Source organism: Microtus oregoni, unplaced genomic scaffold (genome assembly GCF_018167655.1).
Source record: "Microtus oregoni isolate MIOR12 unplaced genomic scaffold, Mior012 000046F_ref0000063, whole genome shotgun sequence".
In the NCBI taxonomy this organism is placed as follows: Eukaryota; Metazoa; Chordata; class Mammalia; order Rodentia; family Cricetidae; genus Microtus; species Microtus oregoni.
In genome coordinates, this window is record NW_024543220.1 from 15,093,049 (window position 1) to 15,336,841 (window position 243,793).

The following is a 243,793-nucleotide window of genomic DNA, read 5'->3' on the forward strand; positions in this document are numbered from 1 at the left end:
ATTAAGAAAATGCCCTCCAGGCCTGCCTATTTTATGAAGGTATTCTCTCAGATGAGATTTCCTACTCTTAGCTGACTGTAGCTTGTGTCACGCTGACATAAAACTAGCCAGGACAGTAAGGCGCTCTAATGCAGGACCTGCCTGGATCTCCTCCTGGGCCGCTCTCAAGCCCAGTCCAATCAAATGACAGGAGTAGGAGTTGGGGGTTGGGGATGGTCATTAATACCCAGAATCCAGCTCAGTTCTGTACCCGTTTCCCAGCCATACATTCTGCTCCAGTTTGGGAGGCGGGGGTTCAGGCTACTGAGTCAGTGATGGGAAGAAAAGTTATCAGGTTCAATTCTGCTTCTCAGGCATCCAGAGAGGAGCCAGCCCCCCTCACAAACACCTGATCCTCCCCTGGTGGCTGCAGAGCTAGCAGCCTTACAGACTGATGGCACATGAGGAAGGCTGGGGGGTGGGGTGGAAGGAGGGGAACTGTAAGGGGATCCTGGTACAGTTTGAAGGTCACAGGCAGCCAGCGGGTGTCAGAGCCTCCGCAGGGAGGAGGGAGAGACACTAGAAAGAGGCCCCAGGAGGCAGGGGTCTGATTCCAGCCACTCCAACAATGTCACCAAGGAGACTGCTGGGGGAATGAGAAAGGAGGGTCTCTCAGGCGGAGGCTGGGGAAGGGGGGGGGGTGACACACAGTTTAAGGGGGGGCAGGGTGCAGTCAGAGTTCTCAGCATGGAAGTTAGATGGAGCTGGGGAGGCTGAGCAACCTATGCATCTCCACAGAGCCTGTGCACTGAGGATCTCCCCTTCATCTCCCCTTCACCTAACCATTCTCCTCCTCCTCCCTCACTCACCTCCTTCTCCCTCATTCACCTCAGCCCAGCTCCAGGAGGTAAGTGGGGACATTCCCATTTTACAGCTGAAGGAACTGTATTCTGCAATTTGTGACTACCATGAGCGTCAGACAGCCTCCAGCTCCCCAGTTCCTCTCTTCTGCCTCTCGATGTCCCTCTCAGGAAGGGACAGGAGGATGAAGATTTTGGAGTAAGCTCCCAGACTGCCACCCCTGCCCGTCGACTACAAATATTATTATGGGGGAAGAGTGTGTGCCACCACCAGCTCCCCTCCAACAGTTAGTGCCCCAGGATGTCGACTGGAGCCAGCATGAGCACTCCTCAGCACAGCTCAGGCTGCCAGCCCCCACCCCCACTCCCACCCTGCCCCTTACCCACTTTGCCATGACTGGGTTCAGATCATGGCGTCCAGTCACTGATCTCAGGTTCCTACCATCTCTCCTCTCGGAAAAGGCTGGGGCAGTGGCCTCCTGACCACCCTACCTCTCTGGATAGTCCCCCTGCCTTGTCCCTTCTGAGGGACTGTTCCCGAGAGGATGATCCCACGGCACAGGGGAACTGGCTTGAGGTTGTTGAGGGGAGAATTTCAGTCCAGGTGGCTTCTGGGAACCCATTGTGCCCATACCAACCCCCTACCCCCCAACCTGCACTCTGCACTCTAAGGTTCCTTCCGACACTGTGGGGCACCAGGCAAGGACTTGGCAGATATTGATTGAATTTTCTCCTCTCGCCCCTGCTGTGGCAGAGCCCCAAGGAAAAAAAAATTCCACAGAAGTACCGGAAGTAGGCCCAGACATTTAGAAGGCAGCAACTTCTTGGGTCCTGTCTGCACCGAAGACCTTGCCAACTGGTCAAAAAGACTTGATAAGAGGCAGGTGGAGGGGGGGTTAGCAAGGTGCTCCTGGGGGGGTCCCCTCCTCCATGCCATCACAGACCAGCATGATTGGCAGCTCTCATATCAGGTTCTCTCCAAAATTTGAAATGGTGGAACAGGTCCTCCTTTCTCCCCAGGCTCCAAAGCTGGCCAGCCAGAGTCACAAAGGTCACGTAGACCAGGTCTCACTAACAGGTAAGGAGGGAGGGAGGTAAGATGCTCTGCAAGGGGTGAGAGGCTAGAGGAGGAGGACAGAGCTAAGGGAGGAAGAAAAGACATTCACATGATGAGGAGAGAGGATGAGGGGCGACTTCATCCAGCCCTGCAGAGCCAGCCAACAGCCTGATGTGGCCACCTCAGGTGTGAGGGCCAGCCTAGCTCTGCAGGGAGGGGCAGTGTGGGGGGTGAACAGGGCTTTCTGGGAGCCTCTAGCTGCCTGAGGAAAGGACACTAGGGTGGTACCCAGGAGGGCTGGCGACCTGAAAGGCCAGAGGTCCTAGTCCAGGCCCACCAAGGCCAGCCCTTGGTTCTTCCCTTGGGCCCAATCAGACACTTAGCACTCTGAGTTGCCAACTTATTACTCAGAGGGCCCTGGAGCTGTTGACCCACGACTAATCACTAATGGTTTGCATATTTGCATATCATTTGCATTCTCCTGAGGCTCTCTGCAGTCACTCCCTAGAGGCCCCTCCCTTGTCTCTCAGGGCTCCAGCCCTCTTGCTCTGAATATCCTTCGTCTCCCTGCTCTGCAAACCCCTTTCTCCCTGCCCTGAGTTCTTACCCGGGAACAGGTAGGAAAGATTGTGGATGGGGTGTCTCTAAACCTCAGACCTCATCCTTTCTGACTTCAGGGCTCAGCAGGGCAGCTGTGGAAGCTGGGGCCACCTTGCAAGGAGGTGGCCGAGATCTGCCTGGCGATTAATCCTCCTGCTAATGGAGGCTTCTCCGCCACCAGGGCTTTTTACGGAAACTCAGGGAAGCCCTTTAGGGCCATCAGCGCTGTCTCTGAGGTCCTTAACAGATTCATTAGTGGTCTTCCACCTTGCAATTAGGGGCCTCTCTTCTAAATGGCAATGAAGGGGGAGAGAAGAGGAAGGTAAGGCCCGAGGCTCTGAACAGCCTGCACCTGCCCACCCCATACATACCCTTGCTGAACCTCTTGAAGTGGAAGGAAACCATGGCTACCTGAGTGTATATTTCGGCAGGAGAGAGTATGGGCGTAAGAGAGCAGGGTCCAGATCAGGACTCAGAAAAGGCCATTCAGATCTAATGATATTCTATTTGTGTTTTAATAAATAAAGCCTGTGTGAAGATGCGCAAAGGTAGCCACACTAGTCATCCTTACAGGCCAGGCAGTGGTGGCACACACCTTTAATCCCAGCAGCCATGCTAGTTAGCCATAGAGGTCAGGCAGTGGTAATGCACGCCTTTCATCCCAGCACTAGAGAGGGATTTAAGACGGAAGGAGACAGGAGCTCAGAGTCTCAGTCTGCAGCCTGAGGTTTGGTGGAGAGCATCACAGTCTGCAGTCAAGCTGAGGACAGGATCGATCACCCCTTTGTCTGGGCCTTGGTAGAGCTAAGAACTCTCTAGTGGCTTGGCTGCTTCACTTTTCTGATCTTCAACTTGGACCCCAATATCTGTCTCTGGGTTTTTATGAGTTGTGTTACACCCAGGCCCCAGCAAGGCAAGCTCAGCTGCATCTAGACTCCCGGCTTCAGGTCTCCTCTCTGTGTTCCCCCAGCAGTGGGGAAGGCAGTCATTTCTCCAAGACATTTAGATGGCAGGCAGGCCACTGACCTGCCCTAAGGCCAGAGGTCAAATGTGACAGCCCCTTGGGGGTTCCCCACCATGTCAGGATGCTGGAGCCCTTCAGTGTCCTGAGCCAGACCCACTGACTTCAGGGCTGGCAATGAAGCTCACCATTGCTGTTGCCTAGGCAAAGAAGAATTGTTTTCTGGGGGAAGTCATGTGAGGAGGGGTTGGGGAGGGTGATGGATCCGTCCAGGAGGAGGACTGGGTTCAGAGGGGACTGCAGCTGTTTCCAGTTCCACAAACTGAAGCTTAGACCGGGAGCCAGGTCCTCTGCAACCCACCAAAAGGCATGGAGATTTAAGAAACGTTTTTATTCTCAGGAGTGACCCATCAAAATGCATAAGTGAGGAGCTGGAGAGATGGCTCAGTGATTAAGAACAGCGGCTGTTCTTCCAGAAGTCCCAGGTTCGATTCCCGGCACCCACAAGGCAGCTCACAACCACCTGGAACTTCAGTTCTAGAGGACCTGGTGCCCTCTCCTGGCTTACGGTACTATACACATACGGTGCAGACATACACATAGGAAAACACATAAAATAAATAAAAATCTTTTTAAAAAATGCATGAGCAGGCCAGGCATGGTGGTACAGGCTGGTAATCCCTTTACTTCAGAGATATTCACATCAGGATTCACAGTTCTAGGCCAGTCTGGGCTACAGAGCCAAACCCTGTCTCAACAAGTAATATATAAATGAGTCTCTGTGTGTGTGTGTGTGTGTGTGTGTGTGTGTGTGTGCGCGCGCGCGTGTGTGTGTGTGTGCTATATGCACTTGAATGCACATGTCCCTACTACATGTGTGTTTCTGAGGCTGGCTACCCTCTGCTATTGCTCTCTGCCTTACTCCCTTGGGTCAGGGTATCTCACTGAAACTTAGAAATCACTGTATTTTGCCGATATTGGCACCCACAGACCTGCAATCCTCCTGTCTCTGCCCCAATCCCTACCACTGCGGCACTGGGCTTACATGAGTGACTATACCTAGCCTTTTATGTGGCGCTGAGGACCTGAACACAGATATTTGGGAATACAAAGCAAGTGATCTTACCCCTTAAATTGTCTCCCCAGCCCTGTGGCAAATCTCATAAATCATTCTGATACTCATTTTCCTATCTATAACATGGCTATCTGACTTGACCCTCTAAGAAACTTAAAGTATGACAGAGAAATGGGCCTCAAAAAAGCAACTGTGGATGTCGGCAGAAATTAGGGTAAAATTCTGCTATTGGGGTGACCTGATGACCAAGGGCCCCAGTCTGTGTAAATTATATACAGCTATCTCTTTTCCTGGCTCCCTACTGGGAATGGCATTTATGAAGCGCCTACAGTTTGCCAGCCACCCTGTTAGATAGTTTTCACGTGTCTGCGCATTTACTCCTCATGGATCAGCAGACACGGTAGCCCATATCTATTTCCCACTCTCCCACTTTGTGAATGATGAGATTGGAGCTCAGAGAAGCTGAGCGCTTTGTCTAAGGTCACATTGCCCCAATGGACCGAGCACCAACAGATACAAGAATGTTCATGAAGCTTTATTCATAGAAGCCAAACATAGAAAAGAGCCCCGCAATTCACCACCGGGAGAGCCCTTTAATGAGCTTAGCGGAGAACTTCAGAACAAAGCAAAGGAGTGCCAGCTACAAACAACAGACATCACAGCGAACAAAGGAGCGGGCTCTGCACTGACTGCCGGTGTCTATGAAGTACCAGTAACTGGCAGTCGGGGTTTCCCTCGCGGTAGCTGGGGTCTGGGGGAGCATGGAGTGTCATTCTGATTTGAAGGATCTTCCTGAGGTCCTGGCGGTGTTTTCTACCTTCGCCTCAGAGTTTCGTGGTCATACCGGTGTGTACGCATGTGCAAAATGTCATCCAGCTGCACCCCTAACAATTTCCTCTCAAAGAGGGCCGGTGAGATGGTTCACTGGGTAAAGGCGCTTGCCGCCAAGATAGATGGATTGAGTCTGCTCCCTGGGACCCGCAGCGTAGGAGAAAATCTACCCTGTAGTTGTCCTCTGACCTCTACACACACAAATAAATAAATAGATGGGAAAAAAACATTAAGATAAAGCAACTAATTGTGATATATATCATCTTAAAGATGCAGAGTCGAGGCCAGTAAGGTGGCTCAGCAGGTACCTGAGTTTGGTCGTTGGAACCCGTATGCTGGAAAGAGAGGAAGTTGTTCCCTAGCTTTCATACATGCTGCTCCCCTCACAAATAAATAAATAAATGTGAAATCATTTTAATATACACAGGTAAGATGGCACCCACCAAGATAGCTGACTTTGTAACCTGGCAGGGTGCAGGGCTGGAGGTAGATAGATCCTATCCAGTTTCCTTGCTCTTCTTTAGAAAGATAGGTCCCTGCGTCTGCATACTTTTTGGCCAGATCAGTACCCTGTGTGCCCAGTGCCTCTCTCTCCCCAAGTGAAGGTGCTGGTCAGGAGGGGAAGGGGACTTGGGAAGAGAAGAGCAGGTGGAGAGAGGGGCCAGCAGCGGGTGGGCAGGAGCTCATTCGCTCCAAACCTCCAGTGGTCCAGAATTGGATGGGCTACATTTAATGAGACCTTCCCAGGCCCGTGGGGAGGCAGCACCGGACTGACAGGCGCCTGGAAAGCTGGGGAGACAGAGTCATTGCTATGCATTTTGATAGATCATGAAGAGCCGCTGCCTTGAGAGCTCAATGAGATGCCAGCGCATGTCTCAGCTGGGGAGGACCCAGAGGCCGGCTCACCAGAGGATCTTCACCAGGATGCAAACTGCCGGCCTGGGCCTCCGGGCCCAGCCACCCCATAGTTACCAGGTTTTTCCCAGCTCTCCCACGCCTGAGAACCACCTTGCGTCCCCTGCTTCGCCTCCCCGGTTCCTCCCACACTTCTTTCCATCCAAGCTGGCGGAGTTTTCTTCTGTTTACATTTCTGAACCTCTCCATCCCTCCCTGTACTCTGCTTTTCTCTCTCCATTTCCCCTGTTGCTATCTCTCCATCTCCATTCCGCATCGCCTCTCCCGGCGCCTCCTCCCCGCCATTCCCCGGGCTAGCCCAATATAAATAATAGAAATTAATTTGTCAGCCGGCACCCGTGGCTCAGCCAGTGCGGCAGCGAGCGAAAGGAGGAAAGCTGGTTGAAATAATTATTCTTGACTAAAGAAATCATTCTTTTGGTTCCTGGAGGCTAATGGAGTGAGAGCAACCTTTGACCCGGCTGCACTGATGGTGGTGGCTTCAGGAGGACAAGTGGACACTTCCGGGAGAGAACACATCCCCTTCCATCTGCTGAAAGGGCAAATGGAGCGAGGAGAGCCAGCCTCTCTCTGTCAGAGAGGTACTGTTTGAGACAGAATTCGTCATGTTGCTGTCCCCAGCTCAAGAGGAGATGCCGGTGGAGACCAGATCACCACCCCTTGTCCCGAAAGGGGAAGGTATCTCAATCTGACCTTGGCTCTGCAGTCTACCGGTCACCGTGCTGGGCTCTGACTCAGGTGCATACATTTAATCCTGGTAATTGGCTAGGAATGAAGTCAGCCACCAATTCCCGTGTGACTGAGTGTATCGTGTCAGCAACCTAAGGCTAAAGGGAGAACCACCAAGACAGAGGCAAGGATCTCAGCTCAGCTGTGGAGTGTCTGTCCCCGCAGGAAACCCAGGGTTCATTCTCGGGCTTAATGGAAGGAGAACAAATGAAGAGATGAGGGCAGAGGTGAGGAGAGCTTGATGTCGTGCCTGGGGCTGGATCCCACGGCAGGTGTAAAGAGAAAAGGGAGGCGCCAGCCCCCAGAGCCTGGGGGAGAACTCTGGCTATAAGAGCATGGAGGCTGGGCCTGAGGCTGGGAGAGCTGCGGGTGACCTGCAGTGAGTGGGAGAGACGTGGAACAGACACCTGGTCTTCTCTCCACCGGCTGTCACATCTGCCACAGGTAACCCAAACTATCAACAAGTGCACCCAAGGCTGTAGGAAGGACCAGGTGTCCTTTAGGGCCACCAAACAAAGAGGAGGAGGTCAGAAGCGGACAGAAGAGGAGAATAATTAGCACCGAGTGAAACTCAGCTGAGGGGCTTTGCTAAAAGGCCAAGTGGGCCCAAGACTCTAAGGACTTTGGAGGAGAGAGGGAACCCCACTCTTGGAACTAAATTCCGGTCCTACGGAGAATTCTTTCTTGAGGGAGGTACCAAACAGGGGTCCTTGTACCTGGATGTCAGGAAAACTCCTGACCAGAACCGAGATAGGTGGCTGGATAACCACGTATTGGAGACTGGCTGGGTATGGGAAGAGTGGCCAGGGCCAGCAAGACGGAGGAGAGAACCAGTGGGTAGTCTGATGGGTAGGAACGGCTGCTGAGAGGGACAGACTCGGGAGAGGAAAGGCCAAGAGACAATGACTGGCAGGGGGCTGCTGTAGTGTGCCCAGGGTCTCCTGATGCCCAAATCTGCCCCTTTGTGTGCAGAGGAAACGGCTGTGATCAGCCTGGGGGCGGCAGGGTTGCTGAGGCAGCCAGCACTGAGCTTGGAGCTTGACGGAAGGAGCACCCAGCCGGCCTCCCCGCTGCTCCTGCGACCCCTCATCCCATCCATCTTCCTCGCCACGGCAGCCACCGGGATCTTTGCAAAAGAGAAGCCCGATCCTGTCAGTCACGCTTGAGCTTCTTGGATGTTCCCCACTGTACAGATCACCGCCAAAGTCCTTCACGGTCGACAGGGTCAGCCCCAGTGGCTCCCCAGCAGGCCCCCACACTGAATTACCAAGTACCCGAAGGTCTGCCGCTGGCCTCTGAGGCAAGCTTGATCCTTCGCTCAAAAGAACCGCTCCCCTCCCAAGCTGGGTGCAGTGGTCCATGCCTGTAATCTCAGCATTCAGGATGTGGAGGTGGGAGGATCAGGAGTTCAAGCCCAGTCTCTGATAGTTATAATGAGTTTGAGGATAGCTGAGCTACGGGAGACCTTGTCTCTTGAAACAAACAAACAAACAAACAAACCCAAAACCAATAATACACATAAAATAACTTCCTACAGCCAGGGAGATGGTTCAGTGCTTAGAAGGACCCTGGTTCTGTTCATAGCATCCATTTAGAGTGGTTTACAAACTGTAAATCCAGCTCTAGGGGATCCCATGCCTTCTTCTGCCTCCATGAGCACTGAATTCATGTGCACAAATACACACACTGTAAAACAAAATTATTATGTGACGTTTTATTCTTTTGACTTTTTGAGGGCTCCTAAATAAATCACATACGGACGCTTATCCTTAGTTATGAATGCCCGGCCTTAGCTTGATTTGTTTCTTGCCAGCTTTTTTTTTTTTTTATGTTGATCCATCTATCTTTTTCTTCTGGGCGTCCATCTTTCTCTATCTGTGTATGCCTGTCTTTCCTTCTTACTCTGTGACTGACTGGGTGGCTGACCCCTGTTCTCCTCTCCTTGTTCTCTCTTCTCCCAGAGTTCTCCTCCTATTTATTCTTTCTGCCTGCCAGGCCCACTTGTCCTTGCTCCTGCCTCGCTATTGACCGTTCATCTCTTTATTAGACCATCAGGTGTGTTAGACAGGCACAGTAACACAGCTTCGCAGAGTTAAACAAATGCAGCGTAAACAAAAGTCACACACCTGAAAATAATAGTCCCCAACACAAAATCTTTCCCAGAAAAACTATTTTTTAGATTTATTCATTTTATTTTATTTTCGAGACAGAGTTTCACTGTGTAGCTCTGGCTACTTGGAACTCACTCTGTAGACCAGACTGTCCCTTAGGAAAAGCTTGTGGCTCGGGAAATGCTTAGGACAATTGGGGAAACAGTGAGACCTTTGTGACATCCTGGGGAATTTCTCATTATCCTTTTATTGAGATACAACATATATGTGTTAATGTGCATAAGCTTAAATGTACAGCCCAGCGAATTTTTACATACACTCACATAGCCACCATCAAGACCAAGATATATTCACCAGGTGCGGTGGCACACACCTTTAATCCCAGTACTCGGGAGGCAGAGGCAGGCGGCTCTCTGTGAGTTTGAGGCCAGCCTGGTTGATGAAGTGAGTTCCAGACCTGCTAGGACTACATAGTGAGACCCTGTCTAAACAACAACAGAAAGATATAGAATACGTCCACCTCAAAACAGGTATTCCCGGGCTGGAGAGATGGCTCAGTGGTTAAGAGCATTGCCTGCTCTTCCAAAGGTCCTGAGTTCAATTCCCAGCAACCACATGGTGGCTCACAACCATCTGTAATGAGGTCTGGCGCCCTCCTCTGGCCTTCAGGCATAGACACAGACAGAATATTGTATACATAAAAAATAAATAAATAAATATATTAAAAAAAAACAGGTATTCCCTCTCTCAGAACAACACATACACACACACACACACACACACACACACACACTCACACTGCCAAAAGTAGCCATAGTTATAAAATCATTAGACAATTCTGTAGTCTGTCCTTAAACGTCATGCAAATGGAATCAAACAGGATATGAGTTCTGTTTTGCCTGATACCTCTGACTCTGCATTGTATCTGTGAGATGCATCCCCCTGTGGTAGACCCTCAGAGCAATTCTTTTTCATTACTGTGTAGAATTTCACTGTAGAAATATAACTGTATATTGGGAGGTGGGGGTATAGTTTAAAGTAAATGACTTGCTTAGCATGTTTGATCTCTAGCCCCACCACAAAAACAAAAGAAAAAGAAGGAAACAGAACCAGATATGTATGTCACACATTAATCACCCCTCTTCTTGTTGGACATTTGTATTACTTGAAGTTATTGGTATACTTTTTTCAGTGCTGAGAATTGCCCTGAGGGCCTTGCCCACACTGTACAAGCACCCTACCACTGAGCTACCGCCTCAAATCGATCCTTCACGTTTTTGGAGGTTAGGATCTCATTTAGCCCAGGCTATGTATCCATCCTCCAGCTCTCAAGTGGTGAGATGTCGGGCATCCAGCACCTCATCCAGCGCTGACTGTTAATAGCAGAGCTGCAGGACCTCTCTATGTATCTGTCGGCTGAAGAGTCCATTAACATTATTTTCAGACACACACTTGACTTTTAAACGCAACAACAAACCACTTTCCACCTCTTCCTGCCGGACTGCCCCATGCTGGGCTGAGATTACTCTATAGCACAGGTCTGTCTGTGGGAAAAGAGAGCTACCTCCGGTTTCGCCTGCCCTGCCCACTGCCCGCCAGCCCCCCACCCACCTGCAGGCAGACCTCATAAGCCTCCAACCGCAGTCTTGGGTCTCCGTGCCACTGGAGCTGGAGAGGAAAATGCAAAAGAAGTTTTGAAAACTGCTTGACTGTTGGGAAGAGTTCGAGTTAATTGTTCAGCCTAGCAGAATGGGAATCCTCAGGGAGAAGGGCCCCCCGGCATGCCTGTAGGGATTGTCTTGATCTCAGGAATAGACGTGGAAAGACCCATCTGAATTGTGAGGGGGGCCATTCCCTGGCAGGGGATCTTGGACAGTGTAGGGATTCAGAAAACGAGCTGAGCGCTAGCGTGCAGACATTCGCTACTCTGCCAGCTGCAGATGCGGTGTGAGTTGCACTCTGATTGGCTGCTTCAAGCTCCTGGTGCCTGGACTTGCCACCATGATGGGTTGTAGCCAAGAAATGTGAGCTACAATAATGTCCTTCTCCCTCATGCTGCTTTTGCCAGGGTGTTTTGCTATTGTTGGTTTTGGTTTGTTTGTTTGTTTTAATCATAGGAACAGACTAAGACACAAAGAAACAAGGATTTTAAATGTGAAGCCATCTAGCCTGCAGATGAAGACATGGGCTTGGGAAGGCTGGTGGATTGAGTTCAAATCAAGCTTCCTCTACCTGCCAGTTCCATGGACTTCAACAGATCAAGTTCTCTGAGGCTTCACTTCCGAACCTGGAGAACCGGAAACGTCAGGTTTACCTCCAGGTACTGTCAGAATTGCCTGACAGACGTAAGACACGCTGCGCAGCTCTCTACTCCTTGTGCTGGTTTTTTTCTTTGTTTTCTGCTCACAGTCATGGAGCTAGCCAGCAGAGACACTTCTGGAAGGAGTGTTTAAAAGGAAGGGCTCAGGAACACCTCCCACTGCCAACTTAGATCTGTGACAATGACTTTGTGCGTCTCTATACCCAGGCCTCAGCCCAGGACTTAACATACCGTTGACCAACAATAAATGTGTATTCAGTGAGAGACTACAAGAGGGAACAGACACATAGAGAGGTTCCCACCAAAATCTGTCTTCAGGAACCTTGTTTTAGGGGCAGGCAGGAAGACTCAGTGGGTAAAGGTGCTGTTGCCAAGCCTCGTGACATGAGTTCAGTTCCCAGGCTACACGTGATGGAAGAAGAGAACCAACTCCCACAAGTTGTCTTCTGACCACTACTTGCTTTCCATGGTGCACACACACACACACACATGCACACACGTAGGCATATACACATACACATACATGCACGCACGCACACATGCACACTCATGCAGGCACACACATGCACACTCACACATGCACGCACATGCACACATGCAGGCTCACATGCACACTCACACATGCACACACGTAGGCATATACACATATACATGCATGCACGCACGAACACATGCACACATGCAGGCACACACACATGCACACTTATGCAGGCACACACATGCACACTCACACATGCACACATGCACACACATGCACACACACACACACAAATGCAAAACAAACAAAAACCTCTAAACTTAGATCAACATCCAAGTACAATACCCTGGGATGGAAAAGTAGTGCCAATAACACCCAAGTGAGCTACTGGCAAGTTGTTATGTGGGCCAGAAAGGGTGCTCTTTGCCCCATAAATGAGACAGGGTTACAAGAGGCTTCAGGGAGCAGGGAGAAGGTGACTGCCTTGAGCATAACCTGGTCTTAGTGGCAGGTGCCTAAAGGAGATCTTGGGTGGAGATGAGGTCGCAGGATAGCGAGGACTGTCGCTAGGATGTACCAAATGTATGGATTAAGCTGGACAGGGCACCTGGGAGACACCTCAGGTCCCTGCCACCACCCTCTGTTCCTAGGAAAGCCCAAGTTTGTGGGAACTGTGTGGCAACGAGGCTGGGGGGCAGTCTGGAGTTTCTGCCTGCCTCCTGGAGACAGGGTTTCTTCTGCAGCTCCCCCCTGCTTGCAGGGTGACTCATCAGCTGTGGTGTCCTCCATGGCAGAGGGTTCCAGAGAACAGGGGTCACCTGGGCACATCCATCTGTTCATAGCCAATGCTGGCTGCAAGGCTTCTGGATTGTTCCAATTGTGACCACAGGGGGGCGAGAGGGAGCCAGGCCCAGCGGCCCGGCCATCTGGAGGATCCTGAGCTGGGAAGAGCACTGGACTGAGAGTCTGCAGGGGGTGTGGGGGCGGTGCTGATGCTTCCTGTGCCTCTATTAGAGCCAAAATGAGGGTCATGCCTAAAATCGGGACTAAAATCTCTCATTTAAAGATGTGTTTCCGTGTTCCTAAATCAGGGAAGCCTTATTGCTCTGCTATTGATCTCCAGAAAGCCTTAGGTCAGCTTCTTTCCTTATGATTGGGCAGTCCAGGAACTGGCTGTGGCCCAGCCGGTTGAGCGCTTGCCTAGCTTGAACAAAGCCCAGGGTTCCAGCCCAGGCAATCTCTAAGCGGGGTGAGGTTAGTGCATGCCACAGATGCTGGAATTTGGGTGTGCTGGGGTCCTTAATAAAATGCCCACATCCTGCAGGTCATATATGAAGTAGGAATGTCTTTTTATTTATTTGCTTATTCAGGCTTTGTTTTGTTTTATTTGTTTAGATGATTCGTTGTAGCCCAGGCTGGCCTCCATTGGCTTTGTGGCTGGGGAGTGCAAATGCTTTTAACAGTGCAGCCTTTGCTTGTTCTTCATATGTGTCATAGCCCAGTATCAGCATAGCTGTCATAGCCTGGTGAATCTTACATACACGCCCATGTGTGAGGTCAGAGGTAGACACAGGGGCTTTCCACAGCCCCTGCTGCTTCACCCTTGTCAATAACCTGTCAACAATCTCCATCCCACCCCAAAATAGTATTATTGCCGTATGCGGATGATGCTAACTAAGCCTCGGGGATGTTGACGATGTACCCAAAGTCACACAGCTGTGGTATGTGTGTGCTCCAGGGAACTCACCTACCAGCCTGCTCCCCACACTCAGCAAGACCCCAGCTCCCACTGCCCCACCACAGACAGCTGCTGACAGCCAGTGCCTTTACCTCTGTTCCCACCCCTCCTTCTAATTGGAGGACCCCCGAGGGAGAGCAGACTCATACCCAATTGAAAAAGCTTAAGCCTTTGCTTGAAAGTGATTGAGGCTTAATTCTAGGCGCCCAGTCCGGCAATTTCCTAGAGTGTCTGCTAATCTCTCTGCCTGGCCCAGCCAGGGCCACCTGCAGTGACACCTGAAACCAGGGGTAAACTTGTTCCCAGGCTCCTCTCTTCCTTCCCTCTTGATCTCCGCACCCTTACACACATGCCCAGTCCTTTTCTGGACTTAGACTGCGATATCCCTTCCCAAGACTGTGAAAAAACCCCACCCAGTTCTAGAAGCTGCTGTGACAGTTTGGGATTTGATCAGGGGACTCCATCCCGGTAGGGCCTGACTCAGATTGTGTTGAACTTGACCTCAGGACTTCCCTTATCTGCAGCTCCTAGAGTGTTCTGCCTTACCTGTTGCATCCTTGTCCTTGTGGGTTTGGGGCTGGCAGAAGGAAGTTCTGCTGATGCTTTGCAGAGATGGGCTCAAGTCCCACCCTCTGGTGCCTCCTCTGCTGCGTGACCTCAGGTGGCTTCCTGGGACTCTGTAAGGCAAAGGCTGCTTCTGTTGCCAATCTTCTTTTAATTTTACTTATTATAAAAAAAATAAATAATGACTATGCAGCCCAGGCTGAGCTCCAACTTGTGGCAATCCTCCTGCTTCAGCATCCAAAGTGCTTGGATTGCAGGTATGTCTTGATTACTGCAGTTTCTCTGTAACAGCAGGACTTCTGATGTTCATCTCAGCACATGGCTACCTGGAGTGTGTGTATTGTACATATGTATACATGTTTGCCTGTGAGTAGGTTTTCCAGTACATGAATGGCTGGAGGCCAGAATTCAGAGATAGTCCTGGTATCTCTCCCTATTGCCTCCACCTTGTTTGGGGGGATTTTTTTTTTTTGTACCTGTTTGTTTTGAGACAAGCTGTACTGGCTGTACTGCAGCTCACTATATAGACCAGGTTGTCTCAAACTCACAGAGATCTGCCTTTCTGTTCCCGAACACTAGCACTTAAGGTGCACGCTGTCACCTGGGCTCCAAATTAGTTTTAAGACACGGTGTTACGGCCATTAAAGGCTAGGCTCACAACCAAAAAAATAAGACACGGTGTTATATGTATGTATATATATATACTTATATGTATTATATGTATATATATATACTTATATGTATTTTGTATGCTACATACACACACACACACACACACACACACACACACACACACGACCAGGAGAGACACAGAGAGAGTTGTGCTCGGTAAATACAAGTAAAGCTCCCTGTTCCACTGCTCTTCTGTTCCTGGACTGTGTGCTTGGTCTGATTGCTGCCAGATGTCCTGAGGGCCAACTGGGTGGAGCAACAGTGGGAAGGAGGTGTCACCAAAGCACAGACTTAGGCAGACAGGAAGAGCACAGTGAGGCTCAATGGTGCAGGGGACACCAGAGCTGAGTCTGGGAACTGCAGACAGAGCTAGCCCAAAAGAAAGGCACCCCAGAAGACCTTACATGCCTGCGGGGAAGGCTCTCAGGCACGATTTTCAGTTGGGAACTTCAGGAAAGTGGGAGCATTGCACTGCAGAGGTGACAGCTTATCTGCCTACTGGAGTCCCTGCCAGACCTCGATAAACCGCAGGTGACAAAAGAAGCTTGTGTCGTGTATGTGTCTATCCGTGTGTGTCTCTATGTGTATGTGTGTCTGTCTATGTGCCTGTGTGTCCATGTTTGTGCATGTGTGTGTATCTATGTATGTCTCTGTATGTGTGTATATGTTTTGTGTGCCTGTGTCTAATGTGTGTGTATATGTCTGTGTATGCATGTGTGTCTCTATCTGTGTATGTCTCTGTGTATGTATGTCTATGTGCTGAGTGTCTGTGTATGTGGGTATCTATGTATGTCTTTGTATGTATATGTGTTGTATGCTTATGTATGAGTGTCTATATCTGTGTATGTGTGTATGTCTCTACATGTGTGTAAATGCATCTATGTTTTGTGTGTCTATGTCTATGTGTGTGTGTCTATGTCTGTGTATGTGTGTATGTATATTAGAGTGAGATATAAATCAGACCACACACATGTTGAACAGTGTGTGTGAGTACCCTGCTCCCAAGCAACAGAAACTAACTCAAGAAAGAGGCGAAATTCATGTATTTATCCATTTGAGACAAGGTCGCACGATGTCGCTCTGGCTGGCCTGTAACTTGCTGTGTGGACCAGACTTCACGGACTCGGAGCTCCCTGGCCTCTGCCTCGCCAGCGCTGAGATTAAAGGAGCATGCCACGGCACTTGGCTGCTGTGACTTATTCATTCGTCCATGCAATGTTTGCGGTCCTGGGGATAGCCCCTGTGGTTGCAGATGCTGGGCAAGGTCTATAACTCTGAGCCACACCCTCAGCAAGAACTTTAGGATACTTCAGACGGAGGAACATTCTGGCTTGCGGTTTGTACAACTGCCAACACAGCTGGGCCCCAAAAGATAAGATCTTTGCCTCCAGTGAGTTCAGATTACAGATAGAACCAGCTTCTGGTTAAGTCTGACTAAACTCCTTGCAGTTTTGTGTTCCTCCCATTCTTTCTCCTTCTCATCTCCTCTCCTCTTCTCCCCTTCCCTTCCCATCTCTCTCCTAGTATCAAACTCCTAGTGAGAACCTTGATGGTTAGAGCTTAGAGCAGCTGCCGCCCCAATGCAACCCCCACTACGGTTAAACATAAACTGGGGCATGGGGAGGGCTTGATGGAGGATGACCTGCCTCTAGATGTGTGGGTGGTAAGAAGAGGGCTACTTAGCCACCACGATGGACCAGTGTTCTGTTGGATTGTTAGAGAGATGGGAAGACCCATGTGGTGGGTCTTTAGGACCCAGGGACTGCTGCTGGCTGCTGTCCCAAACTGATTAAGTATATTGCTGCTGCTTCTTTCCCCAACATCCCATTTGCCTTGCAGAAGGGATGCTTTCTGGCCCATGTGTTGTGCTTAAGGGGCAGGATTTGAATTCAGTCCTCGGAACGTCAGACTGCACTCTGGTGGCCATGTTTGCCCTCCTTCATCACCCACACATTTTGCGTGTGTTTGAGTCCTGGTCGCAACTCATATGCACTCATAACACACATACACGGTACAGCAGATGTGTATTGTTCTCCAGTTGGCTTCCAGCCTGAGTGAAATTGCAGAAAGTGCCTGACATGAACTGCCTGGTCAGCTGCTAGAGGGCCCACGCCATCCTCACATCAAAACCAGACCTAAGGCCAAATCCTTCCAAGCCCCAGGCCTTATCTCCTCCCATCAGCCTTCTCCTGGGAAAGCACTTGAGACTTGTTCTCACCAGCGTGTAAACGACCCAGAAGGGCTTAAAATGCTACTCTGCACTTACTCCTCCTGGAGAGCCAATTTATGGATGCTTAGCTCAGACTGTACCATTCTCTTTCTCTAGCACCATCCGTGGCTCCCCATTTATTTCAGAACAGAGCCCATACACCACCCTTGAATCTTAATTCAATGCCCTCTATCACTAAATTCAAACTTTCTCTAGCCTTATCTCTGGCTCCATACACCCCCAGGCCCATTAGTTACTTCAGACATGTCTCTCAGAGCTGGGTGAGGTAATAATGTAGGGCAGACAGAGTTTGGGGAGTGTTTGGGAATAAAATGTCTCCAAACACAGGATGGTTCTGAGAAGTCTTAACAGAGGGTGCGGTTGGCAAAAGGACTCAGGCCCCAGAAAGAGGGGACAGAGGAAGCAAAGGAAGCTCGTCTCTCTTCCCACTGTGCCATGTACCCCCAAAGCTGGTGTACCGCTTTCAACAGGAAATATCCTCCCCAGGCTCCAAGCACTATCACCCGGTCTCCAGCTGGGGGCGCTATTTTGAAGGCGGAGCCCAGGCTGGAGGAAGTAGGGCCCAAGGGGTGGGACTTGAAAGGTTACATCCGGCCCCAGCTCTTGCTGCGTTTTCTTATTTCCTCGTTTTCTGCCAAGCGAACACTCGCTGCCACGGACTGAAACTTTCTGTCCAGCTTTTCCTGTGGTTGTGGACTGAAGTCTGTCTGGAACCGTGAGCCGAGGGGAATCTTTGCTGCGGAAAGGAAAGTTATTTTAGTCGGAGAACTGCAATCATGGTGTTGGAGAGATGGCTCAGTCAGTTGAATCAGTGCTTGCAAGCGGGAGAATGTGCGTTCGGATGACTGCATTCACGTAAAAAGCTGACTCCATAGCGTGGACCTGTAATTCCAGAGCCAGGGAAGGGAGACTGGAGGATTTCGGGCTTGCTGGCTGTCAGTCGTGCCAAATAAGTTCAGCGTAAGGCCCTTTCTCAAAAAAATACATGCAACTGTACACACATGTACACATAACACATAAACATGCACAAATTTATAGTGATAATAACAGTTAATATTTATGTTCAATAAACTAAAACAGCCAGGCATGGCTTAGATACTTTCAGGTATTTGTATTTGATCCTCATGATACCCCAGTCAAGGTGATCCCACTTTTGTCCTTATTTTATAGATAAGAAAACTGAGGCATGGAGAGATGGCAAACCTCAGCCTCTGGGGGTTCTTTTGGCACTCCCAAGTCTTGGTGAAAATCTCATTTTATTCTGGTCCCCTCTCAACTTTTTCTGTTTTCCTGTCTCAGCACGCCTCTGGTTTTCTTGCTGTTACTGTTTGCTTTTGTTTTTCTGTGTATGGGTGCTTTGCCTGTATATATACCTATGCACCACTGTGTGTTGGATGCCATCAGAGACTAGAAGAAGGCATCTGTCGCGAGGCACCAAGTGGGTGCTGGGAATTAAACCCTGATCTTCTGGAAGAGCAACCAGGGCTCTTCTGAATCATCTCTCCAGCTCTCTCAGTGAGCTTTTGTGTCTGTGTCTCTGATTCTGCCTCCTGTTTTCCCGCCTGTTTCTGTCTGCCTCATTTCCCCCATCTGTTTAGTGTGTATGTGCACATGCGTGGGCACATGCACCCCTGTCCAATCATTTGTCATCCACCAGAGCTGAAGAAGGGACGCTGGCTCAGCAGCCAAGTTCATTGCCATCCGTGTGGTGCTAGTGCTGCTGTTGGAGGGCAGAGCCTGGACCCCTGGGTCTGGAGAGTCAGGGCAAGAGGGCCCTGCCCCACGGGCAGAGAGAGCCTTGTTTCATCCTCTTTGTCCTGAATGACTTTTGAAATGAAAAATGTATATCTTAGCTCTACAGAAAGGTCTGGAAAGCCATCCTGGTCCCTTGCTCTCCTGCTCTCATTCCCAGCCACTTCCTGGAGCTGCTGGAATGTGGGAGGGAAGCCCAGAGCCCAGGAAATGTCTCTGTGAGCCAAGCCCAGCCCTAGCCGAGGACTGCAGCTGGGAGGACAGGCAGTCAGCTGCTGGGGCCTGCTGTGAATCTGACCCAGAGGAGGGAATGAGTCCCTGGGGCGTCCGTCTATTCTCAGCAGGGTGACACACAGTGTGGGCTGGCTAAGTAGCCCCTCCACAGTCTTGGATGGGGCTGGCTACACTGGGAAGTCATTGCCAGGTTAAGGGAAGAACAGTGTGAAACCTGGGAAGCCCTCACCCATCTGTCCCTGCCAGCGACTGTGAGGTCTGCACAAGGATGCCCTAGTGTGGCCGAGTTAGCAGGGGTGGTGCGGGTGGGGAAGGGAGTCCAAAGCTTTAGCATCAGATCCATCAGACCGGATCTGCTAAAGCTAAAGAACCCAGCAGCCCGGTGTCCCATCCACAGCCTACAGGCCGGACACTGGCCGTGGACATTCTCCAGGCTCTAGATGTCCTTTAAGATCAAGGTTCTTAAAGGCTCAAGATATCAGAAATCCTGCCAGGATCAGACTTAGGCACACACGCCCATCCGATTAGGAGGACTACAAGCATGGGAGGTGAGATGTCGCTTTTTTATGTGATCTCGGATCCCCACCCCCACCCCCACCCCCAGGATCCTGGGAGACTTCTATACTTGGGCTGTGTCCTTTGATTATAAACATGCTCCTTGATTTCCAGTGTGATCTGGAATGTTCTGGCCAGGCCTTCTTCTGGACCACATGAAAGCTTGAAGAGATTTATAAATAGAGTTAAAATCACAGGATCATTTTCCCACAGTTTGTTCTGTAAGTGGAGATGGCTGAAGGGAAAGGTGGAAGGATACAGGGCGCTGGGGCCTCAGCCCTTCCCTCTCTCATCAGGGCAAAGGTGGAAGGATACAGGGCAGGGTGCTGGGGCCTCAGCCCTCCCCTCTCTCATCAGGGCAAAGGTGGAAGGATACAGGGCAGGGTGCTGGGGCCTCAGCCCTCCCCTCTCTCATCAGGGCAGATTCCGGAAGTGAAGGCTGTTTCTATTGGAAAATTGCCTCTGCTCTGGAATGTCTTGCTTTATGGAATCTCTCCCTGGACAAACATGTCTTCCTATCCTGAGACTCACACTCTAGTGAGGTCTTTACCTGAGGCAGCTCAGCAGTTAAGATACTGGCTGCTCTTCCAGAGGTCCTGAGTTCAGATCCCAGCACAGACATTGTCTGCAACTCCAGTGCAATGCCAGGGGATCTGACGCCTTCTTCTGGTCTCTGTGGGCACCCATACACATGGTACACACAGAGACATGTAAACAAAGATTAGAAACTAAAGGAAAGCAATTTAAGGGAGGAGGGTTTGGCTGTGGGCTTTAGAGGGTACAGACCATCATGGTTGGGAAGGCATGGTGTTGGAACTTCCGGCAGTTGTGGTGATGAGAGTCTCAGGATGCTTGTTCGCATCTCCGCAGACCAGAAAGTAAAGGAACTGAGGCTCAAAGTAGTGTGTGATAACCATCCCAGATCTTCCAACTAGGCCATGCCACCTAAAGGTTCTGTAGTCTCCTGCAAACATCGCCTCCAAGTGTTCGAACCCATGGACCTGCATGTGTAGGTATATGTGTGGGGAGTACTTTTTATACGATTTGGTTTCCTTGGGGTAGTCCTTGAAACTGGGGTAAACTGAGGGGTGAGGGTGGGATAGCATTTGCGTTTTGCCGTGAGTGTCCGATCCCATAGAACTGGAATTATAGACAGTTCTGAGCTCCCGTGTGGGTGCTGGGAATTGAACCCAGATCCTCTGGAAGAGCAGTCAGTGCTCTTAACCACTGAGCCATCTCTCCAGCCCCATGAGGGTGGGATAGAAGGGACAAGGTTGTTGGGTGGAAGAAGCTGAGGATCGTTGATGTTTAGCCTAGAGCTTGATTGGTCGTTTATCATTTAGGGTAGAGCAATGCCAGTAGATTTTAAGACATTTATAATGGACCAGACATGGTGGTATATGCCTGTGGTCCTAGCACTCAGGAGTGAATCGCTATGAGTTTCAGGCTGTCCAGGGCTACATGATGAGACTTTGTCAAGACAAAATCCAACCAGCAAGAGAAAGCTCAGCACTGTTCTGAACTTTGGGTCTGGAGATGGAAAGATGTATATATTATAGGATTCTGTCTCTCACATTCTCTCTCCTCAACAAGCTCCCTCCTTCCCAGGTGCTCTCCTTCCTCAAGTGGTTCTTGTGGCTCCTGGTAGTCTCTGGAGACAATGACGTTGTTATAAGTGGGAGGTGGGGTAATGTACTAGCGTTTAGTGAACAGGGACCAGGGGCACTGCTAAGCCTTTGGCAATGCTTGGGACAGCCCTCACAACAAAGACTTATGTGGTCAGTAGTGTGGAGGTGAAGCCAGGATGATGGTGTCCATGGTGGAGGAGAGAAAGATGGGAGACAAGTGATCCACAGGTTGTGTCCTGGTGAGGAGCCACTGGGCACGGCTTCCTACAGACAGGCCTCTGTGGTGGGCGCTCTTGAGTTGGTAAGCCAAACAGAAAAAATAAACAGTATTCAGCCCTGTTTCAGAGTGCTAAATACTCAAAAAGGAACAGTTGTCTTGGGGTGTCCATGGAGAGCAGTTAGGCCACCCATATAAGGTGAGTCTAAGATAGAAGGGGACCTCCCAGGCCCCCAAAGTAATGCCCACCAGGCATGTCCAACCTTTTGACATTGTGGTAGACACTCAAGAACCGCTCGTGCCTATAATCCTTGCACTCGGGAGGCAGAGACAGATGGATCTCTGTGAGTTCGAGGTCAGCCTGGTCTACATAGAGAGTTCCAGAACAGTCATAGCTATGAAGGGAGAGAGAGAGAGAGAGAGAGAGAGAGAGAGAGAGAGACCCTTTCTCCACAAAACAAAACAACCAAGAAACAGCAGCAACAACAAAAAACCCAAACAACCATGTAAAAAGATTCCTGCAAAATCAAGTAACTGAGTTACAAAATATTTAAAAAGTATTAAAAAATCTGATGATGTTTTAAAATAAGTAAGATTCTGTATTGAAAGCTGGGCAGTGGTAGCATACATATTTCATCTAAGCACTCAGAAAGCAGAGGAGGCAGGCAGTTCCAGAATAGCCTGGTTTACCTAGCAAATTCCAGGACAGCCAGGGCTACACAGAGAAACCCTGACTTGAAAAACCAAAATAATAATAATAATATGATGATGTTTTGTGTGTTGGTTCATATTCCTTCATATCTAGGGGCACATGTGGTTACAGGTGGCATGGACTTGAACTTGTGTGGTACTTGGCTGTCTGTCCCCCATTCCCTGCCCCATGCTGTTAGGAGACAGAAGGTGGCCATGGGACAGGCCTTACTGCCCTCCTCGGGGGCAGCATTTTGATAGTCCATTACCACCCCAACTAGAGACAAACAGCAGCAACATTAATTTAACTTTATTTACATCCCAGAGTCATTTAGAGGGAATGCATTGAACCAAAGTTGATTGAAAGTGTCCTCCAGGATCTTGATAGATGGTGGCAGCAGCCTGCCCCACCAGCTTCCCCAAGGCAGGAGGAGAGGAAGCCCAGTGGGTGGCCAATGCTAGGACAGAACCCAGAGCGCCAGCCGCAGTCACTCTGCTGCGCTTTTCTCCCTCCTTAAATAACCCTTCCCTGCTTCGTTTCTCCTCCCAGTCCTGGGAAGCCTGCCCTCACCCAAAGCCATCTTTTAATTATGTCCAAATATAACATGTACTAACCAAGTGGCGGCCATACAGGGATGAATAAGCCACCATTTGTGGGCCTTGGGAGTCAGTTCAGCTTCTAGTTTAAAGAGCATGAGACTGGAGATGGCTCGGTCAGTAAAGTGCTCATCCTGGAAGCATGAGGACCCGAGTTTGGATCTAGCACCCACGTTGAAGAAGACGAGGAAGACAATTCCAACCTAGGAGACAGAGACAGGATGGTCACCTGGGCTTGCTGGCCAGCCTAGCTAAATTCGTGAGCTCCAGGTTCATAGAGAGCCTGTCTCCGAAACCAAGGTGGAGATTGATTGAGGAATTGCTCTGTAAAAAAGAGGTGGAGGCAGTTATTGAGTCAGGATAGGAGTTTCTCCTCTCAGGGTTCCTCAGTTTCTCAGTTCCTAAAGTGAAAGAAAAGCGGGATAAACAAACGTGCTTGTCCAGTCGTGGGAGAGGATTTGGTTAGGAAAGGAGGCCGGAGAGCCTGGCTTGTAGGAGGAGCCCTGAGCTGAGGGAATTGCCTGACTGGGGGGCATTAATGATGGGAAAGTAGAGACAGGGAAAGGGACGAGGAGAGAGCCTTGCCCGAACCAACACTGGATGACCACAGGCTGTGCCTCTTCACCTCAGCCCTGCAGTGTTAGGAATGCAGTGCTGGGGTGTCCCTCAGGCCTGCTACTTCCTGTCCTGTGAAGGACACAGAATTTGTGATTCTCCCCAGGGAGAGGGGCATTGACAGAAGGACCCAGTGACACGGCAGATGGCCACTGTCGTCCTAGGATAAGCGTGCCTACCAAGGGGCTTCAGTCTCCTTCCTGCCCAAAGCTGGAGTTACTCTCCATGAACCCCAACTCTGCAGTGAAATTAACTGCATGGCAAGTGTTGGTCTCTGGAGGCATCAGGGAGGGGTGTGGTGTGTCGGGGGTGCCAGGATGGGAAAAGGAGACATTGCCCAAATAATCAACCCAGGGGAGTGGAGAGCCACGTGAGAGTAGATTGTGCTAATGGTACCCCCGAGAGCCTGCTCTTTGGGGAATGGGGCTGGCCAGGAGTGCTCAGATGCCGGGAGCCTTCTTGATCTGCATTTGAGAAGTGATTATTCAGGGGTGTGTGTGAGCTTGTATGTGCGAGCATGTATGTATGTGTGTGTGTGAGAGAGAGAGACAGCATGTGTGTGTATGTGTGTGTGAACATGTGTGTGTGTGTACTGTGCATTGTATGTGAGTATGTGAGCATGTGTGTGTGTGCTGTGTATTGTGTGAGAGTATGTGAGCATGCGTGTGTATGTGTGAATGTCTGTGAGCATGCGTGTCCTTGTATAAATCAAGCTGTCTAGTTAAGGTTCTGTGCACTTCTGTAAAAGAACAGCAAATGAGGAGCAAGAATAGCTATAGCTACAACGCTGCTGAGATTCCAGTCTCTCGTCACAGTCTCCATGCCATCAGGCTTTCCTTCCCCACCCCCACCCCACCCTGATAAGCTCAAACTTAACTTCCTGCCTCTATAGATTTCCCTACACTTTCCCTGTGTACAGAAGTATAGGTGTGGGCTTTCACATCTGGCCCCGGGCACAGTGGTTTGGAGGCTTGTTCCCATTGGTGCAGCACGCACCATTGCTCCCCCTCCCCTTTTTATTGGTGAGCAGTATTTCAGTGCACAGTTACACCACTCACTAGGAAATGCACAGGCTGTTCTCGCTTTGCGGTTGCTTTGGATGTTTGCGTACATGTGTGTGGACCTTGTTCATCTCTCTTGTGACAGAGACCCAAAGGTGGCAGCGCCCCTTTTAAATCCCAACTAAGGTTCTGGGTGTTTCCACGTCTTCACAAAGACTTGTGTGTGCGTCTTTCTGGTCGTGCTCATTCTGGTGGTTGTGAGGTAATATCCCCTGTGGCTTGGCTCTGCATTTCCCCGATGACTCATGCGGTTGGCCTGCTCCTTTCACTTGTTCTCAGCTCTTCTACATCTTTGGGAAATGGCTGTTCAAATCTCTTATCTTTTTTCGGTTGTATCATTTGTCTTTTTGCTATTGGTTTCATCAGCTCTTTACATATTTTGGAAACCAGCTCTTTATGAGACAGGTGATCTACAGACCCCCTCTCCCCTCGAGCTGTGCCTTGTCTTTGCCTTTGACTGATCGCATCTTTTGAAAGAAACATTTTAAGATTTTTAAATATTTAAATGCACGCCCACATTTATGCAGGGGCCTGCAGGGGCCAGAAGAAGGCAACAGATCTCCTGGAGCTAGAGTTACAGGTGCCTGTGAGCCATTCAACATGGGTTCTGGGAATGGAACCCAAGTCCTCTGGAAGAGCAGCAAGTGCTCTTAACTTCTGTTCTATCTCTCCAGCCCCTATAACACACATTTTAATGGACTTCTTTCAAAGAAACCAATATAAATGGCTGTTGTGTTTAGGGCACTGTTTTGTTTGTGGGGGGGGTGTGCAGTGAGTTCATGTAACATGCGGGAAAATAAAGCTGTCTGCCGCACTGGTTCCTGAGGGCCCCACCATATGGGAAGATGGCGGGACATGAAATGGGACGTAGGAAGCTAAATGGGTCCTTGGGCAAGGAAGTGTGTCCATGGTTGGCCTCTGATTATATGACTGAAGAAGTTCTTCATCAGCTCACAATTTTTTTTAATTAAATTAAAATTTTAGTTGTGTGAGTGCGCACAGGTGAACACCACGGAGCCCATGTGGAGGTCAGATTTAGTGGGGTTCGGTTCTTCCCTCCTGCCCTGTGGCTCCCCATTGCATTGTGGAGGTAACTAAGGTTTGGAGTTGTTAAAGAGTTTTCTCCGTTTCCCTCAGCCAGCTGGGGATGGACCTAGGGAGTCAACCCAGCTCTGTTGGATTTCGAAAGGCATGACCTTCTCCTAGTCAGTACACAGTGGCCACAGTCCTTTTTTTTTCTTTACTTTATCTGTCTGTCTTTTGTCTTACAACTCAATGTGTAGACCACACTTGCCTCAAACTCACAGAGATCCACTCACCTCTGAGTGCTGGGATTAAATGTGTTTACTACTGCACTAGGCCTATTTATTTATTTTTGAGACAGGTCTCGTGGAACCAGGGATGGCCCTAAACTACCTAGGTAGCTATGGATGACCTTGAACATCTGATCTTCCTATCTTCACCTCCCAGGTCTGGGTTACAGGCATGTGGCACTGTGGCACCGTAACTGGCTTATGCAGTGCTAGGCGCAGAACCCAGGACCCTAACCATGCACACAAGTCCTTTGCCACAGTCTTTAGACTGACTCTTCGTGTAGCTCACCCAAAACCCTCAGTGTGGAGTCTGCTAACCTCATGGCCTCCCCTATTTCAGAGTCCTGAATCTCCTGAGGCTTCCCAGGAAGCCCCTAAATGCAGGCTCTGTAGTGCTTGTCTTTATTTCTCACAGTACCTGGTAAAATTTTCTCTGCATTTCCAACTTTTGGTTGAGGGCAATCATTTACCTAGAAAAATGAATAAATCACATACGCACATCTCAATGGATTCATGACAATCGAATAAATTCATGTAACCAACAGCCAGATCCATACATAAAATATTGCCAGTGACTAGCCCCGAAGAATGACCTTGGTGTTTCCTGCTAGCCCTTTCCTGGAAGCCACCCGTTTCTCCACCGTCCCCCTCCAAGGAGTGAAGCTAGGGCCTTTTCTCCTCCAGGCCAGGCAGCATTCTACCACTGAGCTGCATTCCCAGCCCACCATTCTCCTAATTGTTTTGTTTGAGACAGAGTTTGTGTAGTCTATGCTAGCTTCAAACTCACTATATAGCTGAAGATGACCTTGAACTCCTGATTCTCCAACTTCCACCTCCTGAGTTCTGGGTTTTCGGGCCTGAGCCATCAAGCTCCAGCTCATTCTCCTCGTTCTCATCACTGTAGATGAGTCCTGCACCTTTCTGGCCTTCCCATGCACAGAACGAGGCAGTAGCTGCTTTGTTTGGGGCTGGCTTCTTTTGCTTGGCAATTTTTTTTTTACCGTGAATTATTCCTATTGTATATTGCATAGTTTGCTGTTTATTCTCATTCGATGAGATTTAGGAAGGGGATGGAAATGAAATATCATACATTGTGAAATGAGAAACACCATCTAGGATTCTGACTATGTTGCTTACAAATTGAATCTTTGGGCAGTTCATTCGGCTTCCAGGATTTTAGTAGCCTCATTTGCAGGGTGGAGAAGAAAAGATTTCTCTTGCAGACTGCAGTCGTCAAAGTGAGTGACATCTGTCATTCCAGCACTTGGAAGAGGAGGTGGGATGGTCAGGCATTCAAAATTCATTCTTGACCACATAAGCTAGTGTGAGGCCAACTTGGGTCAAAAGACCCTATCTCAAAAACAAAAACAAAAACAAAAACAAAACAAAAGTATCATGCACAGAGCAGCTACTGCCATTAGACAGTATGAAAAGACAGTAACATTATTATTTATTAATACACTATTTGCTGAGTGTCCTCTGAGAAGGAAATGGGATCACAAAGGTGTTCACTCCTAGTGTTTATGTCCACACACCTTCAGGAACACACACGATCACACCATATGCACAGAATCTCACCTCTGCAGGTCCCCACCCGTGTGTGCAATCACACCTGTTTGTCACACGCTCCCACACCTGCCTGCACAAAGATACACTTCTCCCAGTGTGAGCAGCCAGCATGAGGAGTTTGCCCTTCTCTCAGCTCTTTCCAGGAGCACACACCAGATGGAATTGGGTCTGCTACATGACTGAGCAGTCCCCACATCAGAAAGTTATAATCAGTGAATCCATCATGTGGCCAGGCCCTGGCGAGGCCACTGCTGCCTGATGGTCCATGGAGGAACGCTGCCGCCTCCTCCTCCAGGGCGGAGAACAGACCCAGGCAGGCAGTTGCCAGGCAGTGGAGCCAAGAGAGCAGATGGCAGCTGTGCAGTCTCCGCCTGGCCAGGGTCCCTGGCTGGTGGGGATCCTTGAACAAAGCATGCTTCCTCCACAGGGCCATCGTGCCCTCCTCTGTCCTTTCAGTCTGCCTTAGAGTGACACAGACCTGGCCTCTGTAAGTTGAGGCAGGAGAAAATAATCTCTCTGGGTTCCTTCAACTTTTGGAAATCTAATTCTGTCATCTCTACCGTAGCCTTGACTCAGCTTCCTAGCTCCTATGCGTATTAGTAGGAAATGAATCACAGCCTTGGGAAGAAACCCCTGCTAATAACACACACACACACACACACACACACACACACACACACACAGTACCTGGCTTTTGTGTACTCTAGTATCCTGTCTTGGCCCTTGATTCTTACAACGTCTCAGAGTGCGTCTTCTCTCTCTCTCTCTCTCTCTCTCTCTCTCTCTCTCTCTCCTCTGTTGCTGCGTTGGAGCCCCCTGGGAAAAGCGACTCAAGGTAGGATGGGTTTATTTTGACTCTCATTTCAAGGTACAGGCCAATGTGGTGGGAGCCAGGGTGGGGGCAGAGGCAACAGGAGTGTGAAGTAGTCGTCGCTGGTCACATATCCCTGTCTGAAGAAGGACGAAGGCTCGTGGCTGGCCCTCTTCCTCTGTGGTCTGGCAGTCCAGATGGACCCAGGTGAAGGTATTGTTCACAGTTGCGTCTCCCCACCTGAGTTAACTTAGCCACGGTTGTTCTGCAGGTGTGCTCAGTGGCCCAGCTCCCAAGTCAGGTGGAACTGCTGTGATTTATGTCACCTGACTGTGTATTCACTTGGTCACTGGCCCTGCTCTTCAGATAGGATGACTCTAAGGTCTGGCATTGTGTACCCCCCCACTGGACTGAGCCCTGGTTGTGCCCAGTGACAGCTGGCTTTCTGATGCCCTTCCCCCGACCACCTTGCTGTCCCTAGCCATGGTCTTTGCATCTCCTAAGCCTTGCCTTTGTGTCAATTTCCGGAGAACCCAAACTAAAACTCCAGCTCTGAGTTCAGCACCATCCTAGGTACCCGAGCCTCTCCCTACCATTTTCCTGATCCCCTTGTTCTGTTTGGCCCCCTCAGTGCATACTGCTGACCTAGTCCAGCGTCTGCTCAGCCACCCATGACGCACTGGGCCCTGGAAATGATCTATGCCAGTTTGAGGAAAGGACTTGATGGGAAACTTCAGGTCTCTAGGGATTCACCCAGCTATAAGGTCATGGCTTTTGGCTGCTTTTGAAAACCTCTCGACAGGAAATCAGGAAGGCTGGGGCACAAGTCCTGGACAGTCTGCCTCAGGGAGCTTGGGCACCAGGCCCAAGGGACTGGCCTGACCTACGGATGACTTGGCCATTTGCCTCAGACTGCCTGACATGAGGCAGGAAAGGACAGCCTAAGGGGAAGAAGACATTCCTTTCTGCAATCTGCCTCCCATCTCTTTCTTTCTCAATTTTCTATCTTCTCTTTCTCCCCTTTTCTGTTTTCAATCTTTAGGCGATGAGCAGAGGTCTTTAGAAAAAAGTGTCCATGTCAGCCACTTTAAATTATCCAAGGTTAACCCCCTCAACACGCAATCCAGACTCTTGAAAATCAAAAGCCTGGGCACAATTAAAAGACAGATGGCAAAGCCAGGCCCAGTGATAGGCTTGTAGAATCACAGCGACTCACAAGGCTCACTCAGTGAGATTCCATTTTAAAAATAAAATACAGAAGTGACTGGGGTATAACTCATTGGTAGGGTACTCGCATAGAATATATAAAACTGTGGGTTTGACTCCCAGGGTAGAATGAGAACAACCGGAGAGAGTAACGGCGGAGAAGTAACCTGCCATGTATACGTATGGAAAAGGACTACCATTCTACATATCAACAGTGAAAGTTTAGGCAAAAAAAAAAAAAAAATCCACCTCTGTAGAAAAGTGGACAAAGGACATAATAGACAATTCTATACAAAATGAGATCAACAAAACAACAACAAAATACAATATATAACCCCCCGAAAGCAAATAAAAATAGCCATTAAATGATATCTTTTAAAATTTTTTAAAATAATTTTTTATTTTATTTTTTGTTTTTCAAGACAAGGTTTCTCTATATAGCCCTGGCTGTCCTGGAACTCGCTCTGTAGACCAGGCTGGCCTCGAACTCACAGAGATCCACCTGCCTCTGCCTCCCTAGTGCTGGGATTAAAGGTATGTGCCACCACCGCCCGGCTTTTTAAAATAATTTTTAATAGACCTGAAAGATGGGGCCAAGAGTGGGTCTCCTGGAGCTAGGTCATCAGTATGGTGGGCAGAGGGCAGGTTTTATGATACGGCATGAGATTGGACCAAGACAGATGGCGGGTGAGCAATGAACATGCCGTGCGGAGAGCAGACAGAACTTACGTGGGGAGTTTTATTAGGAGAAAGGGAATGGAAAATGGGGGAAGGGAGGGGAGGCTGGCTTCTGGGGACAGGAGTAGCAGAAGAGAAAAGAGAGGCGGAGAGACAGAGAGGGAAGAGAGAAACCAGCAAAGGCTTGTCTGCCTCTTCAGAGGAGCAGCTGGAAAGAGCTAAATGCCATCTTTTATCATTAACGTTGGTAGCGGTCAAGAGTGAGGATATCACAAAGTTACTGAGGGTGGGGAGGCCTACCCTCACACTCACTCACTGTTGGAGGGAGTGTAAATTGGCACACTTTCTGATGGATGTTTGGCCACGTGAAATGAACGTGAAACAGTATTGCAGCTATTTTCCTTCCTGGGAAAATAAGTCCAAAAGTTGGGACAGTGGTGCATGTCTGCAGTTTCCACTACTTGGGAGGTGGAGGCAGGAAATCAGTTGTGCCAACAGTTTGATTCCAGCCTAAGAAACATGATGAAAGACAGTATCTTCAAAAAGAAGAAGGAGGAGAGGAAGGGGGAGGGAAAGAAGGGGGAGAGGAGGAGAAACAAGAAGAAGCAGCAGCTGCTGCCGGGCGGTGGTGGTGTACATCTTTAATCCCAGCAAGCACTTGGCAGGCAGAAGCAGGCGGATCTCTATGAGTTTGAGTCCAGCCTGGTCTACAGAGTGAGTCCAGGACAGCCAGAGCTGTTACATAGAGAAACCCTGTCTTGAAAAAGAAAAAAAAAAGAAGAAGAAGAAGAAGCTAGGCTTGGTGCATATCTATAATCCCACACTCAGGAAGCTGAGGCAAAGGAATGTCAATTGGAGTGTTATAAACTAGCCTGTGCTACACATCCAAAATACCAGCCCTGTCTCAAAAGCTTGGGAGAGGAGCAGAGCTGGAGAGATGCTGGCTCAGGGATTAAAGCAAATACTGCTCTTTCAGAGGGACTTGAGTTCAATTCCCACCACCCACATTTGATAGCTCAAATCTGCTTGTAACAGTAGGTCTAGGGGAGCTGATGATACCTTCTTCTGGACTACAAAGGGGCTCTCTCGCACATGGGCATGAACACACACACATGCATGGTTAAAAATAATAATTTTTAAGGAATTTGAGGGAACAAGGAAAGAAACAAAACCACCATTAACACACACACACACACACACACATACACCCATGAAGAGAGAACCATCAGGATTTGGAGCTGCTGCCAGAGACAGACATGCCAAAACTTTGCCAGTAACCACTGCCACATGGTGATATACAGATTAATGGAGATGGGTTAAGATAATATGTAAGAGCTAGAGCTAGTGGGCCAAGCCATGATTTAATTAATAGTTTCTGTGTGGTGATTTCGGGAGTCTAGGCAGCCAGGAAATGAACAAGCAGCCTCCCTACAACAAATTGGCACTACAGTGTGGTTGAGTATATCCACATTAAACCCAAGATAGCTTAGAAGGGAACTCTAGATATAAAAAAAAAAAACCAAAGTTTAGCCACATTAATTTTTCAGCTGGCAGCTTACCAAGGCTCCCTTAAGAGACGTCTTCCTGATTCAGCAGTAGCAAAACAAACAAACAAACAAAACAAAAAAGGAAAAAAGCACGTAGTTTCAAAATGGCAGCTTCCTGGTTCGCCAGCATGAATGGTTCTGGCTCTTTGCGGAGGTCCAGCTATGGAACATTTAAATGGGGTTTGTGAACAGAGTGCTACAACTTGCTTAATGACAACATAAACTGGCTGTGTACCTAAAAATGGAACTGTGAGCATGGCTCTTAGAGGCAGCAAACAGCTCTGCCATGCTGGACTGGGTGGAGCAAGCAGGCAGGGCCTTGTTTGTCCTAGCAAGACTGTCGCTTAGTTTTTTAAGAAGTGCTTAGCATTTCTGGTCAGAAAAGAACTACAGATATGCAATAAAGACAAATTCAGATGGGAAAGACCTCTAAACGAGTTACAGTGTTGGATAAATGTACATAGGAATGGAAGACAGTCATAGATTAAAGGATATAGGTAATAAAATAAATATTAAAAAGTAATAGAATAAAAACAAATAAGACACATAAAGATGGAATATATACAAAATGTCAGGATTATATATATTATTGTGTTTTCTTTCAAGTTTTTGACTGTGAAGGAGCTAAGTACAGAGGGACATTTATGTATGGGCTGCAAAGCTAAACCAGCATATATGTTTGGAAGGTATCATGACTTCTAAATTTGGGTCTAAGGATTTATTGCTTTGTAAAGAGGTTCTGCTTTTGTTTCCACAGAAGATGAGAACCTGTAGAATCTTTCTAGACAAATATAGTTTGATGGACCAAGACCCCCTGAAAGGTTGCTGTGAACACCCCCCAAAAATTGCTTCACCAAACAAAAAGTAGGAAGCAGTTTGGAGAGAACTATGCCCAAATTCCCAAATATTGTTTATAAATGTTTGTTTACATTTAAAGGGGGATATGCTATAGAGATTTGCATTGGTATGGATCTTGGTTTATTGATACAAATTTTAGGTCAATTTTATTATGTGTATATTTCTGCTCTTAAAGTGTTTGTGCAGCTCATTTAAAAATGCAATGTATAATTAAGAAATATAGGTTAATAGAGAATCATCTATAATAGTCAAGCTTCTAGTCATGTTAGCTAGGTTTTCTAGATATAAAGATATATTTCATTAGGTATTCTTCAAATATTTCAGAGACCTTCAGTATATGACATTTAAAATGTTTTAAGAGCTTAAGACTTATCATGATAATGAGACATATCTGCTCCTGACAGCACCAATTACTTCAAAAGAAAGTCAGGCATCGAAGAGGCTCCTTATGGAGTTTGCTAGTCATTTGAACAAGAAACTGCTCTAGCCTGGACTGCTTGATTTTATGCTGTATGAACTGGACTTGTAGGACCCACAGAGAAATGACTGCTGAACTTGCCTAAAGGTGAGATGGTCATTTGGAGTTTCTGCTTCAAGAAAGAGTCTGCCAGACATTCTGCAGGATTCAGAAGAAAGTGACAGACAAACTGCCAATATAGGCGGAATTGTCTTTGAAATTTCCTGCTTCATGGAAAAGTCTGCAGGATACTATGGGCCTACAGTCTGAAGATGGATGTCCCAACATTACAGAAGAACTTTGGGTGCCTATTCAGGCAGCAATATGTCTCTGTCAATTCTAGAGTTTTGGAAGTTGCTTACAATGCACTTCCTGTTTATTCAGGTAATATTATATTCTTCTGGAGTCTTTGATGGAGTTGAAGAATTGATAGTTATAGTTTTCCTTAGTTATGATAAAAGATAAAGTAGATATAAATATTATAACTGTAATTCTTGCTTGATACCTGTTTTGTTGTTTATAATTTTTCTATGTTAAAGTTAAAACCTTTCTTATTTAAACAGAAAAGGGGAGGTGATGTAGGACTCCCCACTGTATGCTGTGAATACCATTGGTTAATAAAGAAACTGCTTTGAGCCTATAATAGAACAGGGCAGAACAGAGGTAGGCAGGGAAAACTAAACTGAATGCTGGAAGAAAGGAGGCAGAGTCAGGGAGAAGCCATGGAGCCACCACCAGAGACAGACATGCCAAAACTACCAGTAAGCCACTGCCACGTGGCAATATACAGATTAATGGAGATGGGTTAAATTAATATGTAAGAGCTAGCCAATAAGAAGCTAGAGCTAATGGGACAAGCAGTGATTTAATTAATAGTTTCCGTGTGGTTATTTCGGGAGTCTAGGCAGCTGGGAAATGAACAAGCAGTCTCCCTACACTAAGGATTAAATCTCCATTTATAAGTTACCCAGTCTGTGGTATTTTGTTCCAATATCCTAAATGTTCTAAAACAAACAGGTAGACTAAATAAAGCAGATCGCCCTCCCCAAGGTGAAGGCCTGAATGGAACAAAATATTAAATAAGATACAATTCTTCCCATGACTGATGGTGTTTGAGTCCAGACATGGTTCTCTTGGTTGTCGTCAGATCCAGATCACGACTTTTCATGATGACTCTGCTGGCTGTAGGCCTTTAGATGAGAGCTCTTGGGGCTCCTCAGTCTCCCTTCCCTGTCCCCTCTTCCCCCTCTCATCCTCTCTCCCACCCCAGTCATCCTATATCTCTGGAACACCAGCATGAATGCCTTTAGCCTTAAGACTATACCGTAGGACTGGAGAGAGGGCCTGAGTTCAGCTCTCAGTACCGACAATGGGCAGCTTACCTTTAACCCCAGCTCCAGGGGCCTCTGACGCCCTCCTCTGGCCTGCCAAGGCATTTGCAGTCACGTGTACATACCCACACACAGATTCACACACATACACATAATTAAAACCTATGCACAGAGATATGGAAGATGCCATGGCATCAGTTTGAGGGCACGCTATGTCCTGTATGATCCTACCCTGCAGGCTATATCCCAGGCTGTTAGCACAGGGTGTCTCTTGGGGGTGGGGAGGGTAGTGGGAGGGAGGACTTTTCTTTCTACAAAGGTCAAGAATTTCTGAGAGAAATGATTACTGCTATTCTTGTAAAGAAATTGAAAAGTCAGTAAAATCAAATTTCACACTGAGACTGGGTGTGAGCAGCAGGGAGATCTGTGATGTCACCACCATAAGGAACACAGAATGTGAAATGGCAGTCCCTCCTGCTCTCCTCCCTTCTTTCCCCATCCAAGTTGTCATTTTAGTTTATGTATTTTTAGTTTCTGGAGAAGGGCTGGAGATGGTATGCGTGGTTGCCCTTCTTTCCTTGGTGCTGCGAGTTTATCCATGCCAACTGGACCCTAAGTGACTCAAAGAACCAACTGCCCAGCAGAAAACTTTAAGGCTGTGAGGAAACTTACACAGGGTTCAATGGAATAAAAAGAAATCTCCACCCAGGAAAGCCATATTCTTAGATGATGGGTTTGGAGGAAATGCTTCATGATACCCTTGTGTGTTTCCCTGGTTGGCCTGAAGTTCTCTGTGTAGATCAGGCTGGCCTCAAAAGCAGAGATCCACCCAGCTCTCCACATCCTATTGTTTTATAGAGGGGCCTCAGATCTTTTGCCCTCTGTCAGCTGTACCCTTGGGACCACAGTCACATGGAGACTTGGGTAGTGTCTTTCCTGGACTTGCTGGGCTCTGCAGCCCCTGAACTAGAAGCCTAGGACATAAGGTTGCTGGGTCAGTAGGGAGATGCTGCATGTCCTTTTTCCTGGCAGGCCAAGGCCTTTGTCTTTTCTCTGATGGCCAAAACTGGCTTTTCAGTTCCCAAGAATATAGGGTATTCTGGGGTCCCCTGTTCCTGTGGGTGGGAAGGGGGTTACGGTGAAGAGGAACTGGGGGCACATCAGCTGCCAGGCAAGGAATCTCTGTTAAGCTCCTGGAATCAGGGTGGATGCCAGGACTGATATTTGGGACTCTGGCAGCTAATATGGGGATTAGGATTAAGACCCAGGGTTTGGACACTGGGACTTATACCAGGTTAGAGTGAATTACAGCGGCTTTAAAGCCGGGTTAGAGTTGTGGGGTTAAGGATTAGGCCTGGGCGGGGGTGGGTGGGGTGGGGGTGGGTGTCATCTGCTTCCTCTTGGGTCTCTAAAGCCCCTTTGTGGTTGTATTACAGGGTTAAGTAAGGCCTCTGGACTCTCATGCAGCCCTGCCTTTGAGACCCACGAGACCTGCTCCCCAAAACCTCAGCTGCCGAGGCAATGTTATTCTTCCCTAGCTCTTCCCGAGTGTGTTTGATGGCTCCTTTGGGCCAGCGGTGAAGGCGAAGTGCTCCCAAGAGCCACATCCCAGTTTGTCCCGAATGCAATCCATACGAGAAAACAGCCAAGGCAATCAGGAGAGAAGCACTTCTGCCAATTACCTCACACCTTGGCCCCCTAATCTGATGATACCCTGAAATGTTACCCCCTCTCTGAGCTTTCATCCAGTGAGGAGGAGGGGCTCTTACTGGGAACTGGACCAGAGCTCTTCTGATCCAGACCCTGGCAACCGAGGGTGAAGAGTTAAACTGGCTAAGAATGTCTCATTTCATCCAACTGTAGTGCGGCCCCTCCCAAACCAGCACATCCATCATCTTCTAGGGAGGGTAGGATGTGACTGAGTCAGACCTTCATCATAGAACAATTCAGATGCCAATCTGTATATGGGTCTTACTTTTTTTGTTGATGTATTTATTTTGCAGTACTTGGGACTGAGCCTATATGTGACACTGAGCACACACACCTCTAGCCCCTCACTGGGATGTGCTAGGCAGGGGGTCCACCACTGGGCCATAGCCAGGCTCTCAATGGTGGCTGCTAGGCATGTGCTGTAGCGTTGATAAACAACCTCCCTGACCCCTTTTACTGTTTTTTTTTTTTTTTTTTTTTGGTGAGGGAAAAAAGATTAGCAGGGTAGTGGTGGCTCATGCCCTTATCCTCAACATGTAGGAGGCAGAGCCAGACAGATCTCTGAGTTCCAGGTCAGCCTAGTTGGTCTACAGAGTGAGTTCCAGGACAGCAAGGACCACACAGAGAAATCGTCTCAAAAAAAAAAAAAAAAAAAAAAAACCAAAACAAAACAAAATAATGAAGTTTTTAAAATTCTAAAGCGTGTGTATGAATAGGTGAGTGTGGGTGTCCAAGAAGGCCAGAGGGCATCAGATACCTGGACCTGGAGTCACAGGTGGTTGTGGGTGTGAGAAACCGTTCCTGGTCCTCTACAAGAGCAGTACATATTTATAACTGTGGAGCTGTCTCTTCAGTCCTTCTCGTTTTGTTTTTTGTGAGACAGGTTCACAAAGTTGTGCAGACTGGCCTTGACTCACTCCTAGCTTAGGTTTCCTTTGAGCTTGAGATCTTCCTGTTCAGATTCCAGAGTAGCTGGAATTATAGGTGTGCAACATCAGGCCTTGTGGGAATCTCGCACAGATGAACAAACTGCTGTGCCTTTAATTTTACTAACAATGACTCACTTCTAGAATTGAATTTGTGTGAGAGTGGTTTTCATAGTCTGACTTGTGGGAGTTCTCTTCCCTTTAACTCTGGGATTGAACTCAGGTGGTCAGGCTTGGGAGCAAGTGCCCTTACTCACTGAACCATGTAGAAGGCCCTCAACAAGTATGGACTCAATATAAAACCAAATGTGCCTTTGACTTTAGGTAAGTCATGGTGGGCAAAACAAACAGGATGTTTGTAGCGAAGACTCATGAATACTTTCTCTTAAAAGGTGACAGGTTTCACCAGGGCAGCAAGTATTGTACAAGATTCTGTAACACGGGAGTGTGTCCATGATGGTTTCTTTGGGGGATGGTAACTTAAATAAAGGCCCAGGGTGGTTTAAATTGGAGCCAATCTTGGGAAATTCTTGATCCCACCCATTGCTTTTTATCCTTTTGAACCTGATGTTATAGTCTATTCCTTTTTCTGGTGTGTTCTGGACACCTTTTGTCAAGTAGACTATTGATCCTTTATCTTTTTGCAATAATTTTTTTTTAATTGTAGAGAGGGTCTCACTATAAAATCCTGGCTGGCTTGAGACTCTCTATACAAACCAGACTGGCCTTAAACTAAGAAGAGTTTCTCCTGTATGTGCCTTTAGCATACTGGGATTAAGACATGTGCTGCCCCAAGCCTGGCTCAGCTGACTCTCTTGGGAACCACAGCCCCAAGGACGGGTCTCTGGCAGCCACACTTGTGTTGCTATGGCCTTGACTACACTGTTATGTTGGCAGAAGGTGGCCAACGACCAAGATGTGACGACCTGGTATTAACTAGACTGACCAGTTCCATTCCCTCAGAAATTGGAATCCATCAATATTAAAGAGTCTTAGCTTGCTCTTGACATGACGGTCACTAAGCTTGGAGTATGTTCTCAGAGAGGCAGATCAGCAGGGAATGAAGCAGCTTTGCAGGAAAAAAAAGCAGAGATGAAAGAACATGTGACCAGAAAAAAGGACTTGAGGGACTAGCGACATGGCTTCCTGTTGATATTTAAGGTCCTTGTGTGAGACCGGCCTGTTGTTGTGAGCTTATTAGTTTTAGGTTTTGAGATAGCGTTTTGCTAATGTGGCCCTGAATTGTGATTCTCTTGCTTCAGCTTTCTGAGTGCTGGAATTACAGGTGTGTTTGCAAAGCCCAGGTGCTTTGCAGTCTTTTTTTTTTTTTTCCAAATCTTTTGCTACATCTGTGTCAGTGTGTATCTGCTTGGGTGCCCTTGTGCCGTGGCTACCTTGTGGAGGGTAGAGAACAACACTCAGGAGTTGGTTCTCTCCTTCCACCATGTGGCTCTTGGCATCAAACTCAGGTCATCAGGTTTGTTGGCAAGCACCTTTATCAACTGAACCGTCTTGCTGGCCCACAATCTTGTTTCCTTTACCCTTGTGTTCTGTGTGGTTACACACACACACACACACACACACACACACACACACACACACACACACAGAGTTAGGGAGACTGGTTTTGCACAAAGAAATGTGATTTTTCTACTTACAAAGACAAGGCTTTTAGCAAGAAATGAATTTTTGCCAAATTCGTTTTTCCATTCAGCAGATATGGGTTAACTTTGCTCCAATCTTGGTCTTTTTAAAGACATTTTTTTCCGTTTTTGTTTTTTTGAGATAGTGTTTCTCTGTGTAGCCCTGACTGTCAACTCACAGATAAATTCTCCTGCCTCTGCCTCCAGAATGGAATTAAAGGTGTTTGCAACCACGGTCCAGCTTGAAGATGGTTTTGTAAGAGGAGATAAGCAGAGAGAACTTCTGGGTTGTCCTATCATGTGCATGTGAGAAAGGACCCAGTACTCTTGCAGCGGAGTCGGAGGGCACTGAAGGGGAACATATCCCTGAAGCAGTAGGAATGCGCTGGGCCAGAGGGAGGAGGGCAGTTGAGGCAGAGGTGATAGGAGGGCCAGAGGAACAGAGACAAGAACAAGCAAGGTGCGTTTAAGAAAAGGCAAGCGCTGACTTGTAGGGACTGTCTAAGTTAGGGTTTCTATTGCTGTGAAGAGGCACCTTGATGACCAGGGCAACTATATATATATATATATATATATATATATATATATATATATATTTTTTTTTTGAGACAGGGTTTCTCTGTGGCTTTCGAGCCTGTCCTGGAACTAGCTCTGTAGACCAGGCTGGTCTCGAACTCAGAGATCCGCCTGCCTCTGCCTCCCGAGTGCTGGGATTAAAGGCGTGCACCACCATTGCCCGGCTCAGGGCAACTCTTAAAAAGAAAACATAATGGGGAGGTTTATAGTTCAGAGTTTTAGTCCGCTAATCATCATGGTGGGACACGGTGCTGGAGACAGAGCTGAGAATTCCAAATCTTTCATCTGCAGACAACAGGAATGAAGTGAGACACTGGGCAGTCTCTTGAGCATAGGAGATCTCCAAGTCTGCCCCCATGGTGACACACTTCCTCCAACAAGGCCCCACCTCCCTATGAGCTTATGGGGGAAAACTGCATTCATATGACCATGAGGACAGAATGGAGAGAAGTAAATGGAGCCTGAGAAGCAGATTAAAGGCAAATGATCTAACTTCCTGTATGCAGGGAGTCCGGACTTGCTGATGAATCATTCTAGTCTCCCGAGGGATTGGACATTCCGGGCATTCGTACACACGTGTTGAATTAGTGGCAGGCAAACAAGGCAAGCAGTTTGTTAGATAACAAACAAGTACTTTATACATCCCACTTCTCTTTGGGTTTTCTCTTCTGCACAGAAAGATGCCAGTAAAGAGAGATGTGTGCATGTGGGGGGGGGTGGTGAATATCACTTGTCACACTCAAAGGCTTGTCCCTCGTTTCGTGGTAATTACACGCCAGTTTAAGAGAGAACTTAAGGGGCAGCATGGATCCAGTGAGAATCGGGAATGTTGCAGATGCTTATTTGTTTTCCGGGCAGGATCTCTCTCTGGAGCCCCTGCCGGCCTCTGCCTCGGAGGGCTGGCACAAAGGGATGCACTTCTGACAAGTCGTTATTGAAGGCTTTTGAAAGTTCACAAGATCAGATTAAACACGGTGCCATCAGCTATCTTAATTTTGTTTGTAGTCATCGCCTTCCCCGTCAGTAGCACCATTTTCAATCACTGTCTTCACCGTCACCATTCCAAGGATTATAAACTCAGTGGAATTCCTGGTTTTTAGAAGTCTAGAAGCCAGGAGAATAGATGCCAGTGTTAACAAATCCAGAGAATGCACACGCTGATATAATCAAGTTAAAGTAATATTCTCTGGGGATGGATCCCCTTGGGATTGAGAGGGTACATGGTAGCCTTCCTGGAAGTTTTGGACTTTAAAGTTGGCTCCAAAACCCTTAGGGCCAGGTCTCTTCTCCAAGAGTTCTGGTGGAAATTTCCTTTATGTTCAGATTAGTGATCAGAGTGGACTATTCCGGTTACCACTGAGTGGAGAACAGAATTCAGGATCGTGGATAAGGAATATTAAAGGATTCTTTCAATGGCTCAGGTTTATTTGGCTACTTACTAATAGAAGCATGGATGTAAATTAAAAGGTCAAATCTCTTGCCTAAACCAACCATATCCGCCCTAGGGAGAAAGAAAATTTTTCCAGATCAAGATACTGCGGCTCTGAGATGGAGGACATGAGCGGGGTGAAACCCTTGGCCACGTTCCCTCTGCCCCGACCTGCTATTGAGGAAGGTAGTATACATTTCCCAGGGATTTATTGATGCCAGAGGGGCTAGTCTTCCGGGTGGAAGTGAAGGAGTGGGTTGGGATTGGGGGGAGTAGGAAGTCAGTCTCCGACGGCTGACAGTTTGGGGAGAAACGCTCCGCAGCGCCGAGCAGGAGCGCGAGCAGCGTCATTGAAGACCCAGTGGGCCAGCAGTGGACCTCGGACACTCAGACAACTTCCGGGTTTGGAAACGCTCCACCTTCCTCTGGAGCCAGCGACGAGGTCTCCAGGCGCGTGCGCCGTCGCTCGGGGACCGACCCAACTTACCCTAAACAACTAATCGGCTCCCGGGCCCGCTCGGGGCGTACCATTTGTTTTACTCAGGGGGAGGCGACGCTCCCCTTCCTCAGAGAGGAGAGTGTGAACTCGCTCACGGCGTTAAAAGTTCTGGGAAGAGCGAGGTCCGGGAAGGCCCGAGGAACTCGGCGGAGGACGAGCCGCCCAGCCCCGCCGAGGCGCTGAACAAAGTGGCACGCCCCGATCCCAGCTGATCCACCGGGCTCCAGCGGCGACTCCCCCCTCGCCCCGCCTCCCCCGCCCCGGGCGAGACCATCGCGCCGCCTCGGGAGGGGTGTCCGCTAGGGGAGGGGGCGGAGCGGCCATTGTCCGGTCAGCACAGCCTAAGGGGGGGAGGGGAGGGAATTACGGAGCCAGCCGGGGCCCCAGGCGTCACAGCCGGCCGCTGCGACTCCACAGCCGGCGGGGGCTCCGGGTTCTTCACCAGCCGGTCCCGAGCTCGCCAGCTCGGCCGCACGGAACAGCGCTGTGGCTGGGGAGCGGCGGAGAGAGCGGCTGAGGACGCCGGGTCTCCCTCGCCCGCACGGCCCAGCTCCTCCTCCGCAGCTCCCCTCCCTCTCCTCACCGCTCCCCCCCTCTTCAGGCCGAGTGGTGCCGCCCGCCTCCAGCTGACCGGCCTGGAATCCCGGCTCCGAGCCCCGGACTCGCGCCCGCCTGCGCGCCCGCTCCCTCCCCCTCCCCCCGGCCCGCGCCCCCCCGCCGCTGCCGCCGCCGCCGCCGCTTCTTTCGAGCGGGGCCCAGGCCCAGCCGCCGCCACCGCCGTCGCCTCCGAGCTCCGCCGCCGCCGAGCACCATGGGAGACGCCGGGAGCGAGCGTAGCAAAGCGCCCAGCCTGCCTCCTCGCTGTCCCTGCGGCTTCTGGGGGTAAGTGTGGGGGCAGGGTCGCGGGCCTAGGGTGGGGGTGGGGGACCCGAGGGAGGCCGGAGCCCCGGGAAGCTGGGCCCTGGAAGCCGGGCCTCGGGGGAGCGGGCGGGGACCGCGGCCTCGGCTTGAGGAGGGCCGCGGGCAGGGGACGCTGAGGGTGGGCTGAGGAGGAGGCGGAGGCGGCGGCCTGTCCGGGCCGCTCTGCCCTCTGTGGGACTCGCTGGCCCGAGGCCGGCTTTGGGTGAGGGGCCACGGACGAGGGGGGAGGGATGAGGTGGCGGCGCTGGCACTTCACGATGGGGCAGAGCTGCCTCCTTTCCTTTGGCCAGTCCGCCTCCCCCCCATCTTGCTGTGAGTTGGTGCCCAGCCATCAGGAGGGTATTTCCTCTTGACTTTTTCACCTCCCCTCCTTCCCTGCTGCTCCCCGGGAGATTTGCATCATCACTTCCTAAATTATATCTCAGTCCCCATTTGCTTTTAGGGAGCTGTTCACACGTCATACGTTTGTACAAATCCACAGTCCAGAATTCGGGCTTGGAGAGTAAAGTCAATAGGATCGTTGAGGGTCTTACTTTTATCTGAAATACGTATCAGGGAGTCTGTAAAAAATCTCCCTGTCCAAATAAAACAAAAAATAACAACCAAAAAACCCCCAAACAAATAAACACCCTCCCTCCCAACCGAACCGAAAGCAGAAACTTCTTAAACCTCAAGCCAGCTTGGCTTGTGGAATGTGAGAGCCGGTTTCCTCATTGGCTCTCAAATTCCTCTTTCCTATTAAAAAAAAAAAAAGTTTACAGCACAGAATGTACTGTAATTACAATTAATTCCATACCACATTAGGGTGGGTTGTGTGTGAGGGGAGAGACAGAGACAGACAGCACCCCCTCCACCCCCAGTAATAGTTTACATTGTCCTTGGAACACTTTAGGTTGTATAGATTGTCACGTAACAGGTGCAGTCATCAAACCTCATGGCTAGTTCTCTGTAAGAGTAAGGGCAACTTCCGTGCTTCAGGCTTTCTGTCTTTTTTTAAAGACTGCATCGGGACATTTAGGAATGGCAGTTTCTAGTGGAGACATCTTGGGGAATGGCTGTTCTGTATGCTAGGAATGGATAATACAGAACTTAAAGATCTGTGTAAGAGAGCGGCATTTTAATGTAAATCTTGGTGGGAGTTTTCCAGTAAGTGAATCCTCCTTTTCAAAAAGTTCTGAGTGGAAGGACATTAGTCAAGAATAAGTTGTAGCATTACCAAAGACTCTGAACGTGTAAAAGTATTTCAGCTGTAGAGTCTTCATTTTAATTTGATTTAAAACATTTAAAAAATTTATCTTGAATTTCTTTATAAAAAAGTTGCAAAAAAAAAGAAAAAGAAAAAGAAAACCTCAACCAAAGTGAACCAGATCCAAAGGCTTCACAGCTTAGTGAACTTCTCCATACAGTTAGAGTTGCAAGAATTATTGGGTTTCCCGTGAAGTGCAGAAGTGTTTTGCATGGACAGTCCAGCTCTCATAGGAATATTACAAGGGAGGGACCATTATCTGTTCCTGGATGGGGCAATCCATACAGAGGGTGGTTAGATTACTTGCCCCTTCCTATAGGGAGTGCAGGGTGTGGTGGGTGAGTGCTTGAGAGTGGTTAGTGCCCTCATATTTATGACATCACTTTGAACAGATCTACTGTTAGAAACCCTGGATCGTACCTTACTGTGGGACATATCACCTGGAGAGAGTAGCTCAGAGTGTCACAGAGGTCTTCTTCCTGCTTCCAACCTGTGCTTATGTTCTGGGGACTAATATCATGTGTGAAAGGAATCCTTACTTTCACCAAGGTTTAGAAACTAGAGAAGTGGAACTGCTTGCCTTTAGCCAGCAGATTCTAAGTCAGGCTAAGACACTTTGGTAGCAGACAGCAGAGGTCTTGACCTGAAGCATCCAGGCTTCCTTTATTGATTCTTTCAGTCTGGCCCCTTTATGAACTTTGGTGTGCCTGACCGAAGTAGTGAGCACAGAGTTATTATTTTAACACACCTTTTTAAAGCTTTCCTAAGGCTGATTGTAGACACCTGTGCAGTTTGTATTTCATGCCAGAGTAGCCAAATTGTTGTCTTCATCATGTCATAGCTGATTTTTAATAGTTTTAATCATTGCATGGGCCATAATTGAACTGTGTCCGTGGGGTAAACTTAGAATATAGTCAACACTTTGGTAGTGGTGGGTGAGAGTCTTGTCACATCCTCAGGGATGTGAGGCAGAGAAGTAAGTTGGTAGAGTTACTGGGTTGGTCAGGGTTCTGTGAGAGGGAGGGGCAGCCGCCCTGGTAAGGTGGAGGCGGATGAGAGCACCCTGGAGAAAGTGAGAGTGCAGCAGAGACTGTAAGAAGGGTAGGGGGGAGGAAGAGGAGGAGGAGGAGTGTTTGAGGCCAAAGTAGGGAAAGTGAGGGAGAGGCTGAGGAACTGAGTGGCCCATGGGTAGATTGTGAAGAGGAGTCAGCTGGGGCTGAGGCCCAGTGCTGGGAGAAGTGGTGATAACAGCTCCATGCACGGGCAGTGCTGAGGTCTTTGGACTTTATCCTGAGTGCAGTGAGGGAGTCTGAGCTCAGAGAACTTTGAGCTTGGACTGACATGATGACCTTTGATATGAAAGGTTATTGGTTGGCCTTGAGAGTGGCTAGGTGTGTGGGTGTGACTGTATGTTTGAATGAACGTGGTGTATGTATTTTTGGAATGTTGCCAGGTCTGGAGATACAGCACACCTGTCAGAAGTAGTAATCTGGTCTAGCCATGGCAGTGGCATGAGCATGTTCTGGCTGGGAAGAGCACAGAAACGTGGATGGATTGAGAGTCATCAAGGAATCTTTGTCTTTTCTCTTGATGAAAACAAAAAAATATGTTCCTAAGAAATTTTGTGCAGTGCAGCATGCTGGAAGTGCTGGTCTTTAACATCAGCTAGCCAGGGCCCACACCCAGGCACTTGCAGAGGAGCCTCTTTGCAGAATTATTCTGGCACCACGAGAGTAAAGGGAGTTCCTTTAGAATTGTTGCTCTCTCTAGTGACTCAGGCGTCAGTATCTGCTGCTGAGCATTGTCGATCAGGACAGCAATCACAAGGGCTTGGCAAATCAGAGCTTAGAGTTCTTTCTTGTGGGCACACAATAGAAAGGAGAATGCCAGGAGGAGCATACAGTTCAAATGCTTAGAACAGGCAGTTTCCAGCTCTGTGTCTGTTGGGTTATGTTGTGTTATTGGGATGGGTAGTTGGGGTAATATATAGGGACTGTCTCCTCACTGGGAAACTTGCTACCTTGGAGATTGTTGAAGACTGCTCTTTTTATAGAACTTGAAAGTTCTTTGTATAGTAGATACTGTGCCTTTTAGGGTTAAAACAGTTTGTTCCCTGTAACTTGAACTTAAAAGTTTTAGTGAAATATGAACATTGTCTTGGTTCATTATAGACATTTTGTAATCAGTTAATAAAGCACTTATTGATAATTGCCTTATTTGAAATAAAAGTATCAGTACATTGTTTAATGTGAATACACTGTGTTCTTCCCTCTTTTTCTCCTCCCCCTTTTTCATCTTCCCCTCTTTCTCTTCCATTTCTTTTGAGATAGGGTTTTATTATGTAGCTCAGGCTAGCTTGTAACTCAGTGTAGCCCAGACTGCTCCAGACTTCACTCTCTAGGTGCTGTGATTACAGGTGTTTACCATGGTGCTTAGCTTGAAAGTAGCTTCATTTAGATACGAGTAGTATTAATGCATTTAAAATTGTTCATATGCTTTAGATTTACTGAGGTATACTTTTTTCATAAATATTTTAGAAAGTAGATGGGTGTGTTGACCCATGCCTTTAATCCCAGGGTTTGGGACTGTGAGGTTGGCAGACTTGACAGGCAAGTCCCTTTACATACTACATCTTCTCATTAACCCAAGCATCTTTATAACCTTCAAAATAATCAGTAGTTTACCTAGTTAGACCTCATATTTAAATCATTATTCCACAAATATGAGACTAAACTTTGATGGCCACTACCCTGCCGTGTTTTTACTGACTGCGGAGTTTCCGCAGTGTCATTGTGGCTATCTGCCTGTGACAATAGAGTTTAGCATAAGTAACTGCAGTGGTATACTAAGAGTAAAATCAGGAGCAAATACTCGGATTGCTCACCCTAATTAACCTGCTGTCTCAGAATATATACAGTATATTCTTGTTTTATATGTGTGTATGTTGTACACACACATACATACGTATGTATGTATGTATGTGTATGTTGTATGTATGTGTGTGTGTTTTAAGAAGCTCTGGATGGCCTTTAACTCACTGTGTAGACCAGGCTGACCTTGAACGCACAGAGATCCACCTGTCTCTGCCTCCTGGGGGAAGGCAGAAGGAAGCTCCTGAAGTGTATAGGTGTAAGCATATTTAGAAGGTAGTTTGACAGCATGTTAGATATTCATATGGTGACACCTTCATTTCCTAGGTCTGTTGGAGTATCTCTTTATCCTTTCTCACTCAGGTAGTGTCTGTCTTGTGGTGAGTTGTGTTTCTTGGAGGCAGCATATAGTTGATACATGCTTTAAAAAATATTGCTCATATTTGTTTGTGTGTGTGTTTTCCCTGCATGTATATCTGTGCCAGATGCATTGCAGTTTCCTTGGAGGGACTGGAACTACAGATGGTTATTAGCTGCCATGTGGGTGCTGGGGATCAAACCCAGGTCCTTTGGAAGAACAGCCAGTGTTCTTAGCCTTTGAACCGTCACTCCTGGCTTCTATTTTTTGATACAATCTACTAGTCTATGTTTTTTGATTGGGAAATTGAGACCATTAACAATTCCCCCTTTTAAATTTATTTATTTTTGGACAGGGTTTTACTTTGTAAACCCTGTTTGGCCTGGAACCCACTATATAGACCATTGATTCTCAACCTTTGGTGTCAAATGACCCTTTCATTGGGGTTGCCTGATACTATCAGAAAACATAGCTATTTACATTACTATTTATAACAGTAGCAAAACTATAGTTATGAACTAGCAACGAAAATAACGTTATAGTTGGAGGTCACCACAACAATGGGAACTGTATTAAAAGGTTGTAGCATTAGGAAGATTGAGAACCACTGATGTGTAGACCATGCTGGCTTTGAATTCACAGAGAGCCACCTGCCTCTGCCTCTCAGTTGTTGGGATTAAAGGTGCACACCAACACAATTGACCATATTCAGAGTTATTATTGAAAATTGTGTATTGACACAATTTGTTGAATGTACTCCTTGGTTTTCCCCACCTGTTCATCTCAGTTCTAGTGTGGTTTATTCTTTACCTGTTGGATTTGTTTTTCTCTTCATTCTGAAAGATTCTTTCAAGTATATTTTTGTAGAACTGGCTTAGTAATTATAAATTCTTTTAGCCCGTTTTTATCATGGAAAGTTTTTATTTTTTCTCCTCAGTTACGACAGCTTTGCTGTCATAGTTTGGGTTGGCAGTTGTCTTTCAGAGTTTGAACTGTCAGAGTCCCTTCTGCTTTCCAGTTTCATTTGAATAAGCCTCTGTTCTGACGGGCAACACCTTATTTGTGACTTGGTGTTTCTCTCTTGCTGCTTTCAGTCTCCTTTCTTTATTTTATGTTTAGTGTTTTAATTATACTAGGAGGGCCCTGATGCCTCTTTCCAAACTCGGGAAAATTTTCTTTAAATATACTTTAAAAACATTTTTATGCCTTTTAAAAGATTTATTTTTATTTATGTGTATATATATGAGTGTTTGCCATGTGTGCCCTTAGAGGCCTGAAGAATGTCTTGGATTCCCTGGGTCCCCTGTAGCAAGAGTGACAGGTGAGTTTACAGTAAGTTGCCGGACAAAGTTCTGGGAACTGAACTTTCCTCTGAAAGAGTGAGTGCTGCTAACTGGGGAGACATTCCTCCAGCATGTTCTCTGTTTTTAGAACTGGATTCTCCTTTTGGGCCTATTATCCTTAGGTTTGTTTTTTTTTCAGTGTCATATGTATCTTGGAATTCCCATTGGTACCTCCATTAGTTTGTCTTTGTCCTTGTTTGATCCAGTTTCTCTACCTTTTCATCGAGTTCAGGAATTCTTTCTTCTCCTTAATACCTTCTGTTGGTGCTACTTTGCATACAACTCTTCGACTTACTGTATTTTCTTATTACAGGTTTTCAGATAGTTTTTTTTTCTTAAAGTCTTTCTATCTTTGTTGAATTCCTCTGTCAAATATTGCATCATCTTCCATATTTCATCCAGCTGTTTGTGTTCTCAATCTAGAACTTACTTTCTGGGAACATACTGTTGTTTTAAATAGCTGTATAACTGTTTACTCTTTTTAAATTTTTTTCCCTTTTTTTTGAGTTTTTTGAGATAGGATTTCTATGTAGCTTTTGGAGCCTATCCTGGAACTAGCTTTTGTAGATCAGTCTGGTCTTGAACTCACAGAGACCCGCCTGCCTTTCCTCCCAGTGCTGGGATTAAAAGCGTGCACTACCACTGCCCAGCTCTTTCTTTAAATTTTAAATTTATTTCTTTATTTTACGTCCTTCAGTTTCCCTTCCCTCCTATCCTCCCAGTCCTTTTCCCACCTCTTTTTTACCCCCCCCCCCCCCCCGGCCACTCCTCTGTTTCTGTTTAGAAGGCAGGCCTCCAATTGATATCAACAAAACGTGGCATATTAAAGTTGCAGTTAAGAATAAGTACCTCCCCTTGTGTTAAGGCTGGGCCAGGCGACCTAGTATAAGGAATAGGGTCCCAAAAGCCAGCAAGAGTTGGAGACAAGCCCTCCTCCCATATGTGCAGAAGGCCTAAGTCAGTCCTATGTATGTTCCTTGGTTGTCGGTTCAGGCTCTTGAGTTGCTATAAGCCCAGGCTCAGTGGTTCTGTGGGTTTTCTTATGATGTTCCTGACCCCTCTGGCTCCTGTAATAATTCTTCTCTTTAGTAGGATCTCCTGAGTGTGGCCTCATAATGGCTGAGGGTCTCTGCATCTTTTTCCATCAGTTGCTGAATGAAGCCTCTCTGATGACAATTGGGCTGCTCACCAATGTATGAGTATAGCAGAGTGTTGCTAGGCATCCTTGCATTTACATTTTTTTTCCCCTCTCCATTCGTGTTTGGTTCTATTCTAGGTCTCTGGGCCATCAAGCCTCTGGGTCCTTGTGCTCCAGGCAGTGTCAGAATGGGCTCACTCTCATGGCATGGGCCTCAGGCTGGACCAGTCGTTGGTGGGCCATTCTCTCAATCTCTGTACATCCCATAGGCAGGACAGACTGTAGATCAAAGGTTATGTGGCTGGGTTGGTGTCCCAATCCCTGTCCTGAAAGTCTTGCCTGGTCACAGGAGATGGCCAGTTCAGGCTGTATATCCACTATTGCTAGGAGTCTTAGCTGGGGTCATCTTTGCGGATTCCTGAGAGCGATTCCCTTGCACCAGGTTTCTTCCTCACTCCGAAATTCACCCCCTTTCCAGTCATTTCTTTCAGTACTCTCCTCGACCCCCCCCCTCCCCACTTGATTCCTCATCCTCTCCTAGTCTACTCACCAAGTCTCTTCTATTTCCCCTTCCCAGGGAGATCTGAGTGTCTCCCCTTGAGTCCTTGTTACTTTAGCTTCTCTGGGTCTTTGTTCATCTTTTTGAATTTTCTGGGATTTCATTTAATTCTCTCTGACTAGATGCCATTGCAGTGAGATTAGTAGTTTTTGCAGGAGTTCTGTTTTTTTTTTTTTTTTTTTTTTTTGGTGTGTGTGTTTATTATGTTCCTGTGTTGGGATTTACACATCTGGTGTTATTTCTTTACATGATTTATTATTATTTAGCAGAATATTCTTTTATTTTAGAGTGTTCTTGCAGAATTTGGATGTGATAGAGTTGAGTGTATAGTTCAGAAAATGATTCATTAGTGTGGTAGCTGCAGGTGCCTGATAAAAATTTCAGAATTATTCCCTGACTACTTGATATTAACACTATGTAGATATCTACTGTCGAATTAATAACAGTACTCCATTTTACTTGAGTAACTGTTGGAGGATAGACAACCTTGGATAATTCCATGTGGCGCACACTTGTATTTTAGTTAATAAGATTAGGAATGGAAGGGAAATAGGGTGACTAATGATTAAGTATTAGATTAACTTTGAACAGAAAAATAAATCAAGATGGGGGAATTAGGAAAGATGGGATACTGTTAGAGCTAAAATGAAGAGGGGTTAAGGATGAAAGGCAGAAGAAAAGATGCTAGGATCAGAGGGAGCAGGTGGGGTACGCCTGAGGAGAGCAGTGAGGAGTACCTGTGAATAAACACGGGAGTCAAACCTGGGCAGTATAAAAACAAAAGCAGAGTAATCCTGAGACACATGTATGAGTGGAAATTATATGATAGAAAGTAAGAAATAAAAAGAATAATGTCAGAGTGAATTGTTGGCATCATTATATACTGAGTTTTTAAAAAATATCTTGGTACCTTCTGGCTTTAATAGGTTTCAGGGGTGAATTGAGAGCTAGTGGTCTTCAGGCCTCATTGTTCTCAGGGTTCTGGTGTACGTGGGTGGTGGCCTTTCTCGTAGTTCCTTATGGCTTACTCTGCCTTGACTTCCTTTGGTCCTCCAGGTCTTGTGTATGTGAGAAGCTACACTTTCTTTGCAGTTCCTGCTGTCCTCTGCATAGGTACATTTTAAAAGGAAGTAGATTGCTTTATTTCATTTTTGTGATTAGTTCTATTGAAGTGTTTTGTTTTGAACTAGATGTAATGGGTTGTGGATATATTAAGTGAAGTGAAATTAGGCCCATATTTAGATTGAAATAATCTCAAAGTAAATTCTGTTCTTTTATTTACTTATTTTTGAGACAGGTTCTTACTGTATAGCTCTATTTAGTCTCAAATTCAAAGTTCTACCTGCCTCTGCTTCTTTGAGTGCTGTATTTAAAGGTATGCACTACCATGTCCAGCCAAAAGTCTGTTTTTGTAGTGGTTACTAATAAAGTGATTGAGACCTAATTTATTTTTCTTCTTATTTTTAGTAATCAAAGATACTGTTAGCTTAAATAGAAAATATATGTATATATAATATAAATATTATATATTTATATTATATGAAAATATATGTATATATAATATATGTATATTTTTGTGTATATCCACATTTATGTGTGTGTATATATTTTTTCCCTGCCCTGGTTAATTGTCTTTGTCAATTAGCACACAGTATCATCTCATTGTCTCCATCATTGTTGCTCTGTGTCTCATCTGCTAGTATGCTTGACTCCTAGTAGTCAAAGCGGGGTGGGGGAGACTCTTAGACTCCTGCTTCATTAGTCTTGGAATCACAGTTAAATAATCTTGACTAGGACTTTCAAGTTCACATGGACATAGTTTAAATCACTGGGTAATCAGCATGTTTATGTCAGTGATGTCAGTAATTATCCCTCTGTCATAAAATCTCTTTAAACATTTCCCTAAACACAAGACAGCTTGTCGGTGCATTTTTACTGCAATGTTGTGGGATCGAGACTGTGGCATGGTTTGAATGAAGTGTTCGCTCTAAGTATACTTACCTACTTACCCCATTTACCTGGTTATATTTGGGACATTCAGAAAGTATGACACTTGCTTCTTTGACATGATGAAATATGAGGAGATAATTGAAAACAAAATAGAACAACCATACCATGGTATTTATTTCTGTTGGTTTCAAGCAATGTCTGCTAAGAATTAGGTCTAGTTAACACAGGTATTTGTCTTTTGTTTTTTGTATACTGTTCTTTCATCTAGTATCCTCTTTTCCTCATTCATCCTTGGAATACTGCCCTCAAGAAAAAGAGGATAATTCAGTATTTAAGTTAAAATGACACTTTTTTTTTTTTTTTTTGAGAAAGTGTTTCTTGGTATAGTCTTTCCTAACCTGGAACTTGGTCTGTAGACCAGGTAGACCTTGAACTCATATCTGCCTGCCTCTGCTTCCTGAGTGCTGGAATTAAAGGTGTGTGCTACCACTGACAACACGTTTTAAAGAAAGATTTTATTTATTTATTTGATTTTTTCCCCTATGTAACAGCTCTGAATTTTTACTTTTATTAGATACTTATTTTGTCTAGGGGTGTTATGCTTGCATGTTTTTAAGTGTATCAGACAGTGTTGGATCCCCCGGAATGGATGATTGTGAGCCGTGGGAACCAAACTTGGATTCTCTGGAAGAGAAATGTGCCATTAACTGCCAAGCCCCTTATTTCAAACTGTATATATGTGTACGTATCTGTATGTGGTATGTGCTTGTGAGGGCATGTGCCTGTGGATGGAGACTAGAGAGTTTGGATTCTTTGCAGCTAGGTTTACAGGTCTTTGTGAACCGCTAGATAAAGGTGCTGTCAACCAGACTTGGGGCTTCTGGAATAACAGTACTATCTCTTAAGCACTGAACCATTTCTTCAGCTCCAGATTATTATTATCATTATTATTATTTTTAAATTCAACACAACTTTTCCATTGGTTGCCTGGGTATTTCATATAATGCACCTTAATTCCACTCACTTCCCAGTCCACTCACATCCTCTCCTCCCCTCAGCAGTGTGCCCCTTAAAACAACACAGCCAAAACAAGAACAAAAAAAACAAAAAACCTTTTTGCTTTCTATAGGAACTCCAGCAAGACCTAGATGGGGTAGATGCTAGGGGGTGCCAACCCAAGACCCAGCTGTTCACCTGGGGGTAGCTGAGTTGGTCAGTCTGAGCCACTGGGACCTATGCTCATGCTATCAGGATTGGTTCTCCCTTGCCTGTGGTGAGCAGCCCCAAGTTTTAACTAAGAATCTCTTCATAATCCCTAACAGTGTCAAAGTTAACGTTAACTTCAACTTTTCCTAACTGGAAAGATAACAAAGGACTAAAAATATTTCAAAATGATTTTTGAAATGAATACTTTTTAAATCCTTATATAAAAAAGCAATGGACTGTATATACAATAATTTTCTTGGCGTATTAAGAGGGTGATGATTATATATTATGTTATATGTAAATTAATATGTATATTATATGTTATATATTACAGTGTCTGGTTTTATAGTCTTGACTGGCCTGGAACTCACTGTGTAAAAGAGACTGGTCTCAGATTTAGAGATATCCTCCTGTCTCTGCCTCTGAACGTTGGAATGAAAAGTCATGTGCCACCATGCCTGGTCAGAAGGGTGTTTTTTTGTTTTTTGTTTTTTTAAAACTAAGATTTGTTTAAACTAAGCCATAAAGTGATGTAATATTTTGAAATCTTTCAATGACAGATCAAGATTGAAATTTTGTTTTACCTGGGCCAATAGTGGAGTGGTTGTATCTAAAGCTGGAAGCCAAACCTAATAAAATTCTTCCCACACTCCTGTTCTCCTTTCATAACAGGCAAGGCTATCATGTTATGGAACTCAGTTTGTAGTCCAGGTTGTCCTTGGACTTGAGATAGTCTTCTTGCCTCAGTTTCTCTACACTTTAAGGTGTGATTCAATACCTACCATGTTTCTCTTTTGAAGAAAGGTTAAAATTGAACCTTAGCAAAGCCACGTGTAGGAAGTGACCTAATGTTAGAATTTTGATTAGACACTTAAAAGAAAATCCAGGTCTGGCTTATTGAATGATGAAGCAGGTTCTGCCACTGTGGTTTGTAAGAGGCCTTCACCTTAACTGTATGCATGACACTGCTGTCACTTCTACTAGAGTCTTGCTGGACAGGCTCCAAAGCTACAGAGAAACCCTGTCTCAAAAAACCAAAAAAAAAAAAAAAAAAAAAAAAGAAAAAAGAAAAAGAAATAACTTGTGGGATCTGACTCTGTTGCGTGCCTCTGGGACTTCCTGCTGGGTCTTGTCCACCCTTAGCAGCAGAGGAGAGGTGTCTAGTCTCACTGCAGCTTGATGTACCATGGCTGATTGATACCCATGGAAGCCTGGGGTGTGGTGGTGGTGGTGGTCAGGAAGAGGGACTGGGAGGAGAAGAGGGAGGGGAAACTGCAGTTGGGATGTAAAAAACAAATAAGAAAAAGAAACAGCCTATCTTTTCTTAAATAACAGAGTGTGAAGCTGAGGTGCAGATTCCATGATGAAGTTTAGTGGAAATAGTAGCCTCCTTCAGTGGAATTGGTGTTTGATCTGTTAGAAATCCGGGCTTTCTTTTTCCTTCTGCTGAGCTGCGAGGCGCCTTTCCAGCTCCTGACCTGGCACTTGGAGCTGTGTCTGAAGCAGCTGAAGAGCCTCAGCCAACTTCCTTTTTGTTTTTTTCTACCCAACTGATTCCTTCCTTGAGGTAGAATTTTTTCCTCCTTCTTCTGGTGAAGAACAACTTGTTTTAGACATATTTTTATTTTAAAAGATTTCACAATGAATACATGTGGAGGAGAATGCATTAAATATTAAGGACCTTTCTTACCTAAGAGGCCAGTGAAGGGCTTTTCTAGCAAACCCCAGTTCTTCCAGTATTTTCCTAGAAATGAAGGGTGTGTTGAAACTTTGGGAATCTGCTAGGCTCAGTGGTTATTTGTGGGTTTCTGATCCAAAGCTGACTTTACCACTTGACCAATTTCTCTTTGCAAAAGAGTATCTGAAGGTTGTTTTGAGGTTTAGTGAGCTCTAATGTCCATGAATCCCTTACCACACTGCTTGTCTGTGGCAATTATATTTATTGAGGGCTGACTTTGTAACCGTGAGTGAATGAGTGAGTATTGGGGATAGATTAATAGATGCAGAACTGTCTTGATAATCTTTGGATAATTGTATTGACAGTGGTCTTCAGAACACTTAAGATGATGAGGTTGCTGACCAGTATTGGCCCTTTTGGCTGTTGTCTGGAGCTGATCTTATTTAGCTGCGTTGTGTTAAGTACTGCTTTTGTGTTTCGAAGTTGGCTAGGCATCAGAGCATTGTGCGGAAAGTTGTGGGAGATCATGGTAGGGATGTGAGAATGCTGATAAGATAGTTGGAGGGCAGCCAGGAGGGCTTCTCTGGGAAGGAGATGTTCTTGAACTAGATATGAGCAGAAGTTAGCTGGTGAAGAGTGTAAGAAACGTTCTCTGGGCAGGGGAGTAGCATTGCCAGCCCAAATGATTTTTCAGCTGCAGAGTGTGGCAGGATGAAGCCGGGGAGATGAGGGGAGAAGAGGAGGGATGAGAACTTGAATGTGCTTGGGAAGCAGTTGGGAAACACTTAACGATTTTAAGTATGGATGACAGATGATATTTATATTTCAAAAATTTATTCTGGTAGCAGTGTGTAGGTTGAATTGGAAGGTGTAAGAATGAAAACGGAGTCCTGGTAGGGCATTTTCTAGCATATGGTACCAGGTGTGGTATAAAATATGATTGAAGAACATGGTTAAATATTTTTATGTTTTTTTTTTCTTGTACAATTGAAATTGCTCATGGGGCCATGAAAGAATGGCCTTTGTTGACCCTTTGGAAGTTTAATGTGTTTCCTATTTTGTTCTAGTTTCCTGCTTATTAAAGGATAAATTTTGTCATACTCTTTACATTTCTAACAGCACTGAACAGTTTATACCTAAGCAGTAAACAGTGAATGAGTTACGATTTGGTTACCTCCCCCACTTGTTTTTTCTGTTGAGAATGTGTAAAGTTTCAGGCTGTAATTTTACATTTTAATTGAAATGACCTCTCTGTCATCTTCAGGCCTTCTGGGGGTGGAGTGGGGTGGGATGGGGAATACAGAGAGAGATTGTGAAGTGCTTGCTCTAAGTACGCTTCAGTGTTCTCAGGTGCCATGGTCATCCACTCTATTTCTCATTTGAATGGGTAACATTAAAGTCGTGTTTCATCTGCTGAGTAGCCACAGGGACTAGGGAGAATTTTACTTTCAAAGCCAGAATAAGATCTTCATGCAAGCCCTCAGGTGTGAGGTGATCTTTCTGGGAATATGAGATCTACAAGATAACTTACTTCATGCCTGCTCAATTCAGTGCCTAGAACATTGCCTAATAGTGTTAGAAACCTTGGTTTGTAAGTATGTTTAGTGTATTCCTAGAAAGGTACCCCTGAGCCATTGCACCAGTAATGTCTGACTTCCCGGTTACTTTGTGAGGTTGACTATAGATGAAGAGAAAAGATTTGTAGGGCAATTTGGCAGTAGTTTTAATTTACACAGTTATTCTTATGAGTCAGTATTAACCTCACATTTATGCCATCAACCTTTCTTAAATGGTTTTAATTCCCTTAAATAACATGCTTTCATAATTTTTCCTTATTTGTCTAATGATTGGTTTTGAGAAATTACTCATAGTATTATAGAAACAATTATACATTACACTTAATTAGAACTTTTACCATTTTTGAATATTTTGTTGTCTGTCTTTCATCTTCCTCAGTGTGTTCAGGTTGGTAAGTTACCTGAATTGTGTATATGGAGAACTGACTGGCTTGGTGTGTACCAGCTGCTCAGGAGGATAGAACAGAAGAGCTTGAGCTTGGCAGGAAGAATGAAATTTTTATGTTTTTCCTTTAATTTTTTTTACTTTTTGATAATTTCATATGTTATGTTTTGGTCACATTCACCTAACATAGCTTTGTGTCCTCTTTTTTTTTAAGCCATCAAGTGCTTAAATTAGTGCTGCCTATGTAACTAACTCTTGGATGTGTGGCGAAGTACGTGGTCAGCCTCCCAGAGCCAACTCTCTTCTCTTTTGGCAGCTGTCAGTTACCAAAAATTCCTTAGGTAGATGATTTTGGGACCACTTTTACCCTCCATGTTGGTATTTTGTCTGGCTTAAGTTTGCACAGGTCTGTGCATGCTGTCACAACCAGTCCTTTGAGATCATATCATGACCCTTGTTGGAGAGAATCTTTCCATTTCTGCCTCTTTTGCATCTGAACCATGACATTTATATGTAAGGCCATGGTGAGCATTGCAGCACAGCAAATTCATCAGGAAGTTCAGATTAGTGTGACATCATCATGAAAATAGTTGGTATCTGGATTACTGAAAAGAAGCTACAGGAAGGATGTAGGAGTTTCTCAAGTGGTCACATACCTGATGACTTCCACACCACTTGCCGTCATGTATTGCACTGACTGCAATGCATGGTGTGTTTTCTTTAATAATTCCCTTTTTAAAATAATTTTTTCTTTTTTGAAATTAAAATTACATCATTTCTTTTCTTTCAACCTTTCCCTTGCTATTTCTAAAATTCATGACCCTTTTTTCTTTAGTTGTTGTGTATGTGTGTGTATGTGTATCTATATTTATTTAGCACACACACACTCCTAAATAAATACAACCTATTCAGACTATGTTACTTGTATGTATATAATTTCAGGGCTAATCACTCATTCTCATTTTTTTCATGATATAGTAGCCAAGATTTAATTTGCAGCTTTTTTGTTTTGTTTGTCTTTTGAGACATGGTTACTCTGTGTGGCTGTCCTGGGACTCTCTTTCTGTAGACCAGTCTGGCCTCGAACTTAGAGATCTGTTGCCAAAGTGTGTACCACCACCGCCTGCTAATTTGCAGCATTTTGATGCATATTATCCATAAGCACTGGTATGCTTGTGAAAAGCTCCTTTAGCTTGCAAAGTTATTTGTTAACATACTAATGAGATCAGTTAAAAGCAGAATAGTAGAAAATTAACAAGGGAGGTGATATGATTTGATTAATTGTTTCCTCATTTATCCATCATATGGTATATAACTAGTACTTAAATGCATAGGACTGAGGTCATTCTGTTCCTTAGAAAGTGATTCCTCAGGCATGTTAGCAGGCTCTCTCAGGGCCATATCTGTCAGGTGAATTTAGAATGAAAAGAATTAATAAAATATCTTTATTTGTTGACAAAAGGGAATGTTTCCATGAAACTTTTACAAAACTCAAATCCCAGTGACTATAAAGTTTTAAAACGTGCTCACTACCATTCATTTACTTACTGCTGATGGCTTCCCAGAGGCCTGAACTATTTACAGAAAATCTTTACTGGTGCCTTCTTTTTCCATGTAACCTCAGATGAGAATAGTTAGGTGAGGAGACAGCTGTTAGGTTGCTGCAGCAGTCTTTGTATTTAAGAGAATGAGAATCAGAACTGGTTTGAGAATTTGATCCTTTCTTTGCTTGTCATTTGGCTTTGACAACTGCAGCCCACATTGGACATACAGGCTTTTTCCTTGCATGGTGAGCTTGACTAGCCCATTGTATTTGGCATTTCGAAAGCACTTTTTCTACTGGCTTGTGTTAGGATTTGCTTTTGAGAAGCTACTAATCGACACTTCCAACATGGACAGATTGAGGCCAAGGAAAGCCTGTGGGTGCTTGTCAGGTAGTGGTGAAGTTAAAAACCACCTGCTGTCAACATCAGGGAATTTTAGTATCATTTTCATTTTTGAATAAATGAAGAGTCATTAGATTCCTGGAGCTCAGACTGAATGGAGAAACTGGTTATTCTCCTTACGTGAAGTATTCTCTTTGTCTCTAAAGACTCATGAATCACTCTTTGCTAGTTCTTTGTGTTTTTAATTAGGAAATTCAGAATTAGAACTGCTTAAGTTGTCATAACTTAGCCTAGCCACAGAACTGGAGAGGGAGCTGGCCTTCTTAAAAGATACGTTAAAGAGTGAGGTTGTGTTGCTGTCTTAAAACTGGTAGTTTATGTATTAGACTCCGAAGAACACTGAAGACCATTATAGACAGATTAGGGGAACCATCAGGAGATCTGTCAGTTTCTCTAAACTACTATTTGTATAGAACTTTTATAACTTTGATCTGTTTTTGACAAGGTTCAGCAACATGGTTTTCTGTAGAAAAGTAATTTAACAAAAATCAGCCCTGCTGTGTGGTGGTGGTGGTGCACTCCTTTAATCCCAACATTTGGGAGACAGAGGCAGGTGGATCTCTGGATCTCTGAGTTCGAGGCCAGCCTGGTCTACAGATCTAGTTCCAGGACAGCCAGTGCTACACAGAGAAACTCTGTCTGGAAAAGCAAACAAACTGACAGAAGTCTTGAAGCTTGTTACTTGAAGCTTGTTGTATTTTTTGAGTTACTAGTACTGCCTTCAAGGGCTGGGTAGTGGTGACACACGTCTTTAAACCCAGCACTTGGGAGGCAGAGGCAGATGGGTCTCTGTGAGTTTGAGGCCAGCCTGGTCTAAAAAGTGAGTTCTAGGACAGCAGAACTGTTAACACAGAGAACCAGAGAAACCCTATCTTGAAAAACCAAGAATCAAACAAACAAACAAAAAAATTAAACCACCTTTGAGATTGAACGAAATCAGCTTTGGTTCCACATCCCTACTGTTTTTCTTTTTTTCGAGACAGGGTTTCTCTGTGGTTTTGGAGCCTGTCCTGGAACTAGCTCTTGTAGACCAGGCTGGTCTCGAACTCACAGAGATCCGCCTGCCTCTGCCTCCCAAGTGCTGGGATTAAAGGCGTGCGCCACCACCGCCCGGCCCACATCCCTACTGTTTAGCAGCAGGAGCAGTCTTTGGTCTGGAAGGTGGAGTGAAGATAGAGCATGCGAGATTCTAAGTATTCTAAGAATATGGGGCAATACGATGCTGGTTCAAGAGTAGGATCCATCATGCACCTTGCAAGTATGCTTCATACTGTGGAGCTTCAGTCTGCCAGGTAGGTCTGAATTCAGGAAGGCTCTGAGGATCTTAGCAGTAGGTAAGTATCCCTGATTGATTTCCAGGCTTCAGAGTGCATTGTTGGGACAGATTGCTGGTTGCAGTCCAAGAAAGGACCAGATATTTTCTAACACTCTCCCTTGTTTGTGGGCATATATTTTCTGGGAACCATACTTTGAGAAACCAGGGCCATAGTCAGTCTGAGAGATTTTTTTTTTCCTCATTGGTTCATCTCTTATGCTTGTCTGTTTTCTAATATTGTTTTGCCATAAGGGATGCCATATCTATCTCTGATTTGATCTGGAAGTTTTTTTCCCCCCCAGTGGAGTTACGCTAGAAAGGGCATCAAAGTATGTACTGATTATGAAACCAGGCCTAGTAAGTAGAACCTATAAAACTGCTTAGTTTTGGTTGTAGACACCTCTCTGTGTAGCCTTGGCTATCTTGGAATTACCTCTGTAGACCAGGCTGGCCTTGAACTCAAAGAGATCCATCTGCCTCTGCCTCTCAGGAGCAGGGATAAATGGTGTGTGCTACAACCCCAGCCCCCAAACTGCTTTTATTGTTGGATATAGTCTGTATAAGTTGGTCTAGTGCTATTTTTCACTATTTCACTGAGGATGGAAATTAATAGAAACTTCATGATTTGCTTAAGTAAAGTTGACTTTACTAATCATTTGAGGCTAAGCCTTTAAACCCTCCCTCCCTCCTCTCCCTCCCTTCCTCCCTTCCCCCCTTCTCTCCCTCTCTCCTCCTCTTTATCTCTAAATCTAGCTTATTCTTACTCCCCATACATACGCTTCTCACACTGTTCTCCAGTCTTGGTTGATTGTATTCATCTAGAAGTCAGGTGACAGGCCCTCCATTTCCCACCCATCACTCATAAACTCCGTCTGTCTCTCTCTCCTTGCTCTTCTAGCTCAGGGAGCCTCTGCTTCCTGTTTGTCCCTTGTTTCTTATTGAAGCTGCTTGCTGTGTACAGGTCTTTCCTGTTTTATTCATTGTGCTTCTTAGAAAATAGATCAGAGTTCTTACTCTGAGTTAAAATTTACAATCCTCTTCCTTTAAATTACCCTGTTTAGCCTGCTTTACCACCTATTCCCACATACCCCATGCTCGAGCTCTGCAAAACTATTGTTCTTTATTAGAAATATTCCACAAAATTGAGTGAATTTCATAATGGCTCTGAGTCTTAATATAGAGGTTAAGTTACCTTGATACTCACATTCAGGAGGGCAGTACATTATGTAAAGTTTCTGTCCAGGAGAGTTAGATAGGCTAAAAAAATACATGATACTTATTTAAGGAGCATATTTTTGACTAACTTTTAAAAGCACTCAGGCACACAGGATTTAACCAGCTTGTATTAAGTTCTGCTTGGACTCCTTCAGTAGCTCTGTTTTGCTAAGTGGTTCTTCATGGGGTGTGGAGGATGATAAATTATCTTCTAGGAGGCAAGTGACAGTGTGTGGCAAGGCATTTGATTGTCATGCTTACTGGACAAGTTAGCCTAAACATGTGTATAGAACACCAGTCAGTGCAGGTCAGAGGACAACTTGGGAGTGTTGGCTCTCCTATGGATTCCTAGGATTGGGCTCGGTGACAAGTGCTTTTACCTGCTGAGCCATCTCAGATCTCTTATGATTTTTAAAACAGTGTTTTTTGTAGTGCTTTGAAGACCATGTGTGTATTTTTTGAGATGAGATATTAATGCTTAATAAGCTTTTTTTTTTTAAAAAAAAATGAGAGCTAATTAAAAATTCATTTAAAGTTGTGTATGTGAGGATGCCCCTGGAGGCCAGAGGAGTCAGGTCTCCTTGGAGCTGGAGTTACAGGCATTGTGAAGCAATTGAAACGGGTGCTGGAGCCCAGCTCAGGACCTCTGCAGCAGTGGTGCGCACTCCTAATCCGCATGAGCAGTGTGTACTAACTGCTGAGCCTTCTCTCTAGCTCCCTACTAGCTTTTCTGTAATCACAATTTTTTTTTTATTTACTAGTGTGTCTGTTTTCTATTACTGACAAAAATGTTTGATGCTGAGTTCTTTTTAAAACAAAAAGGCGTCAGTTCACTGTTTGGTGGTATAATGATAATAATGGCTACTGGCATGGGTTTGATATTGGCAAGGACCTCTTGTTAGATGCCATTATGTTGGGAGCATGTGTGAGAGGTAGAGATGATAATATGGAGAGATGTGGTGTGTTTATCTTCTGAGTTCTCTCTTCTCTAAACACATATGTATTCAATCATAGCAGTCATACACTAATGACCTTATCTAAACCTTACTGCCATATACAGACCTAGACTGTAAACACAGGTTCCACCATTGTAACCCCTCACAATAGTGATTGAACTCTAGCATGAGTTTATGAGAGGACAAGCCATACTCCGAGGCTGTAGTAACTGCATATGTTTTTCTTTGGAGTGGAAAAACAAGATATAATGAATTTGTTACTAGGACCAGTATTGGACTTGTTATGCTGTTATTCATGGGCGTTTGTTTTTTTAAAAAAAATCTCTGTGGAAACAGGTCAGCTACATTTTTAATATATGAATTAGTTCTGACTTCCTAGAGACCTTTAGGCAGTGAGGACTAAGCAGACAGTGACTGTGGGAATAATGTGGCTGCCTGTGCCTCAGTCGGTTTGGAGATCTGTCCGCCTCTGTCTCCCAAGTGCTGCGATTAAAGGTATGCGCCGCCACCGCCAGGCTAAGCACATTTTTTTAAAAAAACATTGTCAATTGAATTTTGATTAATATTGATTTATTTTTCTGGTTCAGGAGAGCATGCACCCACATTTCTATTTATTTATTTGTTTGTTTGTTTGTTTTTTGAGACAGGGTTTCTCTGTAGCTTTGGAGCCTGTCCTGGAACTAGCTCATGTAGACCAGGCTGGCCTCGAACTCACAGAGATCCACCTGCCTCTGCCTCCCGAGTGCTGAGATTAAAGGTGTGCACCACCACTGCCTGGCATGTGCTTATATTTTATTTGAATATATCCACGTCTCAAAAGGACTCGAGGTAGTAGTTTTGTGGAGTGTCTGTACAGAGTAGAAAGAACGCTTGTGTAATGACATAATTAAGGAGACCTGTGATCCACTGTTTTTCAGGACCAGTATTTATAAGTTCAGATTTTTTTTCACCTAACTTTTCAGAAATTTGTTAGCCATAAGTATCTTGGGACTATAGTGTAAATGAACTTGCTCTCCCCCTGCTGGCTGACTCTGTAGAAAATATGTGTGAGAAAAAAGCTGAGTTCCAGTTCAGTCTTGAATATTTGTCAAATTTCACATTCTCAGTTGGGTAGAATCATAGGGGATGCCTTTTTGTAGAAGGGGTGATTGATTGTATGCTGTTTTTCTATTTGGGCTTATTTGCAGGGTCTGGAGGATGTCCATTGACTTTTAAAAGTTAAAAAGATTTTAGTTGTAGTGTACATCAGAAGCTTTTCTCTACTCAAGGAGCCATCTGGGCCACCTTTTCTGTCTACCTTTTTTTCCTTTCAAGAGAACAGCTTGTTATTTTCTCTGCCTTTTTAAAAATCATTCACATGGTGTTAATTACAGAATACAGTTTAGTTTCTGTACAGTGTTGGAAACTGTAGGGTGAATGTGGAAAAGTAGTGATACTCGATGAACACTGATTCCCTTTTCTTGGGAGCCATTGAAATGTTGGGATTCAGACTGTCAGAGGTAGTAAGCTGAGTTCCAAGAGGAAGTTCAGGCATTCCCAGCTGAAGGGAACGTGATGTAGGGAGTTTTCTTAGAGCCGGGAAAAGCGCTGTTGGAGGAGCTTTATGTCTCGTTATTAATCATCACATCACCCCCTGGCATGTGACTTCATCCCACAGATAAAGAAGGAAGACCTGTGACTTTAAAGCTTTGGGTAGCATTTATTTATAGAGACATCTTCAGATGTCATTCTGCACGTATCTGGTTACAGGTGAGGGGAGTCTGTACCTTTTTGGCTGTACAGACTGTTGGATAGGCTACTGGCACATAAATGTTAGATGTGTGGATTTCATACTCAGCGTATATTTAGAAGTACAGCTTTGTGAGCATTAGGTGTGGTAACTGGGCTGTTATTTTAACATTTTGATGTTTTCAGACCTTGTTAAAATATTACTTAATGTAGAGATGGGAAATAGAAATATGTTGTATATGTTCTGTTTCTCTGTCCCTGACTGGTAGGAATGGCATCTTCAGAGTTGTGTGCACACACAAAGTGTGCACAGTAGGGATGGAATTTGTACATGTTAAGCAGGTACTGAGCTATACCTGTAATCCCTGAAGTTCTTTTTGGAAAATGCATTTAAGGAGAGAATGACACAGGAACACTGTGTGAGGCTGGAGAGATGGTTCTGTGATTAAGAGTATTTCTGCTCTTACAGAAGATCTGAGTTCAGTTCGCAATACCCACATCAGGTGGCTCATAGCTATTTGTAACTCCAACTCCAGGGCATCCCAAGCCGTCTTTTGGCCTCTTGGTACCCACATGCTTGTGGCATCACAGACATACACACACATATATAAAAATATACATACATAAATAATGAATTTTGTGGAATTTAAGTTTTATTCTTGGTTTAACTTATGCTGCTTTTTTTAAAAAAAGAATTTTAATGACTTGCTTTGGTATTATTTTGGTGTCATTGTTGGAAAGTTTGAACTTTCACTGTGTTTTCGCATTTTTTTTTTTTTTTGAAACAGTTTTTCTGTATAACAGCCGTAGCTGTCCTGGAACTCTCTTTGTAGACCAGGCTGGCCTTGAACTCATAGCGATGTGCCTACCTCTGCCTGCAGATTGCTGGGATTAAAGGTGTACGTCACCGCGACTGGCTTGTTTTTTTTTTTCTCTTTGTACCTTAACCAAAAATGATTCATTAAACATATTTTTAAATAGTCAAGGAGTCATGACTTTGTTTATGACAGCTGACTAACTGGGGCTCAGCATCGGTTCTGAGGGAAGCAACAGCATGGGACAAGTGGTGTTTGGACAGTTTGCAAAGTCCTCCTGTCACATCATGTTTGTCTAAAGTGTGCGGTGGATTGGCTTGATAACATGCAGGAAGTTCTACCAGGGAGGGGACCATTTGGCTTTGTTTTGTACTGTATTTTCTGTGTTTGAAACATAATAGGCATGCAAAAAAGTATTTGTGGAATGGATGGGATCTAATGAGTGCTTTAATTTGCCAGCATAAATATTCCTAAAACAATAAACTTTGAAATAAACATTCTGCTATTTCACCTTTCTTTCCAGTGGGCAGTTGTAAACCAGCTCATTAGACGTAAGCGTTTTAATCTTTTCACAAAATTACTCACTAAATTGATAATGGCGTTTTTATTTTTTGAAAAAGTTAGGCAGGAATGGCACATGAGGTTTTTTTCTCAGTAAAGGGCCCTGTGTTACTCCGAAATAGTTGGACTTGTGCTAAGGATCTGGGATACTTACGAAGATGATGTCTCCACTGGTGGGGAAGCAGCACGTATCCACATTGTTTTAAGTTTTATTCTAGACAAATGATGATTCAGAGTCAGATATGCAGTTTAGGAAGAATAGGCAGAGATGGTTGACTTATAGGTACAGGTATTAGTTTAAGAAGAAAAAGCCTTCCTGCCTTTCCTTCCTGCCTGTTGCTGTTCTGTTAACAGGTTTGAAGGGTGTGCATTCCCCTTTATGTGTTTGAAATGATGCCTTTTATGCAATTGGGAAACAAATCCAACCTCACTGAAAACTCGCTTGCTCTGGTGTATCACAGATGGGAAAATTTTTAAGGAAATACTCATATTTTCCTGCATGAAAAATTCATATGAATCAGAGACTTCTAAGCCTCTGTGTTACCTTGGAGGAACTGTGGTCCTAACCTCTAGCTGACCGCTAGCTGGAGTTAAGGCCCTGATTGGTGGTGAGTTAGAGAACTTTAGGTATGGCCTGGAGCTATCTGTGTTTGCCCAGTGTCTGATTGGAGAAAGGAAGGCTGGCAAACCACTGAGGAGGTGTCTAGTATCTGGGCCATGGCTATTTTGAAGAAAGGGGATTTGAGGTTTTTCTTTGGGTCCTTTATGTGCGCTTAAAATTGTTATTCTGTATTATTTGATCAACTAATGAAAAGTAATGATTGCTTGAGTATCTTACTAGGCATGTACTGCAGACACCTAAACCAGAAACCTTGCTGAGAAACCCTAAGAGTTTTGACACCAGGGCTAAATCCCACTTTTGACAAGGCTGCCAAATTCACTTTGGGGCTGGGACTTGAGTCTGAAGGTGAGGCTGCTTGCTATCTTGGAAAAGTACTAGTAGATGAAAGCCCAGGCTTTATTTCTGGTTTCCTTAATTGGCACCATGGCTTCACATATGACCCAGAGTTGCTGTTGCTGTTGCTAGTTAGTTTCTGGCTGCTCAGCCCTGAAATAATCACACAGAAATCATGTTTATTTGCAATACTGTTTGGCCAATAGCTTAAGCATGTTTCTAGCTTGCTCTTATATCCTAAACTAACCCATTTCCATTAATCTGTGCATCACCTTGAAAGTTTCGGCCAGCTCCAGCAGTGACTTCTGTCCTCACTGGCAGTTACAGGACTTCTCTTAACTCCGCCTTCTTTCTCCCAGCATTCAGTTTAGTTTCCCCGCCTAGTTCTACTCTGTTCTGTCACAGGCCAATGCAGATTCTTTATTCATTAACCATAAAAGCAACACATATACAGAAGGACTTCCTACATCAAGTTGCTATTGTGTCTGTTGGGCTAACAATTCCATTTCTCCTTTCTTGTCCCTGCTCACAGGAGAACTAGTGAAGGGTAAATAAGCACATGTGCTTGGAGAACCTTTTTATTGATTTTAGGCCTTTTTGGGTTAGTTATGTTAGTTGTAGACTTTTTCTTTTCTTCTCTTTTCTTTTTTTTTAATATTTTTTAAAATATTTATTTATTTATTATGTATACAATATTCTGTCTGTGTGTATGCCTGAAGACCAGAAGAGGGCACCAGACCCCATTACAGATGGTTGTGAGCCACCATGTGGTTTCTGGGAATTGAACTCAGGACCTTTGGAAGAGATTATTAGTTTGATGGAATTTCTTTCCCTCAGTTCTTAATTTCCTCAAATTTTCGCCCACAAATTTGTATTGACTTTTGTCAGATTTTTAAAAATCTTATTTAAGTGATTATACTGTTTTTCTACTTTGTAGACTAGGGTGACCTCGCATTCAGAGATAGCCTGCTTCTGCCTTTCCAGTGCTGGGTTTAAGGGGGTGTGCCTTAAACCCCCTTAAAAATACGGCTATCTTTTTTTTTTTTAAACTAATAAGCTCAAGGTTTTTTTGTTTTTTTAAAGACAGGGTTTCTCTGTAGCTTTGCAGCCTGTCCTGTAACTAGCTCTTGTAGACCAGGCTGGCCTCACTCATAGAGATCCGCTTGCCTCTTCCTCCCAGGTGCTGGGATTAAAGGCATGAGCTACCGCTGCCTGGCTAGCTCTAAGAATTTTTAGCTTTAGTAAATTGAAACTGGAGTTAATGCAAATACAGTTTATCATTCTTTCCATATATTAGCCTCTAGTGTTTGGTCAATAAATTAATTGTATTTTGATGATAGAAGGCAAACAACCTTAATTTATGCATAATCACTTGCTTGTCCTCTTGCTAGAGTTTACTGAATTTAAGTGGACTCATTGATGATTGTAACTTTAGATCTATCATTGACAGCTGTACAAGGCATTTTATAACCTTTCACATGTACACAAGTTCTGCTAACATAGTAGTGTTTTTGTTTTCTCACCGTTCAGGGTAAGTTAGTTGCCTGCTGCCCTGAAGGTTGTTTGTTGCAAAGTGTTTGTCTTGTTTTTGGGTAGAATTGTCTAGTTTCTGTTTCTTGTGGCTTAACGAGGGGTTTGCAGTTACCATCTCACCTAGTGTACACACAGGTGTTTTGAAAATAGGTTTGTTATGTTGCTTTGGACTTAGTTATCAGAAGAAAGGGAGGATGCCGAAGAGCATCTGAAAGATGGAAAAGAAAATGTTATAGTTCATGCTGAACACTTGGTCTCAAACTGGTAGCTGTATTTTGGGAGGGTCTAGAAACAAATCCTAATGTTAATGTTTGTATATTTATGCAAGTACTCTATATATATTACAAGGAAGACTGAAGAATTCTGTATACATGTACAGCAATACATAAATATACACACACAAACACATTTTAAAGGTGGTTTTATTGTTTATCCTGACAATAAACAGGTAATACCACTTTGTTTTTTTGGATCATTGTTTCATGGGGGAAAATTCTTAAGTACTGTGTATATTTGTATGTGTCCATGCATGTATTGGCCATTGAATCTAGATCACCATGCAAGCTGGGCAAGTGCTCTACCCCGTAGCCCTAGCCTTAGTGTGTGTGTGTGTGTGTGTGTGTGTGTGTGTGTGTGTTTTGATTTTTAGAGACAGGGTTTCTCCATAGATTTTTAGTGTGTTATTTTTAATAAATATTTTGTAGCAATATGTAAAAGGAGTTTCAATTTACCACAGAAATTGATTCTTTCCTTTGTTCCTACTGTGTGGATAATTTCCTTGCATCTGGGAAGCAAAGAGTGAGGAACAGCATTAAGTATTAGACTGGTTGAATTTTGTCCACTTTCTGAAATCGGTTAGTGCTGGACAGACTTCAGAGTTAAAAGGAAGAAGGGGCACCTGGCAACTCAAGGGATGGAAGGAGAGAAGGACATGGAGTTTGCTTTCTGTGTTGTCCCGTCTCTTTGTTCCCAATGTGGTTTTTAAGTAGCTGAGGGAAATATCTCTTCCTGTCCGGGGTTAGCTCACTATGCATCTTTTCCACCTGTGAGTTTGTTCTAAAGACAGAGTACGATCGAGTTGATTTTACATGTCTGTACCTGTGCCCTTGCTGGTCATAACAGGACTTGGAACCTTGTAGGGAAGCGCGCTATGCCCAGCTCATGTATAATTGATGTTCAGCCTGAGTAAAGTGACCTGTGTAGCTCTTATTTTAATGTTCTTTCTGTGTATACACTAGAGAAATAAATGTGAGAACACAGGCGGCAGGGGCAAGGGATGACAATGAGACTTCAAACTATCTTGGTGTGTGGCAGGACACTTGACAGCTCATCTCTGCTTAGGCAAAAACAGTTTTCAGCTTTACCACTTAAGTTTTGTTTCAAGTGCAGAAAGCTTTTGAAGAAAGGAAGGAGATTGATCTTAGTGGAAAAAATGGAATGAAAACTTGATAGCAGCATAACTTGCACTGTGGGTAATCATTGAGGGTAATTAGTTTTTGTGGCTGTGAAATATATTCTTTTCTATATGTAACAAATAGATTTATGTTCCAGAGTCATACCAAGTGTCTTAATTGTTCCATCAAAGGCATAGATGTGCCTAAAAGTTTGGTTTTGCTTATCATTAGTAAATATTTTAGAAGAATATTCAATAATTGGGATGAGCAAGCACTTTTTTTCGGTATGAATTATAGTTTATTACCAGTGAAAGATTATCTTGCTGTTACAGAACTTCAGGACATGTGTTTGAGTATGAAATACCCAACAATACTTAGAAACAGATGTGTATGGCATTTAATTCTTTTGAACAGAGTATTCTGTTGCTGTCAGGATGGTGTAGAGATTTGCTGTGGGTTTTTTGAGGGAGCTAGCTATGTGTGGAGGCAGGCTGTTAGGTGACCACCTCTCTGTATTCTAGGATTAAAAACCAAGTCTTTCTGATGTTTTCTGTACTTAGTTTTACAGAGTTTATAAGCTTTTAGAAGTTGAGAGTTACTGGTTATTTTTGTTCAGATGATCAGTCAGTAAAGCATTTACTAAGTTTAAATGCTTTTCTCCACTCTTAAGTTTTCAACGACAGTAAATGGAAAAAATTTAAAGGATTTAATTTAAAAAACATAGCAACAAACCTCTCTATTTTCAGAACTACATCACTGCTGCAGTAGACGCTCCAGGAGCCAGTGGAATGAGCCTAGGCTATCCTCTGCTTCTCCATCCTATTGTATCAGAAGGATGCTGCTGCAGTTGTTTTTGATCTTAAAATGACTTTGTTCTGGGGACTGGAGAGATGGCTCAGTGGTTAAGAGTTCCTGAATTCAATTCCCAGCAACCACATGGTGTCTCACAATCATCTGTAATGAGATCTGGTGCCTACTTCTGTCCTGCAGGCATACATGCAGACAGAACACTGTATGTATATATAATAAATAAATAAATCTTAAAAAAACAGGACTGTTCTGGAACTCAAAAAGAAGAATGTCCTAATCTTAGACAATAGAGCCACTTTCTAGGAAGTACAGGGAGAATTTTGATGTGCTCCAGACTGGGCCACGTAGAGCCTGTTGAATGAAACCTGAAAACTGAGTGGAACACATCCTGAACAACTGCTCTGAATTCAAACTTTTAAAAGAAGCTAGTCTGTGTTAAAACTTCTGAGGAAAACATTGCTGGAAACAATTTATTCTGTATATTTATTTTTTCATGCAGCTTATACTTAGCAGTAGAAGGTGTTTTTTAAAGCTAGGTCTAGATCATAAATGATTGTTTAATCATATGTACTTTGATAAATTCATTATTATGTTTCTGACTGTTGTGTGTTAGTGCTTCATGAAAGATAGTTTTCAAGTGAAGGAAGGCTGAGATTGTGTGGCTTTTAAATTAAAGAGCTGTGTGAATACCTGGCCAGAGTGCCAGTCATTGCTAATGCTGGGAGAACTAGATGTGAGTTCCTTTCTGTCTTTCTGCTTAGGTCAGCAAGAGGCAGGATTGCTGTTGGAGAGAGGCTGTTAGCTCTGGGCAAAGCTGAATCATGAATCCTTTCTAGGTACTCTCTTCTTTAATTAGAAAATAAAGTAGCTGGGTTCCTGGGGCTTTATATAGTTTTTAGATCTCCTTGACCAGAAGGAACCAACTGTATTGGCTTTTAAATAAAACAGTAGAGCACTAGAAACAATTTTTTCCCCAGCCTTTAGGGCTTTTATAGAGATTTTTTTGTTTCTGGCTTCCTGGGAGATTGAGGGCCAGGACTAGACAGCTCTGCTTCTGGTCTAGGCTATACATAAGAGGAAAAACAGTGAAATAACTAGTCAGTTCTTTAGGCATTTATTAGAAATTTTGTTTATATTTGTTCAGTATGGCACTCTTTGAATGTGTGTGTGTGTGTGAGAGAGAGAAACAGACAGACAGACAGAGATAGAGACGGAGACAGAGATAGAGACGGAGACATTCCCATTCTTGCTTACAACATTCCAGTGACTGCTTTGTGTTTCACTAGCACCATCCAGCATAGAGTTAAAGTAGTTTACAGTTCTGATTAATCAGTACTGTGAATTACAAATAGCCTAGTTCAAAGGCTATCGAGAGGGTAAGTGCATTCTAGTGTAATTTTTCCAGTGTATAATTTGTCACTTGAAGACAATTAACATTTAATTCCCATGTTCTTCCTAATTTCTTCTATATAGAAAAATACCCAGATTATCAACGAGTTTAGTTTGTAGAGAGTTTTAAATGAGTAATGTGTTAAAAATATACCCCATATCTAAATGAATCTATTTCATTATCTTTCCTATCACCCACCTGCTTGATGTGCTGGAGGCTTGTCAGGCCTGTCAGTCTCCTTCAGGAGAATTTTCAAAGTACTAGTCATCCTTTGTGGAGAGGGTATCAAAAGAGCCTTTAAACAGAAAGATGTTTTGCATTCCTATATGCATGTAGCTTTTAAATAGAGGTCAATTTGGAACTTGACCACATTTAAATGGGGATTTTACAAGTGATCAAAAATGAATTATTTCTTCATTGAGAGTGAGGATTGTTTCATTGAGAAGTGGGAACTTTTGCATGTCCTTTGAGAGATTGCTAGGTTGTGGTTCCATTTGGTTTTTGGTTCTCAGCCAAGATGCATGTGGCAGTTTCTCAGTGGCACCATAATATTAAGTGGGAGGATAAGGTTACCAAAAAACAAGTCATTTTGTGGACATTCCATATATGCCCCGAGCATGTTCCTGAGCGACATGAATAGAGAACACAGGAAGATTCTTGAGGCTCAGTCAGTGAGCTCCAAGTTCTAAACAAGACTCTGTCTAAAAAAATATGTATCTCTGTCTGTATGTGTCTGTAGATACAGATATAAAATAAGGTAGAGAGCAATTGAGGAAGACTTTCAGTGTTGACCTCCAACCTCTGCATGCACATATACTTGTACACATGCATATTTACATATACAATATATACAATAAATATGTACTTAAAAATTGTATTCCCTGGTGGTAAGAATCTTGTAAAGACCAATGTTAATACAAATATAAAGTCAGATTTTATTTAGATTGGGCAACTTTATTTGACACTAGATATATGCATCTTAGCTGTTCAGAAAAATATAGCTTTTGTTTGTTTTGGGGATAAAACCTCACTCTAGCTCAGGCTGTCCCTGAATCTTGACCATCATCTTGAGTCACCCTTTCCCAAGTGGTGGGATTACAGATGTGAGCCTCCATACTTGACTCTGTTATTGGGTAGTAATAGGCTTAACCAGTCAGAATAATTTAGTCTCTGAAGATGCTTGTTGAACACCAGCTATATTTTTGGAATAAATTAATTTAGCTGGTGATTAGAGAAGGGATATGGATTTTTTAAAATCTATTTTACAAATTCATATATAGGTCTTTGGAAAGTAGTGGCTTGGCCAGCACACTTACAGAGTTGTGCTATCTCAGGTACAGCTGCACTTTTCATTGTGCTGATGTTTATGATTTGTGTGTGCACCTGTGCTTATGTGAAGGACAGTTAGCACTGGCATCTTTCTCTAATGCTCACCACCGTATTAGAATTTATTTATCATATGTGCCTGTATGTCTGTGCACTGAGGGTGTTAGGTTCCTTGGGACTGCTACAGACCGTTGTGAGTACCATGTGGGTACTTGAAATCGAATCTGAGTCCTCTGGAAGTACTCTTGATTTTGCAAAACAAGGTTTCTCTGTTGCTTTAGAGCCTGTCCTGGAACTTGCTCTCTAGACTAGACTGACCAGGCTGACCTGGAACTCACAGAGATCCATTTGTCTCTGCCTCCCAAGTGCTGGGATTAAAGGCGTGCCTGCCCAGCCTCTGGAAGTACTCTTAACCAATCTCTCCAGTCCTGTTTTCTGCTTTTTGGTTTGGGGAATTGAGACCATTAACAGCTTGCGCTCTCTCATCACCCCTTTCTTCCCTCCACCCCCTCCTCCTCCCTATCTAAAGGGTCTTTTTGGTTTGGAGAATTGAGACTATTAACAGCCCTCTCTCTCTCCCCCTCTCCTCCTCCCTCCCTCTCCCTCCTTATGGCCTCCCTCCCCCAATCTACACGGTTTTACTGTGTAATCCTATCTGACCTGGAATTCACTTTTTAGACCAGACTGGCCCTGAACTCACCCTTATATTAACTAAACTTGGAACCTTGCTGTTTTGACTAGACTGTGTTACTGAGTTGTAGATATAGCTCTCACCCCCAGCGAATAAGTGCCACCATGCACACTCAGCTTTCTATGTGGGTGCTGGGGATCCAGACTCAGGTCCTCATGTTTGCAGAATGATTACTTTACTCACTGAGCCATTTTCCAGTTCATGTTGTTATGTTTGTTTCTATTTTAAAAAGACATTCTTAAGTTCTTTCTTTTTCTGAGTTACTAAATAGAAGAGTTACAAAACAGAGCATAAATTAGCTTTTGCTTGTGTTTTATGTTTTGAGAAGCAACTCAAGATCACAGCTATACATTTTATATGTGCATTTCACCTTTTCTGTTATAAAGTATGATTAAAAGTTTTAGATATTATAATTAGGAAAAAAATTAATGGATGAGAAATAGTTTCATTATGCATTGTTTAAATTTTCTTAAAATCAGATTTGTTTGCATGTGGTATAGCTGAGTCTCTGATAATGTAATAGATGAGCTGAGCTGAGCTGAGCTGTGGAATGGTCTAATGAAGTCAACTGTTACAGAATTATAGTTGCATAATTATGGCATTATCTGTAGGAATGCATTATGGTCCACCCACTTATGGCTTACTCTTTTAGGACGCACTATTTCTGTGTTATTTGGATTGCATGTATATGGGACTATTTGTTAGACTCTTTCTTTTGTCACACACTCTTCTTCCTTGGAAATTTGTAATTTGACAGGAGATCACAATGCTATTCCTCAGATTGTTAATTTTTATTTTTGTTTAAATTGATTTTTTTTTTGAGACAGGGTTTCTCTAATATGTTATCATAGGCCTATAACAAGTGAAGAGATGAACTGGACAATCAGAGCTACCCATAGAACATTGTGAGATAGAATCACAAGGAATTTTACCAGTCGTTTAAAGAAGGATTAATATTCTTTAAATATATAGAGAGCTTGAGTAAGAGAAAGTCAAGGGAGAAGGATTAATATTCTTTAAATATATAGAGAGCTTGAGTAAGAGAAAGTCAAGGGAGAGGGAGAGAGAGGGGGAGAATGTGGGGAGGGGAAAGAAGGGAGGAGGGAAGGACAGGGAGGAGAGAGCATAAATTGCCAGACGGTGCTGTCAAACCATTGTCTCTTAGGGATATTTATTCAGAAATCCTTAAAAAAAAGGCTGGGAAGTCAAATAATAAATAGTCATATTTCATGATCATATGGAATTATTTCAGGAGTATAAGGTTGGTTTAACCTCCAGAAGTAAATAAATTACTACAGTACATCTTGTTGACAGACTGAAAAAAAAATCATGATAATCTTAAAAGATGACAAAATTTAATAAAGCTCGGTGTGATTTCTTGAATAAAAATCCTCCACAAACCACCAATAGAAGCTGACTTATTTAGTCTAATGAAAGGTGTCTAGGTGTAGCTTTGTATTGTGCTATTTTTAGTGACTGCTTTCATCTTTCTAATCTTCGATATTTTTGTCTTCAGATGATTCTGTGCAACTCTGTGTGGCCTCAGGAGGTCCTGCCCCTCATTTCTTCAGTTTCCTGCATTTCATTGTTTTTGTCTCTGTACATAACAAAGCTAATATGAGATTGTTACTAGTTTCCCTCAAAAGGGTGAGGGCTAGTTGTCTTTTTTTTTGACCCCTCTGGGGCTGACTCCTTTGTGTAGGTCCATATTTCCCTTTGATGTGATCTTACTCCTTGGATATTTTGAGAAATAGTTTAAATTTTTTGTTGTGCAGCTCTGTCCTGAAAAGCTGGCCCCATTTTGAGTATATTTTTGCTGAGTATAGAATTGTAGGTTAACAGCTTTTTATTCAGTGAGCTGAAAGTGCTGTTCCTAGTGGAAAATCTACTGCCATTCCCATCTTTTTACTGTTTAATGTGGTTTTGTTTAAAATTTTTTGTGTTTATAACTGAGTTTAAGCAGTGCTATTATGTGGTATGCCTTAGTGTCTTAAATCTCTCTCTCTGTGTGTGTGTGTGCGCGCGCGCGTGCACACTCACGTGCTTGGATTCATTGGGATTTTCAGGTGAGTAGGCTTGTGGTTTTCATCAAAATTCTAACATTTCTGCTATGTTCAAATATTTTTTCCTGCCTCCTACTCCAGTTACACATATATTAAGGTATTTGAAGTTTTCTCTTTTATGCCTTGTACTTTGCCTCTATAGTACCTTGCTTCATAAGTTTTACTGTGACTGTACTAATTTACTATAGGGCAAGTGTTGTAGTATCTTTTAAGACAGAACACTGGCTTTAATGCCTTTGGTTCCAGATACCATCGTCTTTTTCTGTTTATATGAGTTTGTAGTAATCGTGGATGGGTTTGAATTGGTTTGATGGTCCAACTTCTTTGTATTATGTTAGTATCTGTACTCACTCTAAAAGAATCTATTTTGGTGGTGTAACTGTATAGTTTACAGAGAGTTTTGTTACCTGATAGAAGTTAGCCTGCCAACTTAAGGATTATCTTGGCTGTATTTGGCCATTTGACATTTGCATAAGGATTCTAGAAATAGTTTTATCAGTTTTCTAAGAAAAACCTGTTAAGCTTTTGACTGGATAGCACACATTTTATGTTTAGCAGAACTTTTTTCTTTCATCATAGTTTTGATCATATTTCACTACATACATTTAAGGTTTTTTTTTTTTGGATTTTATCAATCATGGTGTGTAGAATAGAGATCTTGCTGATATTTCTAGGTATTTGTTTTATGGGGTATTGTATAAATGAGATCCATGTTTAAATATTTTAAGTTTATTAAAACTTGAAAGCTATTTATGTTCACAATAAAATTGAGCAGAGCCACACACCTGCTGGCCTCACTTTCCACTTCCCACTTCCCTACTGTCTCAATTTTATCCAGCTTTTCTTTAAATCCTAGAAGTATACATTTTAAACAATTATATTTATTTGTTGGCATAGTACTGACAGAATCCTCTTTTGCAAGTTTATGTATAATTTTTGATGTATACTATGTTAAATATACAATTTCATGAGTTTTTTTTTTTTTTTTTTTTTTAATTTTCGAGACAGGCTTTCTCCGTAGCTTTTGGTGCCTGTCCTGGAACTAGCTCCTGTAGACCAGGCTGGCCTCGAACTCACAGAGATCCGCCTGCCTCTGCCTCCCGAGTGCTGGGATTAAAGGCGTGCGCCACCACCGCCCGGCTCATGAGTTTTTAAAAAATGCACATTTCTATTTTGTATCTGTGTCAATATAGTAATTTAATTATCAAATCAATGTTAAAGGTATTTCTGTCACTGATGTAGTCTTCTTGCCCTTATATACTCAAAATCTTGTCCATAAATAACTTTGACTCCATGTATTCAGGCTTACATACTGTAAACATATACCTGGAATTATCCGTTTATGTTTTGTTCATCTTTATTTCAGTAGGGTTTGTCTTTATTGTTACTTGTACTAGTTATTGCATGTTGACTACAGAGCAGCTCACATGGTCTTTTGTGGCTGTGCATTGATTTTTTAGCCTTTGTTAGGGATAATGCTGCAGTGGATGTTGCTCTGTGTGCCTTTTGGTAGAAAGGTGTGTGTGTGTGTGTGTGTGTGTGTTCATGTTCATTTATTTTGTGAATGAGTTGGTGAGCTATAAACTTTGTATGCTTAGCTTCTTCCCAATGACTGCATCACTTCACTGTCCTAGAATCACTATATGAGAGGCTGGTACACACTTTTGCTGACATCTAGTTATTTTGGTGGAGGTGTATACCAGTGTGATGTTTTGGTGATGCTTTACATTTTTAGTGCTAGGGATTGAACCAGGGCTTGTTCATTTGAAATGATTGTTAATGTACATTTTCTAATGTCTAATGATGCAGAGCTGGTTTTCATGTGTCTTTTTGACTATATACATGTCCACAATTGTGAAGAACCTGGTCAAGGGTGTTGCCTATTTTAAAGTGAGATTATAGTCTTCTTACAGTTTTATAGGAATTTAAGAATATATTTCACACACATCATAATTTGTATTGCAGCCTTTTTCTTAATTTGGTTTGTTTATTCTCTGATGTTAGCAAAATGTAATTTACTAGTGTTTTATGTGGTTAGTGTTAACTTTTGCTGTTTCTCAATTAAAATGCATATTTTTGCTCTTTTTGCTTTATTTCCATTGGGTTTGCTGTACATATTTATATTTGATATTGAATAATGATCAAAGCTCACTTTTTTATGTGTGTTAAATTTGTTGTGATGAGGCAAGCAGACCTGCTTTTCGTCCCGCCCGACTCCAGCACGGCTAGCTCTACACCCGAAATAATTACACGGAAACTGTATTCTTTTAAATACTGCCTGGCCTCTTACTGGCTAACTCTCACATCTTGATTAACCCATTTCTAATAATCTGTGTAGCACCACAAGGTGGTGGCTTACTGGGAAAGATTCTAGCCTATAAGGTCTGAGGTCGGAGAATCTCGATTCCCTTATTCCCAGCATTCTGTTCTGTTTACGCTGCCTACCTAATTTTCTGTTCTATGAAAGGGCCAAGGCAGTTTCTTTATTAACCAATGAAAGTAACACATAGACAGATGACCCTCCTCCATCACAAATTGACTCAGTGTTTGATAATGTATCATACTATAACTGAATAATTGCAAAATTAAGTGATTTGTGCTTTGATATATACTATATATACTCTTGAACATCTTGTGATACATTTTATAGATTATTCCATGCTAGCTTATATGTAATTATGTAATTGTAAATAGAATTAGATTGCTGCAATGTATATTTTGTGGTTTCAACAGATTTGTCTTCTCATCAATATTCATGTTGTTGCCTGTCTTGTTTTATGGCTATTTATCTTTATTACTGATTTTTGAGATGAGTCTGATGCAGCCCAGGCTGGTCATAAACTCAGTATATAACCAAGCATGACCTCGAATTTTTGGCTGGGATTACATTTGTATGCCATCATGCCTGGTTCTGTTCAGGTCTCGGGATCAGAACCCTATTGTTGCATGCTAGAGAGGCACACTACCAATGGCTACAGACTTATCTCTTAGCAGTTCACTAGTTAGTTATTTAACATTGAAACAGAAAGGCCTAGCGTTCACCATTGTACATATATGTGAGAATTTCTTCCTAAAGAGACGTATTTTTGATATTTAGCTTGCCCTGGCCTCAGATTTGTATAGCTCCTCTGTCTACTTCCCTAAGTGTCGGGATCACAGTGTGTACCACACCTGGCTGTCGTAGTTACTTTTAATGTTTTGATTTATGTGGTTTATTTGTACCTTGATCTGGAAAACTACCTTTTTAATTTTGTTCTTAAGATCGTAAATTGCTATTTATAAGTTACTGTCTTGGGTAGACTTGGAGAAGAAATCTTCAAGACAGCCTCAGGGTAATATAATTTTACAAGTGATATTTTCTTTTATGTTGAAATTAAATGTAAAATTTATAATTTCATATAATGGGTAATATTGAGTGGTCACAGTTGTAGTTGCTCTTAAATTTATCTTTGTAGGTAGAGTGTTATGTTTCTGTAGTCTAACCTATTTATGGAAAGGGCTTAGCTTACAAGTCTTGTTTGCATGTGGGTAGAGTAATATCAGGATTGGCTATGTAACTTAAAAATGTTGTAATTTGAAATATGTATTTTTGTTTTCTTGTTAGGTTCAGTAACCAGAAGTTAAAGTACTAGAATAATTTGATACTTTATTCTTTGATAATAAGATAGTTTGGCAAGCTTTCAGGTTAGCATGAATGTTTTGAAAGAATAAAATCAGCAATTTATCATACAAATGCACCAAAACTACATATTGCCAGTTTTTCTCTAGACTTTATCCAATTCAGGTGGTGATCATCTGGTTTCCAAATATTCTAGTTATTTTCAGAGCTTCCCCTCCTGTTTTACTACTCTTTCTTGCTCCCTCCATGTTACTAGAACCTTTAATGACTTTAGCTAGTAGCTGAATATGGAGTTGAGCAGGTGTTGTGCACCTTAGGCCAAGTGTAGTATGGTTATGGTTCTTGAGTGGAAAGGATAAAGGAAGCTTTGTAACTAAGATGTGTAAGTCTTCTTTTGATTTTTTTTTAAAACCTCGTCAGATAATGTCACAGCATGAATAAATTCATCATAACTACACAGGATGGATAAACCTTTTAAAATTTGCAATTCATCAGAAATAGACTTACTTTAAAAGTTACTTTTTATACATGAATTGGGATCTATGCTCTGTACCTTGTACATTGTTACAAGTTGCTATTATGAAACAATAGCCCTTTTGTGAGGTGTGGGGTTTATTTTGTAGATATTCCTATAGGGCTCTATGAGGAAATTCTAAAATAAAGAACCAGATTAATTTAAAAAAATAAAAGGCAAAAACAACCTACTTGGCCTGCTTGGAAGGGAGTAAACAGCTACGGGCTACAGTTTCTGCTTTTCTGGAATGCCAAATTTTAGCTCAGAGCAAATTCTTCAGCAGAGCAATAAACCTTTGAAAATTGCTTTATAATGGAAATGCTGACAGACCATTAACTATAGTGGTGCAAATGCACCACTCTGCCACGCACAAGGCTGTCCCAAGTTGCTAAATACAGCATAGTGTGTTGGGCAGTGTCCATTCTGTGGAAGCCTCTATGGGTCTATATAGTTTGTCATGTTATGCCACCTAATTATTAATGGGGACACTCAAACCAGGCCACCTTTGACATGCAGGAGGAGTATCAGTTTAGAAGGAAAGAGAGTAGTTTAGGCTCTGCTGATGCTGAGAGCTCATTTTATATTTGCCACATTGGAAGAGGCCCAGGGTAAATTTAACATGATCATTTAATCACCATTCCAATTACAATGCCACTGAAGCAGATCAATGTTTTCTTACTACCAATTCATTGGAACTTCTAGGTCATAAAGTATCATTATTAGGCATATTGGAAAGTCTCAGCCCAGTGCAAATGGGGATTCTGGGATTTTCCAATTGCTTTGAAATAATAACAGAGGCTGCCTGGATGTACATTTTCACCACATGAAATGAAAACTGGAATTTTAAAGGATTGATATGACAAAGTGAGAATCCTGTAATGCCACAGGGAAGGGTGAAGCAGAATCTTCATATCTAAAAATAAAATAAAGGCTGTGATGAGAAGAAATGGCTGCTTCCATAGTAGCCCACCTAGTGACTGGTGTCCTGGCTAACGAGCCTTGTGAGATGTGTCTCATTCTCACTGTTCACAGAGCCAAGCACATAGTTCAGTCTTATACTTATCGAGTTTACTTGGACTTGTTTATTGGGAAATTATTTCATTCTGATTGGTCAAACTCCATCCTACGTGTTTTGTAGAGTTCTTCATATGTATGTTTGTATTTTTTACATACAGGCAGCTGGTTTTGATTCATAGAAGATTGCTCAAATGCAGAGTAGATAGATAAATTTGAGGTGGAGTATCATGAGTTAATGCAAGAGTTGCCACAGGGTCATGGTGTCAATGAAATGAAAAACATTTCATTGGGGTGGCTTACAGTTCAGAGGTTTAGTCCATTATCCTCTGGTGTGATATGGTGGCATGTAGGCAGACATGGTGCTGGAGAAGCAGTTGCGTGTACTACATCTTTGCTTGCAAGCAACTGGAAGTTTTCTGTCTCACTGGGTGTGGCTAGAGCATACGCGAGAACTCAAAGCCTACCTCCACAGTGACACACTTTCCCCAACAAGACTATGCCTACTCTGACAAGGCCACACCTCCTAATAGTGCCACTCCCTTTGGGGGCCATATTCTTTCAAACCACACGGGGCCTCATAGCTAATTAAAACAAACAACTCCTTTTTTCTTTGGGTGCTTCTATACAGCTAGATCTTCTCCTCCCACTTTTGATTGACTTTGAAATAGTGGAGCCAGTTATCTTGGATTTGGTTCTTTGGAAATGGTATTGAGAGCAATAAATTAATAGTGTTCTTGTGGAAGGAAGTCATGCTGTATGTCATTTCTGAATTGTATATGCAACTGAAAAACCATCACCAGGACAGGCTAGGGAGGATAGCCTTGTCTTTCTCTCATGTAGCTTGTTCATAGAGTTTTATTGCTGGAAAGGTATTAACAGAAGCTGTTTAATTTATTCCCTTTTTTATGTTTGAGTTAATCTTGAAAAATATTAGGGTTTGATTCTCCAGCTCTACCTCTAATTAGTTCATTTGTTTCTCTGGGCTTTTTTTTTATTCATTCAAAAATGAGCTTTTGTAGATATCCCATACCTTACAGGTTTCTGAAGATTAACCAAACCTCACAGAGTACTTTTCCTTGTAGCAGAATAGCAAGTTCTCAGGAAGTGTTAAGTGGTGTGGCATACCCACAGTATGATCTGCGACATACAAAAACCAAAGACTGGCTACTGAAATGGCTCAGTAGATAAAGGTGCTTGCTGCCAAGTCTGGCAACCTGAGTTTGATTCCTAGAACACATTTGGTAGAAGAGAACTGGCTGCTTAAGGTTGTCTTCTGACCTCACATTTCCACATACATACCATAGCACATGCACCCCTTCAAAACTATGTAAGTGTAAATGATTTTTTAAAACGATAAAGGCAGTAGAAAAAATAATTAGGTTTAAATTGAATGAAAATAGCTAATTCTACATTTTATTCTTTTATAAAGTGCTTCCCAACTTAGTGGCTACTGCCCCTCTTTGATCCTCCCTTTATCCCCTGGGACCGCCAGTCTGCCTTCTACCTATATGGATTTGTTGTATTAAATCAGTCATAAGAGGTGAGTTTTACTGTTTGTTTGCATTGTTGGCCTCAGCCTCCCACCCCCAAGACTGTTATGTAAGACCAAGTGCTCTGTTACCAAACTGTTAACCAGCCCATTGTTTTTACTTTGTTTAATGTTTTTTAAAGTTTCTTATGTTGTAGTATGTTTCATTGCTCGGTTACTTCATTTTTATGTGTCTTTTTTTTTTTTTTTTCTTCTCGAGACAGGGTTTCTCTGTAGCTTTTGGTGCCTGTCCTGGAACTAGCTCTTGTAGACCAGGCTGGCCTCGAACTCACAGAGATCCACCTGCCTCTGCCTCCCGAGTTCTGGGATTAAAGGCGTGTGCCACCACTGCCCGGCTTTATGTGTGTCTTAAATAATACTCATATAGCTAAAGAGTTTATTTTCTGAGCGTTTTGCCTGCATGTATGCCTGTACCACATGGGTACCTGGTTCTCACAGAAATGAGCTTCAGGGTCCCTGGAACTGAAGTGATAGTGGATTGTTAGCTGCCATATATGTGCTGGGAATTGAACCTGGGTGCTCTGGAAGAGAAGCCGAAGCTCTTGACTTGAGTCGTCTCTCCAGGACTTGTATGAATATTGATCTATTTATTTTTCAGTTATTGGGTATTTGGATTCTTTTGCCGTCCATGTCAGTAGTACTGCCACGCAGTGCACACACCAGCATTAATGTGAACATGCCAGTTCCTTTGATAAGACACTTGGGAGTAGAATTGCTGAGCTTTCTGGTGACCTCACTTTGAACTCTCAAGGATCCATATTTCCCACAGTGGCTGCATTTGATTCTACTGAAAGTGTTCAGGGCTTTCAGTGTCTTCATACCCTGGCTACCACTTACTTTCTGTTTGTGTCACCTTTTTACCTTTTTTTTTTTTTTTTTTTAATGGGTATGAAGTTTGTTTCATTGTTGTTGGATTTACGTTTTGCTTATGGCTTGCTAATAACATTTGGTATTTTTTATGTGCTTTTTGCCTTTTGTCTATGTGCATGTTTTCTTCTGAGAAATGTTTGTCAAAGTTCTTCAACCAGTAATTAATTGGGTTATTTATTTACCTTTTTGTTTATATTTTGTTAATGAAAATTAAGTGTTCTTTGAAGGCCTATTTTGGATTATAAAACAGATTTTGAAATGCAAGAGTAAGGGATTTATGCTTTTCAAGTGAAATTATATTGAAACTTTCATTTATTTTTGTAGAAATGTAACTCACATTAGTTCTATAAATGAGCCCCTCTGACTTGTCTTTTCAGCCAGTTCCAGCAGATAATTGAATGCACTCAGTTTCCAAACCATGTCCTCTTTCTTCAGACCATAGATTTGTTCAAATTTCAGTTATCAACAGCTTTATTGAATGTAATATACATACCATAAAAGCAACTTGTTGTCACTGTATAGTTGAATGGGTTTCACTAATTTATCAAGTTCCATTCCATGACTTTAATATAATTTCAGGACATTTCTGTTACTCTGGAAAAATTCCTTCAGGCCTGTTGACTAATAATTCTGGAGTCTCTCTGTGTGATGCACACCCCATGGTCTCCTACTTGATTTGTCCTGTTGATTTGCCTTGAAGGAATGTTTCACATAGAGTTGTGACACAACATAATCTTTTGAGACTGGGCGCTCTGAGCAGAATGTTTTGCGGTTCATCCATGTCACATTGGATACTTTCCAGAGTGCTGCTTATTGACAAGTAGTGTTTCATTCACTTACCAGTTGATGGACAGGCTGATGTATAGTGTGCATTTATGGACTTCTTATTTTTTTTGAATATACAGTCTTTAACAACACTGAGAGATTGGGATAAGTCTGTATAAGGAAGTCTTGTGGACTTCTTACTTTGATGACCCACTGATTAACATTTACCACTCACGCTTGTCTTTTAAAGTAAATTTGCCTCTATAGATCTCTCTATACACCCCCCCCCCCCCCAAACTGGTGTGACTGCCCTAAACACCAGGACACATAACCACAGTATCGTTTGTCCTACTTAGGAAATGAGCAGTTAATGTTTGCTATGATGTTAGCTGTTTGTTACTCTATAGTGAAATTTGCTCCGTTTTCCCTCAAGAAATCCTGAGTCTCTTTTTCACTTCTCACCAATTTAAGATCTCAGACTGGCTCATGGGTTCACATTGGTTATTGCTTCTCTTAGTTTCTTTCTTTGTAGCATAGCTCCCTGACTTTTTCTTGTCTGAGATTTGGAAGAAAACCAACCAGTTATCTTTCTTCCTTATCTTGCTTTCTCTGGATCTCTTTATATTTTTTATTTGCAAGCTACTTAGTATTAAGGTGAAGTTATATAGTATTTAAAACTATGTTTATGCAATATTTAAATTAGTGTATTTAAAATCATGCTTACTGCTGCTTTCTTCACTGTAGTAAAGGAAAGGAGTCAACCTGCATGCCCATCAACAGATGAATGGATAGCAAAAGTTTGGGTTGTGTATGTTTGTATGCTTGTGTGTGCATTTAATAAAATGCTATTCAGCTTTAAGGAAATATGCAGTCACAAAATTTGCATGAAAATGGATGGATGTAGAATATATAATATTAAGCAAGGTCACACAATCTCGGAGAAAAAGAACTGCATGTTTTCCCTCATGTTTGGAAACTAGCCAGTATATATGTAAACAAATGTACATGCGGGAACAGTGCAACATGTTGAAAAGAGAACAAGAAATAGCCCCTAAATACTAGGGGATGAGGAAGGACTGAATGCAGGTAATGGGCATGAGTCATGAAAGAGGGCATAGTATTCTTTTTCTAATTTTAACTCTGTCATAAATTTTTTTTTTGTTCTTGGTTGTTGATAAATGCTTAACTCTTAATAGTAAAAGAGTAAAACCCAGCGAGAAGCTCCACAGCTTCAGAATGCCCATTCTAACTATGTAAAAGTTCATTGAGATATGTAGACTTTGGGTCTGTTTAATTTTGGTGTATGTTTTTCAAGTTTTTAAAGTTGATTTTTAAGTTTTTAGTGGTTGAGTAAAAAAATGAAAGCATAGCATCATAAAAACGTATTTTTTAAAAAATTAATTTAGTGCCTTATTTTAATTTAAAAACATTTGTGGTTTGATTAGGGGAGAATATGATGTCAGGTCATATCCTTATTTGTCTATAGTGTTTGAGTGAATAAGGTGTTCTTTTGCTGCATTCTAAAGGTGTAAATTTTGGTTTGTTCTTGTTTGGTAAGTAATAGGATGAAACTTCCTGACCATATGGTATCTGACTTCAGTAATGTTTTATCAAATTGTTTTGAGTATCCATTGCTTAAAATAATTATACAGTAGGGCTATGTAGAGTACTTTAAAAAAGCTTCGCGGACTAGTGAGGTAGCTCATCTGGTAAAGGCACTTTCTGACAGGTATGACACCCGAGCTTGATGGCCAGAACCACGTAGTGAGAGAACTGACTCCTGAAGTTGTCCTCTGTCCTCTGTAGGCTCATACACACTAAATGAGTGCAGTTTCAAGATAGCTCCCTAAACTGTGTAGTTGAAAAGATATTGTGTTCTCTTCCTTAAACTTCTTGGTAATTATACCCCATAAATGCAATTGTACATGAGGCTGCATTGAAACTTAGGGCCAAAGCTATGCAAAGTTAGGGAAATATTGGAAAATAAACTCCTGGATTTTCTATAGAGCAGTTCAGAAGAGGGGCTAGGCAGAAAGTATAGAAATACACAGATATTTGGAACAGAAAGCCAGCTAACAAAGACTGTGTTTCAGAGAAAGACGGCTTGGGTAAGAAATGTGGTTAGTGGCCAGGGACTCTAGCTAGCATTTTGGGGAAGGAAACATTTCTTTCTAGATTATCTAATTTTTGAGAATTTTTGGGAATAAATTAGAGAAGGAATTTTCTGGATCAAGAAAAGCCTCTTCAGGTCATAAAGAAAAAGGGGGCAGGAGAAATGGAAGATGTCTAGACAAGCCCTTCTCACACCTTTCCTGGACTGCAAAGGTTGCCTTTAGAGAACAAGTGCGGCAGGGCTAAGTTTGGAAGCAGAAATGCTAACTACAATCCACATCTCCTGGACCCTCTCACAGAGAGCTCCTTGACTCACCGCTTTGTCAGTCACACTTAGAAGTTCAGAGAGGAATTACAGTGGTAGCCATACTTGAGTATGGAGAGTATTTTCTTTTTTAGGAGTTGCTTTTGATTTTTGCATGTTATCTCCTAATTAATAGACCAGTTAATTAACCTCACAGACCAGACTGGTTTCCCATTTTTGGTTTTTTTTTTTTTTAAAGCTCTGATATAGTTGCCTGTTTTCTCTGCATCTCTGAAACAGCACACTATAGTGCTGATTAATTATGGATGGACTCTTGGAAGGTCACATCTAAGCCTGTGAAGTGAGAATGTGTTATGTCAATAATGTCTGTAATTAATATGGAGGTATTTGCTTTGCCCTTGTTTGTGGCGGATTAGCTTTCCTCGGCATGGGAAAAGAAAGGCATGATAGAAGTCTTTCATTCAAATTCAGGGTTGAGACTGATAGGTAATTGAAAAAAATGTGTGAAAAAAATGGAATCCTAAATATAAATGGACTGTCTTAGCATTACTGTGAATGCATTTGATGTTTGTGTTTTTCACTGAAGCCTCTATTTTTCCTCGACACATCTGTCATCTTATTTGAGAGCCACACACTTACTTTTACATAGGACATGTACATACTTTGTCCCCTAACTGTGTAGTTAGTACAGTAGGAGCACACTTGCTGGAGTCAGGCTTTATCTGCTGAAGCCTTAACTGTCTCCACCTTTTACTTGCAAGAAAACTCCACAAATGACTCACCTTGAGTGCCTTACCCACCCCATGAGGATTGTAGTAACAAGTGGAAGCTTTAGACATATACTATCTTACAATGGTTAATTCATTTAATCCTGCTGTTGAGAGGCACAGGTGTTTATGTATTAATTATACCCCGTTTAGCCCCTATAATGGCAAGAGACTAAAGCTAATTTGTGAAGCAGTCTGAAGGTACTCTTGATTTTAAAAATAAAATTTTAGATTATTAGAAATGGTTAAATTTAACAAATTTTTGACATGATGTTCTGATAATACATTGTGTTATCTCACATGTGCCATTGTTTTTCTACAGTTGACTCTTAATTACATCCTACTAACTGTGTCCAGGGTTACTTTCTCTCCCATTGTTGTCTCTTTTCAGCAGTAGTCATCTAGGAGGGTAAGGAAATGGATTTGTATTAGCTTGGTGTTTACTATTTTTTCCCATATACTTGCTGGCCATTTCATTCATTCATTCGTTCATTTATTTTTAAGGCAGGGTCTTACTATGTAGACCTGGCTGGCCTCTAACTCACAGAGATCCTCCAGCACTTGCTATCCAACTGCTGGGAATAGAGGCGTATGCCTCTATGCCTCACTGCCTGCTGGTCATTTTGAGAAATATCTTATTTAGTCCTTTCCCCAGTTTTCTATCAGGTTTCTTTTGCTGTTCATGCTCTTCAAATGTTTTGAATATTAGCTTCATAATGGGTGGGTGGTTTGAAAATGAATCTACCTATTTCACTGGTAATTTTTCTTACTCTTGACTGCTGTGCATAATCTTTCTAGAATTGTAGTGGTTTATTCCTTAGTTGTCTTGCTATGTTCAATTTGAATTAGTTTTTTAAATGAACAGGATTGACTGCACTTTAGAACTAATCCCCCTTATTAACACGTTTGTCATATCCTTTGAATATTCCTTTAAAAAGAAAACTTTATAGACATCAACTGAATTACTGAGTGACGTCCAACAGTTTTCAGCAGGGCAGTCAGTAGTTGAAAGTCTCTCTGTCATCCCCAGCTAGGATGTCATCTGTTTGAACTCACCTTTTCTTGTTTGCCTGGAATGAGCTGGACTGATAATTTAGTAGGAGCTGTTTGCTGCTTCCTGTTTGCCGTAGTAATTTGGACTGTGCTGGTTTAGGTGGCAGCCAGATGGTACTAGTCTTTAATCATTTGATCTTATGTCTAAGACAACTGAAATTATTTTTAGAGTGAACCTGTTTGTTTGTTACACCGTCTCTCCATTCTTCTGTTCTCTTTCTCTCATCCTCTTATTCACCTGCCGGATGTTACAGGAGGTTGAATGAAGATCTGTGATTGTTTGGAGATTAGTGTTTGTTCTGTAAGGAAGAAATCTCACTAGTCCTATTGGTTCATGCCAGCACTGCTGAGGCCGAGGCAGGAGGAGTGCCACAAATTTGAAGTCAGCTTGGACTACAGAGTGAGATTTTTGTCTCAAGAAACTAAAACCAAGTTAAACCAGACCAAACAAAAACAAAACTAGAAATAAGTTCTTGTAGAATCAGAATATTTCTTATTTTAGACTCACATCTAGCCTAGAAAAGTTACTTCCAGAATATTGGAAGAGCTTGCATGGTTTTTATTTTGTTTGTTTTGTTTTGGTTTTGGTTTTTTTGTTTTTGTTTTTCTTTTCAAGACAGAGTTTCTTTGTGTAGCTGTGGCTGCCCTTAAACTCACAGAGGTCCACCTACCTCTGCCTTCAGAGTTCCAAGATTAAAGATGTGCAGTATCAGAGCCCAGCGAGCTTGGCATGTTTTATTCTTAAGTTTGCCCTTTACTGATGAGTGTGAGGAAGAACAGGTTCTGAGGAAAATGCATAGGTCCACTTGATTACTTATTATTATATTTATATTGACAGTTTTGGGTAGGGCTTGGCAATGCCATGTATGTGCATTTTGGGTAAAGAGAAGCACTCTTCATAAAACAAAATAGAGATTTCTAGTATTCAGACTAATTAGAAAATATTATTTTAATATCCTGCAATGAATTATCTTGAGGTTTTTTTTTTCAAAGTTAAAAATTTGTAGGGGTGAAGAGATGGCTCTATGGTTAGAAATGTTTGCTGCTCTTCCAGAGGACCTGAGTTCGTTCCCTAGCACTTCCATCAGACTGTCTCCAAGTGCATCTACACACATATAACAGATACAAACACATATACACATAAAATAAAAAAAATTTGTTAGCATTTCAATCCTGATATTAGTACCACAGTTTACAGGAGTGTGTAATCACTGCAGCCAAAGCAAAAGGAAGAAGACAAAGCTGCAAGAGACAGAAGATGTAAAGTGTGGCATCAGATTGAGCCTTTACTGCATTAGTAGACAGCTGCAGAGTTGCATACTGCTGTGACAGTCCTTAACAGAGAAGGTTTTTGTCAGCTGCAGCAGCTGCTCTGTGTATGGGATAACTTTGCTGCCAGCTCTCCATGCTCTCTCCCGAAGCACCAGAGCCCTTTCCTGTCGTTTCAGAAGTCTGTTGGTGCTCTACCCACAGGAACTATGACTTTCACCAAAACCACCCCTCCCCCAGTTCATAATTTGGTTGTGTTGCCCACTATGATTCCTAAAATCTTATTTCTACTAGTACCATGACTGTACCAACATTTCCTGCTTCATTATAGACATTTTCTCTTCCTCCATGTTCTGTCCTTCACCTTGGTATTCATGTCCTGGTCTCCACAGTGGCCCCCTGTACCACTTCAGCCAACAGCACAGCTCCATCCTTGCCCTAACTGCTCTGTCTCTCTGCTTCTGCTATAACCTTCACATCATCACAGTTTCCACCACGATCCAGCTTACTTCCTCAGCCACTGAAGTTTCTTTTATAACTCAAAAAGTTGCCAGGTATCTATTCTACGACTTCTTTGTGATTCCGTGGACTGCGCACCTTGTTGAGATGGTCTTTTCATCCCACACTACACCTGGTAATGAGTAGTGTGATATTTCTAAGTTAAGTGTGGTAGCACACGCCTTTAGTTCCAGCACTTGGGAGGTAGAGGCAGGTGAATCAAGGCCAGCCAGGTCTACAGAGTGAGTTCCAGGACAGTCAGTGCTAGACAGAGGAACCCTGCCTTGAAAAACAAGCACCAAAATTAGTGTGATTCATTTATTTATTTATTAAAAATTTCCACCTCCTCCCATCCTCCCATTTCCCTCTCACCTCCCTCACTCCCCCTCCCCCTCGCTCTCCAGTCCTAAGAGAAGTCAGGGTGCTCTGCCCTGTGGGAAGTCCAAGGCCCTCCCCCTTCCATCCAGGTCTAGGGAGGTGTGCCTCCAAACAGACTAGGCTCCCAAAAAGCCAGTACATGCAGTAGAATCAAAATCCGGTGTCATTATTGTTGGCTTCTCAGTCCGCCCTCATTGTCAGCCACAATCAGAGAGTCCAATTTGATCACATGCTTGTTCAATTCCAGTCCATAGTGTGATATTTTTAAACAAAACCTTGTCAGCTGAATCATGATCATCAGATATTGTGAAAACAGACCCTTTGTTTTGTTTTGTTTTGTTTTTTTTTTGTCTTTTAGTCTTGACATTCTTTTCAAAGTAGTCTCTCAAATTCTTTCTCTGTCTTCTTTTACTACCACCAATAAAAGTTTTCTTCATTGTTAGATGGCCACAACCATTACAGAATCCTCTCTAGCAACTGCTCTTTGGTTCCACTGTATCCAGTCAGCTTGGTATGTTTGAGTGGATGTTGCTGTATCCACCTCTTCAAGCTCTAAGACCAAAGCTGTTGGTTGTTCTCTATTCAGGGTGTCCATACCTGTTCATGAATGTATAGAGCTAAAGCTGAAAACTTCATGTCTTCCTCTCCCGTTCGCTGCCTCCTCATTTTTTAAAAGAATTTATTATGTATACAGTGTTTTTTCCTGCATGCCAGAAGAGGGCACCAAATCTTACTATAGATGGTTGTGAGCCACCAGGTAGTTGCTGGGAATTAAGCTCAGGACCTTTGAAAGAGTAGCAAGTGCTCTTAACCTCAGAGCCATCACTCTAGCCCCTAGACTTATTTATTTTTATGTGTATGAGTGTTTTGCCTGTGTGTATGTTTTGTCCCTCGTATATGTTTTGGTACCTGTGGTCAGAAGATGTTGTTGGATATCCTGGACTTGGGTCCTAGGAACTGAATTCAGGTCCTCTCGGAGAGCAACAGTCCCTTCCATCCCCTCCACCTTATGTTTTGAGATAAGTTCTCTTACTGAACTTAGAGCTTATTGATTAAGCTAGAGTTCCTGGAGGTTCCCCTTGCCCTTCCAACCTCAGTGCTGGAGTTACAGATGTGTTACTACCACCTCTGTATATCTGTGGATGCTATGGGTGAAACTCAGGCCCTCATGCTTCTACAGTGTAAGCAGTTTGCCTGTTGAAAAAGCTCTCTTAAAATTCTCACCTGGGAGATGACTCAGTGCTAGCCATGCAAGCTTGTAGACTGGAGTTTAGATCCCCAGAAACCATGTAAAATCTGGGCAGCTTGCCTGAAATCCTTCCTAGCTCTTAGGAGGCAGAGACAAGGAAATCTTTGGGGCAAGACTAGGTAGACTAACTGAGTCAGCAAGCACCAGGCTCAGTGATAGACCTTTCTACCTATGTAAAATACAGGGAGAGTGGTTGAGGAAGGTAGACACCCATGCATGTGCACCCACATGTACATGGGAGTACATGGTACATCCACATGCACATGTAGACACACAGATGCATGTGTGTGCACCCCCCTTTCCCATGTATATAACATGAACATCAAAAAAGCCCTATTCTAGCCGGGCGGTGGTGGCACACGCCTTTAATCCCAGCACTCGGGAGGCAGAGGCAGGTGGATCTCTGTGAGTTCGAGGCCAGCCTGGTCTACAAGAGCTAGTTCCAGGACAGGAACCAAAAGCTATGGAGAAACCCTGTCTCGAAAAATCAAAAAAAAAAAAAAAGCCCTATTCTATAATTTGAAAGTTCAGATGAGCAATAGTCCAACTCCTTTACCTGCTTGGCTTTCTCTGAGTCATGGCAGCACGGCTCCCACTTTGGTATTGGTGGAGATGATGGCTGGAGCTGGACTGAAGATTGGGAGAACCAGAGAGCAGTTTTACCTCCATTTTGAGATTTTTTTCTTTGTTGAAAAATTGATGTCCCCCAAATTAATATCCTCAAATATTGATGTCATAGTAATATAGCTAAAATTGTCCTTTATACAAAATTGGGGAGGAGGAAAACACATCATTGAACAAGATAATTTCTTTATAAAGCAAAAATTTCAAAATAAAAGTACTCAGTGTTGGTGAGAATTATTTGAAAGAAGTATGTAAAATTTATTCAGAAAGCAGCTTCCCAGCATGTATGAAATTCACACTTTATCATCTAGTAAACTTTCAGAAACAGTTTCAAAGAAAAATTATTCAGACACAGGTTCATTACCAGAGATTAAAAATGTTCACTGTGGCAATATTTATAATAGAAAATAGCTGGGAAAAAGGTAATGCATACAAGACTAAGAGTGCAGCTGAGTATAGTGTGAACATGCAGTGGATTAATCGTGGCTACAACATTGTCTAGCCTAAAGCCGCATTATAGAGCAGCAAGAGAAATGGCAGAAATAGTAAGTATACATGTAAAATGAAAACATGAATTTTGATGGATTTCTCTATGAAATACTTGTTATATTTGAAAGTGTATGGTTTGAGCATACTACACACTATTTACTGTTAAATGCAATAAATTCTGAGTTATACATGTCTACCCATAAAAATTCAAGCAAGCATGTCATATAATAGTAGGATGACATATGAGGTAGAATTATAACCTGTCTTTAGTTTTTGATTACATGTTTGTCCCCTCCCCAATTTTGTATAAAGAGCTATGTATTTGGACAACCAGTGGAGAACATTAAACATAATTTTATCAAAGCAGTAACAGTGTTAACCTGACTTTAAATCCCTATCTTGTTTCAAAGAAACCTTTTATAGTGTCTTTTTCCCAGTTGACTCCTGAGTAGGGTGGCATTGTCCCTAGAGCTCCAGATGTGTGGGAACCTGACAGCCACAGGAATTTTAGATAATGGTCACCACACACTACAAAATACATTAAAAATTCTACTTAGGTTTTTCATGGTTCAGGTATCTAGGAAGGATTCATCTCTTAATATTACTTACATGTTTTGGTTGCCTGTTAAATACCAAATGAGAGCCAACAAGATGGCTTAGTTGATAAAGGTTCTTGCTGCCAATCTTGACTACCCAAGTTTAATGTCTGGAAATTCACTTATTGGAAGGAGGGAGGGGGGGAGGGAGAGAGAGAGGGGGAGGGAGAGAGAGAGAGGAGAGAGAAGCATAACCCACTTTTTAAAAGATGACCCTGACTTTTGGGGTGGGTGAGAAATCACTGTAGAGAGGCAGGAAATAGTGGAGAGTAATTTAGGCAAGTGTCAGTGGTGCCGGAGCATTGGTGGGACAGGTTTGTAACAAGTGCAGTTGCGAGTGGAGCTGTGGGCCTTGCTGAGTGTTATCCAAAAAACAGCAGAAAAGAAGAGAGTAAAAACTTCACATGAGATTGCGATTTGAAGAGTTGGGAAGAAGTGTTGCTGTTTATAGAGGTGGGTAAGTGGGGTCAGCAGACTCTTGGGCTTTGAGAACTATGATTTGGCACTTTGAATAAACAATCTGAAAAGAGATCAGGAAGACTGAAGAAAAAAATGCATTTTTGTCTCCTCCTCCCTGAATATTTTTCTTACTTGTTAGTAAGGCTGGTATTGGTGTGCATCCTTCAGCTTTTGTGACAAGCAGACATCCTTGTTTCTCATGGTGAAAAGAGCGGATATTGGAGTTAAATGTGAATCATGTATTTACTGTTCTATAATCTTTGGCTCCCCTCAACCCTCCCTCACTTTAAAATTGTGGTTGTTGATCTTATGAGACAAGGTCTTGCTATGTAGCCCAGGCTGCCCTTGATTTCACTGTGTGGCTCCTTCTGGCATCAACCTCCTTTTTCCCATTTGGTGGGATGATTGGTATGTACCAGATCTGAGGCATAAATTGTAAAATTTAGTAAAAAGGACAGAAGAAAATTGGCTTATTCTATTTTTCAGGGCAACTCTGGCTAAAGGCTTATTGTTGAGAGGAAAGTTGCTTAGGAATAAAGCTTCAAATAGGCCAACTTGCCCAATGTAGAGTAATCTTGGATGTCTTTGGAAATTCTAAATTCTAAGAATGAGTTTGCTTGGAGCGGGATGGCTCAGGTAAGCATCAGAGAGTAGCATCTGATTATAATAAATTAAATTGATTATTTAGTCCCTGGCTGGCTGTGTGCTACCAGGTGCTGTGTTGTTAAAAGGTGGTCGACACGATGGTCTTAGAGTTAACTCAGAGAGTAGGTCAGATAGGTAAGCATCTGCAGTCTCTAAATGTAAATCTCGGGAAAGTTGCTGGCTGGTCAAATGGGGATGAAAGGGTATGCTGTGATTTTTAAGATCCCCTCAGTTGAAGACTATCTTGGAGGAGATGGGAACATTTCCTTAATATTCATTACTTGTAGCCAGTTGTGGCATTGTTTTCTGGTTATATAGACATGAATGTGAAATTTTTTTAAAAAGTAAAGCAAAGCAATATGGTAATACCTGTCTTAGGGAGTCTGGGGTAATTAATAAGATAATGTATGTTAAATGCCCATCCAAGTTAGTATTCAGTGAATTATAGCTATTATTAACAGATGAAAGGACCCGAGAAAATGATTTGATTGGGAACAGCTGAAGGAAAAATTTTAAACAAGGTCATCGTGTGACCAGGATCTGAATGAGAGGATTGAAGAGGGGATAAAAGTGGTAGTGATGGGAAAGCAGATGCCCGTGATTCTGGAGGAAAGCTTAAAACTCCTCTATGGGCCTGTCTGCTCTTTATAGAGGGGACTGCGGTGAGCTCTGAGATAAACTGACTCCAGGGCTCCTGCAGTACTCCTAAACGTATGGCTGTCCCCGCTGTTAATTACAGCAAATAAAATAAAGCATTGGCACATGCAAAGGTAAAAATAAAAACCCATGCATTTTACTTTGGTTTTGTTTGCTTTTGTTTTGTTGGGGATGGGATAGATAGCTGGCCAGACTTGTATTAATTAGCTTATTAGAGCAGTTGTCTGGCCAGTAAATTCTTTGCCTGCATTTAATTTTTTGTTTTGATTAGAGTGATATGGAATTTTTAGCTCTTCTTTCTTTCTTTTCTTTCTTTCTTTCTTTTTTTTTTTTTGCCCCAGGTCCAGCAAGACTATGAATCTCTGTTCCAAATGCTTTGCTGGTAAGTGCAGAAAAGGGTTTGGGTGTTTTTTGTTTTTTTGTGTTTCGTTTTTTCCCCCAACAATTTATTTTTTCCTTTTTTGTTATTTTAAGATTATCTAAATTATATGGCCCTTCTATGGATTTTGCATGGGGCTTTGTTTTCTTTATGTGTGAAAGCAGCTTCTCTTCACTGGGCACTTCATATATTGGTTAAGATTGCTGAACTGGCCTCTCTGAATGCAATAGAATTTCATGCGTACCTGCATCAAATGCAGTTTGCTCAGTTTGTTGGGATACAGAGGAATTTTAAAAATGTGTCTGGTTTAGTAGGGTCCTGTATATTAATCTCTGATCTTGACTTAAATGATTAATAGTAAATGTTGCTTTACCAATGAGAATACCACAGGAAGAATATTTTCATGTTGGAGTCAGGAAGCGAATCATGCTGAGTTAGCCCCTTCTAATCAGATTCCTCCTTGAAATCATCTTGGGTAAGTCACTTCATCTTTTTGGACTTTAGATCCATCATTTGTAAAACACAGGACTGGGACTTGCCAAGGGCTTTACAATCCTCACATACTGATTGCGTTCTTGAACTGTGACTCCTTCCTGAACTTAAAATCCCCAATTTAGTTTCTCAAAGAGAAGTTTATAGCCAATCATCTTCTATAATTCAGTTTACTCTTTACTGATGAGATGTGTTTAGTTTCTTTTTAATTTGTCAAAGGCAAGCAAAGCTTGGGTACTGCATAGGATGTTACGGACAGATTTTAGTGATAACTCCATAGGAACAGACAACAGGATATAGCATAAACTGAACTCAAGTACATAGTACATAGTGGTTGCAGGGACCTTTCAAGAGAAAGTTCAAGAACTGGGCACAGGCCGGGTGGTGGTGGCGCACGCCTTTAATCCCAGCACTCGGGAGGCAGAGGCAGGTGGATCTCTGTGAGTTTGAGGCCAGCCTGGTCTACAAGAGCTAGTTCCAGGACAGGAACCAAAGCCACAGAGAAACCCTGTCTCGAAAAAAACAAAAACAAAAACAAAAACAAAAAAGAACTGGGCACAGGTGACAAAGCAGAGGTACTATAGAGACAGAAGAAATGGACTGGTAATGAGCAAAGTAGTCTGAGAGATGATAGATTTGGTAATTACATTTTAAAAACATGGCTTTCAGGTTCTTGAGAAAGACATTCCCAAGTTGTAGGAGGAGATACACATACATCTCAAATGACATGGAACAATTTATAATTCTAAGTCCTTTTTAGTTAATGCTCTGAGAGTGTTTAGGACATGCTTGTGAGTGTTGACTAGAACAGTGTATATTTTGGGAGTTATTAGGTTTGAAGAGGCAGACTTGATGGTGGGTGGTTGTGTATGGTTGTAACTCTAAGGATGCAAGCTTTTTACTTAGAAGACTGTTAATGTTTAACTCTTTTTATATTGGGGTGTGTCTGTTATAGTATAGTTACATAGGCAGAGGGAAAGCCCAATCAAGAAGGGGGCTCAGAAGAATCCAATCAAAGTGATTTTTTGTTATTGTTGTTTTCATCTTGGATTCATTATGCTATCTGAGCAAAGAAACAATCATTCTGCAATCTCCATTAAACCTTGACATTTGTGCCTAAACTAGAGGATAGGTGGGAATTTTGCCTGTTGTAGGAGTAGGGAAACTACCAATTTGCATCTGTTCAGAGTTAGCAGTTTGTCACTTTAGGTTTTTAAAAGAAAAGCTTAGTTGGTAAATTTGAGCTTCATTCAATTTTAATCACATTATGCCAGGTTCTGTGGAGGGCTGCATTCTGTTGATAGCTGTAATTATAGATACAAAGAAATATTTCTTCAATGATAAGAACTTTAGTAGGACAGATGAACATAGGTACAGTTTGCAGTAGATTGTAGCTCTATTCACAGGGTGATCTCCATTGGAGTTTGTAGAGATCTTCCTTTGGGAAGGCCAGATACCTTTGAATAAGGCAGTTCACACCAAATACTTAGGAAGAACTCTCTCATGTCCCTGGATGAATATAATGTTTTTTTTAAAAAAAATCATCAACTGGATGGTGGTGGTGCACGCCATTAATCCCAGCACTCGGGAGGCAGAGATAGATGGATCTCTGTGAGTTCGAGGCCAGCCTGGTCTATGTGGTGATTGCCAGGACAGGCCCCGCAGCTACAAAAAAAACCCTGTCTTTGAATAACCAAAATCAATCAAACAAAATCATCAACAGAGTCAGTTTGTGGCCTTCGTGTTTCTTTAGATTTGTTCAAGTTGTTGGTTATAGTTATTTGTTGCTGCTGTTGTGTCCATCCTTTTTATACAGGTTTTAAAAAGCATTTTGGGAGAGGGCTGGGGTGCGGTTCAGTTGATAGAGCTTGTTTAGTGTGCATGAAGCCCTGGGCTCAATCCTTAATAAACCAGGTAAGCTGGACATGGTGCTACATGCTAGCACTGAGGTATGGAGGCAGGAGATTCAGAAGTTTGAAGTCATTCTTGACTGCCTGCTGAGTTCGAGTCCATGAAACTCTGCTTTCAAGAAAAATAATGCTTTCACATTTGTCAGGTTCTTCCCTCTTCTGTTACTTGCTTCTGCCTGCTCACACGGCACTTGAATTCTTTAAGAAGAAAAAAAAAACACCATTGAACTTTAAAAATGCATTTGTGTATTGTTTGGTTATGAAAATAGAAAAGCGTAGGGAATATATTCTTGACATGAGATGCATACAAGACAGCATGAAGATTACTTTTGCTACAGTTACTTTAAATGCTCATTAAAAGCCAGGTGTAGTGGTGAATGCCTATCATTCCAGCATTCAGAAGGCAAAGGCTTGCAGTTATCTATGAGTTAGCCTGTCTGAGCCATGTAGCAAGTTTCAGGATAGTCAGAACTACACAGAGAAATCTCTCTCAAAACAAAACAAAGCAGAACAAACAAAATGAATGAGCAATACATTTAAAAGATAGAAATCACTTAAAGAATAGCTCGTAAGTACTGGTAACCTAGTTTAAAAGATACCAAAACATTTCTTTTTAAAGTGTGTTTTGTTTTGTTTCAAATAGAAGCAAGCATATGGGGCTGGAGAGATTGCTCAGTACTTGAGTTCTGCCTGCTCTAGGAGAGTCATGCATTTGATTCCCAGCATATACCTGGTGGCTCAGAACGGTCTAATTCTAGTTCCAGGGTTTTGATGTCTTCTTCTGGCCGCTAAGGGCACTGTGTATGTATGTGGTGCAGAGACATGCACTCATAAAATAATAGGCCATGAGAAGAATACTCTGAAAAATCATAGTAGGCAGTTTCTTTTAAGCAGAATGTGTAACTATTACTAAGTTTCTTATTGATATGACAGAATAGCTGACAGAGACAACTTAAAGAAGGGGTTTATTTTGTTTTTAATTATTAGTATGTATTTTTGCTCACAGTGTGAGAGTCAAAAGCCTGTGACAGGGCATAGTGTGGTAGCTGTGTCACTGTGGCAATAAGAGTGTGAAGCTGACATGGCGAACAATGAGGGCTGATGAGACGCCAAGGACAATGGCACGGGGTTTTGGTCCTACTTAATGTGCTGGCTTTGTGGGAGCCTAGCCAGTTTGGATGTTCACCTTCCTAGATATGGACGGAGGGGGGAGGACTTAGGACTTACCACAGGGCAGGGAACCCTGACTGCTCTTTGGACTGGAGAGGGAGGGGGAGAGGAGTGGGAGAAGGGGGAGAAGGGGGGGTAGGAGGGGGAGAAGGGTGGGAGGAGGGGGAGGGAAATGGGAGGCTGGGAGGAGGTGGAAACTTGTTTTTTTTTTTTTCTCCTTTTCTCAATAAAAAAAAAAATAAAAAAAGAGTGTGAAGCTGTTTGCATCTGTCTTCAGGTCCACCCCCGCAACCCACTTCCTCCATTGAGACCAGTGGTTCTCAACCTTCCTAACTCTGAGACCCTTTAATTCAGCCATAAAATTATTTTTGTTATAACTTCATGATTGGCATTTTGCCACTGTTGTGAATCATAACGTAAATATCTGTGTTTTCCAGTGGTCCTAGGCCACCTCTGTGAAAGGGTCGTTTTATTAAAAAGGCTGAACTGCCGATCTAGACCCAGCATCTTAAAGGTTCCACAATGTCTCAAAACAAAGCTATCAATGAGAGACCAAGTGTTCAAACACATGTGCCTGTAAGGGAAATTATCACAGATAACTAATAACAATAATTTAGACCTATTTCCTATTTAAGAATAATTTAAGACATGTTCTTTCTTATTTGACCTAAAACTGAGTAAATAAGGGAGAGATGATTATTCGCAGTGAAAGCAGTTTTTTAATTTTCATGAAATACTTCTACTAAAAATAAGTATTAATGAATTACTAATTGTTAGCTGACCAATTTAAAATGCAGCTTAACCCCCCACCCCCATAAGGTTTCTCTGTATATTCTTTTTTTTTAAATTTATTTATTGTGTATTCAGTGTTCTGCCTACATGTGTACCTGCACCCCGGAAGAGGGCACCAGATCTCATTACAGATGGTTGTGAGCCACCATGTGGTTGCTGGGAATTGAACTCAGGACCTCAGGCAGAGCAGTCAGTGCTCTTAATCTCTGAACCATCTCTCCAGCCCTCTCTGTATATTCTTGACTATCCTGGAACTTGCTCTATAGACCAGGCTAACCTCTAACTCGCAGAGATCTGCCTTTAAATCTTAAAGTGATAATGAGATTTCACTCTTAAAAATTAGCCTCATCCATTTTCTTTTCTCTCTGTGTGCTAGTAATATGTGTAGAAGTCTATGGTCAGTTTTGGGTGTTGTTCCTAGAAGCCATCTAGCTTGGTTTTTGACAGTGTCTCTTACTGGTACCTGGAATTTGCCAATTCAGGGATCCTTCTGTCTTTGTCTCCACAATGCTGGGAGTACAAGTTTGTGCCCCTGTGCCTGGCTTTTTATTTTTATTATTTATTTATGTTTATTTTTTAATACACATGAGTGCTCAGGGTTTCATGCTTATATGGCATGGGCTTTCCTGAGATGTTCTTATGGTTCTGGGCTTAGACCAGGACCTCACACCTGGTAGGCAGCAGCCTTTCCATGGCTAGATGCTGCACAGTGTTTATTCTGTTTGAGCTCTTACTGTTGCCTTTTATTATCTGTGCCATTTTAACTGTTTTACTGTTACAGTGTTTCCATAATAATTGGCCCTCATTTGCTTTATACAACAGTGTTTCTTAGTTCTGGAGACTAAAGCCTAACTCAAGGTTTCAGTAGGGTGGTTCTTTCTAGAACTGCAGAAGCAGATCATCCCGTGTTTTGCCTGTAGTGTGATGTTCCTTGACTTTTAGTCATTCTATTGTGGACTTTCTGTCTGCTGTCTGTTTTCTGTCTCCTAAGGACAAGTGACATTGGAGTAGAGCTGTTCCTTATTCAGGATTATTTTTATTGGGGAATCTTTAACTAATTACCTCTACAAAGACCCCCTCTTTTTTTTCTTAAAATGGGTTCCTATTCACAAGTTGTAGATAGATATATTTTGGAGACGGAGGTGGGAGCATTGTATCACTTAGTCCACTTTAAGAATATGTAACTACTTTTAAAACAATTAGGTGTATAGGGGGACTTGTGCTCCAGATTACACTTCTTCATCAGAGAAATTCAGAGACCTCTCAGATCTGAGAACTACTTGATTTGGAGATGGTTAGCCTCTTATGTAATAGTCATGAAGAGCAGCCTGACAGATCTGCTATGTCTCCTGTACTGTGTGTACTTGGGATTCCTCTTATCTGATGGGAAAGTGGGAAATAATTGGTGATAGGCTCAGAGTGGTATTGAATACCATGGGATTTTTATTTCTTTGTGTACTTCTGTAGCTTTGATGCCGCATAACTATTGGTACTCAAAGCATTTCTTGATCTAGTTAACTTTGTGGAGTTTTGGAAACTTTTCCTGGTTATAACCCTTTTGAAATTAATCTTTTAGCTGAAGAAGGGATATCAAGTTTTTAAAAAAAGACATTATCTTTAAGCTACTAAAGTATAACTAAAATTTGATTTTTACTACTATAAAATTTTATATCGGAAGTCCACAGTGTTTGTTGACTCCTGGAGTCTAAAGTAGATCTGTCTGTTAACAGTTTGAACTCATATCAAAAGGTAGGCTTTAACTTTTTTTGGTTACTCTTACACTATTAGATACAAGAAAGAAAAAGACCCTTAAGACTTTGGGTTTGATAGAAAGAGAGGACTTCTGTGTAGAGAAAATTAAAAACAGTACATGATCAAACATTCTAAGAAGGAGGGTATTTGTATATGAACAAGAATAACTTTGTGACAAAAAGATTAATGAAGAGTATGCGTAGTTACAGTTCTGCTTTCAGAAGGGTTTAAAGTCTGAAGTAATGTCCTGGTGACTGAGATTGCTGCAGCTCTTTTGTCTTATGAAGCCCAGTGTTACTTGCTTCATAGCTCCATTTTACAGAACAAGAAACTGCAGCTCACGTCTCCAAGATCAAATAGATTTTAGAGTGAAGGTTGGTTTTCTAGGTATTTGAACTCCAGTCCTCATCTCCATAGTATACAGTGACTAGGCATGCTCGCGATAGATTAGATGGAATTGTAAAAGCTCTGGTGAAGTGGATTTGGAGAGAACTGAATAACAGGTTATAGCCATGTCAGTCCATTAGCATGTCGTTTCTGCTTTTCCCATGCTCCTTCCTGTGAGTTCAGTTATAATTTGTCTCTAGATCTCCAGGGAAAATCAGGAAGGGTGCTGGAAGCTTCACAGATTAGTTAATTCGGGAAGGGTGTTGGGGGGTGCGAAGGAGAGAGATGTGGAAATGTTTTTGTCTAAAGCATTTTCTATTTCTGTGGTGAGATTTCATTTCTTAACATCTTTCTTGTGCCTTTTTGTGTAACTTTTAGCTCGTTAACCTTCCTCTCTGTACTGCATAGCAAAGCTTTATTCCTAATTTAGTCTTCCGTGTTTAGCTTCTCAAAAGATTTTTAAAAAGTGTTTGAAAATGTGATTTAATTGTGGGCTTGTTGGTGCGTTGTCAGTGGGAAGGCAAAGATGAGTTTCATGTTTCGACAGTGTGACAGTAGGTTTTGATGTTAACTCCCTCGTTGGTATTCCTGTTCTCATACACATGTGCATAATAGTGTTAAAGAAATTGGTTTCCTCATATCCATATTTAGCAGCTTGGTTAAGTTATGGAAAGCCGTCCTCTGGCTGTGTATATGCTCATTTGGAAACCTTGTCTGGTTTATAAGGACACTAGTGATTTGTTCCCAGCCTCCCTGTGGAGTTTGTTCCAAATTACAGTCTAATTCCACCACCCTGTCCTGTACTCCTGAGCTGTTAATTTGTACATTTCGATGCAGTTTGTTTCATCTTGGTGCTTTTGTAATCCAAACTGAATGTAACGAGCTGTGTGCTTTAGAGACCTGGCTTTGCCTTGCCAATTAGAATAAAGTAGTTACTGAAAAAGAATATATTTTAAATAAAACATGGTACCCATGAGTGGGACTGACACTCATTTGGGAATAAAAAGATACTACTTTAGCTCTGACTTACAAATACCTGTTGGAAAGATCAGTACTTTGGGGGAAAAGAGTCTAAGGACTTACCTCCATTGAGTGATTTTGTAACTTTCCTCATGTGACTTGTCAATTTTAAAGCTTTGCCTTTACAAATCTGCCCTTTCCTCTTTGTGATCATTTGAGACATGGTAGCAAAACTCTCTAAATTCCTTAAGCATTCAACCAATGAATGATGTAGTTTTTGAGCTTTGCTTGCTGCTGTTTAGGTGGGTAGGGGCATATGAAGCTAGTAACTCTTTAGATTATAGTGTATCTCCAGAGATAGATGAAATTATGACGATTAAGGTCCTAGAATTTGTGGGGTACTATTTTATCTTTAGCTGATAGTAGCAAATATTAGGTGTCAATGACTTAATACTGGAATTTTAGTTTCATATTTTATCAAGTATTTAAAAGCCCTGATGTTTTTGGATAGACCATCATAGGCTAATAATTTACCAATTTACCCTCAAGAAAGACCATATTTTGGTATTGTATTTGCATGTACTCTAAAATCAGTTATTTTTAGCTGATATGTCAAATAAACTCAAGAAATTAGCACTCCCCAGTTATATAGTAATGTTGCATATGTTTCTCTATTTTGTACAGAAATTATTTTGTAAAAAATCAAATTATCAGTTGTGTTAAAATAATAATGCCGAGAGAAAAATTAGATGAGTAAAGACTTTGTAATGAGTTTGTTCAACATTTTGGTGTTTGTTAGCCTAGGTAGGGAGAGACTAAGAAGAATACGTCTAAGAGAGACTAAGAGCAGTTTACTTAAAAAGTACATAGGACTGTATTAAGGTTTCTAGAAAAAATGAGCAGCTAGTTAATTGGACTTAAACTAGACATCATATTTCTAGCTGTGTCCTATGAAAGTCTTGCAGGTTCTGCCGATTTTTTTAAAAGCTATTTTTACTTATCTACTTTATATGAGTGTCTTGTCTGCATGTACATTTGCACATCAGATCCCATGGGACTGTACTTATAGATGGTTGTGAGCCACCATGTGGGTCCTGGGAATTGAACTCAGAACCTCTGGAAGATAGTCCATCCCTTTAGCCCCATCTACTAATGTTTTGAAGAATGATGGTAACAGAGTATTATTAAGTGCCCCATACTTCATTTCTGAATGTTAACACCAGCTATTGATAATTATCCCACTAGTTTTCTGAGTGAAGGCTTAAGTCTGTTCTGTCTTGGTAAATAGCTGAGCAATAGGCTAATACAATGTTAAACTGACCAGTGCAGATGATTTTATTTGAAAGTATTGGACATCTGTAGAAGTTGCTGATTTTGCCAGCTTTGTGTAAAGTGACAGTGGTGTGCCTTTGACTCCATGGCATGTTTGTTTTCATGAGTCGTCATAAGTAATTAATAGAACACCGGTCCCAAGGTGTCAAGGCTTGTTGCTCCTGTCTGCTCAGCCTATCTATCCACTAAGTACTCATCTTGAGTGCCCAGCACTGTTTCTGTTTTTAGGAAGTCTAGAGTTGTGAACCCATCGATCTTAGATTTAAATGGTGGTTACATACACTCCAAGAGAAAGAAGTTTTAGGTGTAAAATACCAGTGCTCTTCCTAGTCATTTTCTGAGTGAAAGGTTGGAAGTGAGCTGGGGTGACACTGGAAGCAGCCATTTTGTCGTCTTTGTTGTTGTCGATTAGGTCCATCTTTTAAAAACATGGATTCAGCATGTTTCCTTTCTCCTCATGTGAATATATTAATTACATATTATGTTAGTAATTTCTTATTTTAATTTTTTCAGTACATAATTTTAAAGGCAGAATAATATAAGGATGCTACATTATTTATCCATTATTTGGAATGTCTTAGAAAATTCAATGATATAAAGAAAGCTGATATTTCCAAATATTAGAGCATATCAAGAGCACTATTTGTGACATCATTATAGTATATCTAAGAATTATTTTAAAAGTGAGTTGGTTGGTTTTCTTTCTTGTGGGAATTATTTTTAAGATAGAGTTGGTCTTACCTCCCCATTTTTAATGTTAGTAAATCTTAAGATAATACTAGATATCTTTAGATTCTATCAGGTTAGAAATTTCTATGGACGAGAAAAAAATCTACAAGGTTCTCTTGCTTCTGTTTCAAGAGTGCTGGGGTTGTTTTTTTCAGGTAAGAGTTGTTTGCATTTTAAGTTGAATTTTATCGCATACATTAATTAAAAGTTGATTTGAATGTCCTACATTACCAGTGCCTTAAAGAATTCCTTCTCAGATATAACAAAGTTTTTATTAAAGATGCGTATTTCAACTTAAGATCAAGTGTTCCATTCCCTGAGGTACATGCTCTTTTAAAATGTCCTTTCCTACTTGTTTTTATGTGTTGATGGTTATGGCTAGGGGAACTCATTACAAGGGGAGCATAAAAAGTTTATGTTTATTCCTTTTCTCAAGTCAACTCACTTCATTCCTCAGCTCTTTGTACCTTACGACATTATCAAGGAGTTTGTCTTTATGCTGCGTAAACACCATAAAAGGCTTCAAAAGTGTCCTGCCACCTATGTGTGAACCTGGAGGGCATTGTGCTAAGTGAAATGAATCAATCACAGCAGGACAAGTGTATGACTTGCTTAAGGAACCTAGATTAGTCCATTCATAGACACATCAGGTCAGATGGTATTTGCCAGGGGATCATGGCAGGAATGGGGATTTACTAACAGATATGGGGTATCATTTTGATAAGAGTTTTCAAGATAAATTACTATCTTGACATTAGACATTTAGACACATGACAGACATGCCACAATACAAATGACTAAAAATGTTTTGTACTTAATATTATTTTTTCCTTGATTTAAAAATAAATCTTTAAAAATTTATTGTCCACAAGTGAAGTGTTACATAGTTACTGAATAAACCATCTTAGTAGAAAAGAATTAAAAACGCTTCCATAAGTAAGTAATACTTAGAACAAAAATTATCTTTTAATGTTTTTCCCTGGTTAATCTGTATCCTTGGTCTTTCCCAGGGGCAGTGTGCCTTGCCCTCTCCGAGGAGTGGATGGGAGGGTGGGATGGGGAGGAGAGGAAGGGAGGGAGTGGGAACTGGGATTGGTATGTGAAATGTAAAAAGGTAGTTCTCTCTCTCTCTCTCTCTTTTTTTTAAATAACAGCCATAAAAATCTGTGTAATTGATGGCTGACTGAGCATTTTATGTGATTAAATAAAGAAAGCCTTAATGAGTGAAGTCTTGAATGCATGTGTATTTTTGACATAGGGTCAGCCATACCAAGACCCCATAGTCTCAGACCCATGGGAAAATCGAACCCTGTCTCTCCCTTCCACCATGAGATTCAGAGGGATTGCAAAAAGCCTATCTTGGGGCATCCAAGTGTGAACTCTGGCAGTATGTGAAGAAAATGTCCACCATAGGTTTCTCCCCTGATATTTCTGGTTTGAAGACTGCTTCCCTGCAGAGACTGCTTCTACCTAGATTAGCTAAACCTGTACCCTTGTTCAGATGAGTGCAGTAACCCTGCCTCTTGCTCCACTGTATATAATAAACACACTGAGCTTCCAGGGTGCTATGGATTCTTCTTCAGAAAGCCCAGCCCATACCATCCCAGTTTTTCTGAGTATCTGTCCTTTCTTCATCTTCTCATTGCCCCAGTCTCCGGAGCTATGAAAGGATGTGACAGTGTAGTGGCCTCTTGTCACATGGTGACCATTATATATTTCACTCACTGTGAATCCAATTAGATTACTTTAATGAAATATATTATTAAAACTATATTAGCCAGCCAGTGATGGCCCACACATTTAATCTCAACACTCAGGAGTCAGAAACAGGCAGATCTTTGTGAGTTTGTGGCTTGCCTAGTTTATAAAGTGAGTTCCAGGATAGCCAGAGCACGCATTCATGCGCGTGCACGCGCACACGCGCGCGCACACACACATACACCACCTGTAGTTTTTAGTTTTAAAAAAAAATCAAAATAAGGCTGGGTGTGGTGGTGCAGACCTTTAATACAGCACTTAGGAGACAGGCAGAGACCGGGAGATTTGAGTTCAGGATCAGTCTGGCCTACATAGTGAATCCCAGGCCAGCCAGGGTTAGTAAGACTCTGTGCTGGCTAGTTTTATGTGAGTTGACACAAGCTAGAGTCATTTTGGAAGAGGCCCTCACCAGATTGGCCTGTGAACTTGATCTTTAGGTTAGTATCTAGAACCTTGCATATGTTAAGTCTGTGTAGTACCAGTGAGCTATATATCTCTGGTCCCCATGTATCTTTTCTGTTACCTACTTGAAATGCATTGTTTGTATTTTTATATTTAACATATACTTCTTCACTTGCAGCAGCAACCTGCATGCCAGACTTTAAATGCTAACAGGGAAAATTAGTGTGACCTCTGGGTGCTAATGGGATAATTAATAGGAAGAAAAATTAAACTAGAATAAAAGCAGTAGAGACTAATATAAATCCCCATACACTTAAAAAAAAGGTAAGCAAAACTGACAGATCTTTAACTGGACCATCAGAGAGACAAAGGAGGCTCATCATAAAAGGAGAGATGGAACGAAGCGTTTCAACTTACACCAGAGAAAACAGTTGATCATGGGAACTCTTACAAATAGTTGTACTTCAGTACCTTAGAAGCCTGGAAAAGAAGAAAGGGTTCTTAGACGACTAACCTATCAACATTCTATCAAAAAGGCAAAAAACTTGAACACACTGGTAACCAATAGCAAGTCTTAGTAATAAACATCATCCTATCAAAGAAAAACCCAGGGTCAGGTGAATTTGCTGTTGATTCTACCAAACTAAAAAAAGTTAAACCTATTCTCAACCAAAAAACTAAACACAGTGCTAGTTCCAGTACAAGCTCTGATACCAGCATTACTCTTGATATTAAAACAGAAAAGAATACAACACAATAAAACTTCAGACTCACATCCTTGGTGAACATGTATGCAGAATACTAGTAAACTGACTTTGACAGTGCATCCATCTGAAGCATGTGCTTCATGGCCAAAAGGGTCTTACCTCAGGTATGTAGGGGTGGCGAAGCATAATCATTGTTATGATTTTATTCAGTTTCATTATGATTTTCATCAGTTCCATTTCATATCACTACAACGAAGGACAAAAACCACCCAGTCACCAAAATGGACAGAAAAGACAGTTGTGACATCTAACATCCCTTCATGATAAAAATCCTTAGTGAATTAGATATAGAGGTGCTGCCCCCACCCCTCCACAATAGATCGGAGTCACAGCCAGGACTGTCCTGCATGCAAGAAAGCAGAAACATTTCCTCTGAGATCTAGAACAAAACCGAGACAGAGGCTTGTAAGTCGTAGAATACTTGGACGGAGGAAGGAATTAAAATATATTTAAATAGTGATGCAAGAAATAAAATTATTCCTGTTTGTTGATAGCATACTTTTATATAGAGAGAAAACCAAGGACTTTGCCAGAATCTTGTTAGAATTTACATTAGTTTTATAATGTTCCAGTGAAAAAAATTCTCATTATGATTAGTGACTTTAAAATATATTAATAATGAACATGTTAAAGAAAGAAATGGAAAAGCAGTCCCAGTTACAGTAACTATAAAGTAAAACAAACAGGAATAAATTGTCTTAAATTGATTTTTTTACAATTTTTTTTTATAATGGGTGTTGACTATATGTACCTTTTCTGGGATTCCTCCCAGATCCACCTGACGTTTTGTTCTCTCTTTATTTTTCTCCATTGTCACATCAAGTCTAGACCTCTGTGCATCTATCATAGCTGTGTGGTCTTCACTTAGTGCTGGGCGACTTCCCAGTGACAACATGTTTTTTGGAGGGGTGAATTTCGATACAGGGTTTCTCTGTGTAGCCCTGGCTATCCTGGAACTCATCCTGTGGACCGGGCAGTTCTCAAACTCACAGAGATCCCCCTTGGGCTTGCGCTGCTGCTGCTTGGCTGACAACACTCTTAAACTGACTTGCCCTCTCCCAGAAGGTATCAGAATTGCCTTTGGCTCCCTGGCTGCCTTTCTAGTCTATGCTGAAAGTTTTCAGGCTTTACTCACTGAGTTGTCTCCTCAGCCTTTTATTTATTTATTTATTTTTATTTGATATCAACATTGTTTTGTTGTTTGGTGTTATATATTTGTCTATCCCTATAAAGCTTCCAAAATTTTATAGCAGGATGTAATAAAATTATTTGGAAACAATTTTTTTCTGGTCTTGATTTTAAGATTTGTTTGGCAGCCCTTAAGCCATTCTCATTTTAGAGCCAGTTATTCAACTCTGAGGTTTCAACTTTATTGTGGGAACCAGCAGCACTCTTCCTGCAAGCACTTCACATTCATTGCACTTTCTCATTCTTTCAAAGCATTTCTAAGTTTAAGGCTTTTTCCTAACACATGCCCTGTCAGTACTCAGCAAAATAGCAAAAATGATCCCATGTTGGTTTCATGTATTCTCTTGTCTTCAGGGCTCTGTTCTTCAAATTCAAGCTGCTTCCATCTCTGTGGGGCTCTGCCCTTTAAACTATGAGCTTGCTGGTTTTTTTTTTTTTTTCTTTTTTTCCTCTCTACAATTCATCCTCCTTACCAGTTTCCTGCAACTGTGGGCATCATTCCCCTTTGTGTCTGAAAATAGCTTTGTGGCGTTTGCAGAGATTGCTCAGTGTAAAGTTGGGGAGTGCGCATGTCTAATGCTAATGCCGAGGATGGACAAATCCCAGGGGCGTACTGGCAAGATATATCTGCCTAGGTAAATCACTGAGTTCTGGTTAAGTAAGGTACACTGTCTCAGAAAGTAAGGAAATAATAGAGAAAGATACTTTGAGACCTCATGGACACCTTACCCCCCAGATTTCATATTTTTTGACAGGTTTGTTGTTTACACTGGGGAGATAAATCAGTTCCTCTGAATATATTAGCTAGAGGTTGAGGCCTTCCAGATCAGCCTTAAATAAACTTTTTAGTTCTGAAAAATAGAAAAATCTCAAGTGAAATGAAGATCGTTTTCATTTTAGGGTTTTTATCCTGTCGTAGAAGTTTACACTGAGCCTTATGTTAGTGATTTGTGTGTGCCATTTGTTCCCATGGAACCAGGAAGAAATACATAAATAATATAACATACTATAACATAGCATGACATAATGTAATGTTTGGTGTTTTAAGGTGCTGTACCACAATGCATAGTGTTGGATCATGAGAAGGGCTTGCTGGCTATATCAGTGGAATATTTATTTTGGTTGAAAGTGCCAAAATAGTAATTCTGTTGTGATCCAGCAGCTGTTTTAAGCCATTGAGGATCTTAAGTGGTGAGCTGAGTAAGGCCATTGTTTAGATATACTGCAAGATGTCAGTGTAGCTTAATGGGTAAGAGGGCAGTTCTGAGCCTTTCATGCCTCTTTCATTTGTCTCTGGGCAGGTTATCAGTTAGATTTACATAATATAATAGACAGTATAAAATTCTAAATCACAGTGAAATGGAGGGGGAGCAAGGGTGATCTAAATTACCCTGGGATAAGATTCCTTGGGTTTTTGTTAGAATTCATATGTGGAGAGTAAAAAAAAGTAAATGTGACTAAGGCTTTTTAGCTGCTGAACAGAAAAAGAAGATAGGTAGTGTGTATGGGGAACAGCGTTTGGAGTTGAAGGGGATGTTCATGAATTTGGTTTGGGGACTATGTTGAAGATGGTTGTGAGCTACCATACGGCTTTTGGGAACTGAATCTCCTAAACTGCTGAGGCATTGCTCTAGCCCCTGCTGTCGTCCCGTCTCCCCCCCCCCCCCCCCCCCCCGGTCTGGTAAAAGAGAATAGTAGTGGCTTGATGTATTAAACAAACAGCACCTGGCAAAATGGTACGTACTCAATAAATGTTTTCATTGAAAACACAATATAAGCTATAAAAATCTTAGTATAATAGTTCTATAACTACTGTGAAGATAGTTTCATGTTTCAGCCTGCCATTAGTCAGTGTTTTCATGTAAGTATAATGAATTTTTTTTTTAAATATTTATTATGTATACAATATTCTTTCTGCGTGTATGCCTGAAGGCCAGAAGAGGGCACCAGACCTCATTACAGATGGTTGTGAGCCACCATGTGGTTGCTGGGAATTGAACTCAGGACCCCTGGAAGAGCAGGCAATGCTCTTAACCACTTAGCCATCTCTCCAGCCCAGTATAATGAATTTTAAGAGCAAAAAATTAATAATTAAATCCTATAATTAATATGCTAGTTTATTTTGTAAGATTATTATAAAATTTTCCAAACTCTTGCTCTGTTTTCTCTGCTTATGTTTTTTTTTTTGTTGTTTTTTTTGTTTTAGTTTTTTGTTTTTCGAGACAGGGTTTCTCTGTGGTTTTGGAGCCTGTCCTGGAACTAGCTCTTGTAGACCAGGCTGGTCTTGAACTCACAGAGATCCACCTGCCTCTGCCTCCCAAGTGCTAGGATTAAAGGCGTGCGCCACCACCGCCCGGCTCTGCTTATAGTTTTTGAAGACTTTAAATGATGAGAAAATGAGCCAGTTCAGGAGCATTTGTGTGCTAAGTGTCTGGTGCACTGCCTCTAGTGTGTTAAAACCAAGAGCTCATCTCAGTGCTCATGATGGATAGAATTTTTTTTTTTTTTTTCGAGACAGGGTTTCTCTGTGGTTTTGGAGCCTGTCCTGGAACTAGCTCTTGTAGACCAGGCTGGCCTCGAACTCCCAGAGATCTGCCTGCCTCTGCCTCCCGAGTGCTGGGATTAAAGGCGTGTGCCACCACCGCCCGGCTGATGGATAGAATTTTATTTATTCTATGGCAAGAGCTACCTGGTACCTTAGCAGTGAGAACCAGAGTTAGGAGACCAGAGGCTTTGATTTAAAGTTCAGAACAAGAATTAGAAAGATTGGAATAGGAGTGAATGGAAGCCCCTGGTGATGAATAAGACCAAATACACTTTGTTCAGAACTCTGATTCAGTCCCCACCAGTATTCCTAAAATGATCTACCCAGATTATTTGACTGATCATGTGATTTGTGTTTTTAACATATATGTGTTTGTTCTCATAGACCTGAATGATATCCTTTAGCACCAGGGATAGTTGCATGAATATGTCACCCAATAAAATCAGACTGCATTGTTGTTGAGCACATAAAATAGACCTTATTGTAGCCTTTTTTGTTTTCTAGTCCTTCAGCCCTTAACTTTAGCAAATGCATAGCTTTCTGTCTCTCTCTCATACTGTATATACATAAGCACATTATATAAATTAAAGAAATGCTATTTTGTGTATCCTGTGGGGGAGACTTTGTATTTTTGCCTTTTCGAGACACGGTTTCTCTGTGTAACAGTCCTGGCTGTCCTGGAACTCACTCTGTAGACCAGGCTGGCCTTGAACTCACTGAGATCTGCCTGCCTCTGCCTCTCAAGTGCTGGAATTAAAGATGTGCTCCTCCACTGCCTGGCATAGTTTTGCTTCTGATGCTTGTTGATTTAACTGCTCTCTGAGTAGCATGATGAACACTCGTGTTCTAAGAGTTAACAGTCTCAGACTTGAGAAGCTCACTCAGTTTTTTCTTAAGCAGCAGGGCTTGCCTTTGCTCTCTCACAGGCTTCGGAGCAAAACAAGGGTGTTTCATATTTCATTTTAATTTAATTCTTTTGGCTTTTATTGCTTTTCCCAATTATTCTTTTTTTGGGTGGCACATATGAGATAAAGAAAAAAGATAAAAGAACAAAGGCAACTAGTGTATTGATATACATTTTTACTTCCTGTGAAGTAGCTCACTTTGACACCCCTCCAAACAAAGAACAAAACCTTTAGCAGTCTGACATGTCTCATTGGGTGCAGTATCTATTTTTGTTTATTTGTAGTGACCAAGGCTTCTGTCCAGCTGCACACAAAGGGCCCCTTAAAGCTGGATTTTAGTACAGAAGCTTGACAAACTCGTCTTTCTATTTTGTTGGCTATTCAGCATCTTTATTTGCCTCTCTGTGAGAACCCTCAGAAGTAACTGATGAGTTTTTTGTTAACATATCTCCCAATGTCTGATAAATACATGTTAGAATAGCAGATATGGTCGTTCAACATTTTGGTACCCTTGTCCATTTCGAAACTGTGAGAGAATATTCTGAGAATGTGTAGGAGTTAGAACTTAGAAAGTATGAGATTTCTAGGAATGGCTCTCAAGACTCACAGTAGCTATGGTTGTAATTGAATGGGATTATGTTATTAGCACACTGACAGTAATGAATGTTGATTATGATGAGGATCATGGGTTGTTGGACTAGGTGATAGGCTTCCCTTTGCTACAGATGACTTCAGGGCAGGATTTCCTTTTGAATGAGAGTGCTGAAGAGGCAGTGAGAGTGATGTTCGTCTTTGTGGACTGTAATCTGGGATTAGAGTTGTTTCTGCCAGCGACATAAAAGGGCCACGATGTCAGTAAAATGTGACTTCAGGGAAGATCCCATTAACTAAAACTGGACCTGAATTAATTTGTGTAGTTTATCAATAGTTAAATCCGTTAATAAAGGAATAATTTTTGTATTTTCCTGCCCTGGGCTTATTTGCCAGAGCCATTGGATAGTTCATGCCATATGCTTTCTGTTGTCCAACTGCTTTATAGAGTCCTGACAAGCTGTTTTGGCAAAACAATGGTTTTCTTCTTTGCCAGTCAGCTTTTAAGTGCCACATATTAACTAACCCAAAGTACAGACTATTTCACAAGATTAGAGTAAAAGGCACCTTCTAGTTAGTGGTGTTTGCAGTTTCTTTGCACTGGTGTCTTACAGAACTCTGGATTCAGACAGGTGCTATGGAAATACAGCAGTGTGAGTTGTTGTAAGCTTCACTTTGAAGAAGCACTCACGCAGTGACCTGTCACAGTGATCTGCATTTTGTGCTTTCCAGTGTGACAGTGTTCTGGCTCACTTTCTCTTGCTGTGATCAAACAGTAACCAAAAGGTTTCTTTGTCTTACACATCCAGATGCTGAGGGAAGTCCTGATAGGAGCTCAAGCAGGAGCAGAGGCAGAACCCATGCTGCTTACTTACTTCCTGGTTTATGTTCAGCAGCTTTTCTTATACCTTCCAGGACCACCTGCTTATGGTGGGCTGGGACTGAACCTGCTCCCACGCCAATCAACAATAGGCAAAAAAAAAAAAAACCCTAAAAAACAAAAACAACAACAACAACAACAACAAAAAACCCACACAGACAGGTTCTCAGGCCAGTCTACTAAATGGAATTTCTAAACTGCAGCTTTTTCTTCCCAGGTGACTCTAGTTTGTGTCAAGTAGACAAATACTAGCGAGCACAGAATGCAGTGAGGCATATCTACTTAGTTCAGAAGTGACCACTGTGCCGAAGAACCAGATTTTATATTTAATTTCATCTAATTGACTTAAATAGCTGTATGTGCCTGTGACTTCTGTTTGCTGGGTGCCTAAGTTAGAGGCTCTGCAGTAACATCCATGATTTTTCTTGACTGAAAGGCACAATGCTGCTGGAGTCAGAATTGTACTGTTGGTTGGTGGAACTTTTTCTACATGATGATGTAATGATTGTCTTTTACTCTTTACTAATTTTATATCTGCTGAAATTCTGAAATGTTATTTTTCATCTCTTGGAAAACATTTACTATATGCTTAGGTGTGCAGATAGTGGCCAGTAGTTCTTTCTCTCTGGGAGACAGTTTTACTGATTTGAGAGTTTTTAGTCTACTGTCTGCAAGAAAATAATCCACTTTTGCTGGGTTCAAAATTGGGTTGGATATGGTGACACAGGCTTTTAATTCCAGCACTCCAAGGCAGAGGCAGGAGGATCTATGTTAATTCAAGGACCGCCTGGTATACAGAATGAGTTCCAGGACAGCCGTGACAAACCCTGTCTTGAAAAACAAACAACAGAACAATAACAACAAAATTCTTATGTAGGTGAGAACAGATGTTAACAAACAAGTCCGTGCATGCAGATGATTGTTGCGTCATCTCTAGCACCGCTAAACTTTTTTATTCAAAGAGTCAGTTGAAGGAAGGTTCATTAGAAGTGAAACTGCTTTAGTCCAGGCAAAAGTAGATGAGTGCCCTCCTAAAACATCAGCTCTGATCACATACTGAATGAAGTAAAGCATATTTGATTAAGGAAACTGACTGGGTAGCTATCAGTTGTGAGCTGGTTTCTCACATTCCACCTACTTCGTTGAAAGCTTTCTTAATTCCTCTGCTGGCACTCTGCCAATATTTTGTATGACAGTCATTGGAAATAATAACATAAGCAATTTCCTCACTCTGTAGTTTGCCATTATATGGTTATTTTACTAGCTAACTCAAAGGTAGATACTTTAGAAAGAATGTTTGAAGAAGTAAAGAAAATTTTGACTTGTTGGCGATTATAAATTGCTTCTGAAAAATACACAAAGAGGAGATTCTATTTATTATTTAGGGTATAAAATAGGTCTACAAAAAATTAGACCTCAAAAGGTACAAATTAGGAGAGATTGAGTGCAGACTCTTAATGACTTTCAAGGATTGCTAGAAGACATTTCCTATCTGTGGTCCACTAGTGGGGTAAAAAATGATGAACTGAGTAATTTATTCAAAACCTTCGACAGTGACAAGGACTTAAATAGTCCAAGAGAATTATCAGCTGAAGCTGAAAAAGAATTGGCTTGGTGGAAAAGAAATTACAGGATACATATGTGTATTGTTTGGATCCAGAGCTTGTTTGCATTCAGGTTATTTTACTCTCTAAGCATTTTTGAATAGGAATATTAATGCAGAGGGTCGATGTTATCTTAGAATGGATATTTTTTACCACATAGAGTAAAAAAATTAAAAACATGTAGAAAAGGTCTCTGATTTGATTCTAAAAGGAAAATTGAAACTTTGTCAATTAGCAGAACTAGACCCAGCAGAAATTTTAGTATTTTTTACTAATGATGATATTGACAAATTATGGGCAGAAAGTGAACCTTGGCAAAGAACTTGTAGTAACTTTTGGGGAGGAATTAACAACAATATCCCCAAAACAAGAAAATTCAATTTATTAGCTGGATCCTTCCTTGCATTGTATGGGAAACATCAATAACTGGAGCCCCTATATTCTATAATGATGAAAATAAATCAGGAAAGACAGGTTTCAGATCAGAAAAATTAAGTGGCTCAAGGCCCTTGTAATTCTGTTCAAAACTCAGAATTATTTGTAATTTTCATGGATTTTATGGAACCTCTCAACATAGGTACTGATTTACAATATGCAGAAAGTTGTTTGTTTTTATTTTTTGAGACAGGGTTTCTCTGTAGCTTTGTAGCCTGTCTTGGAACAAGCTATTGTAGCCCAGCCTGGCCTCGAACTCAGAGATCCGCCTACCTCTGCCTCCCAAGTTCTGGGATTAAAGGCGTGCGTCACCACCACCCAGCTTAGAATGAAAGTTGTTATTTATATTGTTGAATTTATATCAGATGATACAAAATTAACTTTATTATTTATTCAGTTACAAGGAGTAATAATTGGAATAGGAATAGGAATTGTCACTTATATAATACACATCCTATCCTATACAGGTCATCCAGGCCCTCTAGCACATGGTAATGAAGAAATTGATCAGCTATTGATAGGAAATGTGCTGGGGGCCTCAGAATTGCATAAAAAGCATCATGTCAATAGCGAAGGTTTGAAAAAAGATTTTTCCATCAATAAGCATGCTTGTTAAAGTAAAATCCAAAGCCTTTGTTTCGTGTCAGAAGGGCCACCTAATATGGGACAGAAGGAACTACTACTGTATTGCCAGTTATCTGATAATAGTCCTTTGATTTTATTTTGACTCTTTAAAACTTCTTTTTTCCTCCCCTTTTTTATTGATTTTTTTCATTAAAAAAATTTACACTTCCCTCCTCCCATTCCCCTCCTGTCCCCTACTCACCCTCCTCCCTCCCCCTTCCTCCTTAAGAGAGGGCAGGGAACCCTACCCTATGGGAAGTCCAACCCCCCCCCCCCCCAGTCCTAGGAAGCTTTGCATCCAAATAGACTAGCGTCCCAAAAAGCCTCTTTAAAGCTTCTTTTAAGGTATAAATATTGTCTCAGAATTTATATGTGTATTTTCAACTTTTTGTCATATAGAGTACTAATTAATTCTAGGAAAAGGCTTCATCTAGCTTTATGTACATGGTTTCAGGTTTGAGTCTTTGTCAGGTAACTAGGAATTAAGTTTTTGTATTCTGGATATACATAGGAAATATTGATCCTTAAATCCTTTGAGATCTGCTGCATATGACATTTAAAATGGTTTAGTTTTCTACAGTGAACCAAGATCATGCCTAACAGCCACCTTTGAAGTCTCCTAAAGAGAGTGTCACACAGAAATTCCACTAGGACTGTGATAACGCCACTAAGCTGAAAACCACTATCTAACGATCAGTTTTGGACTACAAACTGTTGAGGACAATTTTGAGGCGTCTAGCCTAGATGATCCAGCCTCACAGACTACTCTAGCTAGGACTCAAGACAAGTTCTGCACTTGCCCATTAATCAGAGATTCTGGACAACAAATGATACAGCTACCTCTCCCAGGACTTGACAATTTTTTTTTCATGATTCCCTAAAGATGCCATTATTCCCAAACATCAGGAAGTAAATTTGAGAGCACACTGCCCACATTCCCAGGAGATGGGATGCATGGCTTTTGATCTTTCGTTGTGTTATGGATATTTGTCATTGTGTAACGGGCGTTGGTTACAAGTTGTTGGTAATGGTCAAGAAGAAAGCTGAAGAAAGGATTTTAGATTCAGGGTTTTTGTTTTGAGAAGAAAAAAAGGATTAGATACGATAGTATATAAAGGTATATTATTGAGTCTACTTTGAAAAGAAAAGAGGGGTATATAAGAATAGGATAAAATGGTAGATTATTGAAGCTTCTTTTAAACCAAAAAGCAATTACAAGTTTTAAATATTTTACAGTGATAAGGATTTTTGTAAATTGATACAAATTTAAGATTATTTTTCTTGGAACATATACTGTACATATATTTCTAATCATGTTTAAATTATGTATGTATACAACTCATTTAACAATGTAATGAAACTTTCTGGTTCCTGAAAGTTACCATTAAGAAGTAATTAGGGGGCTGGAGAGATGGCTCAGAGGTTAAGAGCATTGCCTGCTCTTCCAAAGGTCCTGAGTTCAATTCCCAGCAACCACATGGTGGCTCACAGCCATCTGTAATAGGGTCTGGTGCCCTCTTCTGGCCTGCAGGCATATACACAGACAGAATATTGTATATATAATAAGTAAATAAATAAATAATATTTAAAAAAAAGAAGTAATTAGGATATAAAGAAATGCAAGTTAGTTGTCATTATAATCAAACTTGTAGTCATATTAGGTATGTTTTCAAGATCAGATACATATTTTAGATATGCAGGTTGTCTTCTAACACTTCAGAGATTAGTAGGATATGGCATTCAAGATGTTTTAATAACATACATTTTTTTTAAATGACAATGAGACGTGTCTGCTCCTGGTAGCACCAATTTACCTCAATCAAGATAATGGGCATCAAAGAAATTCCATATGGACTTTACTTTCTTTGTGGCAAAAGTAAGCCTTGGGCAAGAATGTGCCCTTGCCTTGACTGCTGACAGTTTGCTATCCAAATTGGACAAGTAGGACATGAAAGTGACTACTGAACTTTGCCAGTACAGGATAGAACTGCCCTTCAGAATATTCTTCTTCAAAGAAAAGTATGTCAGATATGCTTCAGCCTATGGTAGGCTGAAGACGGAAGCCCCAACATTGCAGAGGAAACTTGGGTGACTGGACAGGTAGCCATAAACTTGGAGGGTCCAGTGTATAATGAAAATGATAACTCTTTGTTAAAACTTTGTTTCATAATTTAAGAAAGTCACAACACAGCATGACAGGGAAGTTAGACCCTTCTGAGCTATACCTGGCCAGGTCGCTCTCTGTGCAGCAGACCTGCTGCTGGCTCCACCTCATCCTCCTTTCTCTGTGCATGGCCTGGGAATTGTCATCAAGGAAGTGAGCAGAGAGAGTTGGAGAGCTATATCTCACCTTTTAGTGTTTATTTTGTTTTCTTTTTGACAGATGTCCAAAATCCTGGGCAAAATTGTTTCCTCTTGCCTCGTGTATCTTGTCTGAGTTATTTGGTTTTCTCAGGCAGCAGGCTAAATCCTGTTTGTGTTAGTGCATGTTGCACAGAAGCAGAAATTTGTAGTGTGCCTTTGTTTAAGGACCCTAGTAGATGCTTTTTCCTATTTGGCCTATTGGCTTGGTACCTTGTTTAGATCTCTTTGAAGTAGAATCTCTCACATCATTTGCTGTTTTTCAATTTTAATTTCTGTACTAAGGGCCTTCAAGTGGAAGCTGATTCCTTGGGAACGATCAGCTCATTTTCTGAATTGTACCACGTGACTTCTAGAAAGGGTTGCTTTCTGCTTGAAATCACTTGGCCTTTATCCTTTTCCATCCGGCATTGAAGTACAAGATGCAGGCAGTTGAGGACCGTAATTTTTCTACCTCCTGCAAAACACGCCCCCTTGCAGTGCAGTTTGATCAGCCTTTGGGCAGTAAAGTATTAGCAGCGTTTCAGATATGCCCTGCTCTATTAGCAAGAATATACAGTGATACAAAAATGAATTTGTCAAGTTTTATGGTGCCATGATCTATTGTACAATATTAATTCTGCTGCAGCATTATTAAGTCATTTTTCATCTTCCTTCAAATTAATGTTGACGTTCTATTACTGGTTTTGCTCTTGTTCCCAGATTAAAACATAAAAGAAAAAATTCCCTGCTGCAATATTAAAATTAATTGTAAGGTAAGCAGTACCATGCGTGGTGAAGTAGAATCTTCCTGGAAAATGAAATAGAAATTACTCCTGTACTTTCTGTGTGGTCTCTCTCACACACATACACAAACACACATGATTGCATGTTTGTATATGCACAATTGGTACATACATTTAAGGGAACCAGGAGAGCATAGCAAAGGACAGGAGTTAAATTTAAAGTTCATAATTTCTTGTTTTTTGTGTGTTTGTTTGTTTTTCAAAGACAGGGTTTTTTCTCTGTGGCTTTGGTGCCTGCCCTGGAATGCGCTCTGTAGACCAGGCTGACCTCAAACTCAAAGAGCTCCGCTTTCTTCTGCCTACGTAGTGCTGGGATTAAAGGCGTGCACCACCACGGTCTGGCTAAAGTTCACAATTTCTTAAATGACAGTCAATTCAGTGGCCTAGGGAGGAACCAAATCTAAGCCAGTATTTGAGCCTAGGGGATGTTAGAAGTGCTAGTAGGTGATAGGTTTATGGGGAGAAAAATTTGTACTGAGGATCTTCTATTTTGTTCATAGATGTACTTATAGTCCAAGAAATTTGGGATACTTAAATTTTTTTTAAACAAATATCTGTTTGTTATAAAAGTTGTTACATAGTTAGAAATCTGGGATAAGAAGAGAATTTTACCGTGATTTCAGAATGATGTTTTTCTGTAAATGGTGTCTCTTCTTGTGGGTGGGTGGAGCATGCAATATGGGATATAAATTTAGAGTTTAATATGGGTTGGATGAGTGTTCTACCACTAGCTTTACCTCTGGCCACTGAATATTGTCGTTTCGTTTTGTTACTGTTTTTACCCTTGTGGGATCCCACAGCAGTCCATTTGTTTCTTTCCCATGGTCCTTTCAGTTCAGTGCAGTCTCAGAAATACTGTTACATTAGGAGGAATCATACAGTTTTTAAGATGTTTAAATACTTGAAGAATTACAATTTGCTTTAAAATATTTCAGCAAACTGAAAGATTGTATTGTTTCAGTTTTTGGAAAGTAAGCATTTATGTGATAAATGTATATATATATATGCTTTTGGTATGATGTTGGGTGGTGGTATTTAGGTAAATAACTGTATCTTTAAAGTTTGTCTTTGTAGAGGACTTGGTCTGAGTGATAAAAAAATTTATCCAGCCAGGCAGTGGTGGTGCATGACAATCCCAGCACTTGGGAGGCAGAGGCAGGAGGATCTCTGATTTTGAGGCCAGCTTGGTCTACCAAGTGACTTCCAGGACAGCCATGACTGTTATACAGAGAAACCTTTTCTTTGAGGTGGAGGGGGTGGGAGCAGAAATTTAACCATTTGTATACAGTGTTGTAAGTGACATAAAGATTACAGCAGCCCTCAAGAGAGCAAAACTTGGGGCTAGAGAAGGAAAATAGAAGTAGAATCGTCTGGTGGATCCACCATCTTAGCACAGTGTATTTCCATTTATTTATTTGTTTGTTTGTTTAATTTTTTTTTTTTTTGCTTTTTCAAGACCGGATTCTCTGTGGCTTTGGAACCTGTCCTGGAACTAATTCTGCCTACCCTACACCTACTTTCTGGTGTAGGTTAATTCTGCCTACCCTACACCTACTTTTTGGTGTCTTCTTCAGTTTCTTTCTTCAAAGATTTAAAGTTCTTGTCATACAAGTCTTCCACTTGTTTGGTTAGAGTTACTCCGAGATATTTTATGCTATTTGTGGCTATTGTGAAGGGTGTTGATTCTCTGATTTCTTTCACAGCCCTTTTATCATCTGTGTACAGGAGGGCTACTGATTTTTTTTTTAACTTTTTTTTTATTGAGAAAAGAAAAAAAAAAAACAAATTTCCCCCTCCTCCCAGCCTCCCATTTCCCTCCCCCTCCTCCCACCCTTCTCCCCCTCCTCCCACTCCTCTCCCCCTCCCTCTGATTTTTTTGACTTAATCTTGTATCCTGCTACATTGCTGAAAGTGTTTATGAGTTGTAGAAGTTCCTTGGTAGAATTTTTGGGATCACTTATGTAAACTATCATATCATCAGCAAACAGTGAGAGTTTGACTTCTTTTCCAATTTGTATCTTCTTGATCTCCCTTTGGTGTCTTATTGCTCTAGGTAGGACCTCAAGAAGTATATTGAATAGATATGGAGAGAGTGAACAACCTTGTCTTGTTCCTGATTTCAGTGGAATCATTGGGAGTTTCTCTCCATTTAGTTTGAGAGACAGGGTCTCTTATAGCTCCGTTTGGCCTTGGATTGGCTATGTAGCTGACTGCAGCCTTTTGGTCCTTTTTCTTCCACTACTTGTGTGCTAGGATGGCAGACTTGTACTACCACACTTGCTTTAGGAGGTACTGGGTGTTAAATCCAGGGTTCTATGTTATGTATACCAACTGAGCTATATCTCAGTCCCATCATTTTGTTAGGAAATTTAACAAAGAATCCTGGTGTACATTCTCCCGATAACAATGAGAATGTAAATATATTTTATATAACAGACTGTAAAACTAAAAAATAATAATCATACCAGTGAATTGTCCCTTTGGAGTGGAGGCCCAGATTGCCTATAGAAATAAATCAAATATATATAATCTTTAATTTAGAATATATAGTAAATCAGATGTCTTTTTGTCCTGCACCAGAGAATCTAAACTTCCTCCCTGTTTGAGCAGTGCCATTCCATTGCAGAACTTTGAGAGCACTTCTTAGCATTGTTGGTTTGGTGAGATGAGAGGAACCAGAGTCAGATAAGTCTGTCCGGATAGTTCACATTTGGACTCTCACTGGAAACTGGCAAAAAGATGTAGTCACCCTTGCCCCTGATTGGGTATTTACTCTGCACTGTTGAGCATGCCTTTGAAATTTGTAACTTAATACAGTTTTAGCAATTTAAATTGATGAAGAAAATTCAAGCTTCTTAGGCCAGGTCAGAATTGTTCTCACTGTTTGAGTACTATTAGACTTATAGAGCATATTTTGAAAACCACTGGTTGGTAAAAGTTATTGGACTCATAAAAATACACTATTAATTTTTGTTACATTTTAAGTGTCATATTAGGTGAATTATATATTTCGTTCTAATGTAGAAAATTGTAAGAATCAAGAGTTCCCATGGGTAACATTATTTTTGTCTTCACACAGCTGCATCATTACCTCATTGGACTGTATGATTAATGCTTTTTCCTCATAACTGTAAAAGCACATAGGATTTTTTTCTGAATCACTGAATATGAACTTTAATCCTGCTTTCTTAGTAAGATGTGCTCAGCCTGCATCTCCAGGTTGACCTTTTGCTTTCTGTTCCTGCCAAACTTTGGCCTTCCTATGGCATCTTGCTGCATCTGTTGCACACTCTCCCACTCCCACCCCTTCCAGAAATATCACTGTTCTGAACATGCTTATTTTGTCTCTTCATTTCTGACATTCTGTATTTTTTTCTCCTGTTCTATTCAAGCTGTTCATTTTTTCTGAATATAGTTTCTGCCCTTAGTCTTTTTTTTTTTTTTTGTAAATTACACGATCTTACCTTCTAAATGCTTTTCTCAGCTCCTTGTCTACTTTGAAGCAAGGCTTCATTTAGAGGCAAACAAATATTTGATATTAAATATTGATTTGTTTTCATAGTTCTGCCAGCTTATTTCACTCGCTCATTTAGGAGTTGGCCTCCATTTAGATTGTTAGCCTCTCTTTCTCTCTATTCTCCCCACATTTACTGTCTGTTCTTTGTCAGGGACTCTTTGGTCCTTCATATGGAGCATAAACAACTGTGTGTGTGTGTGTGTGTGTGTGTGTGTGTGTGTGCGTGCGTTTCTCTACACGTTTTTATAAATTATTATTACTGCACCACTTGCATGCCTGGTGTTTGTAGAGGCCTGAAGAGGGTGTCTGCCCTGGAACTAAAGCCACAGATGATGTGGGTGCTGGGAAATAAACCCTGGCTTTCTGTCTCTTAACCACTAATCCTCCTCTCCAATTTATTTTCATGTTTTTAAGATTTCTAGTTTTCATTCATTAGATAAGTACCTAGTTGAACATGTAAAAGGCACTCAGATTATCAGAAAATAAAACTGGCAATGTCTGTGGCTCCAAGGATTCTATTGTTTAAATTTGTTCTTATCCTGGAATGTCTTGTTTTCTCCATTGATAGTGAACAATAGCTTGGCTGGGTATAGTAGTTTGGGTTTGCATCCATGGTCTCTTAGTTTCTGAAGTACCTCTATCCAGGACCTTCTGGCTTTCATGATTTCCATAGAGAAGTCGGGTGTAAATCTGATCGGTTTACCTTTATAAGTTACTTGGCCTTTTTCCTTCGCAGCTCTTAATATTCTTTCTTTAACCTGTGTATTTTGTGTTTTGATTATTATATGGCGAGGGGATGTTTTTCTTTGATCCAGTCTGTTTGGTGTTCTGTATGCTTCTTGAATATTCAAAGGAATATCTTTCTTTATGTTGGGAAAGTTTTCTTCCATAATTTTGTTGAAAATATTTTCTGGGCCTTTGAGCTGTGACTCTTCTCTTTCTTCTATTCCTATTATTCTTAGGTTTGGTCTTTTTATTGTGTCCCATATTTCCTGAATGTTTTGTGATGAGAATTTGTTGGCTTTGCTGTTTTCTTTGATCAGTGCATTTATTTTCTCTACGGTATCCTCAGAATCTGAGATTCTTTCTTCTATCTCTTGTATTCTATTGATTATGCTTGTTTCTGTAGGCTCTGCTCGTTGACCTAGATTTTCAATATCCAGCTGGTCCTCAGTTTGTGTTTTCTTCCTTGCTTCCATTTCAGTTTTCAATTCTTGAACTGTTTCCATTTCCTGTTTGATCATTTTTTCTTGGTTTCCCAGGGTATCATGTACGTATTTACTCATTTCTTCAAACTTTTTGTTATTCCTCTCATCCATTTCTATAAGGGCATTTTTCACATGTTGTTTAAGGGACTCTATTGCTTTCATAAAGTCATTTTTTCCCACTTCTTCTGTGTTAGGGTGTTCAAGTCCTTCTGTTGTAAGATCATTGGGTTCTGGTGTTTTCATGTTGTTTTTCAGATTATTGGGTGAATTTTTGCCTTGGTGCCTGCCCATTTCCTCCTATCAATGCTATCTAATGGGTCTTTTAACACCGGATCAGGTTTCCCTGCTGGCCGGGGGCTCCTCTTACGAAATGCCCTCGCTCTGTTTCCTGGCTCCTGCTGGGGGCCAAGATCCCTCTCACCCCTCAGAAGGGTCTTCAGGAACAGGACCCGGCTCCTCGTTCACCAGGGACCTCGCCAACAAAAGGGCTACTACTCTGCAGGCCAGCCACGCAAACAGAAACTCCCGCTGTCCTCTGCCCTGAACTCCCGACCCAGCGCCCAAACAGGCTAAACTGGGTGATCCCACAGCCCCGCGGAAGGGAGGGGGGAGTGAAGGAGGCCCCTGGGCTCAAGCTGGGATGGGTCAGGGAGAGAGAGATCGCTTCAGAGGAAGAGCAGCCCCAGCAGAGGGTTCCTGCCCTTGCAGACTAATGGGGAGGGGCAGTCGAGGAGGTCGGGGAATACCCCTGCTTCCGTTTCCTGTGTCCCGCCACGGTCCCAGAACACTCTCCCCACTCAGGAGGGTCTTCAGGGGCAGGACCAGGCTCCCCGTTCGCCTGTGGACCTCACCAATAAAAGGCCTACTTCTCTGCAGGCCAGGCCCCAAAAAACCTACTTGATTTAGTAGTAGTGGGGCGATTTGCTCTCAGTGTGGGCTTCACTGTTTCATGCTTGGACTATCCCGCATCCGCTGCAGGGGGCTTCGCGCCAGGTCTCCCTCAAGGATTCTATATTCTTGTGGGAGAGCAGATAAACAGGCTCATTGATACATAAATCTGTAGTACCTGTAATGGAGAACTATGGGGAATAACAACTCATAGTTAAGTCACGAGAGAAATGCTGCCAGGGAAGGGGTATGTGAATGTGCAGTTTTTCTATTTCCTATGAGGAGGACACCAAGTGTCCACTAACAGAAATGCTGTTCTGTGTGGCTTGGACAAGAACTGGATTCTTCACAGTGTAGAAGACTAAGCCATCCACCATCAAGGTGGTGGCCAGTTTGGTTCTTGATTTTCAGATGCCATCCTTCTCTGTCTTCCTCAGATATCTTTTTGTAAGGAGATGCCACCCTCAAGATCTAATTACTCTTCAAAGATCCTACTCCCAATATAATTACACTGGGGATTGGGGCTGTATTTATAAGGTCTTGAGGAGGCACCAGCCTTTATTCCGTGGCAGTAAACGAAGACCAGACCATGTCGTCACCCCTGAAAAGATTGTCAGGTGAAAGTGATAGCACCTGAGACTGGATATTGTCCCATAACATTTTCTAGACCAACAGTGATGCCCCCTAGTGTTACAGGGTGCAGGGTGAGCAACCAAGAGTAGTCAGAAGCTCGGGATGGGGACATAGGCCCTTTTCAGCTGAATGTCAGAAGCCTTGCCTGTGTATAAGATGTGAAGTCATTGTAGAGTTTGTTTGATCACAATGAAGGAGGAATGTGATCATATTTAATTTTACAAGTGTTATTTGAGCTGGTTTATGGGGCAGCATGATATAGAGACAACCTTCCGGTATGATTGCAGTAATTCTGTATCATACTGTTGTGGACCAAGGCTGTGGTCTTACTAGGATTGTCTTTTTACTGTGAAGGTAGATCCAGCATGTTGATAAGATGTTAAAAGGAGCCAGGATGACTCTTAAGGTGTTTGGCTTTCAGAGAAGAAGTTATGAAGAGTTGGAGTTGATATATATTGAATTTAAGATGCTATTAGATTTGGGTAGATAAGCTAAAAGTTTTTGATGATGCTTTCTTGCAGTTACTTTTTGCTTATACAGAAATACTGTAAAAATGCTTGCTGTGCTTTAGACAGGGGCCATTTCTGATGCTTTCCTTTTTAAATTTATTTAATTTTATTTTATGTGCATTGGTGTTTTGTCTTTGTGAGGATGTCAGATCCTCTGGAACTGTAGTTACAGTTGGGGGCTGCCATGTGCGTGCTAAGAATTGAACCCAGGTCCTCCGGAAGAGCAGCCAGTGCTCTTCACTGCTGAGCCATCTCTCCAGTCCCTTCTTTTTCTTTTCTTTTCCCTCACTTCCTCCTTCCAACTTGTTAATTTCTTACTCACAATATTACACTATTGTAATTTTTGTGATAACTCTTGTAAATTTATAATGAGCAATTTGATTAATTGTTTCTTCCTGACTGGGTTTCTTTGAATTGATGCTTTTCTTCTCTTAAGGTTTAGGAACTGTGTTGGTTTTTAATCTAGACTTCAGTATTCACTCATCCTTGAAGAGCTGTCTTTTGGATTTTTAGTTCTAGACAGCATTCGCTATGCTCATAAAAGTAGAAAGAATTTTATATCTCTGCTGCCCACCACACACCAGCATTTAATTTCTCATCTTTTTGCTATTGATGAGTTGTTTGGCATTTGGAATAGGATCAGTAAGGGAATGAGAAGAGGAGAGCTCGGTTGACTACTCTCCCTTCTTTGCAGCTTAATTCCTGTGTGATCTTTGGGGGTCACACTAATTTTGGAATTAAATTTTAGATAGTCAAGAATTTCTTTTTCATCTAGAACATTATTGGTGTAACATGTTGGGGGGGGGGAATTTCCTTCCAAGACTTTGGATTTAAATTAAGCCTATAGAGAAATTGACATCCTGGAGCAGTGGGTACCTAGGTGCTGGTCACTCATAGCAGACTGGTGCTAGCGGGTTTTTTTTTTGCTTTTTTGGTTGTTGTTGTTGTTGTTTTTGGTTTTTATTTGTTTTTTTTCAGCAAAAGTTCCCTTCTGACTGTGATCTGCTTTTCTGCCTTGATGCTTTCTCTGCAAGGCCTTAAGCCCACAATCCAAGAACAAGGCTGTTTCTTCATGGGGTGATAATATTATTATTACTCCTAAGGGTATGTCAAGAATTTTAATATCTAGTGTCCAGTTACCATTCATATTTCTACCAAAATGTCTTTTATGAATCTAAACTCCAGGGATTTAGTACTTGCTTATGTATATTTATTTAATTTTCAGGGATCATGGTTTTATTTATTTAATTTTCATTTCATTCCGTTTATTTATTTTGGCTTGTTTTAGTTTTCTTGACAGTTTTTGAAGGCATGTTGGTCAAACTTTCTATAGGGTTCAACATTCTGGTTCATTTAATCATCTTAAACTTGTGATATATTTACCTCTCAAATACTTGGATATATGTGAGTTCGTGTGAGTGAGTGTGTGTGTACATACATTTGTGTGTACATGTGTATGCATCCTTGCATGTGTACAGAGGTTCTTGCTATGTTATCAAAGATGATCTTGAATTAGTGGGCTCCAAGTAGCTCTCACTTTGTCATCTTTGGAGTAGCTGGGATAACAGATATGTACACCACATTTAGCACTCTAAATTTCTGAAGATTTGGTTTTGTTTTATATAGTCTCAGTTACTTTAGGTAACTTACAGAAGAAAGGTTTTATTTGGGACTCATAGTTCTAGAGAATAAGAGTCCATCACCATCATGGAGGGAACATGGCATCAGGCAGGCAGGCTGGTACAGCAGCTTAGAAGTCATGTCTTGATTCACAAACAGTAAGCACAAAGAGCAAACTTGAAAGGGCCCTAGTCCTTTGAAACCTTAGAGCCCTTACCTAGTGACACACTTTCTCCAGCAAGGCCATACATTTTAATTCTCCCCAGATAGCCATCAATTGGGGACAAAATATTCAAATTGTGGTGACTTATGGTGAAGGCATCTCATTCAGACTATCACATCATAATGTGTATTAGTGTTTGCTTGTATGTATTTAAGTGCACCGCAAGAGTGCAGCACCCTTAGAGATCAGAAAGGGTATTGGACCACCTGGAACTGCGCTATATGTAGGTGTTTGACTGATGTCTGGGTGCTGGCATATGAACTTGGGTTCTCTGCTAGGATAGTGAGTTCTCTGAACTTAGGAGCCATCTCTGCTCCCCTCTAAAGTCAGTATCTCTGTGTTGTTAGGTTGTTTTCTGTTAGCAGTAACAATAAGGTATTGGTATGCAGTAACAATAAGGTATTGGTATGAACTCAGGTATTTAAGAATTGTTTTAAAAGTATTTAATTGATCATTTTCATACCAGAAAAATAAAAATTTTCACAAAATAATGACTAGTTTAAATATATACTCATCACATAACTGAGTTCTTTTAATCTGTGATAATTTCACTACTGCAAAGAAACTAAAAATCTTCCTTTAGGAGATTGACTGTCAGCAGTAAAGTAAATTAACTACCATTGAAATAGGGTGATCATGTCCTAGAGTCAGAAGGAGATTTTGATTTCTTCACTATGTATTTTTACTTACTGGGATTGTATGTTTGTGGTTCAGTGAACAAGTTCATGGTTTGTGTTGGTATGTGTTCATTCGTTTGTTCTGTCAGAACAAAGTTTACATGGTGTTTATAATGTTGTGATACCAAAGGAGTTTAGTTGGCAATGTTGTGATCCCAAGGTGGAAGTTGTTGGGTCAGTGGGGCTAAGGGTTGAGGGGGTAGAATCGGGGGAGTCCTGCTTTGTCTTTGGAGATCTGTTCCCATGGTTAGCAAGGAACTTAGTTTTATTTTTCCTTTAGTAGCTTCTACTAAACCATGTTAGATAGACCACCTTGGGTTTGTGTGTGAGTGGAAATATTTATGAGCTGGCAGAAGCAGTTAAGTATCCACGTCTGTGATGGAGAGAGGCTGCTTATTACAAACTCAGACATTACTTTTCCCCTAGAAATTGCCTGTCACTAACCCTGCAGCAGAGTGACTAATTATGACTTGGAGTGTTAGCATTCTTCACTGTTCTGACACTGTGTGCTTGGCAGGGTATAGGGTGTACTATTTTTTTTTTTTAACTTTTTCAGGGTGTCTATATTTATCAAATACAATGTAGATGCCTTTATAGTAGTAAATATGTGATTTGTAACTCTCACTTTACAATTTTTATCAATAAAGCACAGCTGCTTAGTTACAAATCAGAATAGATTAAGCAGTTTGTTGTACCAGGTGACTCCCTAGAGTAGTTTAACAATGAAGATTTACCAGGACTTTACAGCACCAGATTTTTGTCGATACTGTTCTATGGCTAGTAAACTTTCATCTTTAGTGACCATGTGTCAAGCAGGGTTCACAAGTTTCTGATGGTCAGTAGATGTTCTTATCTCAACAAAGAAGGGGTGTTCCTAGTGCTTGTGATTTAGGGTGCAATCTTTAGCTGATCCCTGACTCTGACTGCCCTTGTCCGTGGATGAATGGTTGTTGCTTGGGGCAGTGCATCTGTGGAGAGCCAGTGGGAAGCTACAGGAGGGAGACATTACAGTTATAGAGATGCCTGTGTGAGGTTGTTACTTTTGTGATGCAGTATGTAACTGTTGACTGGAATCAGATCTCTCTCTCTCTCTCTCTCTCTCTCTCTCTCTCTCTCTCCTCTGTCTCAGATTTATTTTATGTGAATGATTGCTTTGTTTTCATGTATATATGTGCAGCATGCCTTGTACCTATGAAGGTCAGAAGAGGGTGTCAAAATCCCCTGAAACTGGAGTAGAGAAGGTTGTAAGCTACTCTGTGGGTGCTGGAGACCAAAAGAGCAGCCAGGACTTTTTAATTGCTGAGCTAACTCTGCAACCCTCTAATTAGATAGTCAGATTTTGTTAACCGTCTCATCACCTTGAGATGACATGAGTAGAAATTTTGTAACCTCTGTCTTATATGGAAATTTGTCTTGCCTGCCAATTGCCTTTCTACTTGTGTTTGCAGTCAATACGTCCTCAGCTTGATTAACAGCCTTGCCTGGTCTGTCTGTCTGTCTGTCTTTCTTTCTTTCTTTCTTTCTTTCTTTCTTTCTAATTATGCAAATTTGATTTCCCCCTTTTTTCCTTCCTCTTTGCCTTCTTCCCCTTTCTTTCCTTGTTTTCTTTCTTTTGAAACAAAAGAAAGAGCTGTGTTGGCTAGACTAAACTTGTCTGCAATTCCTTGGCTTAATCATGTCTCCTGTTCAGTCTCCAAAGCAACTGGCTATGCAAGCACTGTGAGTTTTTTATGCATCATATTGGTTTTTTTTAGTGAAAGGTTCTAGAAGAAAAATAAAGATTATCTTTTAGAAAGTTACATTTGTAATGTTCACATTGTTGTGTGATGTAACTCGGGTAGGAATTAAAAACACTTAAAGAATTCAGTTGATAAATATTCGTTGATTGTATGATATGTCCTAGGAACACAAGGAAGAATAAAGCAGGGCTTTGAATAAAAATTTAATTACAAAAACTTACAATGAATAAAACATGAAATAAAATGGGAGGAAAATGGGAAGCAAAGATATTTGAATCGTCAAAAAGTTAGAATAAGTATCATATTATAAAATTATCCTAAATAGAAATTTTTTAAAAAATTTATATGATAGACTGGTGGAGGTGGCACATGCCTTTAATCTCAGCCCTCAAGAGGCAGAAGCAGGAGGATCTCTGTGATTTCAAGGACAGCATGGTCTGTGAGTGAGTTCCAGGACTGGCTCCATAGCTACTGGGAAACCCTGTCCAGAAAAACCCAAACAAATATCAGATGCTCCTATAAAAGGTGAATTTCTTTGAGAATAGATTTTCGAAGGTTGTGGCTTTGCCAATATCAGACAGCTTTAAGACATACTCACTGCTTTAAGACATGCTGACTTCATAGTGTTTTTCTTTAAACACTGTCACCTGGTGAACACATGTAGTGTTATGTATGTGCTTAGGTATCTATCTGTAGAGAGATTATTGACTCTCTCAGTTACAGAGCCTGGATTCAGCTAGGCAGTAGGATCTTTTTTTCTCTGTTTCTCTACTGGATCCACAAATCCTAATGCCACCATGCTGTGTTCTGTACTTTTTCCTTTTTAAGTTGTGGTTTGTCAGACTAAAGGTTCTCATACCCACCCCAATGCACACATGTGCACACACACATGCAAGCGCGCACGCTCTCTCTCTGATAAGTTTAAAGGAGAAAATTGATTTCATTATATTCTGTTTTTATGTATACAGTTCTTCCAGTATATAAATGTGGTTGTGAACTTACGGTCTCTGGTCAGATACTTGGCATGTATATTTTGTTTTTAAATCATTACACATCATGCCATTGATCTGTTCCCTACGTTGGGGTTGTTTTCAAATTTTTATTATTATACATAATGTCAAATGAGCATTTTCTGAATTAGTTTGTTTGGAGAAAGGGTTTTATGTGGGACTGAGTCCCCCAGTACCCAGTACTCCCGTGCTCTTTTACCTCCTGAAGATGGGTGCTCCAAGCCTGAGGGCCCATATTCAGCTGTTGAGGTACTTTTTTTGTAGGGCTAATTCCTGGAAGTATGTCACATTTACTCTAGAACTTAAATGTTTAATTCATTATGGGAATTTGTTATCTTTATTATATAATGTAGATAAGAAGAAAATGGGCAGAAAGAAGTGTATCATGTAGTCCTTTTCCATATAAATAATAGCAAAGAGCTGAAATAGTAATAGTTTTTCCTGTTTGCAAGGAGAAAAGGACGAACAGCAGCAATAATAGGCAGTTCTTAAATAGAAGGACTTTAGCATTCAGTCACATTCTTTGGCCAACTAAGGTTTTATGTTTTTAGAGCAGTGGCTGATACAGGAGTCCATTCCTCATAGGGAGAATCAAGGTGGAAGAAAGAATGCATTGTCCTGATAGAACATACAGGAGTGCCTACAGTCTCCTGTGGGAAGAATGAAAGTGGGCTTATCATTTCTACAGCCAGAGAGCTGGGCATTTAGATGCATAGTAGGGGGGAGAAGACAGAAGTCTCAAATGAAAACACACATGCATGCAGCTGTTATCCCCCCCCCCCCCCCGCAAGCCCCCTTCTGTTTGAGGTTCAGATAACAGCTGCAGAGAGAGGTGGCTGCTGGCAAAGCTTGAGCATATGCGACACATCTCTCTGTTGGTGTGGGAGGTACAGTTGAATAAGGGAGAAGTCTGGAATACTCTTTGTAGTTAGGCACTAGAAAGGAGGCATCGATAAAACTGTATTTTTCATGGTTTAATATGGATGCAGATGGCCGTATGCGTTGTTTATAGTATGAATATGTCCTCAGGTGTTGGAGAGAGATAGCCTCAGTATCACACACTGAAGCATGAGTAAAGTCAAAAATTACTCCTCCTACTTCCCCCTTTTTCCTTCCTCCTCCCTTCTTAGGACCACTACTGCTGCTGCTTCTTTCTTCTCCCCCCCCCCCCCACTTTTTAATACACGTTATGATCCAAACTGGGCTAATGAGTACACTGGAATGGTAAGGTTTTAGAAATGGGGTGGGAGGTAGCTTTGCATGAATGTAAGTTTTACCCGTGAGGGAAATTAAAAGATTTAAATTTCCTGGTTGGATGGTGGTGTCACATGCCTTTAATCCCAGCACTTGGGAGGCAGAGGCATAGTTCGAGTCCACCCTGGTCTACAAGAACTAGTTCCAGGATCGGCTCCAAAGCTACAGAGAAACCCTGTCTCGAAAAACAAAATAAAAAAAAAACCCAAAAACATAAAAAAGTAGTAGTATTTAAATTCCCTTGCATAAAAGTTTTGTGAGGTGGGGAAATGTATGGAATATTGAGCCTTGGGAAGTGAACTGCCTTTGATAAGAAAGCAGAAGTAGCGTTTGTCACAGACCAGCATATACAGACATTTTCTTGTTAATGGAAAATGGCTAAAGTAATGATGTCCCAGCAGTAGATCATAGTGAAACCTAGGTCTTATGTCCTAATAACATTCTCCAGTCATGGAACCACATACAGGATTCAGGCAAAATACACAAAATTAGATAGAAGTGTATTACATTGCTGGCAATAAGGAAATGCTTTTTACAGATCTCTACAGAGATAGGACTATTGAATGAGTTTCCATGTATTGTCCCAAGTATTATCTGTCTCAGCAACAAAACTAACAATAATGGTTTGTTGTTGAAAGTGTACAGCACACTCACAAGTCTGCAGGTAAGTGTAATCGTTAATTAAATAAAAAAAAGAGAGAAACATTGCCTAAAGAATTTATTCAGCTAATCCACCCTTTAGTAGCATGTCTCTGCTTTTGGTTGTGGCCTGTGTATGGTGATTCCCTTCCAAGGAGGAGGCGTTGGTATGGAAAGGGGTGGGGAAGTCAATTTAAAATGGAGAATCCTCCTGTCTTAATCAATGTTTTATTGCTGTGAAGAGACACCATGATCATGGCGACTCTTTAAGAAATCATTTAGTTGGGACTTGCTTACAGTTTCAGAAATTTAATGTCCATTATTATCATGGCAAGGAATATGGCAGCATGCAGGCAGACATGGTGCTAGAGAAGCTGAGAGTTCCACCTCCATATCGAAGGGTGGTGGGAAGAGAGAAAGACTTTGGGCCTGTAATGGGGTTTCTGAAACTTAAAGGTCACTCCCAGTGGCATACTTCCTCTAACAAGGACACACCTCCTAATCCTTTCAGATAGTGCCACTCCCTAGTGATCAAGTATTCAAATATATGAGCATATGGTGGCCATTCTAACTCAACCAACCACAGTTCCCCGACCCAGTGTTCAGAGTATTGTGTTGGATGCCTGAGTCTTGTGTGTGTGGGGTGTGTGGAGACTCATCCTGGTGTCATAGGCAGATGTGAGATCTGTCAGCTGTGCATTATCATTCTCAGCTCCTGTTGCCTCTGCTCTAGGTTTCTGGAGACATGGTCTGCATGGCCATTGATAGAGCAGCCAACTCCATCTGAACTTCCTTGATCTTCACTTAATTTAATTAGGATTTTCTTATAGTTTCAGAGATTTAGTTGATTACCAGTATAGTGGGGAGTATAGAGAAATAGCTGAGAGTTCTACATGTAGATCTGTAGGTAGCAGGAAAAGCAAAACTGGGCTTGTCTTGGGCTTTTAAAAGAATACTCAAAGTCCAAGGCCAGTGACGTACTCACTCCAACAAGGCCACACCTCTTAATCCTTCTCAGACTAATATGAGCCCCTGCGGGACATTCTCTCTCTCTCTCTCCCTCCCTCCCTCCCTCCCTCCCTCCCTCCCTCCCTCCCTCCCCCCCCTCCCACCCACCCACCTACCTACCTACCTACCTACCTACCTACCTACCTGGTTTTTCGAGACAAGGTTTCTCTGAAGCTTTGCAGCCTGTCCTGGATCTTGCTTTTGTAGACCAGGCTGGCCTTGAACTTACAGAGATCCGCCTGCCTCTGCCTCCCAGTGCTGGGATTAAAGGCAGGCGCTACCACCAAGTTTATTTCTTAAAAATTTCTGGGGTCTGGAGAGATAGGTCAGCAATTGAGAGTACTGCTTGTTCTTTAAGAGGACCCGAGTTCAATTCTCAGTACTCATATGGCAGCTCACAACTGTCTGTAACTTCAGGATCCAACACCCAACACCGTCACACAGACATACATGCAGGCAAAACACCAATGCATATAAAATAAAAACATATTATTTAAAATTTTCTCTTAAAAAGACAGTAGTCTGAGTGTCACACTGCTCTAATTGTTTGTTTATCTTCAGGTAGACTTTTAAAAGAGTTTTTAATAAAAGCAATTTAATATATTGCACTTTGAATGAAATGGCTCCCGTATGCTTGCTCATAGCTCATATATTTGAATGATTGGTTTGCAGTTGGTAGAACTATGTGGGAACAATTAGGAGGTGTGGCGTTGTTGAAGGAGTTGTGGTGGTGAAGGTTGACTGTGAGGTTTCTCATTTTGAAATTACAAAGTGATTTCCTCTGCCCTTCACACAGGCTTATAAAGGAGTGGAAAGTACATCGGTGCTGTCTGTGGGCCTTGTGCTTACCTTCTACTTAAGACGCCTTTCTTTTTATGTATCAGTAGAAGTATCTGTAAATGAAAACATAAGCATCAAATCTATCTCTCTTGCACTGAACAAGACTTCAAAGTTTTCTCTGAGTCCACCTGAAAGTAGCTTGGAGCATGCAGACACTTGAGAAACACAGAACTGCTTTTTGCCCTGTAGACCTTTGAAAAGAGGTCTAAAAATGTTCCAAAGGCCCTCAAAGCCTTAGAATGGAAACTGTCTGAATTAATTTTTATTCATTTTGAAATAAATTGCACTGTCTTTGCCTCAAAGGATACTAACAACTTCCAAGTTACGAATATTCATAATCTTGTGTGAGAACCTGAAATGAATGCAAATCCATCTTAGAGAGTTTGTGTTTCAGATCACACGCTTTCCATCTTGATGTTCTTATGTGTCTATTTAGTTTGTGTTTTAAGTATCTTGTAGAAAAGAGCATTGTAAAATATATTAGAATTTTATCTTTTAGAAACCTAATGGCCAATGGTTCAGACCTTTGGAGACTTGAGTGAATACCTTTTATTCTGTAAAATTCCAGGGTTATTATTAGTCCCTTTTCAACTATTAATTCATTCCATGGTCATATGTAAATTCCCTAAATTTACATAATGCTTATAGTTTAGCAAGGGGTCTGTTTTACTGGAAACTAGACATATGCACATGTATCTGTGTACTCCATGGATGCAGCGAGCTCTTAAAGGTCAATTAATGAAAGTGAAGTCGGTTTCTTTGTCCATAGGTCTAAAATCTAACAGCATACAAAAAGAGTTTTGTGTCATGCCTTTTCTGTTAGGCTAAATATTGATGAACAAGTGAGTGTAGAGTTTAGTAACCACATGCTGCCTTCCTGTTTGCCTTCCCAGTGGTGCTTGCTTTAGCTTTCTCTTTATTTGAAATGTAAAAAACTCAAAAACTCACTGAAAGTTTTAGGGTTCAAGTTGAGCTTTGAATCTTTTAGGTTTATTTTTGTTTGAAGGTAACTCTATTAGACTCTTATTTCTCTATGTATTTGAAATCATTGACATAATAAAGTAAAAAATATTTCAGAGATGAGACTTGCTTATATATTCAAATGGAACTAGATATGTTTGACTGGCTGGATTATAATACCCTTGAAAGTGAGATTATCTGACTGAATGTATCACAGGTATGCACAGTGCAGGTGATACACAGTGATCATCCAGGGACAGACAGCTCTATTCCCTGATCACCAGACACCCAGGGTATTTAATCTAGCATGTTCTTTACCAGATAGGTATGTGCTTTAAGTAGTGAAAGTAGTATCAGCTGCAAACATTTTAGACGGAAGCCTCAGAAGTTCTGTACAATTTAATGAAAGCTTGAATCTAGAATACTCAGAAATTTGGTTTTCTCTTAAGAAAATATAGTGCTATGTAATTATATGCATAAAGTGGCATAGTTCAACAATAAATATTTGCCTTGCTCTGTGAAAACATGGTAGGTGCCAAAGTTATACCTGCAGAAGTGTGTATAGCTTTGTTTTAAATCATAGTATTAAACTTAAAATCACAGGAAAGCATATATTCTTTTGGAATACAAGTGGAATTAATGATCACAAAGTGAATCTTTATCTTTCAGAAACAGAATCTTAGCACCATTCTTTGCATGCTGTTTTCTCTATCTCCAAGGGCTCCCATTAAACACTGTTTGTTACTAGAGGCTCTCAATAACCTGGGGTCATCTGTAGCCTAAGTCAGAATATTACTGTTTTTCTTTCGGACTCTACTATTGTTAAGTGGAAGCATCCTATTTTCATTAATTCTTTTATAGTTCATATCAGACTGGAAAATGACCAAGGTTATCATCCAACTTTCTGGATGTAAGTCCCCCTTCCCACCTCTGTCTCCCAGTTGGTGCGTTTATACCTGACTTTCAGCTTTGTAGGTTTTGTAGAAGTCTGTTGGTGGAGTTTTGGGGTCTTGTGTTTTGTACATGTAATTATAGGAATGTTGAGTTTAGAGGGTGGAGAAGAGGCCACTGCAAGGCTTCAATTGAGTATCCTACTTCTTGGGTATATTCAGCATTAAGTTTCGCAGTTGATTCCAGAAATACTTAGTATTTTGAATTGATTTCTCATAACATGGGGTCTCTTATTTGGTGGTTGTGTTCTAAGACACATTCACTATATGATGTTTATATATACTTATGATCAACTTAAGTTAGTATATTAGGTACAGCAAGAGATTAGCGTTAGTAAAATAGAATGATTGCAGCAGTACTCTGAGGGCACGCTTACATTATTAGCTTCTATATATGTAACAAACATAACAATCAGACTGATATCCAGGTTGTCTACACAATTTATTAACAGATAAGTGATGCCTGGATCCATTCCTCAGTATGCATTGGATACCCCCACAGATATCTAGATTTGATGGTGTTCAAGTTTCCTATTTAAAATGGCATGGTATTTGCTCACAGTTTATATACTTGTATGTATTTTAAATCATCTCTTGATTACTTATGAAGCTTAATACCTTTGAATGATATATAAGTAGTTACTGTATTATATTGTTAAGGAGTAGTAACAAAAACTATAGACTCAGTTACAGATACTACATTTTCAAATAAGATTTTGGGGTGTGCGCACGTCATAAGCAGGCGTTGTATCTCCTAGAGTTAGCTTTATAGGTAGTTTTGAAGCACTCCATGTGGGTGATGGAATGAAAAGTTCTCTGCAAGAACAGTTTGTACTTTAACTACTGAACCAAGTTTCCAGCCTCAGACACTACAGTATAGTGTAATGTTTTACTCTTTACTCTTTTGCGCTCTTTGCGGGGCCCACCACCCAGCTCCCAGATAAATCACACATGGAGGCTTATTCTTAGTTATGAATGCCCAGCCTTGACTTGACTTGTTTCTTGCTAGCTTTTCTTAACTTAAATTACCCCATCTATCTTTGGCCTCGGGGCTTTGATCTTTCTCTGTTTCTGTATACCTTTTCTTTCATTCAGTACCATGTAGGGTGTGTGGCTTGCTGGCTGGGTGACTGGCCCCTGATGTCCTCCTCCATCTCTCTCATCCTCAAATCCTTTTTCACCCAGATTTTTTCTCATATTTATCCTCTCTGCCTGTCAGGCCCCCCTATTCTCTCTCCTGCTTTGCTATCGGCTGTTCATCTCTTTATTAGACCATCAGGTGTTTTAGACAGACATGGTAATGCAACTTCACAAAGTTAAAAAAATTACAACATAAAAAAGTAACACACCTTAAAATAATATTCCCCAACACTACAGCTTTAAAAAATATTTGTATCCTTTGGGTGAATGTCTGAACGTATTGACGTGGAGGAAGGAGAACAAGCTCTCTACTGGATGTGCCAGACAAGAGGCATGCTTCTTCATGACAGCAGAATGGTGTGGACAGAGTTTAAAACTCAGGAACTGAGCCGGGCCGTGGTGGCGCACGCCTTTAATCCCAGCAATCGGGAAGCAGAGGCAGGCGGATCTCTGTGAGTTCGAGGCCAGCCTGGTCTAGTTCCAGCTAGTTCCAGGACAGGAACCAAAAGCTATGGAGAAGCCCTGTCTCGAAAATAAAAAAAAAAAAAAAAAAAAAAAAAACCAACAAAAAACAAAAACCTCAGGAACTATTTATTTTTATAATTTTTCTCTTAATAGTTTTATACTGTAACTGAATATGGGTAACTGAAATCCTAACAGGTGAAACTGAGGACAAAGGGACCAGGTGTACATACTGGGAGGAGTCTGGTTTCTAGCACATGGTTTACAACATGTTACCTGCCTTGGGAGTGAGCAGTGTTTCTCCTTTGTGGAGTTTTTGCTTCCCACCGACTTTCTGTTGTGTATCTGTTGGAGCTGTGTAAGTTACAGCAGTGACTTGACAGTGCCCCATAACCCCATTGTGAAGGCAGAGTTGGGACAAAGAAGTGGAACAAGTGTTCATTCAAATTAAACTGAAGAGTACTGTAGAACTACAGTTGTTTTCATGTGAACTTCTTACCCTATACTCTAAAAAGAATTCAAATAAAGTATAAGTTAATTGCCAAATTTAAAAGTTTAGCCTAAAACATTGTTGCAGAATGGAAAGGATATGAGAAGTGAATTCACAGGTACTTCACAACCTTGTGTGTTTAATCATTTAAAAATAAAACATTTGCTTTTTCCTAACCTGCTGAATAACAGATCATGGCTTTTTAAAGAGATTGGCATTTCTTTTGAGGATCTTCTCTCAGAAGTTATCCAGGGCTTGCTTAAAACCTTAATATACAGATTTGAACTCTTCCAAGTCTAAGCTGGTGATTTTTCTTGACATCACAAATGTGTGTAGGTATGTGTGGACAGTGAATTGCTTGCCCTGTAATAGACATGATGGACAGACAGTTTACAGTGTGATACTCAGCCTCTGAAAGCTGCATTGCTTGGAATCCTTTATATGAACAAGATCAAAAATAGAGTATGCTGAGTAGATTGGCTCAGAATTTCTTTAGTGCCATTCCAAACCCCAGGAGCCCCAATTGGGATGGTTTTATTTTGAGCTGTATTGTGGATGTATAGTATATATCTACTCTCACTATGTAGACCCTTCTAAGCATGTTTTGAAAGGTGGAACTTCAGTCTCAAAAGATTGACTCTACTAGCTTTCGTTATTAAAAGATGTAAGACATTGACAGATGGTTTCTACGGATAATTCTTTGCAATCAAATCTTAATTTCTTTATAGTGGCAGCATATAAAAATGACTGTAGGCATTCATTATTTCATTGCCAATAATAACTAATAATTGCCTGCCAGAAATACACTGTAGTAGCACCTGACTTTCCCAGAGCAGATCATGTCACATTAGGAGAAATGACTCTCAAGCCATTAAGCCATAAGAAAGACTCCATCGTTCTCTCTGGTTTCAAATCTTAACTAAGTCATTTGTGTCTTTGAGACATAACCTATTTCTGTAATGATATTTCTGAAACACAGGATTCTCATGTGAAAGAAAAAATAAGTTGTGGGGCTGGAAAAATGGCTCAGTGGTTAAGAGCACTGGCTGTTCTTCCAGAGGTCCTACGGTCAGTTCTCACCAACTACTTGGTGGTTCACAACCATCCTGTAATGAGACCTGGTTCTCTCTTCTGGCCTGTAGGGATACATGCAGACAGAACACTATGTGTAATAAATTTTTGTTAAAAGTTGCATATTAAAACTGAAAATATGTAAGAATTTCTTAACCATAAGATTATTATAAGTTACTTTTATGATTGAGGAGGGGGAAAACTCCAGTGGAAACAGTTCCTACACTTGAGATTTAGAATTAATGAAGCTGAGCAGTGTCACAAAACCAGACAATTGCATCTTTAGTGCTACAGCCTATGACTCTTGAACTCTGCTTGTACCATATTGTTCATATAACCTGTAGTGGTTCTCATTTGACCTTATCACTCAAAATTACCCATGTGCTTTTTGCCTTCCTTCTCTTAAAACTTCTTTTAAAAAAGGATTGGGAGCTGGGCATGGTGCCACATCGCTCCAGTCTCAGCTCTGCAGAGCAATTCCAGAACAGCCACGGCTTTATAGAGAAGCCCTGTCTCAAGAAACAAACAAACAAGGAAGGGAAGAGAAGGAAAATAAAGTATTAAAACTAGTCTTGCATACTTACAAAATATATGTTTTGGATAAAAAGCATGTAAAAGCATGTGTTTTGTAGTGCATCCTAGAGTTTATTTCCTTGTTTGTTTATTTAAGGTCTCATTATGTAGCCTTGCTGACCTAGACTTCACTGAGATCCACCTGCCTCTGCTTCCTGAGTGCTGGATTAAAGACGTGCGCCAGCATATCTGGCACACTGTATATTTTAACAGGCTAAATATTAGTTCGGTTAAATCTACTCGTCTATGACACTTCTCTGAGGCTAAGTATTTCTTATGGCTATGCACTAGCGTTGAATATTGACTGCATTAAGAGCTTTTTTTTTTAAAGCTTGGTTATAAATAAATCACTTTTGTGTGCATTTCAGCATATGCCGTAAAATTTTTTACTATAAAAAGCAAGAAAATGTTGACAGAAGCTGTCTTTCTCAAAACATCATTGAAATGTGTGGGTCTTCGTCATTTGCCAGAGGATGCATGGCATTCTGTACATACAGCACAGCATAAGAATCTGTATACAGTAAATCAAATAATCACTTTAAAAAAAATCCTTTAAAATTATTATAGTTATTACATTCTTCATAGGTAATAAACTGTGACTTGCCAAAAGATGAGTTTTATTATAGTTAAGATTTTTTTAAAAATTTGATTGGCTTTCAAGACATTAAAAAGTAGGACTCATATAGCTCTTAAGCACATATCAGGAAGAATAGATTATTTGAATATTGTTATAATCTGTTAAACTGAATGTACAGTTTAAAGGGTATGTGCACATGTGTAGATATTAGGCAGTTTTATTAAGCCTATAATTTTTGTCCTTAGAAGGCCTTCAGAAATGCTGTTATGAAATCAGAGGTTGCTGAGTCAGAGTAGTCTCCTCAGGATGTGCTGCGTGAGCACAGTGAAGGCAGCCCCGGCAGCTGCCCCTCATGGTGTATCCTGAGATGGATAGTGAGGATTCATAGTGATCATACTTTCACTTTGATGTCCTGAAGGGAGAGCGTCATCTTGGGTCGTCATGCCCCAGAGAAACATGACCATCTTCTGTGTGCATACAACCCATACACAGCATACACAAGCTCCAGTAAGACATGAGTTCGGTGGACTTGAGATAGTGTTTAATAGCAGAGGATGTGAGTTAAGCTGACCAGCTGTTATGTCTTTTTTTCTGCTGCAATGGAATGTGGGCTGGTGAGAAGTTTCACACCAATTTTATTTTACACTAAATAATTTTCATTTTATATAAAAATATACATATATATGCACACACAGACACTCATAAAACTTGTGAAATTTGCCTGATTAAAAAGCTGTCCTTTCTGAATAAATATAAAATTGACTTTCTTTTGGAACTCTGTTGTTCTCAGTGCTTTCGTCCTTATTCAGGGTCATTAATGCACACAGGTAAAGCAGTTTCTCAGTGTTGTGAATCATGTGGGCTGCTAAACTCTTACATGTTTCTCCACAACACACAAAACTGCAAAACAAAAAAACTGCTGAAGTTATGACTGATGGTTTGGGTTCTGAAGGGTTGCTCAGAGTGGAGGGTGGGAGAAACTGGATTCCATGACATCCAAGGTTAGAGTGTAAGACCTTAATGAGTTACAGCCTGTGTGTCTCGTTGTTGTGCACCTTGGAGCCAGCTCGCAGTAAATTAAGCCACACCTGGGGATTAGGAGGATTTCAAAGGCCAGTGTGGTCTTCATTGATTATGCAGACTTTCCTACCAGTCCTAGTAAGTGTACATTTCTCAGAGAAGGCAGATGGGTGAAATAATTTCAGTTTGGGGCATCCCAGCCTTTGTATACCATTAAGTAGTAAAACAAAAACAAACAAACAAACAAACAAAAAAAAACCCAAAAAACTTTGAGAGGTGGTAGAGAGGCCAGCGAAGGCTTTTTGACTTTGAGTTTAATTGGACATTCAAAAGAAAACTCTCCAGTATAGACTTGCAGTATATAACAAACATAGCATGTGTAAAAATGTAGACTACACACACTCACTAAGAAAAGATGATGGTATCCTTATTCTTTCCTTTTAACTTTACTTAGTTACATAAGTTATCTAGTCCTTAGCTCAGGATTTAGAAATGGACAATGAAATGATCATAATTAAATTCAGCAATAATGTACTAGTGTAAAATAAAAAAATTTTGAAGTGTCAGCCTTGTTAGCTTTAAGTTAATTCTGGCTAATAGTAAGAGTATTGATAAAATTAATACTAGTCTCAACAGCTAGAGGGAAAGGTAGAAAACTTGGAACAAATGACCAAGAAAACAATTTCTGCCATTTCAGTGAAGACATTTTTCTCAGAGAGATGGGTGGTATCCATCCATTGACTTGTTAAAAGTGTCGTTCTCTTGATATTGTAAAATGGGTAGCTTGAATTCTAGAATAAAATCTAGGACCTTGCTACTGAATGTTCTGTGCAGGTGGTATCTGCAGAAGAATCAAGTGGTCTGTTGGAAATAGAGAGTCTTAAGTGCTACCCTTGACTGGCTAAATCCAAGTTTGCTTTCCTGCCACACTACAGGTAATTCTTGTGTCTTTCAGGTTTGATATAGAGGGTTAGGAACCTTTTGGAAAGAGGGACTTTAACTATATGTAATTAGAAAGTGTTCCTAAACTAGAATTATTGGAGGAAGCAGAGTATTTAAAATGGCAATTAAGACTAACCTAAAGATGCAGTATGAGAGAGACCTTTAGACCTACATTATTGAGAATGTGATCGATGTGCTGGTAAATCTATACGGCTTAGAAAAAGTGTATTTTTTGTACTAGGTTTTATATGTAAGAAAACCCAGGTAAAATTTTAAACACAGGAACATTTTTTAAAGCAGGAAAGCCGTCTCATCTTTTGTTAAAATTGTTGTTAGTTTGCCAGAGAGAACATTGTGCAGATCTGCACTCTAAGCAGAGATTTGCTATTCTTTCACTTCACTGTTCCTCAGTTTTTTTCTCTCCCCATCCCACACTGTTTACCATTGGAAGCTTAAATAAGCATCTGAGGGGCGGGCAAAGTCCTGGGCTTCCTGTGGACTTCAAAAGTACTTAGACTCTGTGCCCAAGTGGATGGCTCAGATTTGGAGTTGTTAGGTATATGTAATACATGATTTGTAAAAACCTCGATAGAATTTCTACTGATAGGAATTTAAATATATAATTATTGTATCCAGGGTTCAGAGGTTTTAATCTCTGCAGGCATAGTGTTCACAGACCAAAAGTTCACAAACTGACTTTTCAGTAGAGTTTTTTTCCTTGGACACTTGTGCTGTCATCAGTAGCAAGTGTCTGAGCTGCTTCTAGGAAGTCCTGAGGGAAGAAATCTTTGTTGGATTCCTTCTTGTGACTTTAGAATTTTGAGCTCTGTAATTTTTTTCTTTTTCTTTTTTTTTTTTTTTTGGTTTTTCGAGACAGGGTTTCTCTGTGGTTTTGGAGCCTGTCCTAGAACTAGCTCTTGTAGACCAGGCTGGTCTCGAACTCACAGAGATCCGCCTGCCTCTGCCTCCAAGTGCTGGGATTAAAGGCGTGTGCCACCACTGCCCGGCTTAATTCTAATGAATAGCTAGTTAAAATTTAAACAAAATTCTAACCTCTTTCACTCCGAGTGTGTAGTTTCTGTTGCCAGGCACTGTTGTACAGAAGGGGAGAAAAAATGCTAAGTTTAGGTGACATTTTAACAAGGAGATAAATGTTTTTGGCCTCATTTCCCACTGACATCTGATTTCTTTTTCCCTTTTTCAGCAGCAAATAACGTCCAAACGCTGCTGGATGTTGGGTTATAAAAGAACCAGTATTTACCTCCCACCCTCCAACCACAGTGTAAATATCTGAAAATACTTATATCAGGAGATACAAAATGTTCTTCTAAGTTTCTCTCATGCATCTGTTAGACTGTAAGAGCTTGCCAAAAATGCATTTCTGAACTCTTGCCGGATCCTGCCATAGCCCTGAATATGTTGCCACCATCCAGATTTAGTTTTGGAAATAAATGTGGTTAGTTTCCTTTGTGGGGGCTTTCCTAGAGAATCCCAGGGTCAGTTAGATCTCCTGTTGTCAGTGTTTGGTGCTATACTTTTTGCTTGGGTCTGGATACATTTTTACAGTATATTATCATGATAGTGTTTCCTTCCCTGAAACGTGAAGTTTATGCCTTACTACTTGGTGTTCCTGGTGAAATAAGAGTATTGTAAGGGGCAGTGCTGGAGAGTGAGAATTTCGATTTCCGTTTCTGACAGCTGATGAGGACAAGGATGAGTCTACCCGTGAGTGTCAACATACCTTGTGCTGGACTTACCTGGGACTCTGCTTGTACTACATGACAGTATTCCAGATTCAGGGTGTGCTTCCATCTGTTGTCTGCAGCCCTTGGTGTCTTATACTGTGTTGGGCTGCACTGTACCTACGAGATTTTAAGAAGTCCTACCTTCTCTGTGTTAGGCTGTTAATTTATCTAAACACTGTATTCAGAATGTAAAAGATAGCTGCTGAGTGCCTAACTACAAGGTCACATTAAGATAGAAGTTCCACATTATGGGCTCTTGCCTTCAGTAGACAGATTTGGGCAGGACTTATTTCCTTTGGACATGTCAGATAATTCCTAAGTCTGAAAAGCAGGAGGTTTGTTTTAGAAATTGCATGACTGGGGGAAAATCTGCATATTGGTTTCATTGGAGTTAAGAATAAAAGTAAATTTCCCTCGTGGTGTATGTGAACCCCCTGGAATGCACTCTTCTGCAGTGCACTATCATCCCTCCAGCTGTTATTCTCACGTAGGGAGAAAATTAGCCTCTTAGATGGTGGGCTGAGTTCCCCAAGCTCAGACCCTAGCCAGTCCGGGTGGGGTAGAAAGTGGAAGACAGTGTGCCTACAATTTCTCTGTTTTAGAAATTGGTCATTTTCCCTTAAAATTCTAAGGTGTGTTTTATGTATTGGGGGAGTGGTTGTTTGTTTGTTCCCACTGGCAGATGTTGGGATTCAATAAACCCCTACAGCCTTGAGGATGTTTTCTCCTTTAACAGATTTTGTGTTATGAGGCAACAATAAACTGAAGCATAACTTCATGACTTAAAAAAAAAAATCGGAGTTCCCACCCACCCGCTTTACATATCGAACAGTTTATGTCCAGAACTTAGAATTGGACCTAGACCTTACTGCTGCCCTCAGATAAACTGCAGTCTAAACACAAAGTTCTCTTTGCTCCTGGATTGGGAGTGACCAGTGTGTTGGGTATGACTAAAGTAACATTTGACTGTTTTATACTTCTTTAGATTTATAAATAAATTTATAGATTTAAAAAAATAAATTACCCCTGTGCATTGTGTCTATATATTATTTGTAAGAATTACATGGTTTTGAACTTGACTCTATGTTCTAAGATAAGTGATCTATGGAAGTCTGTAAAGTCAGCATTAGGTCAAAAACCTGTTCTGATTTTTATTTGTTTTTTACCTGATAACCTTGGACAAGTCAATTCTGTGCACTAATATTTTTCTTCTATTAAAAAAAGGCAAGTGGCCAACATTATTGTCTGGGTATCTTAATACTGTGTGGAATGTCATGTTGAATGGTGGTTTCATAGATCAGGAAGATTTTTGACTAATACTTCAGTAGATGATTGAAGAAGTAAAACTGAAGAAAATCAGTCAGTGGGCTGGGCAGTGGTGGTGCACGCCTTTAATCCCAGCACTCGGGAGGCAGAGGCAGGCGGATCTCTGTGAGTTCGAGGCCAGCCTGGTCTATAAGAGCTAGTTCCAGGACAGGCTCCAAAGCTACAGAAAAACCCTGTCTTGAAAAACTGGAAAAAAGAAAAAGAAAATGGATAAGGAAAACCAACAATAATGTTAATAATAGTTTCTATTAAAGAAATTAGATATTTGTGACCACCAGCCTCAGGATGCTTTTCCTCTTCTCTCCTCCCCCTTTTTCCTCTGACCTCTGTATTGCTACTCTGCTGCTCATTTTGACACTGAATTTCCCTGCACTAACCATATTTCCTTACCTGTTCCTTCATGTTACATCAACAATTTCTGGTTCCTGTGTTCAGTTCTAAACTTCCATGATAAGTTAGATTGATGTTTTACAAAGAATTTTGTCACCCCCCACCATCACCATCTCAGCTTAGAAGAACATTTACACCTTCCACCTTGAGTACCCGGAGAGTATGTACACTGTATTGTGTGAATCAGTCAGTGTGTACCCTGCCACATTCATGTTCAGTAAGTTAGGGCCCTTTAAAGATAATTAATGGCTGAAAGGAATGACTCTAATGGCGGAAATATGAGTGTCATGTTAAGAGTGTAGAGAAGTGGAACTTTGGTATTTCCCATGCTGTGCTGCTGAGTAACTAGGGCAGAGCCCGGGGAGGAGGGTGACTGGAGTCCTGATTTGTGATCAGGACTCAGTGTGGGGGACACTTGAGCTTGTTTCTGAGGTTTGATTGATAGGCCATGTATTTCTGATGCCCATGAGGACACAGAAAATAAGACTTGTTATTGCCACGGGGATGTGGGAAGCAACAGTGACTGGATGCTTCTCCTGTATGTGAACAATAAATTGGTTTATTTTTCCCTCCTGAAACCTTTAAAAGCCCTTTTCATGTGTTTATCTTCTCCTTTGTGAACAAGCAGACATTCATCATGGGTTTTCTGAAATAGCAGAAAGTACTTTTAATTGCTAAGTCATTTCTAGCCCCCGTAATTTATATTTGTATGGCATTTGTTTTATTAACAGATGTGGATTTGTACTTAGGACATTTTTGTTAAGCTACTAATAGGTGCCAGTGGTATAGTGAAGCGTAGTGGTGCGTGCCTTCAGTCTTAGTGCCTTGGAGATAGAGGCAGGTGGATCTCTGTGAATTCGTGGTCAGCCTGGTCTACATAGTGAGAGACACTGTCTTTAAAAAAAAAAAAACAGCAAGAATAAAAATGGAAAACACAGAAAATTTCTATCAGTCGGAAATTTTTTGCTTTTCTCTAATTTTTTATAAATTTTTATAACTTTTCACTTTTCACTGTCAGTAACATAATTACTTTTATATTGATAGTTTTACTCATGTCCAGAAATCTGTTATTAAAATATGAGTAGATACTGTAAATAATTGTTTAGTATTCTGTGGAATGACCTTAAAGCCACTCTTTTCAGAAGTAAATTTTGACTTGTTTTTCTCAGTTAAAAAAATACATAGTTACAGAGAAACCTGGTCTCGGAAAAAAATAAAAAAATGCATACTTATATTTCACATGTCATTTTTATTTTTGGTGAACATATAATGTTTCACATTTGATAGTTAGGGTATGTACAGCACTTTGGGGCACACTCTTTCAGCATTCAGGAAAAAGATTATTAGTTCTTACCGTGTATTTGGGCAGAGGAGGAGTTGGACAGTGGAGCTTGTGGACTGCTGTTGCAGTGCAAGCTTTCGTATCCCTGTTGGAGAAATCACATCTTCTTTTCAAGACTTTGGATGGAGAAATTTGGTAAAATATTGGGGCAGCCAAATTTAATATACGAATACACTTTATTGCCTCAAAGAATCTCCTATTTCATTTTAATAGTGATTTTTGTCTTTATGTAATGAGGTGTTAGGGTACAAAAATCTTAACTTGAATGTCAATTAAGGACCCTGAGGCAAAGTAGAAAGGGTGATGGATGCAAGAGAATTGGCCACCCTTTAGATTCTACTCTACCTGTTACTTGGGCGGGATATGCAGTTCCATTTTTTACTAGAGATTCCAGACCCTAGAGTGTTAAGTATAAAGGAATAACACTAGCAAGAGCCATTAGAATGTCAGCCTCAGTTATCTCTGAAGTGTGATTATGGATGGTTCTTTCATTTCTGTTTTCACGTATTTTTAATTTTTATTCAGTTATACTTTGGTGTTTTTTTTTTTTGAGACAAAGAAATAAAAAGTATGATTGAGAGCAAGCAAGCTTCATATAGTGCTCACCAGTATGTGTTGGGCATTGTTAAATACATTACACAATCCTTAAAGTACAGCTTTGGGTTACATGAAGAGTCTGTGTTAGATGTTTCATTCACCGTCACTGGTGTTTTCAGGGGGGAGTAGTGACTCTCTAACACTTCTGCTAACGATATTTTCCACATATTGAGTCTCTCTATTTCAGTCTTGCTGACTGAAGTCCATCTCCTTTAATGAATATCTCAAATGTCACCTTTCTTTGGACTGCTCATCACTCCAGTAAGCCTTTAGCATAAATATTGCCTGCATTCCTATGTCAAACATTTTAAATACAATACTTCATGCTTTTTGCAGTAGTGTTGCCTTCTTCTTGCCTTTGTTGTTTGTTTTTTTACCCAGGTACTTCAGAATAGAAATTACCTGAATCATTTGCTTTAAACTGTGTTAGGGGCTCTGCCTGCTTCAGGAGGCATTTCTTGTTTACCTTGTGGAGTATAGGGATAGTGGAATTTCTTTGTTTCCTTGATTTTCATACATGTATAGTTTTTCTCCATAGAATGCCTTGGATGTTTTTTAAAATTACATTGTTTAGTTGGAAAATACCATAGATCATTTAACCTCCTCCTTTTTATCAATACAATGACTAGACCAAGACTGATGATATGGAATTAACTTTATTTGATGTTTATAGGAGAGTGGAAAAATTCCATATTAATCCATTTAATATTATACCTGTACCCTTGATCCTTAGTTAACCGTCCTTTGTAGTTTCCTTTGTTAAAGATATGATTATTAATTATGATGTATGACCAATCTCATTATCAACTGGAGAAATGCAAATTAAGACAAAACAGATAATTTCACACTAGTATATTGAGAAGTTAAAATGTCTGGCAATACCAGCTATTTGTGAGAACTGAGTGGGCTCTGCTGCCGGTGGGGGTGGGAATTAATGAGCCGTTCCATGATCAGTGTGACAGTGTTTGGTAAAGGGAGCATTCATTTGGTTTGGCTTAGTGTTTCTAAGTGCATATCTCAGAAATGCTTATTTACACAAGGCCAGTATAAGACTATTCATCGTAGTAGGATTTGTATTAACGGAAAAGTTTGAAACAAACTGTCTAGCAGCAGGTGAATTTATTTGTAGACTGAGTTCCATGTAGCTTGCCCATATGTACTGTATCTTAGAAACATGACTGAAAGTTTCTGAATGATGCATATGTACTGCACCATAGTGTAGAAACATGCAAGATCATGCTTTGTGGCTGCCTGTCTGTGGATTCTTGCTATTAGAAATAGGTACGGCCAGATTTTGGAATGCAGGTCCTGACATAGATTTTCAGGATAGCAGTTCTCTCTGAAAAGGAGAAGGGAATAGGACTGAAGGATGTATACGTACGTAGTCTTCAATTGACCTGCTAGCTGTTCTTCCCTTTTGAGACTTGAAAATAGAGTGAGATACTGAGACTGAACAAAGCTGGATGGGAGGTGCAGATGTTATGCTCTTTCCCGTATACGATTGAGTAACTGTGGCTCTTTATGCTGTAAGGGGCCAAAGATTCAGTCGTCAGTAGTATATAGAACAGAGAATGACAACTGTGAAGCCCAAGGCAGTGGTTCAAAACTTAGGTTTTAGATTCAAATCCTAGCTGTGCACAATACACCTACTGACTTTGAGCCGTGTTGGGCTCACCCTTGAAATAGTAATTATACTAACCTAGGATGTGTCAGGAGTTTTGAAAATGGAGAGAGGTATGCTAAAAGTGGTGAGCACTCAGTGTGCTAGAGTTTTACTCAGGCTATAGTTGATGGCCTTAAGTGATTTTAATTTCTAGGTGCTAATTACTGTGCTAATGAAGAGGGATGGTGTGTTCAGACGGACACCTACCCACCCCATGTTTTTAGTCTGATTACATAAGTAAATATTTTTAAAATACAGAACCCATTCCCACTCAGAGAACATATTTGTGTTCTGTACTCAGATTTACCTCTGATTCAATTAGAATTAAAATCTTACAAGATAACATTAAAGTTAACTTAATTACTTTGTTTTCCTAAACACTGCCCCCCCTCCCCAAAAAACACTGCTTTAAAAATAAATGAGTTACAATCTTCATCAACTATTTTTAGTGGGCTGGTCTGGTACACAGGCTAATTTATGTCACCTTGACACAAACATCAATTGAAGAAATGTTCCCAGATTAGCAGGAGGATAAGCCTGTGGTATATTTTTCTTGATTGATGATTGATATGGGAGGGCCCAGTTCTGTATGAGCAGTGCTGCTGCTGAGCTACTGGTTCTGGGTGCTGTAAGAAAGCAGACTGAACAAGCCATGGGCAGCAACCAGTAAAGTGTTTCTCCATGGCCTCTGCATCAGATTCTGCCTCCAGGTTCCTGCCTTGCATTCCTGTCCTTTCTTCCCTGGTAATGAACTACAAGTCATAAGCTGAAACAAACCCTTTCTTCAGGTTGATTTTGGTCAGTGTTTTATTATAGCAATAGAAACCCTAAGTGAAGCATCCAGTGAAGATTATGGATTAAGAAACAAAACTGGTGTAGGTACAAGAAATGAAATGGTGTTTCATGGACAGAGAAAACACGATGATTTTCAGTACAGGATCACAGTGTCTTCTGAAACCTTGTTTGCATGAGGTTCAGGCAGGAGTGAGGCAGGTAGGGCTGTTACTGTTGCTGTTTTCTCCTTGTTGTCTTGTCCCTCTCATTTCTAACATGACATTGCTTGCCTTCTGATGAGATCCAGCCAGTTTGGCTGGATGTGAGTGCACTCCATCTGGTTTCATTTTTTTAAAAGAAAGATTTCTATGTATCTCTGTGTGTGCCTGTACCATTTGAGTTCAGGGTCACAGGCCATCAGAGGGCGTCAGATCCACTGGAACTGAAGTTACAGCAGGAGGTTGATTGTAAGCCTCCTGATGTGGCTACTGGGAACTGAACTCAGGTCTAGAAGAGCACTTCATGCTCTTAACTGTTGAGCCATCACTGCTAGCCCTTGACATTTCATTTTAAAAGTTCTCCCCAGAGATGGAATTGTAGGAATTTAAAACTATAGTGTTTGACAGCCAAGGGTGGTGAAGATTCTGAGCCCCGCTGGGTGGTAGGAGTACAGCAGTGTCTTCATCTTCCTTTCACTGAACTGATGCAATCCTGTGTCCCTAAGGAGACCGACAACTTGAGGCTGATGTCTTGGGGGGGGGGCAGTGAGTGGTAGGTGTGTGTAGGGGTATTTTTCATACACAGTAGGAAGAACCAGATCAAGCAGGTCTTCACATGGGTGTTTGGCATTCAGTTAGAAACACTGCCTTTCCGTTTCACAATGATTTCAGCTGGTATTTGAAGCTAGTTATTAGTGTGTCCAGTGAGCCATGAGTTCCTGAGCTAGCTCAGTGTTTTTAAAATGAAGTCGGAAAGCTTGATTTGCTTAGTTTCACTAAACTACTGTTCACATATATTTAATGGCGCTTTTGTGGAGGTTGTCTTTTCATTTTGTGAGCATTAAACTGTAAACTGTTCTGAAAATACAGCTTTAGAATTTCTGTATTTGATGTTTGGAAGATTGGGTGAAGGAGATACCTGATGTTTGTGTCCTTCTGGAGAGAGAGATCCCTTCTCATTTAAACAAATAAAACCAGTTATTTTTTCCCCCAGGGTTTAATAACCTTTATGTTTTACTTTTCAGACTAAGATATGGGCCTCTTTGATTCATATATATAATATATATACCCATATATATATTATATATAAACAATTTTTTCAAATTATAGAAAATGATCTCCATATCGACTCTTTTGGATCTTTACTTTTGAATTTTGTTCTCTCCTTCCAACTACTTAATTCTCTTTTCCCCTTACAGTGTATTTTACTTACAGTGTATTTTCCTGGGAAACAGTGTGTGGACTCTCTCCTGTGCAGACATCAGGAACTGCACTGTTACTGCCCAAGAAGCCACTTTGTTAGTACAGCATGAGTCTTAGCAGGTTAAATGTGGTTTCAAAATGATGTAGGTCAGATATTGTCCTCCCTCCCTCCCTCCCTCCCTCCCTCCCTCCCTCCCTCCCTCTCCCTCCCTCCCTGCTTCCCTTCCTCCCTTCTCTCTCTTGGTTTTCATATTTCTATGTTTTTCTGTACCTTATGCAGGGAAATACAAAGCCCCCAAACCTGTCCTTAATTGTGGAGTGACCCATGTGGCACAGACTTTAGATAAAGACAGAGCAATGGTCAGGCTTTGCTAGTCAACTGTTACATGCAGTGGAAATGTGAATGTATATAGGCTTCTTGTTTTCCTACTTGTAAAATGAGGATAATTGTACCTACCTCCAGGGCTATGGAAATAGCAAGATAATATATATGTTGACTGTATTTTTAGAGTCCGGGTGTAATTTGTGATCCATTACCTATCAGTTCTCTTTCCTTCCTGTAACCTCAACAGAAATTGGAAAAACAATTTAGACAGTAGAATAAGTTGATGATAAAAGTGTGTTCCAAATTATCTCATAAAATTCAGTGCTTACATGACACTGTGATAATAACAAAGACATCTCTACACTGTCATCGATGGTGTTGTTTACAGTTGAGTAGTAGACCTGTTTTCCAGAGTGAAGAACTCTGTTATTAAGGTAAGAGAACCAGTCAGTGGCATGTGAAAAAAATGGTGGGTGGGGTTCTTTTTTAAAGGAAATTTAGCAGGCGCTTCTTCTCACATTGCCCCTTTGCCCATTACAGCTGCATATCGTGCAGATTGCTGCAGGTCTTCTTGCCAAATGAGTTTTGTATCTCTAAGTTAATTTTCTGCCAGAACCACTTGAGGCTGATGACTGGTGTTTGTGTAGCCATTAAGCACACTGCCAGGATGTGTCCACTCCTTTCCACCTCTCCCATTAAACAGCTGTCACAGATTTGCAGACCGTCCCCCTTGCTCTGCAATAATTATAGTGAGCCATAGGGTACGATGTAGGATGACCTGTGAAGGAGCTGGTCAAATTGTCGTAGATGGCACAGAAGGGAAATGTAAATCCTGTCATCAGATGGGTCAGATTTATTAGAGTTTTTACCTATATAACTAGAAAAGATAGGGAAGGGATTGAATTGTTTAAATTCTGCGTCTTGGTTAACCTTTCCACAACTTCCGACCAGTGATATTCAGCAGTTCTGAGCAACACATATTGGAGGAATCTTCGGTTAGAGGCTCTCATTAAAGTTGTGTGTAGCACCCTGCTGAGCTTTACAATTGGTTTTGAAATGAAAATCTGTTAGATTAGAGCAAATATTATCCTAGCTGTGGTGATAAGTAGTGTGGAGAAGATTAATGGTTTGTCTGTAAAAGCCAGTGAGCATTAAGTCTGCTGCTTCAGTGCCCTGTTTGAAAAGGTTGAGGTGAGAGAGGTATCAGAGAAGGGGGAATGATAGTGATTCCACAGAGCCTGTCCCTTGATAAACCCAAGGCAGCTTTAAATTTCAATTATACCCTCAAGGGTAAGGTAGACCCTGGCAGGAAACCACCTCCTTAAATGACATTGAAGAATCTGACTTCTGCTTTCCTGTCTGTAGTGTACTTTTTCCCTTTTCTGTTCCACAGGTAGGTTGTGGTTCTGTGATGTGCCTTTAGGAGCAGACATGTGAGGATGCAGGATGCATGGGTGAAACATGACCAGCAGCAGGGGTAAAGCCTCACTTCCGTACCCATTGCACACACTGCATTGAAGGTCAGGTTGAGTGGTGATGGGGATGCCATGTCACCTAGATTTCACTCTGAAGAGCAGAGAGTTTGAAAGATTTCTGAGGAGTCAGGAAATTGTTAGTGAAGTGGAATCAGGATAAATGTCATTAGAAATGAGATGAACACTTGATGATTTCTGTTTCAGGAAGGTCATCTGTGGGACAAAGATGAGGAGAGTAGCTCCCACTGATTGATTCTGGGATGATTGAAAGACAAATTAGACCTTAAATAAAACTTAGGTGGTTCTAGGATTAGGTTAAACAAAAGAGGGTATTTTTAAGGATACGCTTGATTATCTTAGAGATTTTTAATTGCTCACTGTGGCTTTTAAGAGAACACCAAACAATTGGAGCTGCAGATATACAAGCACAAAGAAAGCAGCACAGGGGACCCTCAGACACATGGCACACACAGGGCACTGTCCTTGCTGTGCACTGTGTCCTTCCTTTAATCTTGGTACAGCCAGAGAAATGGTGACTCCTCACAGATTGTATAAATCTCACAAACATTAAGAGTCTCAAAGGAGAACATGCTGGAACAATTTTGAATTCTGTATGATACTTTTTACTGGTTTCTAATGTAATTTTCTATCCCCTACAGGAATTATAACTATTTTCAGCTTTAAAAAGCATCATTTACCCTTCTCCTTTAAAAAGACCACAGTGTAGGAAATTGTGAGAATTTCTTGTCTTAGACATTCATTCTCACAGTTTATTACTTTTTAAAATTAGTTTTGTTTTTTAGTGATTTGAATCTTAGACCGAGGACAAATGTGTATTCTAAGAGGCTGTTTCCGACACGGGAATTTGAATTTTCTTTATTTCCAGATACCACATTTTGCTTAGATATAATCCAATATACTCATGGATTATACAGGCTAGAACCAGATCCATGCATCATTTTAAGTTTGATAAAAGGTATACTACATTATTTGTAGCATTTTCTAAATAACATTTTTACTCAGATTAAAATTCTCTCCTGATTATACATATTTAATGGTTGCTTTATGTCTGAACAATGTAATGAAATAGAATAGAATGGAAATTAAGTTTTTATATGTTTCATGTTGACCTTTCTTGGTTTTCGGACATTGATACATAGGGTTATGCACATACAGCAAGGTTCCTTTTCTTTGTTGAACTGTGAGTTATGGTGGCCGCAGCAGGTCAGTGAGAGCTAACGATCTGTTGGTCTGGGTGACATCTTCAAATGTGACATCTTCAACCTTATGTTTGTTTACAGTCTCATTTTCAAACAGATAATCACAGTCTAGGCATTTTTTAAAACTTGTTTTTAGCAAAGATTCCTTCCTTCTGCTGCTCTAATTCTGCTTATTCAGACCTGGTTTCTAAGCAACCAAGATGATACATGGCTGGGAATGTATATCTAGTATTCTAGTGATTGTATAACTTAGCTTTGAAACCTATAGAATCCACTGTCTTTGCAGAAGGTGGTGCCCACATTTTTGGTTATCAATAATTATGTTTTGAGGAATCATTTTGAGTTTACATTGCTTATTAGTATGTAGGAATTTCTTGTTAACATAATTCTCTTTTTGTAAAGTATACAGATTTTCTTTCTAACAGTGTAAATGGTTTGGTAAAACAAGTTGGTAATATAAGTATACAGAAGATGTCGGTTCTACTACCACAGACCCATGCTAAATTTTGAAATGCTGATGTGTAGTTCTTCTCCCTAGTGAAAACAATCATTTACTGAAAATTACTAAACAAAACAAAGTCTTTGGCAATTGTTCTAAGGACAGGCAGCAAATGGAGAAATTTTCAATCAAGAAAGCTATTAAATGTTTATGAGGACAGCAAGAGCCCAGATATCTGAACTGTAGCCTCCTCTCACCAGCTCCAGGCTATGGAAGGTCTGTGCAGGTGAATGCATAGCTACTGGACTCTTTCTTTCCTGACTAACTCTGAGTCTAGGAATACCACTGCACAGGCCTGTAGCATCTCTTTTCCATTTTTTAGCTCCACACTATGTATACCTTATTCTGGACTGGTGGAGACTCCTGCTAAGAGAAATGGGACTTTTTTGACTCGGATGCTTGCCATGGGACCATACCGTGTCCCACAACAAACAGACTGAAAGTATATGGGCACCTGATTGCCAAGGAAGAAGCAGACAACAGAAATGTTCTTGAGAATAGTGCATATGTGCCACACTTAGAACAAGCGTCAGTTATAATTGTTTCAAAGTGATATAATTATAAATAAGTTTTAAAGAAGGTTTGGTTAGTGATTTATGAAATACAGAATATCAATAACAAGATTATTAAAATGAGCCAAATAAAAATTGAGATTCCAGAAACTAAGTTACTATGAAAACTTTAAAATCAAAAATTAATAAACTGTCTTATAAGGTGTCCAAGATCTGTAAAATCAGAATTGATCTTCTTTATAATGAATTATAATTTTATCTCTCTTGGATAGACATATTCCATTTTTTTCCATTTAGCTGTATGTATTGTATGTCAGACTAAGTCTTTTCAGAGCTTTTAAAAATACAATATTCTTAAGTAAGGAGAAAACTTCATATTCTGAGTGTACAATGTCCTACTCATTTCTTTTCTTTCTGCTCAGTTTTCAGTGAACAAAAAACATAAGTAGCCCGGGACCATTTCTACCCTAAATGTTTGTCAGGTTTAATGTGTAATAAAACACAACATAAAATATCAGGGACCAAGAGGGAAGTATTTTTGGTGTTGTCTGAATAACCAAGCCTTGATGGAGTACTCATGTTAAAACTTTCCAGTATCAGACACAGCTAGTGATCTGGAATCTGTCAGTTTTGGGGGTTATGCGTGCACCCCTCTGGATGTCATATAACTGCTATTTAAAAACAAAACAAAACAAATTGCAATGTGGGTCATTCTGAGCAGTGTGAGTACAGTTGTTGTACTCCGGCCAGTTGAAGAGGATGAGCATACCCACAGTGCTAGAGGAAACTATGAACATACCTTAAAGGCCACCAATACTTTGCCCTACTGTAGTGCACAGATTGTATCAAGCATATTTATCCTAAAAACAGCAAACAGGCCCTTCTTCTCTGAGCTGATTCAGTATTCATTTGTCCTCAGGAATTTAGAGTAATTTAGTGAAATCTACAGTTATAAAATTATATTTTTGTTTTAAGAATATTGTGATGTGCTTGTTTAACAAGCATCCCAACCACGATCCATACGGTTTCAAAGGTGGATAGTTGGGTAAGTTCTTGAGATTTTTAAAGACAGTTTATGTGCATAGGTTATTTGTCTACATTTTGTCTGTACACCATGAGTATGCCAGAAGAAGTTATCTGATCATTTTTGAGACTGGAATTACAGTTGTAAGCTGCCATGTAGGTTCTGGTAATCAAACCTAGGTTCTCTGAAACAGAAGCCAGTACTCCTAACTGCGGAGCAGTCTGTCCAGGCCCCCTGGAAAACTTTTGATACATATTTTTCCATGGTCTAGGTTGACAGTGAAGTTGGATGATACAGATTGAAACAATATAGTAGGCAGGTAAAAGATATATCACTTTTGTGTTGGTAAAGGAAACATCCATATCCAGACCATTGTGGCACTTTGATTACAATGGACCCAGATAGGATTCCCACAAGGGACTTAAGCTTCTGCTGACATTTCTTGAACTCTTTTAAGAATCACTTTTCCTTAGGGGTGCATGTACAGCTTGTTCTTCTAGTTGTTCTGGTGACTAACCCTATGCCTGGCAAATGGACTAGGTGTGGTAGCATGTTGTTGGTAGTTTTACTCCTTTAACCCTTTACTTCTTTGTCTTTTGGCGGGGGCAGTGCTGCCACCCAGCTTCCAAATAAATCACATGGAGGCTTACTGTTACTTATAAATGCCCGGCCTTAGCTCGTCTTGTTTCTAGCCAGTTTGTCCTAGCTTAAATTATCCCATCTACCTTTTGCCTCTGGGCTTCTATCTTTCTCTATTTCTGTATACCTTTCTTTATGTCATTCTCCATGGCTTGCTGTGTAACTGGCCCTTGGTGTTCTCTTTTGTTTCTCTTGCTCCTTCATCTCTCTTCCTAGATTTCTCCTGTTTATTCTCTCTGCCTGCCAGCCCCGCCTGTCTTTTCTCCTGCCTCGCTATTGGCTGTTTAGCTCTTTATTAAATTAGATCATCAGGTGTTTTAGACAGGCAGAGTCATGGCTTCACAGAGTTAAACAAATGCCATGTAAAAGAATGCAACACATCTTTGCATCATTAAAACAAATGTTCCTGAGCATAAACAAACGTAAAACATCTTGTAACAATATTCTACAACAGTAGCACGTGTTTTTAATCCCAGCACTCATGGGCCAGCGTGAGTCTATATAGAGTTTCAGGCCAGCCACCGTGAGATAGTTAAGACCCTGTCTTAAACAACAACCAAATCATGTGTGTTTAAATAACTACGTAATAGCCTGTCACTCAGCTTTTTAATGTTTATTGCAACCATTGGACGAATCAGAGATAGGGTGCATATGTCTTTAATCCTTCCGTACAGGGAGTGGGTTTTCCCTGTATTAGCTATGAAAGGAGTGTGTGGGAGGGCAAGAGATGGTGCAAGTGCATGATAACAGAAAGGGCACCAAGGCCCAAAATCGACATAGGGGAGCAGTGTTGTTGCTGGAGCAGCTTAGTAGCAGTTAAAAACCAGTGACAGTGGATTTTAAAGGGGTCAGTCAGTGCACCCAGTTGTTTTGGTGTTTTGCATGTCATCCTGCCCTTGCCTCCCATTACCATTTTGAAGATGTATAAGGTCCTCAGAAGAGCAGTCTTTCGGAGTGAGTTTGTCTCTCTCTACCCTGTTGATGGCACATTTTACTGTTTCCTGTTGGTAAAGGCTGAGGTGATAACAGTGCTGCTGTTTGATTGTAGTCAAAGTGGAGAAACAGGGCAACTTGAAATGAATCTTTTCAACTGAAGCTTAAGCAAATACACAATTTTAATTGGGACTGGAAAGAATGGACAGAAATTGTAAAGCTGGAATATTTTCAAGTGGCTGAGGTAAACCTAGTCTCCTAGGATAGGTGGTCTTCTGAAACAGACTCCAAAGATACTCATCTGAGAGAGGCCAATTGAAAGTCATTTCCCTATCTGATGTTTTAATTGAATCATTTCTGGCATGATTTACAGGATGCAGAACTGTCAGCGGTTTCTCTGTGATATCAGTAGAGATCTTCATAGCTGTTTACCTTTGCCAGATAGCATTAGTCATTGATATCTTAGGTCTAGAATGATGCAGATCTTTTTTTTTTTTTTTTTTTTTTTTCGAGACAGGGTTTCTCTGTGGTTTTGGAGCCTGTCCTGGAACTAGCTCTTGTAGACCAGGCTGGTCTCGAACTCACAGAGATCCGCCTGCCTCTGCCTCTAAGTGCTGGGATTAAAGGTGTGCGCCACCACCGCCCGGCCTGATGCAGATCTTGAAAGCAAGGCAGACCACAGATGGGCTGCATGCACACCCCTTGTGCTTTCTTGGGGGGGGGGGGTGTCACACTGTTGAAGCCGTCAGGTCACATCCTGTTTAGACTTGGTTGGTTTGAAGATCAGGCCAATTGAGATCTGGCTAGGTTTTCTTTGAAAGTGCAAGTAAAGCCACAGAGCAAAGCAAAGTGACAGGTTTGGGGTAGGTTGGAAATAAGGAATCTGGTTTCTCAACTTGAGATCAATAGGCTCTATGGGTAGGTCTCTAAATTTCACAAAGAGCTTGCCAATTGTATATTTCTCTCTGTTTCTTTGTATATTGTTAAACCATTTAAGGAGAATATGAAGATCTGCCTTTATACGTATACTATTTCTTTGACATTCACTGTTTTTTGAAAGGACAGAAGAGATTATGTGGAAAGAATGACATGATCCAACAGTCTGTAGAAACTCAAGCGTGTTGTCTGATATTGATTCCTAGCAGGTAGAAGGCTGTAATGTCTATAACTGTTCCAGGATGAATACAGACCGTGCTGAGTTAAATAGCCTCTCCACTCGTTACATTTATTTTATTTATTTAGTCTTTTGTTTTTTTGAGACAGACTTCTCTGTCTGGCTGCCCTGAGTGTTCTGGAACTTGCTTTGCAGACCAGGCTGGCCTCAAACCTCCAGATATCACCTGCCTCTGCCTCTGTGCTGGGATTATAGGTGTGTGCCACCTTGTATGGCTTCATACATATTTTTATTCTCTCTTTGTCAAGGATTTTTTTTTTAAGTTTTCTTAATGATTTGCTTTAGAAGGTGCAGGATGAGTGTGATAAATTCATAGAATGAAAATCTTAGAAGTTTAAACTGAGTATATTAAATACATTTTAGTACAGATGTGTGTAAAACCCAGCACTGAAGAAAGCTCGTTTTAATTAGCAGCATGCAGTAGAACACCATTTCTGTACAATGTCTGCATTACAATAGGGGTAAGATAATGCAGCTGTAAGTACACGCCAAAGTCCTGGCATGGCCGTCCCAGGGCAGACAGCCCCAGCTCTCTGTAGTGCACGTATGGCAGCCATCATGCTTAGTTCTGGGTTATGAACAAATGATGTTTGTCATATTCTCTGTTTTGTTTTTAAATAGTATTGAGAACCATGCATATGTAAAAACAAGAATAACAACAATAACAACTCCTCAGTCATGTAACTTTAATGTTCCTCTGCTCCATTCTGTAACCCCAGCATTATCAGTCTAATCTGGTGAATTTCACCTGAGACTTTTGAGAAAAAAGTGGAGACACAAATTCTAGTAAAAAGCCTAAAAAGTCTTACTTTTATGCAGACTTAGTATATTAAAGAAAGTACTTTGTAAGGCTGCAGTTTCTACTCTTGCCAATTTCTGTACATGCACATTTGCCACTTCTATAGAACATTATGTTTGCTATAACTACATAGAATGGTGAATGGCCATTTCTGGTCAACTTATCTGAAAGCACATGAAAGTTTTTTTTTTATCATTTTTAATTTTGGAAAAAAAATTATTTAAGATTAATTTGTAATTTTAACAAAGGGTGTGTCAGCTTCAGAACACTTCACCATGGCAAATTGAAGTCACATCACATTGAACAATTCCCTATGCTGTTTTCTTAGGATCCTGACAGGTATCATTCCTACTTTCTGATCTTCTCTACTCTAGTACCACGTGTAAGCAGAATCATTCACTATTTGAATGAGAGAGAGAGAGAGAGAGAGAGAGAGAGAGAGAGGGAGAGAGAGAGAGGGAGAGAGAGAGCGCGCCTTATAGCACTTAACATAATGTCCTTAAAGTTCAGTCATATTATAGCGTACAACAAAATCTCTTTTTCTTTTTTTTGGGTTGTTTAACATCCCATTGTATGTAAAAATTTTTATTTTATCTATCAGTGGATGTTCAGGTTGCTTCCATGCAACCAGAAACAACTCACCCACCAACGTGACTCCTATATATCTTTTCTATGGGTTCAGCAATTGTTTTACTGTTTCATTGTTCTTTGTGTATGCTTACATACACATACACACAAGCATCTTTTCCTTATTCGTTTGAACATAAGCTGAAGACATCTTATTTTATCTCTAACTTTTTTCTAATGTGTTTTCTCAAGACTAAGGAGTTCATGGTATCGGAATCAAAACCAGAAATTGAATATTGGTACAATTCTACTATCAAACCCTTAGTTTATAAGCTTTACCACTTGTCTGAATGTGTTCCTTTCTGTGTCTGTCCATGCTGAATGCAAAATCTTAATTCATTGACTGTATTCAGTTGTCATGTTTCTTTAAACCTCTTTTAGTGTGGAGTGTTACCTCAGCCTATTTTTGTTTTTCTTGACTTTCATAGTAAGGAATATAGATACAGACTTAGTATATTAAAGATATATACTTCCTTGATGATTGTTATAATTATGCTAGCCTGCCTTGTTACCTTGGTACACTGCCCCTTTAAGAGACAAGCTCCACTCACTCCCAATCTCCCCCTTTCAAACTGATCTCAAGCTTTCTCTCTTCCTGTTTTCTGTCCATTCTTCCTCAGAAGAACCCTTGTCCCTTTCCCCTTCCCTCTTCTTCTCTCTCGTCCCTCCATAACCCCCTTACCCTTATACCCTTTCAGTACTCACAAGACAAACTCTATACCCAAGCTCTCTTGGCGTGATGTATCTGTCTCCCATCTGCCATAGTCCCCCACCACAGTGGGACCTGCCAGGGTTACTCCCGCCATAAATCATAACTGTGATATGATATTCTCCTAAGTTCGTGTTTGATCCCCCTTCTCTCCTTTGATTCAAGGAATCTGTTTTGGGGGAAGTATCTATGAAGTGTTCAAGGCAACATGTCAGCAGGCATCCACAAATGCCTGCATTGTTGGAGATAATTTGAGCCCACAGAAACACCTTTCTCATGGAAGTTTTATTCACTAGTGTTCACACCACTCATGTTTTTTATTAGCCATATAGTCTCTTCTTTTTGTTAGTGTGTTTTCCATTGTAAGGAAGAACTTTTTCTTTGGCCTATGTAAACCCATAGTCTTCTATTTTATTTGGTTATAATCGATTACAGTTGTTATTTGAAGCTAAAATTGTCCCATTTTTAGCCACTGGGAATCCCTTTAAGCTTATCCCTTCAAGTACTTAATAAAACTTTAAAACAAAATTTAAACTTTCGTACTTACCTTTCTGTTCTACTTTCTTAATTTTTTTTTTAGATTTTAAAACATTTTATGTGTATGAATGTTTTGCCTGTATGCATATGTGTGCACCACATGCTTGCCTGTTGTCTGCAGAGGTCAGAGGAGAGTGCTGGATCCCTGGACCTGGCTTCAAGGATGGTTGTGAAACCACCATGTGAGCTTGGGTCTTTGACAAGAGCAATGACTACTCTTAACCAGCAACACATCTCTCCACTCTCCTCTGTTCTTTTTGTTTAAAAGGTGGATGTGCCCTCCATGTTGTTTTTAGATTAAAAATAAACCTCAAATGAAAACTAAGACACTATTGTAGATGATTCCACAAGTTACTTGTTTCAGAATCTGCTGTACATATTTTTTGAAGTCTTTTGGTTTGTCAGACAACTAGTCAGAAAAAGTTTTCATATGTACATAGTTTGGGCAGCTTAACAAAAACTAGTACAGTAAAATTCCATTTTATAGTCTTTAATTGGCCTCTGTCATTACAGTTGATACCGGATTTACTCCTCCTCTTGTGTTTCTGTGGTGCAGGAAAGGGGTTACAGGGCTGGCTCTACAGGCTAGCCAAGGGCCCTGATGTATATTATCATCAGCTCTGCTGGTTAAACCAGCCTGGTACACTGTACGGTGATACACTCCTCTTTGTGATGACTGCTTCATGGATATGATTGATTACATTAAGAACTGTTGCTGCAGTTTTAAATTGAGATCAGGACTGATGAGCAGTGTCTATTAGCTTTGTGGGGTGACATGTCTTCCGTGTGAAGTAAGTGGCAGTGGTTCTTGGTGTCTCACAGAGACATGGCTGCTTGAGTGCTCTAGCTGCATTTCACTCCTGACTCTGGGGTGACACCGTGAGGACTGGGTGGAAGAAAGTGTGATTTTCCTTGTTTTTTTTTTTTTTTTTAGTTTTCAAGAGGAAAGATGGATAGAATTTACCAAATTGATAAATTTAAATTAGAGAGGAAATTAAAACTGCTGCATCCTCTCCTTGCCACGCTTACCCTTTCCTTTGATTGTACTGTGGTTTTATTCACAAAACTGAGTGAACCGGTATCACCTCTGAGATAGGAACTTTGGGGCTGGTTGTGTTTGAAACCCCCCCTCCCCCAGATTTATTATGTAAGCAGTGTTCTGTCTCCTCGCATGCCTGGACACCAGAGGAGGGCATTGGATCTCATTACACATATGTATGTGATTCGTAAGTGTGTGAGTGAGAATAATGGCTTTTTCTTTTTAAATGAAGATACATGCAGAAAGGGAAAATTCAGATGTAGCACAAGATAAAGAAAAGATTCTGACACAGAAATGCATACCATAGTCTAACCATCGGGGTTACTGCAAACTGACATCTGCATGTTCCAGGGTCCAGAGCAAAATCAAACAGTTCAATGATGTGACCATAGTATGAACTCTAAAGTAGGTAGATTACTAGTGAACATAGTTTGTAGGAACAGCCAACAAATGGTGTGTTTCACGTGGCTATTTATTCCATCTCTTGTTAGAACCAGGGGCCTTGCATGTGAAAGTTAAGGACTCATGGTGAGGGCTGAAATGCACCTTTTTCCTGGGACAGAATTACTGTTAAGCACTGTATGTCTGATACAAGATTTAAGTTATTGGGCTGCATTGAGTTGGAGCTAAACATCCTGAGAGTTCAGCCTGCACAGAACACAGTCAGTCACACTATTGACACTAAGTGGAGTTCACCTGTGTTACACACCACCAATATTTTAAAGATAATTTCAGATGGATAGCATCTACCTTTCCTTTCCTATCCAGAGTTCATTATCCACACTTGATGATAAAAAAGTATAGTCCCAAATATATTCGTTTAACCAAATTTCACTTGTTTTAACTGAAATTTAGATAAATCAGATTGGATCATGTGACTAGATATAAGGGACGTAATATCTAAAGATACCTAACAGAATAAAGATATCTAATAGTCTGTAGGTGGAGTTTTTTGTCGGGACCACTGGCTCCCAAATATCCACTCAGAGTCTTAATGTTAATTATAAATGCTTGATTGATAGCTCAGGCTTATTACTAACTAGCTCTTACAACATAAATTAACCCATTTTTATTAATCTACATTGTGCCACATGTCATTACCTCTCTTCATCTTGAACCTCCTGTTTCCTCTCTGTGTCTGACGTGCAACCCCTCTAACTTCGTTCTTTTTCTTCCCATTGTGCTTAGTCTGGTTTTCCCACCTAACCTTATTCTGTCCAGCTATTGGCTAGTCAGCTTCTTTATTAAACTAATCACAATGGCATATAGTCACACAGTATAAAGGGATATTCTCTACTTCCCCCTTTTTTGTCTAATTAAAAAGGAAGGCATTAACTTTAGTAAAATTCTATACAATAAAAAGTTATTAAGATTTATAGTTACGTATTCAATCCATTTTATTTGACAGACTTAGAGAAAATATTATTTATCTTTGTAAGTTTAAATTTTTGTGTGTTGTGTTTTTTTTGAGACAGGGCTTCTTTGTAGCTTTGGAACCTGTCCTAGAACTCGCTCTGTAGACCAGGTTGGCCTCGAACTCACAGAGACTGATTTCTGCCTCCTGAGTGCTGGGACTAAAGGTGTGTGCCACCACCACGTGACCTAAATTTTTTCTGTTTATGTATTTTTGTAGGTATGAGTGCTCTGTCTGCATATATGCCTACATTCCAGAAAAAGACATCAGATTTTTTTTTATAGATGACTGTGAGTCACTATGTGTTTCCTGGGAATTGAAACTCAGAAAAGCAGTCAGTGCTTCTCATCACTGAGCTATCTTCCCAGCCTGAGTTTATAGTTTTATGTCTAATTTACCTTTTCTTTTCATAACTAAGGAAAACTTTAATTATTTAGTCTTTAACTTTATCAAAGACCCTAGAAGTTTGAAATGTTATCTAACAACAGGGACATCTGACTGCTGGATAGTCAGCCCAGACTTCTTCTGTATTGTTGGGGGTGTCCATCTTTGACCTATAGACCTAGAATATCTGATGGACAAATGCCCTACCTTGTCTGGACAATGTTTAGCAGTTTCTTTTGTTTGCATCCTGCTGGTTCAATTTGGGCAGTATACTGTCAGCAATTGAACCAAGGGCACTTTCTCTCTCCAGATGGCTAGCTTTGCCTTAAATAAAGTAAACTCCACACCAAATATCCTCAGTGCCTTTCACTGAGAATTCTGGGAATCAGGCTCTGATTACCAGACTTTACTGGCAACACTACCTACTGAGCCTTCTCACCCTCCCCACAACTGTTCTCTTGAGGGGTATTTCCCTTTTTAGCCATGCTTGTAGAGGCAACCGGGGTCGGAGGGCATTCAAGGGTTTAGGTACAAAATTGACATAGAAATTTGGACTTTATTGGGAGTTTTATTATTTTTTTCTCACGATCATTCTTATTGCTTTGTGGAGAATAGGTTACAGTGACCCAGAGATTTCTGCTAAGTTGAATTGATGGAATCTGGCAGGTGAGACATTAGGCTGGAGTGGTAGTAGAGAGATGTGTGTGGTCAAGTTTCAACAGTTGTGAATGATGATGCCTGCTGGGACTTGAGATGGAGAGTCAAGGAAGGGAGTGTTCGCCAGGCGTCTGAATTCAGCCTCTAGGTGAATGCTATTGCTAGTGCTGTGAGACAGTGGGAAGAGCAGTAAACAGGTGTAGAACAGGTGTAGTTCCCGAGAAAGTGCACAGGTAGGACCTGCTGCATCTTATGTTGCTTGTTCTGGAAACCTGACTGGGACAGTGAAGGAATGAAGAAATGACAGTTTAAGAAACAACAGACATATAGACAGGAACCTGGGGTTGAGTGGACTATGCTTCCTCAGATAGAGGGCACCTACTACATCTTCTGGATACTCAGAACCCAGTGTTTTCTTAAGTACAGCGCGACAAGGAGGTGTTAGTTGGTCTGGGTAGGAGATCTCTATAGGGAGGCAGTCTCAAGTTGCAGTTACCTGGGAGGAAGAAAGAAGCCGCAGTTGCTAGTTCTCACATATAAGTCAGTCTTTTTGGACCAGAGGAAAGCTTTGCTCTCAGCTCTGAGCATGATCAGGGTTGGAGGCAATGGGCTTTTTTACATGGCCATGCCCATGTCAACAATACATATTCACACAATGCTTCATCTGGTCCTCACAAAGACCACAAGGAGTCATTTATCAATATTAGTCTACATCTGTCAGTTGGTCTCTCTCTCTCTCTCTCTCTCTCTGTCTCTCTGTCTCTCTCTGTGTGTCTCTCTGCATGTGTATGTGTGTTTCTGTCTCTCTCTGTCTCTGTTTTCCCCTTCTTTCTCTCTGTGCGTGGGTTTGGATGTGTAGGATGTGTTTAAGCTCGCAAAAAGCAAAACAGTTTCTTTTAGTCTATTCTGAGGTCCACAGTCTCTGTAAGAACCAGAGAAACTAATCAGCATGAGAAGATAAGAATCTAGTCCACAATTTCCCACTTCATCATTAACAAAGCCAGAAGAGACGATTCATGAAAGTTTAAATGAGCCCAGTCTCAGTGAGGTCTGCTTTCTCTGTAAACTATATAGTTTAAAGGTGACTGACTACATTGCAAGGTTTTGTAACTTAAGCTTATTCATGCTTAACTCTTGCTTAAACTAGTTTTTGCTTAGGCCATTAACCCAGGGTAACATCTAACTCCTAGAATTTTTTTAAGATTTTAATCGGAAGACTAAAAGTTTGATTTATGAATTGACTGGCTTACGGTTTTATAGCTTTTTAAAGTAGACACCCAAGTTGGTAGAGGGTGAGGGCTCTAGTCTCTGTTAGATACTGCGAAGGCAGGAGGAAGCTCAGAACTCTGCTCTATTAAAGGAAGTTTTTATGTTGGTCTTGCATGAACCAAACTTTGAAGATACAGGAAATGAATTTTTATTTGTAAGTGGGTTGAGACAAAACTCTTGACAACATTTTACCTTTAACTGCCTGCTTGAAACATGAAGTACTTTATGGTATGAAATAACCAAATAAAACCTTGCAGTGGGAATAGGAAGTTGGAATCTGCACTGAAGGACGATTAGGCTTTTGAGACTGGAAAGGAAATGTGGGGACGTGTAGAATCGCTTTTACAAGCTCTAAGTGTCCAGTTCTTTTAGTTACAGTACTGCTGTAGAGGGCAAGCGCAGACAGGAATCAGTAACTTGTAGCCTAAAGCCCAGCTCCAGCCCTCATTTGTAGCTGCCCATCCCTACCATGTCCCACTGTATCAGGAGAATGAATCAGAACTCCTGGCAGGAGCCACACTTTGCTTGGTGTCCCTCATAGATCTCCATCTGCCACGATGTATAAACCCAGTTTTAGTGTTTACAGAGATGATAGAGAAGCTTTGGTACAGCAAGCCAGATGACCCCACTGAGTAAATGGAATGATGCAGTGATGGACTCTGTTGATGATGGAAATAGAAACTCATGGTCTCTGAACATTCGAGTGTAAAAATGCTAGCCCACTAGGGACTGAAAGCACTTACAAAGGTTCACAGTAGTAAATAGTAGGTATTTTAAATGTGACCCAATAGTGGCATTTTGGTTTAGATTTACTTATTGTGTATGGGTGTGTTTATAACTCACATGGTTATAAACACACAAGAAGCAATGTCTTATAGCTATTTTATTTAAGGCCAGTTTATTTAGTTGGACATCTAATAAAATGCCACCTTTTTAAGGAATTATGTAAAGATCATTTTTAAAAAGAATTTTATTGAATGTTTAAAATGGGGCAGGAGGCATTGTTTTGCTGAGACTTCTGCTGTTGTATATCTTTGTCCAAGGGTTTGTTCAGGTTCTCTCCTCCATCCTCCCTTCAATGCTTGTACATAACTTGCACATGCACAAATTTAGCCTTTTATTTTGAACTTTGGATTTTCTCAAGTGATTTCTCATCAGAGAATTTTCTTTTTGCTGGTCAATGACAAAAGTACCGTGATTTTTACTCATGGGTGTGGTTGACTGTGCCATGAGAATCTGCTGTTGTATGTCAAGTCTTTAAAAGCAATTTTCCTTTCTTCCCATCTGGTCTCCTCTCAGGTACCCTCCATGTTTAGAGAGTGAGAATGGCTGGATATGAGCAGCACCGATAAAGTGGTTTAACTGGTAGATTTAGACTTTTGAGTGTTCCATTAACAGTACCAGTAAATCATGGAAGTTATCCTGATTATTTTCTCATATACTGTAGTGGATTTGTTTTGGAGTTTTCTATCTTTCCCATTTATTTCAGAATTTTAGAACTTTTAGTCCCTGATCAGAACAAGCAGCTGTTTGTGGACCTTTCATTCTTTCTGCTTTTGAGGAAGAGCTCTAGAAAGCAGTCTCTTGGCCTCATTTGACTTTTTCCTTCACTTCTTACCACACTCTGCCCCTTCACCTTTTGAGTGAACTTGTGGGCTTCTTGAGTCCCCTTGCTCCAGCCCTACTTTCTCCTGGTGTTAGTCAGAGAGTAGGTACTGGCTGGAAAAAAAAAAGAGCCCAGTGATGCTTTGAGGCAGCCATGGAGCAAACAGGAAGAATGACCTTAACAAGTGGAACAGGTTCTTATGCTTCAGTAAGTTTGTATCTGTTTTGGGGAATTGAGGAATGAACTAGAGTGTCTTTTTGGGCCTTATAACATTCCCAGTTGTGTGGTACACAGTCATAGGAAAGACACAGGAATCTTTGATATAGGAATACTAATGAAATGGCATAAAAATCTTTTTATACTTTATACTGTAAGATATAAAGGGCAATGTTTTATTTTATGTAGCACATTTTTGATAAATGCTATACAATAATATTGATAAATCATTTTGAAAATATCAAAACATTGAATAAGAAAATGGCTAGAAGACATACTACATAAAAAAAAAACAGTGCTGGAAATGGGTGGGAAATAACCTGGAGGGCTCTTCCTGATCTGGACTGGTGCTTCTCATCTACACTGTGTGCCATGAGGAGCCATGAGCTGTGTTCTCAACTCGAATTGCTCTCCTCTTCACTTGCTCTCAACTGCTTACAAACTAAGTAGTGTTCTTGAGTGTTAATGTGAGTGAGTTATGCAGAAATACTCATTGTGTCATAAATGCTAGCTGTTATGCTAAGAATAGGTTAAGATACAGTGGGTCTGATAAGGCTAAAGAACTTGATGGCTGTGACTTCTCTTCTTCCAAGGTAAGACCATGTGGAATTCTAAAGATACTTTTTCCAATTGATAATTGCAGCCTGTGCTTCATACAAGAGCTAGATTTTTAAAAAATGAAATAAGAGAATATTGTTACAATTACATTTGTATAACCCCTCATCAGCTTAAAAAATCAAAGAGAGCACTAACTAGAAAACCATCTTTGTTGTGTCTTTAAGGCTGTTGTTAACTAAGAGGAGCCCATTTCCTCCATCTGTTGTTTTTTCCTTTGCTGTTATGTTCATTTCTTTTATATTTACTCCCATTACTGAGATACACACACAACACACACACACACACTCACCAATTCATGCCATTTTAAATGTTTTCTGTTATTTTGTGCTATTTTCTGTGCTGCCTGCCATTTTCCTTCTGATCTCTGACCTGTTAGTGTCGATCACTTTTATTCTTTTCTCTCCATTCTACTCATTGCTCTTGAAATGCTAACGTGCATCTTTTGATTTTCGGAGTTCAGTATTGAAATCAGTGCCTACAGTCATCTGAACAACAAAGGGCTTTAAGTTATAAATTTAAAGTTTAAGTCATGCATTAACTCTAGAAATCATTCATGTGGTTGTACTTTTGGTTTGTTTTTTTAATTGATGATTTACTTCCATGCTTTTAATTACCCACATTAGCCTTTGTTGCTGTTGCATGTAACTTTGATGCTAACGTAATGTTCTTAGTGACTGCTCTGGCTGTAAGCTCTTTAATTAAACCAGCTTTCTTACCTCCTTTTCTTTTTAGATTTTCAAAAGAAACAACCAGACGATGATTCTGCCCCAAGTACAAGTAACAGCCAATCAGATTTGTTTTCTGAAGAGACCACCAGTGACAACAGCAATACCTCTATAACCACACCAACTCTTAGTCCCAGCCAGCAGTCGCTTCCGACAGAACTGAATGTAACTTCACCGAGTAAAGAGGAATGTAAGTCCCTAGCCATAAGAGTCATAGACTACTAGCCCAGGAATTTACATGAGCGCTTAACCTCAGGTGCTGTGTATTTAGTGCTCAGCTAGTTATAATGCTAGAACTATTTCTTTGGGGACACAGCTGTAACTCATAATATTTGTTCAAATTTAGAAAGATAACACAACAGCAGTTTTTGCCTCTCATGCTTTGTATTAAGGTTATAGTTTAGTGTTCAAATGTAATGAATGTTTAGAAATGTGGTAGTTTAGGCTATCCATTCTACCAATTTGTGGGAGGTTAGCAGGGAACAAATATAACTCCTTTCATGAGTTATATTGAGAATATAAAACAAAGCTCTTTGAAGAATTTATTGTTGAGCAGGGACATTTAATTTATTTGTTATATTAAAAGAGATGATGGCAAACAATAGTGAAGTGATCATTCCCCTCTTCTCTCTCTGAGCAGTGGAATACCAAGAGACCTAAAGTACTGCTAATACCTTACATTGCATAGGACAACTCTACACCAGAAGTGGTCCAGCACAATCATGTCAGGATGCTGGGGTTGGAAACCTGATACATGGCCATGTGCACATATATTAGTGGGCCAGGCTATATAGTAAATGCTATTGAAGGGTATGGACTTATTAAAAAGTGACACTGAAGACAGTGTTGTGAAGAGGCATTTCATACGTGTAGCATGATGTGTGAAGGAAAGCTGCTTGAGGCTCCTCTTTGGCCAGTGATTCTTTTAGGGCCATTGTTGAAGGATGAAGTTGGAAAAGTTCATCATTGTCGAAGAGGTTAAAGCTTGAATGCCCAGCCATGCTACTGGGACTTTGAACAATAGCTGTGGTTCTGATCAAGAGAAGGCAGTAGTGTCACTATTGTTTTGAAGAAGCAATCTGACAGTATTGAGAATAGGAATGGGTTATACTGAAAGGTATCATTCCAGAAAAAGAGAGATTTTAATATTATAACTTGTTCAGTGCTGTTAGGAAAGGTATGGAAATCACTTAAGAAGAGAAGAAGGTTATTAACGGTATGTCAGGGAAGTGGAGTTATAGACCATGTGCTTATCAAGGACCTGATGAAAGCTGTGACCAGTTATAAATACCCATTCTCCACTTACGCCTGTTCATGCCTAGATTTTTTTTAAAGCTCTATAACCAAAAGTTAAAGCCTAAAGGGCCTAAGGGAACAATTGGGGCTGGTCAGGATCTTACTGGATGGAACCTGAATTGAGCTTCATGTTCCAAAACTAGGCCACAACAAACCATTCAGCCAAAATGCATGTGAGGGTGAGGTACTTATAGCGCCTTACCTAACTACTTTCAGACCCAAGACAACCCAGTGAGGGAGGTATTATAATTATTTACAAAGAAATGGTTTTTGTGTGTGTGTCAGTTAATTCACTGTGTAAAATATACCTATAGAAAATTCATGGAAATCCACGTTATAACCAAAGTTCCTTGAATTTATATTAAAGGGGTTGTAAGCAGCCAGGTCTTTATGATTGCTAGCACTTTCTCTGGAGGTGAACCTTTTAGGGAAGCTGACCAATAGCAAGGATTCATATAGACACCATTGACCCAGAACAGATTGAGGTATATGGAATGCTAAATAAGTATGGAAAAAGTCTTGTATTTGGAGTAAGATTCTGTCTTCAGACTCTTTTCCCTTTCCTCTTCCCAGGCTTATTCCTGCCTTGACCTTTGGACCTCTAGGGTTCATCTCTTTCTATCTGGGCCGCTGAAAAATGCCATGCTTTTTCTTGTAATATGTAGATAAGAAGTTTCTATCTCACCTGGTCCTGCAGCTGTTCAGTCCCAAATAAAAACACAGAGGCTTATATTAATTATAAACTGCTTGGCACTGTTAGCTTAGGCTTATTACTAACTAACTCTTGCAACCTAAGTTAACCCAGAATTCTTACCTAGGTTTAGCCACGTGGCTTGTACCTTTTCTCAGTAAGGCCTTCTCATCTTGCTTCCTCCCTATCTGACTGGTGACTGTGTCTCTGCCTTTCCTCTTCCCAGAATTCTCCTTGTCTAGTTGCCCCACCTGTACTTCCTGCCTGGCTACTGGCCAATCAGCATTTTATTAAACCAGTACAAGTGATAAATCTTAACAGTATACAAGAACATTATCCCACAACAGAAATATAAATCCTACCCATCTGATTGGAGATGCATTCTATTTGCTTTGTATTGAACCCCCTCCCTCTGGCTTTCACATTTACCATGTAATCTAGAAGGCTTAGGTTTTAGAATCCCGAAAGGTCTACAACCTTCCTAATGCTTCATTCATCCTTGCACCATGGACATCAACATAAACCCCAGCTGCTGCAGGAACACAGATTCAGACATGGCCCTTGGTAGCAGATCAGACCTGTATATCACCATGGCCCCAGTGGCAGCATAAGACACCCAGAGCAGTATGGCCCCAGTGATAGCAAGACCCTTGGACAGCAACATGGTTTGAGATAGCTAATCAGATCTGGGCATCTGCATTAGCTCTTGGTGCTAACAGAAGCCATTGACATTAACTCAGACTCTGGCTGCAGTAGGGCCACAGACCCAGATACGGCCCTTGGCAGCAGCCCTGGCCTGGTGACACAGTGGCTCAAGTGATAGTGCAGGTCACTCAAGTTGGCTTGTTCCTGGTGCCAGCACAACCCTCAGACACCAACATGGCCACAGATTGCAGCCTAGACCCCAGGCATCCGTGTGGTCTTTGGTGGCATCAGGGGCCACAGATATCAACACAGACCCCAGCTGTGGTCTGATATCTCCAGGTCCGCAGGTGGCAGCATAGTCCACTCAGATTAGGCATAGCTGCAGGATGACCTTCAGATTGCTACCTGGCTTCAATCTGGGTATTTTCAAGGCTTTCAGGGTATTGCAACCTGGGTATTTTCAAGGCTTTCAGGGGTAACAGGAGCCACAAATATCAACGCAGACCCTGCCTGTGCTAGGTCCATGGAGCTAGGCCCTGTGGCATAGCCCAGACTCAGACACCACCATGGCCTCAGGTGGCAGCACAGGCCACGCAGATTAACTTGGCCCCAGTGGCAGCACAGCCATTTAACATCAAAATGTCCACAGGTTGCAGACTAGACCCCAGGCTTCCCTGTGACCCTTTGTAACAACATGGGTCATGGACGTCAGCATAGACCCCAATTGCAGTTGGACCGGGGATTCAGACATGGCCCTAAGTAGCAGCTCAGGCTCTGGACCTGGGTGGCAAGCCGACTGCCTACATCAACCAGCCTATTGGTCACTGCCTTCACTTATCTTTTTCTTAGCTCAACACATGAAATGTACTGCCTGCTTCTCTCCTCCATTTCTTGTGGTGCCAGGTGGGCTCGTGGATACCTTTAGCCAGCCCGGACATAAGGACCCAGGCTGGCTCTTGTGGTCTCTCACCCACCTGAGTTGCATGGTACCAGGTGGTGGTGTGCATGTCTTTAGCCCACTGGAACTGTGAGGACCTCCCCAGGCTTTTTTTTTTTTTAAGGAGATAAAATATGATTTGAAATGTTTTCTTTCTGTTTCTCTCTGCTCATTTCACTATAATGATTACGCATACTGGTTACATACATCATGGTATCTCAGCACCTGCACACAGTATTGCTGAATGCATATAAGAATGTTTGGCACAGCCATCATTGCAGATACTGGTTCGTGCTAAGAATGTACAGAATTTTCTCTGCTCAGTCTTCTTGAAATATTTATTGTCAACCATCACTATCCAGTTATGACATAGTATATTAGAAGGCATCTCTGTGATGCAGCTATCCTCTGTACTCACCAACCATACTTGTCTACCCCTTTCTGCATCTGGTAAGCATTGTTCCTTATCAGCCCTTTTATTCTTTTTAAATTAGATAGTATCCACATTCATTTAAGTGGGAAGGAGTGGTGTTTATATGTGTTTTCACTTAATGTTCTGCAGGCATGTGACAGGACTTCATGTTTTTAATGGGTAAGCATTTTCCATTATATGTATGTACCACATTAGTCATTCATTTGTGTAGGGATGGACACTCAAGTTGATCACTTCTTGGCTTTTGTTGATAGTGCTGCAGGAACTGTGAAGGTGCAGGTTACTCTTAAGCACAGTGAGTTTTTCTTTGTATGTAGACCATAATGGTGTTGTCAACATCCATAGTGGGCAGTAATTCACACTTTACCAGCAGAATGTGAAAATTCCTCTTTCTCTATATTCTCATCAGTATTCACTCCCCTTGTCTGTTTGGTAACAGTGCTTTAATCAGAAGGGCAGTGGTGTTTTATTGTGGTTTAGTTGGCATTTTTCTGCTGTTTGGTAGTTCTCATTTTTTTCCACAATTGTTGATTGTTTTCCCATTTTCTTTTGAGAAGTTTTGTTTTGCTTGTTTGTGGTCGAATTCCTTATCTTCTGGGTTTTAACTAAAGGATACTTTGCAAACATTTCCTCCCACTAGTAGGTTATCTCTGAATTGTGCCTATTGCTCCCTTTTCAGTTAAAAGCTTTTTGGTTTGACATCTTCCTGTTGGTTACTTTATGCTTTCCCAGCCTTGTGTCTTAGCTGTTACTTTCTCACGTTTCTCTGTGTAGAAACTTCACCTGTGCTGAGTAGGAAGTTCAGCCCTGTTGCACTAAGTGTCAGCTTCCCCGGCAGCATTTATTGATATTCCTTTCTCCAGTAGTGTAATTGGAAGTTTCTGTCCCACACACTGAGGCTTATATTAATTACAAATGCTCGGCCAATAGCTCAGGCTTTTTACTAGCTAGCTCTTACACTTTAAATTAACCCATATTTCTTATCTACTCTATGGCTCATGGCTTGTTACCTCATTTTCTACAGTTTCTGTGTCCTATTTCCTCTGTGTCTGCTGGCATCTCCTCTGACTCCGCCCTCTTTCATCTCATTGTCCCACCTATACTTCTTCCTGGCCACCAGCCTGTCCACTTTTTATTAAACCAGTTTGAGTGACAAATCTTTACAGTATACAAAAGGATTATTCCACAGCACACTAGGTATTCATTATTTCTCCCTTATTGCAAGTTATCTGGCTGTAGGTGGCTTCTCTGAGTTCTTTATTCTGTCCTGTTGGTCTGTGCCTGTATCATGCTATTCTGGGACTGGTTTTTGGAGTGTGTGAAGCTTCTATGTGTGTTCTTTTTGCTTACAGTTGCTTTGACTTTTGTGAATACTTTGTGAATTATATAAGAATTTTCTGGTTTTATTTTCTATTTCTGTGAAGAAAATAGATGCTGTTAGTATTTTGGTAGAGATTGTGTGGACTCTGCATACTGCTTTGGCTAGTGTGGCCATTTGAACACTGTGCTTCTAGCACATGTATATGGGTTGTCTTTCTTTGTGAGGAGGTGCCTTTTCTTTCTCTTCCTTTTCTTTGTGTGCTTGAGTTTCTTTCATTGGTGTTTTATAATTTTCATGGGAGAGATCATGCACATACATGGTCAAGTTTATTTCTAGATTTTATATTGTTTTGTAGGTTTCATGAATGGGTTGCTTTCTTTCCCAGCTAATTTCTTACCGATAGGGAAACACTACTTTTCTTTTTTTTTTTTTTTTTTTTTTTTTTTTTTTTTTTTTTTTTTTTTTTGGTTTTTCGAGACAGGGTTTCTCTGTGGTTTTGGAGCCTGTCCTGGGACTAGCTCTTGTAAACCAGGCTGGTCTCGAACCCACAGAGATCCGCCTGCCTCTGCCTCCCAAGTGCTGGGATTAAAGGCGTGCGCCACCACCGCCCGGCTTTACTTTTCTTTTTTAAAATTAATCTTGCACCTTGAACATGTATTGAATTTATCAGTTCTAATTGTTTTGGGTGAAATCTTGAGGACTTTCTACCTATGAGGTCATGTCATTTATAGATGGTTACTTTTACTTCCTCCTTTCTGGTTTGGATGGTCTGTCTTTTTCTTGTGTCATTGTTGTGGCTAGGGCTTACAGTTCCATAGAGAGATGGTAACGGAGCACCTCCCATCTGTCTTCAGATCCTGGGGAAGTGGATTTGACGTTTCCCCATTGGTTATGTTGTTTGATGTGTGTTTGGCACACATGACCTTAATTGTGTTGTGATGTAATCTTTCTATATGTCTAGTTAATCAGAGCTTTTATTACGGAAATTGTTGATTTTGTTGTTTTCCTAATCTCTAACCCAGCAGGCCTGAAGCTGAATGAAGCTCACAACTGTACTTCTCCCTCAGTGAACCACCGTGCCTCATTAGGTTGTTGAATTTTATTAACTGTCTTTTCCTTGTCTACTATCCATCTTTGTGCTGGTGTGATGCACACACTCACTGACTTGTGCATCTTGAACCATCTGTACCTAGAGGCTGGGTCTTGGTCATGGTTTATAACCATTCTGATGTGCTGTGGGTTGGGGTTGGTAGTACTACGACAGTTTGTGGGTTGTGTTTATTGGAAATAGTAGTCAGTAACTGTATTTTGTGTGTGTGTTCTTGTCTGGTTTTGGTGTTGAGGGAATGTGATCCCATACAAGAGTTTGAGAGAATTCCTTCCCCTTTTAGGTTTGTGGAGTGAGTTAAGAATGTTTGGCATTATGTTCTTTAGAAGTTTGGTAAAACTTAGCAAGTGATGCTGTCTAGTTCTTTTTTGTTAGCAAGTTTTGCTGGCTCATTGTTGGTTAATTTAAATTTTCTATTTCTCGTGGTTTAATCTAGAATTTTATCCATTTTAGGTTTTCCAGATTGAGTGAGTAGTTATTGGTAATAGTCCCTAGTAATCTTTGTATTTCTATGTCATCATTTGTAGTAAAAATCTCCTTTTATTGTCTTTGATATTATTTATTTGACTCTAATGTTCCCCTTATTTTTAATATTGCTGACTTTACTTTCTTTTACTCCCCCCATCTTAATTTTGTTTCTGCTTTGGTTCCTCTCTCCTTAATAATTTTCTTATTGGTTTGTTGATTTTCTAGCTCCTTAAGTTATCTTGTAAGGCTTTTTTTGTTGTTGTTGTTTGTTTGTTTGTTTGAATCATGTTTTCTACGGTTTGAGTTTTGGTTCTTGCTTTGTTTTGCTTTGCTGTGTGACATGTCGGGTCTCCTTGTGTTGCTGTGCTGCCTGATCTTGTGTCAACTTGACACAAGCTAGAGTCATCTGAAGGGAGGGAACTTCAATTGCGATAATGCTTCCATGAGTTCCAGCTGTAAGGCCTTTTCGTAATAGTGATTGATGTGGGTGGTTCCAGTCCTTTGTGGGTAGGGCCATCCCTTGGCAGGTGGTTCTGGGTTCTATAAGAAAGCAGGTTGATCAAGCCATCAGGAGCAAACCAGTAAGCAGCACTCCTCCATGGCCTTAGTTGCACCAGCCCTTGTTTCCAAGTTGCTGCCCTGCTTGAGTTCCTGTTCTGACTTCTTCAATAATGAACTACAATGTGGAAGTGTTAGCTGAATAAACCTCTTGCTCCTCAGCTTGTGTTGGTCATGGCGTTTTGTGAGCAGTAGTAACTGTAAGACACGTTGCCCAGGCTGATCTCAACGCCTTGAGTTTTTCTTTAATATATGCCATTAATTTCCAAAATGATGTTATAAGAACATTATTGAGTTGTGCCTAAATTATTTTGGTTGAGCAGGATGTTCTTTGCTTCCCTGGAAACTGGTTTCTGGTGATACCTTAGCTAATCAGAGATTTACAAATGATGGTGGGTGTTTTCAAATTTCATCTGTGAGTCTGGACTTGTCTCGTACTTTGAAATCTTCCTGCCTCTACCTCCTACGTGTGAGAACTGTAGAGGTCAGTCATCATCTGTAGATTGTAATGCCTGTTATTTTATAGCCTGTTGTTGATCCTAGCAACGCCTGATATGCTCGCTGCAGAGTGAATGTCACTGCCACCAAGTAGATAAGCTTTTATTTGATTTTCCAATTAAATTTCTAGTAAACTCTAAAGGGAGCCAGTTTGCCCATTTTCAGTGTGGCTTCTGTAGGAGGCCAGATATTGGACAGAACAGGCTAACAGCTTTTAGCAAAATGTTTGGGAAATATTACCTATTAAAAATATTTTATGACTTCCTGCTGGGCTGGTTTTAAGTGAAATATGGAGGGACGATTTATTTACAGTTCTCTCTGTGTGTGCCTTTCTCTTCCTTTTTCTCTAATGAAGCTCGAAGCATCAAGTCGTTTATCAGAGGTAATTATACAACAGATGGGGCTTTTCTGATATATAATAGTCTCAAAGTGGAAGATTCTCTCCTGCAATAAAGAATGCCCAAACTTTAAATGTCTCTTGATTTTAATTTAAAGGGTTCTTTTCTGTAATGTTATTTATTTATTAATCCTAGGCTGGTTCTACAAAGCTTGCTGCTCACATTAGGGCCTTGTTCTGAGAAGACTGATACTTTGCAGCACAGTTTGGTAATGTCCATTATGTGCTTTATTGAATCAAATAGCTATCATTGAGGATTCATTGTGGATGATCTTTAAATTCAAGCTTGTCAGGATGCAGGACTTGAGTGTTTGCTTATACAGACTATTTCTGCTCTACCATGTTCAAGTACTTACAGTGTCATTTAACCTTTAACTTGTCAAAATACGAGCCCAATTAAAGCAAACTTATGATTTCCAAGTTCCTCACCTGCTGCTCTTCCTCAGCTTCAATTCCTACCTTCAAGTAGTCGCATGAAGTATGACAGCATTTTCAAATTCTGGGTTAACAGAAATGACTAATTTGCCTGTTCGTGTTCTTTGCTGATTTAGCTCCCTCTACCTTGCTCATGTGTAGGAATGACTCATATATTGTGGATAATAAGTCTTTGTTAAATATAAAAATGGAAAGTGTAGAAATGAACAGTTCTCAAATTGTGTATTTTGTGTTGTCCCACTTTGTCCTTTGCGTACTTGACCATGTTTTATGTACTGCTGCCTGCAGACACCATAGTCCCTGTCATCAGGTTGGCTGCTGTGGTTTTCAGTGCTTATGCCAGAGTAGCCCTCAGTGAATTTAGTAATAGCCCCAATACCAGTTACATAGACAATTCCTTTTTAACTATGTTTTCTTTTTTTAAAATTGTTCTTATTGAGCTATATATTTTTCTTTGCTCCCCTCACTCCTCCCTTTCTGCCCTCTCCCGTGAACCCCACACTTCCAGTTTACTTAGGAGATCTTGTCTTTTTCTAATTCCCATGTAGATTAGATCCATGTATGTCTTAGGGTCCTCTTTGTTGTCTAGGTTCTCTGTGATTGTGAATTGTAGGCTGTTTTTCTTTGCTTTATGTCTAAAAGCCAATTATTTGTGAGTACCTATTATATTTATCTTTCTAAGTCTGGATTACCTCGCTCAATATGATGATCTCTAGATCCATCCATTTGTCTGCAAATTTCAAGATATCATTATGTGTAGTACTCCATTGTGTAAATGTACCATGCTTTCCTTACCCATTCTTCAGTCAAGGGGCATTTAGGTTGTTCCCAGGTTCTGGCTATGACAAATAATGCTGCTATGAATGTGGTTGAGCACATGTCTTTGTGGTACGATTGAACATCCTTTGGGTATATACACGGTATTGCTGGGTCTTGAGCTAGGTTTGTTTTCTCATTTTCTGAGAAATCGCCATACTGATTTCAAGATAGGGTTTCTCTGTGGTTTTGGAGTCTGTCCTGGAACCAGCTCTTGTAGACCAGACTGGCCTTGAACTCACAAAGATCCTCCTGCCTTTGTCTCTGGGTGTCTCTGGGTGGAGTGCTGGGATTAAAGGCGGGTGCCAGCACCACCTGGCCTGATTTTGTTTTTGGCCTTTTGGTTAGTTTGGATAAAGATTTGTCCATTTTGTTGATTGTTCTCAAAGAACCAACTCTTGGTCTCATTGATTTTTCGTATTATTTTCCTTGTTTCTATTTTGTTGATTTCAGCTCTCAATTTATTTCCTGCCTTCTAGTCCTCCTGGGTGAGTTTGCATGTTTTTGTTCTAGAGTTTTCAGGTGTTCTGTAAACTCAGTAGTGTGGGATTTTTCCTGCTTGTTTATATAGGCATTTAGTGCTATGAACTTTCCTCTTTAACACTGCTTTCTTTATGAACCATAAATCTGGATATGCTGTGTGGTCATTTTCGTTGAATTTTAGGAAGTCTTTAATTTCTTCCTTGATCCATTGGTGATGTAGGTGAGCATTGCTTAATTTCCATGACCTGTCCAGTGGTTAGAGTCTTGGAGTGTTGAAGTATCCCACTATTAGTTTGTGGGCTTTAATGTGTGATTTAAGTTTTAGTAATGTTTCTTTTACATATGAGGGTGCCCTTGTATTTGGGGCATAGATGTTCAGTATTGAGACTTCCTCTTGATTGATTTTTCCCTGTGACTAATATGACCCATTCCAAGTATGTTCTCTTGGGCTCAGCTCAAAATAATTTCATTTACTCTTGACTGTTTCCATTAAGGAACTCCTGGACTACTTATCTGTGACACTTGCTCACAGATTGTCTTTATTGTTACTTTTAGACTTGGAAATATCTCTGTGAAGCAGTTTAGAGTCTCAGGTTCCAAACAAGGAAAGCCTCTGTTTTTTACTGTGCTACTTGACTTCAGAGCTCCTGGTACATGTCCATGCAGTGCTCACTTGATTCTTACTTTAAAAATCTAGAGAAGTTTTATTGTTAATTTTAGTATTTTTTAGAATCAATATATATAGCTGGATGATGGTGGTGGTGGTACACTTTAATCTAGCCCTTGGGAGGTAGAAGTAGGAGGAGGTGAGTTCCAGGATAGCCAGGGCTACACAGGGAAACACTGTCACAAGACAAAAGCAAAAAACAAAAAAAAGGAAAAAGGAAAAACTACTTTGTTTTGATACATTAAGAGGTCTCATTGCTTGAATTTTATGTAGCTGTTGTTTATTATTAATATATTCAATATTTAATGGTAGAATTCAATAATCTCAAGACATAAAACTTTGAAGTTTGTGTGTCTCATTGTGACAGTTCATCTCAGAGTAATAATTGTGTCTGTGCCTGTCTCACCAATGTGGGTCGCATCTGCCTCTTGTCAGGGTACTTTCTGTTTATAGGCTTTCTTTTGTCTTCTGAATTTCCTCCTTTAGATTCCTCTGTGCAAGAGAGAAGACTAGCAAGCTTCTAATACTTACTATTCAGAGTCTCTAAGGCCTGAAGCCTAGAAGGTTTGTTTCTGCAGTCTTCCCTGATGGCTGTAAGGCTGTCCAGTTACTGCCAATCAGATGCAGTTTTGAATTCTCTTGCCACTGATTAGGGCTTTGCAAATACAGAAGTCCAGAAGATTCTCTTAATAGATGAAATTCTCTGCCCTGTCTGAAGATAAGGCCACAGTGAACAACCACGTCACGTCAGTCACACCAGCTTAGCCTTTGCTGCGTTTTTGTTTTGTGTAGCTACAGGAAATGCATGACACTGATGACTTTAAATCCAAGCTATATTTATGGCAAAACATTTGCCTGAAAAGTAATGAGATGCCTCTACTTGGATATGCTGAAGTAATTATTTTAACTTTGTAGAAATGCATTGTATGTTTATGCAGCTCTTTGAAAACTCAGGGCTCCCAGCACAAAAAAACAACCATGTGACTTTATATTTCATTCTCATTTCCTCCATTGCTTCATAAGCCATTTCATGGTCCAATCCTTCACTAGGGGTGATACTTCAGTAAGGATTTTTAAAATTTCAAAATACCAGTAGAACCTTTGACTACATAATTCAAATTGTGACATTCCTAGTCACTCCTGGCAGTGCAGACTGTGTGTAGGGCCTTCCATTCAGTGTCGTTCTTAACAGTTTGGCTTACTAGCGGAGCGTGCTTTGGAGGGACTATTTCATGGCATAGCACCTGTGGTCTGCATAGATATCTAGTTTCATTCTTCCTGATGCTTCTGATAAAGAATGCACACAATTTACATCCTTTTCTGAGGTGGGCACAGAAGCTTTTTGCCATTACCAGTGTAGACAAGATTCTTGAGGATTGTCTTACTACCTTCATTTTTATTTTATTTATTTTTATGTTATGTGTTTGACTGAATGTGTGGATATGTACCATGTGCATGAAGGGTCCATGAAGGTTGGAAGAGGGCATCAGATCTTGTACTGGAGTTAGACAGTTGTGGTTAGCCACCATGTGAGTGCTGAGAACCAAACCCAGGACCTCTGCAAGAGCAACAAGTGCTCTTAACCCCCGAGCAATTTTGTTTATCCTGTTAGATTTTTGTTTTTTAAAGAAAAAAAATCTCTCAGTGTCAAGTATCTATATCAGTGTTATGAAAATTATGCTTGTGCCAGTGGTAGAAATGCAAATTTTCATTTCTCAGTTAGACCTTAGGTAAGCCTAAGTAGTCAGAATCAAGGCCTAAATTAGATGATAGTCCCTGATTTAATGACTATATTAGATGTGCTTTGTCATGAGCAACAAAAGCAGTGTCTAAAATTAGAAATGACTTTTTTTTTTTTTAAACTTTTCCTAAGGGGGCTTTGATTTTGATCTGCAGGATCCCAGGTTCTTTTCTTAGGCTTGTTACTTCTAATCCTGAAGAACTGATACTCTACACATTTAGATGCTTGCCTAGACCTAGTTGAGCTCCGTGAAACATTGTAGCCATCCTAGATAAAATGCTCATTTTTGATTTATATCACTTGACTTCATTTACTTACATGTTAACATAGTTTTAGATAGTAAAAAAAATAAATCTTTTATTTACACTGCAAGCATGGATTAATCTCTGCCAAGAGTAACATCAGAGAGGGTTAGCCTGAGAGGAGTGTGGGAGAATTGGAGAAATCTATCAACTGTAAGGGTTCACTGTTGTGTACTGTGTTGGAAGTTCTAAACCCAGGTCCTTCAGGATCTCTGAAGCCGTTCTTACTCCTTACCAGCGTGAGAGTGCGTTCTTGCAGCACATGCAGGAGCAAAACTCCAACACCGTCTTTTAAGCTTGGGACTCTTAAGTTTTTAAAATAGTTGTATTTCATAAAAGAATCTTTTCATACTCAAGTGTAATATTAATATTTTGTGTTTTTAGATTTTATATAGGTATCAATCAATATGGTATATGTAACCCAAAGTTCTTTGTGATCCTCAATCATTTTAAATGTAAAAAGATTACTTGTGTACTGAAAGTTCAGGAAGTGCCATGTTAGATTAACATGTAAATGTGGTAAAAATCAACTGGTTTAGTTAGCATGACAGTTCTTCCATATATTCTGTGGTTTTTGGCCTGGATTGTTTTCATCTGGTGTAGAACTGTTTCTGGACACTTGGTGTTCTAGATGGCTTGGACCACTTCTGCCTGAAAGGCTCTTGGCCTCGGTGTTGTTGCAGGCGAGGAGACGGTGATCCTTCCACAGCTCTACTGATCCTAGTGCCCCTTCAGTGCTCATGGAAGTGTCCATGAGTCTTGGCATGTGTGAAGCACTCCTAACTTAGCTTTGCTCTTGGTGCTGCTTCCTGGGAAGGTGTTGTGGGAAAATTTTATTTCTAGTGAGCAAACATAGTGGTAACTGCACACACATTTCACAGGTTTGCAGAGATGTCCAGGACTATCATTATTAGGGAGGTGGGATGCCATAGTCATATTATTTTGTTGAACATAATCAGTAATATACCTATAGTGAGGCCTGGCCCACTTTGAAAATCTCCTTATACTATTCATATCTAAATTAGGGATTTATGAGTGGTCATACAGCAAGTTAGGATTAGGATTTCTGACAGATGAGCACTTAAGTTCTCTAACATGTCTTATAAATGGTTCATTTTAGAAGTTTCATTTGGAGAAATGTGAGGGCCATCGCTGTGCTGGCTTTTTGTAGTCTTAGAGTCACGTCCATTATACCTGTATGTTTACTTGCTTTTCATCAGTAGACCTTTCAGACCCAGTTATGTAGAGAGATGAGGCATTAGGCATGTCCGTTCTGGTTATACTAACTCATGAATTGCAGGTGGAAGGTGATTGTGGAAAGGGGGCGGGGGTCTTTTCTGAAAAGGTGACTGGTTCTTCTGCAGCCCAGTCTGTGCCCGGTTGTTATTACTCTCTGTCCTTTGCCATTTTAAAATCACATCCATGTTAAAGGCAGTCACAGAGGGACTATTTTATTACTCAAGAAGTAGGTTGGGTATTTTTCTAAGTTTTTATTTTTAACATGACCACATCAAGATAAAAGTTTATGTTTGCATTGCTCAGAAGCCCTACTTCTTTGAAAAGCTTCACCAGCAAGCAATTTCCAAATCTCCAGAGAGAAGACAGAATTATGACTGTTGGATCTGTCTGAGGTCACCTTTAGGATGGCGAGCCTGAAAAAGTGAGCTGCTACAAAGTAAACAGCGTGTGGATTATGATGGAGTGAAATTGGCCAGCTGGTTAGAAATAGATGATACATTTCTAATAAGTCCACAGTGCCTTTCATTGGGAATTAATTAGATGCTGTTATGTAAATGTCATGTTAATTAAGCAAGAAAATTGAAGCGTTGTAAATCTGCTCGAGGAGTGGCTATTTTTGTGTATTAATGTTTTGCAGTTTCCCTGGAAGGCTAATAGTAGAATATTTGACTATGGAGTTTCTGGCACTTCTAGCTGACTGACTCCTTGACAGTCTGTTTTTTAATGATGCTTTAGCACATGGTTTAACTACAGGCCGTGAAGGTTTGTGGGAGTAGGACAAAATATAATCAGCCATGGCAGGTGTTTTAACAAAACCTTTTAGAGTAGATTGTTCTCCACTTGAAATAAAGGAGAAATAGTATTTTCCATATTTGTTTTGCCTTGGGTTTTGAATTCTGGAAAGCATGCTCGTCCAAGTGTAGCTGTCCTCCATGCCAGTGCCTTTTCCCCAAGTCACAGTAGCCTGGTCACCTGTGGAACTGACTGCACTGTGAGGTCTCTTGGGCATGGGTTTTTGATATATGTTACTACACTTTGAAATGGAATGTGAATGTTGACAGTTAACGGCATACCTTATGCAGTCCTGATTGTCTATAGATTACAGCAGTGGTTCTCAGCCTGTGGGTCACGACCCCTTTCCCAGTAGTCATTTAAGACACCGCTGGAAAACACAGATTTTATCACTCATAACAGTGGAAAAATCACAAGTTACGAAGTAGCAAGAAAAACAATTTTATGGTTGGGGGGTCCCCACAGCACGAGGAATTACATTACAGGGTCACAGCTTCAGGAAGACTGAGAGTCACAGGGCTGCAGTGAAGTGAGTGTGCAGATTTGCTGCAGCTTCTCGCTCACAGAGCTGAGATCACAGTTTCTCCAGGAAAATCCACCACTCTGTTGGATTTGCTATAAAGTTGTTTTTTTTTTTTTTTTTTTTTTGGAGTGCAGCTGAGGAATAGCACTTCATAGTGTTCCTGACATTTCACATGTGGCCAGAATTACATACGACACCTTTAATACCAGCATAGACACAAACCCTAGAAGAAAAGAATATGTAGACTTCCCGGTTACAAACTATACACTCCTCCAAGCATTATTCACTTGTAAATTACAAAGTAAGTTGAGAAAGGAGTCCTGAATAGAACATCAAATGCAATGTGATAGTCTGTTATCACACCCCTCTAGATAATGCAGGATCTTGGAAAAATTAGCAAAGGAAGTCAAAAAGCATACATGATGATTGGCTGAAAGGCAAGTCAGGTTGCTTTTGTGAGAGGTTCTTGCTGTGTATAGCCTAGGGTGATCTCCAATTTGATATACTCCTTTCTCAGCCTCCCAAGTGCTCATACTGTGGGCATGTGCTGCTATTTAAGCTCAGGAATCATTTGCTTCCCTGAGAGCCTGTCTTAGGGTTTCTATTTCTGACATGAGACACCATGACCAAAAGCAAGTTGGGGAGGAAAGGGTTTATGTGGCATACACTTTCACTTATTAGCTCATCACTGAAGGAAGCCAGAACAGGAACTCAAATAGGGCAGGAACCTGGAGGCAGGAGCTGATGCAGAAACCATGGAGGGGCACTGCTTATTGGCTTGTTTGCCCTGGCTTGCTCAGTCTGCTTTCTTAGAGCACCCAGGATCACCAGCTCAGAGATGGCCCCACCCACCTTGGGCGGGGCCCTTCAATCACTAATTAAGAAAATGCCTTACACCTGCATCTTTTTTTTTAATATTTATTTATTTATTTATTATGAATACAATATTCTGTTTGTTTGTATGCTAGCAGACCAGAAGAGGGCACCAGTCCCCATTACAGATGGTTGTGAGCCACCATGCGGTTGCTGGGAATTGAGCTCAGGACCTTTGGAAGAGCAGGCAATGCTCTTAACCTCTGAGCCATCTCTCCAGCCCCCTTACACCTGCATCTTAAGGAGACATTTTTCTCAATTGAATTTCCTTTTGGCAACCAGTTTTTGTTTTAAGTTGGTTTAAAACCAGGCTGCACAGAGCTAAACATCAAACGAGAAATTTTGTGATTTTTTTTTTTTACATAGAAACAGTCAAAAGTTGTCTTTCTGAAATTGCCATAATACAGGTTGCAGATGTGACACACAGTTGATAGCAGTGATACCAGCTTGTCCATGGTGATCACTCCGTGAGCTCCTGGTTTTCCAGAGAGCAGCATGCTGAGTTTCTGACACTAAACTTCCCGCTATAGTTGTAAAAGGATCCTCTGAGCTGCTCAGCTGGCCACACTGGTCTCCACTAGAATCTGGGCTCCCTGTCTTGAAATTGTTAGCTCTAAATACTAATGCCTTTTTGGTATCACCAGTTGTCTTAGCCTCTTTGGTATACAAGATCATGATTTAAATTTTCTCTGCTTAGGAATGTATTTTCTGTTTCCTGTCCTCACCCATGTAACCCACAGTCACGCATTGGCTTCTTCACCTCACTCTGTTAACTGACGAGTCTGTCTTGCTTCTTAGTGAAAATAAAGATGGCCAAGAACAGAGCAGAGCTCCCAGTGTGCTGTAGGTACATGTTCAGAGCTATAGGGACATGGGGTGATTCCCTCAGACATTAGGTATTCCCGAAAGGAACACTGGTACTGTTTTTGGTGAAGTGGACAACTCCATTTTGCCCATTGCCAGTAGTTCAGTTCTTAGTACTATTTGTGTACTGGAGTCATAGGGGACACATTTTCTAGAATTTTGAGATGTGTTTATGCTGTGGGACATTTGTTTTAATAATGCCAAGATCTGTTGCATTCTTTTATGTTGCATTTGTTTAACTTTGTGAAACTGTGTTACTTTGCCTGTCTAAAACACCTGATTGATCTAATAAAGAGCTGAAGGACCAATAGTGAGGCAGAAGAAAAGATAGGCTGGACTGGCGGGCAGAGAGAATGAATAGGAGGAATCTGGGAAGAGGAGGAGGAAGGAGCAAGAGGAAAGAAAGGAGGACATAGGGGGCCAGCTACACAGCGATCCACGGGTAAGTGTAAGAGTAAGAGGGAAAGTAAGATATATAGATGTAAGAAAAGGCAAAAGATAGATGGGATAATTTAAGATAAGACAAGCTGGCAAAAACAAAACAAGCTAAGGCCAGGCATTCATAAGTAAAAATAAGTTTCTGTGTGTGTGTTTTTATTTGGTAGCCAGGTGGCGGGCCCCCAAAGAGTAAAGAATAAAAAACAAACAACAACAGACTAATACCATATTTTTCTTGTTGTTGACAGAAACCCTTCCCATAATTGCCTACATTTGTTTTAAGTGTTGATTTATAATTAATTTATAAGAGCAGATAGTCTCCTCTCTAGTGACTAGTCCTTTTTATTTTTTCCTTCCAAGAGTCTGTGATTTGGATGATATACTATTAATATAAGATGCATGTATGGTATTCGCTGGCTTTTGATCTGTGTTTTAAAGTGTTTCATAGGTTACTGTCTGCCAGACCAAACTTAATTCCATGTTCTCCATTTATAATATTGCCCAATTATCAAAGCTGGGATACATTATCATTGCCAGTTACTGTTGCTGTCAGTTTTTCTTGGCTCAGCTGTGGTTCTGTTTGTATGTCAGTATAATGGAGTGAACACATTGAATTAAGGCTGCTAGCTTAACAAGCCTCTGGAGGACACTTGTATGGTGATGCATGCTGAGTTGTGCTTTGTAGCTAGAAAATTATTTGCATTTTTTGCCAAAGCCCACAGAAATTTATTGACGAGTAATTTTTTTTTTTTAAAGATAAACTCTTAACCTTCAGGCGAGGTAAAATTTCCTTGATTCAGTAATTATCTGGACATTTTCAGGCATGGAGTGTAAATTTATGAGTTCCAGATATTTCTTTGCTTTGATTCCACGCTTTCTCCCTTCTCATACTTTTTCTGGATGGGTTGTTGATGTCTTTTAAGAAACCTTTTTGGTATACACTCTTACTGACTGTTCTCCACAGCTCACTGTGTTTTTGGAACCCTTGATCCTGGCCAAATACTGAACTAGGAATTAAAGAAAATCCATCATATATTGTAACTTACTGAACTGCTAATATTTATGGTGTATCCAGCTTGCTTAGGAAAATGCATAAGTCTTCTGCTTGGCGTGTTCCATTAAGAGTTTACATTGAATTCTCAGGAGCCCGTATTTTACAAAATAATTTTATGTAAAAATAAGAGTGTTTTACCTGTATGTGTATAACTATAAGCACTATGTAAGTGCCTAGTGCCTGCCAGAAGAGGAATTGGGTCCCCTGCCTGTCAGTCAAACCTGGGTCTTCTGAAAGAGCAGTAAGTGCTGTCAACTAATGAGTCACTTCACCAGCCCCAATGTCTCAGAAGATCTTCTAATATTTTTGTCCAATGGTCATATAATTCATTCTAGTACAGCCTGAACATTTGTTTTAACGTATGTTTCTAATACTATGATTAAACACCGTGATCAAAAACAACTTGAGGAGGAATGGGTCATCTTATAGCTTAAGGCCCTTATCATACAGGGATGTCAGGATTGGAACTCAAGGCAGGTACTGATGCTGAGGTCACGAAGGAGTACTGCTTACTGGATCGCTCATCATGGATTAGTTAAGATGCTTCCATCCACCATCTAGGACCATCTGGCTAGTGGTAGTACCACCCACAATATGGGCTTGAACCCTTCCACATCAATTAACCATCAATCACAGGTTTGCTCACTGGCCGTTATGTTGAAAGCATTTTTCTCAATTGAGGTTTCTTCTTCCTAAATGATTCTAGGTTGTGTAAAATTGACATAAAACTAGCTAAAATGCCGCCCCTAATTTAAACACCTAAAGTGATCCAAAATCAGACACTTGGGAGACGAGACACAAGAGAAAATTTCATACTTGATCTCATGTTCTGTGTACAGTTAGCTCCGGTTATGTGTACAAAGTCTGGGTGAAGTGTAATGGAATATGATTTTCTCTCTTGGGAACTTCTATTCTCAAGATAACTTTATGTATGAAATATTCCAAAATACAGTAAAAACATCCAAATCCAAAACAGTTCTGATCTTATTTGTATAAAGGATTCTCAGCCTGTGTTCCATTCTTTGCTGTCCCTTTATAGTATACCTCCATTAAAGTGTTATAAAGCCATTTACTTCCCTATATAATCCCCCATATAAATGCCCAGTGCCCACATAGTCTTTACCCAACAGAGGAGAGTGACAGATGACAAGAATTTTGATGAAAAAGGAGGTGCTGAGACACAATAGAAAGCATCACAGTTTATTGAAGCCTTCTTACTGAGATGGTCCATGAACCCTTAGGCTATTGTCAGCTTTACTGTTGCTTTTTATTGTGGAAGAAATGGAAGTGGCAAGTGTCATCTTCAGGAAAAGCCTCTTGTGTTCCAGAATAGGAATGTTGTTGTTAAGAACAACAGCAAAATACATGGAATCAGGAGCCACAGTATTTTGGGGGAGTTGGGAAAAGTTTGGAGAATTTGGAACTGTCTGGCTTCTGTATGGCTTGGCTCACTGCTTCTGCCTTTTACTTATTTTCAAGTCTCGGTTGCTCTTCTAAGCATCTCAGATTTTAGTATATATAAACTTTCCCTGGAGAATGGTAACCTTTGTTAGGAATAAATGTTAAGTTGGAATACCCTGTCCTCTGAGAGATCTTTTGAATTTTTCTAATTTCTCTTGCCCCATTTTTATTCTTGCATTTTCCAGGCGTTGTTGGTTAGTGATGAATGTTCTTCCTCTTGATTGCATGTGACATCCATTATGTATTTAATGCTTTGGCACTTGGTTCTTCTCCATCTAGCTATTTACTGCAGCTGTGTATCGTTCTTCTGTACATACACCCTATCTTCCTAATAAGATTGCAGACTCTGGGAGTAACCTGTGTGGTGCACCATGGGTATTTGTCAAGTGCTTTTGGAAGTTAGCAGCACACTTCTTGGTTCTCTTTTCCTTGAATATGTTCTTTCTATGACTTATACTATATAAGGGTTGTTGCCATTATGGCCTTGGACTAGCAAAGAATGGATTAATGATGGGCTTCTTAGGTTGGATCTCCAAGTCCCTTTCCCATGACTTTAGTTATTATTTCCAGCTACGGGTCTTAGGGCTCTTTCATCTTTTTTTTTTTCCAGTGAGTAATGTCAGTGATATAAAGTCTTGTCATGAATGATATAAAACTGTGCCAACTGGAAACAGTCACCTGAAGAACGTTTTTAGAATAATATAACTTTTGCCAGTGTGTTCTGCTCTTTTGTGGTCACCAGTGCTGCTTTCTCAGGGCAAGTTGAGAGTTATTGGCATCCATATTGTACAGCAGCTGTTTTCAAAGGTGAGACATAGTCATTGGTAAGGGGAGTCAGTATCAACTTCATATTACTTTGATCGTTCTTATCCTGCAGAATAGAAATGCTGCTTTTCAAGCTGCCTTCTACTAACTAAACTCTTCACACTCTATGTATCAGATCTCTGAACCCACCAAGATCCCTTGGAGACACACTCATCCGTGCCACTCAATAGCCTTTCTTGATCAGCAGTATTTTCTCTATATACTGAAACATTGTTATTTCTTCTGATAAGCCCTTTGCTATTCCTTCTTTTAAGAAGGAATGCCCTTCTTTAAGGCCTTTTTTTTTCTCTCCCCGATTCACGTCTTTATTAGCCTGGATTCTTCTGTGTGCTTATACATCGCAAGCCATGTTAAGGCCGGTTTTACAGTAAATTCAAAGTACAATGACCACTGAGATTATAAAAGGATACATATGCCTACTTGGTTGCTTTGTGGAAGAACTCATTTCTCCAATATTTGGGTAATTTCTTCTTTGCTGGATCTGAATTTTAATTAAATTTTCATTATTTAACTTCTGAACATTATGTGAGACTTAAGAATGTTTTATGAAGCTGGGCGGTGGTGGTGCACGCCTTTAATCTCAGCACTCGGTAGACAGAGACAGGCGGATCTCTGTGAGTTCGAGGCCAGCCTGATCTACAAGAACTAGTTCCAGGACAGGCTTCAAAGCTACAGAGAAACCCTGTCTTGAAACCACCCTCCCAAAAGAGTGTTTTATGAAAGGTATATCACAATGCAGAAAGATGGGACTCTGTGGACTCCATGGAATCCATTGCTAAGCTAAAATATAAGCTCTTTCCTTTAAAGGAATCTGTGCACGGTTATCACTGTGCTGCCACTCCTAGCGTATCTGCAGGTTGAGCCTGTCCTTTGTACGCTTCTCTTTCTTATTTGTGGTGGTAGCTGTGGGCTTGTGGAAAGTACCTGCCTGATGTGCCTTTTGTTTGTTTGTGTTTGGTTTCTAGGTGGGCCATGCACAGACACAGCTCATGTCTCATTAATCACACCAACCAAAAGATCCTGTGGTGCAGGTAGGTACACCAACCTTACCTGAATTCTTCCCAGAAATTAGCCTCTGATTCTAACTTGATATGTATACTCCAGGGGAGTGTTTTAATTTTTTTTTTAGCAATGCAAAATGATATATTTTGTACTTTGGAATTGGGTAAAGTTTGAGTAGAAGTGAGAATGATGTTCATTGGAGTCATATTGGCTGAATAGTGCTGGCAGCTAGTTTCAAATAAGTAGGCATCAAAATTTACCAATTTGCTAATATCACAAAGTTGATAAGACAAAAAACAGGTATGAAATACAGAGTATTGTCCATTTGTCTAAGACCTGAGTCTTCTAAATTAATGTTTAAGTAATGATGAAAGCATAAAGAAGCATTTATAGAGAAGTAAGTACCAGCTTGTTTGTTGCAATGTGTTAGTAATTTTGGGAAATTTTTTGTTGATGTTAAAGCCATGGGATTCTACTGAAACCAGTCTTCTTGGATGGATGGTGCCTCAAACATTTTTGCATCTGTGATGTTTTTATTAAACATGAAGTCATGAATCTTGTAGCCCTTTAAAAAGCTGTTCAAATGTCCACTGTTCCCTTAGCCTATAGCTTAATTTATTTTAAACAGTTTGCCTTTCTAGTAATGCTAATTGCTGTTTAAGATATTTCAAGGTTTGTATTCATATTATATTGTTTTCTAAAGGTCACAGTTGAAATGGTCTTCATAACTCAATTCAGTCCTTTTAAACTCTCAAGCAGAAAAGTAGATACTGTTTCACATGCAGCCGTTAAGCCTTCGATCCTGTAAATATGGACGGTTGCTGTGGATGTTTATGCAGACCATCTTTGTGCAGACTCAGAGTAACATCTAGTGCTGAACTCTTAGAGAATTTGATTTTACTTTTTCTTACAAATGGTCAGTTTTGAGACAGGTGTACGTGATAGTCCTGGCCTGCTGTCATTACTGTGTGCACCGTGGGCTAGCTCTCTGTGTGCTGTCATTACTGTGTGTACCATGGGCTAGCTCTCTGTGTGCTGTCATTACTGTGTGTACCGTGGGCTAGCTCTATGTGTGCTGTCATTACTGTGTGTACCGTGGGCTAGCTCTCTGCGTGCTGTCATTACTGTGTGTACCGTGGGCTAGCTCTCTGCGTGCTGTCATTACTGTGTGTACCGTGGGCTAGCTCTCTGTGTGCTGTCATTACTGTGTGTACCGTGGGCTAGCTCTATGTGTGCTGTCATTACTGTGTGCACCGTGGGCTAGCTCTATATGTGCTGTCATTACTGTGTGTACCGTGGGCTAGCTCTCTGTGTGCTGTCATTACTGTGTGTACCGTGGGCTAGCTCTATGTGTGCTGTCATTACTGTGTGCACCGTGGGCTAGCTCTATGTGTACTGTCGTTACTGTGTGCACCGTGGGCTAGCTCTATGTGTACTGTCGTTACTGTGTGCACCGTGGGCTAGCTCTATGAGACAGAGTGCATTTCTCTGCCTGATTGGGAGCTTGGGAGACCACTTCTGCAAGATGGTTCTCAAACCTCTTTCACAGATGAAAATGATGGTGCTTACTCAGGACACTGTGGATTTCCTGAGTAAGACTGCTAAAGAGTAGTGTGGACAGGACCTGAATGTCTGTCCTGCAGATGCTAAAACCTTTTGTATTACATTGCATCATCATATTACTATGTATCACATTTTTAGTATATGCTCCGCCCACCCCAAGCTTAAATAGGAAAAGTATGTCATTGATTGAAGTGTGAAGAAACCAAACACATATTTGGTTACAGTGCTGAGTAATGTAGTTTTAAAATGCAATTTCTAAAACCAAATTAGGTTTCAAATCCCCATGCCCCCACCCCCCCCCCGCGACAGATTTTCTGTATAGACCTGGCCATCCTGGAACTTGATGTATAGATCAGGCTGGTCTTGAATTCAGAGATCCACCTGCCTCTGCCTCTTAAGTACTGGCACTGAAGATGTGTGCCACCACTGCGTGGCTTTTTTAGCTATTTATATAATGTGGTTTTTGTTTTGTTTTCTTTCTTTTAAAAGTAAGTTGACATTTTAAATTGTTTATAAAAGTGGGCTAAGACTATCTCACAGGTTCAGTGTAAGAAGAACATTATACATAGATCATATAGTAGATGTTAATAGTTCATTGTTTTATTTTTTATAACTACAGTAATTTTTAATGTTATCATAATACCTGACAGAAATAAGTTGGGGAAAGAAAGATTTATATTTGCTCCTAGTTTCAGAATGATTTCAATCCATTATAGCAAGGAAGCCATGATATTTGAGGTAGAGCCTATTCACATAGTGCATGCCATGAGGCTGAGACTGGCTGGAACCAGATGTTGGCAGGGCCTTCAGAGGCCTTCTACTTGTAGCTGGTTTCCTTATCCCGTGTTCTCAAAACGGTGCTACAACTTTCTGATAGTAAAAGCATTGGAAACAATTGAAAGCATGAGCCTGTAGGGGACATTTCAGAGTGCAGCCTTAGCATTTTGTTTCAAGTCTCTAAAGACAAATAACCAACCTACAATTTAAAATGTATTTAGTCCAGCTTCAAAAATCCCCACCCTCTTAGCAGTCTCAATACAATTCAGAACTCCGAAATCTCATCTGAGATGGAAAGCAAACTTGTAACTCTTGGCACCTGTAAAATACATGTTTTCTCCTTCAGTGTCTATGTGAGCAGACCACATATTCTTTCTAAAGGGAGATCGGAGGATATAGCAAGTAAAGGGTGGTTGGTCCAAAGCAAGGCCAAAAACCAGCTGAGAAAATACCAAACCTGTGAGCTCTATGTCCGCCATTCAGAGCTTGTGGTGGCATCTTCTGAACTCCATTAGACTTGGGCTGCTTTGCTATTTGCAATCCTTTGTAGCCCCTTTCTTGAACGAGCTCCTCTCAGCGGGTCTAGCTTTGTTTAATGACATCTCATACTCCTGGCTTCTCCAACACCCCAGCATCTCTGCTTTACCTGAAGCCTCACCTCTCTATCTTCACACAGCCCACTCAGGAGTTCCCGCTGTACTTTGACAAGGTCAGTGGTGGTGGTGGTGGTAGGGGATGAGGAGGTGGTAGTGATGGAGGAAGAAGAGGAGGTGATGGTGGAGGGGGAGATGATGGTGGTGGAGGAGGAGGTGGTGGTGCTGGTTGTAGTGGTAGTAGTGGTTTTTCTTTAAACCTTGGGCAAGCTCCCAGAACTCTCTAACTCTTGAATTCTGTATGCCTGTAAAAACACAAAACAAAAAACGAACAAACAAAAACAGCAACAAAAATCACCAGGTTCTCCCTTTTACCACAACTGGTAGTCACTGTGCCTCGGTGGCTGAACCCTCCAGAGGTGCCTGGAGGCTCAGTCTCAGACACTGAGATTTTAATGGAAGTCTCTAAGGAATTTAAAGTTTTATCGTTTGTAGGGTTTCTCTGTGTAGCCCTGGCTATCTGGAATTTGCCTTGTAAACCAGGCTGGCCTCGAACTTACAGAGATCTACCTGCCTCTGGTTTCCGAGTGTTGGAATTAAAGGCATGTGCCACCACCACTACCCGACTTTGAGTTTTTTACTGTGAAAACTTGGCTGGGTTGAGCCTTGCCCTCAAGAGAGACCTCCTCTGTTATCCCATTGAAAATTGTGAGATACCCCCCCTTCCCTCCCTCCCTCCCTCCCTCCCTCCCTCCCTCCCTCTCTCCCTCCCTCCCTCCCTCTTTCCTCTCTTTGTTTTTTGAGACAGGATTTGTCTGTATAGTCTTGGCTGACTTGGAACTCTATAGACCAGGCTGGCCTTGAACTCCAAGACCCATCTGCCTCTGCCTCCTAGTGTTGTGATCAAAGGTCTGAGCCACCACCACCTGGCTGGTGGTATTAATATCAGCCACAGTTTAGTTTGTCCCCAGTTCTAAACATTGTTGTGCTCTTTTTTTCTACCTTGCTTAATTAAGTTAGCAGTTTCTGAAGAAGGGGACAGGTATAGAGTGTGAATAAGGACACGGGTGTAGTTTGTGAATCAGGACATGGGTGTGTAGACTGTGAACCAGGTTGCACGTAATATAGTTCATGAAATAGGAGGAACCCTAGTAAAAGACTGTCTCAGCCATTTAAAATTCCTGTTTTGTAAACCCCTCTACACGTTCATACATAATAGCTTTTACGTCAGGTATGTCTGTATACATGTAATTAACATATAAAGGCAAATGAACATTTTAGATAAGAATATGCAATGAAAAAAGGTTTCTTGTTTGTTTATTTTTTATTTAGTGATTATTTTTTGAGGTCTAAAATGGAAGTTAGAGAGGATGGTGAGCCACTATGTGAGTGCTGGGAACGAAACCCAGGTCCTCTGCAAGAGCAGCAAGTGCTCTTAACTGCTGAGCCATCTCCCCAGCCTTCCACACATATTTTTAATAACCAAATTCACTATAACTTTTGGTTAAAGGTAAAATAAGCAGCATTGTGATAATTTTGTTATTTAATTAGAAAAAATAAGTGAAAAGTTGTGTTGGTATCCCTATTCTACACTCCTCTTCACTCTTCGTTGAACACTGAAGGGTTTGTCGGCAAAGGGCTGAAAAGTGCTCTGTGTGTGCTGAATTGCCTTGCCTAGAAAACATCACGCCTACAGATGACTTTAGAGCCCATATTACTTCAGAGATCTCAGAGTGTTTTACATATACTTCTTTATTAATTCTTAGAACCTTCCTGTCAAGATTAAATATGCTGTAAAGGAGAGTCTGCTTCCTTGGCAATCAGCCACTTAGAAGAGGTCCTTTTGTCCTTCATCTTCTCTAATCCCCACATAATGCCAAAATCATGAACATGGTGATTGGAGCTGTGGTTAGCATCCTTACACAGAATTATTTCTATGTAGAGATTGATGTGGTCTTATTTTTGTGGTTAAAGTGCTTTGTGGGAAAGGTGGGAAGTTTGGCTTTTTCCTTTCCTTTTTTTTTTTTTTTTTGTTTTGTTTTCGACACAGGGTTTCTGTGTAGCTTTGGAGCCTGTCCTGGAACTCTTTCTGTAGACCAGGCTGGCCTCCAACTCACAGAGATCCGCTTGTCTCTGTCTCTTGAGTACTGGGATTAAAAGCATGTGCTACCACTGCCCAGCTAGGCTTTCTTGTTTAAAGATTTATTTGCAGTTACAGCAAAAGAAAAGTTCTTTTTTTCTGGGGCATGGTATTCATGAACCTCAAAATTGAAATTGAAGAGGACAATGTCTTGGCTTTTTATCACTGTGATAAAGTCCATGACCTAAAGTAACTTAGGGGAGGAAAGGGGATTTATTTTCTCTTAGAACTTTCTGGGCACACTCCGCCACTGAAGAGTCAGGGCAGGAATTCAGCAGAGGAAGTAGAGGAGTAGTACTGCTTACTGGTTTGTTCCTCTTGGGTCACTCAGCCTGCTTTCTTATTCATCCAAGACCACCTGCCCAAAGGCAGTGTCTCCTCTGGTGAGCTGGACCTGCCTACATCAATCATTAGCCAAGAAATGCCCTACAGACAATATGAATGGAAGCATTTTCTCAACTGAAGTTCTTCCCAGATAACTCTTAACTTGAGTCAAGTTTAAAACCAAACAAAAAAACAAAATAGTAAAAAAATTAGACTGGGCAGAGAGGTAGGGATCCACGCCCAGTTTTAGGTTGCCTTGGAGATAGTCTATTATCAGCAGGGTCTTCAGACGGTGACTCTAGGGCTCCATTCTTGAGCGCCGCATCCGGGGTAGACATTGTGGCATGTGGGGAAAGGGAAAGCCCTCTCTAGCTGCCTGCCTCTTAAGGCTTTTTTCCTTCTATTTTATAGTCCTCTTTGCTCTGAAGTTAAGACGAGAAAATAGTTCATAGCCAGCAGTTGTTCTCCATTGTATCCACACTTCCTTTTATTCTCTTCCACCTTGTATGTTAGACAGGTAATATTCGCTGTTACACTTTAAAAATGATTTTAAAATGTTTGTGAGATGAAATGTAGTTATAATTAGTAGAGTAACCAGTAGAATCACTATTTGTGGGGCCCAAGATGAGAGCAGGAGGAATTAGAGACTGTCTCTTTAAACACCAGGACGTGTTTCTCAGAAAGCACCATCTTTGCACCTGTAAGAAGCACAGAAGTGTATCCCTGCCTGCTCGATTTTCTCCTCTTCTTTACCTACATTTGTTTATCTTGTTAGGCCACCTATTTTCCCTTCAGTTCAGTTAAAAGTAAAAAAGACAGGAACTAGAAGAGCCTTGTATTGTTTATTGGTTTTTTTTTCCCTCTCTAACTCTTTTCTCCACAATTCTTGGGTAGGCTGCTTGTGATATTACTGTGTGTTCTTACAGAGGTAGGAGAAGCCTCTTCCACTTGGGAGTTGAAAGAAGACTGGTGTGCTCAGAAGCAGTTAGAGGGGATGTTTCATTGCCTTGTGTTATCAAGAGATTCTGTAAAATCTCTTAGCTGATCCAGAAGCGAAAGGGTGATGGTATTACATCAGGTGACCTACCCATCTTGGCAGTACCTGTATTTGTGTAGTTGAGCTCCACATAGAGTCAATATTCATGAATACACTTTAGCTGGTACATTGAGCCCTGAAGAACGAAGTCAGTGGTCTAAGCTGCAGTGGTATTACTCACCATGGGTGCCTCTGCTAAACAATGACGTCCCTTCCTCTCCTCTCCAGGGGTGACTCAGCTGTACCTCACTTTTCTTACTGAGTCCTCCAGATAGAGCTCACCCTCAGGTTTGCAGTCTCAGCATTTGAGACAGAAGATTAGAAATTTGACCTGCTTATACAGTGCACAAGTTCCTATCAGTAGAATATTGGGGAAGATATAAACCTTTCTTTTTTATTTGCATTTAATGTAACGATTGAAGAAAGATCAAAACAGTAAATCTGCCATAGCAAGGAAAAAAAAGGATTAAAATTTTTACTTTATGCATTCATCATCTTAGTCTTTGGGGAGTTCATTTGATCCTTGGAGTTGGGGGGGCGGCAAGTGAATATAAAATATTTGACAAAGTTGCAAATTTTCTTTTAATTGAAAAGGTACCACCTTTTCATGTTCTGCCTAATTAAGTATTTCCCACTGAAGTCTATGGTGGTGTGTCAGAGTGGCTCACTCCTGCCAGGATGTGTGTTTTGACAGTTGAGGAGATGAAACGAAATGGTCCATGCTTTATTTTGGAATGGTTGTTACTGGTTTGTTTTTCTATTAGTCAGTGTGCCTCAGTTTGCGTTACAGAATGAAATGGGGGATTAAAGCATTAGATATGCGGATGACTTGATGCTGGTCATTTGAGTTTAAAAAGCCACATCAATTCCAGAAAAAGCCAGTTCTCTGTTTTTAACTGTTTCCCTAAATGGAAGTGACATCCTCTTGCCACCAGTTGCTTGTGTCTGTATTATAGCTTAGTTTGTGATGTGGCTTGTTGCTGTTTTAAAATGGTATGGGGGATGGGGTGGATGAAGGGGAAATACTTGGCCCTTGAATTTGAACCTTTACTGTCTGTGTGCTTTGAGCATATTCAGTTTGCTTAGTTTCATGAACATACACACAGCATTTTAAAAAAACCTTTATGGCCATTTGTTTTATCATAACTTACACTCTTCCCAAGGAGAAAAAGGCCTACAATCATTAGCTGCTCTGTTGCTCCACAGGACAAGCCTACACCATTTCTGAAGGAATACAGACATTTACTGCTTACTCCTCTTTTGGTGCTTTTGTGTTTCTTTAGGTGGTAGCTGAATCTAGGCAGTGCTGTTCAGGTGGTGCTGCTTAGATATGTGGGCTTGATAGAAGGCACTAGGATGGGAATGTGGCCTTGTGGCCTAAGCAGGCTTACCAGAATGAACACCATGGAACAGCCACAAAGCTGAGGTAGGAATCTTTGGAGCCTGGCACTGATATTGCCCATTAAGGAGATTTTTTTTTTCTGTCCTACTTGGTTCCTGGCTATACTAATAGAACAGCACATCAAGCAAGGCTGTAAATAAAAGTTATTACCTAATAGGTGGGTGCCGAAGTGGAACGGACGGAGCTGAGGCATGGAGGCCTTATTACTGCTCATCAGCAATTATAAACAGGATAAAGTGTGTGGGACTTGCGCTGATGCAGCGGCAGCTAATAGAGGATAGGATGACACTGGGCCGTGAGAGGATGATGAGGATGATGTATGCTGATGGGCTTTTACTGCCTCATCTTGCTGCTTGCTTTCAAGACAAGTTGTGTTATCTGTTTTCCTGCTTGCTCATCTATCTCAAGGGAGACAGTCCCATTGCCTCACCTGCCAGTGGGTGGGCTGGCTCATAATCCTCTTGCCTGCATCTGCTTCTAAAGCATCGCCTTCATAAGATAAACACTTTTGGAAATACCTCATCCTCGTAGCCAGCTAACACCATGATCTTACTGGCTGCTGCGGTGGTGGTTGTAGAGCACACCTTCTGAATGGGGTGTTTCTATGGAGTACAGGATCAGGTCGGGCTCATCACTGTATTAAACAACCATGCTAAAGAAGTAATGTTGCTTGCCCCTGGGAATTCAACCACAAAGAGGCAGGTTTAATTCAGAAACAAATACAATTAAATCCAGCTTTAGAGAGTAGCAGGAAAATAATTTAGGTTTATTTTAAAAAGTAAAGATCGAAGCTGGAGCGATGGCTTGACTGACTGCTTTTGTATAGGACCTGAGTTTGGTTCTCAGCATCCATGTTGGGTGACTCACAATCACCTTTAACTCCTATTCCAGGGTATCAGATGTCCTCTTCTGACTTCCTCACGTTCCTACGCACATGTGGCATACAGACATATACTCAGGTCTGGCATGTGTGCATACAACACATGAAATAAGATGGTTTTAAGAGAGGACTAAGATTATGCCAACCACAGGAGTGAGCATAGCATGAGGTGACTCCTTCATGGGGATTCTGAGAATTCAAAACCCTAGAGTCATGGGCATGATAAAGGGACACTGGATTTGGAGTCAAAGACTAGCAGAAGGATTGTGGTTTGTGTGAACAGAGAACTGGAGGTCCAGCAGCACTTGTGAGTGCCATGTAAACAGCTTGTGCTTAAGAAATTGAGATGATGCAGTGTTGCTCAGCTCTGAGCACCCCCAACCACAGCAGTCAGACCCAGGAGACAGAAGCTGGCACAGAGCACAGGGGGTTTTGAGAAAGGGTGTTCCAGTTTGATCCCAGAGTTTAAGTGTTCTGGTTATTCAGCTCTTTGTCACAATCAGGAGACTTCTTGCTGCTGGAGAAATTGTAGTTTTGTTACGTAAAATATAGGCTGAACACAGATACTGTCAGTTTTTTATTTGGTGTCTTAAACTATGGAGTAGGTACAGACACCTGATATGTGACAATCTTATTGTGTTCTTGAATCTGTAAATGCTTTGCCATTGGGCAAATGTAGAGTTTACCCTTTTCATGCAAAGTAAGATTAGAACCCAGAGATAGATGCTTGCAGTCCTAGAATTTGGAAGGTTGAAGCAGAAAGGTCAGGAGTTCATATATAGCCCTCAACTATATAATTAGAGACCGCCCTGGGTAACCTTATTTAAAAACAAACAAAGAAACTAAAAAACCGCATAAAACTTTACTTGTCAGAAAACATCAGTCGATACTGATTGTTGGGTATATGGTGAGTAGTGGCCAGTAGAATGAAGAGAGATGTTTTTATTAGTAATTGACAAGATTTCACAGTTGATAAGAATTGGCTGAATGTAATTCATAAACCCAGGAACCAAGAAGATTCGGCTAATGACCGGGAGAAAGTGCAAAGCCAAATGATTGGTACCATTTTTGGTTTCTGATAAGCTAAATTTTACATCCTTGTAGATCAGGGTTTCTCAACCTGTGGGTCTTGACTCCCTTGGGGGGGGGTCACATATCAGATTTCCTGCATATCAGATATTTACGATTCATAACAGTAGTGAAATTATAGTTACGGGGTAGCAACAAAATAATTTTATGATTGGAGTCAGCACAACATAAGAAATTGTATTAAAGGGTTGCAGCATTAGGAAGGTTGAGAACTACTGTTGTAAATAGTAATAAAATTATAAGTAGTGGCCTATTTGAGGAATTATCAATCTAGAACAATAGTTGACCTATGCAAATTGTTAAGAGAATGAATACAGGGAACAAGTGTCAGTGAGCTGAGGAAGACAGAGGAAGGAAAAGGTTCCCTACAGGATTGGAAAACGTTCATGAGAAGAATTGAGAGGTGGGGACCGAGGGAAAGCTGTTCTTACGGCTCACAGACCACTGGGTAGATGACAACTTAGAAGTCTGGTGTGGTGGGAAGCCAAAGCTTGTTCAAGACTATTCTTTTCTGAGTAATGGCATTGACAGAAGCATCAAGCTAGAAGTAGCTACAGGAAACACTGGTGGACTGAGGGGGAAAACATCTCCAATTAGTAGGTGGTCCAGACTGAAATTCAGTGGCATGCATGTATGTAAACCAAATGGGCACTTTCCCAAAGGAAGGGGCAGAGAGAGGGACATGGATGCATGCCTCAGTGTCTTTAAGTCCACCGTTTGAGACACAATGGCACATCACATGATCGAGTGCCTGAGGAGAGCGAGCAACAGTCTAGAGACGGTCTTAGTCAACACAACCAACCAGTGTCTTCTAAACACTGTATGTTACTACTTCCTATGCAGAGAGAACCTACAACCTGGGAAGAAATGTTTCTTTTATCCCTGCTTAGATGAACATTCAGCTTGCACTGGTCCTTATCCTGCTGCCTATAGTATATTACTCCCTTCATATCCCTTTCCTTTTCCCACTATTTATTTATTAATTTAATCATCAGTCAAATTCAGCACCATCTTCTCTAGCCCATTTGTACTTCTGGTTAGAAAAGCCCTGTTTTCTGCACTTAACCGTTTGTCACGTGTGTATGTTCAGCTCCTTACCACAAGCATGTTACCACAGGTTGTTCATAAAGCAAGAAATCCACTAAGTGTCATGTGCATGGTTGTGATTCTCCAACTGTTTTCTGCCAGACCCCAAGTTCTCGATACCAGAAATGCATTTCTTTTTCTGTAGGTCTGGTATCATAGTACCTGTTCATTTGAAACAGCATGTTTTACCTAATACCTCATTGGTTGATTATTACCTTCTGTCAGTTCCTCAGAAGCCATGCCGGATTTCTCTTAAATCTGTTCAAACCTTTGGTCTGAAATCCTCCTTCTGGAGCACCCCATGTTTTAATTCCTGCCCAGATGTGTGGTCTTTAAGTCTAGCATGTTGTCCTAGAGCTACTTTCCTTATTCTTGTCCTCTTTTATCCCCTTCTGTGCCCAAGTATAGCACTGAGGTTGGGTAGCAGAGGAGACTAGGAAGTTTCCTCTTTGTTGCAGCTGCTCCAGAGAGTGTGCCTAAAATCCATGACTTCCTCATTCCCTGGCATTTCATGTTGTTACCGATAAGTCACATGGCACTGGTTTAACTTTTACAAGTGATATATCTGGAAAATTTTCACCTTTATAATTAAACTTAGAATCACGTTTTTAGTCTTTGGTGTCATAGAATTTATAATGAGGTGTCTAGTGGCTATCCTTTGCTTTATTCAAGATGGTGAGCGTTTGTTTTCTGGGCACCTTAAATATGAAGTCCAATGTCACCCCTCTACTCTAGGAAGTCTTTGGTAGCCCCCAACCTGGTACTCATAATTTAGGTGTTGGAATGGCTGGGTATCAGACCTCTCTCTGTTCTCACTGTTGGCGTTCTCTTTCACTGGCTGGGTAATTTTGTTATCTCTCAGCCCTTCCTGGGATTTTATTCCAGTCTTCACTGTTCTCTGAGGCTTCTTTAAGGTGCCCTGTTCTTATTCATGGTAGAATTGATCGCACAGTCCCTTCCACTCTTAGCAATTGCTCCTTTGCTGACCTGTCTTGAGGACATTTTTCTCTTTACCTTGGTTTCCATTCTCTGGTTCTCATTTGCCGAGCTAAGCATGGTTCTCTAGTGGCATCTAAAAAAGGTGCTTAAGGTAGTGCAGAGGGTGGGTTTTTTCAACCATGTCTCCTGAACGGAGCTCTTAGTAGAGGCTTTCCATGGGCTGCAGCTGAGCAGGTGTGCTGACTAGCAGAACTAGTTGTAAGCAAGTTGAGAACTGTTGTCAGGTGTTCACTTTAAGGAAGAGGATGTGAGTCTGAGAGAGTGTACACACACTGTGTCTGTTCAGCTTCTTCAGTTTCTTTAGAGAAGGCCTAGTCAGAATTGTGCCAGGCAGCTGAGCTTACAGACTCTCACAGCACTTCTGCAGATAAACTTTGGGTGGTTCCCTGGCCTTCTGCCCTAGTTCTCACCCCACTTGTTCCTGATTTTTCTGATTTCAGCTTTGGGGTCGTCTCCCCCCCCCCCCCCCCCTGTCACTGTGGCTTATAGCTGCTGAGGTCAGCTATAATCTTCTCCACTGAGAACTTTAATTTTTTTTTTTTTTGCTGAGGCTGGAAAGATGGTTCAGTGGTTAGCGCCCTGGCTGCTCTTCTAGGGGCTGTCAGGTAGCCTACACCTGCCCATATCTCCCTTTCTGGTCCCTGTGGGTGCCTGTAAATAGCAGGTACACACACACAAATCTCACAACAACAACAACAAAAACCTTTCCTGTTGAATATGTTAAAAAAAACATTCAATTATTTTATTGAAATAGGGTCGTTCATTTTTTTAAAATGCCTTTTCAGGTTCCATCTGAGAAAGAACCAGAAAATACTGCCCTGTGTTGTTACTCTGCCCCATCAAGTACTCACCACTGAGCTACAGCCTCAACTTCCTTTTGACGTTTTAAGACAGGTTTTGTTCTGTTCTGTTCTGTTCTGTTCTGCTTTTGCTTTTTTAGTTCTTGTTTAAAAAGTTAATTTCACTGTACCTATTAATGAAAAACAATCCTTTTAGAGTTTTCACAAGCTTGCCTTAAAAATAAATATGGTTCATTTTTCAAGTTCTCTGTTTTACTATATGATCATGTATTTCTTTTTTATTGTGGGGTTCATCACAATTTAGGACCCATCAAAGCTTACTCATTTTTGTGTGGCTAAAATCATGGTTTAAAAGAAGATTGTTGCATCTAACCCTACACCATGAGTAAACACTTTAGCCAATAAACAATAAATTTGGTTGTTTATGATTAAAAATCAGAAGGTTTAACCTTGGATACATTTTTGTCATGGGGAACCTCATATCGTGATTAGTTACCTGAACAGCCAAGCACCTCTGTGGACTCTGATAACCAGCCCCCCACTATGTATTTATAATTATTGTAGGTATATGCACATACTCTGCTGTAAAAGCTTATTTGCCCTTATGCTCCCTGCCGTTCTGAGTTCTCTGTTTCATTACCACTACCCACCCACAGAGTTTCAGAAAGCCATTCCCAAATAGTAGAGCCACAACTTGGAGTTTTAAATAAACCACACCTCTATTAGCTCTAGAGATGAGGGAATTAGTTACCTGTTATGCACTCCCACATTCATCTGCCCATTCAGAACTTATTAAAAATGCATACATGTGTAAGCTAGAAGTAGGGCATCAGCTCAGTGTGTCCATTTCCTGTTACTCCAGTGAGGACAGATGGCTTTCACCTTGAGTGTGGCACATGCTCACTTGATAGGAAGTGTACTGATTCTGTTTTCTAGAAAAAGTTGAACTCTTCTCCAAAGATAATGTTATTACATCATAGTTTGAATTATATGTCTAAATCTACAGGACGGCTTTTAAAAGATAGAGGCTGTGGGAGAGATTTGTGTAGGAGTAGCTGAATGGGAGGAGGTGCTCACCGTAGTGTTTGTTTCTGGCCTGGCACAAAGTGGTAGTTCCTGTAACTGACAAGATTCAGCTCTACATTTCCCCATGACAACTGTTTATACATGGCATTTGTAGAAGAGTAAAATCACATTTTAATGTTTTCGCTAGCCATCCTCATTTCTAAAATAACAGTTGTAGTAATTGACGTAATTAAAAATGAATCCTTACTGGGTTGGAGGGCTACAGCCTAGGAATGACCTGTCGAAGTCTGTGACATGTGATAAAGAATACTTAGAGGTGAGTGAACTTCACAAACCTGGAAAGGTATCAGTTCCCACCTCCCTGTTGATTACCAGCTCCAACTGACTGTCACGAAGTTTCCCCTGACCGTAAGTGGGATCAGTGGGAAGAAGTGCAGAAGACCCCCTTACAGGTAGGTCATCTGCAAGCTTGACTACTCTGGTGCAATTATGTGTGGGGTTTTCTTTTTGAAACATCATTTCAGACTTAACAGAAAATTTAGGAGATTGTATAAAATTCTCAAGTACCTCCTATACCTGTTGTGCCTGAGTCCAAGGACCTCCAAGAAGACCACCATGGAGCCACACTTCCAAATGCAAAAGCAAGGTTTCTCCAAGGACCTCCAAGAAGACCACCATGGAGCCACACTTCCAAATGCAAAAGCAAGGTTTCACTTATTAAGTATGGACTAGCACGGGTTCCCTGCCTTACAGTCTGACACAGCATATGGAGAAGGACCCCATCTATTTTTTTAAGGGGTTTATAAAGATAAAAACCACAAAGCAGTCACAAGGTTACATTCTCAAAATATATCCTATATCACAATTGACTAAAGGTGAGGTAAAGCTCAGCTGTTAGTTTCTGATAGGCCATTAGTATCTAAGGGAGATAGCAACAGAGCCCACCCCTGGTTACATCCTCCAGACATCTGCTGACTCTGTGCTAATCTCAGGAGCTGCTTGAAATATGCCTAGCTGATATCACCCAGCTGATAGGAAAAGTTGGGTGGGGGAATGGGCTGCAGTCAGTAACTTTAGGTAACTTAGGTTTCTCCATTAGCTAATACTGCCCCTAAAGAGGGGTCCTATGGCCTTCATCTTATCCTGGGGGCTGGGGGTGGCCTTCAGCTCTTCTGCAGCCTTCAGCTTATCCTGGGGCTTGGGTGTAGTTTAAGGTCCCAACACAGAAATGGAATCTTTTTTTTTTTTAATTTTTTTTTTGAGAAAAGGAAAAAAAAGAAAAAAGTTTCCGCCTCCCCCCAGCCTCCCATTTCCCTCCCCCTCCTCCCACCCTTCTCCCCCTCCCCCCACTCCTCTCCCCCTCCCTCTCCAGTCCAAAGAGCAGTCAGGGTTCCCTGCCCTGTGGAAAGTCCAAGGTCTTAATGGAATCTTTTTTAACCTTTCAATTCAGGGTTAACATTTTGTTGTTTTTGGAGACAAGGTTTCTCTGTAGCTTTGGAGCCTGTCCTGGAACTAGGAGGCAGGGTTAACGTTTTAACCACAGACCGCCACTGCGTGTTTGTCTCTGCACATGCATCCACATCTCTTACAGAGTGAATTGCAGACTCAATATTTTCTCATACAAAATCTCTAATGTGTAATTTCTTAAAACCAAGAATTCGTCTTATATGATCATGGTACACTTTTTAGAACTTAAAATTTAAGTTTAATGTAGTACATAGTATTTTTAGTACAGTTGTTCAAAGTGTGGATAGCTTGATTAATCTTTCATTAAAGAGATGAACAGAATCATTTGACTTGAGGTTAAAATGTTCATTACTTTGTCCTCTCATGTTTCAGATATGTATTACAGACAATTTTATAGCATAAATAATAAAAACCTAGAGACAGATATTGGGGTTCTACCTGAAGATCAGAAAAGCAAAGCAGCCAGCCACTGGTTTTTACCTTTATCTCAGATTGAAATGTGATCCTGCCTCCAGGAATCTCAGAATGAGCCTGAGCCTGAGAGCTGTCTCCTCCCATCTTATATTCCTCTCTAGTGCTGGGATTAAAGGCATGCACCTCTACTTCATGGCTAACTAGTGTGGATGCTGAGATTAAAGGTGTGTGCCACCATGCCTGGCCTGTATGACTGATCAGTGGAGCTGTTTTGCTCTCTGATCTTCAGGCAAGCTTTATTTATTAAAATGCATATGAAATACCATGACACAATTTTCATAATAATTTTATTAGTTCTTTGCCTCTAATTTTCTAGCAGCTCATTTTATGTATGGGTTATTTTTCTTTCCTTAACAAACTGTTTTTTTCTTTTTTTAAATTTTGTTTTGTTTTGTTTTTGAGACAGGGTTTCATTGTGTAGCCCTGGCAGTCTAGAGCTTACTCTGTAGACCAGGCTGGCCTCTGCCTCCAGTGTGTAGGGTTAAAGTCTTATGTCACTACTGTCTTATGATGTCACTACTGTCTTATGATGTCACTACTGTCTTATGTCACTACTGTCTGGCCGGTTTTGGTTTTGATTTTTAGAGTGGCTTTCTCTAGTTCTCCTAAACACTTGGTGCCCTCAGGAGAGCCCATCATTTGATGCAACCCCAAGTATGGAATGGCTGTTTTCTCTTGCTCTGATTGAGAATAGGTTACAGTGTTCTTTCTGGGCACAGGGGGAGAATGTGAAGTTAGGTCCAGTATAACCTCACTTGAGAAGTTGTTAAAATGTGGCACCTAGATTATTACTTATAGGCTTTAGTATTTTCCCTGACACTAATGAGTAGAAGACCAAATTTTGGGTAGAAGAAGCTAAGTGATAGGTTAGAATAGGAACTAAATTAAACTCAATGCTAAATTGGAAACAAAAATAGTTTACAAACAAATTAGCGGTTTAATTTTAGCATCCACTCAGTCATGCATTCAGGCTGATTTTCTTTAAACAGCAAAATAAAAAATGTTCAAATATTCTCCCTTTCATTAAACCTGTAGCACACATCCCCTAGATGACAGTTTCTTGTGACCATCATGAGGAACTTGCCTTTACAGAAGTCAACTCCTTGCTTTCATTATTGCTGTGTTGAGCACCAGGGTAGCCAGCAGTGTGGCTGATACTGTACCTTACCTGGAAGCTTGCTGTAAGTCAAATAGGTAAAATAATTGAAGATTTAAAAAGGTCTCCAAAGAAGGATAAGTGTGTCTGTGACTTTAAAAAAAATAACTTCTGAGACTTGAGGAGTGTCTTATTTATCTTTATCCATTTGCCGATCCCATTTCTACAGTCAGTGTTTCTATATAAACGATGGGTTGTCAGTCTTCTTGACAAACAAGCAAACAAACAAAAATAAAAACACCAGCTTAGGCTCACACCTGGGCAAGTCATTGGTGCTTTGGAGACCAAGATCCTGGAGTTTAATCTTTTGAAGACATGTGATTCTGTCTATACTCTCTCATCCTCTTCAGATATTAGGCAGCAATAGGAGGTAGTTGCTATAGTTATCAGAGTTACCTAGTATCTCAAAACAGAAAACTCGAGGCCCTTCTGTGGAAACCTCTAGACTTAATGAGATTGGAGCATAGAAGATTTACTCCACATCTTTAGGAAGCTTAACCCTTATATTTGTGTTTTGAGAAACTAAATGCAAACAGTGTTATCCGCCCAATTAATTACATGGAAACAAGTGTGGCTGTATCCATTTCTTGTATACATGAAAGATATAAAGCTTACTGTTTTGGTAGTGCTGGAGAAGACAGCAGAGCAGAGATTCCAGGCTATGCTTGTCAGGAATCCAGGTCTGGATTTTCATCCTCCTCACTGATTTGTAGTCAAGGAATAGTTAGAAGGCATGTGACGACATATAGTAATTTTTTTTCTCTTGGTGTTTCCTTCCTTTTTCCTTCCCCTTTCTTCCCTTCCCTTTTGCCCTCCACTTCCTAAATGCTGGGATTCTAAACTTGGGCTACCATGCACAACGCTCTTGAGTTTATCCTTTATTTTTTAAGAAAAAATTATTTTATGTATTATTGATTCTTTGACTGCATGTAGGTCTGTGTACCTGGTGCCCAAGGAGAGTGGAAAATGTTGGATCCCCAGGTACTGTAGTTACAGTTATGAGGCACTGTTAGGTACTGGGAATGGTTTTCTGGAAAAGCAACCAGTGCTCATGTCTCCATCCCCACCTGACTCACCTCCCACCGCCTTTTGTCCTTCTTTTCTCCTCTTCCCTTCCCTCCTTCCCTTTCTCCTGTCTTCCTCCCTTCCAACACAGGGTGTCATGTAATACAGGTTTGTTTCAGATTTACTATATAGCTGAGACTGACCTTGAACTTTTAACCCTACAACCTCTACCTCCTAATGTTAAGATTACAAATAAGTTTACCATTCCTGGTTTATACAGTGCTGAGGATCAAGCCCAGACATTTGTGTGAGCTACTGAATTATTTCCCCAGCCCCTTGAGCTTCTCCATTTTTCTCTTCTCTCTTTTGTCTCCTTAGTAGTGTTTCCTTATTCTGTGACTTGCTCTACTGTGCTGATAGTTGTTAAAAATCAGTGCTTTATAATATTGAGCTCTAAGATAGCCAAGGTCATAAAAAGAAATATATTATATATTGAGGGCTATTTAGCAGTCTGAACAAGAAGTGGGGTGGTGCACGCCTTTAACCCCAGCACTTGGGAGACAGAGACAAGTGGATCTCTGTGAGTTCAAGGCCAGCCTGGTCTATAGAGTGAGTTCTAGGACAGGCTCCAAAGCTGCCGAGAAACCCTTTCTCAGACGGGGGGTGGGGGTGGGGGGTGGGGTGGTGGTGGTGGTGGTAATCTATGGGGATATAGTTCAGTCAGAATGGTCTTGCCAATGAAAATACCAAAATCAGGAATTGGTGTTATGCTGAGCACTGGCCCCAGAAGAGGACTCCTGTTTTTATTGCTGGTCTCACAGACTCTTCTGACTAACTACTCTTGGGATTTAGCACCTGGACACACCCAGTAAATAGTAAATAGAAGTGGCACTTAACAGACCAGGGTAGTGACATAACAGGTTTCCAGAAGTTTATGGATTTGTGGGCTACTGGCCTTTGTGTGTGTGTTTGTAAAGCCATTTGGCATATAAGCTGGAAGAGCTGTCAGGGAGTTGAAGACTTTCAAGTTTGCCTTGTGGGGTGCTGTGAAAAGCTCAGGTGACTTGGTTTACCTTTCCTACTTGTTAAAATAAAATTTCAAATGAAGTTTCCTAACTTGGTTCTGGGCTGTTTGTATCATTCTACAAGTAATCAGTAAAAACTGATTGTGGATATTTTTCCTACAGTAACATGACAGTGATGGAAATCCAATATCAAGCCCAAGATGTGACAGATAGTATACATAGACGTGTCAAGGAAGGAAGGAGGGAGAGAGGAAAAAGATGATTTTATATAAATTACATTATTGTAATTTCTGAAATCTAGAGAATTATTAGCATGTATCAGAAGAACAGAGTCAGCCATCATATAAATCATATTCTAAGAGCAGTGGACAGAGTTGCTTGACAGACAACCATGCCAGAGAAACTGATGATGGTCGTGGTCAGGTTTCTGAAACAATGAAAGGTGCTTGTCTTCATTTCCACTCTTGGGCCAGAGCTTGTTCCCTCCCTTGTTGTAGGGACCAGTGGGCTTTTATATATGTAGAGGAGGAGAAACATCCTTACAGTGTTGCTTTATGGAAGAGGAGAAAGTAGAGTCTTCTCGGGTAACAGTCATTGTGCAGGATGCTTAGGGGACAGGCTTCCTCAGCTCAGAATCCAGCTCTACAGAGAGCTCCAGCAGAAAACTGGGAGATTCAGGAAATAATAATGCCTACCTGATAGCCTTGCTGAAAGTAAGTGAGTTAATGTGTGAAATGTTCAGAACATATGTGTTCATAGTATGTATGTACTCTGTGTTAGCATTTGGTTGCTGTTATTGCAGAAGCTTAACAAATGGAGTCTCTTCAGTCATATATCTGCCTACTTTGATGAATGGTTTTAAAAATTATTTTGGATAAGCCGTGTGTGGTGGCACATACCTTCGATTCCAGCATGAAAGAGGCAGAAATGGGTGAATCTTTGTGAGTTCATAGCAAGTTTCAGGTCAGTCAGACCAAACTAAACAAAAAAATATTACATTTGACAGATGGTTACATGTCGTATGATTTGATTCATATGTCCATGTGTGCATGTCTGGAGCATTCTTGAAGTAACCGAAGTATAGAAATGGAGCGATAATAAGACAGCAAACCTGGGGTTTGGAATGGAAGTAGGCATGGTTCTAAAATAGCAATCTAAGCCTGTGGAATAATTAGTGCATGCCTGGGATACCAGTCCTTGAAACAACACAGAGATACTCTGTAGGAAAAACAACGAGCAGCATGAAAGATACCTGTGATTGCTGTGTCTGAAAATATACATCTACATGAGTTGCCTGGCTGGGGAAAGTGGGTGAAGAAAGAGTACATGACATTTTGCTATGTTTTATAACTGTGTAAAAAGTTCTAAGATTATTGATAGAGAAAAATTGGTGATGAAAGCGTGTGTGGACAGATTAATATGTTAAACATCACAGAAGGGAAACTGAGCTGATCACTGACACTGAATGAGATGCCTTGAACTCCCACGGTGGAATGGGAGTGGGATTAAATTAGGTGGCCCCAATCAAAGGGAAAAGATACCGAACACCTTTATTTTCCATTTCAAGCATACAACGAAGCAGAACCTTTCAGCCATGCCCTGCAAGTGCCTTTCTTCACTATTGGCAAGATGGTCCACTTAGATCTTAGGATAAAGAGAAGCTAGATGAGTTGTAGAGCTCGCATGGATATAGTACGTTAGGTGGGCAGAACAGAAAGTGGCCAGGATGACGCATGGAAACCAAAGCCTTTCTGATCATATTGAAGGCTTAGCTCAGGAGCTGCCCTTTTCTGATCTTTCCTTTCTCCCTCACTCTGAGTGTAGCATCTGCTTTTGTGATAACCCTTCTAGGTGACGGGGGAAGGAGGAGAGAGGAGAGAAGTTGAGATTGATTGATTGATTAGGCACTTGTTGACTATTGTCATAGCCTGCACAGAGGCCTGATCTCACAACTCAATAAACACAACTCAAATAAACTGGGAGTATTACTAAATGAAATTGTGATTATTGAGAATGAATTTTGTTATGCTTTTCACTTGTTTTTAATTTAAGCATTTTCTTAGTTTTTTTTTTTAAAAAAATAGCATGTTTTAATGGCCATTAGAAAGAGTATCACAGGGTAACTCAGAGGAAACTCAGTCTTCCACAGGCCAGGTAACAGGGAATACTTAGAATGATTGGCCTGGTTCTGGGTAAGCATTAATCCCAGGGAATATGGCCGTGAAGGAGTAAGTAGTTCTAGTGTGAGGCCACCTTATAGATGCTGTCAGACATTCATCCTTGCCAAGGCATAGATGACCTTACCCCATGTTCAGTGTGTGACCTGGGCGGGTCACAGGGTGCCCCCCTTTGGGTGCTCTGTGTGGGCTTGGTGGGTGCCTGCTGAGTTTCTTTTAGTTTTCATTTTGAATATGAATTAGAGAAGTGTGCAATTAAAAATCTTTCTTAAAAATTAAATGATTGTTTCCTATATAGGTTCATAAACAGAATGAATTGAGGTGTGGCACATTCCACAGGAAAACTAGCAAAGATTTAAAAAGTCTGTGTTCTGCTACTGGAAATAATGTCTTTTAATCAAGAGAAGTTTTTACGGTATGAAAACAACAGAGTGCTTTCTAGTAGGCTCAAGGACCCTGGGTTCAGTGGTGTTATTAATAATAAAGCATTTGTTAGAAGTACCTTTCTCTTTGCTGCCATGTGGACAGTCAAATGAAAGCATTTACCCTAGAAGATTTCTGTGTGCTTTAGTCTTTGACCATCCTGAGTGGGACCCTCAAAGCTTGGTGCATTTTCTGGAGTATGCTGATGCTACCCCACCTAATTTCCCCATCTTCTGTTACCTGCAAGGAGAAGAATCTGGACATAGAGGTCCAATGAGCCCACCCTGTGTACCTAAGATCATAGAAGATAGAGAAAACAGGTTGAAGTAAGGCGTGAGAATGGAAGGTGGGTGGGTTTCATGACTAAAAATTGTGCTGCCTAGCAGGCTGTGAACAGTTGACTGTTAAGTGGTTATGATCTAGGACTGACATCTAGTTGTATTTAAGTTCAATTTATCTCCTTAAGAAATGAAAGCATTGGGCTGGAGAGATGGCTCAGTGGTTAAGAGCATTGCCTGCTCTTCCAAAGGTCCTGAGTTCAATTCCCAGCAACCACATGGTGGCTCACAACCATCTGTAATAAGGTCTGGTGCCCTCTTCTGGCCTGCAGGCATACACACAGACAGAATATTGTATACATAATAAATAAATAAACAAATAAATAAATAAATAAATATTTAAAAAAAAAAAAAAAGAAATGAAAGCATTCTTTACAAGATTTTTGTCATCAGCCTCTACAATCTTCATTCTCTCTCTGAGAAGTGTTTTGTTGTTGTTGATGATGATTTTAACTTGTTACTCTGAAATTCTAGGGTCATTAGAAATATAGTGAAGGGACTATCCCATTTGAACTAAGTGGAAAAATAGTTTTTTAAATGGGTAATAAGGGAATTCAGTCTTGAAGTTTTTGTGGTCCACAGAGTAAAATGCCAGGAGAAGGTGAATCCAATCCCTCCACATGCTCCAAAGGCAAAGCATAGGGAGAAACCTGTAGAACAATCTTTTTCCAAGTCTTTTATCAGTGTTCCAGGGAGGGTGGTGGTTTTCGTGGACAGAGGTTGTAGCAGCTAAAGCACCTTTAAATGGTGGAAGGAAAGACAGCAGTGATGTGTGAGGGTTCATTAATTATTGCTGTTACTGATATTTGCACAGGCTGTTGGGATCATAAATGTCAGTCTGTCAAGAGACTGTGATAGGTGCTAAAAAAATTGATTGAGTACCTCACAAGCTGCCACACAGCCTGAGAGTAAATGGGCTTCTCTCTTTCTTGGCCATGTGCAAGGTGTAGGCGGAGAGGTTTGGGGGCTTTCTTCTTTGTTGCTCTTTGTCTCTGGCTCTGGGGTTCTGTGTTGCAGACTGACTGGAGCAGAGGGTGAGAGTCTGCCTGAGATGTCAGCAGGCCACAGCTACTTTTGCAGCCTGGGGTGGGCCTGAGCTGGCAGCTGCATAGCGCCAGGAGAGTAAGAGAACTGGGATGCAGTTTTGACAGGCCTGACACAGTTCATTTGGAAATTTTCAGGAGAGAACATGAGTAATAAAGACAAGAACAGTGACAGTAAGGAACAAACGTGGATCTCTGTCAGAGACAAAACAGTTTGAGAAGCAGCATCCCTGTTTGTTGCCGTCAGGCTTCAGTTGTAAATGTATTCCTGAGTTGAAAGACTCGGTGCTAGCTACTGTCTGCACTTGGCTAGCGAAGTCCAATTAGGGGGATTTCTTTCTGTAGACATTTGTTTTTAAAACACGGTACTTGTTTCCTCTGTCACACATTGAGTAGTGGCTGACTTCAGACCAAAAAATTGGACGGAGATAAAACAGGTGAAATTTTCCTTAGAAACTCTCACGTGGTATCTTTGTTAAATGCTGACTGAGAATGGGGTCTACAAGAGCAGCGGACCTGGCGTGGGCTACAGCAGCTTGTGTGAATATACCCAGCCTAGAGTAGTTCTCAAGAGGAAGCACTCTGGGGAGAAAATCTGCTTTGTTGGCTCTTTATGAAGGACCTTAATTAGAAGTCACTCTTAACTCCTGGGGTGGGACCGCAGCTAGCTTGTCACTGCAGCTCCTCCTGCTGCTAATGAGCATGCTCCTTTCTAGGGCAAGTTTCCTCTGACAGTTAAAGCTGAGTGTGAGAGTTATTTCTGTTCGCCTTTCTTTCCACATTTAACCCTTACTGCCCAAGTTCAGCATATGCAAATAGATGAATTAGATGGTTTCTGCCATTGTTCCTAGAACTGAAAATGTTTCACGTTAGAGGAACTGAAGTTAGAAACAAATGGCAAATAATCAAAGTTGATTCCAGGTAAACAGTAGATGGTTCCTTTAGTGTTAGCTCATGTTGAGTCTTTTCTGGTAGCCTTTTTCTAACTGACTTAAAATTTATAATTGAATAGTTGAATTACTTAGTTCATTATTATGTAATTAGAATCTCTACACTAGACATCTGTTTCTCTTACTTAGGCAACTTACCCCAGGCACAATGTTTCATTAAATAATTAGCAGAGGTGATGTAAAATTCTTCCATGGGCATGATGCTGAGCCTATAGACTCCTGTTTATTTCATTAGCTTCTAATTAAAACATCAAGTTGACCTGTGTGAAAATGCCAGAGAATGACTTGCTTCACCAAGAAGTGACATAAAACTCAACCACCTGGATAGCAGCGTGTAGCATGCAGTTTGGGGACCTTCATCCACTCCTCCTCACATTAGGTAACATTAGGGGACACTATGGGTTTTTTTTTTTTTCCTTTTAATATAGACCATCAATGAGGGCAGAGAAAGCCAGTGTATCCCAGAGCTTTAACTCTGTGGATCCCTTAGTATCTGGGAAGAGTGTTGTGATTCTAATAATACAGTCTGCTGGGCAGGGCAGTTCATCTAAGTGTAGAGCAGCAGTGGTTCTCAACCTGTGGCTCTCGACCCCTTTGGGATTGAACAACCCTTTCATGGGAGTTGCATATCAGATATCCTGAATATCAGATATTTACATCACAATTCATAATGGTCGCAAGATTACCATTACGGTTGGGAAGTAGCAATGAAATAATTTTATGGTTGGGGGTCAGCACAACATCAGGAGCTGTATGTAAGAAAGGGTCACAGCCTTAGAAAGATTAAAGACCAACTGGTGTAGAGCCACGTAAGATTGCTGTTCACAGCACAGCTAATTACACACAGATATATTTGGTTGTAGGCTGATGGAGTTGCTGGGACCCTCAGAGGAACAAGTAGTTCCTTAGGGTGGCCAGTGCATTGTAGCCAGAAACTGCCACATCAGAGGCTTGCCTTAGACCTGCTATCCCAAGAATACTTACTTTCTATTGCCTACAAGAACATAGAACTTCTCAGTGTTTAAAGTAGTCAAAAGGACCATGTAGATTTGTTCCCTAGAGTTACTGTTGGGCATATAGGCTGATAGCCTGGACTGTCTTAACTTTGAGGGACCCCATCAGAAGCAGGTGCTCAATGAAGACACTTGGCAGTAAGACCGTGCCGATATGAAATTTGGTTTCCCAGCAACAGTGACATGCAAAGCAAATGCTTTTCCTCATACCTCCTCACTGATGCCATTGTATGCCTCAGTTCTTTGCTCTTGCCCTATTGACACCTGAAATTAGTTTCCCCTAGAAATGGAAGTGTGTGTGCTCCTTAGAAGATGGCATACTTAGCCATTTGGTCCAGACTCCTCAAAAGAGCTTTGGATTCTAGCTCTGTGCTTTTTCCAACATGTATTCCTGTCAGAGATGTGAGTGAAAGAGGCCCATTATCGGCAGGCACCATGCAGACCTTCTGTGTTTAACTTGCTCATTCATTCATTCATTCATTCATTCGCAGGGTATCACTTTGTGGCTCAGCTTTATTTACTTGTTTGTTTATTTATTTATTGGCAGGGTCTCACTATGTAGTCCTTCTGGCCTGGAAGTACCTGAATGTCCAGAAATCTGTCTGCCTTTACTTCCTGAGTGCTGATACTTAAAATTGTAGTGTGCCACCATACTCAACCTTAACAATGTTGGGTTTTGTTGTTGTTTATTAAAGTTTTTAGGCTGTAGTGAGGGTTCATAGGTAAAGAGAGCTTACAGCTCTCTTACAGAGAGCTGGAGTTTATATCCCTCACCAGCAGCGGGGTTACAGCTACCTGTAGCTCTAGTTCCATAGAATCTGAAACCCTCTTCGGACCTCAGAGAGTTCCACATATGTGGTGTGGGCGACACACACTCTTCCCTCCACTTCCTCCCTCCCCCAAATTATTTTAAAATATAGACGTTTTCAACTTCCATTTTGTGTGGACCACACCTATCATCCCAAGTTAAGAGACTTTTTAAAAAAAAAAAAAAAAAAACTTCAAAGAGGACCAGCAGTACAGGGTTTTGCCAGGTTATAGGGTTGTTATCACGAACAGTGCTGTTTTGTGGAAAAGGATCCCCAGGAGAGCAGTGTGGCTCATGCAAGGTGAATGCTCTTTGGCTGGCTGCTTTGTAACTATTTACATTTAGATTGTTGCTTGTTGCTCTTGTGGAGGCAGAAGGAGGAGGCCTTGCCTGTGTAGTGGCCTTAGAACCACACTAACTGGGTCTGGACAGCTGCTCTCAGCACAGCTAGGAAATAGACTGATCCGAACTTCCCATTGTTTACTTGGGAGGACTTCTTTAGTTGTTTTGTGGTGGGGGAAATGTCATACAGAACTGAAGAACTGAATGAGATGAGCAATGAAGCTTGTACTTGTGAAGACTGGTGCAGTGCATCTGTACACTGCTGTACTGGGCCGCAGGGGCTGGCGCTGTGGGCACACTGTCCTCCTGTTGCTGTTGGAACCATAAAGCTCAGCCTACACTCCACACAGAGTGGGCTGGGGAAAGGCACAGAGATAGCCTGTGCCATTATATTCCCCTGTTACAGCCGCTCAAATAGAAAACAGGTACTGCCTGGGAGAGGATTTACTCATCCAACCAGTGCTTGGTGTAGCAATGGGAGGCATATCAATCAGTAAGCAGGTGAACATGTCCTCTCCCCAGAAGAGCGAAGGGATGTTTGATTTTCATTCCTGTGACAGACATCCAGCAGGCAAGATTCTTAGGTTTAGTTTGCTCACGGTTTCAGTCCATTGCCCAAGGGAGGGCAACTGGAACAGCTCACAGCCTGACACACAGAAAAGGGTCCAGGGCAAGCTGGTCCCCCACGGGGCACACACCCCAATGACCTCCTTCCTCGGTCAGGCCCTGTCTTCCACAGTTGTACCACTTCCCACCCAGTTTCTTAAGAGTTTGAAAACTAGTGGAGCTGTCAGCAGATTGTCTCCGAGCTGCCTCACAGACATATCCTTACTAATCCCTGATTATCTGGTCAGATTAGCAAGACTAACCCTCCCAGGAGAAATGTGAGGCAGGAAAAGAGAGGATAATGCGGATGGGGAACAGGGTGACCCACAATGATGGTCCAGGAACAAGACTTAATTGACATGTCCTGTGGAGCAGAGACTTAAAGGGTTCTGTGTAGCCCTGGATGAGCAGTGCTGTGCAGGGGGAACGGAAAGGAACTAAAAGACAGTCTGGAGGTGCATGTGGGTGGAACTGAGGGAGAAAGCAGGGCACGGTGGGAGAGAGGTTGGAAGGATAGAGAGGCAGTACCTTTTACGGTTCTTAATAAGCACTTAACCTCTTCTTGGGGAGGGTTGGTAGTGGTTTAAAGCAAGGACGTGATCAGGGAGACGGTGCAGGGCTTCCTGATGGTCTAGGCTGGGTGCGGTGACTGGTTTTGAGCACAGTAAATCTGGTAGGTGAGATTTGGTGATAGCACAAACTACCCTGGAGCTGTGGCCAGAGAGCTGCCTTCCCAGGAAGCAGTGGTGGCCATTGTGGGTATAGGAGCCCCATGTGTGAGCAAGATGGCCAGTGTCCCTTCCCTGGTTTGTCCTGCTTACACTGGAACAAGTATGTACCTCAGAGTGACTTCTGACCAGCTAGCCTGAGTCGCGGACAGGAGTTATTTAAACCTCGCTACGTTTTAGTTATTTTCTGAGGGTTACATTAGGATAAAATTGTTGTTCATCATATCTTCCTAGAGCTGTCATTGGTCTATGGTGCCAAATTCTTCCTCGATAGCCCCTCCTTCACCCAGTGCAGGCAGAGACATTCCTCACGAACAAGCAGAACTCCTGTCTGTCAAGTCCGGCATATATCAATACCATAACCTGGCATGTGTGTTTATGTTTCTGAAGAACTAGTTTTCAGTCACCTATAAAAGGTCGTTTGGGAGTGTGGAATTACACTGAGCACTTGAAACAAGGAAAGCAAGTATAGTCTGGTGTTTCTGTTTTTTTTATTGTTTATTTGTTTTTGAAGAATTATAGTCTTGGGACTGGAGAGATGACTCAGTGGTTAAGTGTTGAACACTGTTCGTGCTGCACACCTGCATTCAGTTCCCAGCACCCACATCAGTTGTTCCCAGCCACCTGTAACTCCATCTCTGGGGACTCTGGCACTGTTCTGACCTTCATGAGCACCTGTACTCTTATGTATCCCATCCCCGTAATTAAAAATGAAATCTTTGTTGTAGTTGTTGTTGTTGTTATTTTGAAACTGGGTTTCTTTATGTGTCCTTGGTTGTCTCATAACTTGCTTTATAGACTAGACTGGCCTTGAACTCAGAGATCCACCTGCTATGGCCTCCTGAGTGCTGGCATTAAAAGTGTGTGCTACCCCTCCCTGTCCTTCACCTCCCCCACCCCTGCTTAAAATAAAGTCTTAAAGAAAAAGTTAACAGTCTTGGGCAAGGATGTAAGTTCATAAGTGCTTGTCTGACACACACAGAGGCTTGGGTTTGTCTCCCAGCTTTATAATCTTTGTCCTTGGGATACAGGACCAAGAGGATCAAAGGTCATCTCCTAATACAGAGGTTCTCAATCTGTGGGTGATAACTTCTGACTCCTTTGACCTCCCCACAGGGGTCACATATCAGATATCCTGCATATTGGTCATTTACATTATGATTCATAACAGTATCAGAAATACAGTTATGAAGTAGCACTGAGATAATTTTGATGGTTGAGGGTCACGACAACTTGAGGAACTGTATTATAAAGCATTGCAGCATTAGGAAGGTTGGGAACCACTGCTCTAATACATAGCAAATTTGTGGCCAGCTTGGACTGGAGACCACCCTGACTCCAGAACAAAAATAAAATGCCTACGTGAGGATGGGTAAATACCCAAGAATAGGTAAATAGTCAGTGCAGGTGAGCACTGGGGTTCTGTGCAGTGGGCATGTTATAAAGTGGGGTCCCATCTCTATCTGGAATGCTCTCCTTGTGAAAACATCTAGTTCCAGAAATCCAACATAGAGTTGCTTTCTGTTGAACTTGTGCCACCCTGAACTCAGGCTGGCTTGTCGGGAGGTACGTGCTTGTCCCAATGCTTACACTGGTTGAGTCCATGGCACTACTCTGGACAGTCTTTTTTTTTTTTTTATATTTATTTATTTATTATGTATACAATATTCTGTCTGTGTGTGTGCCTGCAGGCCAGAAGAGGGCACCAGACCTCATTATAGATGGTTGTGAGCCACCATGTGGTTGCTGGGAATTGAACTCAGGACCTTTGGAAGAGCAGGCAATGCTCTTACCCTCTGAGCCATCTCGCCAGCCCTACTCTGGACAGTCTTGTCTGCCCCGACAGGCACTAATCCTCATTCCCAAATGTGTTGTTTTGTTAGATTCGCAGTCTGACAACGAGGCTTCACCTGTGAAACGGCCAAGACTACTAGAGAACACTGAGCGGCCTGAGGAGAGCAGCCGGTCGAAGCAGAAGAGTCGGCGTAGGTGCTTCCAGTGTCAGACCAAGCTGGAGCTGGTGCAGCAGGAACTGGGATCCTGTCGCTGTGGTGAGCACCCTTCCTAAGGCACCTTCCTGATCCCATGCTGTCTCAGACATGGCTGCTGCTTCCACTGTTCTCCCTGGTCTACACTCCACATCCTTTCCATTGGTGACTTTAGAAATTAACCAGACTCTCAAGTCTGTGCTGTGTCCCTTGAAACTGAGAGCCTGAACTCATCTTAGATGAGCCTTTATTAGCAGATACTTTCTCCCTTTTCAGTTATGGTCTGATGAGAAGTTCTTCTTCTGGAACCCTCATTGATCCGCTGAGTTAACACCTTGACTTGAATCTCCAGTGCAGCCACTTTTAAAGGCTCTGCACATGGATATAATTTTTCAACTATATGTATTGTACACTGGAACAAAACATAGGCAACATTCCACTTTTCTTTTTGACTAATATATCATGCCACAAAGGTAAAATTTTAGCTGTATTATTTTAGGAACACTTATAGATTTTATGCCCCTATTTTTATTTTCTAACTTTGAAACATGAAAAGAACCTTTGAAATTTGAAAAGAACTGGTCTGTGGAACAGAGGTGTCAACTGCTACACTCTGAGCCTGGCTTTAGCCTCTGAGAACTCTCCATCTCCTCTTCCAGTAAGTGGGCTTTCCCTTCCCCTTCACTTTTTGGACATCCTGTCCACGTGTAGTTATAAAGTTGATCTTTTGGGGACATTGTCTGTCCTCTGTGCTGTGGAAGTGGGGAAGCAGGGCATGGACTGATTTCTCGTGAGCCTTAGGTTGGAACGGCTATTATTTTTGACATGAACCCGTCTGTGTTTGGCGCGCTCTCTCTCTCTCTCTCTCTCTCTCTCTCTCTCTCTCTCTCTCTCTCTCTCTCCCCCCCCCCCCCCTCTCGTGTATGTTCAGCTCTGGGGACAGGGAGATGGGGTGTGGCACTCAGTTCTGCTGTGGGGTGTACATGGAAAAGTATAAAGAGAAGAGTTAGGGTTACCGGGAGCAGACACTGTCCACGGAAGCCATGGTGTGCTCCAGTGAGGCAGGGATGGCTTCCATGGCGAGCTAAGGAACCCTTGGGGTCTGGTGGATCTATATGGCATCCCTGGTCATTTTTTTCTATTTCCTTTATTATGTGGGCTGGTTGTTTCTAGTTAGAATGGTAGAAATGTTCCTGTTTCCTCCTCAGAAGTGACTGGGTCTTTGGTGGAATGCAGGACTTGCTGAGACAGATACAGCAGTTGGATCGCCAGTGCTTGCTGCCTTGCCTCTGGCGGTGGCTAATGCTTCTGATCCTCCTCAGGCAGCAAGGGAGAGTTCTCAAAGTAGTTTGGAAGCTGGAAGCTCCAGGGCTCTGCATTTGCCCTGCAGATTTGATGCAAAAACACTTTTTCCCCAAAGATCTTAGCACCTAGCTGAAAAAAAGTAAAGAAATAGTTATTAGATGGCCTTGCGCCTTTTCCTGTGGCCAGAACCATCAAAGTATCTCAGGTTAAGCCACAAGCTCTTCACCTCCTGCCCAGAAGACTGTGTCTCTTAAGTAGGGTTCACCATAGACCCTCATTCTTTCTCAGTTACCTAACAGCATATAGTCCCTTGTCCAGTTCCAAGATGAAAGTCCCTTCAGAGAAAGGCCTTCCTAGAGCACTGGAGTTCACTCTGGTTCACTGAGAGCTTTTACCAGGAGCCCAGAAAAAAGAAATGACTGAGTCACCTGCCACTGTTTAAAAGATGAAGGACAGCAGAGGAACAGCTCTTGGGCTCACTTTGACAAACTGCTTTGTGTACCTCCCTCCTGCCTGCCTGCTTATTCCTCATGGAAAAGGTGGGTTCTGTGTTGATTTCCTTAAGATACATGGCGTGTTGGGAAGATGCTAAGCATCCTGGAAGGTGTTAGAGGGTATTTACTACTGAATGCGAAGACTCAGAGTAGTTGAACTCAAAACAGAACCCTCCTCCACTGTAGAAAAATCTTCTTCTGTGTATGTTTGCAGTTTTCTCTCCCATCCCCCTTCCATTCGGTACAGGTTATTAACTGCTGACAAGAAATTCACATCTCATAAATAATGCTTAAGAGCTATTGCTATAGAAATTGAATGTGTTATGAATTGTGATGGGCCTTTTTGTAGCATGCGATGCCTAGAGCAAGAACAGAGGATGTCATTTTCATTAATTTCTAATGAGGTGCCAATTAAAGGCACAAAAGATGCTCCAAAGGGAAGAGTGGCCAAGCTCCCCAAATCCTCCGCCCCGGGGCTGTCATCCAAGCACTGCTAGCAAAGCCTTCACTAAAAATTCCATTAAATTACGGTCTCATGGATAGTGCACATAGACACGTTCAGCTTCCCTTTGATCTTCAAAAGAGCAATTTGTAAGGCGAGTTCTGAGCCTTCTCACATAGGACAGCTATAGGTGATAGGAATTGTTAATTGCCAGGACGTTCTCTGCATTTTCAATAAGGGGTGTATCTGCCTCACGGTGACTAGATAACCTTTAAGTCAGCAACACCAAAAGAACGCTCTTTTCCTGTGAAAGCTGCCTGCCTGCCAATTAGAAAAGGCTTGCGGTGTGGGTGGGACAGGCCTGTATCCTAGAGCATCTTCCACAGCCTGACTTCTCAGGACAGAAGACAGTCACAAAGAACAGGTTTGCCTGTTACGTTTCTACTTGACAGGGTAACAAAACTGATCATTCCTGTTGGAGGAATCTAAGTCTGGTCATTGTCACTGAGTGTGGGCCGTGCACAGCACCTGAATGCTATGTGCTGTTGCCCCTCAGCATGGCTTTGTGATTGCTGTGCATTGCTTCTCAAGACCACAGAATTACCTGTCAGATAAGAACTGTGTATGGTTTTGCATGTTTTTAGTATGTGGTGACTCAATCAACTCCACACGGCAGTGCTGCTTTTATGACCTCATGCTAATCTCACTTTCCTGATGGATTTCAAAGTAAGTTTTCTGTTTATCTCTGAAAATGCATGATGGCTGTGGCTGGTCCTCTGCAGCTTGTTGTCTCCACATGCCTCTGAGGTCCTTGCCTCTGTCCTCACTGTCAGACCAAAGAAACAGGTGTGTGTTGAGATGATGTTACAAAGCATTTTACTTAGTTTTGTGAGAAGTAAGAGACACATAGGATAAGCTCCTAGACTAGGGCTCCATGTGGCACCGTGAGAACTAGCTGGTCGCTGTGCTCCCAGAGGTTCTAGTTGAGTGACTGTTGATGACCACACTGAACACACTCAGTTTCGGAAGCTTTTCAAAAAAAGATTCTCTGGACCATCCAAACAAATTAGCAGTGCTTCCCAGATCTTGTTTTCAACTCTATTTGAAAATATATTTTCCCCTCGAACCATCTGAGCTAGTTGTGACCATCATGGCCTTCCTTTCTATAAATTGACAGACACACTGTTGTGCAGACAGACACACTGTTGTGCAGAGCCAGTCACAGCAGCCCAAGCCTACTTCAGGGAATGCACACCAGTGCCCATGTTCCACTTGTGCCTGTTGTTCTAGTGATGTTCTTTTTCCAAAACTGCTTTCTCCGTCAATGAGGATCTTCCACGATGAGGTGGTAGGTTTAGTATCTTTAGTCGGTTTTAGTGTAGGACATTCTTACAAACTTTCTGTTTTACAATATCACCTTTTATTTTTTTCATTATACATTTTTTATTGAGCTCTACATTTTTTTTCTCTGCTCCCCTCCCTGCCGCTCCCCTCCCCCTTCAATCCTCTCCCAAGGTCCCCATGCTCCCAATTTACTCAGAAGATCTTGTCTTTTTCTACTTTCTCCTTCCCATGTAGATTAGATCTATGTGAGTCTCTCTTAGTGTCTGCATTGTTGTCTAAGTTCTTTGGGATTGTGATTTGTAGGCTGGCTTTCTTCGCTTTATGTTTATAAACCACCTATGAGTGAGTACATGTGATAATTGCCTTTCTATATCTGGGTTACCTCACTCAAAATAATGTTTTCTAGCTCCATTCATTTTCCTGCAAAATTCGAGGTGTTGTCATTTTTTTTCTGCTGTGTAGTACTCCATTGTGTAAATGTACCACATTTTCCTTATCTATTCTTCAGTCGAGGGGCATTTAGGTTGTTTCCAGGTTCTGGCTATGACAACAAAGCTGCTATGAACATAGTTGAGCACATGTCCTTGTGGCATGATTGAGCATCCTTTGGATATATACCCAAAAGTGGTATTACTGGGTCTTGAGGAAGGTTGTTTCCTAATTTTCTGAGAAATCGGCACACTGACATCCAAAGGGGCTGTACCAGCTTGCATTCCCACCAGCAATGCAGGAGTGCTCCCTTTTCCCCACAACCTCTCCAGCATAAGTTGTCATCAGTGTTTTTGTTTTTTTTTATCTTGGCCATTCTTAGAGGTGTAAGATGGAATCTCAGAGTTGTTTTGATTTGCATTTCTCTGATGACTAAGGATGTTGAATATTTCCTTAAGTGTATTTCAGCCATTTTAGATTCCTCTGTTGAGAGTCTGTACTCCATTTTTTTTTATTGGATTATGTGACCTTTTGGTGTCCAATTTCTTGAGTTCTTTGTATATTTTGGAGATCAGATCTCTGTCTGATATGGGGTTAGTGAAGATCTTTTCCCATTCTGTAGGCTTTCGTTTTGTCTTGTTGACCGTGTCCTTTACTTTACAGCAGCTTTTCAGTTTCAGGAGATCCCATTTATTAACTGTTTCTCTCAGTGTCTGTGCTTCTGGGGTTATATTTAGGAAGTGGTTCCCTGTGCCAATGCGTTAAAGTGTACCTCCCACTTTCTGTTCTATAAAGTTCAGTGTGTTTGGCTTTACGTTGAGGTCTTTGATCCATTTGAACTCAAGTTTTGTGCATGGTGATAGATATGGGTCTATTCTCATTCTTCTACATGTTGATATCCAGTTATGCCAGCACCACTTGTTAAATATGCTTTCTTTTTTCCACTTGATATTTTTTGCTTCTTTATCAAAGATCAGGTGATTGAAGATGTGTGGATTGATACCCGGGTCTTCTGTTGGGTTCCATTGGTCGTCCTGTCTGTTTCCAGTACTGTAGCTTTGTAGTAGAGCTTGAAGTTAGGGATTGTGATGCCTCCAGAAGTTCTTTTATTGTACAGGATTGTTTTGGCTATCCTGGGTTTTTGCTTTTCCATATGAAGTTGAGTACTTGTTCTTTCTAGGTCTTTGAAGAATTTTGTTGGGATTTTGATGGGCATTGCATTGAATCTGTCAATTATCACCTTTTAAAATATGACCCTCTGTTGTCCACACACGCAAGTACACACACATTTTATGGGTTTTAAAATTAAGAGCATCCCTTGTTTAGGGTCTGTTTCTTAATGATTTTAGTTGCTTTTTGTCGTCAGTTACAATGCTGCACTGTGGTGATGTTTTGCTTAGTTTCCCTCTGGGATGCTCAGTGTCCAGGAGCTCTCAGTGCTGACGTTTTTTTTTTTTGTTTGTTTGTTTGTTTTTTTATTCAGTCACACCCTACGGTCCTTAGTGTACCTGAAAAGAACCTGTGGGAAATACTTTGACAACAAGTTAATGCCCTGACTTCCTCAAAATGTCCTTGGAGGCTAGGCACGCCTTTAATCCCTGCACCCTGGAGACAGCAGATCTTTACGAGTTTGATGCTAAGCAGGTCTATTTAGAAAGTTCCTGGCCAGCTAAAGGTGTGTTGGGAGACCCCATGTCAAAAAAACCAAAAAACAAACAAACAAAAAATGATGTCCTTGAGGTTTGGTAGTGATTTGATTCCACAGTTGCCATTTGATACCAATGTTCTCTTAGTGGGGCCTTTTTCCTTCTTATTTGTTTACCTGTGGCTTTGGTGAATGCCTCCCTCCACCCCACTGGATTACAAATCAGTGCTAGATACAATGTTTTCATTACTCACTGTTTGACCAAATGAAAGTTCCTTCAACCAGGCTCCTAGCTCCAGTGAGGGGGTGAGGGAGGAGAAGGTTTAGGTTCTCACTCTTTGGCATAGCAAGATGTGCCTAAATCATAGAATTACTTCCCCCTGTCTGGAGTCAGCTACTTGTCCAAGGATCCATAAAATGGTTTTTGTATGCAGTGATTTGGTGGACCCAATAAGACGACATGCACGCATTAAAAAAAAAAAAAAAAAAAGCACCACCAGACAGCCCACCACCAGAGTTGTTACCAAGCTACAAGACACATTTAGAGCATATGGGCCGGGCTTCATCCCACCTGGAAGACTCTGGACAGGTGTCTACAGGTAAGGCTTTAAGGAAGAGTGTGGTTTAGATGTAGGAAGACGAATGCTTGGGCATCAGTGGCTATAGAGATGGCACCTACAGCTGGATGGAACTGATACCAGGTGGTGAGAGGCTCCTGGAAAGAAAAAGGTTTCAGTTCTGGGTTGAGTTTGGATGTTGGCTCAGGTGAGCACCATCAGTGGTTTTGGATATAGTTAATGTGTTCTAACTTTGTCTTTAACTCCAGCACACAGGCCAGTAGAGATCATCTACCCTAGCCAGAACTGATCTGGCTGGTGAGATAAAGAGACACATTCTGCAGGAGTCTGGTAATGAAGGCTCAAGTTTCTCCCATATTCTCAAGGCAGCAGCTGGGATGTGTGATACCCATGACTAGAGAGGAAGGTGTGTCTTGTCCATACTCCCAAAAGGACAGAAAATCCTCTGGTGGAGATTACCACACATGAGACAAGCAGAAGGTGTTAGGAGTCACCCTGCACCACCTCTTCTTCATCCACACTGTGCTTTTATGAAACACAGTGACTGACCTTTTAATGTATAAGAATTCTGGATTCCTGTCCTGCTTGTCTGTAACAGCAAGTGGAAGTATCAGATCTGCACCCACTCTAGCGGCCCAGCCTGCCATTGGTGCTTGGCCAGGGCAGTGCAGAGACGGCACAGATTTGGGTGTTGCCCTTCCCCAAGTGAAACAAGCACCAGAGATTTAAACTCTTCATGTACAGAATACCCAGAACATGTCTGCTACCTTCCCAACCTCTCCCTACTGACACCCAATCTCATGATGTGGAGGGTTCCTTCTCAGTGACAGCTTGAGATGCTTCTCTTTTAGTCCTAGGAACAGTGACAGCACCATGATAGTGTGCAAGAGCCTGCTGGACAGCTTACCCTGCCTGGAATGCATTTGGTAGACAAGGGGATTATTCTAAACAGAACTACTGATATTTTATAGTTTTGATCTAGTAATGATTTTTTTCAGGAAGATTTTTTTAAAGTTTTTAAAAATTAATATACTGTAACATTTTACTTGCCATAAAATTTTTCCATTTTACAGTTCAGAAAGTTTTTGTAAATTCGTGATCCTATCACCATCTGGCTTTCTGGAAGCAAAGTCCTTTAACTTTCCTGCCCTAGAGATTTGCTCTTTCTAGAATTTTATTATTAGTGGGTAGATAGGTGGGGTGGAGTGTTAAGTGGAGAGTTGCATCTAACATCTAACATCAGCTCCAGCCAACAGCCTTCCTAGTGTCCTGTGCCAGTTCCCAGTTCGTCATGGTGCTTCAGGTTCTTGCTTCTCTCTGCCCTTGGCAACCTCAGTACTCGATCTTTCCTCTCCGTTGGCCTAGCAAGCCTGGTGTTAGTAATTCTCTTCTCCTTGGATCAGGGAGCATCTTACACACATGAGCATCTTTTCCTTGTGCTTTGGCCATGCAGACATCTTGAAGCATCTCTTCACCTTTCAAACATTGCTCATTTTACAAAAAGAGTGTCACAACAGAACCGACCAGGCCGGTGGGATGGAGACCAAAGGACCCATCCTGCATCAGCTCCTGCCTTTGAGTCTGGTGATGGCAGCTCAGAGTCGCTGTCCCAGCGGTTTCCAGCCCCCACATACAAATACCTGTCTGCGTTTACTTAGGTCTTTATATTTTCAGTGTGTGTCTTTGTTCAGGTGTCCCTGTGTGTTTTGAATAGCTGAAGTTTGCTATGCTTGGCATCCACAGCACTTGCTGTAAAATTGCTGCTCCCTCAGGAAACAGTTGATTTTCCTGGAACAACTCTGGTCCTGAATCTGGGCTAGACTTCCTGTTAGTTCTCCATTCTGTAAGATGCTGCACACGCCACCTATGGACACGCAGTCTGCACTCTTCCCATTCTGTGTGCCTTCCTCTCGTTTCCTGTCTCTTTCTCAGGTAGACTTGCAGGAGGAAGCTGTTAGGTTAAATACTAAGTCTCCACCTCTAGTATCCTTACCTTTCTTTGGTCTTCAGTTGAAATTACAACTTTTCGGCATTAAGTACGACTTAAGGGTGAATTTCCCACAGCTGCCCTCACCTGGTGAGGGTTTAGGAGTTGTACTTAAGAAACATGTCCAAGACAGTGTAGGAAACATTCACAAAGAGCCTGTAGAAGCAGGTGGTCTAGCAGAGGAAGCTGTGTGTGACCTTTTGGAAGGTTTTGCCATCCCACAGCTTCACTTGTTTACACGGTGAGGTGGTCACTTCCTGGAGTACACTGTGGACGACAGTGCTTGGTGTGGCTGTTGACTGCTTATGGCACTGCCCCGTCAGCCGTCAGCTAGAGGCTCCAGTTGTTAGCGCCTCCCTGTTACCCCTTCCTGCCCTCCTGTCTGCACGACCCAGTATGTATTATGAGTTATTTATGTCATTTGGTCTCTCTGCCAAAGTAGCATCTTTGATTCCTTAACCTCCATTTAGTTAAGCCCTGAATTTCTGTTTGGATCTAGGACTCCTGTAAGTGATCTCTAGACTGAACTATCAGATAGGGTGAGTGAGGTTGCCTGTTTTGTTTAATTCCAATTATTTTATATGATTGTGGCTTTAATTTTTCAACTTTGGGGAAAAGTATATTTCATAGACAAACTGTGTTTGCTTTGGGTTCTTGAGGTCACAGCTTACTGTGTTTGGGACCACACTTGTCTCTTACCCCAGCCTTAGACAGATGCTGTTATTTAGAATGCAAGTGAGGAAGGACCTTAGGACTCCTGTGTTGGGATAACCCCACAATTGGGCATGTTGCCAACATAGGGAGACCCTCACCTGGAGAGGTGTGGCATACTTTGTTCCCACTCATTTTGCCATTCAGAGCTGTCCCTCAAGGCCTCTTCCTCCTTACTGAGCTTGACTGTCACCAGCTGGAGTACAGTGGCTTAGACCTTCTAAAACTCCAGTCCCTAGTGGCTACAGAAATGGTGTTGGACTGTCCAGCTGAGTCAAGCGCTGGGGTGGGTGCTGGGCTTAGGCTGTCTCCACATTTTTCAAGTCAGTCCTGACTTGGTATAGGAGGACCTTCTGTCTTTGTGTAGCTTTCATCAGGTAATAAAGAAACTGCTTTGGGCTCCTGATAGGGCAGAACTTAGGTAGGCAGAAAAGACAGAACTTAATGCTGGGAGAAAGAAAAGAGAGTCAGAGAGAAGCCATGGTTCCTCCAGCTGATCTTCTTTTAATACAGCCTTACTTGATCAAGTGACCACATGCTAAAATCCTGTCTGCATGGCTGCTCCTCTTTCCTGACTGCAAGCACTATAGGGCGGGGAGACCATGTTTATTCTTCTGCCTGGCCCCACCCCAACACCATCCGCAGTGTACATTAACATGCAGTGGCTGTGGGAACAGATTGGGAATCCTTTGGGGGTCATAAAGAATAGTGCCATTGATCATCTGTCCCTATTTAGAACTTTGGTTGTGTTTTACTAAGGCCTTGTAGAGCAGGGTTACCTTGGTTTTTAGAAATAGTCAAACTTTGAAATTAAGTAATAATCAGAAATGCTAAAGGTTTTGAGTGCACAAATAGTTTTTTGTTCTCCAAACTGTTTCATGGGGCACCATAAACATTGAGGAGGTGGCCGTAGCCCATGCTGTTCATTTTCAGCCTGTAGAGGTTAGTGCGTGGTAAGCATGTATGAGACCTGCTGTACGGGGAAACGCTGCTGGGTGTGTGCGGTTTCCCTGGGCTGCTGATGGGTTGTTGTTGTTTTTTAAGATCTGTGTATGAGTATTTTGCCTGCATGTATGTATGTGCACTGTGTGTGTGTCTGGTGCCCACTGAAGTCAGAAGAGGCTGTTGGATCCCCTGGCACTGGAGTTATAGTTGGTTTTGAGCCACCGTGTGGGTGCTGGGAACTAAATCTAGGTCCTCTGGAAGAATAGCAAGTGCTCTTAACCACTGAGCCATCTCTCCAAACCCCACCTTCCTATGCTCCTATTAAGTTGTGTTGTGTGTTGCTTGACCCTTATCTAAACACAGTATTTCTGGAGGACAGGGTCTGTATCATTGCCTTCCATTGCCACTAGTGTGTGTGTTCTGTTCTTCCTGGCACTGATTCGTGTCCTCACTGCCCAAGGAAATGGACCTCCTTGTAGGGCACACTGTGTGGCTAACCTCCCTGGATGCCCCGGTTTATTACCATGGCCTGATTGTATCCATCCTGTTTGCAGCTGGTTTCTTGCTTTGCTTTCTGTGACCTGAAGCTGTTTTCCCTCCATGCATCTCAGCATTCTTTAGCCACAGGAAGCATTGGCTTCTTTCTCCTCTGCACAGCCAGCATAGACCATGAATACCATGTGCAGACAGCCAGTAAAGATGCTGACTCCCTGAGCCTGTTGCTTCCTTCCCTTGCTCTGGCACTTGACTCCTTTGTTAGAAGGGATTTTGGTGCCACCTTTCCTCGAAGATTAATGTCAGTAGTGTTTGTGTCTTATTCTAGAAAATACCTTTATTTTCTTGATGAGGTCACACAACACAGGTCCTGGAGTCACGGACTCCAAGAAGGCAGCCACTTGAGCTTTCCTATCTTGTTGCCAGCAGGAGACAGAATACCATCCTATGGTGATAGCTGTAGAAACCAGTTTCCCTGAGAGCATCTTAAAGACCAGTATGTCTTCCATGAACCTCAGTCCTATCACTGTGTGATGTGTTCTTGGGTTGTTGACTCTCACTGTGCTGGGTGTTGTGGCTTTACAGCTATTCAGTCCTGAGACTCAGAACCAGGGTACTAGGGAGCCAAGTCCCTGGACAGAACTGCAAAGACCATGAGAGGCCTGGGCTGGACTGGCTGAGAAGCTGTTTCATCCCTAACTGATAGGAAAGAGAGCTTCCACAATTAGGGTCTGCTGAGATAGACTTGACAGAGCGGAGTTCTGAGACAAAACAGAAAAAGTGATTGACAGCTTTGTGGTTCACTGGAGTGCTCAGAACAGCCGGATGGCTGGCCTCTCAGCACCTGCCCTGTCACACCTGTGGGTGTGGTTACCCTCTCCCTCTTCTCCCAGGAGGCTTTGCAGAAAGCTACCTAGTATAGGCATCACCATCCTCAAGGATTGGCTTTCCCAGAGACTCCCCTACTGTCAGACAGGACAGGGGACCCCTTTTTGTCAAAGTGGACAGGGTGATCAGAGGCCTAACCATCCGTGCACACACTAAACTGTACAGTGCCTGGAGGACGGGTCACGTTGGCCTATGACAATACCCAGCTGTTGTGGTAGCCTTCCAGAGGCTTCACTCCACTCTGACACTTCTAGGAAGACCACAGGGCCGTAGGTGCTGAGTGAATTTTAATTGGTCTTAATAATAAAAACCCCCAGGCAGTGGTGGCGCATGCCTTTAATCCCAGCACTTGGGAGGCAGAGGCAGGCTGATCTCTGTGAGTTCGAGACCAGCCTGGTCTACAAGAGCTAGTTCCAGGACAGGCTCCAAAACCACAGAGAAACCCTGTTTTGAAAAACCAAAATAAATACATACATACATACATACATACATACCCCGAGTTAGGTATAGGGGTGAAAGCTGAAAGATCATAGAAGCAGGGCAGTCAGCCACTAGTTCTTACCTCTGCAAAATCCTCAGGCCAAATGGGGTGTCCTGTCTCCTCCTGCCTTATACTCTTCTTTCTGCCTAGCAGTATCCCTTCTGGTCTCCACCTCCTAGTGCTGGGATTAAAGGTGTGAGCTACCACTGCCTAGCCTCTATGGCTGACTAGTGTGGCTAGCTCTGTACTATGATTAATCTTTAGGCAAGCTTTATTTGTTAAATCACAAACAGAATATCACCACCTATGGGGACCAGGTTCATGCCAGTGTTCAATGCTCTCCTCAACCCAGAAGTTTCTGTTGAGTATTTAGTTGTCAGAATACCTGCATTTGCTGTCCAGGAAATGGCTGGTTTTGGACTATATGGGGGCGGCACACAGAGGATGCTCCAATTAAAGACAAATCCTGAGAGCCCATTCCAGGGGAATATGGCAGCAATCATTGGAGTTTTTGTGAGGCCCAACTAGCTCTTTCCTCCTGATCACCAGAATGTTCCACACATGCCAACATCTTTCCTACTTGATCTGTGTCATCCCTGACCCTTGGAAGGGAGCAACTCTGTCAGTGCAGTGAGGCTCCTGAGTCCTTGTCATTGGTACATCGTGTGATGTGCTTCTCTGTACTGTGCCCTGCCAAGTTACAAATTTATCCAGGAAGAGAGGGAAGAGATTTACAAGTTAAGGACCTAGATTTATGTTAATGCTCTTGCTTCAATTAAATCGTTCTTCCCTGGAGCTGAACTGTTATACCAGGATTAATTTTCTGTTGAATCTGTGAGTAACTGACCAGAATACTAGGGAGAGGGAGACGCGAACATCAGTAGGGCCTTTGATGAGGTTAGTTTTTCGTTGTCCATGCAGCTTATTTGTGATCCCCAAGATCTTCTCATGCCATCTTTATATATCCATGTGTGACTCCGAGGAGAAGCTCGGATTAATCCCAGCAGTAGAAAATGAACCTGCTAGTGCACAAACACACGTGTCCATATCAGTCAGTAATGGTACCTGCCGCACCTTGGTTATCCGTGAACCTGGAAGTACTTGTGCTGGGCTTCTCTGGAGTGAGAGAGGACACCGTCCTCTAATGTTGAATGTCCCTTTATGCTAGAAGTAATCCCTTTCTGTTTTTAATAAGTCATCTGTTAGTTATTTATGTGCCTATCGTCATTGAGTTCCAGAAGAACAGAATGAGAGTCTGTGCCTCTTGTGCTGTTACTCTTTGGGGAGGCATGCAGCACACAGGGTAGACATGGATCACTTCAGTTACTTCAGGTGGAAGCATCACCAAGGTATCATAAAGTAACAGTGAGCTGGGCGATGGTGGTCACACCTTTTATCCCAGCACTCGGGAGGCAGAAGCAGGTGGATCTCTTGAGTTCGAGGCTAGCCTGGTCTACAAGAGCTAGCACCAGGACAGACTCCAAAACTTCAGAGACAGCCTGTCTCAAACAAACAAACAAAAAAGAAGTAGTAACATGATGAGGGCAGGAGTCACACTGGACATTTGGGAGGAGGTACCCTGAACCAAGAGTATAGCATGTGCCAGTATGGGTTCTCATCGTGGGACTGGAGCCCAGAGAGGGGCTTACCAGCCTTGGCCAGTTCATTATTCCTAGCATTGAAGTTTTAAGCACAAGAGTGACATGACCTAACTTACATTGTAATATCTTGTGTCGAGAAGCAGAAATGATGCTGTGTGTGGCTCTCAAGAATACGTAAGGGCTGGTGGCCATGCTGACATGGCCTCTAGGGAGGGTAACAGAAAGTGAGATGTCTTCTTGGTGAACTTTATTTTATTCAGTATTCTGTTATTATATTCTAAGAGGAATTAACAAATATGAAACAAGTACATCTCAGCCTAGTTATCCTAAACATTTACCCATATGACCCAAAGTCTTTGTAAATGCTCTGAGACGGGGGCTCTGGCAAGCTGTGATGGAGCCATTGGTGTCTCTGCATTCTAGCCCGTTGTTACTGTTCCTTCAGCATGCTGCACTTGTTCCTGCCATGGAAGCTTTGCATGCGATGGAAAGAAGGGCAACTCATGAGGATAGTAAGGCCTGTGAGAAGAAGGGAGGAAGAGGGACCTGGGATCTGACATGAGCAGTGGCAGGGTGGGTATTTGCCATTTATGAAGCAAGGAATGTCAGTCAGTGGAGGTTTGATGAAGCGAGTTTCCTGGTGGCCAGCCCACCTGGGTGTCTGTGGAGACCACAGTTTCTTATAGGAACTCTTCTAGGAAGTGACTAGGAAGTGTCTGGTGCCAGTGAATGCTCCTGTTCTGGATGGGATTTTATACTGGGGTCCTTGCTCTGTGGGCTGTTAAGAGAAGGGTTTGGAGAACAGCAACCAGCGAGGCAGGGAGGTCCGAAGGATGACATCACAAAGCATGGGCAAGCACAGATGCTAGGAGCTGGGCTGGTGGTGGCTGCTGAGAGGAGAGAGTGAGGACCTCAAACTCATTGTTGGCCTTTTCTTGCCCCTTAGGTTGAGAGGACACATTATCGTTGTGACCTCTGCTCCTTTGTTCCAGCTTTGTTACTTTGACAGAAACAAGCACTGTCTTAGGCTCCAGAGGCACATGGGGACTTAGAGAACTGTGGTCCTTGGTTTTATGAAGTCAGCGAAATAGACATTAAAATGAAAAAAATTGCACCACTATCTTTTTTTTTTTTCTTTTTTGGTTTTTCGAGACAGGGTTTCTCTGTGGTTTTTGGAGCCTGTCCTGGAACTAGCTCTTGTAGACCAGGCTGGTCTCGAACTCACAGAGATCCACCTGCCTCTCTCTGCCTTCCCAGTGCTGGGATTAAAGGTGTGCCACCACCGCCTAGCCCTCTTACACCTTCTTAGTGCTGGAATTACAGTCATGTGCCACTGTGCTTGGTTTTATGCTGTGATGAGGGAATACATCCCCAGCACTGTCAATTTAAAATGACACTTTAGATGTCATATTTGATGTCCACTGTGCTGTGATTTGAAGATGGCTCCATAGAGCCTTGAGCGATCTTGTATAGGTTCTGCTTGCTGTGCGCTTGAAAGGCTGACTTGAGTCAGAAGTGGACAGCATAGCCTCTGGTAAGCATGGCCTCCGTGGGCAGCTTGCACACTGCCGCCTCACTGCACACCAACAGAACCTTTTGCGTGCTCCTCTTCAGGCTTGTCAGGATTTTAATGGTCCACTTGAGCCTTTAACAGTTTGAAATTCAGATGAGTAGGGCAATGTAAAAGTGAGGTAGAAACACTGAGCAGTAGAGGCTTGTTCTGTCCCAGTATTAAATAGCACATGGGGCTTTCTGAGTGGGGGAGGGACCTGCTGGAAAGCAAATGCATGGTTAATTAAAACCTGAGCATTCAGAGCTGCCTGGTTTGCCACCTTGAAATGGTGTGCTTGCTCTGAGATGAAGCCAGTAAGTAGCATTTCCGCCCAGGTGTGGGTTAAATACAAAGTCCAAGAAGAAAACAGCACAAACCCTTGCTCAGATCCTAGGATGGGAGAGAGATGCTGATTGGGCACCCAGCTCTGCCCTGCCCCCTTGTAGTGGTCATCCCTGTGGTCAGTGTCAAGGAGGGAACTGTGATGTGGCTACCGTGTTTTGCCCCAGGCCACCTCTGTACTAGGTAGGGTGGTGCTCACAGGTATCAGTCTTTGCTCTGGGGTGAAGCAGAGAATATTGCTCTGCTGTTTTGGAAACTCTTCAAAGCGCTGGTTGCCATGGCCTATCTGCCTGCTGTGGCATCTATGCATGCTCCCAGTGTCCAGGCCCAGAACAGTTTCCCTCGTGACATTAGCTACGGCTGAGAATTAGCTGGGCTGAGCTTCAACTGCGAGCGCTGAAGGATTTGGGTGAGAGTAGAACTTGGCTTCCTAACAGATGGCATTTTACACATCAGTCACAGGACGTTGTTTTCACATGTGTAGCACATGGTTGGCTGGAGCCATGTGTTCTGTGTCTAATCCAGATGTGCTGGACCTGGGCTCCAGGTTTCTCCTTCTACTTAAATTGTGTCTTTTACTTGCATGTGTATGCCCACCACATGCATCTCTGGTGCTCTATGGAGCTGAGAGGAGGGTGTCTCCTGGAACTGGGCTGTCACGGTTGGTGCCGGGTCCTCTTTTGGAAAAGCGCTCTGTGCTTTCAACCACCCCGCCATCACTCTAGCCCTGTCTCCACCTACTTCTGTGTTCAGGGTGAGTGAGCTGATAGCCCCGCTGTCTACTCTCTGAAAACTCTGTAGACAGAAGTTTCTGCAGGAGGTCCTGGGCCTCTGGTCCTTCCCTGTCTCTCATGCTACCCCACAGTAGCAGGCTTGGGCAGACCCTGGCATGATATGGCCACTTATCTTCCTAGTGCTGCCTGCTGAGTCGAAGAGGTCTCAAGACTGAGAGTGGGACTGCCCAGCCGCTCTGGAGACCTTCCAACCCACATCCTAGGTTGTGGGGACTGGTACATCTGTGGTTGAGCCTCCCAGAGTGGCCTGTCAGAAACAGGGACAGTGGCTGGTCCACATAGAGAGGATGCCGTCCAGAAAACAAAGTGCTGGAAACAAAGTGCTCAGAATCCAGCTGCCTCTTCACTTCCCTTCTTAATGAAGGGTTTGTTCCAAAAAAGAGACATTCGCACACAGTCCTGAGCACCTTGTCCAGATCTGTTGAAAATTGTTCAGACACCTTGGAGGAACGCCAGCTTCAAGCTGTTGTCCAAGAAACTCAAATTCCCTGGCTCTGTGGCACAGGACAGATCCTATGCTGCCTGTTGGGGTTGTATAGGTTGTACTTAGCAGGTCATGTGTTCTGTTTTGGGGGTGAGCATCAATTATCTTCAGCCACTTACACCATAGTAAGGGTAAGTCAGTACACTGAAATTGCTTTCAAAACTGTGTGCTCCTGAGGAAGGTGGGGCGGGGGATGGCTCTTTGTGTAAGGAGAGTGGAGCTCTGTGTATATAGCAGGAGTGAGTCTCATTTGAGCTGGGAGGAGAACTGTGGTGCTCTGCAAGTCACAGTGATGGCATCGCAGCTCCGTTCCCACCTTCTTTAACCGTTTCAAAGAAGCCAAAACTGTTTGTCCTCCCTCTGTTTCTGAGACTCCTAGAATTTGTGGCCCTGCTACCCCACCCTCTGATTTCTAACAAATGACTTAGAGAAGTGCTGAGTTTGCAGGCAGAGTTTGCGACCGCTGCAGCACTTTCTGGAAAGGTTGTGTTCCCAAGAAGGGAAAGTCGAGATTTATTAATTCAGCTGCTTGGCCTATGCTCGACTGCAGTTTTCCTGTAATAAACTTTCCGTTTTCATATGTTTAAAAAATGGAATTCCAGATGGCTCAGCGGTTAAGAGCACTGACTGCTCTTCTCTGGAAGACCCAGGTTCAATTCCCAGCATCCACAATGCAGCTAACAACTGTCTGTAACTCCAAGATCTCACACCCTCACACATACATGCAGACAAAACACCAATGCAAATAAAATGAAAAAAAAAACCCTCTAAAAAATGGAATTCCACCTACCAGTCAGTGCTTACCCATGGTGCAGGATGTATTCAGTGCTGGCCTGGGGCCTCCTTAGCACCAGGGACAAGTTCCAACCCATAACTTCCACCGGTGAGTAATCATAACAGGACTTGAGTATAATATATACGTCTAATAACCTGGGTATGGCCATGGAGAAGTGGCCACATGTCTCCTCCGGTCCCTCTCCATGTTCCCGGCACTCCGGAAGTGCAGCTGCTGCTCAGTAAGTTTCCGGCTTGCAGAGCTCAGAGCCAGGCCTCTGGCTGCATCCAAAGGTGTGCAGGGCGTGGAATGGAGACTCTCAACTCTAAGCACCCTAGTGGACAGGGGTTGCCAGTGTGTCTCCCTTGTCAGAGGAGGGCCAGACAGGCCTAAAGGACACTGAGGGCCTTGCTACAGCTCTCCCCTCTGGATCTGCTTTGACTAAGGGGTCTGAGCTAGGCTGGAAGCTCCCGCTGCCCCATCTCTGCTGCTTTCCCACAGCTCCACCAGCTCAGGAGAGAGAGAGCCCCCGCCATCCTGAAGGGAGGGGCAGCCGGCAGCCCTTGCCCTTCTGTAGGTGCTGCATGCACAGAACTATGCCAGGGCTCAGTGACAGAAATACCTGTTGGTGCCCCCGCCTAGCAGCAGCTTTCCCTCACAGGTGGGGGCTTTGCTCCTGAAAGATGATTTAGCATGTTAGATGAAGAATGTGTACCCAGGACACAGGCTCTCCTGTGGGATCCTTCAGGAGACAGACAGCTGGTATCCAGTATCTGGGAGTAATGAACTTATCAGTGACTCTAACACACAAGCTCATTAATCTTAGCTTTGCTTTTCGACCAAGTGGGAGATCGGCTTCTTGGGAGACAAAGATTGCATCTCTGTTCTTTTCCTTAAACCCAGTCCCAATTTAGAATCAAACACATTGCTCTGCTCTCCCTGGGAAGCGGTTAATAATGTGTTTCTCCAACAATGAATGGCCCAGGCTGTACCCTCTGCCCACCAGCTAGATGCACGTGCCCTTGTACACAGTGTAAGGAAGCAGCTGCTAGGCAGGGTGACTGGTATTTGTGTCTTTTAAGACCCCGCCTCCCCTTCCACACACATCTCCCTCCAAGATTGGGTGAAGTTAATGGTTAAATTTAGGGTCAGTGAATCTTGAGTTAATCCTCCACCTTCAGGGCCTTGTCTCCAGAGGCCACTGTGAGCTGCTCCAGACACAGGGAGAACAGGTTAGGACATGTTTGTATCCATCAAGGCCCGCCATCACTGCTGAGACCCACAGGACTGGAGGCATGGCTACACAGGATGGTGTGGGGAGGGAACAGTTGGCTCTGCAGTGGTCCCCTGCATGAGTCTCCTCCTGACTCTGGAGAGGGCTGCACACACCACAGTGTAATAGAGCTTCACTGGGGAGCTGGAGGGGACAGTTGCCTGCAGACACTGAGAGCTGATGTCTTGACCCCGAAGGCGACCTCCTCATTCCTTGAAGAGCACCCTGTCCAGCTGCGCTTCTCCCTGCTCTGCAGGCCTCTCTGGCCTCGGACTTGCTCTTCTCGTGTGCCAATCTGTGTTTCCCCTGGACCTATACCTTGGAGGACTGCCCATGTTGGAGTCCTTAGGCCCCTCCTCTCTGCCTTCTCAGGGTGTTAGAGCACAGGGTCCTTACAGATGACCTCACAGTTAGCACTCCGGCAGTGGCTCCTCCTGTGTGTTACCTTTTCCAGGGCTGGAAGGCATTTCCAGTTAGTAGCCCCATTCCCTGTGGGTGTGACTCCAGCCCGGCCCTGTAAGTCTGTCCTGTGGTGGCCACTACAGCTTGCAGGGGCTTCTGAGCTGGCCTGGCTGTAAGCTTCTCTCCTGACCTCAACACCCCAGCTGGCCTGAGAACCAGACTGTTTTCCAATAACTCCTACCCTGCGCTGTGATCCACCTGAAGACAGAAGGGGACAGGGCCCTGGCTGCTGCTGGGAGTTCATGCTTGTGTGTTTTCCCTCTTCATCTGCTTCACTGGGACAAGACCAAAACCTCCACATTTCCTAAGGGAGGCTGCAGATCTTTGGGGTGGGAAGTGCTGGGCCTATGCTAGAGGTTGGGTGCTCAGCAGCATGAAGCCTTGCACTGATCCCACATCCCCTACCATGTACCACTTCTTGCAGATGACAGTGAGGCCCCAAATAATCTGTCTCCTCTGCTTCCTTGCCTTTAGGTTACGTGTTCTGTATGTTACACCGCCTCCCCGAGCAGCATGACTGTACGTTCGACCATATGGGCCGCGGCCGTGAGGAAGCCATCATGAAAATGGTGAAACTGGACCGGAAAGTGGGGCGCTCCTGCCAGCGCATCGGGGAGGGGTGCTCCTGAAGGCCACACAAGGCCACTACACGACGCTGTTCTTAGTTCACTAATGTTAGCCTTATTTAGGACAAAGTCAGCCAGACACCTTGTACTGGGCACGCGTCAGACTACAGCCGGCCGTTTCCTTTCTTTAGCCAGCCATCCTGGTACTGTAGTTTAGGGGTTGATGGTGGATGAAATTGATTTCTGGCTGGTTACTAAGGTGCCTGCTAGCCACTGTATAAAATTAAAACATGAAGAATATTTTTTTTGAGCATGGCTAGTGGATTTGAAACAACACATACCTGTCACTGCTGGAGTCAAACTTACAAAAGCCTTAAGCGGAATGTGTTCAGACTGGACTGAGTCGTGAGAGGAGGCGCAGGCCTCACAGCCACACGGCGGCTTTGACAGGAACTCTTCGTGTCCGGCCTTTCACCTCTTCACTTTTGCTTGGTCCCAGCAGGACCTGATGGCCACGCGTGCCTTGGCCACGGGAGGCTGCTGAGACTGGCCACGTGGCTGGGCTAGGCAGTGGCCTCGCTCTCCCTCAGTGCTGGAAGTGGGGGTGGGGACAGATTCTAATGGAGGAAGCTTTTTACCTGAAGGTTGTGGGGAAATTTGTCCCACAAGAAGGAGGACAACTTCACTTTGAAAATTAGCTCCACTCAAGATTAGTCCACGCATGATCCCCACCTTTTCTGCACAGAATCCGTGGCTATGACCCACTGGCTCTGGCTGCAGCTTGCCAAGAGCAAGAGTGTTGCTCGTGGCAGCCCTGTAGCTGAGGCCTGTACCTGCAAGCAGATTTCTGTATTTGGAGTTTTTTAAAAAAGATGTTTCATAGCCACAAGAATCTGGGGAAGTTTCTGTCCTTCCTGGCAGGAGCCTCCACTTGTTTGAGTGCAGCCATAGTCTGAGGACTAACAGGCCACCCACCTCAGGGTAGGTTCAGGAAGAGAAGACAGTGGGCTGCACAGGACTGTGGTGTGGCTCTCTCTAGAATGTTTGCTGGTGGCTATGGTGGGAGGCAGCTCTCAGACTGGGCCTGAATGGGGTAGGTACGTGGGGCTGGATAGATACCATTAGCAGTCTTATGGGCAGGGCTGGGTAGATGCTGGGATTCCCTTGAAAGCCTGGGTCAGGTCTAAGTGCCACACACGCGCCATCTGTCCCAGCCTGGTGGCTTGGCATGGGGCTGCCCATGCCTGACTGCTGATCAATGGTTTAGCCCAGCGACTTTGTTTGTGTAGTTGAGCAAGGTCTGCTCTCCATATGAACGGTGGATCTACAAATACAGTGTCTTGATCCAAAATTCCAAATAGGAAATCATGTTTTTCCCACCCTACATCCACTCTGCACCCCATCAGATGGGACCCACTGCAGAATCTCCGGCCTTAATTCTTGCTTCAGGACCCAGACCAGCGCCTCTCTCTAGGGCAGCCCAGAGCATAGGGGCCAGGTCTGCCCAGCGTTTACCACTGTTGTTAAGCCACAGCCCTCTGGCCACATGGCCATCCTCAGCGAGGCACCACTTGCCCTTCTTAGTCCCTTGTGTCCCAGTAGCACTGGGAGGGGAGTGCTGGGGACTGTGCACCCAGGGATCGCAGCCAGGTTCAAGCCTGCTGGGAGAGCTGGGGAGGGAGGGAGGAAGGGTTTGTTCCCTGCAGTATCTGTTCTGTGAAGTTTGTTAAATGTAAGGGAAGCTGAAATTCTTGTATCTTTAAAGAGGAAATCTTATTTAACCCGTTGTGTCCTAGATTGACTTACACACATAGCCTAGAGCTCAGTTTTAGTTTAACATTGTGAAAAATATTAAAAGAATCTTGTAACTTTATTCTTTTTTTCTCCTGCTGAAAAAAATTAAACCAATCATACGGACATTTGGATTGTCTATTTCGGTGGTTCTCCTAGGGCCCCCGATGGCCGGGACATGAACGTAGCGTGCCCCTGGCCTGTGACTGCAGGGCGCTGTGCAGTGCTTGTGCTGGTGAGGATTTGCCCAGTGAGTGTCCAGTGAGCGGCTGCTTCCCTAGTGTCTGTAAGGCCTGGAGGGTCTAGTGCAGGCACTGCAGGGGGTGGTGTCTCTAGAACCATCCTGGGGACCTCAAGTATGGGTGGGTTGGGTTCCTGGGTCCTGGGAACTTGGGTTTAGGACTGGTGAGGGCAGCTGTGCACTCCTTTGGGGAAGGTGGCTCTGGCATGCAAGGTACATAAAATTTTTGAAAGTTTTATGTCACACAGAATAATGGCACCTACCCACCACCCCACAGTTGCCAGAGAGTGACAGAAATCCTCAGGAAATCGGAGCACTTGGTGTGGGCAGGGAACCAGCT

At 41.9% G+C, this 243,793-nt stretch overlaps 1 protein-coding gene across 1 annotated transcript; it reads left to right on the forward strand.

Annotated features, from left to right (window-relative positions):
- The first annotated feature begins 41,707 nt into the window (after positions 1–41,707).
- Positions 41,708–243,343, forward strand: Zfand3 (zinc finger AN1-type containing 3). Its single transcript, XM_041634762.1, has 6 exons — positions 41,708–41,904; positions 94,688–94,728; positions 170,711–170,893; positions 192,534–192,599; positions 221,724–221,891; positions 241,330–243,343. Exons 1-6 carry the CDS (start codon positions 41,834–41,836, stop codon positions 241,482–241,484), a joined length of 684 nt encoding a protein of 227 aa, XP_041490696.1. The 5' UTR covers positions 41,708–41,833; the 3' UTR covers positions 241,485–243,343.
- Positions 243,344–243,793: the final 450 nt, after the last annotated feature.

Bases quoted from the DNA above. Each gene is read 5' to 3' on its own strand.
- Zfand3 (XM_041634762.1), top strand. From the start codon at position 41,834: ATGGGAGACGCCGGGAGCGAGCGTAGCAAAGCGCCCAGCCTGCCTCCT. The intron at 41,905-94,687 runs GTAAGTGTGGGG...TTTTTGCCCCAG, and splicing joins TGTCCCTGCGGCTTCTGGGG to GTCCAGCAAGACTATGAATC. The intron at 170,894-192,533 runs GTAAGTCCCTAG...TTTGGTTTCTAG, and splicing joins TTCACCGAGTAAAGAGGAAT to GTGGGCCATGCACAGACACA.